The sequence below is a fragment of the Martes martes genome (assembly GCF_963455335.1).
Source record: "Martes martes genome assembly, chromosome: 4".
Taxonomy (NCBI): domain Eukaryota; kingdom Metazoa; phylum Chordata; class Mammalia; order Carnivora; family Mustelidae; genus Martes; species Martes martes.
This window is the reverse complement of record NC_137891.1, coordinates 94,629,515-94,904,106: the sequence shown is the minus strand read 5'-3', so window position 1 is coordinate 94,904,106 and position 274,592 is coordinate 94,629,515. Positions and strand designations below refer to the sequence as shown.

The window sequence follows — 274,592 nt, the reverse complement described above, 5'->3', positions numbered from 1 at the left end:
CTGAGCCGCCTTTGGGCGGCATTTGTTAACGAGCTCCGGCACAGCGGGAAAGCGTAGGATAGGAGGCCAGACCGGTCCCTTCCGAGCCAGCGTCTCTCGGGCGGCGCCGTCCCCAGAGGCTGGCGCGAACCTCGCTTGCCGCAGGGTCGGACGCTGTAACCTGGCTCTGAGGTGCGGGCCTCCTGGGGCTTGGTGCTGTAACCGGCTGCGTTCCTTTGGGTGGTTGTGCCCCAAGGAAGCCATGAAACTGGGCCTTTCCCCCCCCACCCTTATTGGAGGCCTGCCAGAGATAGGCTGAAAAGCTCCCCTGAGGAAGAAACTCTTTAACAGCTATTTTTAGCTTCTTCAGGTGATTGATTCTCAGACGTTGCTACGTATCACACAACCAACTGAGGAGCTTTTTCAAAGCAGAGATGCCAGAGCCACACCCCAGACCTGCATCAGGAAGTGGAGGTGGCGGGGCGGGGGGGGGGGGGGGGGGGCAAGGACTGATGGATGTTGAAAAGTCGCTTCCGCGGATTCAGTTGTGCGTCAGTTTGAGGAGCCACGGATCTACCCAATGTTATGTTCTGAGAGTCCCGCTTAGTGTCCTGGCGAGAGTTGGGTTCCAAATGCCCTAGTAATATGGGTAATAGCAGCTTTCAGAAAGGTTTGTCTTTATTTGAAAACAAGTACTCGGGATGTTTATGTTGCGCAGCGGCTGTTTTAATGTTAGGATCATGAAGTGCTTTCGTCTTCTGACAGTGTTGCCAAGGAACTGTTATTCTTTGAGCTTGCACAAGTCCTTAAAATAAGCCACCTCGAAATATTTTTCATTTATTCGGTCAAAAATAATGGATCTCTGACTATGTATTAGGGAGCGTTTTAGAAATTAACAGCAGAAAGCAAAGGAGATCTGTGCGTTCTAGGAGTTGGCAATATAACGGAGATTGACAATAAGTTGATTGACAGTAAATATATGCTACGGAGTGATAAGTACTATGAAGACAAAATAAGAGTAAAAGAAATCAGAGATGACTGAGGAAGGCCTCTGTTGATACATGAACAATAATTGTGGTTCTTGAAGAAGAGTGTTCCAGGGAGAGGAACAAACAGTATAAATGATTGAGGCAGACAGGGATTCTTGACTTGTTAGAGGAACAGCAATGAGTCAGGGGGGCTTGAATGGTTTGAATATGGGACAGAGTAGTAGAACATGAGCATAAGGAAATTAAGGGGGCCAGGTCATATACAGAAATAGTCTTCAATTTTTTAAACTTCTTTGTCCTTGAAAAGAACCTTGAAAAACTATTTTCTCAAACACTGTGAGTAGTTGACAGTAAAATTTTTCATCATGCACCTGAATAGTTGCAAAAAGTGCAATTACCAACATTTTGCAATACTGACATTTTAAAATTGTTATTTTAAATCTATCCAATTTAAAAGTGAACATTAAAGTTAAACATTATTGGGGTGCCTGGGTGGCTCAGAGGGTTAAGCCTCTGCTTTTGGCTCAGGTCAGGGTCTTGGGGTTCTGGGATCAAGCTCTGCATTGGGCTCTCTGTTCAGCAGGGAGCTTGCTTCCCCCTTTCTCTCTCTCTGCTTGTCTCTCTGTCTACTTGTGATCTCTGTCAAATGGATAAATAAAATATTTTCTTTAAAAAAAATAAAGGTAAACATTAACAAACACCACCATACAGTTTAAACACATCCATCAGAAAATGTTTTATTTTGGGGGCATCTGGGTGGCTCAGTTGGTTAAGCCTTCCAACACTTGATTTCAGCTCAGGTCATGATCTCAGGATTGTGAAATCCAGCTCTGGGCTGGCTCCGTGCTCAGCCAGGGATAGGTTTGGGATTTTCTCTCTCCCTATCCTTCTGTCCCCGGCCCCTCCCACTCTTGTGTTCTCTTTTCTCTCTCTAAAATAAATAAATCTTTTTTTTTTTAATGTTGTATTTTGTTAAATAAACATGGGAAATAAGTTGTTATTGGGATTGTCTTAATGAGATGGCTCGTAGTTTTATCAATTAGTTCGTGTAGACCTGAATGTGTTATAACATCTGATTCCATTTTTCATTTTTATAGGTGTAATAAGCATTGTATGAAAAAACTATGTATGTGTGTGTGCATTTATTTTTATATGTGACAAATTCCCTCAAAACTATCCTTAGCTTGTACCCCTTGGAAAAAAACCCTCTGCTGGATTATCCAAGGAGTACTCCTAACCTAGTTTTAAGACGCTGAGGGAGATGGGAAGGTTTGGATGAGACTCCAAGCAGTGAAGAGTCGCTGGGGCTGCTTCCTAGAGAAATCATGTGTAGGGGTTCAGAGTGGAAGAAAGACCAGTTAGGCTGCTAATAGAATAATAGTCAAGGAATACTGGTTTGGACCTGCAGGGTATCTGTGCAGATGGCGAAAAATATGGAGTAAATATAATATAATATAATATAATATAATATAATATAATATAGACTTTAATCCAAATTCACTGCAAAAAAATAGGTTAATGGGGCTGAATCTCTCAACCAAGTTTTGCTTTGTTGAATTTTTCTTAACCTTTTGAAGCCTGCTACTACTTGCCTTTATTAAAATCTAGTATAAGTGTTTTCAAAAACTATATAATTTTATAGAGAAGAAATTGCCCTTCATGAGATTTACTGTGTGCTCTGAAAAGGTAGTACCAGGAAGTAAGCTGTCATGGAATATTTGGGGACATTCAAACACATACCTAGGTACTTCTTGGGATGCCTGGCTGGCTCAGTCGGTAGAGTGTGTGACTCTTGATCTTGGGGTTGTGAGTTTAAGCTGCACGTTGGATATAGAACTTACTCTAAAAATAAATAAACCAGCAGACAGACACCCAAGTATGTCCTTGATTTGCAATGGTAGCTCAGAAATCTTAGGGGAGAAACTAAAACCATTCATAAGGCTGAGACACCATATGCACAAATCTGTCTGATGGAGAATGCATAACACAGAGGCTGAATGTATGTCCTGGAGGCAAAATGCCTGATTTGGGGGCACCTGGGTGTCTCAGTGGGTTAAAGCCTCTGCCTTCAGCTCCAGTCATGGTCTCAGGGCCCTGGGATCGGGCCCCACATTGGGGGCTCTGCTCAGCGGGGAGCCTGCTTCCCCTTCTCTCTCTGCCTGCCTCTCTGCCTACTTGTGATCTCTCTCTGTCAAAATAAATAAATAAAATTTTTTAAAAAATGCCTGATTTGAAGTCTGATTCCACCACCAGTAGGTAGCTGTGACTTGGGGTAACTTAGTTAACTTGCCTCGGTTTCCTCATTTGTAAGAAGGTGTTTCATCCTAGGAGGACCCACCTTAACGTTGACAAATATTTGTAAAGTGCTTACAGTACCTGGCACATGGTAAATCTGAAATGAATATAAAGTTAGACCCAAAGGTTCCTGAAGGGGCCTGAACTGGAGGGAGAAACAAAGATACCTTAGGAAAATCTTAAAAAGAGAAATTGTGCTATGGGCTAACCTGAGCAGTGGGTATAAGTAGAGGCTGTCTCCAGCCATTCCCCTGGCTAAGGCTGCCTTTTACCTTTGGCCCTCTTGCACAAGAATTATAGAAAAATAGTTCTGAAATGAAGGAGAGCTGTAGGTGCCTAGCAGCTCTGCTATGGAGAAAACCCCCTGAGACTGCTGGTAACCAGAAGTGGAAGGAACTTTCCAGTTGTCCTGGAAAAGAGAAAAAGCACTAGAAGTAAATGACATTAAATGAATTAGCGATGGTGAGAGCATAATCCATTGGCTGGGCACAGGAGGTCTGTGACAATAAGGCATCAGGCCCAGAGTAGCATGAAGACTTGTAAGGGCCGGTTCTGCAGCTCCTGGGCCCAGCAAGCATGGTCAATAGGAGCAGAAGAGAGCCTGGGGGCCAGCAGAGGAATGCTGAACTGCCATTGAGATTTGGGGCATTTCTTGAATGTCATACTTAACACTCATGAGTGGGTGAGGCCATCAGGTCTTAAAGGTGAAATTTTGTGATTTAAAGTTCACTTCTCAAGGCGCCTGGGTGGCTCAGTCATTAAGCGTCTGCCTTCGGCTCAGGTCATGATCTGGCTTCTTGCCCAGCGGGGAGCCTGCTTCTTCCTCTCCCACTCCCTCTGCTTGTGTCCTCTCTCTCTGTATCTCTCTCTGTCAAATAAATAAAAATCAGCATGACAGGGGCACCTTGGTGGCTCAGTGGGTTAAGCCTCTGCCTTCGGCTCAGGTCATGATCCCAGGGTCTTGGAATCGAGCCCCGCATCAGGCTCTCTGCTTGGCAGGGAGCCTGCTTCCCTTTTCTCTCTCTGCCTGCCTCTCTGCCTACTTGTGATCTCTGTCAAATAAATAAATAAAATCTTAAAAATAAATCAGCATGACATATAATAGCAAGTTAAACTTTGCTTTTGAATCCTTTACTATCTAAGTAAGACTGAGTTATAATTCAGGATTGTCTTGGGGTGCCTGGCTAGCTCAGTCAGTGGAGCCTGTGACCCGATCCCAGGGTTGTGAGTTCGAGCCTCGCACTGGGTGTAGAGCTTACTTAAAAATTAAAAGAATGGGGCGCCTGGGTGGCTCAGTGGGTTAAAGCCTCTGCCTTCAGCTCAGGTCGTGATCCCAGGGTCTTGGGATCGAGCCCCACATTGGGCTCTCTGCTCAGCAGGGAGCCTGCTTCCCCCGCTCTCTCTGCCTGTCTCTCTGCCTACTTGAGATCTCTCTCTGTCAAATAAATAAATAAAATCTAAAAAAAAAAAAAGTTTTGTCTTTAAACAGCGACTCACAAACACATAAAACTGTAGAACTCACATATATTCATGTGTGTTAATATATGTGTGTGTGTATATATATACATACATATATATATATAGGTAATGGTGTTTTTGTCAACTCATTAGAAGGATTAAAACAGAGGATATATACCATCAGCACAGATTTGTAAATTATGTACTCATAAGGCTTAAGATGCTGAAAGTCAAAGAAAAAATAATAAAGTTCATTTGTCAACATTTCATGATGCTGTTCAAAGTGTACTTCAACTTCTAGGTTCTACGTTGTCTGAATGAATTTGAGAACTACTAGTACCAACTAGTAGAGAGACAGATGGCAGAGCTGAGCCTAACTGCTAACTCTTGTTTTTTCCATATTTCTAAGGCCTTCCAGGAGCACATTAGTAATCCCAGTAATAAACAAGACATTTGAACAGGAGTTTATAATTTACGAAGTCCTTTCATATACATTATCTCTAATTCTTTTTTTTTTCCAGCAGTCTCCATATTAAGATTTTATTTATTTATTTGACAGATAGAGATCACAAGTAGGCAGAAAGGCAGGCAGAGAGAGAGGAGGAAGCAGGCTCCCCGCTGAGCAGAGAGTCCGATGCGGGGCCCGATCACAGGACCCTGGGATCATGACCTGAGCCGAAGGCAGAGGCTTTAACCCACTGAGCCACCCAAGCGCCCCATTATCTCTAATTCTTGAAACCAGTAAGATACATCCCAAATTAGGGGCACCTGGGTGGCTCAGTTGGTTAAGCACCTGCCTTTGTGTTCAGGTCTTGATCGCAGGGTCCTGGGAATGAACCCCATGTCAGGCTCCCTGCTCAGGGGGTACTCTACTCCTCCCCACTGCTCATGCTCTTTCTCTTGCTCTCTGTCTCAAACAAACAAACAAATAAATAAATAAAACTTAAAAAAAAAAAAAAAAAAGAGGGACGCCTGGGTGGCTCAGCTGGTTAAGCATCTGCCTTTGGAGAGTCTGAGTCCTGCCCAGCGGGGAGCCTGCTTCTCCCTCTGCCTGCCACTCCCCCTGCTTGTATGTGCACATGCGCTCTCTCTCTCTCTGGCAAATAAAATCTTTTTTTTATTTTAAAAAAAATTTTAAAAGATACAGCTCAAATTAGACAATAAGTAGACATCACTTGAGTGTACTGTAATGTATTAGCTGTTGTTACATAATAAGGTTTTCATTTTTTCTATTATAAACAATAATGTGATAAACATTATGATGAATAATTCTTTGCATGTCTATAATTATTTCTCTTGAATATTTCTAAAATATAATTGCTGATTCAGCAAGTATACCCACTGTAAAAATTTTCAGTAAATAAATTTGAAGTGTTCCTATTAAGTTATTAGATAACTAGATTGTTTTTGATGTATTTTGCTACTATAAATACAGGTGGAATTAACATGTAGTCTTTTTTTCAAATTTCAGTTTATTTCTCTAAAGGTGTCTCCTCACATCTCGCTCATTCCTCAGTCTACCCTGGCCTGGCTTCCACTCCCATCACTTACAAAGCAGCTCTTGATAAGGTCATCGATGACCTCCATGTTTTAAAATCCAGTGGACATATTTTATTCCCCAACCTTACACATCTTCACACCATTGGCCATCCCCCTGCTGGAATCACTTGACTTCCTTGGCTTTCATGACACCACACTCTCTTGGTTTTCCCACTGCTTCTTAGATGGCTGTTTCTCTTTTACAGACCTTGACAGGGGTCCCCATGACCAGAAAAGAAGAATTCACAGGACTGAGAAAAGCTATTACACTTATAGTTATGGTTTATTACAGTGAAATAATACAAATTAAAATCACCAGAGGGAAAAGCTACTTGGAGTAAAATCCGAGAGTAAACACACATAAAGGTCCAGGGGTCCCCTCCCAGTGAAATTGCACAGGCATTAATTCTCCCAGCAGTGATGTGTGACAACACACAGGTTGCCAAACAGGGAAACTCACCCAAGCCTTGGTGGACAGGGTTTTTTTATTGGGGATCTGTCATGTAAGCATAGAGCTCCCACCTAACTGACCCCAGCTAGTTGGTCTCCAGCCCGCAGAAGTCACTGATACAACATGGCCCAGGCCTCAGGCATACAAAACACTCTCATTAGACAGAGTATTTCAAGGGCTCAGATACTATCTCCTGGGGGTCAGTCAAGCACGAGTTTGGCTAAAGACAGGCCGTTCTTTGGAATGTGTGGGGGTTAAACCATCCAGGCCTAAGTTCGCCCTTTCCTGCACTCCTCACTCTTACTTAATGTTAGACTTTCTCAATACTTATCTTCTCCATCCATTTTCTTCGCCCCTAGGCAAACTCATCCATGCTATAGTTTTATTTGCCATGCATGCAATGATAGTTCCCAAGTGTGTCATTTCAGCCCAGGTCTAATCTTTGAAATCTAGATCCACCTTGACAACTCCCTATTTAATATCTCCACATGAATGTCTCAAAGGCACCTCAAATTCAGCATGTCAAAGACTCAATAATCTTCTCCCTAAACCTCTTCATCTTCTTCCACAGTCCCTACCTCAATGAATGCTGTTACTGGGGCGCCTGGATGGCTCAGTCAGTTGAGAGTCCGACTCTTGGTTTCAGCTCACGTCATGATCTCACGGTGGTGAGATCCAGCCCTGTGTCAGGATCTGTGCTCAGCCCAGAGTCTGCTTCAGATTATTTCTCCCTCTCCCTCCTGCTCATACTCTCTCTCAAATAAATACATAAAATCTTTAAGAAAAAAAAATGCGGTTGGGGCGCCTGGGTGGTTCAGTGGGTTAAAGCCTCTGCCTTTGGCTCAGGTCATGATCTCAGGGTCCTGGGATCAAGCCCCACATTGGGCTCTCTGCTCTACAGGGAGCCTGCTTCCCCTCTCTCTCTCCCTGCCTGTTTGTGATCTCTCACTTTCTCTCTGTCAAATAAATAAATAAAATCTTAAAAAAAAAAAAAAAAAGAAGTCTAGCTATTAAAAAAAAAAAAACACCGTTACCATTCACTTAGTTGTGCTGGAAAGAAAAACATTTAGAAGAAAAGTTATTTGATATTTACTAACAGATCGGATATAAGAGGGAGTCATCCTTGAAACCTACAACTTTTTGCCACTCATCCAACCTATTACCCTGTTCTGTCATTTTGACTTTCTACGTATTTCTCCAAATCCCACCATTTGTCTCTATTTCCATTGTTACCACCCTAAACCAACTTGCCACCCACAAAATAACACCACCCTCACCCCCACGTACACTTGTGACTCCTTTGCAACACGTTGTCTAAACTGCAGTTAAGAGTCATCTTTTCAGGGTGCCTGGGTGGCTCAGTGGGTTAAGCCACTGCCTTCGGCTCAGGTCATGATCTCGGGGTCCTGGGATCGAGTCCCGCATCGGACTCTCTGCTCAGCAGGGAGCCTGCTCCCCTCTCCCTCTCTCTGCCTGCCTCTCTGCCTACTTGTGATCTCTCTCTGTCAAATAAATAAATAAAATCTTTAAAAAAAAAAAAGAGTCATCTTTTCAAACAGAAGCTGATCCCTGCTTTCTGAACCCTCATCTCCATGAATTTCCCTTGCTTTAAGGATAAAAAACAAAATCCTGAGGGCCTATAAGACCCTGTTCCATTTGGCCTGATGACATCTTTAGCCACATAATATCCTGTTTTCCCCCTTGCTGTTTGCAATGTAGCTAAACTGGCCTCTTAGTTTCTTCACTGTCCCATGCTCTATATTGCCTCAGGGACTTTGCACAATATGTCATCGAGCTTGAGTGATCATTTCTCCTACCACCACCATCCACTTTGCAGAGTTAATTCCTACTCAAACTTGGGATTTCTGCTCAAGCAGTACTTCCTAAGAAAGCTTCTGTCTAAATCAGTTTTCTTTCTGGGATGCCTGGCTGGCTCAGCTGGAAGAGTGTGCAACGCTTAATCATGGCTCGTGGGTTCGAGCCCCATATTGGGTGTAGAAATTACTTAAAAATAAACTTTAAATCAGTTTTTCTTCTTAGATATTCTCACAGATACCTGTTTCTTTCCTTCAGAGCTACTGTGAGAAGCAGTGTAGTATAATGGTTAGAAGCAGGGACCAGACTATCTGGGTTTGAATTCCAGCTCTACCACTTACTTATTAGCTGTGTGACCTTGGACAGGTTACTTCACCTCTCTCTGCCCAAGTTCCATGATCTGCAAATGGGTAAGATAGTGATAAAAGTATATACATATTATATTGCATATAATAAGTAATTTTATGTGATTAAATTAATACATAGAAAGTTTGGAATATAAACTAACAAATGTACACAATATTTCCTTTTATCATTAAGTTCTAAATTTGCAATAACGCATTCATTAGCATGATTATCTGATTGGTGTGTCCTCCTTCTTTTTTTTAACTTGTCTCCTTTTTGTAAAGATCTTTTTTTTTTAAGTGCTCCCTGCCCAACATGAGACTCAAACTCACAACCCTGAGATCAAGAGTTGGAGTTGCATGCTCTAGTGACTGAACCCAAGTACCTTGATATTTGCCTCTCAGAATAGGCTCCATGAATAGATTATTATAGATTATATTACATTATTATAATATAATATTATATAATAGATATTATAATATTATATTATTATAATTATAGATATTAACATTGCTTGGCACATAGGTGCTTATAAATATTTGATAAATTAAAAATGATTCTTATAATTATTAGATCAAAAATTTGCACAGGTTAAATATTTTCTGATACGCATAATCCAAATGCTCAGAGGACGGTTAATTTTGTTTATAAGAAGAGAGAGACTTGGGGTGTGTAGGTGGTTTAGTCGGTTAAGTGTCTGCCTTCAGGGACGCCTGGGTAGCTAAGCCATTAAGCACTGGCCTTTGGCTCAGGTCATGATCCCAGGGTCCTGAGACTGAGTCTCGCATTGGGCTCCTTGTTCAGCGGGAGGCCTGCTGCTCCCTCTCCCACTCCCCCTCCTTGTGTTCCCTCTCTCGCTGTGTCTCTCTCTGTCAAATGAATAAATAAAACCTTTAAAAAAAAAAATAGTGTCTGCCTTCAGCTCAGGTCATGATCCCAGGGTCCTGGGATGGAGCCTCGAATTGGTCTCCTTGCTCAGCGGGGAGTCTGCTTCTTCCTCTCCCCCTCCCCCTGCTTGTGTTCCCTCTCTTGCTATCTCTCTCTCTGTCAAATAAATAAACAAAATCTTTTAAAAAAGAAGAAGAAGGGAAAGACTTGACCATGTTTCTGCTTAAAAGAAAGAACTAATGATATTCCAGAGTTTGAAAATAAAAAAAAGACAGGAAACTTTTTAGCGGACTCCCTAAGAATCTGGGAAAAAATAGGATGTGGAACACAGATAGGTAGGTCAGTCTAGGACAAGAGAAAGGATACCATTGCCTCAAAATTATGGGAAAGGAAATTAAGTACTGTGAAGATGTAGCTAATTTTTTGGCTTCGGGTTTGGGGATAAAGGAAAATAGGAAAAGCCTGCATAGCCTCTGGAAAGAAGCAAGACCTTATGCTAAAAGAAGGGGCATCAGTAAAGGGAGTGGGGCAGTTAGAATTCTTTTGACTGTGAGAAACACAAGATGAGGGAAGAATGGGTACTGAGAAGGCAATCAGCATGGTCTGTCACAACTGATAAATAAAAATAGTCACTGAGCTCCTCTTCCTTCCCTTTCCTTTACCCTTCCCCAACAATTCAGCCCAGAAGCCATTAAATGGGCTCAAAAATGTAAGTATCCATACCTGAGGGGCTGTGGTCCAGAGCAGAGGGTTGAACACTGAGCAAGTGTGTCCCAGGGGGTGAGGGGTCAGCCTTGTGCAGGGTGCCGAAGAAAGGCTTCTGCCCAGGAGAATGGGCCATCAAGAAGTTTGAAGAAAGGGGGCGCCTGGGTGGCTCAGTTGGTTGAGCAACTGCCTTCAGCTCAGGTTATGATCCTGGAGTTCCAGGATTGAGCCCCACATCGGGCTCCCTGCTCCGCAGAGGGTCTGCTTCTCCCTCTGCCCTTCCCCCTCTCATGCTCTCTCTCATTCTCTGTCTCAAATAAATAAAATCTTAAAAAAAAAAAAATCTGAAGAAAGGAGAGGAAGAGGATGTCTACATAGGGGTTGCCACCCGGCACAGCTAGTAAAAGCCAGAGCAGGGTGAGGAGGTTGTCCTCCTTGGGTAGTGGTAGGGGTACGCAGCATGGGACAGCAGAGGAAGAACAGGCTGAGAAGGGTGGCTGGGCACAAGGGGATGGCCCAGCCCTAGTGTAAGAGCCCAAGATGGATGGAGAAGGCATCTATATGGGAGGAAGGCCCAGTGTTGGATCCCGAGCAGGTTAAGGAAGAAATCCAATGGGAGGACAGCCTCGAGTACAGCCTTGAGTACACGGGTTAGTCCAGCACAGCATAGCCCAACAGAGTGAAGGAGGGCATCAGTACAGGAATGGGACTGTCATAAAATGTCAGAGCCCCAGTGGGGTGAGGACAGCCTCTTCAGCTACAAATACAGAAGGAAAAAACGAAAATGAACTCTGCAGTGCTAGGTTGGAATTGTGGTATCTCTTGGTCCTGGGGATGTCAATATATAGAGATAGTATGGAAATAAATATAGACAGGAGTGCCTGGCTAGTTCAGTCCGAAGAGCGTGTGACTCCTGATCTCCCGGTCATGAGTTCCAGCCTCATGCTGGGTGTAGAGATTGTGAAAGAAGGAAGGAAAGGAGGGAGGGAGGGAGGAAAGAAGTAACATACATGTATGTTTTCATGCACATGTATATGAAAGGGAGGCAAAACTTTTACCCTCTTCACATCTCTGGCTGGGCCTGAGAATTAAATGGATTTAAGACAGATTAACAGGAGAAAAGCATACAGATTTATTTGATGTAAGGTTTACATAACATGGGAGCCTTCATCAGGAAATGAAGACCCAAGGAAGTGACAAAAATGCAAGGGCTTATATATGACATTGAACAAAGAGAGGCAATTATGGGAAAGTAACTAAAATATATGGGGAACCTAAAGGAAGATAGGAGTTCATTTATTTATTTGTTTGTTTATAAAGCTTATTCATTCATTCATTCATTCATTCATCTCCACACCCAAGGTAGGGCTCAAATTCACCACCCCGAGATAGAGTCACACACTCTTCCCGCTGAGCCAGCCGGGTGCCCAAAATAAGAATTAGTTTATCTTAGCAAGGTGTATTATTTGTCTCTGTTTTAACAGTGAACTACGGCACCTTCTGTTAATGGTAAATTACTACATATGCCCTTCCCCGCCTCCCACCTTCACTCTGCCCAGCCCTCCCAAATTAACAAGAAAAAGAGCAAATATCTGCTAATATACTGACAGCAGTATCACTCGCTTCAGTGATCTCACCTGCCAGTAATTTTTTTATTTTTATTTTTTTAAAGATTTTATTTATTTATTTGACACAGAGAGAGAGAGATCACAAGTAGGCAGAGAGAGAGAGAGAGAGAGGGAAGCAGGCTCCCTGCTGAGCAGAGAGCCCGATGCGGGGCTCGATCCCAGGACCCTGAAATCATGACCCAAGCCGAAGGCAGAGGCTTAACCCACTGAGCCACCCAGGTGCCCCCCTTATTTTAAAGATTTTATTTCCTGCCAGCAATTTTAAAGGGCCCCAATAAACTCCAGATTTTGCTGACAAGTATTTTGGGATTGCGCACGTCTCTGTTCGTGGGGCCTGAATGGAATATTATCTTCACTGTATAGCTCTGGCTTCTGGGTACCATTTAGGTGGTATTCTTAAGTCACTGATTTTAGTAGATCATCCTCACATCCTGACAGAAATATCTGTTTCGCACGTCTCAAGAGAAATAGAAATAAACCATCCACACGAGTGCACGGAATCAAATATCATTCAAAATAATGTGAATGTCCACATCCAGGGAATGAGACTGCATGATACAATTTCTAAAGCTTATGAAGGCTTGGTGGAAGAAAAAAGCATCGAGTCCACCATAATCAGCACCTTTCTTTCCTCTTGTAAAAGATATTCCTTACTTCATTTCTCTCCAGAGGCTGGGACATTCGCACTAGGGCCCTGAGGTTTCAGTCAGCCGCGGGAACGAGGATGTGTTCAGGGCTTTGGAGCCTCCCGAGGGAGAGGAGGAGGTGGAGGCAACGTCAGACACGTACCCCAGAGCCCCAGGAAGGGGTTCAGTGTGGACATGAAGGGCAGACTGCTGCCCAGTGGCCAGGAGCCAAGTCTACAACAGGGCACAGGGGAGCTTAACAAGGTCTGTGTGTATAGAATTCTCTCAGCCTCAGCTCCCCATCGCTGGGGATAAGAATGTTCCTTTTCTCCTGGTATAGGGAGAGCGTGTTTTACATGGGAGCTTCATCTCCTGCTTTCAGGAAGAAAAGGAGGGTGGTGGTCACAGTACCCTTCCGGCAACTGCTGTTTTCTAAGTGCCTTTTGCTTAAAAGAATCCTTCCACCAAAGTGGTGTATTTGGGGGTGGCATATTCTGCCACACTTCATATATTTATGCATATGTATATGTGTGTGATATAAATATATATATATATTCCTTAGGCCTACTCACAGAGAGGCTTGCGAACAACAACACTCCAACAGCAACAAACACTCCAGCGCCCACCCAGATCCTGGCTTTTAAATGCTCTTCTCTTTTGTTTATTTATTTTTTTAAGATTTTATTTACCAAAAAACCTTTTATTTTTTAATTTTTAAATTTTTATTTATTTATTTGACAGAGAGAGATCACAAGTAGGCAGAGAGACAGGCAGAGAGAGAGGGGGAAGCAGGCTTCCTGCTGAGCAGAGAGCCTGATATAGGGCTCCATCCCAGGACCCTGGGATCATGACCTGAGCTGAAGGCAGAGGCTTTAACCCACTGAGCCACCCAGGCGCCCCACCAAAAAAATCTTTAAAAAAAAAAAAAAGAAAAAGAAAAGATTTTATTCACCTATTTGGCTGGGGGCAGAGAGAGAGAGAGCACAAGCATGGGGGTGGGCAGAGGGACAAGCTGACTCCCCGCTGAGTGGAGAGCCCAACACAGGGCTGGGGGCCAATCCCAGGACCCTGAGATCATGACCTGAGCTGAAGTCAGACGCTTAACCAACTGAGCCACCCAGGGCCCCCAAATGCTCTTCTCTTTTCTTTCTTTTTTTTTTTTTTTTTAAGATGTTATTTATTTATTTGACAGAGAGAGAGGGATCACAAGTAGACAGACAGGCAGGGAGAGAGAGAGAGGGAGAAGCAGGCTCCCCCCCAGGCAGAGAGCCCGACATGGGGCTCGATCCCAGGACCCTGAGGTCATGACCCGAGTTGAAGGCAGAGGCTTAACCCACTGAGCCACCCAGGCACCCCGCTCTTCTCTTTTAAAAAGAACTAGTGCCTCTTGGTGAAATGGCTGATTCTAAGGTTAAGGCAGGGAAAATACAAGACGAGCCTGAAATAGCTTGTTAGTGTAGGAAGTAAGGAAGTCCTGATAGAATGATGGTAATACATTAAAAGATCAAAGAAGCCAGCTTGAATGAGCTCCCCATAGCCAAATCTGGAATAACCTGAGTATCAAAATAAATAATGACTATAACAGATTATAACTTAAAACTCACTGAATAAAACAGAAAACCATGAATCGAAACTAAGAAAATAAGTGAACAAAAAAAAAAGAAAATAAGTGAACAAATTGAAAGTTTGTTGAGGAAATTTTATTAACATAGCCTCACAGTTTACTATTTGCATAATTTCATATCACATTTACATAGGGTCCAAGTATTACTCAAAAATATTTATTAAGATTTATTAATAAATACACCTGAAACTAATATAACAGTGTATGGGTTCTTTTTTTTTTTTTTTGTAAAAGTGTATGTTAAATATATTAGAATTAAAATAAAAATTATAAAGGGAAAAAGAGTAACTTTATAGTGGAGAAGTCTGGCAGAAACTGCCTAAATCAAGGAATTGAATTTAAGTTAACCAGTAATGAAACAAATGAAAATCATGTTAGGAAGGTGTGAGAATACAAAATCATTTCTTTTACACTCCTGCTAAAATTCTATAATCTGCATCTAATCATTAGGAAACATCACACAAACCCAAACTTAGTAATATTCTGTAAAATAGCATATCTCTAGGGGCACCTGGGTGGCTCAGTGGGTTAAAGCCTCTGCCTTCGGCTCAAGTCATGATCCCAGGGTCAAGGGATTGAGCCCCTCATCGGGCTCTCTGCTCGGCAGGGAACCTGCTTCCCCCTCTCTCTTCCTACTTGTGATCTCTCTCTCTCTGTCAAATAAATAAATAAAATATTTTTAAAAAAACCCCGCATATCTCTAATCTTCAAAGGTTTCAAGGTCATTTGGAAACCCTGTAAGATGACAAAGATACAAGATGGAAGAAGTCTGGGCTCTTGAATCTTGAATTGGTTTTGGAATTTATGGGAGTGGTGATTAAAGTTCTGTTTCAGCCAGGGTCATTTGGGAGAATCACAACAACAAAACATCAAGGTCATGAATGTCAAGGAGAGACTGAGGAATTAATTATTCCAGATTGAAAGAGATTAAAAAGGCATTACAAGGGGCGCCTGGGTGGCTCAGTGGGTTAAAGCCTCTGCTTTCAGCTCAGGTCATGGTCCCAGGGTCCTGGGATCGAGCCCCATGTTGGGCTCTCTGCTCAGCAGGGATCCTGCTTCCCTTTCTCTCTGCCTGCCTCTCTGACTATGTGTGATCTCTGCCAAATAAATAAAAAATCTTTAACAACAACAAAAAAGGCATTACAAAATGCAAATCAAAACCACAATGAAACAAAACAAAACAAAATAAAAACAAAAACCAAAACCACAGTGAGATACCACTTCATACCTATTAAGATGGCTATTATAAAAAAATTAAACACAACAAGGGCTCCTGGGTGACTGAATGAGTTAAGCGTCTGCTTCTTGATTTCAGCTCAGGTCATGATCTCAGTGTCCTGAGACTGAGCCACGAGAAGGACTCCGTGGTCTGTGAGGAGTCCACTTGGGATTCTCCCTCTACCTCTGCTCGTGCATTCACATTCTCTCTCTCTCAAATAAGTAAATAAAATCTTTTTAAAAATACTAAACAAACAGAAAATAACAAGTGGTGGTTATGATGTAGAGAATGGAACCTTTGTGTATTACTGCCAGGAATGTAAAATGGTATAGGCGCTCTTAAAAATATTATGGCAGGGGCGCCTGGGTGGCTCAGTTGGTTAAGTGTCTGCCTTTGGCTCCAGTCATGATCCCAGGGTCCTGGGATGGAGCCCCGAGTCGGGCTCTCTGCTCAGCAGGGAGCCTGCTTCCCCCTCCCTCTCTCTGCCTCTCTGCTACTTGTGATCTCTGTCTTTCTCTGTCAAGTGAATAAAAAAAATATTTAAAAAAATATAGTATGGCAGTTTCTTAAAAAATTAAACAGAATTATAATGTGATCCAACAATACTACTGATGAGTATAAACCGGAAAGAATTGAAAGCAAGACCTTGAACAGATATTTCTGTTCAAAGGAGCATTATTAATACCGAACAGTGTCCATTAATGGATGAATGGATAAACAAAATGTAGTATATACACACAAGAGAATAGTATTGGGCTTTAAGAAGAAAGGAAATTCTGGGGCGCCTGGGTGGCTCAGTTGTTAAGCATCTGCCTTCAGCTGAGGTCATGATCCCAGGGTCATGGGATCAAGCCCTGCATCAGGCTCCTTGCTCCGTGGAAGCCTGCTTCTCCTTCTCCCACTCCCCTTCCTGCTTGTATTCCCTCTCTCTCGTTTCATCTCTCTCTGTCAAATAAATAAATAAACTCTTAAAAAAACAAAAACAAAGAGAAAGGAAATTCAAGCCACAACATGAATGAACTTTGAAAACATTATGCTAAGTGAAATAAGCCAGACACAGAAGGACAAATATTGTATGCTCCTACCTATATGAGGTACCTAGTGTGGTCAGATTCCTGAAGACAGAAAGTAGAATGGTGGTTGCCAGGGGCCAAGGGAAGGAGAACCTGGAGAGTTCTTGTTTAATGGGTATGGAGTTTCATTTTGGAAAGATGAGTCAAGATGGTTGATGGTGATGGTTGGACAACAATTAATGGTTTAAAAATGGTTAAAATGGTAAATGCCTTTTGACACAAAGGACATTTCTGGAACAACTGGTAAAAGCTGAATGGGGTCTGAGGTAATAGTAATGCAGGGATAGGAACTTCCTCATTATGATGGTTGTGCTGTGGCTATCCGGAATATCCTTGCTGGTGGGAAATATATGGAAGTGTTTGGGAAGGACAAGGCATCCTGTCTGCTGTTTGTACTCACATGATCCAGGGGGAAAAGAAAAAAGTTTTTGTGTTGTATTTATACCTTTTCTCTATGCTTTAGATTATTTCCAAAAAAATTTTAAAGGTAAAATAAAAAATGGAAGTTAGCAGTCATTAAACAGTTGAGAGAAAGGAGTCCTGAGTCAGTGTTAGCATCGGAATTTGAGCACAGGTCTCCTGGAGCACTTTCCCATAAGTCAGTGCGATGTTACTATAATAAACACTCCATTGGTAGTATGTGTTTTGGATACATAAAGTTTTCCTTGTGAAAGCCTGACTTTTTCTAACGACTTGGCACATTATTGTGTTATCAGTCACCATCCTCATGAGATACCAAAAATTAATAATAAGGAAAAAAGAATGGAAATAGGAAAGCAACTCTGATGAACAGAAAATTGTTTGTATTTTGAAACTAATTATAAATGATTTTTAAATTTTAAAAATATTTTGTATTATATTTGTTACAGAAATGTATGGATTTACTAGAGGATGTGCCTTATAACATCCTTTAGTTGTAAATATACTGTAGTCAAACAGGATTTGCTGCCTACCTATTTAAATTACTTTTATATATTCTTTGGCCTTATAAAGGCTGCTTTTACTATGTAAATATGCAAATTAAACACTGAAAGAGAAGTTTAGAAAGCTGGTTTGGGATTGGGATATAATTGCTAATTAGATTTATGGCTAATGTCACTGATGAGCCCAGAAGAATTGAGATCTGGAACTGACCTTGGTGGGCAGGAGGGGCTCTCAGGAGCAGTTCTCCATTTAAGGACAGAGATGTGGAAGGTCAGGAACAAATCCATTTTTGCATGACACCAGGAGGGAAAAATGGTTTTAATGGATGAATATTTGTAAATGATTTGAGCTGCAATTAAGTATAATGTCCTTACTAAAAAAATTTTTTTTAATTAAAAGAATGTCTTTCTCGGGGCGCCTGGGTGGCTCAGTGGTTAAAGCCTCTGCCTTTGGCTCAGGTCATGATCTCAGGGTCCTGGGATCAGGCCCCGCTTCGGGCTCTCCGCTCAGCAGGGAGCCTGCTTCCCCCTCTCTCTCTCTGCCTGTCTCTGCCTACTTGTGATCTCTGTCTGTCAAATAAATAAATAAAATCTTTAAAAAAAAAAAAAGTCCTTCTCATGGGCAGAAATATATATATACATATATATGTGCATGTGAAATATATGTAGGGTTTTTTTTTCAGGGTATATGTAGGTATTTTTAAGTATAAAAATACTTCTGTACTTGGGGTGCCTGGGCGGCTCAGTGGGTTAAAGCCTCTGCCTTTGGCTCAGGTCATGATCCCAGCATTCTGGGATCCAGCTCCGCATTGGGTTCTCTCCTCAGCAGGAAGCCTGCCCCTCCCCCCAGCTCCTGCTGTTCGGCCTGCTGATCTCTGTCTGCCAAATAAATAAATACAATCTTAAAAAAAAAAAAAAAAAAAGAAGAAGAAGCTACTTTTAAGGGGCACCTGGGTGGCTCAGTGGGTTAAGCCTCTGCCTTCGGCTCAGGTCATGATCTCAGGGTCCTGGGATCAAGCCTGGCATCGGGCTCTCTGCTCAGCAGGGAGCCTGCTTCCTCCTCTCTCTCTGCCTGCCTCTCTGCCTACTTGTGATCTCTCTTTGTCAAATAAATAAATAAAATCTTTAAAAAAAATACTTATATACTTAAGTATAAAAAAATACTTACATAATATCCTTGATTTGACCTCTTGGACTTCAAAATCTAAAATATTTACTATCTGATAAACTTAAAAACATTTTTTAAAAACTTGGCACCTGGTTGGTTCAGTCAGCAGAGTGTGTGACTCTCGATCTTGGGTTCATGAGATTGAGCCCCATGTTCGGTGTAGAGATTAATCAATAAATGAACTTTTAAAAAACACAAAAAATTAAAATATTTACTATCTGTCCCTTTACAGAAAACAGTTGTCAAGCTTTGTTCCAGAAGTAAGGAATGGTGTATGTTCACATGAAGAGTGGAGTTGTGGTAAAGTTGAAGGAGTTTTTGACAGACTTAATTATTTGCAAAAAGTTGTCTGCTGAGAGTGATAGAAAAGTGGCTGACTGGGGCTAAAGAGTCATAAGGTTTTGAAATAATTGCTGTGGGAATTTCCTGTATATGGTAAAAGGACAATTCAAATCATGAGGAAGTATTGGATTCTTAGTAAGTGATGTCTGTGCAACTGGCTAGTCAGACACAGCTAAGAGATCATTACCTCACTCCTTTACCAAATAAACCTTTGATAAGATGCAAATTTTATTCATTCACTCATTCATTCATTCATTTAAAAATTTTAAATGTGAGAGAATGAGAATATTAAAGTACCAAAATAAAGTTTGGGTGAGTATCTTTTATAAATTTAGGGTAAGGAAGATCTCTGAAACTTGAAGAATTAAGAAACAAACAAAGCCTATATGGGTTTTTTTGCTTTTTTGTTATTTCTTTAAGTAGCCTCCATGCCCAGTATAGGGCTTGAACTCACGACCCTGAGATCAAGAGCTGAGCTAAGACCAAGAGTTGGACGCTTAAGGGACTGAGCCACTTGGGCTTTATGTTTGACTGCATAAAAAATTTAAAACAGATATTACTCTCCTCCTTTGAAAATAAACAAGGCTAAAAAGCAATCCACAGAATCACACATACCAAAGAGTTAGGTTTGGGTTTGTATCTCTTAATAGCATTTCTTGATTATTTTTTAGATTTTCATCAGATGAAGTTGATATTCTTTGTTCTGTGAAGAGTCAATTGAATGTGGCAAAAGCACCCAATGGCCTGCAAGAAGTTTCTAACAAAAGTTTCTGGGGTGTGTGTGTGTAAGTGTGTGCACGCGCGTGTGCACTTTTCTCCTAACTGGCAAAAACTGCCTCACCCTTTGTTTTGCCTAGTCACTGGGAAGAGGTGGATCAGTTTGTCTCAGGAGGCTGGTACCTTTTGGAAAGAGGGGACCAAGACCCCAGTTTCTGCTCACCAAGTTCTGAATTTAAGGAGACATATGTACACATGCCAAGGTCCAGTGAGTGGCCAGGAAGACTGAATAGACACCAGTTTTAGTTCTCTTTGTATTTGGCATTTAGAAAAGAATTCTTCTGGGGTGCCTGGGTGGCTCCGTTGGTTAAGAGTCTGCCTTCTATCTTCAGCTCAGGTCATGATCCCTGAGTCCTGGGATCCTTGTTGTCTGCGCTCTGCTCAGCAGGGGGCCTGCTTCTCCCTCTCCTTCTGCCCCCTCCCCCTACTCATACTCTGTCTCTTTCTCTGAAGTAAATAAAATCTAAATATAGATAGATATACATATATAGATGAGAATTCTTTCGCTCTTTGGGCTAAGTAAAGCCCTCCCTTCCCCCAACAAATTCTTAGACAATCAGTGGAGAGCAAGGGAAACCACAATGGGAAAAATTGGGACTTTCTTTTAATAGGGCATGGGGAAGGTCTCAGCTATGATAGAGAAAATTAACATATATAACCGACCACATTTTTACCTTGAGTTCATAGAACAGATCATACTAGTTACACTAGTATAGAAAGAATTCTTTTATAAATCAAGAAGAAAAAGGCATTCAATATAAAATAGACAAAAGGCATGACCTATTATAGAACAATAAAAATAACAACTGGCCAATAAATGTATGAAAAATGCTTAAAGTCTACTGGTAATCTAAAAACTATAGAAAAATGTGGTATTTTTCACAGATCGGGTGGTTAAAATATTATTCAGTGTTATCGAAGATGTGAGAAAAAGATGTACTTCCATATACCATAAGAGGTACAGCAAGTTGTCATTATGTATGAAAAAATTTAATATGCATATTTGTTTAATTTTTTTTTTTAAAGATTTTATTTATTTATTTGACAGACAGAGATCACAAGTAGGCAGAGAGGCAGGCAGAGAGAGAGGAGGAAGCAGGCTCCCTGCTGAGCAGAGAGCCGGATGTGGGGCTCGATCCCAAGACCCTGAGACCATGACCCAAGCCGAAGGCAGAGGCTTCACCCTCTGAGCCACCCAGGCGCCCCATATTTGTTTAATTTTTAAGGATAAATAGAAGTAGGATTTTTTTTTAAAGATTTTATTTATTTATTTGACAGAGAGAGAGGTCACAAGTAGCAAGATAGAGATAGAGAGGGGAAGCAGGCTTCCTGCTGAGCAGAGAACCCGATGCGGGCCTCGATCCCAGGACCCTGAGATCATGACCTGAGTCAAAGGCAGAGGCTTAACCCACCCAGGTGCCCAGAAGTAGGATTTCTAAGGAAATAATCGGTCAAGTGCCCAAAGATGTATAAACATTTGTTGTAGAATTGTTTTGTTTTTTAAGCTGTATTTATTTATTTATTTGAAAGAAAGAGAGGGTGTGTGCATTCCTGGGAAGAGTGGCAGAGGGAGAGGGAGAGAAGCAGACTCCCTGCTGAGCATGGAGCCTGACTCTGGGCTGGATCCCAGGACCCTGGGATCATGACCTGAGCTGAGATCAAGAGTCGGACACTCAAGCGACTGAACCACCCAGTTATATAGCACTGTTAAATGATATACATAATTCATGAGTATAGTGGATCAATTATGTTTTGGAGTGAGTCCACTAAAAGAGATCAGTGCCAATGCCTTCCACATTTATGAGTGTCCTAAGATTTTCCTTCTGTTGTAATGTCTATATTATTGGAAGTTCATTCACTGCCCTCCACCATCAACTCCCCTCCCCAGCTATGCCTAAATTGCTGTAAAATCTCTTGGCCTTTTTTTTTTTTTTTTAAAGATTTTATGACAGCGAGAGACACCTCAAGAGAGGGAACACAAGCAGGAGGAGTGGAGAGGAAGAAGCAGGCTTTCCGCTGAGCACGGAGCGGATGGGGGGCTCGATCCCAGGATGCTAGGATCATGACCTGAGCTGAAGGCAGAAGCTTAATGACTGAACCACCCAGGTGCCCCTCAGCCAATGCTTTTAGATAGGCTCTGGGCCAAATACGGGGCTTGAACTCAAGACCCTGAGATCAAGAGCAGCAAGCAATACCGACTGAGCCAGCCAGGTCCCCATGTCAGCCGTTCTTTTTTTTAAATTTTATTTATTTATTTGGCAGAGAGATAGAGAGAGCACAAGTAGGCAGAGCGGCAGGCAGAGTGAGAGGGAGAATCTCCACTGAGCAGGAGCCCCATGAGGGGCTCCATCCCAGGACTCTGGGATCATGACCTGAGCCTAAGGCAGCCGCTTAACGGCCCCTGTCAGCCATTCTTAAGAACAAAGGAAACCACTGTATCAAAGTTGAATGAGAAGAACGGGGGAAAAAAAGGGAGAACTGGTATTTCTAAGTCCACAGAAATTTTAGTCTCTGGGTCTTCTCTATTAACACAAGAGAACTGCTAGTGGGATTCAAATGAAATGTAAATGTGATTTACTCATTTCTGGAAAGTAAACTCTTTACTGACCCCTTCTAGGTCATTGCTAACAGTTCATTTGCAGTTTTTCTTTTTTTTTTTTCTTAAGTTCTTATTTATTTATTTGGACAGAGAGAGAAAGAGCACAAGCAGGGTGAGTGGCACCCAAAGTCTCCTTTGCATCCAGGCAGATGCAAGGGCTCAATCCCAGCACCTTGGGATCATGACCAGAGTGGAAGGCAGACACTTAACCAACTGAACCACCCAGGCATCCCTGCACTTTTTTGTTCTTTAGATATAAAGGAAAATCATATAATTTATCATCTAAACCCAAACACCTGAGAATGAAAGGGGATGCTATTAATAATTATTCTGGGGGCACCTGGGTGGCTCAGTGGGTTAAGCCTCTGCCTTCGGCTCAGGTCATGATCTCAGGGTCCTGGGAAGGAGCCCCACATCGCATCAGGGTCTCTGCTCAGCGGGAAGCCTGCTTCCCACCCCCACTCCCCACCCCCGCCTGCCTCTCTGCCTACTTGTGATTTCTGTCAAATAAATAAATAAAATATTAAAAAAATAATTATTTTTTTTTTAAAGATTTTATTTATTTATTTGACAGACAGAGATCACAAGTAGGCAGAGAGGCAGGCAGAGAGAGAGGAGGAAGCAGGCTCCCTGTTGAGCAGAGAGCCCGATGCGGGACTCAATCCCAGGACCCTGGGATCATGACCTGAGCCGAAAGCAGAGGCTTTAACCCACTGAGCCACCCAGGTTCCCATTAAAAAAATAATTATTATTCTCTGATTGTCCTGGGAAAACCAGGGCATACAGTCACTCTGTATACCCTGATATGCCATGCTTGAGAAGAATAGGTCTAATTGACTTCAGGTATTAGTCATATATAACATTCAGTTATAAAATAAATAAGGTGGGACACCTGGGTGACTCAGTTGGTTAAGCATCTGCCTTTGGCTCAGGTCATGATCCCAGGGTCCAGGGATCGAGTCCCACAGGGTCTTAGCTCATCAGGGAGCCTGCTTCTCTCTCTGCCTGCCCACTACCCCTGCTTCTGCTCGCTCTGTCCCGCTCTCTCTCTCTGTCAAATAAATAAATAAATAAAATCTTAAAAAAAAAAAAAAAGCACAGGGATATAATTTAGAGCATAGTAACTCTTGTGTTTTTAAAGTTTCTTTTCTTAGTAATCTCTATACCTAATTATTATTAGTAGCTATAAATTAAAACACAAATCAGATAGCTACCTAGCTAGAAATATAGATATTGATTTGTGTAAGATGTAGACACACATGGCACAACAATTTTAATAGCTATCCATTTTATTTTATTTTGGGGGGGGCTTCGGCAGCTCAGTGGTTGAGCCTCTGACTCTTGGTTTTGGATCAGGGGGCAATCTCATGGGTCTTAAGATTGAGCCCCACATGGGGCTCCACACTCAGCAGGGAGTCTCCTTGATATTTATCTCCTTTAGCCCCTACCCCCAACATTCACATGCCCACTCCCTCTCTCAAATAATAAATCTTTAAAAAAAAAGAAAAAAGAAAGCATATTTCTGATAATGCTCAACTAACTGTAGTTCTTTTCTTTCTTTTTTCCTTTTTTCTTTATTTTTTTTTTAAGATTTTACTTCTTTATTTGAGAGAGAGAGAGAGAGAAAGTGGGAGAGAGCATGAGAGGGGGAGGTCAGAGGGAGAAGCAGGTTCCCCACGGAGCTGGGAGCCCGGTGCATGACTTGATCCCAGGACTCCGGGATCATGACCAGAACTGAAGGCAGCTGCCCAACCAACTGAGCCACCCAGGCAACCTATAGTTTCTTTTTTCTTTCAAGTTTTTATTTAAATTTCAGTTATTTAATATACAGTGTAATATCAGTTTCAAGTGTAGAATTTAGTGATTCAGGGGCACCTGGGTGGCTCAGTTGTTAAGAATCTGCCTTGGGCTCTAGTCATGATCCCAGAGTCCTGGGATCCAGCCCCGCATGGGGCTCTCTGCTCAGCAGGGAGCCTGCTTCCCCCCGACTCCCGTCTGCCTCTCTGCCTACTTGCGATCTCTTTCTGTCAAATAAATAAATAAAATCTTTAAAAAAAAAAGAAAGAAAAAGAATTTAGTGATTCAACACGTACATAGAACACCTGGTGCTCATCACAACAAGTACCCTTCTTAATCCCCATAGCTAACTGTAGTTTTAACTAATCTGGAAATCATATGTCAAAGTTACATACCCATATAGGTACATATATGTATATACATATAGTACACATTAAAAGAATTTAACAAAATAAAGGAATATACACTAGGGCGGGCTAACAGCTATAACAATCCCCCAAATTCCAGTAGCTCAGCTCAATAAAAATGTCTTCTTCTCAGGGAGCCTGGGTGGCTCAGCTGGTTAAGCATATGCCTGTGGATCAGGTCTTGATCTCAGGGTCCTAAGATCAAGCCCTGTGTTGGGCTCCTTTCTCAGCCAGAAGTCTGCTTCTCACTCTCCCTCTGTCCCTCTCCTCCACTTGTGCTTTCTCTCTCAAATAAATAAATAAAATCTTAAATTTTTTTTTTTCCTCGGGGCACCTGGGTGGCTCAGTCATCAAGTGTCTGCCTTTGGCTCAGGTCATGATCCTAGGGTCCTGGGATCAAGCCCCGAATTGGGCTCCCTGCTCAGTGGGAAGCCTGCTTCTCTCTCATCCACTCCCCCTGCTTGTGTTCCCTCTCTGGGTATCTCTCTCTCTGTCAAATAAATAAAAAAAATCTTTAAAAAAAAAGATTTCTCCTCTTTCATGTCACAGTACAATGTAGGGATAGCAAAGTAGGTGGGGGGGGGGGTAAGTTCAGGCTGATTTCATATGGGAGTGATCAACAGATGGCTTTTAAGGGGAGCATGTCTGGCTCAGTCAGTTGAGCATCTGCCTTTGGCTCAGGTCATGATCCTGGGGTCCTGGGATTGAGCCCTGCATTGGGCTCCCTGCTCAGCGGGGATCCTGCTTCTCCCTCTCCCACTCCCCTTGCTTGGGCTCTCTCTCTCTCTCTCTCTCTCAAATAGCTAAATAAAAAATAAAAAAACAAAAACCCAAACAGATGGCCTTTAAGACCACTGACAAGGGAGAGGCAGATGAGTGGGCTTGTGCATGGAGAATCACATATCACCCCTGCCTGATCTCCATGGTGCAGAACTGGTCACATGGCCCCACTTAACTGAAAGATGTACTGGGACATGGAGTCTTTCTGTGTTCTCAAGAGGAAAATGAACTGGCTTAGTAAATACATTTAATTGTCTTTGCCATGGGAAATTTTGGGGAGAAGAGAGAAATAAGAACATCAGAACCTAGGACCCCCAAATCTAAACATAATGAAATAAAAATTAAGGAAATGATTTTTTAACATATAGCTTACACTTGCATTCTTAAATAGAATACATGTGGTGATGAGCACTGGGTGTTATAGCAACTAATGAATTGCTGAACACTACATCAGAAACTAATGTACTAGATGTTGGCTAATTGAACATAATATGATAATAATAATAATAAAGAATTCAGCAGAAATTTAATTTGTTCGAGGGCTTGGGAAGGATGGTATTTTGGTAACTGAGCTTCTTTCCTTCCTTCTTTCCTTTCTTTCTTTTTAAAGATATTTATTTATTTAGGGGCGCCAGGTGGCTCAGTTAGTTATGCGTCTGCCTTCAGCTCAGGTCATGATCCCAGGGCCGTGGAATCAAGTCCTGCATTGGACCTCTCGCTCAGTTGGGAGTCTTCTCCCTCTGCCTGCTGCTTCCCCTGCTTGTGTGTGCTCTCTCTCTTTCCGGCAAATAAATAGATAAAATCTTTTTTAAAAGATATTTATTTATTTATTTGGGAAAGAGAGTGCGTGAGAGCATGAGCAGGGGAGAGGGGTAGAAGGAGAGGGAGAAGCAGACTCCCCGCTGAGCAGGAAGCCCCACATGGAGCTCAATTCCAGGACCCTGGGATCAAAATCAAGTGTCGATGCTTAGCTGACTGAGCCATCCAAGTGCCCCTGATTTTTGTGTATTGATCTTGTATCTTGAAAATTTACTGAATTTATTAGCTCTAGTAGTTTTTTTGTGGATACTTAAGGACTTTCCATATATAAGACCATGTCATCTGCAAGTAGGGATAGTTTTACTTCTTCCTTTCAAATTTGATGCTTTTTATTTCTTTTTCTTACCTAATTTCTCTTGCTAGAACTTCCAGTACAAGGTTGAATAGGACTGACAAAAAAAGAGGCATCCTTATCTTGTTCCTGATCTTAGAGGATCTAAGCTGATAGGGAGGCCTGAGGGGGTAGTTTTCTAAATGGTGGGTGTGGCAGGCAGGCGGCCATCCTCACCTCCTGGTAGTCAGGCCTATGCAGAGAGGAATCAACCCTTCTCAAAGAGAGGTCTCGCTGTCGCCCTCAGCTCCCGGGAGGTCATCCCTCAACCTTTGGAATGTTCTGTGTGGTAAGAGTCCCTTTTTTTACCTGGGGACCTTGGGCCAGGCCAGATACTCCACTGAACATTGTGATTTATGGCAGAAGTTTGGGACCATGAAGTATCAGCTAAACCTCCAGAGGGGCTGAAACTAAGGTCAGCCATGCAGGTACTCAGTCATATAGACATAATAGACAATAAAGATGTGGACAATAAAAATTCTGGACACCAAGGCTCAGTGGGCTTCCCTGGCTGGCAATGCTCCATGTGTACTGTCACATATGGTGCCGTGAGAAGTAAGTGCCATATGCACACCTCCACTTGGAGAAGTCACTGGATACTCCCCACTGAAAAGTCCCATGGACGCTGCCTTATGTTCCTCTTCTTGTGATGATTTTAATGTGTATCTTTTCACTATCATAAATTGTAACTATGAAAAGAACGGATTTCAGTGAGTTTTGTGAGTCCTTCTAGCCAATTATCAAAACTGAGCATAGTCTTGGGAACCCCCAAGTTTGCAGCTGGTGCTAGAATGACTTCCAAAATTTGTATTGCTTTGTGTAATCCTTACCCACCGATCATGAGCTGGTTTTTTGTTTTGTTTTGTTTTGTTTTTTTTTTAAATGAGCTGGGTTTGACAGGTTTGTTAACAAGCAAAATCTAACTGAAGTGATGGGATATCCCTTCTGAGATTAGTTTAGAAATAGGCTGAGGCTTCCATCTTGGGTGCTCTCTCTTACATTGCTTGCCCATGAAGAGGACAGCTGTCATGTCCTGGGCCAGTCCCATGGAGAGGCCCACTTGGTGAGGGACCACCAACCACAGAAATGAGCTTGGAAGTGTATCTCACCTCAGGTGAATCTTCAGATGAGACTGTAGCCCAACCTGACAGCTTGACTGTGATCTCATGAGAGACTTTGAGCCAGAAGTACCCAGCTATGCCCTGATTCCTGACTCACAGAAATTGTGAGATAATAAGTGTTTACTGTTTTAAACCATCATGTTTTATGTAGAGGCTGCTTTTAGGCAAAGAGGCTTGATTGAAGGAATGTAGAAAGGGCAGATAGCAAGCCCCTGGCTGGACATAGACAGGCCCCTCAGGGGGCCCACCTCAAGATTTCCATAGGCCCTCACTGACCAATGGGCTACTTACAACCAGGCACAGTTACCAAAAAAGAAAGAACCCCATTAGTCACCATGCCTCTTCAATTTCCCCCTTTAAAAACTGCCCCCACCGACTCCTTCATGGTGGATAGCTCTTCTCTGCTGTCCTGCTGGGCCACTCCCTTGTGGTGGATTCAACACAATTCTATCTCCTTTGTTCTGCGTCAGGTGAATTCTTTCACCTTCGAGGCCAATGGCTTCCACCAGATTCCTGCCCCACATTTGGGGGCCTCCCCATTTAGACATCACATTTTGGAGTAACTTCTTATAAACTGGGCTACAATGTAAGGTTATCAGGGGAGACTCTGCATTTAGTAACCACAAATGTCTTTATCTGCAGGTCTTTTTTCTGGAGCCAATTTCTTTGTAGAACTTCCCAATCTCCTCAAATGTATATGCCTGCCTAGTTGAGTTCAGGGGCCAAAGCTGGAAAAGAGACTGACCTTTCACCAATGCCCTCCATTTTTAGCCCAAAGGTAACCCCCACCCCTTAGGCATGTCTGTGGTGCCTAAATCTGGAGCCCCTCCCACATCACCTGAATGGAAAGGTTATCGACTGGTTACACCCAGGTGGAGAAGGGGCTGGATGGTCTAACAACTCTATATAGTCTTTGAAGAATTCTTGTTTTCAGCCCTTTAAAGTAGAGTGCTGTTCACATGAATCAACTACGAAAGGTTATGGATTTACTATGAAAGACAAAACTGTAAAGCTTTTAGGAGATAATATAGAAGAATATCTTCATGAATCAATTATAAAGGGAAAAAATGATAAATTGGTCTACATTAAATATAAGAGTTTTTGTTCATCCAAAAACACCATACAAAAAGACAAGACACAGATATTTACAACATATGTAACTCACAAAAGGCTCATAACCTAGCTATATGAAGGTATATTAAAAATCTATAAGAAAACAAAGGCAACCCACTGGGAAAAATGGGCAGAAAATTATGAACAGGCAATTCATAAATGAAGACTCTTAATATAGTATATGTGCTGCCGAAGCGAGCACATGAAGGCTCTTAATAAATCTATGAAGAACTACTTAATATTGTTGGTAATCAGTGAAATGCAAGAAAATTTTAAATGAGCTATCACAACATATCCACTTGACACACTGCAAATATCTATCTGTAGAAGCATGGTAAATAAATTATGTTCAGACAAGAGAATACCATCCTTCCATGAAAATGCACAAACTAAAGATACATGGAACATAATGGATGAATCTTGAAACACATTTTTTTTCAAAGATTTTATTTTTTTATTTTATTTATTTTTTTAAGATTTTATTTATTTATTTGACAGACAGAGATCACAAGTAGGCAGAGAGGCAGGCAGGAAGATAGAGGAGGAAGCAGGCTCTCCGCAGAGCAGACAGCCCGAGGCGGGGCTGGATCCCAGGACCCTGGGATCATGACCTGAGCAGAAGGCAGAGGCTTTAACCCACTAAGCCACCCAGGCACCCCCAAAGATTTTATTTTTTTATATTTATTTGAGAGAGAGAGAGAACAAGAAAGAGCGCAGGGTGGGGGGAGGAGCAGATGGAGAGGGAGAAGCAGGCTCCCCACTGAGCAGGGAGCCCTATGCAAGACTCTATCCTAGGACCCAGGATCATGACCTGAGCTAAAGGCAGGCACTTAACTGACTGAGCCACCCAGGCTCCCCAAACACATTTTTAAATAAATGAAACAAGATACAAAAAAAATATAGTGTGATTCTATATATTTAAAGACTAAAATCAGGCAAAAGTAGAAATATATAGATTATAAAACATATATAGTTTATGTCTAAGAATAATTATATACTTCATATATACAGACATTATAAAGTATATAATTACTGTAAAAGTCAGGCTACTGGTTATCAGGAAGGAATGCTAGTAATGTTGCATTTCCTGGCTTGGATAGTGTTTAATAGGTATATGATTCATAATGTAATTCATACTTTAGCTATTTTTCTGTCTATCTTTTATATTCAATAATAAGAAGTTTAATTCTTTTTTTTTTTTTTTTTGGTCTTCTATATTTTGTTGTTATTGTTACTGCAGTTCTACTACTTACAACACTCTCTTCGGAGGCACCTAACTGACTCAGTCAGTAGAGCATGTGACTCTTGACCTTGGGGTCATGGGTGTGGAGATCACTTAAAACATTTTTTAAATGCTCTGTTTTATTTTTCTCATGATTATAATTCCACCTTTATATAATATCTTTTTTCCTTCTTTGTTTCAACAAGATCTCTTATCTCCCTGCACTGTGCAACATGAGCTTATAGCCTCTTCCTCCTGTCTCACCCCCTTCTCTCTCTCCATCCAGTTTCAATCAGTAAGATCACTGGCTCAGAGCTTAGTTTTGTGCCATTATAAGCATTAATACACTTATCCTTCTGCTACTTGATTTGTCACCCTTAAAAGGATACCCTTTGATTCTAAGCTATTACACAGGAGGCTTTCAAAACTTCCTCTCCTGCCAGATTCTCTCCCTTCTCCTATTTTTTGGTAGTTTTAGTCTTCCTGCAATGTCAGAGCCTGTAACATCCTGTCACTCTCATTCCCACCTTTATTTTTCTTATCCTTACTTTTATTTTCGTTTGCTTATTTGGTTTAGATCTGATTTTGATTCTCACTGCCAGCTCTTTTAGCTGAAGTTTGCCCATGTTCTATTGGCTGGTTGCAGTTAGATCTCTGGCAGTTTTCTCAAGGGTTCACATAATCAATATTTTCCAGATTCTTGCTGGCTTAAAGCTATTTGTCTGTAACCTTTATATGTGAAAGACAGTTTGGCTGAATAAAAAATAATCTTTGGCTCAGTTTTTTTCCTTGAGTATGTTACAGGTATTGCTCTTCTGTTTCATTCAATTTTGTTTTTGGAAAGTCTATGCCAATTTGATTTTCTTTCCTTTTTAAATGGCCTTATCCTCCTACCTGGCTCCTCAAATAATTCTTTCTTAAAATAAATTTATTTATTTACTTATTTATTTTTTAAAAATTTTATTGATTTATTTGCCAGACAGAGATCACAAGTAGGCAGAGAGGCAGGCAGAGAAAGAGGGGGAAAGCAGGCTCCCCTCTGGGCAGAGAGCCCAATGCGGGGCTCAATCCCAGGACCCTGGGATCATGATCCGAGCCAAAGGCAGAGGCTTTAATCCACTAAGCCACCCAGGCGCCCCATTCCTTAAAATTTAAATAAATTGGGATGCTTGGGTGGCTCAGTGGGTTAAGCATCTGCCTTTGGCTCAGGTCATGACCCTGGGGATCTGGGATCAAGTCCCACATAAAAAAGACTTTATTCATTTATTTGTCAGAGAGAAAGCACAAGCTGGAGGAGCAGCAGAGGGAGAGAGAGAGAAGCAGACACCCTGCTGAACAGGGAACCTGATGTGGGACTCAATCCCAGAACCCCAGGATCATGACCTGAGCTGAAGGCAGATGCTTAACTACTGAGCCACCCAGGTATCCCTCTAGTAGTTCCTCTGATGGCCACTGAAATGACTGATCAAAGGCCTTGCAGAAAGCAAAGACATAGGCCAAGAACTTCTATACTGGCCCTTTCTGTAAGAGATATTCTCATCCTGGTGCTAAATTTGAATACACATGATCTTCCTTAACAGCCTCATTTAACCACTACCTCTTTAAAAAGAAAAAGAAATTTCAATCTTCCTCCAAAGGAAAACTAAAGAATACACACAACCAAATGCCTAATTTATCAGCTAAAATCTTCCAAACCTAAGTCTGAGGTTTTGCCTAAATTTTTCTTAAAATCTTTTTTTTTGAGGGGGGGAGCACTAGTGTTTTTATTTGTATTTTATCCCAAATACCTTTCTTCTGAAATATAATTTCTTTATCAAAAGTGTTTGTCTAGGGTGCTTGGGTGGCTCAGTGGGTTAAAGCCTCTGCCTTCAGCTCAGGTCATGATCCCAGGGTCCTGGGATCCCAGGGCCCCGCATCAGGCTCTCTGCCCAGCGGGGAGCCTGCTTTCTCCCTCTTTCTTTGCCTGCCTCTCTGCCTACTTGTGATCTCTGTCTGGCAAATAAATCAATAAAATCTTTAAAAAAAAAGTGTTTGTCTAAGAAGAAAAAAAAAAGTGTTTGTCTAAACCATAAGAGACTCTTAATCTCACAAAACAAACTGAGGGTTGCCAGGGGGAAGAGGGTAGGGAGAGGGTGGTGGGGTTATGGACATTGGGGAAGGTATGTGCTATGGTGAGTGCTGTGAAGTGTGTAAACCTGGCGATTCACAGACCTACACCCCTGGGGCTAATAATACATTATATGTTAATGAAAAATTTTAAAAAAATGTTTGTCTAAATAATATATAATTAGGGTCCCCTGGGTGGCTCAGTTGGTAGAGTGGCTGCCTTTGGCTCAGGTCATGATCCTAGGGTCCTCAGATCGAGTCCCACATCGGCTTCCTTGCTCAGCAGAGAGCCTGCTTCTTCCTCTCCTGGTCCCCCTGCTTGTGCCTCTCTCTCACACATAAATAAATAAAACCTTAAAAAATATATACATATTTATAATATATACATATTTGTAATTATTATTAACACATATATTTATTGTGTGATTATTATATAGTCCAAATTTTGAAAGGCTTTTCAAGAATTTAGAAAAATACAACCTAGCACAATGATAAAAGAATCATCATAGTCCTTTAAAACTGTACAGAGATTCTTATTTTTAGAATGTTAGTGAATGGTGCTAAAAGAAACAGCTCATGAAAAGCCATAGCACATGTGGATTACAGTACATTTAAGTTACAGTTTAATATGCACATGACATATAGGTATTATCCTATATAATATTTATAACTAATTTCCAGACATTTTTATCCCATCCCCAGAGATTTTTATCCTCTTATAAAATAAATACTTTGCTTTTCATTTGTTTATTTGTCCACCAGAACACTGGTGGACACCAAGTGATCAAGGTTAACATCACCAGTAAGATACAGAAAAATCATGTTGTACCCTTGATGTGATGCACTGAGGGGGGCATGTTACCTTGTGGTATTCTTCCCAATAAAACAGAACCTCAGTAATCATAAAAAACATCAGACAACTGTGGGATGATTGTTCCAGTTGCAGGACAGTCTATAAAACAACTTATCAGTGTTCTTCAAAAGTGTCAAAGACTATTCTGTAGTTACTAAATATTTTGTGTGTTCATTATTTTTTAACATTTGTAAAGTATTTCACAGTATGGATGTTCTCTAGTTTATTTAACCAAGTTCTCCATTAACACAGGATGCTGCCAGCTTTTCACTGTTATGAACAATACTTCTGTGAACATTACTGTAAATGTATCATTGGGTTTTTGTGCAAATAAAACTATAGAGTTCATTCTTGGATCAAAGAGTATACGCATTCAAAAAAATTTTATACCTATTATCAAATTGCCTTCTCAGTGGCATTTGGCTGGCTTAGCTGATGAAGCATCCAACTCCTGATCTTGGGGTTTTGAGTTTGAGTCCCATGTTGGGTGTAGAAATTATTTAAAAAAAAAAGAAATAAAAAAAATCGCCTTCTCAAAAGCCTGTAACAATTTATAGCACTTTTTTTTTTGTTCCATCTTTACTCTCAACACTCTGAAAATTCCTTTCCCCCATATTTTCTGCAACACTGAGCATTGTCAATTATTTTTATGTTGACCAATCTGATTGAATGAAAAGTGATGGATTGGAAAGAGGATTCTGGTAAGATGGCAGAGTACAAAGCACCAGAAATCTCTCACCCCACCTTGACAACAATTTTATTGGCAAAATCTGTCTGGTGTACTATTTTGGAACTCTGGAGTCTATTGCAAGGCTTGCAACTTCCAGGGCAAGTCATGGACAATAGATTGTGGTTAACTTTGGTCAATTTAAGCTCCTACCTGAGCAGCAGCTGCCTGTCTCCTACATCCCAGCCCCACTGCAGGCAAGTGTACATACATTCCAGGGGCAGCTTGCACACAGCTTGTGGGAGCCAGGGTAGGCAATAGAGACCATGTCCTCTAATGATGCAGGGATCTTTACTCTGATCAGTGATTGCTGGTTCTAATCATGGAGGTGCAGACAGGGAGGTAGGCAGCCATTACTGCATCCTCCCCACCAGGGTTAGATGCCTCTCCAGCTCTGGTTGAGGTGACTTTCAGAGGATTTAAAGGGCTGATGCTTTTTTTTTTTCTTTTTAATCTCTATTTTTCTATTTTTTTTCCTCTTTTAGGAGCCACACTAGGACATCTGAGGACACTTAAGGACTAGGACATTCCAAAGCAAGCACATGTATAAGGGAAGGTATAAAGTCATTATGCATGCCCAGGAAAATGTACAGGACTGGAAAAGACTGGACAAGACTCGGGGTGCCGGGCTGGCTCAGTCAGCAAGGCATGTGACTCTTGATCTCAGGGTGATGAGTTTGAGCCCCACGTTGGGTGTAGAGTTTACTTAAAAAATAAATAAATTAAAAATCTTAAAGCCTGGAGAAGACTCTAAATTTATACCTCAGGTTTATCCCCAGCACAGATACAGTTTACAATAATCAAAAAGAAAAATGAAAACAAAGGCAAAAAAATAGCAAACCTCAGAGAAGAAGGAAAATCTTATTTTGAGTTACCACATTATTAAGTTCAAAAGTCCAGTTTTCTTTTTCCTTTTCTTCTTTTAAAACTTCTTATTTATTTGCTACACGGAGAGAGAAAGAGTAGCAGAGGGAGAGGGAGAAGCAGACTTCCTGCTGAGCAGGGAGCCCGATGCGCATGGCTCAATCCCAGGACCCTGGGTCATGACCTGAGCTGAAAGCAGACGCTTAACTGACTAAGCCACTCAAGCACCCAAAAAAGCCCAGTTTTCAACAAAAAATCACAAGGCATATAAACAAACAGAGAAGTATGGCCCATTGAAAGGAAATAAATCAATAGAACTATATCCCTGCAAAAGACCAGATGGAGGACCTACCAAAGACTTTATTTTTAAAAATTTTTTTCAAAGACTTTAAAATAACTGTCTTAAAGATACTCAAAGAAGTAAAGGAAGACATGAATATAGGCAAGAAAATAATGTATAAACAAAATGAAAAATATCAACAAAGATATAGAAAACATAAAATGAAATGAAAAAGAAAGTCTAAAGGTGAAAATTACAACAAATGAAATGAAAAATTCACAAGAAAAATTCAATAGCAGATTTGACCAGACAGAGAAAAGAATCAGTGAACCTGAAGATAGGACAATGGAAATGATCACTTCTGAGGAGCAGGGAAAAAAAAAAGGGAAAAGAAGAAAACAATAGAATCTAAAAGACCGGTGCGAAACCGTCAAATGGACCAATGTAAACATTGTGGGAATCCCAGAATATGAATAGAGAGAAAAAGTGGCAGAGATATTATTTGAAGAAATAATGGTCCCAAATCTAATAATGGTCCCAAATTTGGAAGAGAGAAATATAAACTTCCAAGAAGCTCAATAAACTCCAAGGAAATTTAATTCAGAGACCCATACCGGGGAACACGGATGGCTTAGTTGGTTAAGGGTCTGCCCTCAGCTCAGGTCATGATCTTGGGGTCCTAGGAAGGAGTCCTGCATTGTGCTCCCTGCTCAGCCGGAAATCTGCTTCTCCTTCTCCCTCTGCCCCTTCCTCCTGCTTGTGCACGCATGTACATGCTCTCTCTCCTTCTCTTTTACTCTCAAATAAATATATCTTTAAAAACAAACAAAAAAAAACCAAAGAGACCCATACCAAGATTTTAATCAAACTGTCAAAAGACAAAACACAAAGAAAGAATTTTGAAAGCAGCAAGAGAGAACCGACTTTTCACATACAAGGGATCCTCTACAAGAATGCTAACAGATGGGGCACCTGGCTGGCTCAGTCAGTAGAGTGTGCAACTCTTGATCTTGGGATTATGAGTTCAAGCCCCATAGTGGGTATAAAGATTATGTGAAAGAAAAATAAAGAAAATGTATGCTTATACAAGGAATAAAGAAAAGACTGAAGTGTATATATTTTTGCAAAATGACTTTACAGTTTTCCCAACATTTTTTTGTTCTTATTTACTTTTTTTTTTTTTTTTTTTTAAGTAGGCTCAACACCCAATGTGGGGCTTGAGCCAGCCAGGTGCCCCACCAACACCATTGTTTTGAGTAATCTATCTTTCCCCACTGATATGAAAGAGATTTTTTCCCCCAAGATTATTTATTTATTTATTTGAGAGAAGGAGAAAGTGAGAGAACACAAGAGGGAGGAGGTTCAGAAAGAGAAGCAGTCTCCCCACTGAGCAGGGAGCCCGGTATGGGGATGGACTGTGGTACTCTGGGATTATGACCTGAGCTAAAGGCAGACACTTAACTGACTGAGCCATCTTGGCGCCCTGAAAAAGATTTTTAAATACATATTAAATATTATGTACGTTTAGGTCTGTTTTTCTACTTTCAGTTTTTTCCTTTGGTCTAATTTAGGTTCATTTCTGCTCTAGTGATAGTATGTGTGAATTACTATAGCTTTATAATAAGATTTATTATATGAGGGGCGCCTGGGTGGCTCAGTGGGTTAAAGCCTCTGCCTTCGGCTCGGGTCATGATCCCAGGATTCTGGGATCGAGCCCCACATTGGGCTGTCTGCTCAGCGGGGAGATTGCTTCCTCCTCCCTCTCTGCCTGCCTCTCTGCCTACTTGTGATCTCTGTCTATCAAATAAAAATAAAATAAAATCTAAAAAAAAAAGATTTATTATATGGTTATTTGGAATTCAAACCACCTATTACTCATCTTTATCAGATGTTACTTGGCTCTTCTCAAATATTTACTCTTCTAGAAAAACTATAAAATCATTTCATGAAAATCCAACCAAATAAGCAAACAAACACAAGCTAAATTGAAATTACAGATTAATTTTTGGGAAAATAATTATATTTAAAATTTGTCTTCCAAGCCAAAAATGTCTTAAAATTTCATTCCATTCTTTTTTTTTAAAGATTTTTTTAAAGTAATGTCTACATCTCACATGGGGCTCAAACTCACAACCCCGAGATCAAGAGTTGCATGCTCCACAAACTGATCCAGCCAGGTGCCCCCAATTCTTTAAAAAAAAAAAAAAAGTTCACTTTAATAAACAGTTCTTGAATACCCAATATGTATTAGGAGCTGTACTAGGCATCAGAGACACAAAAATTAAGGCATGGCTTCTAGGAACTCCTATCCTGGCTGGAAGGACTGACAAGTAAACAAGTAGCACTAATATAATGTGTGATAAGTAAATATAAAAGTATGTTTACCACTTAGAGAATATTAATAAAGAAGACTGTAAGTGCCTCTTGGAGAAAGGTAGCAAGGAGGGCTGCTAGGAGGCTATGACCTTTACCAGTTCCTTGAAGGATGAGTATTAAACTCAACAGCATCAAAGTAGGGAAAGTATTCTGAGGAAGAAGTATATGGAAAGGGACAAAATAATGAAAGGGTATGTCATGGTAGGTTTGGAGAATTATGAAAATTTACTATGGGTTGAGAATTAGGTTCAGATAATGAACTGGCAGATGAGACTGAAAAGATAACCTGTCTTGGGATTTTAAAAAAATTATTATTATTAGCAAATCGCATGTTATTTGTTTCAGGGGTACAGGTCTATGATTCATCAGTCTTACGCAATACACAGAGCTCACCCCAACACATGCCATCCCCAATATCCATCCCCTATCCCCCACCCCAGCCCCCACTTGTCTTAGATTTAGAAATAATAGCAGAATTTAATATGTACCATCACTGTTCTATGCACTTTGTGTTATCAATTTATGTATTTCTTACAAAAATCTTATCAAATAGTACAATTACTGTACGTATTTTTCACATGGAAGAAAGACAGAAAGAATAAATAAACTTGCTTGAGGTCCCATAGCTCTAAGTTTCAATCTGAATTTACTCCTGGAAGTTTGTCTTAACCATAAGGCTCACTATCTGCCTCTCTTTGTAGCTAGCTTTGTATGTTATGGTAAGAAGTTTAGCTTTTATTACAGGTAACAAAGAGCCAATGAAGATTTTTTTAGTAGGGGAGGGGCAGATGGAGAGGGAGAGAGAGAATCCTGAGCAGGTTCCACACCCAGCACAGAGCCCAACTCGGGGCTTGATCTCACCACCCTGAGATCATGACCTGAGCCAAAATCAAGAGTTAGACACTTAATTGACCAAGCCACCCAGGTATTCCGCCAATGAAGACTTTTTTAAGAAAAATTTAAAGAAGATTTAGAAAGGAGAGACATATCAGGTCAATTTGAGAGGGAGAATTACTTTGGTAGCAGATTTGAGGGTGAAGTAGTAGGAAAAGAATGGTTCCCAGGAGAACAGGGAAGAGGCTGTTCCTAGTATTCGTGACGGCAGTGAGGGGTGGGGGCAGGGGACGGGGTGGTGGGGAGGTCAGGATTCGTGTGACATTTCCAAAGTAGATGAATAGAATTTGGTGGTTAGTCGGATACAAGGATCAGGGAGGCGTCGAGGACAAGTTGAGCATGAGAATCTTGCAGAACATCCCATGGAGTTTTCTAAGGACTTATTCAGGCAGAGTCACACAGCTAAAGATATGGATTAGTGAGTCATTCAGTTTATTAGTGGTAATTGAAGTCTATGGGAATGGATGGCTCGGGTGAAACAACGCAACAGAGCCTTAGAGAACACCAGCATGTAAGTAATCAGCAGGAGAGAAGTAGCTCATAAAAATATAGATAAAGACTGGTAAAACAGGTAGGCAGGTAATTAACGTAAAAAATACAAAGTAATAAATACCATAAAAAATACAAACAAAGTAATGTGGGAGTTGAGAGGAGGATTATGACTTCATCTTTTTGAGCCTCTGTTAAATCATCTGTAAAATTAGGTTGGACTAAGTGGTCCCTGAAGTCTCTTTTGTCTCTAATCCTCTGAAACTATTCAATGTCTAATCATATGCCCACTAATGTGGTAGATGCTATGGGAAGATACAAGGCATAATCTTTGCTGCGGAGGAGCTTTCACTTTGTTGGGGATACTACCCCCCCAACATACCAAAAACCAAAGAAGATAGAGATCATTTATAATTAAGTGGGGGGGAATTTGTGGCATACCCTGTGGGCTGCAAATCTGGAGAAGGAAGAGAATACCATGATCTGTGTATGGAAGCTTACTAGATTTAGGTAGAGAAGGGAAGAGCATGGGCAGGAATGAAGAAGTGAGTCCACTGACTTCACTGAACTTGAAGATCTCTCCTGGGAACACGTGGGAAGTAGAACTGTCCATGGCTAGGGTAAGGCAGATTGTGGTGGTTCTTCTAAACCAGAGAATGGGGATTAGAATTGAATGGACGCAGTAGCGAGCTACTGTAGTTTCTTGGGCAGGACTGTAACATACTTAAGGCGCAGGATGTAGCTAATTCGATCTCAGCTGTTTTCACTGCAGGAAATGTCTACCATTATTATACTTCTTACCATGGCCCATCTCGCACTGTAGTGGATGCTGGTATGTGAGGCCTAGGTCAGCCCCCATAGGTCTGAAGCACTCAGCTTCTGGGACAGTGGACAGCTGGCAACTCTCAGCCAAGGCTCCTCTCTGGAACTTGCCCTTGGCTAAAGAGAGCCACCTGTCTGATGGCAGGCCACCTCACCAGGAGCAGCCCACACACAGTAACTGGATGACGGGGTTTACCAAGGCCCATCTAACTCCCCCAAGTGCAGAAAGACTCAAAAGTGTCATCTGCGCTCTAGAGCTCCCACTAGGGATTACTGACTGAGGCTTTGGTGGCAACATCACAGTTCAACTCTTGCCTAAACCTTCTTCCTTCAATCTCCCATAGGTGCCGATGCCAAGGACACTTCCTGATAAACTTCCTGCATGCAAATTTCCATCTCAGATTTCTCTCCCGGGGAACTGAACTGCAACACATGGGATAATTAATTATACTTTCACACAACTTGTCATCTAGGCTGCTGAACGATTTAAGTGCAAGAAAATTTTTGTAAACCCAGATTTTGGTTTGAGCAGTTTTCCTTGACAACTTTGACACTTTAGTTTAGAATACCAAGGTCTTCCTCTTATAAAACCTGCAATATCTAAGATCACATATCCCTTTGGCAAAATACACATCAGTGCAGTTTTTGAGAAAAGTACAGCCACAAACAGCTAAGCGTAAATAATGAATACTGATCAAAATGAAATGAGTTAGGGGACAGTTGGCAGGATATACTCTTGCCTAGTAGAGCACATTGCTGGGTGCCTTGTAGAGTAATACACACGGAGGTCACAGGTATTGTGCAGAAGTGGTCAGTCCAAAGCTGGAAATTTTACAAAGTGCTGTTTCAGATCACAAAGAAACTGTGACACTGTTTGATTTTTTTAAGTTGTTGCAATGGTCCAAAATATCTTGTACTTAGCACCCCTTTTTAAAAAAACGTCACCGACCATTATACTACCAGACGTCTCTCAGCTAAGCACATGACTCTCCACCAATTTATAAGCACCATGAACAAAGTTTAGAAATTCAAAAGTTGGAATAAAAATGGGCAACAAAACATTGTCATTCTAAAAGTGGTGGTAAAGGGCACCTGGGTGGCTCAGTCAGTTAAGCGTCTGCCTTTGGCTCAGGTCATGATCCCAGGGTCCTGGGATTGAGCCCCACATCAGGCTCCTTGCTCAGCAGAAAGCCTGCTTCTCCTTCTCCTACTCTCCCTGCTTATGTTCCCTCTCTCAATGTCTCTGTCTCTCTGTCAAATAAATGCATAAAATCTAAAATAAAATAAAATTAAATAAAATTTAATTAAATCGGTGGTAAAGTGGTTAGCATCGTTAGAAGGGTTGCCTCAAAGTGTCCAAAGCATAAAGTACCTGTGCAAAATATCTTGCTAAGGCAATGACTGGTCTGGCAGCTTTTGAGGGAAGGTATTGCTGATGATCTATGTCACTTTTTTGTCCTTATGATGCCTTGTCTTTTTTTTTTTTAAAGATTTTATTTATTTATGTGTGTGAGAGAGAGAGTGAGCACAAGCCAGGGGAACAGCAGGCAGAGGGAGAAACAGGCTCCCTGCTGAGCAAGGAGCCCCATGCAGGATACGATCCCAGGACCCTGGGATCATGGCCTGAGTGGAAGGCAGACGCCCAACCAACTGAGCCATCCATGTGCCCCTAAAGCCTTGTCTTTCAAATGTCCTTTCCTTTACAAGATTAACAGATGGAGCTTAGAAACAAGTAACATTCAGTGCCCACTAAAATTATCAAGGTTTTAGCCTTGAAATAGATGGACTTACATTGTACTCTTTATTAACAAATACAAATTCTGTAAAGTGAAATGTATTGAAAATGCAGGGTCTGCAATCTATATATTGACAAAGAGTAAATTATATCCTGTGCTATCATTGTGTTTTCAGAAATAATGAATACTAGGAGAAAGTAGCAAAGTACTAATTATACCAACTACAATTGATTAGTTGGTATTAACATAAAAAGACACACTCATTTTATTATTCTCTCTTATGCCGCAAGAAGGCATTGATGCATTAAGATATCTGGTTCCAGGGGTGCCTGGGTGGCTCAGTCAGTTTGGTGTCTGACTCTTGACTTTGGCTCCGGTTATGATTTCAGGGTCATGAGATCAAGCCCCGTGCTGGGCGCCACAACCAGCACAAGTCTGCTTGAGTTTCTCTCTCTCCTTCTTCCTCTACATCCCACCCCCATCCACCGTGGGTGTACCTGTGCTCTCTCTCAAATAAATAAATCTTAAAAAAAAAAAAAGGTATCTGGTCACTTTCAAATTCCTTTATTTTATTTATTTACTTATTTTTAAGATTTTAAGTAATCTCTATACCCAATCTTTCACAGCCAGCAGGGTGTGGAAGAAAGCAGTTATACCTGATTCCAGGGTTTCAGTGTGAATCACTGCCTGGGGAGGATGGACCTGCCTATACCCAACAGGGGGCTCAAACTTACAGCTCTGAGATCAAGAGTCATGTGCTGCACAGACTGAGCCAGCCAGGAACCCCTAAAATTCCTTTTTATAAATATTACATTCAGCAAATTTAGAAGAGTACTGGGAATTTTTATTGTTGCCCTTGATAAAAATTTATTTTAGTTACGGTACAATTTTCATTGTTTTATGCTTCTCTGGTTTCTAATTTTCTAATCTGTTTTTTTTGTATGCTATTGTAATACATTCACTGCATTTTTTGCATCTATCTACAGAACAAAACAATGCAAAAGCGCTGTAATAAATGGAGTATATCAACATATGCTATTATTTATTTTTCATTAGAAATTGAGATTAATAGTGGCAAACTAATTGCTATTTTAGACATAGTAGAACTCTGTTTCCTTGCAGATCTTCAGTGTGAATCTGACAGTCTAGGAAGACAAACTGATCATCTCTTATTTTTCCGATGAGTTGGGCACCCTTTATATTTCAAACAAAGAAAGCAAAGTCTTTGTGAAATTAAATTTAACCTTTGGGAAAAACAGAAGAATTCTTTAGTATGTAAAACATCAGCATAAATTATCTCCATTTTCTCAAGTCATGTAATAGAGAGCAAGTATTATGCATTGCTGCCTGAACAATTTATTTAACTTTTTGTTTGTTTGTTTGTTTGTTTGTTACAGAGAGAGAGAGAGAGAACACAGGCAGACAGAGTGGTAGGCAGAGGCAGAGGGAGAAGCGGGCTCCCCGCCGAGCAAAGAGCCCCATGTGGGACTTGATCTCAGGACGCTGGGATCATGACCTGAGCTGAAGGCAGCCGCTTAACCAACTGAGCCACCCAGGCGTCCCAATTTATTTAACTTTTTGATGACCTTGTGCCCTCTATGGTCAAACAAGAACATTATAAGAAATAGGCAGTTCTTTTCAAAAGTAGGAGAGAGGGGTGCCTGTGTGGCTCAGTTGTTTAAGCGTCTGCCTTCAGCTCAGGTTATGATCCCAGGGTCCTGGGAGGGAGCCCTGCATTGGACTCCCTACTTGGCAGGGAGTCTACTTCTCCCTCTGTCCCCTCCCCACCAGCTCCTGCATGCTCTCAAATAAATCAATAAATAAATAATCTATTTTAAAAAGTAGGAGAGAATAACAGAATGTGGATTGAAGGGAAGACCTTCAAACTTAGTAAAAAGCACAAGACATAAAATAAGGCAAAGGACATTTAAGTGTGGTGAAGTAGATGCTCTTTGGGCCATTTTTTAGTGAGTGGTTAAAATTTAATTATAATTATCAGCAAAAGCCTAACATATAGTCACTAACAGAATTCAGTTTTAGAAAGCTACTTTCTAAGCTGTACACACATCTTTCCTTTTTACAAGAGTTTGATTGTATAGTAAGAGGAAGGAACAGAGAGGTAAGGTGAAGCTGAGCTTTTAACTGTCCTAATTATGTAACCATAAACTCCATACTCAAGTAATTTACTTGACCAACAATTTTCAAGACCTGGAGAAAGAAAATTATAGAAGGGTATTAACACTTCTCCTTCTCCCACTGTATTTAAAGCATTTCTTTTCACCTACTGAAATATAATGGGACACTTGAGGTAGCTTCCATTTCATTCCTAAGTTCTGCATAATGAGATTATGTTTCATGTGAACAAAATTTCATTATTACAAGATGTTAATGTCCATTTTGTTTTTTTTTTAAAGTAGCCTCCAAGCCCAATGTGGGGCTTGAACTCATGACCCCGAGATCAAGACCTAGACCTTAGATCAAGACTTGGATGCTTAACCAATTGAGCCACCCAGGTGCCCCTGTTAATATACATTTTAAAGGCATTTCTAGGTGCACCTGGGTGGCTCAGTTGTTAAGCGGCTGCCTTCAGTTCAGATCATGGTCCTAGAATCCTGGGATTGAGCCCCACATCAGGCTCCCTACTTAGCGGAAAGCCTGCTTCTCCCTCTCCCTGTGCCTGCTGTTCTGTCTATGTATGCTGTCTCTCTGTCAAATAAATAAATAAAATCTAAAAAAAAAAAGGCATTTCTACCTGTAGCAAATTGTATATAAACTAATATTACTAGTGTACTTTTCTTCAGTTGATTTGACATTCTCTCATAATTAATATTTTTTCTAAGATTTTATTTACTTATTCAACAGAGAGACAGCAAGAGAAGGAACATAAGCAGGGGAGTGGGAGAGGGAAAAGCAGGTTTCCTGCTGAGCAGGGAGCCCAATGTGGGGCTCAATCCCAGGACCCTGGGATCATGACCTGAGCCAAAGGCAGATGTTTGTTTGTTTGTTTATTTATTTATTTATTTATTTAATTTATTTGACAGAGAAATCACAAGTAGGCAGACAGGCAGGCAGAGAGACGGGGGGGAAGCAGGCTCCCCTCCAAGCAAAGAGCCCGATGAGGGGCTCGATCCCAGGACCCTGAGATCATGACCTGAGCCAAAGGCAGAAGCTTAACCCATTGAGCCACCCAGGCACCCCTATAATTAATATTTTTATGATGGTGCAAAATCAGCTTTGGGAAACTAAAGTTTAACTGAAGGTAAGTCAAAATGTTGCAGTCAATATTAATAATTTTTAATATAAGTAAAGTCTCGTTTTAATGAATATGAATTACTGTGTTGTATCCAAATCTCATTAAAATGGAAATTTACTGCTACTGAACACAGACTATTTAAGCATTTACATAAAATAAATACAAAGCACATTGTTCACATCATTATTAGTCCAGTATCCTCCTTTTTCCTTGTCTATCTGCCATCCTTTCTTCTAATGTTAGCTTGACAGTAATTGATGGTATGATGTTAGATAAGTCATCACTATCCAGGTGTAAGATTCCTGGTTGGTGAATGTGGAAATTAAGGGCATGACTTGCAAGTTGCATACATCACTTCAGTCCCTATCTCACAGAACACAACCTAGTCACATGGGGTATGCACATGATTGGATGGAAAACTGGGGGATGAGTGTTTGGCTAAGCAGCCATGTGCCCAGAGAAGACTTCCATTATTATAGAAGGTGAGAGCATATGTTCAAGGGACAAGTAGCAGGCACCCCTGGAGGGATAATCTTGAATCTTTATAATATGTTTTAAAAGACAGGTATTAGAAACTTCAGATCTCAACCTACTGTTAATAACAAATTACTTATCCCTCATCTCTCAACTTTTATGGCTGTTTTCCAGCCCAAACTATATAATAGACCTCTAAAAACATCCCTATTCTCCACTACTAAAATTATACCATAATAGCCATTACATATCTATTACATTCATCTCTGTAAAGAAAAACATTATGGGGAGTAGATGGGTGAATTGCTCATCATAGTGGGCCTGCTAAATCAAAAGGGTTACCTTTTACTCTAGGGGAGATTTAAAGTATACTTGATACATTATTTTTATCTAACTTCTTTCTCTCCTTCTGCTGGAGGAAGCACCAGCCCCATCTTACTTTGGGAAATTATCACTCCAATCTCGTCAACTACCTACTGTAGTATTCTACCACCAAAACCACAGGTACATGACCCAGGCCTGGCTAATAACATGACCCCAATCCCCTGGTCATACCTGAGTCCGAGGACCAAGCATGAAATCCAGACCAGATCAACTGGAACCCTTCTCTGGAATTATATGTGCTGACAAACTTGTTTCTTCTGAGATTACTAAAGTGGGAGGATGTAAGTCTGGAGCTGCCTTGGCTTTGGCTCCCGTTATACAGAGAAAGCCTCTGTGTAGGAGGAGAGAATAAGGCCAGAAAAGGAAAAAAAGGGATGAAAAACAATTAGAATGACAAAGAACCCCTGGATTTAGTTGACCCAGCACCCAGCTCTGTCCTTAGCAGGTAAATGAACCAGTAAATGCCCTTTTATTGTTGAAGATATTTTTAGTTAGCTTTCTGTCACTTGCAAATAGAGTTCCAATATGCAGCAATACATTCTAAAGATAGAGGAAGCAAAGAGGATCTAATGAAGTAAACGTTAGTCCTCAGAGTAGAAAGCAGGGTAAAATAAAAATATAAACATTCACTCACAAATAAGTTAAAAAGTGCCCCACTAATCTGTATTAATTTTTTCTTATTTTCTTTTTCTTTTTCTTTTTTTAAAAGATTTTATTTATTTATTTGACAGGCAGAGATCACAAGTAGGCAGAGGGGCAGGCAGAAAGAGAGAGAGAGGAGGAGGCAGGCTCCCCGCAGAGCAGAGAGCCCGATGCGGGGCTCGATTCCAGTACCCTGGGATCATGACCCGAGCTGAAGGCAGAGGCTTTAACCCACTGAGCCACCCAGGAGCCCCTCTTACTTATTTTTGATCCCCTTGGTATACAACAAATTTGTATTAACTTGAATGAAATGTGGGGTTTCTCTCCGTGACTGTGTGCCCTACTGATATTAAAAACAGCACCCTCTGCATACCTGAGTGGCTCAGTTGTTAAGCATCTGCCTTTGGCTCAGGTCATGATCCTGGGGTCCTGGGATGGAGCCCCGCTTCAGGCTTCCTGCTCAGCGGGGAGCCTGCTTCTCCCTCTCCCTCTTCCGATCCCCCTGCTTGTATGTACTCTCTGTCAAATAAATAAAATATTTAAGCAAACAAACAAACAAACAAAAAACAGTACCCCATGATATAGAGTGACTATCCTTGAGTGGTGGCTTCTGAATAATTTTAATTTTCTTCTTTCTTGCGGCTTTTTCCAAAATGCCTATAATAAACGCATTTTTAACCATTTTAATCAAAGTTATTTAATTCATTTTTATTATTATATTAGTTTTCTGTTGATGGTAAAGCAAGTTGCCACAAACTTAGTGGCTTAAAAAAAAACAAATTTGTATTTTATAGTTTTGGAGGTCAGAAGTCTAAATTGGGATTTATAAGGTTGAATTTCTTCAGGAGAAGAACATTCTGGGCTGGTTTGTTTCCTTGCCTTTCCAGTGTCATGAAACTGCCCACATTCCTTGGCTCATGGTCTCCTTCCTTCATCTTCAGCGCCAGCCATTCAGCATCTTCTCCCCTCTTTGACCTCCAGCTTCCCTCCTTTATGGACCCTTGTGATTACATCAGCCCACCCAGATTAATAATTTCCCCATCTCATGAACCTTAACTTTCTTTTAAAGATTTTATGTATTTATTTGACAGAGAGAGAGAGACAGTGAAAGAGGGAACACAAGCAGGAAAATTGGGAGAGGGAGAAGGAGACTCTCTGCTGAGCAGGGAGCCCAATGCGGAACTTGATCCCAGGACCCTGGGATCATCACCTGAGTGGAAGGCAGATGCTTAACAACTGAGCCACCCAGGTGTCCCCAACTTTTTTTTTTTTAAGATTTTACTTAACTGGGGCGCCTGGGTGGCTCAGTTGGTTAAAGCCTCTGCCTTCGGCTCGGGTCATGATTCCAGGGTCCTGGGATCGAGCCCTGCATCGGGCTCTCTGTTCAGCGGGGAACCTGCTTCCTCCTCTCTCTCTGCCTGCTTCTCTGACTACTTGTAATCTCTGTCAAATAAATAAATAAAATCTTAAAAAAAAAAAAAAGATCTTACTTAACCATTTGAGGGCCACCCAGATTAATCCAGAATTATTTCCCCATCTCATGAACCTTAACTTTTTTTTAAAAAGATTTATAATCTGGGACTCCCTTTCACCAATCTCTGTGGAAGTTTCCCATTAGTGTTTCCCCCTTTTTTTTTCTTTTTAAATTTTTAAAAAAGATTTTATTTACTTATTTGAGAGAGGGCACATGAGAGGGGAGAAGGTCAGAGGGAGCAGACCCCCCTGGCCCACGGAGCTGGGAGCCCGATGTGGGACTCGATCCTAGGACTCTGGGATCATGATTTCAGTTGAAGGCAGTTGCCCAACCAACTGAGCCAGCCAGGAGACCTACTGTTTCCCTTTGCTGGATCAGAAGAGCACACCCTCCAGCAGCTCCTTAAGAAAAGATACTCAGGTAGTGTTTTTGAGATCTCACTTAACTGAAAATGCCATTATTCTATCCTCAACCTAATAATTTGACTATGTGTAGTCACAGGTTGGAAAATTTTCGTAAGAATTCCAAAGGCACTACTCCTTTGTCTTTCTAGCTTCCAGAGCTAATTTTGAGAAGCGTGAAGATACAGAGATTCTGGATTTTTTTTTTTCAAAGTTGTTGCTGTATTCTCTTCTTTTATTAGGAAATGTCTTCATATTCCTTGTTTATATAAACAGTATTGAGAATGGACTATTGGTATCATCTTGAGGATGCCTGACATCACCCCCAGGTGTCTGCCTGGGCCCTTCTGGGTTCATGACAAGGAGCTCAAGAAAAAATACACCACCCTCCCTATCACCAGTATGGAGGATACCACATTTTCTAGTGAGCATTACTGATTCTTGATTATTGATACCTCCCCTAGATCTTACATAATCTTCTTTTTGTCCTTGGTATTCTGACATTTCACAATGTTCAAAGCTTTGAAGTTTATTTTCATCTGTCCCAATGCTGGGACATTGGAATCTAGAAACTCATATCCTTCAGTTTTGGAAAATTCTGGATTATTGTGTTGATGATTTCCTCTTTCCTTCTGTTTTGTTCTCTTTTCTCTTTTCTTTTTTTTCTCTCTCTCTTCTCTTTTTTAATCTCAAAATATTTGGACATTGATCTTCTGAACTAATCCTTTTTCTTTTCTCTATTTTCTATTTTTGCCTTTTTGGCCCCACTTCTTTCTGGGACAGTTCGGCAATTTTTTAAAAAGATTTTATTTATTTGTCAGAGAGAGAGGAGCAAGCAGGGGGAACAGCAGGCAGAGGGAGAAGCGGACTCCCCACTGAGCAACAAGCACGACGATAAGGGACTCCATCCCAGGATCCTGAGATCATGACCTGAGCCAAAGGCAGACAATTAACCACTGAGCCACCCAGGCATCCCCAAACTTTTAATTCCTAGATTATATCGAATTTTAACTTCTGCTACCAACAACATTCCTAAGAGCTGTTTTGTTCTCTGGGTGTTCCTTAATAAAACAGCATCTTGTTTTTTTATCTTCTTCTCAGAGGATATATCTTTCTTTCTTTTTTTTTTTTTTAAGATTTTATTTATTTATTTGACAGACAGAGATCACAAGCAGACAGAGAGGCAGGCAGAGAGAGAGAGAGGAGGAAGCAGGCTCCCCGTTAAGCAGAGAGCCCGATTTGGGGCTCGATCCCAGGACCCTGGGAACATGACCCGAGCTGAAGGCAGAGGCTTTAACACACTGAGCCACCCAGGCGCCCCTACATCTTTCTTTTTTAAGTAAACTCTACCCCCAATGTGAGGCTCGAACTCACAACCCCGAGATCAACAGTCACATGCTCTACCAACTGAGCCAGTCAGGCGCCCCGTCTAAGGATATATTTCTCAACAAAAGTTTCCTCCTTGCACCATCTGTTTTCCTCATGGGGTTTCCTCTGTTTTTGTTCCTAGTCTTTCACGATAAAGATGCTCGTTGGCTATGTCTAGTAATCCTCGACTGTCCATTCGTAGTTAAGAATGGGATGTCCCCATGAGGCCCACCATGTCTGACCCTCACTGACCTGAGTCCAAGGACATGGCGAACCACGTTATCAAGTGCAAGGCTGCACCTGCCTGGGAGGCAAGAGAGCCTCTCTCTGTAGGGGAGGTAGAGGTGGCACCCTCAAAGGCTCATGAAGTTCGAATTAAGATGATCACCATTGCAGTTTGTGACACCGATGCCTATAACCTGAGTGGAGCTGATCCCGAGGGGAGTTTTCCAATGATCTTGGGCCCTGAAGGTGCTAGAATCACAGAAAGTGTTGTCGAAGGCTTTACTAAGCTGAAGGCAGATGATACTGTCATCCCACTTCATATCCCAGTGTGGAGAATGCAACTTTTGTCTAAACCCTAAAACAAACCTTTGCAGAAGATAAGAGTTACTCAAGGGACAAGGACTAATGCCAGATGGTACTAGCAGATTTACTTGCAAAGGAAAGACAATTCTACATTCCATGGGAACCAGCACATTTCCTGAATACACGGTCGTGGCTGACATCTCTGCTGCTAAAATTGATCCATTAGCACCTCTGGATAAAGTCTGTCTTCTCAGTTGTGGCATTTCAACTGGTCATGATGCTGCTGTGAACACTGACAAAGGGCAACCTGGCTCCACTGGTGCCATCTTTGGCCTAGGAGGAGTTGGACTGGCGGCTCTCATGGGCTGTGCATCCTGGATCACTGGTGTGGACATCGATGAAGATGAATTCACAAGGGCCAAGGAGTTTGGAGCCTCTGAATGTATTAACCCCAGGACTTCTGGACACCCATCCAGGAAGTGCTCATTGAGATGATTGATGGGGGAGTGGCCCATTCCTTCGAGTGTGTTGGTTACGTGAAAGTCATGAGAGCCATGCTCCAGGCCCACCACCAAGGCTGCAGAATCAGCTGGTAGTCAGAGTAGCCGCTTCAGGGTAAGAAATCGCCACTCACCCGTTTTGGCTGGTCATAGGCCGCATGTGGAAAGGCACTGCCTTTGGAGAATGGAAGAGTATGCAAAGTGTCCTAAAGTTGGTGTCCAAATAGATGCCCCAAAAGATTAAAGTTGATGAATTTATGACTCAAAATCTGCCTTCTAACCAAATGAATGAAGCCTTTGAACTGATGCATGCAGGAAAGAGCATTTGAACTGTGGGAAAGTTTTAAATTCAGCAGAGAAAACATCTCCATCCTTGTACCTAAGTCCTGTGGTCCAACTGCCACAGCCAGACAAGCAAAGAGAAGCTCTTCCAAGTTCATAGCCTTAGACCTTCTCTACTACCGCTTCTAGAGTGACCTATTCTAGGCAATAATATTTTGTGTATAATTCATAAATTTCTAATCAAGGACAAGGCTAATAGAGTCATAAATCTGTTTTTTGAACTCTCCTTCACATAAATAATTGCTCGCTAATTAAGGAATATTCTAACATAATAAAATTAATTTCTGGGGGAAAAAAGGGTGGGGAAGTAAAACACAGATTAGAAGCTCTGTGTGCTGGAGTGGAAGGGGTTGTTGAGCCTCACTGCTAAGTGACTTGGCTGAGTCATTTGTTGAAAAACTGTCGATTTCAACAAACTTTAGGTTTTTTCTCTTGGGCTCCAAAGACTTTCCAATTTCTTGTTGAGAGAGGGCAGAGAGCAGGGGATGGAGGGATGGAGGGATGGAGAACAGCCTCAGTTCTCCAGGATATCATTCAGAGCCCTTGTTTTCAACACAACTGTGGCCCTCAACTTCGTCACAGTGTATCTGCTTTAATTTCTTAGGGTTGCCTTAGTAACATACCACACACTTGGGGACTTAAAACAAGACATTTACTGATGTCTCACAGTTCTGGAGCCTAGAAGTCTGAAGTCACAGTGTCAGCATGGCCATACTCTTTCAGAAGGCTCTACGAAGAATGCATTCCATCCCTCCCTCCCAGCTTCTGGTGCTTGCCAGCAATCCTCGGCTTGTAGACTTATCACTGCAATCTCGTCCTTACGTGATGATCCCTTGGTGTGTCTTCCCAATGCCTTCAGTGTGTGTGTGTGTGTGTGTGTCTTCCTCTCTTCTAAGGACAGCAGCCAGAATGGATTTAGGGCCCATGCTCTACATGGATATTTACTTTGCTCTGCCCCATCTAATGATTTTAGGACTGAATCATTGGAAAGGGAATGGGAGGGATATTAAGACATGTCTAAGTTTAGAAAAAACAAGTATGTCCAAAAATTCTTCAACACTATCCCCAACAGATGGAATCTAATTCCTCTCCCTTGAATAATGGCTAGACTCACTGACTTGCTTCTAACAAATACAATGCGTCAGAATTAAGTAGGACTTCTGGGGCCAAGTCATAGAAGGTAATAGGCTTCTGCTGGACTCTCTGATGTATGCCTTTGGAGTCCTGAGTTGTCACGTTAAGAAGTCTGGCTACCCTGAAGCCTCCATACCAGAGAAACGACAGAGAGAGAGGTGCCCCAAAGATTCCTGAATGTCCCAGCACTCAGCTGTCTGAATCTTCCCAGCCCACGTGTCAGATACAAGCGAACAATCTATTGAGGGGAATCACAACTGTACAAGAAACCCTAAGTACTCTCTACCTCAGCCCAGTAAATCCTCAGAACTGTGAAAGATAACATGCTTGTTATTGTTCTTTTTATACCACTAAGTCTGGGATGGCAGTAATACTGGATTGGAACCAAATAGCAGAAAGGGAAAAGGAGGTGGAGGGGTAAAGGAAGACAAAGTACGTATCTTTCATAAAAATTAAAAAAAAAATTAAGATTAAAGATAATGGGATTAAAATATCTTTTAAAGATTTTATTTTTAAGTCCTCTCTACACCTAAATTGGGGCTCAAACTTAGAACCCTGAGATCAAGAGTCACATGCTCTTACCGAGCCAGCCAGACACCCCAGAGATTTTTCAAGAGAACTTACAAACATGCCAGTGAACTTAAAAGTAACTGAGATTTCTTTCATACGGGCTAGGAAGCTCAATTTCTCTTTAAGTTGATAGAGAAGGGCAACTATATTTCATGCTTACCTCTGCTCAATATTTTCCCTTGTAGGATGGCAACAGAAGAGACCTCAATCCACGCTGCATACTGTAAGATAAAACATTGTAAAAATCCAGTGTTTTGCTGCATATGTTACATATCTTCAGGAAAAAAACCTGGTTATTTTATCTTGAGGGTCTTAAGTTAGGATGGTTTATGTTGTGACAGAAAAGCCAACTCAAACTGACTTGCGAAACAGGCAGTTTATTGGCTCACAAATCAACCTAGTGATAGTTAACTTGCTGACTTGTTTTCTCTTAGTTTTGGGGTCATCCTCAAGCTCTACGTAGTTATTTATGAACAAGAGGGCAATCTCAACTAATGGGACAAATTTCAGGAGTATGATGAGTCTAAAGAAAGAGAACTCTCAATCTCAATTTAGTGATTTGCCGTTGACGAGAGCTGCTGCTTTCTATGGAGTCATTACTCTGAACTGGGCCCTCCAAGTTCACCTCGGCCAAGGAAACGTGCAAGCCCTCAGGCTGGTCACTAAACCAGACTGGGATTTACTAGCAAAACAGGAAAAGAGTGAAGGGGGATTTGAGGAATTATCACTGGAGAGAGGAGTGTGGCAAGAGACCGGGATTACCTGAAGTCTAGTCTCTTCGGCAGGGAACAGCAGAAGATACAATTTCTTGGGGCTGAGTAGAAGGTGCAGCAAATTGGATTAGGCAATAGTGGAATGAATCCTCCCATGGGACAGTAATACTGTTAAAAAAAAAAAAATTAAGAGAGTCCAAGGGTGCCTGTCTGGCTCAGTCACAAGAGCACGTAACTTTTGATCTTGGCATTGTGACTTCAAGCCCTATGTTGGGTGTAGAGATACTTAAGTAAAGTAAGGTAAGTAAAATAAAAACTTAAAAAATGAAAGATTGCAATATTTAATGCCCATGGCAAGTTATGACCTTAAGCCAGGAACCCTCTGCTCCCAAGGATGGTATTCTCTCTCCTCCATTAAGAAAAACTTGGGAGTAACATTGTTTTTTTTTTTTTTTTAAAGATTTTATTTATTTATTTGACAGACAGATCACAAGTAGGCAGAGAGGCAGGCAGAGAGAGAGAGAGAGGGAAGCAGGCTCCCAGCTGAGCAGATAGCCCGATGCAGGGCTCAATCCCAGGACCCTGAGATCATGACCCAAGCCGAAGGCAGCGGCTTAACCCACTGAGCCACCCAGACACCCCAGTAACATTGTTTTAATTCTCCATCTTACCCTCTCCTGCAATAATGGGCTTTAATGTCTAGTTTTTATTTCATAATCACAAACTTAACACTCTGCATTTCAGCTGGGCTTGGGATAAGGAAAACCTGGAACCCAGAGAACAAAAAGTGAGAGCACAAAGATTATAGGAGACCGCAAGTATTTTTTCTGAATCAGGCAGTAATCTTTTATACTTGTTCATTCCTTACAAATAGAGGGTTAGAATACAACTCTGGCACTGTACTAGTACTGGACTGAACACCTGGATGACTTTCCAGCTATACAACTTCAACAGGCTACTTAACCAGCACCCATTACAAGTCTGTGCACGGGAACAACAGTATCTGCTTCCTAAGGTTTTTGTGAGGATCAAATTATCTTTTTATTCCTCTTAGTTCATCTATCTAACATGCTTAAAACAGGGCTCAGCACATATCAAGTTTTATGAAACTGTTACCTACGATGATGTTGGTTGAAAGAGATGGCGCCATTGTATTTTGGAAGTCTCGCTTGGTAATCAAAAATTTGTTTAGAAACACCCCTTTATTTGGAAATATATAAACCAAAAGTTTCCCACTTCTTGTACATGTTAAAAACTTTCGGTAAAGATCTCTCAGATACAAAATATGTTCCAATGATTCAAAATTAATCCCATGATATAATATTATTCTAATATCATACTTATTTTGAAAGCCTAGATTTTTTTAAATGGCAAAAAAAATAAGAAAAAAACCCCACCAAGCTGAAAGTTTTTATTTTGCTGAAATGTACAAATATAACAGTCCACACTCTATAATAAACATTTAACCACTGATGATTTTCTTAGGATGTGGTTCTCCCTCACAGTTCAGATGCCTGATCTTCTGTGAAAGCCCAGCTTGCCTTCTTTTCTTCCCACCAAGTTCGTCTTTTTAGAAGTCTTGCCGGATATTTTCTTTGTTTGCCTCTCCATGTTGCTGCTTCATTTGGAAGATTTCATTTTCTAATTGCACAATAGTCCTTTCAATCTCGTAATTCTTACTGACCAGGGATACCCAACTAGAAAAGTAAATAAAGAAAAAAAATTACTCAATATAAAAATTCTCTTAGGAGATTTGACCATATACATGTTTTTAGCCAGGTTCGTAATATGAACCTTCACTTCTAAATTTCCATTTAGAAAACTGAATCGGGGGAAAAGGGTATGTAAGATTCTAGATGTAGTGGGTGCCTGGGTGGCTCAGTCAGTTAAGCGTCCACTTTTGGCTCAGGTCATGACATCAGGGTCATGAGTTTGAGACCCACGCCAGGCTCCACACTGAGTCGGCTTGAGATTCTCTCCCTTTCCCTCTCCCTTCCCCTCCGCCCTTCTCCCTGCTCAAGCTCTCTCCAAAATAAATAAATAAAATCTTAAAAGAAGAAAAAAGATTCTAGCTGTATTCTCTCTTATAAATTAATGTAAATCTACAATTATTTCAAATTTAAAAAAATTTTAAAAACCAAATTAGAAATAGTTGGAGATAGGACAAGGTGATGGAAGATTATATTTAATGGGATTAACATAAAAGGAGAGAAAATAGGGCAGAGGCAGTAGTTAAAAATGTTGGAGAAATTTCTAGAACCAGAGAAAATTCCAATGATCCAAGCAGCCTTCCCCCTCCCCCAGAAAAAAAAATCTCTAGGACAAATAAAAAGAAACACAGATGTGTATTTGGGAGATTATATTAGCTTGAAGAAAAATGTGAAAAGATGAATCGATTGATAACATGGAATGTATGGAGGTGGAGAAGGTAGAACAAGGAGAAAGATGAGAGTGGGGAGGAAGAAGGGAAATAGCAAAGCAAAAAAGAGAAATGATACAAAATTCATAATTACAGGGATTCATATAAAATTATCTACACATATGAAGAACATTTTAAAAGTATATAAACAAAGGAAAAAAACCCTAAGACACAAAGTGTCAAAGTATGAAATCTCCCTGATGAGTTAAGAAATGGATAGTTTTTTTCCTTTTAAATGGAGAATGTAAGTCAAATCCTATTCAGAGCAGAAATACTGAACTGAAAATAGGGTGCTCTGAGACCAGAATCAAGTAACAGTGGTTCTGTCCCCTTCAATGCCTTCCAAGACCACACATCAGAGACAGGCAGAGGCAATGAAGAGCAGCATTCAGAAAACAGCATTTCTATGACACTTGTGGCATCGCATTTGAATACTGTTGAACCATACTGTTAAATCCTGATCTTAAAATGTGCTAAGCGATTTAATAGTTGATGGAAGTGAAGATACTCACGTTGACTCCATTTCCCTTAATTTAGATCCAGCTGTGAGCTGCATGTTCTTTCGCTGCCAGTTTAAATCTTGAATATGTTTCCTGTAAAAAATTATTTATACAACCCACCTATATTTGAATATAAGACTAAAATCAACAGAGAAATCAACAATCAACACATCTTTAATCCCTTGAAAAGGACAGACGTATACAGTTACAGACCAATTCTGAGAATTAACTATCTTTTATTTTTCAATTACAAATTTCATAAGCTCACCATGAAAAATTAAACACATTCACATACATACACATAGAAATTAAAAAGCAGAAGTCCCTCCTCCCACGTGCTTCTCTTAATTATTGTTCAGTTTTTGGTGGGTGTTTCCCCAAACTCCTATATGTGTATGTGCAAGTAGAAATTTAATTTTTTTTTTAAAGATTTTATTTATTTATTTGACAGGCAGAGATCACAAGCAGGCAGAGAGGCAGGCAGAGAGAGAGGAAGGGAAGCAGGCTCCCCGCTGAGCAGAGAGCCCGATGTGGGGCTCGATCCCAGGACCCCGGGATCATGACCCGAGCCGAAGGCAGAGGCTTTAACCCACTGAGCCACCCAGGCACCTCTAGAAATTTAATTTTTTAAGTAATCTCTACGCCCAATGTGGGGCTCAAGCTCACGACTCCAGGCACCTCGAATTATACATGTCGTTCTGCAACATTTTCTCCTAAAAGTGCCTTTTCAATGTCTGCAGACTTGCAAATTGCAAATGACCTGGTAGAGATGCTTCCAGACGTTAAGTCTATTTCTCCTCCACTCCAGTAGGGCAAACCCAGCACTGGATGCTGGACAGAGTGGATCATCAAGTATTACTCTCAAATGACTACAGTCCATTGGTTCCTTTGTCTTCTCATTCTGTTTATTAAGGTTCTACCTAAACTTCACTCTAAAATAAGAGAAAAATATGGGCATCTGGCTGGCTCAGTCAGAAGAACATGCGACCCTTGATCTCGGGGTTGTGAGTTCGATCCCCACGTTGATGTAGAGATTACTTAAAAACTAAAATAAAATAAGAGGAAGAAACAACTTACCTTAACTTCTGGAGCTCTTTCTGTGCATGTTCAATCATATGAACTAGATTTCTAGGGAAGGAAAAGAGGAAAATCAGGTTAACAGACATTAACATTCAATAATACCAACTAAAAGTGAGCTATCTAGTTGATACAAGTTCCAGTTCTTCCGCTACTGAGCTCCGTGCCAAACACCATGTTAGACATTCCTTACATATTAGTGACTTTAATTCTCCTAAGAATTCTTTGAGGTAGGGACGATTGCCCCTATTTCACATATAGAGACATTAAGAGCTTAGAAAAATTAAGTAACTTGGTCAAGATAACATAGATGAATGTTGGAGCTGAATTCCATTTCAGGTCTTTTAACCTCTGGAGCCCAACCAGTTCACTGACACTCTGATTTCTTGTACCTGTCACTACTTAAACTGTCATTACTTTTCATGGAGAACACTGAAAATAACTCATATGAGTATATTCATTCAAATCCCTTCTTATCTCCATATTTCTGTACCTGAATTTATCCTGCTATTCTCCCCTCCTGTCTACGGCTAGCTAGAGAGAGAAGAGAAAACTGGAAGGCTGGAGATTGTGATTCCAGTGCAAGGTGGCTCTCAGTGCCACAGGGTGAAAGCTGAGCAATACAGAGTGCCAAGTTACTACTGTCATTAGAGAAGTGATTCAAGAGTAGAGGCCATCCCGTCCTTGCCCTTAAATAACAGCTTTACTGAGATGTAATTCTTGCAACCATACCAATTTCCTCTTAAGGCAGTAGAAAATCACCTTTAGGGTCCATTTCAACCACATTGGCCCTACTATCCTCTTGCTATAGATCGACTATTGTTTTCTGGCTTTCGCGACTCAAATACCCTGCTTTTCTCCGAAGTTATTCTTCTGTATCTACTGACTTACTTTTTTTTTTTTTCTCACTAACTGCAATTCTCTGAAGATTCAGTCTTGAAACAGCTGTGTCTCTCCAGGCTTACCTACAGCTCATCTCCCTTTCCTTGATTTCTAGGGATCACTCCATGTTCCTGAGGACAAAAATAAGTTTGGTACTCCAGTCCTGACTTCTGACCTTGATTAGGGAGCTTCCCCTTGAATGACCTCTTCCTGAAAGCCCCGCTTATTTGTTGTCTTCCCCTTTCTTTCATCCTCCATGAATACAAGTGTACCACAGAGATACTGCAGGCTTGGTTTCAGACCACACAACAAAGCAAGTATAGCAATAAAACAAATCAAATGAATTTGTTCTCCAATACATATAAAGGTTTTTTATACTATACCATAGTCTATTAAGTGTATAACAGCATTACATTTAAATAAAAAAAGTACTTGCCTTAATTAAAAAATACTTTATCAAGCAAAAACTGCTAACCAATGTTCTGACTTTTAAATGAGTCATAATCACTAATAACAGATCCCTGTAACAAATATAACGGGAAAGTTTGAAATACTTAGAGAATTACTAAGATGTGACAGAGACAGGAAGTGACCAAATGTCATTGGAAAATGGGGCCGACAGAGTGGCTGAGGCAAGGTTGACACAAACCTCCCATCTGTAAAAAATGTAAAACAGCAAAGTGTAATAAAATGAGGTTTTATCCATATACAGGTCCCTCCTCAAGCACTGAACATATTTTTATTAAAACTTATAGCACTGCATCATGGGAGTCAGAAGACTTGGGTTCTAGTCCCAGCTCTGCCCTAAAAAGCTGTACGTCCTTGAATGAGTCACTTGACATCAATGAAGCTAAACCTGTTTATCTGTAAAAACAAGGCCTGGCCTTGAAGTTTTCCCTTTAGTTCCAAGTACATCAATCTCTCATTAATGAAATTTTTTTTTAAGCAATCATGAACCAAGACCTACCTAGAACTAAAAGCTTTCTGCCCATGCCTTGTCTGATGCCCTCAAATCCTTTCACAAGGAAAGAAAACTTACTTTAATAAGATGGGAAGACACAGGAGTGGATTAGAGTAGAGCCTTAAATAAACTGAATTTAGGTAGACTAGGTAAAGACACTCTAGGAGGTGGTGAACCATGAGCAAAGGCAAGGACAGAGCTATGACACGACAGAGAGGATTCCCTTGGCTGGAATGAATGTCTACCATTGAGATACACAGCCATTTGCCTTGAATACCATGTTAAATAGTCTAGATCTTACTTTGAAACAAATGGGAAAGTATTAAAGGTTTCTTTCTTTTCTTAAGATTTTATTTATCCATTTGAGAGAGATCAAGCAAGCAAGCACAAGCAGTGGGGGAGAGGCAGGGAGAGAGAGAGAAACAGATTTCCCGATGTGGGACTTGATCCCAGGACCTTGGGATCATGGCCTGAGTTGAAGGCAGACACTTAACCACCTTAACCCAGGCACCCGAAGTATTAGAGGTTTCTAGGCAAGTTGAAAGCCTAGAAATACATTTCTTCAATGTATTATTTTTTCCCCCTGCATCTATGCTCTCTTCCCTTCTTGGGAGCGTTCTCATTCTCTTCTAAATGTCTAAACCTCACCATTTAAAAAAAAAAAAAGATTTATTTATTTTAGAGAAAGAGAGCATGGGGGGAGAAGGGCAGAGGGAGAGGGAGAGAAAGATCTCAAGCAGATTCCCTGCTGAGCAAGGAGCCCGACATGGGACTCAATCTCAGTACCCTGAGATCACGACCCAAGCCAAAATCAACACTCAGATGCCTAACCAACTGAACCACCAAAATTCCCCCAAATCTCACCATTTTAAAATGACCTTAATTTTTTAAAACGACCTTATTTCTTAGCGTCCCTTCTGTGGATGTCTGTAGTTTATAGAGCACAGCACACGATATAGCATGTGTCCCCATACTGCTAATTACGGAATACTGGTTAGCTGGCAGAAGTATCTTGTCTCCTCAACTAGGTAAAGCTTCTTGAGGACAAAGATCCCATTTTTCCACTTTGTACAATACAGACCATTTTTTTTTTAACAGATATTTGTTTGCTTGATCTGTTTCTTAATCCTCCCAAACCCATTTTTCCTTTATCTCCCTTGCAACATATTCACAAAACAAATGAACTATTTATGCTGTAGTTTCCCAAATTCTGGATTTTGCCCACTGGATCCTTACATGGCCAAAGAAATTCAAAACATAATTTTGAAAAACTGAGAAAAACCATTTATCACTTTGTGATTTTGCTTTATTATTCCAGGAAACATACTCTAGCAAATAGTTTGATGCAGCGTCATGAGGTTCAAGGGCTTTTTCTTCTTAAACTATTAAAATGTTAATACAGTCTCAGCAGATTTTAGGGCTCAAAGGTATCATAGATATTGTCTAACCACCAAATTTTATAAATAAGAAAACTGAACCCTAGAAAGATAACAAAACCTAAAGCTAGTTGCATGGAACAGAAAGTAGAACTCAGTGGCTTATGTGGGCACCTTGCTTCCTGTGTTAATTCTCTACTTATAGTCAACTCTCACTATTTGCAGATTCTGTACTTATGAACTTACCTACTCATCAAATTTACTTTAACCCCAAGATCAGTACCTGTGGCATTGTAAGATCATGAACAGCATGTGCAAAATCTGAGTTGTTGGATGTGCAGATTCTTAGCTGAAGTGGAACAAGGAAGCACTTTGACTTACTGTTTCAGGTCTCATACAGAGATGACCAAAGGACAGGATTTAATTTCCAACTCTGCCAAATTACTTAACACTTCTGAACTTTGTTTTCTCTTTCACAAAATTAAGAAAACAGAATTTGCCAGGAGATGTCTTTAGGATTTAGAGTCTATATGAAATGTGTATATATACACATACATTATTTCCACCAGGAAAAATGTTATAGCATTTGCTAATTCAGTATTCAAGGCCACTTTATAGAATATGACATGCAACTAATGAGAATCGATTGTATGAGCAGTGCCCCACATTAAGGATTCCATTCCACCATATTGTGATTTGTCAATCAGACCTCAGAACTCATTTAATTACAATATTACACAATAAATGTAGTTAGGTTTAGATCTCCTCTGTACTTTTTTTTTAAAGATCTTATTTATTTATTTGACAGAGAGAGAGAGAGATCACAAGCAGGCAGAGAGGCAGGCAGAGAGAGAAGGAGAAGTAGGCTTCCCTCTGAGCAGAGCCCAACGAGGGGCTCGATCCCCAGGACCCTGAGATCATGACCTGAGCTGAAAGCAGAGGCTTAACCCACTGAGCCACACAGGCGCCCCTCCTCTGGACTCTTTGAGGTGGGTCTGAAAGCCATGGCTTATCATATGGGTTGTAGTAGTTCCAGGACGTGATCTCAAATGAAAGTCCATTATACTATTTAAATCCCACTTCACTTTTTTTTTTTTGAAGATTTATTTGTTTGATAGAGCGAGCTAGCAAGCAGGGGGAAGGGCAGAGGAAGAGAATCTTCAAGCAGACATGGGGATCAACCCCATGACCCTGAGCCACAAGAGTGAGACATTTAACTGACTGAGCCACCCAGGCACCCATTCCTATATTTAAAAAAAATACCAAAACTGTGGGTAGGATGGGTTTAATAAAAACAAAGCTTCTTACTCATTATATACTTTCCAGGCATTGCATCCATGCTGTGACATTAGTTCCAGATTCTCAATTCGAACTGCCTGATGCTCTAACTGGGCCATTGAATTGTTTACACATTCTTGCCATGCGGTAATGTCGTTTTTCTGACCCGAGGAAGGGGCTGGAAGTTCATACCTGAAATTAAACAAAAATAAACTGAAATCACATATTCCTCTAAATTTTCCGTTCCTTCCAAAAGAACACCTCACAGGTCTATGCACAATGTAAAAACCATGGAAAATTCAAGATAAGATCAGACTGTTCAATAAGAACCTATTTAAAATACATTTACAAATAAGATTTAACACCATTATATACAGTAACAAAAAAATTGTTTACTTCAACATGAACTGATTCAATAAACTATAGTGTATTCATATAAAAGATTGTTAAATTAGCTGCTCAATGATGCCACTGAAGAATACTTAAAACATTAACATGTTTGTGATGTATTAGGAGAAAAAAATAGGACACAAAAAAACCTATACTATCAGGGGCACCTGGGTGGTTCAGTGGGTTAAAGCCTCTGCCTTCGGCTCAGGTCACGATCCCAGGGTCCTGGGATCGAGCCCCGCATCAGGCTCTCTGCTCGGCAGGGAGCCCGCTTCCCCCTCTCTCTCTGCCTGCCTCTCTGCTTACTTGTAATCTCTGTCTGTGAAATAAATAAGTAAAATCTTTAAAAAAAAAAAACAAAAAACCTATACTATCTTTCTTTTTTTTTCTTAAAGATTTTATTTATTTGTCAGAGAGAGAGAGAGAGAGAGCGCTCGAACACACAAGCGGGGGGAACAGCAAGCAGAGGGAGAAGCAGGTTCCCCACTGAGCAAGGAGCCTGATGTGGGACTCAATTCCAGGACTCTGGGATCATGACCTGAGCTGATGACAGATGCTTAACCAACTGAGCCACCCAGCCACCCCTGCTATCATTTTTGAAAAACACACTTACATTCATCCAGGTTCCCATGACACACCCAAACAATTCTAGAGAAAAAAATGGTAAGGGATGTAAAAATTCTTTGCATTTGGACCTACTCTATTCTCTCTCTTCACACTAAAAAGTCCTTCAGCACTGTTGATATAGCCAGTAAGTACACTCTTCATGAATCTCAGCTCATTATTGATGAGTTACTACAAACTAAGTTTAATTTCCATTTTAATAATTTGACTAGATACAGTAAAAACTCCACATTATTCCTATGAACAACTGAGGGGCATGCAACTAGGATCAAGAAGTGATAAACCAGGGGCATCTAGGTGGCTCAGTTGGTTAAGCATCCAATTCTTGATTTCAGCTCAGGTCATGATCTCAGGATCGTGAGATCAATTCCCTGATTCCCTGTGTCAGGCTCCACACTAGGCATGGAGTCTACTTAAGATCCTTTTGCTCACTTGCTCTCTCTCAAAATAAAAAAAGTGACATACCACTTTGTTAAAAAGAAGAAAAAAAAAGCTGTAATGTGGCAGTTTTCAAACTTCTGATTATAACTCATGGTAGGAAATATCTGTGATCCAGTACCCAAATACACATAGCTCAACAAAACTTTCACAGAACAGGGATGGCTGGGTGGCTTAGTCGGTTAAGCATCTGCCTTCAGCTCAGGTCATGATCCTAGGGTCCTGGAATCGAGTCCCACATTGGGCTCCCTGCTCAGTGGGGAGCCTGCTTCTCCCTCTGCCCTCTGCTCTCTCCGCTTCTACTCTCACTGACAAATAAATAAAATCTTAAGAAAAAAAGTTTCACAAAACAATAGTTGCCTTTACTTGAATTATATTCTGTTATTTTCTATTTCCTTAAAAAACTGCTCTGAGAACTTTTGGATCCTACTACCTTTCTTATTAAGTAAGATAACCTTTGGAAACTTACTAAATTTCCTTCATGATCCACTGCTTAATGGGTCATCACTTCTGCTATGAGATATACTGCCATAAAGGAGTTACTGTTGTGAATATCTATAGAGCAGAAGCACCTGGAAATGAAGAATTGAGGAATCCCAGAACTTCTTCCTTTATCACTCAGGCTAGACAGGAAATGGAGCACAAGAAATACGATCCTCTGGTTCTACAGACTCAAATCCCTCTTCTAAATCTATACATCTGCTGAGAGGATAGACCTGTGCATGTGGCCCTCTCTCAAAGGATTCTGCTCTGACAGAGTACTAAGTGGTTCCCGTAATTCCATACTTACTTCAAGCAGAAAGAGATCTCACATGTTAAGCAATCCGATTCTCCATTTTAGAGACAGTAACAAAGGATGTTGGGAGTTTTCTTCTCTGAGAGAGGAGAAGCAATTTTGTAATAAAGTGGAACAGGAGCGAACACAGTGGAACCAATGTCAAACTATCTGGGCACTCTGTTTACTAATGTTCTGTGTCAGAGTCAATCAGGGATCATTATAAACCATAACATGATTTCACCTAGATATGTGATCAGTGAAGAACCAGATGCCTAATCAGGAACATTTCCTTGAAAAAAAAATGTATTTTTAAAGATTTATTTATTGTACAGAGAGGGAGTGAATGAGCACGAGCAGAGGGACAGGGGAAAGGGAGACAGAATCCCAAGCAGAACCTGTGCTGAGTGCAGAGCCCAATGCGGGGCACGATCTCATGACCCCAAGATCACAACCTGAGCCGAAACCAAGAGTTAGAAGCTCAACTGACTGTGCCACCCAGGCGCCCCTCCTTGGAAAACCTTAAAAACATGAACTTCAGTACAATCACCATTCTTGTTGTTGGATTTTACATATTTTGTGTGTGTGTGTGTGTGTGTGTGTGTGTGTGTGTGTGTATTTTAAGAGACAGAGAGAGAGTATGCACTTGTGCCAGCAAATGGGGAGGTGGGGGGCAAAAGAGGGAAAGGGAAAGGAAGAATCTTAAGCAGGCTCCACACCCAGCATGGAGTCCTATGCAGGCAACTGATCTCACAACTCTGAGATCATGACCTGAGCCAAAATCAAAATGGGATGCTTAACCAACTGAGCCACCCAGGCTCCCCTGTCTTGCCTTTTTAAATAAAGGTGCAAAGACTATATCTGAACATAAAGGATATAGGAACCACTATTATGTGAAGAAACACAAACATAAAATCAGACAAGAATTTTTTATTTTCCACATTTTAAGAGCTATAGCAATTTTACTAGTAACTTAAAAATAAAAAATGATTTGGTCCAGATGAAACCAGAAATACAACTTACCGTTTCATACTGAGTAATTCTATTGGTTGCCGAGCAGCCAGTCTTTCAAATTCATTTCTCATTATGTCCGTCTAATTAGGGGAAAGAATTATTTCCAAAATCATATCAATAAATTTCAATTAATAACCACCAAACAACAAATCTAACCTACTTAAATATTTCTGTTATCCACTCAAATCGATCATTTCCAAAAAATTTAAAAAATAAAATAAAATGGATCATTTTCCTTCCCACCAAGTCTTCCCTGAGTTAAATGTTCTCAAGAATCAGAATACATACACTTCATATGTAAAGGGACCCACAGAGAAAAGGGTTATTCCTAGATCAGTGGTTCCCAGTCCCAGCAGCACATAGAAATCAGGTGGAAGCTTTGAAAACAATTTCATTCCCAGCCACATCATCTTACCCCTCTCTCCCATTCCCATTTAACTTTTCTGAGGTGGAGACTGGGCATGACTGTAACTTGTTTTTAACCCATCAGCTGACTGTAGAGTGAAGCCAGTGTTGAGAACCCTGGATCTAAGTATTCACTGGGGGGTGGGGGAAGGGAGGAGAGGACTTGGACATAAAATAATTTGCTTTAGGGCTTTGCGCCTATATCCATACTTTCTTTTTGGCCCTGGCTGCTATTTTTACACTTCACTCTTTGCAAAGAATGAGAAAAGGGGAAGGGGTTAAAGAAACCGGTTCTGCTATCTGCTCTAACAACTGTATGATTTCTTTCTTTCTTTTTAAAGATTTTAATTAATTTATTTGAGAGAGAGAGCACATGCATGAGCGAGCTATAGAGCATGAGTTAGAGTGGGGAGGGGCAGAGGGAGAGGAGAAGCAGACTCCCTGCTGAGCATGGAGCCGACATGGGGCTCAATCCCAGGACCCTGAGATCATGACCTGAGCTGAGAGCGGCTGATTAACCGACTGAGCCACCCAGGCACCCCACAACTGTACGATTTAAAAAAACACATGGTGGGGCATCTGGGTGGCTCAGTGGGTTAAGCCACTGCCTTCAGCTCAGGTCATGATCCCAGGGTCCTGGGATCGAGCCCCGCACTGGGCTCCCTGCTCACTGGGGAGCCTGCTTCTCCCTCTCCCTCTGCTGCTCTGCCTGCTTGTGATCTCTCACTCTGTCAAATAAATAAATAAATACAATCTTTAAAAAAACAAAAACAAAAACAAAGCACACATGGTAAAAAGTAAAAAAACACATGGTAGAGCTCTACTTCTTTAGGTCCAAGTTTTGGTCAATAGCCTATTCCATTTCTGTTCTGCACATTTCCTGGCCCTGAGTATAAAGAACTGCTTAAGTATTTACCTATAGTAGTATTTCAGTTATCCTGAGCAATTATCAATTTTTTGAGGGCTTCAACTATATTAATTAGACTAAAAAGTTAAGACAGTCCCCCAATTCCTAGCTAGAAAAGACCTTCATAAATAGCTAAATGGATTAATGGAAGAGCAGTTTCAAAAGAAATTTGAGGAGTGGTTAAGGTCTCAGGCAAATTACTTTCTCTAAGCTGCCGTTTTCCCATTTAAAAAATTAGGACAATAAACATATAGTTATATAGTTCACAGAGCTGTTTTCAGTACTGAGATGGTGAGCCCAGTACACTATCAATTCCTATTGTGAAAAAGGGATAAATGATCAGTATACTAATTATAAAGATAGGAGATATATGTTGCACTTAGGAGAGTTAAAAGGAAAACTGGTTCAAATATTTAAAAGTTTGTGATTGAATGCAGTTATCTGAAATTTTTGGGAGCCAATCTAGTAAGAAAGCATTACTGTATTTACTTCTTAATGTGGTACCATCTATATCTGGGTAACAACATTTAGAAAACACATGGTAAAATGATGTATCATAGGAATATCTTCCTATTTAAAACTTTACCGACTTTTCTTTTCATGTGACTTCAATATAAACACTGTGTTTTAATAACAGAACTCTTTCCGACGCTTGGGTGGCTCAGTGGGTTAAGCTTCTGCCTTCCGCTCAGGTCATGATCTCAGGGTCCTGGGATCAAGCCCGCTTCCGGCTCTCTGCTCACCGGGGAGCCTGCTTCCCCCTCTCTCTTTGCCTGCTGCTCTGCCTACTTGTGATTTCTCTGTCAAATAAATAAAATCTTTTAAAAAAATAACAGAATTCTTTCATTAAATACATGGTTACCTATAATGGGGGAAACCCCCCCAAACATGTAAATACTAAAATGCCTAACAGAATCTATTAATTTAGAGATGATATTTTACATTTCATGTAGCTGATTACACCCTAAGTAGTATCTTGGGGGCACTTCTAGGCTAAATATTTAAAGAGCACTTTACTTATAAATGGTTTCTCACTTCACTCATTCACATACATTCGTAAGTATCTAGGCTGCGACACAAAGGCCGCCCTCCAGTGGTTCTCAGGAACTTAGGCTTACATATATTAAAAATTCCTCATCACTTGTTTTAAAGAAGACCTTAGAGAGCCGAGGATGCCTCTGAGAATTTATGCAAGGAGCCGATCTCCGAAAAACGTACACACTACGGTTTGCATGGCTGGGCAGTTCGCCAAGCCCCGGAAAGTCCTTCAGCGGGTCTCAGAATCAGAACGCCGGAGAAGGCTGATCTAGCTGTTTTCAATGGACCGGGAACACCGATAAGACAGAGTAAGTAGTAGGCAAGCAGGCAATTGTTAAAGCCAGAACTTAAAATGCATTTTTACGTGTCTAAGACTCTCGACTCGAAGTGAAGAGTCAGAGGATCCTAGCTCATACGGTGGCCTCAAGACGTCCCACTTACTTCAAAAGCAGAATAATCCGGGGCTGTCAGGTAGCTCAGGTAGTTCTTGGTAGGTCGGTATCTGCGGGTTTCCTCCTCCACCAGCGCCGCAGCCTAGAAACGAGAACGGGGGCCGGGGAGGAGTAGCAACTTGTAAGGTCCTTCTTCCAGCACCAAGGGCCCGAGAGGCTGAATCCGCTACCCGGCCCGAACTCACCGCTTCCCGCACGCCGGGCGCTTCATAACCTTGGTCAAAATACGGCAGTGCATCTACCACAACCTCTCCGGCAACTAAGCCTGTGCCCGCCATTCTGAAGCTTGCCCAAATTTTCTGAGTGTGCGCAAACTCAGGCCCATTTCATTACGCCTGCGCTCGCACTGACGTAATACAGGTCGCTTGCGCATTGGCTCTGACGCATGCTCAGTTGTCAATTCTGAAGGCGCCCTCGCCGAGCTACTAGGAAGTGCCCGGCCATTTTGTCTTGGTCGGACGTGACGTCAAGCCGCGAGTCCTAGAATCAGCGGAACGTCTCCACTTCCTGTCCTCCAGTGTGCTCCGCTTTTTTTTGCCTCCACCGGGGCGCAATTTGGAGGGGAACTGGGACTTTTCGTTCCCTGGAGGAAGCTGGTATCTGGTACCGGGATGCTTTAAAACTTTTGGAGGAACCGACAGTAGGATTTGGCAAGGAGAGGGATACAGGTTTCCCACTCCCCTAACCTTCCACCTACAGCCCTTAACTTTTTTCTTTGTGGCGGTTTTTTTCTCCCCTTGCGTTTCTTGCTGTACCCCTCTCTTAGTTCTGAGAACACTTGCATTGGATAAATGCAGTTTTTTTCAGATTCTGGAAGTCGGCGCCAGTAGCCAGTTAAAATTGCGAAGCTTTAGGGTCTACATAACAAAGGAACCTGATCTTTTCCTCCGGGGTGAGATTAAAAAAACTGCCCACCAACTCCAGCTCCAACAAATCCTGTCATTCTGCCTTCGGGGCGTATATAAAATCCGCTCACTTGTCTTTAGGACTTTCGGAAATAGACTCGTGTTCCTCTTTGCCTCCCAAACCACTCCTGCGGCTGCCGGTGCGCGGGCTCTGCTCTGTGTCCCCAGCTCCCATACACTAAGCAGGCCAAGGCCAAATAAGGTAGTCGGACTGCATACCCTGCCCGGTGTCTACGATCAAGACCCGGGCTTTGTTTGCCAACAGCCTGGAAATGATGGCCACGGACTGTCTAACCCTATCATTAGATTAATGTGCTAGTTATGGATTTATGCGAAGTAGAAGATCTTTACATCTTAAGCAACTTTATTTAAAATTCTCCATTTTTTTGTTTATTCATTAAAAGATCTGTAAACATTTTATACAAGTCTTGAGCAACTCTTTTACAAATATGTCCAGAATTCATAATACTTTACAAAAACAAGATAAAACAGACCTAAGAAAAGGAAGCAGCTTCAGGTCACCGGGAAAAACTAGGACCCCCATCCCTGAAGCAAGGTCTCCTCACAGAGGGTCGGTCAGGATTCACCACCGTAAGACCTACCCCTGTTTTATAAACAATTCCCAATTACTCATTCTTCCCTCAGGATTGGAGTGGCAAATGGAGAGATGTCTGGCAAGAACCCCAGTGGGGTAAGATGCTTAAACATTTTTTTAACAAGACATAGGCTCAGTTCTATTTTCTAGACCCATAAGAACTATATAGCACCAGTCTTAAATGGGATCTGCTTCAGGTTCATTCATGCACAACTGAATGGGCTGTAATGACAATACTGTACATCTCAATAAACTGTATCATAATACAACTTAAAAGGTTTGTTAAGTTCGAATAAATATTTTTATGCCAGTTAAAACCCTCAGCAGGAATTGAAGAAAACAAACTGACATCTGCTATAACATTTATCAATGAAAATTAAACCATCATTGATAAGTTCCTCCTCCTAATCACTACTGCTATTTTAGGTATTAAGGTTCAGGGTGATTATGTGGTGAATGCCCAGGAATGTTCATAGTCTGAGTCCAATTTAATTAGGGTAAGAAGTCCAGTTCTAGGGGAACCAAAAGAGAGTCATCTAGGCTTCTATAGTTTGATGTCCCTTATCCTCAGAGCTGAAAATCAGCTCTGGTACACTTAAGTTTAAAAGAAAACCTTTTCAGTAGCTATAATCCCACAGAGCCCAAGTTTCCATCTGCAGACCCAACCAATTTTCTCTGTGCTCATGAATGGATAGTCATGGCTTCAGTTCTGAATCTGCTGTAGAACTTTGTGCAAGTTACTTAACCTTTCTGAATTCCAGTTTCTTCATTAATAAAATGGAGATGTAAGTATCTCATGAAGTTGACTTAAAGACTGAGTAAGATGACATAGGTATACATCACACATGGCACATGGGGGACACTAAGAAAAGGGGTAGGAGTTCTCATGCTCTTGAAAGGGTATTTTTGTTAGCTATAATCCCACAAAGTTAAATGTTGACAAGCTACAATGTGGAGGAGGAGCTGCAAGGTGTCTACTTGTATAAGATACTCAATAACAGTGTTAATAACTAGGGCTTCGACATAAGTGAAATTCCCTCAGACAGAACATTAGATTAAAAAACAAAAACTAGAGATATATGAGGAATCTATTCCTTAGCTCAGCTCCAACAGCCCATAGTTTTCAAGCTGCCATGGTGATATTTCAGTGATGAGAATGACGTGTGTAGGGTGCACTCTGCACATCCATCGTGCTTCCCCAGTACCTTCAATCCAGCATTTCTCTCACTGTGCTCATCTTTGAGCTGTTTTTTAAAAAAATCCAACACCAAATCTTTCCCTAGTAAAAAACAAGTGCCTTCACAGACTAAGCACATAACACAAGGAATGAGCCCAAGAATCAAATAGAAAAAGCCACCGAAAAGAAAAATTGGAGGCAGAGTAATGAGAACATGGGTTCCAGACTACTCCCAACAATCCTCCGGTGATTATACAGCAGCAACAGGAGAATCCTCCTCCAAGGACCAGGCCCACTTTGTAACTTTTTCAACTTTCCAGGATCTTTTAGGCCACTCCAGGGCATCCCAACTCTTGGAGAAATATTTTCTTGGCACTTTCTGTTTAAGATGGAGACAGTCAATCAAAGATTTCATTTTTTCTGCAGAAATTTCATCTTACTTCCTAAAGGGAGAAAGCAGTAAAGTGAACTCTCATTAGTTCATTTTTATTTATTGTACATTATTTGAGGCAAGGGATTAACAACTTAGTCATTTGGAACAGCCCACGAGTGAGCTGCCATCTCAAGCTAGCATGTGATGTGTTTAACTACCAAAGAAATAAACAAACCCCATGTCTCTAATTGTAGAGGTAGAAGAGAGCTCTGACCTCACCTAATCCAGTGGCTTTCAACCTTGACTATAGGTTAAAATTGCTTGGCCTGATCCCCAGAGATTTCTTGGAGCCTGCAGTGGGAAAAATGTTCATTTACGTTCCCCAGAGATTAAAATATTGTAGTCAGAGTTCAGGACCAGTGATCTGATCTAACCTCATGGTATGAAGATGAAATAACAACCCGAGGCATAAGAACAAGGCCTTACTTTAATTAGGGGCATGTATTTCTTTTTCTTTTTGTATTAAAATTGACATACAATGTCCTATTAGATTCAGGTGTACATCATAGTGGTTTGAAATTTTTATACACTACAAAATGACCCCTATGATAAGTCTAGTTACCAGGGGTTATGTATTTCAAGGATCACTATAAACAGCATGGAATATAGTTCTTCCTTGTTTTGGGCTACCACATCACTGTTCCCCAATATCACAAAGGATAATAAAAAGTTAATTATTATAATTGAAAAATCAGAAACATCTGTGTTTCTTTCTGAAGTGTAAAATTAGACTTGTAGGAAATCCTCTTTTGCCTCAGATGACCTCTAAACCAGGTGTTGTTTTTTTTTAAGATTTTATTTATTTATTTGAGAGAGAGCATTAGAGAGGGGAAGGTCAGAGGGAGAAGCAGACTCCCTGTTGAGCAGGAAGCCCAATGCGGGACTCAATCCTGGGACTCCCAAGGTCATGACCTGAGCAGAAGGCAGTTGCTTAACCAACTGAGTCACCCAGGCATCCCTAAAAGGTGTTTTTATTCTGGAGTCCATGGATGGGTTTCAGGAGGGTCCATGAATACCCTATAATTATATGCAAATTTGTATGTTCTAGCATACTTTTCTGAGACAAAGATCCAGTTTTTATGAGATTATCAAAGTGATGTGACCTAGAAAAGATTAATAATTATGATATGCAAATTCGCATGTTATCTGAGGAAAACAGACCCAAGGACAACTCTGATGGAAGAATCCCCACCTCTGAGAAAGACTTCTTTTTTTCCAAAACAATTCGGAAGTACAGTCATGGTTTCTTGTCAGCCTATTTGAGGTTATATTGTTGATTTGATTATAAAGCTTTTGTGATGAGGCACAGTTTCTGCAAAAGGTTTTTTAGTCACATTATTTAACAAGAAAACATAACAACTCACCAAGACTCCGCAAAATTTTATTCATCCCACTGGGCTCGGACTCTGGAATTGTTTCCAAATACTGGAGAGCCCGGACCTCAAACAAACCTACAAGGAAAACTCACACTAGTGAAATTGTCCAATACTTACTAAAAATCACTTAAATAAAATTCTGCAGCTTACTACCAATGTGCTTCCATAGCTAAAACAAAATTATAAAAAGAATTATTTTCCATAATAAACAACTCAGATTTTGAGCCCTTGTAGCTTTATACCATTTTTTTTTGTTTATGTTATTTTTAAACCCTCAAAGGGCTCACTAAATACAGGGGGAGAACTTTATGGTGAAACTGACCTTTCACCCCACTTTTCCGAAGCTCTCGGTCCTGGATGAAGCCGGCAAACATCTGTGTTTCCATGAAGAGATCCAGGAAGTGGCGTACACTTCGGGAGGTGTGGGATTTACGGAATGGTTCCCTTTGGAATACACGCTCCCCACGCTCAGTGACAGTCATGCTCAAAGAATAATGTCCCACTAGCTCCACAAAAAACCTCACAAATGCCTCGGACACCAGAGAGTTGAGTGTCACATCTGTTGCAAAATAAGAAAAATAAGAAAGAAAAGAAAAAACCCTAAGTTTGTATTTATGGGAAATTGTTATGAAAGTGATGCATAAGAAATCACAGACCTAAGGACTGAGAATCCTCATTCTTTTTTTTTTTTTTTTAAAGATTTTATTTATTTATTTGACAGATAGCGATCACAAGTAGACAGAGAGGCAGGAAGAGAGAGAGAGAGGAGGAAGCAGGCTCCCTGCTGAGCAGAGAGCCTGATGTGGGGCTTGATCCCAGGACCCTGGGATCATGACCTGAGCCGAAGGCAGAGGCTTTAACCCACTGAGCCACCCAGGCGCCCCGAATCCTCATTCTTAGCTTCCTTGAACATTCCACAACCAACAAAACACTACTAGCTCATATTTTTACTTTGATTTTCTACTCACATATACTCCTGTTCCATCTTTCAGCCTGGCCTGCACATCCGTGATCTCACTGTAACTGCTCTTTCAAAGGCCACCAGTGAGAGCCAGCCAAATTTAATCTGCTTTTCTATCTGTCTCGCCTTTAAACTCTATGCTGCATTTGTGTTAACCTTCTCTTCATTCCTCGTCTCCCACAACTTTATACTCTCCTGATTTCTGGATTCCTCTCCTGCTTTTATGACCAAACATTTGTATTTCTTTTGCCTCTTCTTCCTCTTCCTAAGCATGGTTCTCAGACCACCTCTCTTCAGCATTCCCATCGCTAAAGAGCTAACTAGTATAGAGATGGGGAGCTGGCTTTCCATGTTGATAATTCGCAATCCTACGTCTCTAGCCCTTATATAAGTTACCAGAACTCACTTTCTATATTTTCAGGCTACCTATGGGTAATCATCATTTGGTCGTCCCATCAGCACTTAAATTCCATTTGTTTAAAATTCAAATCAGGGCCTTTGGAAATTAGTAAAATGTGAACCGAATAAATAAACAATACGTGTGTGAAACCAAATTCGTTCTATTTCTCTACCAAATCAGTTCTCTCTCACCTTTCTCATTTCCTAAGCAATGATTATTCCATAATAATTTATTTAGTGCTTAAGATATTGTCAGCCACTGCATTTAGAGCTTTTATAAATAAAATAATCCAGTGAAGTAAGTATTATTTCCTTTTTACAGCTGAGGAAACTGACACTCAAAACAAAGACATTCTCCAGGGTCAGCTCATCTGGTACAGGGTACAGAAGCTGCCAGATTCCCAAGTCAGGTGCTTCTTAACCACTGTAACATGAAATACATTGCCTTTCGGGTTCCAGGCTCAGATCTCAAATTCAACTTAGACTCCTCTTTTTTCTCCCATTCCTAATAGTATTTTTCCCCCTTCACCATGTCATGTCGCTTGCTCTTTCCATGGGTTCCATACTGGACTGGGAATCAGGGACCTAGGTGTAGTAAGAGTTCTACCATGAAGCAATGGTATAATGGTGTGCAACTCACTTTCCCCCTGGTTGGTCTCTTCCTATATCTGCAGAATGAGGGGGCTGATTAGGTGATCTCTAAGGTTTCTTCTGGCATTCCATCTGATTACAAACTAGATTTTTGCTGTATTTTGTTCAACAGATATCCTTCTTGTCTCTCCTTCTGCAGCTGAGGATCCACGGTCCATCACCACTTTTATCATCAACGCGTTTGCCCCAGTCTCCCATCCCCTTCCAGTTACTTTCCCATTTCTCTCCCACTTTACATCCAAATTTTTTGGAAGAGTTGTTTATATCTGCTGTATAGCCTTTCTTAATCTAATTCCCTTTTTAAAAAAATTATGCACTTTTATAACTTATCTTTAATTAGTTTGTTTTAACATAAATGCCGTATGTATTCTTTTACATGTATAAATGTTCCATAAGGTCACCAGTGAAATGAACACATCAGTACCCACCACAAAGCTTGAAACAGAACATCAAGGGTATCTCACATGCTCCCTCAAAAATGCCCTCTCCGGGGGGCGCCTGAGTGGCTCGGTGGGTTAAGCCTCTGCCTTCGGCTCAGGTCATGATCCCAGGGTCCTGGGATTGAGCCCCACATCGGGCTCTCTGCTCAGTGGGGAGCCTGCTTCCTCCTCTCTCTCTGCCTGCCTCTCTGCCTACTTGTAATCTCTATCAAAAATAAATAAATAAAATCTTAAAAAAAAAAAAAAATGCCCTCTCCGAGGTGTTCTTCCCCCTACTCTCCAATAGAGGGCGACCATTATCAGTGATACTGGGTTTGTCCTTTCCTTGCTTTAGGTTACAGTTCCAGTGCATATATACATAGCCAACCCCCATAATATACTATTAGGTTTTGTACATCTTTGAACATTACATAAAACATATTCTTCTATAACTTACTGTTTTAGTCAATATATGTTTTTAAGATGCTTTTTTTAATGCTATATTCTCCTGCCAATGAACAGTTTGGTTGTTTTTAGGTTTTGCTATTACGTAAAATGCTGCTACTTTGAAAACTATTTACCTGTTTCCTAATTATCATGTGCCAGAGTTTCTCTGGGGTATATATCTAAAACCTGAATTGTCAGGTTGTAGGATATATACACCTTTAAGTTGACTAGATGATGCCCAATTATTTTTCCAAAGCAGCTGAAATAACTTACACATTCTCACCAACTCCTGACATTGTCAGACTTTTTAACTTTTGCCAGTATGGTGGGTATAAAATGGTATCTCACTGTGGTTTTAATTTACATTTCCCAGATTTTGACGAGGTTGTACATCTCTCCATATACTTACTGGCCTTTCATGTTTCCTCTTTGGTGAAATGATTGTTTGTATCTTTTCCGCATTTTTTTAAAATTTATTTTATTTGACAGACAGAGATCACAAGTAGGCAGAGAGGCAGGCAGAGAGAGGAGGAAGCAGGTTCCCCGCTGAGCAGAGAGCCCGATGCGGGGCTCGATCCCAGGACCCTGGGATCATGACCCGAGCCAAAGGCAGAGGCCCAACCCACTGAGCCACCCAGGCGCCCCTTTTCCCCATTTTTCTATTGGGTTGTTCATCTTTTTATTATTGAAATTGCATTGTAAGAATTTTTAAAAATAAATTCTGGATACTACTCCTTTGTGCTTGTATTTGTTGAAAGTATCTTCACCTAGTTTGTAGCTTGTTTTTTTCTTTTCCATGGTGTTCCTCAATGATTAGAAATTTTAAAAATTCAAGTGTCAAATTACTCCTTTCTTTTTTACCAGCTGGGAGTCCTTACTCTTGACATTTAAAACTTGAATTCCTTAGAATTAGTTTTGTGTGTAGGGTGAGGTATAGATCCTATCCATTTCTTTTCATACGGAAAACCAATCGCCTTACTATTGGTTACTGAATGGTTCATTCTTTTCCTGCTGATAGGCAATGCTTGTGCTGACACAAATTAAGTTTCCTTATGCCTGTGTACTCTGTTCCTTCCCTTGGTCTATTTATTTCTGAACCAAAACCAAACAGTCTTAATTACTATGACTTCATGATTAATTGATGTTTCAGAGGGAAGTCCCTTCAATGTTGTTCTTTTACTTAACTATTCTTGGCCCTTTCTAATTCCATTAAAATTTTAACAAAAAGCTGAATGCCCTTCCAATTCTCTCTTGAACTTTCCCCAATCTTGCTTTCTTCCCACCATCTCACTGAATCTGCTGCTACCAAGGTCTCTAAGCTCTTCCCATTGTCAAATCCACCAATCCTCAGTCTTCATCTCGCTTGGCCGCATTAGAAATAACTGTTAATTTCCTTCGTGAAATACGTTCTTCACTGAACTTCTCTAATATTACTTCCCCTGGTTTTTTTCCCCCCCTTCACTAGCTGTTCTTGTAATCACTTTTTGCTGGATCCTCTGCCTTTTCCCTACTACCAAACATTGGAAATCTGACCACACCATTACCAGCCAACTCAGGGTTCAATCCTTAAATCTGTCATTTTCTATCTATCTATCTATCATTTCTATCTACACTCACTCTATAGGGTTTCTTCATCTGGTTCCACAGCTTTAAAACAGCAACTTCAGTTAAGCGTCTGCTGTAGGCTCAGGTCATGGGTCATGATCTCAGGGTCCTGGGATCAAGCCCCAGACTCCTCAGCAGGGAGTCTGCTGCTCCTTCTCCTTCTCCCTGGGCTCCTCCCCCCACTTGTTTTTTCTCTCTCTCTCTCTCAAATAATTAAATAATCTTTATATATATATGTAATAATAATAAATAAAAACACATTAAAAAAAAACCCAGCACCTTCTCAAGGTATGTCTTTAGTTCAATCTCTCCCCTGAATCCCAAATTCACGTATATGAATGCCTACTTGTTATCTCTAATTGAATGTCTGCTATGTATTGGACATCCAATAGGTATCTCAATATACAAAACTGAACTTTTAATTATTTCTCTGAACCTACTCCTCCCTTAATGTTCCCCACCAGTAAACAGCCTTAGTTTTCTCATTTGTAAAAAAGGGGGATTCAATAATGAGACCTGCTTCATAAGGCTATTACAAGGATGAAATAAGATGTATGCTAGGTGTTGAGCACAAGGCCTGGTACAGAATAAGTAGCTCAGTAAATATTTTTTACCCTTATTCAACAAATACTTATCCCATACCTACTTACTGACTATTGTTTAAAGTGTTGGAGATAAAGCAAAACAGACTGTTGCTGCTCTCATGGGCCTGATGTTGCTAGCAAATCAGACAACAATAAAAGGCCTGGAGGAAATTAAGGGCAGGGAAGTGGAGCGGCCGCATTAAGGGAATGGGTACAATTTTATTTTATTTTATTTTATTTAAAGGCTTTATTTATTGGACAGAGAGAGACAACAAGAGAGGGAACAAAGCATGGGGAGTGGAAGAGGAAGAAGCAGGCATCCCACCAAACTGGAAGCCCGATGCGGGGCTGGATCCCAGGACCCTGCGGACCATGACCCAAGCCAAAGGCAGACGCCCAATGACTGAGCCATCCAGATGCCCCAGGAACGGGTACAATTTTAAAAGGACAGTCAGGAAAGGCCTCACTGAGTGAAATGTGAGCACAGACCTGCAGGAAAAAAGAGCAGGAGCCATGTGGACATCCTAGGGAACAGCATTCCAGAACTGGAACACAGCGAGTGTCCAAGTACTGAAATAGATGGGGACTAGCACATCTGAGGGGCGGCGAGGAAGCTGATTCTAAGCTCCCCACATCGTAAGCAATGGCTTACTCCTGTACATCTTTCAGCAAGGTGCTGGGCGTCCAGTCAGTATTTACTGTGTTGACCTTGAGTCCTCAGACCATCTGTCTCCTACCTGGTGAAAAATTCTGCTCCTGAGCCAAGATTTCATTCCGTTCTTCCAAAATCTGCATCAAGGCAGCTTGGAGTTTAGGAGGTAGAATTTCATTCTCATCAGATACCTTAAGAGAAGAAATTGAGCTGTGGGAGAGGTCTCCAACATACGCTAATTAGGTCCCCAAAATTCCACAGGTGACTTTGTATAGATTTTGGCTAAAGACTCAGTCTGAACCTTCCTTCCCTACATTGAGCACAATTCAGTATGGTGATGGTACACATATATTAACTGTCTTAACTACATTAAGAAAATAAATATGTCTTATGACATTTTCTGGCACCTTTCCACCAAGTATCTCTCATCTGCAAGTCTTATGCTGGATCAAGGATCACAAGGATCATCCACGAGTAAGTTATGAGCTAACTGATTTTGAAAGGAGACAAAGTCTTGGGAAACGTTCTTTTCACCCTGTGCTCAGTGCTCACAAACTTATATACAGGTTCCACACAGGGTGCTTGTTCTAAGAAGGCTTTGCTAATTCTCCCTTCCACTTTCAATACCCACAATAAATAACTTTTTTTTTTTTGCCCCTACTTTACCCTGTAGACATTTCTATGACACTGTTTCTAAAATTTTATAGCTATATCTGCTCCCCCTTCCCATCATTAGATTATAATGTCTGAGGGCTCAAACTGTGTCTTACTCACTTTTAGATTCTAACAGAGTAACTGGAAATAATCAGTGCTGAATGCTTGTTAAATTCAATTAAATTAGAGGTATATACACCAACCCACCTGGATGTCAAAGGAGGGTTACCTCTTTTGATAATGACATTTAATCTCTTTCCTCCTTCCTTCTTTGGGAGAGCTAGCTATAAACCTAACCCAATTTTCAGGTCAATCCTGTATGATTGGCCACAGTTTCAAGCATGTGTAGGTACTAAAGGTCTTGCCTGAGTCATCTTCTCTAAGTACTTTCACATATTTTCTGTCCAATTATCCCCATCCATTATGTAATCAGCTCATTTGTCACTTACCTCCTGTAAGAACTTGTCTGCACAGAGATCAACTATCAGCACCTATGGGATCAAGCAGCCAGGTTGGTTAAACCAGAGACATTCACAGACACATACATTAGGCACTACTAGATCACACTACTACTGATTTTCTCAGGCAATGGAAATAGTGTTAAGCAAAATTAAGTTCAGGGACTCCTGGATGGCTCAGATTAACACAAAATCAGCTATGTTTCTATACACTAACAATGAACTATCTGAAAAAGAAATTAAGAAAACAATCCCATTTCCAACTCCATCAAAAAGAATAAAATACCTAGGAATAAATTTAATCAGGGAAGCAAAACATCTGTACACTGAAAACAATAAGCACTGATGAAAGAACTGAAAAACACAAGTGGAAAGATATTCCGTGCTTGCAGATGAGAAGAGTATTGTTAAAATTTTCACACTATTCAAAGTAATTTAGAGGTTCAATAGTAATCCCTATCAGAACCATCAAAAAATAATAAGGAAACCTATAAAATGGGAGAAAATATTACAAATTACATGTCTAATAAAGGGTTAATATTTAAAATATACAAAGAACTCACAGAACTCAACAGCAAAACAAAACAAAACAAACAAAATGCCAAGCAATTCTATTAAGAATGAGCACAGCAGGGGCTCCTGGCTAGCTCAGTCAGTGCAGTGTATGACTCTTGATCTCGGGATCATGAGTTCGAGCCCCACACTGGGAGTAGGGTTTACTGTAAAAAAGTGAGCAGAGGAACTCAATAGACATTTTTCCAAAAACAGGCAAATCGACCAAGAGGCACATGAACAGATGCTCAACACCACTGATCATCAGGGAAATACAAATCAAAACCACAATGAAATATCACCTCAATCTGCCAGAATGGCTATTATCAAAAAAGACAAGAAATAACAAGTGTTGGTGAGGATGTAGAGACGAAGGAACCCTTGTGCACTGCTGGTGGGAATACAAACTGGTACAGCTGCTGTGGAAAACAGTATGGGGGTCCTCAAAAAATTAAAAATAGAACTGCTATGTGGATGTGATCCAGCAATCCCTCTTCTGGGCATTTATCAGAAGAAGAAGGAGAAGAAGAAGAAGAAAGGAGGAGGAGAAGGGGAGGAGGAGGGGGAGGAGAGGGAGAAGGAAGGAGGGGAGGAGGAGAGGAGGAGGAGGAGAAAGAAATTACTATCTTGAAAAGATATCTCCACCCCCATGTTCACTATAGCATTATTTACAAAAGCTAAAATATAGACAAAACCTCAGTATTCACTGGTAGTTGAACAGATAAAGAAGATATGATATATACATAATATATATTCATATTACATGCATAATATCAATATTATTCAGTCATAAAAATGTAAAAAATTCTGCCATTTATGACAACATGGATAGACCTAGAGGGCACTATGCTAAGTGAAATAAGTCAGGTAGAGTAAAAGAAATTATGTCTGATCTCACTTACATGTGGAATCTAAAAACCTGAACGCATAGATACAAAGAACAGATTGGTGGTTGTCAGAGGTGGGGGGTGGGTGGGTGATGGGTGAAATGAGTGAAGATGGTGGAAAAGCATGAACTGTCAGTTATAAGATAAATAAGCTATTTATCTTATAAATAAGATAAAATTTTTAATATTATATATAAATAAGATAAAGCACAGTGTATAGCACAGTGACTACAGTGAACAATACTGTGCTGTCTATCTGAAAGTTGCTTAGAGAGCAGATCTTAAAAGTTCTCATCACAAGAACAAAAAATTGTAATTATGTGAGGTGCAGCTTTTTGGGGTAATCATTTCACAACATTTACATCTATAAAACCAGTATGTTGTACACCTAAACCTTAAAACAATGTTATATGTCAATTATAGCTCAATATAAAAAAGGTGGGTAATAGGGAAGAACAATCTTTCCAATAAATGGTACTAGGATAGTTGGCTATCCATATTAAAAAAATAAATAAAATAACCCCTACCTCCTATCATACACACACAAAAAAACAAGTCCCAGGATTCAGAATCAAAAATTAAAGGCACAATAATAAAGCAACCAATGTATCCAGGAGATAATATAGGAGGATATCCCCATGAAGTTAATATAAAGAAAAACATAAACAGCTCACTAAAATAAAATAAAATAAAATAAAACCACACACTAACCATAAAGGAAAAGATTGATAATTATGACTATGTTAAAATGAAGAACTTCTATGCGTTTAAAAAAACACCGTTTTGGAGAATAAAAAGACATGCCACAAAGAGGCTGATATCCAGAATATAAAAATACCTCTTACAAATCAATGAGGGTAAACCAACCAGGAGAAAGATAGATTATGAATTTTTAAGAGATGATATTTGAATGGCCAATAAACACAGAAAGATGCTCACCCCCAAGAGTAATCAGGAATGGAAATTAAACCACAAAGAGAATACCACTACACATTCACCAGAGAGGCTATGTTGCACAAACTGATGATAACAAGTGTCGGCAAGGGTGTGGGACAACAGGAACGCTTGTACATCAGTGGAGAGGGGTTTAACTTGGCAGAACTACTTTGGAAAACAGTTTAACTTTATTTACTGAGGCTGAAGATACACTTACCCTATGACCCAGCAAGCCCAAGGATATACTTTAGAACTGCAAGCACATATGTGCTAAGGGTCGTACACAAGAATATTTATAGCAGCATTATTCGTCATAACCCTAAGCTGGAAACAACTCAAATGTCCATCATCTGTAGAATGGATAAAAAGTTGTGGTACATTGACACAATGGAATACTTGAATAATCGAACGACTCTTAAACTCATCAACATTGATGAATCTTACAGGCATCATGGTAATCAAAAGAAGCCAGACAAAATATATATGAGTCCACTTATAACAAGCATAAAGCCAGGCAAAGCTGAACTCCATTGTTTAGGAATAAATGCCTAGGATGTAAAATTATAAAGAAAAACAGGTAAATGAACACCATAAAGGTCAAGACAGTGGTTACCTATCATGAAGTGTGAGGAAAGAACAGTGTAGAAGGTGGCATGATGGTGACTTCTCAAGGTGCTGGCACTGTTTCCATGGCTGTGATGCTTCCATTCTTTTCCAACATGGGTTACATAAGCATTCACTTTGTGAATTTGCTGAGCTGTACACTTTGTTTTGGCCACTTCTCTATATGCGTATTATATTTGAAACAATTGGTGGCAGGGGAGGGACAGAGGGAGAGGAAGAGAGAGAGAATCTTAAGACCCCAACTTGGGGCTCGATCTCACAACTCCGATATTATGACCTGAGTAAAAAATCAAGAGTTGGACGCTTAACCAAATGAACCACCCAGGTGCCCCTGAAACAATTTTTTAAGTTAACCCAGAGTTATTCTTGTGTTTGACTTAAAACAAACAAAAAGACCTACCCTTCAGAGTACCACAAGAATGAGCCCAAGGCACACTACTGTAAATAAGATACAACTTCAGATTCATGTGTACTACAGAATTTTTCTCAATAAAACAATACCAAAACATGATAGCATAATACAGATAATAATTATGTATTAATATTAATGACAGGTCTATCATTCTTTTTTTTTTAAGATTTTATTTATTTGAGAGAGAGTTTGAGTGAGAGAGATTACAGAGGGAGAGGAGGAGGGAGAAGCAGACTCCCTGCTGAGCAGGGAGCCCGAGGTGGGACTTGATCCTGGGACCCTGGGATCATGACCTGAGCTGAAGGCAGATACTTAACCGACTGAGCCACCCAGGTGTCCCAGCTCCATCATTCCTTCTTTTTTTTAGATTTTTATTTATTTATTTGATAGAGAGAGAGATATATCACAAGTAGGCAGAGAGATAGGGGAAAGCAGGCTCCCCGCTGAGCAGAGAGCCCAATGTAGGGCTCTATCCCAGGACTCTGAGATCATGACCTGAGCCGAAGGCAGAAGCTTAACCCACTGAGCCACCCAGGCACCCCCAGCTCCATCATTCTTAAAGGTGATTCATTTTCATTTGTCAGTGCCCTGTGTTTTCCATACGTACTATTTCTCCCATCTCACCTCTTCAATGGGTAGGTCCTGGAGCTGTGGTAAGGAGCAAGACAGGATTCCAATAAGGAATGGGGTGGGTGAGCACACGATGTCAATCATAGATGCTGGGAGGACTGGAATGTAGGTATGCTGCCAGGTGAATGGATACAGTGTGGCAACGACAGCATGGCCACATTTGGACAGGGTGCTAGCCAGAGAAGAAAGCAAATGGTGTCACATACTGAGCAATGCATGGAGAATGGTTCAGATATTATGTTACAGAATTATAAACTGACACCACTTAGTGATCACTGATCACAGATTAATGATGCTGTGATTACTCATTAATTTTTAATATTTTATTAAAAATTTTAACTTAACTTACTGAAAAATTTGTCTTTTTTTTTTTTTTAAAGATTTTACTTATTTATTTGACAGACAGAGATCACAAGTAGGCAGAGAGGCAGGCAGAGAGAGAGAGGAAGGGAAGCAGGCTCCCTGCTGAGCAGAGAGCCCAACGTGGAACTCGATCCCGGGACCCTGGCATCACGACCCGAGCCAAAGGCAGAGGCTTTAATCCACTGAGCCACCCAGGCACCCTGAAAAATTTTAATCTTAACCAGCTTTTTGTCATAATTTATGTTGCTAAAAATTCATGTGTACTTAGAAAAGCAATAACAATTATTTAAAAAAATTCTGAGTATAACTGACCCACATTACATTATTTTCAGGTGTAAACATTGAGATTCAAAGTCTCCATACATTATGCTGTGCTTACAAGCATAGCTACCATCTGTCACCTTATAACGCTATTACGATGCCATTGACTATATTCCCTATGCTGAATTTTTAACAACAGTTTAAGTAAAACACATTTATAAAGATAAATTACTTGCAATCCCAAAGTCACTGCTATAGCCTAATGCAAACAGCTTTAGGATTATTTACCATTTGGAATTATCTATGTCCATATGGCATTAGGTGACTGACATCTTCAGTTTTTGAATATCCCCCAACTTTTTAAAAAAGATTTTATTTCTTTATTTGACAGACAGAGATCACAAGTAGGCAGATAGGCAGAGGGTGGGGGAAAGCAGGCTCCCCACTGAGCAGAGAGCCCAATGCGGGGCTCAATCCCAGGACCCTGGGATCATGACCTGAGCTGAAGGCAGAGGCTTTAACCCACTGAGCCACCCAGGTGCCCCAAATATGCCCAAATTTTAAAATACTGAGAATAAGTAAAATACCAGTAGGAAGTGACATTTTATGCATTTCTTACCTTAGGCTGTTAGCGACAAAGATTACCCTCCGTTCCAACAGGAGGGAGGAACAGACCCGGATGAGATGGCACACACTCAGGCACTTAAAGAGACATTCAAAGTCAACATGCTCCAGTCGGGAATCCAGTGGTCGGCAGAGTTCAATGGACTGAAATCAAAGAATCTGAATCAGGGGAGTTCAGACTGGAAAATGATCCCTGACAACATCAATGGATCCTGTCATTCTTTCACAGGTTAAATTCAGGATACAGGTTTTGCTACAGAGCTTGTGAAGCTGCCTCCACTAATTCCAAGACCTAATACCTTATCATGAATATGATTTTTTAAAAAATTTTATTTCTTTAAGTAATCTCTACACCCACCATGGGGCTTGAACTCATCACTGCAAGATCAAGAATGGTATTCTCTACCGAGAATGAGCCAGGTGCCCCCCAATACCTTGCTTTTGTGCTGTAAATTTCTGATAAAATCTTTTATCCCAGGGTGCCTGGGTGGCTCAGTCGGTTGAGCATCTGCCTTCGGCTCAGGTCATGATCCCAGGATCCTGGGATCGAGCCCCATGTCAGGCTCCCTGCTCAGCAGAGAGCCTGCTTCTCTCCCTCTGCCTGTTGCTCTCCCTGTTTGTGCTCTCTCAAATTAATAAATGAAATCTTAAAAAAAGCTTTTATCCCACCTGACCATAGCATGTATCATCTTCATTTATCATGCTGAAATTATTAGGAAGGGGCTCATTCTAGGAGTGACTGAAATCTCTGGCTCCTAGGTCTAGGGTCCACTATCTCACAGATCAATCGGACATTCTATTCTGTACAGTTTATGGAAAAGGGAAAATTATGCTGTGAGGCTTCTGGAAACTTTGCCTGTTAGTGTAAGGCCTGCTTTTTGGTGTCTATCAAATCTTTTCAAAACGAGCTAACTTACCCCATCGCCAGCCCCAGGGAGGTAGCTCTTAACTGTGATGGTACGTCCAGGAGCCGGGAAAGGAGCTTCCATGACACTTCGCATGAACGGGTAAACCAGGGCTGGAGACATCTCTCTTCTCTTCTCTACTTCATCCAGAATCTACACACGCAACATATGTTAGTCTTTTAGGGACTCAAAAACATATGGAACTGCCAAACGTGATGCACAAACTTGAAAATCACACCAGAAGATCTTAAGACCGAGAAGCTTCTGCAGTGAATACACGTCCATTAAAGGCATCATATGTCCTCGTGGTATCTTGACAACCCCAAGAAAAGTTACTCAAATAAATCAACTCGTTTGTAGAAGAGGAGCCCCTTTCGTTGACACTGATAATCATATCTTGCCGTGTGGGGTCTGGGAGAGGCAGGAGACAAGACGAGCTTCAGGCTATGCTCTCCTTGAAGCTGGGAGGTTTAGCAAACCAAACAGGATGACAAGACAACAGCGCCTGGATTAGAGACCTGAATGTAAACCCTCAAACCTGCGGCTCTAATCTACTGAGAACCCTTCCTAAAGTCGTATGTTAGAGGCCATGTCACTGAACATTGCCTTGTGACAACATCAGAGATGAAAATTTCTTTAGAGCCCAGGAAAAACAGCACCTTTCCCAGGGCTCAAGCTGCACTCACCTTGGAAAAAAGGTTGAAGCAGCCGAGGCGACTAACCATGCAGTAGACCTCAGGAAGTCGCTTCCCTCTGCCTTCCGGCTAGAAGAAAAGAACATCAAAGCAACCATGAAGCCTCACAAGCCTGTTCATGGAAATTATTAATACGTTCTTGGTGGTCTTCAGTACCGAGCAGGAACCAAGGATCTCATGCTCACTGAACACTGAAAGATGGATGGGAAAACGCTAAAATGTGACAACACAACTTATTCCAGGTTTAGTGGGGGCACCTAAGCAAGAACAAAGTAGCTCAGAGCTCTGACGACTGGCTCACAGCAGTCCATCCCGCAGACAGACCCAGACTGATCTCTAGCCACTCTGTCATTGGTTTCTTCATCTACTACAAACAAATAAAAAACAAGCAAACGAACACATAAATTATAGTCCGTAACCCTCTTATTCTGGAACATTGGCTAACTCCAATCTTGCTGTTACTATTTAAAGCTAACATACTTTTTTTTTTTTAAGATTTTATTTATTTATTTGAGAGAGCGCGAGATAGAGTGGGAGCATGAGTGGGGGCGGGCAGGCAGAGGGAGAGGGAGAAGCAGGCTCCCCGCTAAGCAGGCAGCCTGATGTGGGGCTCGATCCCAGGACCCTGGGATCATGACCAGAGCTGAAGGCTGACACCTGACTGACTGAGCCACCCAGGCGCCCCAACATAGCCTCTTTAATACACAGATCATTAAGTAGCCCTCAAACTCATCTAGTAATAAGGTTTCCAAAGCTTCTAGTCTGACTTGACCAACCCCACCTGTAGCCCAAGTCTGGTACTTACCAAGAGCTTCTTACAGTAACCGAACCACCGGCTCCCATCTTCACCAGTTAAGACAAAGGAGAATGTTTCACTGAAAAAACAGTTAATAGTTTGAAATCTAAACAATCACTTAGGGCATTCTTCATGGAAAAGACGATTGAAAAGGACTGTCCAACAGTCATTTTGTGATGTGAGAGGAGGCATTAATACTATATTTATCGCAAGTCACCTTCCTCCTGAGGAAGAATGTCCAGGCCTGAGAACGTCTTGCCTGGCACTGGAGTGAGCGTGTATGTGTAGGAGACATGCTGACACCACTGTCTGCTTTTACATTCTTCTTCATCCATTCTAGCTAGTAATCAAGCCTACTTTTCCTTTTAGTGAATATCCAACTTAGTCTAACATTTAGGTAAGCTGTGAAGGACTTGGATAAGCTCTTTTGTCCTTCCAAATTCTTCCATTCAGGTCTGAGAGGTCCTACGGAACAGTGAGAGGCCAAGGATCAGATCCTTGGCATAAAAAAGTTAATAGGAGACTATCCACTCCTCCCTGGAAACATGGGCAAAAGATTACATAGGTAATTTTCAAAAAGAAGACCGAGACAGAAACTCATTAATAATCAAAGGAATCTAAATCTTAACAGTGAATACATATGTCTACATATGGCCAAAAAATAAAGATGGAAACGAAGTACGCCAAAATATATAGTTATTATCTCTGAGTACCAGAATGCCAGTGACATAATTTCTGCTTTTTTATTTACTCCTCTGTCTTCCAAATGGTCTAGGCAAAAAAACAAAAACAAAATAACCATATAACTGGCTGGGGAGGAAAGCCAGGTACAGAGCAGCCAGGTCGGTGTGAAAGAAGCTGCAGTGCATGTGACAGCACGAGAGCATTGGGACGGATGGCTCAGAGAGGACAGCAGACATCAGGCCAAACTGGTCAGGAGGCACAGCAGCTCAGACAGGAGGTGACGTGACACAGAAGGGCAGAGCAGCTGCTCAGGCCACAGGGGAGGCTGTCCGCCAGCAGGTTCTCTGCATGTGACACATTTCTCAGAGTCACGTTTTTCAGCACCAATAGCATGGTCAATAATCATAGTTCCGAACAAAGTGAGATTGAGATTCAGAGATGACTGTTCATTGATTGAACACAGTTCCCTCGTGCTCTTCCCTTCTCAATACACTCACACCTCCCAGTCTGGAGCTTCCCTTCCTACAAGATCCACAGGGGAACGTACAACTTGTGCTGTGGCTTCTGTCCACCTGAAGGACAAACAAGGTGCAGACATTGCTCTGTTCTAGCTCCTTCTAAGAAGAGTCCCAAAGCTCAAGTCTTCTTTTCTTTTTCTGTCCACTTGGTGGCATTTCTGACTGTATGTGAAATGGAACATTCCCCGCCCACCCCATCCCCGCAGAACTGGCAAGCTACAGAGATTCTCAAACTCGTTTTCCCTTTGACACTGAAACTATTCTGTGTTTTTCTTTTCTGTACTCACATAGGAAATGTTCTAATTCTGTTTCTTCCTTTCCTCCCACAGCATCCTTGACCTGCCACAGTGTCCATGTAGCTTTAACTGCTGGCTCTACCCTTTTTGCAAACATTCTGATTCTACTTTTGCAGTTCTAACAAATAGAAATCAGATAAAGGAGCGTATTACCTCTTGAGTTCTGAGGTTGGCACCCAGTCCTTTGAGTCGGGAAAACAAAATTTGGGGATAACTTTGAGCCTCTCTTCAGTGTCTTTGGACTGTTTAAAGCCATGATCACCCTGAAAAAGATAATGTCTTAGGTGACTAATATTCTATGTAAATGGAAACTAGAAATACAAAAAGCCTTGTCTCGGGAAAGAGGTCTCTGATTAGCCTAAGTAGTTATCTCAGCACGGTTTTGTATTATTTAACAAGACAGGAAGGCCAAGACCTATAATCACTGAAGACACACAGAGAACAGAGTTACTAAGAATAAGAATTTTATTTTTACATAGAAATGTTTACTTGTAAAGATCCCATAATCTGAAGCAAGAGAGGTGACTGAAAATAGTTTCTAGTCTACAGATAGAATCTTAATTCAGGATTCACATACTAGTGGAAACAATATTTTTATGAATCACAGGACATCAAATAAAAATCGATGGTATAATATGCTGATAGCAAAAACCCAGTTAGCTCCAGATACTCTCTGATCAATAATCAGAGATGTTTCGAAAAGGCAGGTGAATGTTATTTAGAAAAGATCCTACTTTTAGAATCTACCCCATATATAATAATTTCCCTTAGCATATAATCTTTCTAACTAATTACTGGTTTGCAACTTCCTGTAAAATTCTAGCAAGAAAGACCCTTCTGTGCAAGTCTGATATTGTATGTCAAAGAATAATCTAAAATTAGTTATACCAAGAGATGTTTAAAAATTAGTACTAAAACAAGCAGATAATAAGCCTAATAAACATATTACCTTCATGTGACTAATACAGTGGATCCTTTAATTACTAAACAGAAGAGGCAGCCATTCTGAGTCACTGCAATATAAGCTCATCAGAAATGGAAAAGCATTCATTTTTTAAAAAGATTTTATTTTTATTTATTTGACAGAGAGATAGAGAGCACAAGTAAACAGAGCAGCAGCAGAGAGAGAAGGAGAAGCAGGCTTCCCTGCTGAGCAAGGAGCCCGAATCGGGGCTCGATCCCAGGACCCTGGGCTCATGACCAGAGCTGAAGGCAGACACTTAACCAACTGAGCCACCCAGGTGCCCCTGGAAAACCACTCTCACAAAATTTTGGTCGTCTCATATTCTGTTAGTTTTATACTGTTAAATGACACACAAGCATCTTCATCTAAGGTTCTCCACAACACAATCAGGAGAGACTTGATCAGCTCTTTCCAACCTTAACTCAGAGGAGCCTCATGCATAAAGATGCTGAGAAACTTGACTTAGATACAACCCTGAATCACTGCCAGGGTCAAACTGGGTCCTTAGCTGGTTCTGAGTCCCTTAATTCCAGCTTTGTTGAAAACATGTTCAACCTCAAGCTTTCTCAGCAAATGTAAGACTGATGGAAAAATGGAGAAAAAAATGAGCTTCTCTTATGGGAAATCAGATTCCTCAAGACTCTCTGGATTACATTATTATGACTTCAATGGCTCAGTGTTGTGACACTGTGCTCTCAGGCTACACTGAAGAATTTTATAAGAAATTAAACACAGACTTATTTACAGTAGGAATATTGTCAAGCACTTTTTTTTTTTTTAAATGAAAGGTCACGCAGGAAATGTCTCTGATTCCATGGCAATACAATCGGGCTCCACTAGCTTTTTTGGTGAAACATGTAACTCAGGGTTTAAACCTCAGGTCCTAAAGCAGCTGAGCAGATAACGTAAATGAGAGGAGGGGTCCAAGGAGTAAGATGGCGCGTGAGTCAGTGTCCCTGTGTGAAAGGACTACTCCTTACCGAGGCCAGCTACATCATCTGCAGAGCAGAGAGCAAGATCAAACTGTGGGCCCCTTGTTCAAAAAGCAGGAAAAATTAAATAGAAAATAAAATATAAAACTTTTTCCTTTCTTCCAGAGTCTTTCAACCTCTAGTGGGATTTCTATTTGCTATTTAATCTTATGCTCCCTCAAGCATAAGGTAGGGGAAAAAAACCCAAAGAATATTGTTAATAATAGATACCATTTATCAAGTGCTGACTATGTGCCAGGAACTGTGTTAAGCACTTCACATATATTATCTCATTAAACACTCACTAATAAGGGATAACATTCTATAGTGCTGACTATATGCTAGACACTCTTCTAAGTGCCTTAAACGGCTCATTTAATCCTCACTACAACTCAGTGGGATAGACACTATTATGATTACTTCCATTTTACAAATGAAGAAAGCAAGGCACAGAGCAGTTAGTAATGGCTCAAGGTCACGGAGCTAACAAGTGGCAGGTGCAGAGTTAGCTCTAAACTGCTACCCTATTCTGCCATATTTATCATTTCCCCCATTAAGAACAAGAAAACCGAGGCTTTGCAACTTGCTAAAGGGTACTTAGTAAACAGGAGAGCAAAAACTAGAAAACCAACTTGGATAATGAGCTTTTGTGGCCCTTATTTGTAGCTCAGGCCTGACAGGAGATGTTCTCAGAGTCACCTACCAGATCCCACAAGAGGTACAGTAGTAGTAAAAGCTGCTTCAGACCACAATCAAAAGAAGAGAGGAAATAAAATACACAGAGACGCAAGAACATTCCCAAATGCCTCTTGGGTCTTCTTGCACCTACCTTGCTAGGGAACTGCTGTATGACCTGGGGGATGTAGCTTATTTCTGATGGTTTCTTCTGGAGAGACACCACCACAAAAAGTTCAAAGAGCTGCTGCTCCTGTAGTTCAATGAGATCCCTCTCCAAGGTCTGGTAGTGAGGATTCCTCTTGGAAGACTGTTGCAATTGCGCTAAGCGCTTGTGGCGATCTGCAATGAAACCAGGGAGCGTGGTTTTTCCTCAGTTCATGAACCCTATGGACTACTCTTCACTTGGTCACTGCCAACTGCGGGCTGCCTACCCAGTGCCGGCCACACAGACAGACCTGGGAGGGCTCTGGCGCTCCCTGTCCCCACCCATATGCTACGTGTGACCCAACACATACTCCTGTGCTGTCCCATCTTTCATGACACAACAGCGGGATACGTGGAAAGTGTCAGGTGAAAGCACCAGCCTGACAACAGATGCCGTTGTCAAGACCATGAAATCACACGCTCATGTGTGTGTGTGAGAGAGAGATATCTGATAGAAGAACTGAGTCCTACAGAGGCTAGGTACATAAGAGATGAGTCTGATAAAATTCAAACAAAAATAACCTCACATTAACAGAATCGTCCTTTTCCCTTCTCTCCTTGGCAAATATTGCTAATAATGGACATATGCTTATATCGACATACGGTGCTAAATGGAGAGGGAAAAAAATGAAGCAACAGAAGACATCTATTAATGGACTAGTTTTCAAAAGAATGAAATTATGGAAGCGTACTAAATATTTAAATAGTATGAGCAATTCCACTCAAAACTGGAGAGCATTTAGCCTTTATTCTCCTTTATCTCTAAATTGTGAACAATCTGGGGTAGTTTCCTCTAGGGGAAATGCAGTACTTGCAGAAGAAATAGTCTAAGCGTCCCAGAGATTTGATTATGTGTCATTCTGAGCCACGATTAAAAGACGCAGCCTCTGTTTGCTTTTCTTTTGAGATAGGATGCATTCTGTCCCCCAAAAAGTTATACTATGGATCGAATATTAAGAACACTTAAAAATTCACCTCAGAATGGCTCCCTGGAATTATCCAGTACATTTAGGCTCTAGGCAAAGCTTTACTTAACTCTAAAGGTCTCAGTTCAAGTCAAGACAATTTTAGGTCCCATTTCTCAGTAGTGACAGTGCTAAATTCGTCATTTTCACACATGCAGGCTGAACCTGATGATGACTTAAGTTTCACCTTCAGTCAGGCTACTGAGTTAAACACCTGAAGCAATTCAGGCCAACAGAGAGAGCACGTGACTATTAATCATAAGATCAGAGTATCAGACTTGGAACTGCCCAGTCCTCAGCTTGGATAATTCATGTCTCTGACTTTTCCCATGCCTCAGTATGTCGGTCAGTTAAACAGGAACTTCTAATTTGCTGTGAAAACCTATTAGATGAAGGATATAGAGCACCATGAAGTACTTGAAGAAATACAGCCAAAATTGCATATGGCAGATTCTATATCCTAACAGAAAGTAAATGGCACAATAATTTGAAATATAAATAAATGCCTGTGAGAAGAAAGATCAATGTCTCCTGTCTAGATGTCAGAGATAATGAAGTTACTTAAATAAGTACATGTGAATGACTATGAAAAATCAGATATTTAATGGTATGTATTTGTCTCAGAGGATGATTCACACCCTCTGTTTTGGCTGCTGGGAAACTACCGCACATATGTCTGAACACGCAGCCCCACCGCTCCCCTAAGAACATTCCATCTTAAGAACCAGCCTGTCTGCCTCATTACAACATGGCAGATTTTTAACGCTGTCAAACATCTGATGGCATACTGTTTCGTTCCCCAAATCTCAACAGGTTCTTGTAATGAAGAAATCGCCTACAAAATTAAGAGTTTAACGTGGGGAAAATGTGCTCAATCCCAAAGGAAGGTGCCACTCCACCCATGACCATGATCATCTCGAGAAAGGGAGCAGCCCCGTTGACTCACTCACTCTTTGGCAGATACTCAGCATCACTTTCGTTCCCACTGGCTTCACCTGAAAAGAGAGAGAGTTCCTACTGTATTGTCCAACAGTAGCAGGTCCGTGGGGGTGGGGACAGCATAAGGCCTCCACGGACCTGGAGACTTGGAAGTCGGGAGTATTAAGGATGCTGAGCCTTTCTCCAGACACTTAGTTACAGCAGGGTCGGGCAGTCACGAAAGAGAACAGACGACTCCAAGAAGCCACTTGTCCACCCTGGCTTCTTCCCACACTCTCCCGCCCTCCCTTGCCAGCTCCTAGCTCCTCCCTAGTTCTATGGAGACTGGTTCAGAGTAGATTCTATTTCTACCTTCCTTGCCTTGTCTTATATTTCCAAATAAGATACCAAAGGTAGACACACCAACCAGGCTGAATCAAAATCTCAACACAGAACCAACTATGAATTTAGAGTCATAGGAAAATGTGGGGCTCAGAGGGATAACCACATACATTTATGAAGAACCATACCTCTTTTATGATGCTTCTAAGCTACCTCTAGACCAAACTCAGTGTTCTTTACTCTGAATTCTTACAGTACTCAGACTGCTTATAGTACTCAGAGCTTTCTGAACAAGTAAATGAAAAATTTCTAGATTAAGTTGGAAAAGTTAAAGCAACATTTAAAAAGGTACAGAAAGGGAAAATCTTTCTGTAACTTTCCTCCCTTTCCCCTTTCCTTTCTTTCTTTCCAGACACTTCCATAGTTTCCTAAGAGGTACCTGGTGCTAAGGCAGGACTTTCTGTATCAAGAAAAACAAGGCTAGGAGTTATAAATGAAAAATGCATATAAGTTTATTTATATAAAAATGTGAAGTGTCTACCTTATTAAAAAAATTACTAAATTCGAAAAGTAAACAATGAACTGGGAAGATATTTGTAATACACATTGCTGACACAAGGATAAATTTCTTCATATTCAAACAGCTGTTATGAATGAATAAGAAAAATTACAGCACAACAGAAAAATGAATAAAGGGCAGGAATAAGCAATACATAGAAAAAGATTTAGGGGCGCCCGGGTGGCTCAGTGGGTTAGGCCGCTGCCTTCGGCTTGGGTCGTGATCTCAGGGTCCTGGGACAGAGTCCCGCATCGGGCTCTCTGCTCAGCAGGGGGCCTCCTTCCCTCTCTCTCTCTCTGCCTGCCTCTCTGTCTACTTGTGATCTCTCTCTGTCAAATAAATAAATAAAATCTTAAAAAAAAAAAGAAAGCAAAAGATTTATAACTGTTGGTTAACATGATAACTGTCCAAATTTATAGTTAAAGAAAAGCAAGCTAAAATAATAAATAAGCTCCAATATTCAACCATGGTATTGGCAAAAATAAAAAAGCTTTATACAATACAGTATTAGCGAAAACTATGAGAAGAAAGTCATTTTCCAATGCTGTTCATAGAAATGTAAGCAGTTACAATGTGTGGGACAATTTGACAGCAGTTATAAAAATATTAGATGTACATGTTTTCTGGTTAAGTCCACTACTAGAACTTATTCCACAGATGTATTCTTTTTTTTCTTTTTAAGATTTTATTTATTTGACAGAGAGAGAGAGATCACAAGTAGGCAGAAAGGCAGGCAGAGGTGGGGGTGGGGAACAGGATCCCCGCTGAGCAGAGAGCCTGATGCGGGGCTTGATCCCAGGACCCTGAGATCATAACCCGAGCCGAAGGCAGAGGCTTAACCCACTGAGCCACCCAGGCGCCTCTCTATAGATGTATTCTTACCAATATACAAAGATATATATAAAAAGATGTATAACATAGCATTGTTTGAAGAGCAGAAAAATATGTGTGTGTGTGTGTGTGTGTGTGTATACCTTCAAATCCATAGGTTAAATAAAATGTGAAACAATCAGTGCACCTGGGTGGCTCAGTTGTTGGGTGTCTGCCTTCAGCTCAGGTCATGATCCCAGGGTCCCGGGACTGGGCCCCGAGTTGGGCTCTCTGCTCAGAGGGGAGTCTGTTTCTCCCTCTCCCTCTTCCTCTCCCACACCCACTTGTTCTCTCTCTCTCAATAAATAACCTTTTAAAAAAATATGAAACAATCAAAATGTCTACCAGCTTAAATAAAATCCTTCTACATCCATACAATGAACTGTAGTACAGCTACGTGGATCTCTATGTGTTGATACTGAAAGAGTTCTGAAATATATTACTTTTTGTTTTAAGCAAGATATACAAAGTCTGAATGGTATAAAAAATTATTTGGGTAGAAAAACAGCTACATGTGCATAAAACTTTCTGGGAGTAATAGGATGTTTGGGAGGTTTATTATTATAATTTCTTGCTATATTCATTTAAATTTAATAATAAGGAATAAAAGAATGTTAAAAAATGCTGCTTCTTCATAAGACATATAACAGAAAAGGAATTATTTTAATATTGTATATGTATGGGTTTTGGCAGGTTCGATTTTTTTTTTCTTAAGTAGGAACCATGCCCAAACATGGCACTTGAACTCATGACCCTGAGATCAAGAGCCAGGCACCGACTGAGCCAGCCAGGCACCTTTTTTGTTGTTGTTGTTAAAAAAAAAAAAAAATCTTTAAATTAATTAATTTATTTAAAGAAGGCTCCACACCCAGTGTGGGGCTTGAACTCATGACCCTGAGAAAAGGGTCACACCCTCTACCGACTGAGCCAGTTAGACATCCCCAATTTTTTTTGATTTGGGTATAGCTGACACACAGTGTTACATTAGTTTCAGGTGTGAAATACAGTGATTTGACAAGTGCATACATTATACTATCTCACAGGCTTTATAACTTCAAATTATCTGTGATAGAAAGCATAATGGAGCTAGGAAGCATTGCTTAGTATGAAGGAACAAACACTGAGCTCCTGAGTCCTGTTTGTGTCCTTAGCATCAGACACTTCTTAGGGGCCTATTAAGGGTCTGGAGAGAGAGAAAAAGAAAGGGGAAAGGAAGGAAAGATAATACAATGGAAAAAGACCCTACCAAAGCTCATTTAGGTAGCTTTAATACATTCACATCTGTAGGTTTTGATGATCTGCGTTCCAAGACACTGAATGAAGGTGAAGGGGTTTATAAGCCAAATAGGAAAATCTACTGAGAATCTGTAGGGATCAAAAAAGGAAGAGGTTGTCCCTTTTTTTATATGTGACTTCAACACCAAAATTATAATGATAGAATTGAAGAAGGACAATAAATCATTTTGTAAGAGCTGATAACTAAAAGTTAAGAAACGTTTAGGTTGGAACAGATTCAGTAAAACTTAGCATGTACTGACAGAGTAGGTAAATATAATTATCTGGTTCTACTAGTCATTGTTGATCTATAGACAAAAGCTTAGGGAGGAAAACAAAAAATGTGAGAATGTGAATAGGAAGCCAGGAGATCCTCAGGCATAAGAGAAATTCCTCAGACCCACTAGAGGACCTGGTCCCAGAGACTGGGTAAATGCGTATTTTCTTCGAGCCACGCAAAAGAAAAACACAGTTGTGGGGAAGATTGTTCCTTTCTTTTTTGTTTTTGTGGTTATTAGAAGTTCTCCATTCATGCTGTTGAATTTTTTTTTTCAATAATGATACAGCAGGGAAAAAAAAAGGGTTTGGCTCTTCAAAAACTTATCTTAGAGTCAAATCTACTAAAATATTCCTAATCCTTAAGGCATAAATAAGGCGTACAAACAGAATAAGAGCTCAGTGAGAGTCCATTCAGCAGTACCCCTTGACAGTAGACTTGTTAGAAGACTGTTATTAATCTGAGAAAATGGTAAAGTTCTCTAAGAATTTGTCCAGGCCCCAGTGTCCTGAAATTTTACATAACCTGAAATTTACAATGTATTTCCTTATCTAGAAACAGTGACATAACATCTGCCACATAGGGCTATTGAGAAAATTAATGAGAATGTGTCTGAAAGGGTCCAGCATGGTAACTGGCATCAGTTTTCATCTTCTGTATCTAGTTTTGAACTACACAAACATAAAGCCTTTGACAATATCCTTGTTGAGGATAAAAGACACATGGAGAAGAAATAAACTGCTAAAAATCAAGGGTTATGAGAAAAATTGAGAGTAACTATTAGTGATAATAAAGGATAAGATTTCATGGTCCCATGCTCCTTCCTCCAAACGGACATTTTCTCCTCTGGCTCGGCTCCTTCCTCTATAAAATTAGGATAGTCCCTGCCTCCTAGTGTTGTCGGACGTTGTCCATGAGATAAAGGGCGTAGAAAAACTAATACTGCATTCTGTAAAAGGTACCTATGAGTCACAATAACCAAAATTATTTTTTCTGCAGAAGAGAAGATTGGAACATGTTTTGATAACTGCTTTTGAAAATATGAAACTGGAAAAAAATATGAACACTTGTATCTAAAATGGTGACTAGTTGATTTTAGAGTAAGAAGAAAAGAGTCCTGGGGCGCCTGGGTGGCTCAGTGGGTTAAAGCCTCTGTCTTCGGCTCAGGTCATGATCCCAGGATCCTGGGATCAAGCCCCGCATCGGTCTCTCTGCTCAGCGGGGAGTCTGCTTCCCCCCCCACTCTGCCTGCCTCTCTGTCTGCTTCTGCTCTCTGTCAAATAAATAAATAAAATCTTTAAAAAAAAAAAAAAAGAAGAAAAGAGTCTTAAATTGCAGCATGGAGGATTTTATTTTCAGATAGTAATTGTTGGAATGCAGGATAGGTTTTCAAGGGAAATTAAGAAATTGCTGTCTTTGGACGTCTGCAAAAATAGGAAACTTTCTTCTGTGGTATGACTTGGCTGTTGTTTCCCACTTGACAAAAATTGCTAAATTCTACATATTCTTTGCCAGACAGCCAAGTTGAGAATCTTGCATGAGTCTATATGAAATTCTAATAACTCACTATGGATGCTGAAAGTTTCTTGATTAATAAGTAAGATGAGTTTTGGGGTGCCTGGGTGGCACAGTCGGTTATACATCCCACTGCTGGTTTCCGCTCAGGTTGTGATCTCAGGGAGGGTGAGATAAATCCCCATGTCAGGCTCTGTGCTCAGTGCCGAGCCTGCTTGAGATTCTCTTTCCCTCTTCCTCTGCCCCTCCCACTCATGCTCTCCCTAAAATAAAAAATTAAATCTTTAGGGGTGCCTGGGTGGCTCAGTGGGTTGAGCCTCTGCCCTCGGCTCATGGTCTCAGGGTCCTAGGATTGAGCCCCACAGTGGGCTCTCTGCTCAGTGGGGAGCCTGCTTCCCCCACTCTCTCTGGCCTGCTTCTCTGCCTACTTGTGATCTCTCTCTCTCTCTCTGTCAAATAAATAAATAAATAAATAATCTTAAAAAAATAAATCATGAAAAAAAAGACAATGTAAATTTTCTCTAGGCATCTGAAGGATAAAACTACTGAGCTGAGTAGATGATTATCAGTTGAGCACCACACACCTGTAGTCTGTATATATCTAATATGCTCATTTCTCCACTAAAGGGTCAATACTGATAAATGACTATAAATCAAAGTAGGATTACAAAATAATGATACACTCTGCCTATGAATATTAGTCTTTTTTTTTAAAGAAAATTAGTCTTACTGGCTTCTAATATTTTTTAATTTAATTTTTTTACGTTGTTATTACTTGCCATAGAACTAAATAAAAGGGATTTGAGGAAGAACAGAAATAATCCCTTATCCTAAAGAAGTTATATTGAGGGCCGCTTGGGTGGCTTAGTTGGTTGGACACCTGCCTTCGGCTTGGGTTGTGGTTCCGGGGTCCTGGGATTGAGCCCCGCATCGGGCTCCCTGCTCTGCGGGAAGTCTGCTTCTCCCTCTCCCACAACCCCTGCTCACTGTCTCTCTCTCTGTCAAATAAATAAATAAAATCTAAAAAAAAGTTATATTGAAGTGGGGTAGGAAAGTAAACCAAAAATTATAATCACATAGACATTAAGTTATGTGATTTTCCCCTCAAATCCTGATAGCGCTGGACATCGGGAACAATTCTTACCTTTTGAGGGAGGTACATCTTTTCCAGTGTATGGATGTAACTTTACCCTCTTTTTCCCTCTCTTAGATTCAAATATGTCAGCAATTTTCAATACAAGCTGAAAAAAGACCAACAAAGTACAAGTTAAAACCAACACCAACTTGTTTTTTGTTTTTTTTAAAGATTTCATTTTTAAGTGATCTCTACACTTACCTTGGGGCTGGTACTCACAACCCCAGATCAAGAGTTGTACATTCCACTGACTGAACCAGTCAGTGCTCCCACTTTTTCTTTTTAAAGATTCAAATACCAAGTTCTGATGATATTAATTAGTGATTCTCATTCAGAGAAAGATCCATTTTAAAAATAAAACCCTTCACAGTTTAAAAATTTTGAAACTAGGGGCGCCTGGGTGGCTCAGTGGGTTAAGCCTCTGCCTTTGGCTCAGGTCATGATCCCAGGGTCCTGGGATCGAGCCCTGCATCGGGCTCCCTGCTCAGTGGGGAGCCTGCTTCCCCCTCTCTCTCTGCCTGCCTCTCTGCCTACTTGTGATCTCTGTCTGTCAAATAAATAAATAAAATCTTTAAAAAAATTTTTTGAAACTAAAGTGATCTTTATTAAGATGATATGTTGTTCTAATACAAAGTCCATACAACATGGGTAAGAGAAGGAGGAAAGGGTATGTCATTTCCAGCAGAATCCAGCACGGGCTCTTAGGGAGATTCCTTGTCACCGTATGTCACAACATGCAAGAAATCTGCCTATTGCATTCTATTTGTTGACCAAGCCTTCCCTATCGTCCAGAGTAGGAAGAAGAATACTCATTTCACTTGGAAGTCAGGGTAAGGCTCAGTTATTTCTGTTCCCAGGAATTCTTTGCAAAAGAAAATAATCATGTTGACAAAGTTTTTGTCAAAGCAAATACTCTCTTTGCTACTGGGAGCACTAATATTATAATTTATTTTAGAAACATCATAAAAATAGGAGGCTCTCAAATATACTTTAGTACAAAAAGCAGGTTCCACTTACTAAGCATTACTTGGAATTTTTTTCTTTGCTGCCGTGTAAGAGAAAGACAGACATGCACACAGAGTAGGTTTTAAGAAAAAGGAAAGATGTGTGAACAAAACTCAAATAAAAAAATCTTTTTAAAAGAGAGAAAAAAAATCAAGCTGATGAACAGTCACTTTTAAAAGGAGGAATTTGGGGTATCTGGCTGGCTCAGTTGGTGGAGCCTGTGTTTGAGCCCCACCGTGGGTGTAGAGATTGCTTAGGTAAATAAACTTAATAAAGAAACGAAAGAAGGGATTCATTAGTTTTCCATGCATATTTCTCTTTCTTTCTTAAAATTCCAAGCTTTTCTTTAATCATTAATCCTGATTTAACATATTTAACTCCCAGAATTACAACTGTTAGGGACATAAGAACCAACAAATTTGCTTGAGAAAAATGTTCCTGTTTTCTCTTTTGTCTTTGTTTCTCTAGCAATCCTGGCAATCCACAGGCAGTGAATCAACCCAGAGCAAGAAAAATAACATGTGAGAAACATGTGCTTCCAATATGCAGATTATTCCCACATTTCTGGATGAGTTTATTCTTTTAAAGATTTTATAGCTGCCATTCAAATGAAAAATTACCAGTGTTCTTAAATATTACCATTATTAAAAAAATAAGAGAATTCAACATAAAAAGATATTGTTAGGGGCTATAGGAAAGACATATGAGAGTAAACATGTATTTTGGAGACATACCAAAGGAGTGTAATTATTTCTTTTTTTAAAGATTGATTTATGTACTTATATTAGAGAGAAAAAGCATGCTCTCGAGGGGTGGGATGGGAGGGAGAGAGAGAGAGAATCTTAAACAGATGCCATGCTGAGTGCAGAACCTGACATGTGGCTCAATCTCATGACCCTGAGAGCATGACCCAAGCTGAAACCAAGAGTCAGATGCTTAACTGACTGTGCCACCCAGGCACCCCTAAAAATAGTATAATTAGTAATCAGTATTTGAAAAGTATACTCAAAAGGAGACTCAAATATTATAAAGGAAAGGGAACTGTCTGTTCTAGAAACACGAGATAAAGTAATAAAATTGTAATTTTGCTTATGAGTTAGGAAGAGGAGCCTACATTTATCTTCCAGTAAATACTGTAGGGTACAGCAGGAAGTATTATAGAATATTCTTCCAACGAAATGATAGAAACCATACTGCTATACACAGTTGACACGAACAATATGAGACCTTGGGAAATCTACTCTAGGAAACAATCCCACACAGGCTTTCACAGTAGGGAAAGAAAGGAAGGGTGGGGAAGAGGCATATGGACTAGATCAGTGATTTTCAAAGTATGAAACCGGTTTTCCTTCCTGGGATAGTTCTAGTCATCAAAGGGGAAGTAAATGAAAACTGCTTTCCTCATGGAATACTGTGGCTGAAGATACTCAAAAGTCAAAATTTTGTATTGCAAATAGAACATCCTAAAAGGATTTAATCCAAGGAGGGTTGCTAATAGCTTATTCCTGCCTGGTCATCAAGGATTCATCACCATATTTTCCCCCCTCACTTCTCCAAAGGCCTTTGAGGAAATAACTAGAAAAGGAAAAGCTGGATCACATCACCCAAGTTAGGAAGAGAACAAGCTTCGAGTACTTGGGGATCCACTGCACCTAAAACACCTAGGCATGAAATTAAAAGCACTGCAAATTTCTGTCGGTCTCACCGAAATCTACAATCCATTACTCCCAAATATTTGTTAATGTCATTCCAAGAATCACATCTTAAATGCAATCCCTTCTGTGTTTGTACTCTCGTCCCTGTGAACACATTATCTGTCATCTCTGGGCCATGCAGGAGGCTGCTTTGTTGTGCCGGCATGACAGATCAGAGGACAGAATGACTCTAGAAAGCCTAGCCATTCTTTAAACATCGGATTCTTACATATTCCTCACCATATGCAGGAGAGTAAACAGCTGAAGAGGTTTGCTTTTTTTTTTCTTTCACTGAGAGAGATGTGTTTGCTGCTTTTCTAGAACCGTGTGTCTTTAACTGTTCACGTATTAAAGAGGGAGGGGCAGGAAATAGATCAGAAGAATTAAAAGTATTGTGGAACAGAATATTTCCCAAGGAACCGATCAGCAGTTACTAAACCAAAAAACAGCTGGGACTTTTGTTTAATGTTAAAATCAGGTACAAAAACTGTGTGCCAAATGAATACATGCAGCTCATTCAGACGGGATTAAGGGAAGGAATACTATTTAAGTGATCTGATTTTTTTTTCATTTCTGCAGAGTTATCCTGAAGATGTTCTAAATTATAGAAGAACAAAGTAACAAAGAATTTAAAAATATTTTCATGCACTTTCTTAAGTGTCTCTCCTTAAAAAATATATATATCTGTTTACAAACAATCCCAATTTCTTCATTTTGGTTCTAATAGCTCTGTCTGAGATGGTTTAGATTTACTGCCTTTTCTCCCTTGAGAAAAAAATCATTTATTTAATGTAATTGATGATAATTTCTATTCCCAAGCAAGAGTCAAATTTCTTTCTTCTTCCCCCAAATGGAAGTTTTTGCCCAAAATTAAAGGCATATACTTTGTGATTACTGAAATTCTGTAAACTCAGGCACAAAACTGTTCACTTCAGCAACTAAATGAGTGAGTGAAAATAACAGCACTGGGGCGCTTGGGTGGCTCAGTGGGTTAAGCGTCTGCCTTTGGTTCAGGTTATGATCTCAGGGTCTTGGGATGGAGCCCCATGCCCGGCTCCCTGCTCTGCGGGGAGTCCGCTTCTCTCTCTCCCTCTGCCCCTCTTCAGCTTGTGCACTCTCTCTCTCTCTCAAATAAATAAATAAAATCTTAAAAAAAAAAAAAAGAAAAGAACAACACTGAAGCCAGCTTAACAGAATGTCCTCTTACATGAGATTCTAGTGCTTCCTTGAAACAGGCAGCTGATTTTAATGAGAACTAAGGTAACTGAAGTGAAACCTTCCATCTAAAATCAATTTTCCAAATCCATAAAAAAGCCCTGGCAAAAGGCACTCATGCATTTTTCTTGCATGAGTAAAAACCTAAACTTTAAGGCTGCTTTCCAAATCTTCTCATTCCAGTAGATCAGTCCTTTTTTTTTTTTTAAGATTTTATTTATTTATTTATTTAACACACAGAGAGACAGAGAGAGAGAGAGAGATCACAAGTAGGCAGAGAGGCAGGCAGAGAGAGAGGGGGAAGCAGGCTCCCTGCTGAGCAGAGAGCCCAATGTAGGGCTCGATCCCAGGACCCCCAGATCATGACCTGAGCTGAAAACAGAGGCTTAACCCACTGAGCCACCCAGGTGCCCCTCCAGTAGATCAGTTCTAACCTATTATTCATTTCAGTCTAAAGTGTATTTATTCTCATTTATGGAAATGAAGTATGAGTCAAAGAATGAAAGTACTAGAGTCCTTACCCTTGGAAGATTTTTCCTCTTCCTGTTTGCAACTTCTCCAGCTCGGAAAAGCTTCCATTCGGTTAAAGTGACAGGCAAAGTAGTATCCTTTGTGAGCTTTGACCGTAAATAAGCTTGGGAGCTCTTCAGTTCCATAGTCTTCCGGTTGAGGAACTGAGGTTTGGGAGGAAGCTGAAACAGGAGATGTACTGGTAAGGGTAAGATCGTGTAGGGAATGACAATGTGTCAAGGTCAAGTTATTTCAGAAAAACATGTCTCTTCTCTTTAAAGTCACCTCAGTTGAGGATACCAGAATTTCTTTTTCCCCATTTGTAAAGTCATTTCTCAGGCTTCTAATCCAATGTTCTACAACGATGTCATCACATTTCCAAAAAACAACTCAGAGTCCTCATTAACTCAAGGCAGTCTTTGCTTGTGGGGGTGACTAATGCTTTCAGGGACAAGTCAGGTAATTTAGGGCACAGAGTGTTGTGGGACTAATAGGGAGCTGTGGTAGTAACTACAGTGAAACGAAAAGCTAGTAGCTTGTCTAAAGGTGTGCATAATCTCATATTTTTGAAGTGCTAGTAAGTGAACAAACAGAAACCCCAAAACGAAAGAAAACAAAAAGTTGTGTGCTGCCCCCTACAACCCCACAAAGAACACAAAAACCACCACTACCAAAAAGACCCGTATTTCAGTGCCTCTTCATCTTGGCCTTAGTTAAACCACTCTAACCTTTTTGGGGGATCACAAACAAGAATCCAGGGTTTTCTTAGATTAATTACATATAATGTTTTCTCATACTGATCCTTTGGTTATACCTTTGGTGTTCTGAAAGCACTTTTTGGGGGTGGTAGCTTCCAAGCCGAAGGGGATCTCCACATGGACAAAGGGTGCACTGGAATGTCTTCATAGGGATTTTCTTTGGCAGGATCTTGAAAAATAATGGGAAAACAAAGTTTAGAGAAACACAGTTACATGGAAACAAAGGGACTACGGCTAGGAGGAGAAATAAAGAACTATGTTCAGCTCCCTAATCTATACTGCTGGCCCTTTAAGCTTGAAAACCACTCAGGCATCCCACCAAGCTAAAAGAATTCTCAAAATACTATATACTATAAACATCTACTTCTGAACTCAGCAGTCCACTAAACTGGCTACAAAAACCATTCAAGAATAAAAGAATTTATATGACAAAAGTTTCCATATTTAAAAGAAACAGTGGGGCGCCTGGGTGGCTCAGTTGTTAAGCTTGTCTGCCTTTGGCTCTGGTCACGATCCCAGGGTCATGGGATCAAGCCCTGCATCAGGTTCTCCGCTCCATGGCGGGAAGCCTGCTTCTCCCTCTCCCACTCTCTCTGCCTGTGTTCCCTCTCTTCCTGTGTCTCTCTCTGTCAAATAAATACATAAAATCTTTAAAAAAAATAAAAGAAACAGCTACAGCAACATATGCTTGATTATAAAAGAAAATACCATCCTACAGTTAAGGGCCCCACCAAATACATACTCATTAAATTTAACTGCAAAGTTTGTGGACACGTACATATGATATCCTCATAGATATTGTCCTCTGACTGTGTGTAATAAAGTGCTGAGCCGGAATTTCTTCCAAGTTCTTCATGAATCTTCTGTGAGCTCCGATTTCGAAAGTGCTGAATATCCTCAAATTCAAAGGATTTCCTTAAGAAAGGAGATATGTTTTAAAGTTATATTGTTTTAAAACTCTAGTGTTCTTGGGGCACCTGGGTGGCTCAGTGGGTTAAACTAAGCCTCTGCCTTCAGCTCAGGTCAGGATCCCAGGGTCCTGGGATTGAGCCCCACATCAGGCTCTCTGCTCAGCAGGGAGCCTGCTTCCCCCTCTCTCTCTGCCTGCCTCTCTGCCTACTTGCGATCTCTGTCTGTTAAATACATAAATTAAAAAAAATCTTTAAAAAATAAATAAATGAAACACTAGTGTTCCTTAAATTGGTATGCTAGAAATCAATAAGTAAAGGACCTGCATGCAAAATTACAAAGGTGTTTTATCATATACCTAAGAATAATAAACGAGGCTGATACCTTATATACGCCATGAGAAAACTGGAGGCCTTTGGCCAACTACATTCACGTTCTTTACTGCGTAACTTTATAAAATTCACTCTGATGAAAAGTGAAGCCAAGACCAGCATGTCCTAAATGAAGCAGAAGAACGTACTTACTTCCCTACACACTCTTACACGATACAAAATGCAAGTTTTCCCGATGTTCTTATGTCCGCAAATTGTCTTAGGTATTATTTCCTTTTGTAGATACTTTTCCCTTGGGTTAATCAACATCTGTAAAATCAAACTAGGCCTGTAACCCATGCAGGGAAATGAAAATGGCTTTGAAAAGAGAAAAGCAGCCTGTAGCTCTGTAAGGGCAATACTTAGAAATCATTGCGGAGCAAATAAAAACACACCTTTTAGATCTCCCTCTGATTTTTCTGCTGTATTTCTTTGGTTCCGGTTCCTGAGAAGAGGCCAAAGAAGACTCCGTGCAAGAATTATTTTCACAGTATTTTCTGTCACAGTTTCTTTCCTTAGATGGCATAACACCGGATTCAGATAAATATCTGAATGTCCTGCGAGGTTTGGGCAAAGGATTTATAGAAGGTCCGCATTCTTGTCCCTCGGGTTCAGAGTAAATATTTTCTAAGCTCTTGGTTATTCCATATGAGTTATCTAGAACTCTGAAATTTTCTTTTTCTGAAGAGTCACAGTGTTCTAAAGCCAAATTTAAGACTTTATCTGGGGGGAGTGCTTCTATTTTCTTCCACAGTATCTGGGAAGTATAGAAGTTTCCTGGAGGTAAGGAAGTCTCTGGATCCAGAACAACCCCTTTCCAGCTTTCGATCTGTTTAACCCTAGAACATACCCAGTTGGATTCCGATGCATTTCTAAAGAGGTGTGGATCATCACATCCACATTGCCCACTTTCACCCTCAGTTTGATCATGGCTGTTAGCATCTTCATTAACGTCTAGACCAACACTTCGAGAGTTGGTTATATCCAACTTTTTGCTCTTTCCCTCAGCAACGGGACTTTTCTTAAGAAGAATCTCTTGATGGCAGTTAGTATATCTCACTCCAAAGTCCTTCGGATGCCACTTCTCTGGATTAGATATACCGTTAGCTCTTCCTTCCCACTGAGAAATTTTTTGTTTGATGTTTTTGCAGTGGCTTCTTGACAGTGTCTGAACAGCAGAACGAGAAAAACTGGCATCCATGTTCCCAGTTGGGTGCATGACAAAGTATGGATTTTACTGAGGCTCCATTATAAGTAACTGTGAAATACCGTATCCTTTCTCCTGTCACTTAGTATCCAAACAATTCCAGCATTTTCCTTTCATCTTTAACCTGGAAATCTCTTTTTAAAAAGAAAAATCTTGATTACTGATCCTGTGGAAAACGGCTGCAACTTTACGTTGAATATTCCTATTAAAAAGAGACAATCATATGTTAACACAGTTTTATAATTTCCTAATTTAAAGTCCACTAAAACACTGCCTATCTCTCCCTAAATAATTCATTTACACTGCATATGTAAAAATATACTTGCCATCCACTAAATCATTCAACTCCATAAAGGCATTCCTAAGATGGTGCTAGAACACAGAGAAAATAACTACCTTGTGATATTTCTCAAACTGTCAGCTTTAATGTTCTGCCCTATTTAATTTCCTAAAGTTACATACAGAAGGAAGTTTTATAAGAGATTACATATAGTAGTATACAATATTATTTTGTAAAATAAATTCCTTATGAAAACTTCTCTTAACAAAACAAGAACCATCAGAGTATTATAAAAAGCATACATATATAGAAATACCTCCCAAATAACTAATAAGTTTATGCATACACCCAGAGAAAGATCCAGTTAGTCTGGAAACACATCAATACCTAATTTCCTTCTCCTCTCCTATGTTGGGAGATAATATTAGCCCTTATTTCAACATACCCTTATTTCAACTTTCCCATTTAGCAGCACAGGACTCCATATGCACAGTGCTAACGACAAGCCAAAGTGCCATTAACTATCAGTTGCTTTAAAATATCATAATTTATTTTGTCACCCACTGAACTTTTGCACACTGCTGCCACCACACCCTTGACCCAAATCGGCAAAAATACTTACAGGCACTATCACAGTCCTTCCTTTCACACACAGGCTTCACTCATTTAGGCCCATAAATGTTTCCTCAAATGTAAAATTTGGCATAGAACTTTTCTTATCAACTGAGTAAAGACCCGATCTCAAGTTCTACTGTATACTGGTTATAAATAGCAACTGATTCAAAACTTCCTGAGGCAGGGGTCATCCTTCCTTGAGCTTTGTCTGTGGGGCCTTGATTAACAGGCAGGAAAATATCTTGGCCCAGCTCTGTCAGGGCAGCTGACCAAAACTGATACACAATTCACACGCAAAATTTATTCTAGGCGGGACAATTGCTAATCAGGGCTTCCATCAACTTTGCTTTCAACCATTCCTATAAGTTTGTAGGAAAATCAGCCTGGCCTGCAAATAGACTCTGATGAGGATTGAATGAAAAACAAAATCATTCTAAATAACATTAAGATATTAAACTAATGTGGGTGGAAAAAAACAAAACCTAAACCCTGAAATACCAAAGCTGTTGTTGCAGAACTCTTTCTTTTTTTGGCTGCTGCCACCGCCACCACAGTCCCCAGTCCTTGCTGTGCGTGACCTGCCCACACCATCTGGGGCCCAGGCCCAGAACTCTCCATAAAGACTAATGCGTACAATGTGAAGGCCCAATCAGCCACCGCTCACTATTAAACTGAAAATCATTTTGTCGCTTCTGATGTTTATAGAATAGTCCTAAGGATTTTAGGGTGTGCTTGAGACTCACGTTTTCCTCACAATAGACAAGGTCTATTGTGAAAATCTGCATATAACTTTTGACTTCTCCAAAATTTAATTACCAACAGCCTACAGATGGCAGGAAGAAGCCTTACCCATAACATTAACAGCTGATTAACACATATTTTGTATGTTATACGTATTATATGCTGTATTCTTTTTTAAATATACTGTATTCTTATAAAAAAAACAGAGAAAATATTAAGAAAAATCTTAAGGAAGAGAAAATATATTTACAGTGCTGTCCTGTACTTATTGCAAAATATCTACCTAGAAGTGAACCCGCACAATTCAAACCTGTGTCATTCACGGGGCAACTGTATTTTTCTCTCTCCTAGGAGCCCAGTAGAGGTTTTTAGCAGTCTTTGTCAATGCTTTCTTTACCTTTCCTTTGTTAATATGTGAATGTATGTAATGTATGAATGACTGGAAGGTACGAATGGATCAAACTGGGAAGAAAGATGAAATCTGCTAGGGCTAAAGAAATTTTTTTTAGGGCCAAAGAAATTTTTTTTTAAGATTTTTATTTATTTATTTGACAGAGAGATACAGAGAGAGCACAAGTAGAGCAGCAGGCAGAGGGAGAGGGAGAAGCAGACCCTGAGCAGGGAACTCGATGCGGGGTTCGATCTCCGGACCCTGGGATCATGACCTGAGCTGAAGGCAGTGGCTTAACTGACTGAACCACCCAGAGACCCCAGGAACAAAGAAATTTTTAACTTGAAGATCACTAGCAACAAACGCTAGATTTATGGACTTCACACACAGTTATGAATGATGTGTATTGATGGTGTTTCAGTGGCAATTAGGTAGCAGAGGAACCTAAGACACTCCTAACAGATGCGGGCATTATAAACAAATGCTACTTGCTCCTAAACATACGTATTAATACACTGCAACTTTCAAAATATGGACAAACGATTTCAGAAACAAAAAAGTTTTAATGCATTCTAACTAGATAGATGTCTACCTAGACAGTACAGAGAATTTACCTTTATATCTGACTTCATGGTTCCAATTTTTGACAGATTAAACTCTTTATAATGTGGCTTGCCTATTCTCATATACAAGTTCTGATTCTGTCCCCTCCAAAAAATAAGAATCACTCACCAAACCAAGAGGCATCTCATGTCTGACTTAAACCTAATTGAATTCTGAGCCACCTTCCTCCCCAGCACCTCCTCTACATGGCTCTCCTGCTCCGTGCGATCCTTTATATCCTACCCCTCACATCCCCAGTTTCTTGCGTTGACCTCCACTACCAGAAACATTCTAAGCCCCAAGTGCCGGCCCAGTTTTCAAGTCCTACATCTCTCCACAGCTTCATCTTTTGGAAAACTCCCTCAAGCCAACTCACACATTTATCCCTAGAGATTGCTTCCTCAAGTTCGCTGCAATGGTTCTAACAAAAACAGAGACTGAGAAAATATGACAACTTCAACAATTTTTTGGATTTTTTTTCTTAATACCACGAAATGAGTCAGACTTCCCTCCCAGTAAAGATGACTAAGCCAGCAGGCAAGACTCACAACTTAAAGAGGAGGGAGAGCACTCAATCACCATAATGGATATTGCAACAGAAGAAACAGCGACAGAACAAAAGATGTACAAATATGAAAAATCAAGCATGGTTTTAGAAGCATAATAAAATACCATGCTTGGAATAAAGGGCACTAATCAAACTTTGTTTTCCCCTATTCTTTGCTCCCAAAGAGGTGATCCTTCATCAGGTACACCCCCCGCTTTTTTAAAAGGTTTTATTTATTTATTTGACAGACAGAGATCACAAGCAGGCAGAGAGGCAAGTGGGGTGAGGGTGGGAAGCAGGCTCCCTGCTAAGCAGAGAGCCCCATGTGGGGCTCGATCCCAGGATCCTGGGATCATGACCTGAGCCGAAGGCAGAGGCTTTAACCCACTGAGCCACGCAGGCGCCCCTGGGTCCCCCTGTTTTTATTTATTTATTTATTTATTTAGAGGATTTACTTTCATCCAAGAAACCCATCAACTGTACTTTATCAGCTTAAAATGTAATGTATAATATAACTTATCATATACAGGATTCTGTGTTCTTAACATATTAAAAAGAAACCAATTTGAGACCATTCAGGTAAGTGAAATTCTCTGGAAAAGAGTATACTGATGCTCTGTTTTACTAACTCAAGCCTTACATGGGAAAGCTTCTCACTCCAAATCCTTTAAAACATTTTATTTGATCAAACATAAATATCTGACAAAATAGGAAGAATGTGGAACATTCTGAAAGTTGATTTAAAAACTGATGTAAGGGGGCGCCTGGGTGGCTCAGTGGGTTAAAGCCTCTGCCTTCGGCTCAGGTCATGGTCCCAGGGTCCTGGGATCGAGCCCCGCTTGGGGCTCTCTGCTCAGTAGGGAGCCTACTTCCCTTCCTCTCTCTCTGCCTGCCTCTCTGTCTACTTATAATCTCTGTCTGTCAAATCAATAAATAAAATCTAAAAAAAAAAAAAAAAGAAAGAAAAATGATGAAAGGGACAAGAAAGACTCTTACCACCGGCCACAATAGAGTCATTGAACTAGACTTGCTTTCCCAGCATAACTACAAAACCAGATTTATAGATTAAATAAAATAAATGCTTCTGATATTGGATAACAGACAACACAGGACTGTAACCTCTAAAGGAAGAAAAACAAATGAGGCAGGCACTATGTTAGCTCAGTTTTCACCTTGGAGGCTCTTTCCAGAAAACAGCACAGAACATGATACACTTGCTGAGTTACAGATAAATGGATCAGAGTTTGGAGGGGCTAGGAAAGATGGCATTTTCAGAGCCCCATATCAGATAGGAGGGAGCAATACAGAAAAAGCTCCAGAAATCTATGCAGGATCCCTGGAGTCTTGGTTTAAATACTAAGCTTCTAAGGCACAGGGTAACACTGATGGAAACAAATTACTGTGGAAAGAACAACTACAGGGGACCTGGAAGCTGATTAATAGCTAGAGTTCACAAAGGGCTGGGAAATGTCCAACTTCCAATGATCTATAGAGGAGCAGACTTGTAGAACACCCAGGCAATTCAGTAAAGACGTTAGGAGGGCATGGCTTGTCAGTAGGGCTAAATTAGCCCTACAATAAAGACTACTTTAGAACTACCCTAATAAAGCTTTTAAAAAGTCTTAAAAGTGGGTGGCTCAGTCAGTTAGGCATCCACCTTTAGCTCAGGTCATGATCCCAGCGTCCTGGGATCAAGTCCTACAGTGGGCTCCCTGCTCAGGAGAGATCCTGCTTCTCCCTCTCCCTCTGCCTGCTGCTCTGCCTTCTTGTGCTATCTCTGTGTCAAATAAATAAATAATCTTAAAAAAAAACAAACAAACCCACAAATTCAAAGATTAAGTTATCAGAATTTCAAGATGTCTACAACAGAGCATAAAGCCCCACAAGGGCCCTTTTGAATGCAGGACCCTGTACAGCTACACTGATTGTCTGCCCATGAAGCCGGCCCTGTCTACACTATATTGTGGAATTTACAGCAATGTGGGAATAAAATATAAGAAGAGCACAAAGGAGGGAAAGCAAAATGGAAAGAAATATATAAATTTCTTACTTTATATATGAAGTAGTACATTTTTTTTAAGGTTTTATTTTTAAGTAATCTCTATATCCAACATGAGACTCAAACTCACAACCTCAAGATCAAGAGTTGCATGCTCCTCTGGCTGAGGCAGCCAGGAACCCCATGTAGTACATTATCTGAAGGGGAAAGATTAAAGTTGTATACTGTGAACTCTAAAGCAATCACTAAAGAATCGAATTCTAAAAAAATACTCAGTGCAGAAAAAGACAGGGTTGGCAGGGAGGAGGAAGAACCACAAGAACAACCACCACCACCACCACCACCACAAAAAAAAAAAAACAAAACACAAAAAAACAAAAAAAAAACCCAAACAGAAACAGAAAATGAATAGCAAGACTGTACACTTAAATCTAACCATACTAATAATTATGTTAACTGTAAATGACCTAAATTCTAAATAAAAGGCAAAGATGATCATACTTGATTAAAAAACAAAAAAAACAAAACCTAACTCTGCACTTAAGAACTGCATTTTGAATTTCAACACACTTCTGTTACAATAAAGAGGTTAGGCCAAGAAATACTAGCAGAGATAAAGAGATAAAGACATTTCAAACAAAAATGGAGACAATTCGTCAAGAAGACTGAATAATCCCCTTTTTTTTTTTTAAGATTTTATTTGTTTATTTGACAGAGAGACACAGCAAGAGAGGGAACATAAGCATGGGGAGTGGCAGAGGGAAAAGCAGGCTTTCTGACTAGCAAGGAGCCCAATGTTGGCTCAATCCCAGGACTCTGGGGTCATGACCTGAGCTGAAGACAAACACTTAATGACTGAGCCACCCAAGTGCCCCCAAGATTGAATAATCCTAAATGTTCATGTACGTAATAACACAGTTTCAAAATGTAAGAAGCAAAAAATGTAGAGCCAAAAGGACAAATGGACAAATCTGTAATTTTACTGAGGATTTCATTACTCTTCATGAGTAATAGCCCCATTGACAGAAAATCAGGAAATAGATAAAAGACTTGAATACCACCATTAATCAACTTGACCTAAGTGACATTTTAGAACACTACACCCAACAACAATAGAATATATATTCAAGCATACATGGAATATTTACCAATAAACCATATGTTGGACAATAAAATAAAACTTAATGAATTTTAAATGACTGAAGTCATCCTGAGAATGATTCTCTAACACACAATGGAACTTAATTAAAAATAAATAATCAAAAGATATCTGGAAAATGCCAAGATATTTGGAAAAATACTTATGTTATAAAAAGAAAAAAGTTTGGAAACACTGTATCTTGCTGTTTTAAGTTAAAACACATTTTATTCCATTAAGTTTCAAGTCATCACTTAATTTTTTTAAAGATTTTTAAAAAATTTTTATTTATTTGACAGAGATCACAAGTACACAGAGAGGCAGGCAGAGAGAGAGAGAATGAGAGAGAGAGAGAGAGAGAGAGAGGAGGAAGCAGGCTCCCTGCTGAGCAGAGAGCCTGAAGCAGGGCTCGATCCCAGGACCCTGGGATTATGACCTGAGCCGAAGGCAGAGGCTTTAACCCACTGAGCCACCCAGGCACCCCTCAAGTCATCACTTTAAATTATTCTCCAGATTAAATGCTCTACATTAACATCTGTCTAAATTATCCTACTGCCCATCCTGCACAAAACGTACCATCCTTTTCAATATTACATGCTTCTAAATCCTATAGTGAAATTTGAATGTCATTATCCCACTTAATATATGAAAAAAAATCCCAATGATTTAAGGTTGTTTCTTAAGAAGGAATAAAAAGTAAATTAAACTCAAAGCAAGTAGAAGAAAATAGTAAGATGTAAATATTCATGAAATAACAACCATCGAACAACAGAGAAATCAATGAAACATAAAAAGTTATTTGAGATGTCAATAAATTGATAAACATCTAAGTGGGCTGAACAAAGAAAAAAAGAAGAAAAAGCACAAATTAGCAGTATGAGGAACGAAAAAGGGGTCATTACCTACAGATCTTTCATTAAAGGATACAAAGGATGATTATGAATAAATTTGTTGTAGTAAATTTGACAACTTAAATGAGATGGACAAATTCCTTGAAAGATATAAATTGCCAAAACAGACACAAGAAGATACAGGAATTCTGAGTGTCTCTATTTTTTTTAATTAAAATTTTAATGGAAAGCCTTACATTAAAAAAACTCCAGGTCCACACAGCTTCACTTGTTAATTTTATTAAACATTCAAAGACATAATACTAATCTTATACAAACTCTTCCAGAGAACAGAAGAGGAAACATTAAAAAATGTTTCCAATATTACCCTGTTGGAAAACTAAAGACACTACAAGGGAAGAAAAATATAGAACAGAACTCATGAACTCAAGTGAAAGTCCTTTCAAAACATCAGAAAATAAAAGTCATAAATAAACATAAAAAACACTGAGTCATGACTAAGTAGAGTTTATAAGAGAATGCAAAGTTGCTTTAAAATTAAAAATCTTTATATTTATGAGATAAAGAAAAAAGTCCCCTTGTAATTATCTTAGTAGATGCAAAAAAGCATTTGAAAAAATTTCACACTTATTCATAATTGGGGAAAAACCCTTCTAGCAAATCAGAAATTGCATTTCCACAATCTGATAAATGGCAACTATGAAAAAACCAAGGTAATATCATACTAAGTGGTAAAAGATTTGACACCTTTCCCTTAAGATTGGGAAAAAGGCAAGGATATCTTCTTTCACTGCTTTTATTCAACACTCTTATTTCATTTAGATAGGGAAAGTGGCCTTTCGGCTCTGACACACTGAGGAACAAGGTTGTGAAAAAGAGGAGGACTTGGTGTGGTGCTGCCATTTCCAACATCTTGGGTCCCTACACCTTTTGCAGAACTCCCAACAGTGCTACATTGGGACAGACAATCTAGTGGTTCACAACTATGTGGTCTGTAGGAGCCACTATGGAAAGGGCTTAGGGAAGAATTTGTCATTTTCAATGGAAAATAAGTGGCAGTTACTGATTATGATAACTGTGTACTTTGGATTTGGATTTGCAGCACCTTTTTTTTTTTTTAATAGTAAGACACCAGCTGCTTAAGAAATAAGGATGTTTTAATTAATCCATTAAACAGATGTTTAATGGAACATTTAAGAGGTTCAATCTCTTTGAAAAAATGAATCAAACTCTTGAATTCAACATAATATGTTTGTAAATAAACTTATGGCATAAAAAAGGAAAAGAAAGAAAAAGGAAAAGAAAGAAAACATGATTGTATATGTAGAAAGTCCTAAGAAATCTACAGTAACAAGCTACTAAAATTCATCAGGGAATTTAGCAAGGTCTCAGGATACATGATCAATATGTAAGAGAGAAATTGTACTTATACATACAGAGAATAAATAACTGGAAAGTGAAATGTAAAATAACATAAAAAGTTGCATAAAAATCATGAAATGCTTAGGGGTACAAAACTTGTACACTGAAAATACAAGATATTGTTAAGAAAAAAAATTAAAGAACTACTAAATAAACAGAGATCCATCACATTAATGAACTAGAAGATTAAATTTTGTTAAGACATCAAATTCTCTCAAAATTGAGCTGTAGATTCAACACAGTCCTAATCAAAATCACAGCAGGCTTTGTTTCAGAAATTGACAAGCTGATTCTTAAATTTATCTGGAAATGCAAAGGACCTCAAATAGCCTAAAACTTTTTCAAAAATAAGAAAGTTGAGGAACATATACTATTGATTTCGACACTGTAAAGCTACAGTAATCAAGACAATGTGTATTAGTGAAAACAGAAGCAAATGGATCAATAGAACAGTACAGAGTCTAGAAAGAGACCCACGCTTAATATAGTCAATTGACTTCCACAAAACTGGGGGAAAATAATCTTTCTAATAGATGGCTTTGGACCAAATGGATATTTACAGGGAAAAAAAATTAACCTTGACCATTACACAGCATTTACAAAAGTTAACTTGAAATATATCATAAGCCTAAACCTAACAGATAAAACTATAAACCTCCTAGAAGAAAAAATAGGCAAAAAAAATCTTTAGAGAAGGAAAAGATTTTTTTCTTTTCTTTTCTTTTCTTTTTTTTTAAAGATTTATTTATTTGACAGAGAGAAAATCACAAGTAGGCAGAGAGGCAGGCAGCGGGAGAGGGAGAAGCAGGCACCCTGCTGAGCAAGATGCCCGATGTGAGGCTCGATCCCAGGACCTTGAGATCATGACCTGAGCTGAAGGCAGAGGCTTAACACACTGAGCAACCCAGGCGCCCCAAGGAAAAGATTTCTTAGGACACAAAAAGCACTAACCCACAGGAGGAAGAAATTAAGATCTTGCACTCTTCAAAGTATGTTTTAAAAATGAAACAGCAAGCCACAAGCAGGCAGAGAATATTCAAAATACATATATCTGACAAGCATTTAAATCCACAACATATAAATAACTATTACAAATGAATAAGGCAAACAATATAAAATATGCATCAGATGTGATCTTTTTACAAAAGATTTTATGAGTAGCCAGTTAGTAAAATAAAGTACCTGAAAAGTGGTACACTATCATTAGTCATTAAAGACATGCAAATTAAAACCCAAGATACGACTACATACCCACTAGAATGGTTAAAATGTGAAAGGATACTAAGCATGGGAGTACCTGGAACTCTCAAACACTATTCCGTTGTAATATGGTACAACCACTTTGGAAAACAGTTTGGCAGTTTCCTATAAAATTAAACATATGATTGCAGTAAGAAGGAGCAATTTCACTTGTAGGTATTTCATGTGAAAGAAAAGAGTTATGTTCACACACATACTTCTACATAAATATATTCACAGCATCTTTATTCAGAACAGCCCAAATTAGAAACAACCTAAAGGCCATCGACAAGCGAATACATAAACAAAGTGTAATATATTCATGCAACAGGATATTCCTCAGCAATAAATAGGAACAAAACCCACAATACACACAATGCAGACATCTCCCAAAAACATCCAGAAACAAAAAAGTACATAAAGTATGATTTCATTTATGAAATTAAAGAACAGCCAAAATTAATCTATAATGAAAGAAAGCAGATCTGTAGTTGTCTAGGGCCAGGAGGGTGAGAACTAACCTCAAGAGTATGAGGGAACTTTTGGGGGTGATGAAAATATATCTTGATTGGGATGGCAGTTACAAGGGTGTATATATTTGTCAAAACTAACTGACCATACACTTAAAACGGGTGGATTTTATTGAACAAAGTTATATCCTGGGGCACCAGGCCAGCTCAGTCGGTAGAGCATCCAATCTAGATCTTGGGGTCGTGAGTTCAAGCCCCATTCTTTCTCTTCTCCTTTTAAGACTCTAACTACACATATGTTAGATGATTTAATATTATTCCACAGGTTACTTGTGCTCTGTTCATTTATTTTCTTTCACCTTTCTTTTTTTCTTGCTTGCTTCAGTTTAGATAAATTCTACTGACCTGTTTTCAAGTTCACTAAACATTCTACAGGGCAAAGTCCAATCTGATTTTAAGTCCATCTAGTAATTCTTATTTCAGATATTGTATTTTTCAGCTTCAAATTTTCTATCCAGTTCTTCAAACATTTCCATTCCTCTTCTGAAATACTCCATATTTTCACCCATTTATTTTTTCCTGTATATTATTTAATATATTTATAATAATCTTAAAGCCCTTATTGGCTATGCCAACAACTGTGTCACCTTTAGGTTTCCTTTTTTTGACTCTTTTTTCTCTTCATTATGGCTCACGTTTTCTTTTCTTCTAGTGTCTTGTAATTTTAATTTATGTATGTATGTATGTATTTAAGTAATCTCTACCCCCCCGTGGGGTCAAACTCACAATCCCCAAATCAAGAATCACATGCTCTTCCCACTGAGCCAGCCAATCACCCCTACTACCCTGTAATTTTTAATCATATTCTCAATACTGCCTATAAAAGAACAGTAGAAGAAAAGATACACTAGATACACTTTGTGTTTGTTTTTCTTTATATATTTCTGAGATTATAAACATTCCTCTCTCTGATAATTAGATTGAGAGGCTGATCATTCAGATTCCTCATAGAGTCAAGTTGAGCTGAAGCTGGGTAGCAGGTCTTACTACATGGAATTCACCTGGTTTTAGCCCAACCTCTAACCTCCTGAGTGGCTGCTACCTTTTAAATACTGTTAGTATTTGAAATGGACTAAGGATGGGTACGGTTTCAATCATTTTTGGTTCAATTCTGGATTCAACTCTGGCAGGATATCACTGCACAAATATGTGGGACTATAAAACTTCTTTGTGCCTCTCATACCCCCTGCAATGCTGCTGTCTTAGTAAAAACTGAAACAGCAGATAATTATTGGGCCAAGTGGTTTGTTTTTGCATTTGGGATTCTTCCAGATTCCAATCCACTCTCCAATTCCAATTTTAGTATGTGTGCCGCCGAAGCAAGCACCACATTCCAATTCCAACAGTCCATACTGTGAACTAAGACTTGGCAGATTTTTCCCTTTCCTCTGGGAAGCCTCATGAGCTATGCCAGGGCTACTTGTATCCAGACTATATGCTTGTCCTCAGGTATGGAAGTTGTTATGGCTCTTTGCTCACTTATAAAGGAATTCACTTTGGAATTCAGTTCACCAAAATTTCCTTGCACCCACTACTATTCACTAGCCCCAGAGAAATGCATGATTTTTATTTTGTCCAGGATTTTCTTGTTACTATGGGAACAAATGTTTTTCAAGTCCTACATCCCTACTGGAAGAGGAAGAGTCTTAAAATGTTTTTAATGAAACAGAATAGTGAACAACAGTATAAATCAGAATACTCTGTATGAAGGCAAGGGTAATTACTGCTTCAGAATGTTTGTTTCAGGGGTGTGAGAGTGTGTGTGTGTGTGTGTGTGTGTGTGTGTGTGTGTAATGGATTGTACATGTATTTATTATGGTGTGGTGTGGTCAAAAAACTTGGAAAGTCTATCTAGAGCCATGGGAATCCACTTCAATGCAAGGCAAGGAGTTTAGAGAAAGGATATCAGGACATGAATCTTTAAAGATAATTGTCTACTGCTAGCTGAATTTCAGGCACTGAAACAGTTCAGAAACATACAGGCTTTTGCATATCAACACAGAACAAAGTATGTCCTTGGAAAAATACACGAAGCATAAAGTATCACAATAGGCAACTGTGAGAGAAGAATAAAATACATCCAGATATTTAATAACAAACAGCCTTTGGTTTTTATTAAAGCCAGTTCAATGTGCTGCTTACTGACTGTTATTGTTAGATTAAGAATGCAAAGAAATATTCTGGAGACACAATGTGCTCCATTTGTATTTGGCTTCTTTAATAAAAATATTTTAAAATTTCTTTTTTTGGAAGGGAAAGAGATAAGAAGATTCTCTGAATGTAAGAAAGTTATTACTAAGTAAACAGAATAAATCATCTTTAAGTCAGCATCAATGAAACAAGTCATAGAAAAGGCATGTTTAGGAGTTGCTCAGTTGGTTATGTGTCTGCCTTTGGTTCAGGTCATGATCCCAGGTCCTGGGATCGAGCCTCACGTTGGGCTCCCTGCTCAGTGGAGAGCTTGTTTCTCCCTCTCCCCCTCCCCCCACTCATGCTCACTCTTGCTCTATCTCAAATAAATAAACACAATCTTTAAAAAAAAAAAAAAGGCATGGTGTGCCTGGGTGGCTCAGTGGGTTAAAGCCTCTGCCTTCGGCTCAGGTCATGATCTCAGGGTCCTGGGATTGAGTCCCGCGTCGGACTCTCTGCTCAGCGGGGAGCCTGCTTCCCCCTGTCTCTCTGCCTGCCTCTCTGCCTACTTGTGATTTCTCTCTCTGTGTCAAATAACTTCTTAAAAAATCTTAAAAAAAATAAAAAATAAGAAAATTTTAAAAAGCATGTTATAAAACATAGGTACAGACCACAGTATTTATAAGGGAGGCATTATGGTACAGGATACAGACAGAGTGTAGGCTTTGGGGCCGGACACCTGGATTCAAATCTTCTGCAACTTACTTGGTAGGGGGCCTTGTACTCTTAACCAATCCAAGCCTTACTCCATAACAAGGGGATAACACACATCAGTAGAGTTATTAGAAGGATCAAATGAAATAATATATAAAGTCTCTTATATAATGTAAGTGACCAAGAATAGTTATGACATTACTGCACAACTTATCTAAATATTATATGTATATTTTATATGTGATATGTATATGTAATATCCCTATTACAACCTCAACTTATGTACTTATCATTCTTCTTCTAGAACTACCATAATATAGCCTCCTCTATTACCTACCTGCCTCTACTATCAACTCCCTTCCAATATTGTCGCCAAAGTGATATTTCTAAAAGTTAGATACGATCAAATCACAAGCCAGTTAAAACTTTTGGTGGATTCTGGTGCTCCATAATCTACCAAAGTGGTTATCAAAACGTACTCCAAAGGAACAATGGACTTCCAAGAACTGAACTGAGATAGGACATAAAAACTGAACAACACGCCCACACACGAGTTTGCAGAAATAAGTTACATTAGTAGATATTATTTACTCAATATTAGGTTTTCTCCTCCACAAACCTATCTTTCAACATTTGACCCCTGCTACTGTTTATGGTGTTTGCTAGTCAATGCCAACAACATGGCAAAACAAACACATGGTCAACAAAAATTAATGAAAAAAACTGGGATAAGCCAGTCATGAAGTTTTAAAGCTTTTTAAAAATGTCATAGGTACACATATGTGTGCCCTTATAGTGCATACATAAAATATGGTCATAAATTTGCTACTCGAATAGTTTTTGGTTTAAGTGATAAAAGTAAACACGTAAATATTTCATGGTGTCCAGAGACAAGATAGAGTCCATACTCCTCTATATGACATAGATGATCTTTTACGCTCTCATTCCAGCTTGATTCCTGCCATTTGCCTTGCTTACATGCTACATTCCAAGACAGTGGTTTAGAGCTAGAGTTCAAATATCGCCAGACTTGGTTCTTGGCTGTGTAACCTCAAATTATGTAATCCTTCTAAGCCTGCTTCCTTATCTATAGAATGATCATATTATTACAGATAACACTTATTGAGTGTTACTATAAATCTATAAATCAGGCATAATTTTACTCACTTTACCAATATTAACTCATCTCATGCTTGTAATAATTCATGAGATATAAATACTGTCATTATCCTCATTTTGCAGAAGAGAAAACAGAGCACAAAGAGGTTAAGTATAACTGATACAGGTCTTGGTACTCTCTGCCACAAAAGACACGCGTATTCATTCTATAAGGTTGTTGTAAGGATTAAATATGAAATGATGTAAAAAAAAACTATTTAAGACAATTCCTGGCATATAGTAACTGCTCCATAAATGACAGCTATTGGGTTGCCTGGGTGGCTCCATCAGTTAAGCGTCTGACTCTTGATCTCAGCTCAGGTCTTGATCTCAGGGTCGTGAGTTCAAGCCCTGCTGCCTTGGGCTTCACGCTGGGTGTGGAGCCTACTTAACAGAAACATGATAGCTACTAATTACTTCCTGAACACACAATATACTTTCAAGACCTTTTCAAAGTTTTACTATGAAACCTTCCTTAGACCTTGACCTGGAGTTAATCACTCCTGAGTGCTCCCATTACACCCCTTAGTATTCTGTAATCCTCTCCCAAAGTTAAATTTCTCTAAGAACAAAAAACTTCTGTATACATTTTCCATGACCTCAATAATCTTAATGTTCTGGAGTCATTCTTGCTGGGGATACTTAGAAAAAGAGGACACTTAAGGGTGAAAATGGAGAGGCAACACTGATAGCCAGAGAAGAATACTTGTCTCTGTAATGCTGTCTTGAAAGCCCTAAAGTGAACCTAAATGTCAAAAGGGGATGCCCCCACTTGCCATAGCAGAGGATGCTAAGACATGTGTTATAGAAATACCAGATGCAGGGGCGCCTGGGTGGCTCAGTTGTTAAGTGTCTGCCTTCGGCCTGGGGTTAAGCATCTGCCTTAGGCTTGGGTCATCATCTCAGGGTCCTGGGATCAAGCCCGCATCAAGCTCCCCGCTCAGCCAGGAGTCTGCCTCGCCCTCTGCCCCTCCCTGACCAGTCCCCAACTCATGTGTTTGCTCTCTCTTTCAAATAAGTAAATAAAATCGTTTTTTTTTAAAAAAAGAAATATTGGATGCAATAAAATCTGCTCAGGAAGATGGGTAGGAATTTGAACTGCTCAAATTATCTGCATTTTGGAAATTTCTAGTAGGTATATTTAATAAAATACTAATATAGTATTTAATACTGAGCCAAAACCAAGAGTCGGACGCTCAACTGACTTAGCCACCCAGATTCCCTGCCTCTGGATAAATTTTTAAGAAAGCCCACAGAAATAAATCTTGCATAAAATTCTTCATTGAATTTGCTCAAAATATTTTAAAGCAAAAGAGAAAAAAAATAAATGTCAAACTGGTTTCTACCTTTCAAACTATTACCATCTTCTTAACTTTTCCTTGAACAACAAATCTTCAAAGCAAGCACATACAGGATATCAGCCTTTTATCTCATTTCTATCAGAGGAAACAGCCTTATAGGTAACTAAAAGTGATTCCCAAAATAGCAAAGACGCTTAAAAAAAAAAACCCTAATACTACTAATAATAGACAATATAAATTTCTCAGTAGCTGTTTTGCCTAACTGCAAAGCAAGCAATAGGATTCTTCAAAAAATGAATTTAAATCCTTACCAATTCTAACAACTCTCTTAAGACATATGTCATGGAAAATTTCTGAGTTTTAAAAAAAATTTTAATTGATTTATTTATTTTTAAAGATTTTATTTATTTGTCAGAGAGGTTGCAAAAGCAGGGGGAATGGCAGGCAGAGGGAGAAGCAGGCTCCCTGCTGAGCAAGGGACTCAATCCCGGACCCTGAGCTGAAGGCAGACGTTTGCCAGCTGAGCCACTCAGGCATTCCCTGTTTTGTTTTGAATGAAAGAATGAAAAATGATAGTTGACTTAATTTAGATTATATTCAGAATTTTGAGGCACAAGTCAAAGAACTAGGATAACATTAATTTTGTGATTGTGTTTACAGGATTGTTTATCCACGTTATTTAAAAAGCTTCCACATGACTATGATTCTTATTTGCTGTTCACTGATTCTAATGGGTGCTGGAGATTTTATTTAACAAAGCTGTGTGACCCTAGAAGCAATCCTCATAACTAACCCAATGTTATGGGCTGAATGCTTGTGTCCCCCCAAAATTCCTATGTTGAAGCCACAAGCCTCAATGTGATGTTATCGGAGGTGAGACCTTTGAGAGGTCAGGAGCATGGAGTACTCATGAATGGGATTAGTGCCTTTATAAGAAGAGACACAAGACAGGGGCACCTGGGTGGCTCAGTGGATTAAAGCCTCTGCCTTTGGCTCAGGTCATGGTCCCAGGGTCCTGGGATCGAGCCCCGCATCAGGCTCCCTGCTCAGTGGGGAGCCTGCCTCCTCCTCTCTGCCTCTCTGCCTACTTGTAATCTGTCTGTCAAACAAATAAATAAATAAATAAATAAATAAAAGAAGAGACATAAGACAGATGAGATCTCTCTCCACCGTGGGAGGATACAACAAGAAGACCGCCATCTGCAAACCGGGAAGAGGCTCCTCGTGAGGAATCACATTGGATGGTACTTTGATCTTGGACTTCTCAGTCTCTAGAACTGTGAGAAATAAATTTTTGTTAAGCCACCAAGTCTACAGTAGTTTTGTTATAGCAGCCTGAGCTGACTAGATGAACAGTAATTTCACCTTCAAAACATATCCCTAACTCTGATCACTTACCATCTTCACTGCTACCACAGTAATCAACACCAACATTATTTTTCCCCTCTTGATTTTTTATTTCTACTCAATATTCACCTTTCTTGGCCATCTTATCTAAAATAAGTCTTCTTGGGGTGCCTGGGTGGCCCAGTTGGTTTGGCACAGGTCACGATCTCAGGGTCGTGAGATCAAGTCCCTCAGTGGGCTCCATGCTCCACATGGAGTCTGCTTCAGATTCTCTCTCTCCCACTCCCTCTGCCCCTCCTCTTGCTCATGTGCATGCTCTCTCTCTCTCAATAAGTAAAATCTTAAAAAATAAAATTAAAGAAAACTAAAATAAGGCTTCTTTTCCCACATAGTGCTCTATGCCTTTACTCTTCTATCTTTTCTCCACAGAGCTGATCATTTACCTGAAATTCCATTATTTGTTTGTTTACACATTATTTGTCTCCCTTGTTGGAACAAAAGACTTTCCACTACTATATTCCCAGCACCCAGAAGACTATGCACCACACAGTAACACTCCAATAAATATTTGCTGAATGACTAAATCCTGAATATATGAATGTATAAAGAGCAAGGAAAGGTTTATGACAATTAGCAATGCTTATTATTTTAAGTGTTTTTGATGATGTGAAGTTGCCCCATTTGTAGGAGGGGAAAACATCTTAGAATAATTTAAGGGGAAATAACACCAAAACAACTTACTTAAATGGTAATAAGCACCACAGTAGTAAGAACCTTTTTGTACATTTACTGTTTGCCCAGTACTACATGCAAAATCTCATTTAATCCTCATAAAAGTCTCTTGGAGGAAGATATTTTCATTTTCTAGTTGAGGAAATTGAGGCTTAGCAGGGTTAGATTACTTTTTAAGATCATATACATTACACTAAGTGGAAAAAACAGAATTTGAACTCTAAAACTCTTGTTCTTATTAGCACATAACATACTACCTTCAAGATAAAAAGACATTTTGATAAGGGACATATCTAAGTCAGAGGTCACCAAACTTTGCCTTAAAACGCCTAAAAAAGAAAACTGATTTGTGTATATTTATAAATTACAGATGTAACAACTATAATAACATCATGCATTCTATAAAATGAAAAAATTTTAGAGCATGAGATTTTTTAAAAATTTCATTTTATTGGCTTTGTTAAGAATTAAATATATAGGGGCGCCTGGGTGGCTCAGTGGGTTAAGCCTCTGCCTTTGGCTCAGGTCATGATCTCAGGGTCCTGGGATCAAGCCCCGCATAGGGCTCTCTGCTCAGTGGGGAGCCTGCTTCCCCCTCTCTCTGTCTGCCTCTCTGCCTACTTGTGATCCCTCTCTGTCAAATAAATAAAATCTTTAAAAAAAAAAAAGAATTATATATATAAATGGAGGATAAAACAACTATTTCTCTCTCACTCAAGTCTTACAAATAATAAATATATAAGACTAATGTAATTAAACATGATTTTTTTGTTTTTTTAATTTTACTTTTTAAAAGATTTTATTTATTTATTATTTATTTGAAAGAGAGATCACGAGTAGGGTGTAAGGGTAGAGGGAGAAGTGGGCTCCCCACCAAGCAGGGAGCCTGACATGGGACTTGATCCCAAAACCCTGGGATCATGACCTGAGCCAAAGGCAGATGCTTAATGAGTTAACCCACCCAGGCACCCTAAACATAATTAAAAAAAAAAAGATTTTATTTATTTATTTATTTGAGAGAGAAAGAGTGTGAACAGGGGGAGAGGCAGAGGGAGAGGGAAAGAATCTCAAGCAGACTCCATGCTGAGCTGAGGGGTTGGTGGGGATGGAGCCTAGTGCTTAATCCCAAGACCACAAGACCATGACCGAGAGAAAATCAAGAGCTGGAGGCCCAACAATTGCGCCACCCAGGTGTCCCCATTATGTCCATTTCTTGAAACTGTGATTCAAAGATATACTTCTAAATTCACTTTATTTCATGCTTGGTCCTAAGGGTGTTAGGGGCTGAAATGTGCCCCCCCTACCCATTCATATGTTGAAGTCCCAGTCCCTAGTATCTCAGAATATGACTGTATTTGGAGACAAAATCTTTAAAAAAATAAAGTAATCAAGTTAAAATAAGTTCACCAGAGTGGGCCCTAATCCAACATGACTGGTATCTCTATAAGTAAAGGAAATTTGTGGGGGCACCTGGGTGGCTCAGTGGGTTAAGCATCTGCTTTTGGCTCAGGTTATGATCCTGGGGTCCCAGGATGGAGCCCCACACCTGGCTCCCTGCTCAGCAGGGTGTCTACTTCTCCCTCTGCCCCTCCCCCTGCTCATGCTCTTTCTCTCTCTCAAATAAATAAATAAAATCTTAAAAAGAAAAAAAAAAGGAAAGGAAAATTGTACACAAAGCCAAAGAGAAGACATGTAAAGACACAGGAAGAAGTCAGCCATCTATAAAGCCAAGAAGAGGGCCGAGAAGAAACCACCCCTGCCAACAGCTCAATTTTAGACTTCTAGCCTCCAAAAGTGTGAGAAAATAAATTCTGTTGTTTAAGCCATTCACTCTGTGGTATTTTTCTTATGGCAGCTGAGCTGACTAATACAAAGGGCCACAGTAATTGAAAAAGATAACTCACCACAGCAACATAGAGCCAATGAAAGAAAAGCTTCATGGACTGAATAAAAAAAAAAAATCTGAGGATGCCATTCACCAATCAAGCAAAAGTTTTTTGAATTGTGACTAGTATATTTCCACCTCCTCCAATGTCTATGGACTATATCTGCATACTATTTGGTCAGTGTTATATTATTTAAATTTTTAACAAGGTGATTAAAAATCCACCGAAACTACCTTGAAAGATTTTAAAACAGACTAGAAAATTGTTTCCAAGCGTCCTAAGTGTGCAGATATCAGAGTTTTATAGATGACACATCCTCTGTTTTGGGCAACAACAAATAGCAATGAAAATATTTCCAAATATCAAATTCTCTCTCCAAATCATGAAGATTCTTCAGAAAAGCAATAGATTTCCCATTCATTATTAATACATCACTTTTGCTTTGAAGGGATATACTGAAGGTGTTTGTATTTTTAAAATTTTCTGCTGATAACCAATTATCATTACATAAAACCAATAATTATGGAACTTTTCTACTGGAAAAGGAAAATTGTTTGGCTTATTTTAACTCTGGAGACTCTTAAAAATAGTTCTTGGTAACAGACTAAGAAACTATTATAAGATACCAATTATTTTCAAGGCTATTACTCATCTTATTTTTCAAAGGATTGTAATGATTCTACAATTTAAAATATACTTTGTAAGGGCACCTGGGTGGCTCAGTGGGTTAAGCATCTGCCTTAGGGTCAGGTCAAGATCCCAGGGTCTTGGGATTGAGTTCCCCACTGGGCTCCTTGCTTAGCGAGGAGTCTGCTTCTCCCTCTCCCTCTGCCTGCCACTCCCTGCTGCTTGTGTGTGTTTTCTCTCTCTCTCTAATAAAGAAATAAAAATCTTAAAAAATAAATTATAATTTGTAAATATCCAGGGATTCGGCAACAACAACAAAAAGTCTGTAAATCTACCTACTCATACACATATAAACTGGACACATAAGAGCTATTATGTGTTGTAACAGCTAAAAGGGAAAGTGAGGATGTCAGTGTCAACTCCTTTTTGTTGGGGAATGACCATTTTTCCCATTGGGATTAATCCCGCAGATAAACTCTGACAAGGAGTGAAGGCACCAATGTCAATCCGTATAGTAAATATCCCGTAAAGCCTAATTTCTTGCTTTTTTCAATGAAAACTAATATAAATAACAATTCAAATGCTCTTTTCGCTTCACAGTGCATCATCTTGTGCACCCCCAGGAGACAGAGTAAAGCGTTCCAGTTTACACGTGCATTAACTTTAATCCCACTTTACAAAGGTAAATTGAGAAAATTCGGGGGTCAGGTAGCAAAAAGTTTTATAAGTCTAAAATGTAAACAACCCTTTCCTTTGAAGCTCAGGGGGCGTACTCAGAAGATGGAAGAAATATTTTCCCCCGAAGCTTTACTGACATATAAGAGACATAAAACACTGTGTAAGTTAGAAGCACAGTGTGACTGGATAAGTGTATATATTGTGAAATGATTACCACAATAAGGTTAGTTAACACACTTATCACCTCTCTACGATTTTGTTTTGTAGCAAGAATATTTAAGATCTACTCCCTTAGCAACAGTATTGTTAACCAGTCACCAAGAACTACTTTTTGAAAGATGGGAAATACCTGCCTACAGAGGTCATTTAGGTCTGCATAGTGCTTAGCCTTTCTTTCTTTCCTTTTTAAAAAGATATTTAAATATTTATTTATTTGACAGACAGAGATCACAAGTAAGTAGAGAGACAGGCAGAGAGAGAGGAAGGGAAGTGGGCTCCCTGCTGAGCAGAGAGCCGGATGTAGGGCTCAATCCCAGGACCCTGGCATCATGACCTGAGCTGAAGGCAGAGGCTTTAACCCACTGAGCCACCCATCCTTAGCCTTTCTTGAATGACAGGGAAACACAAAAGAAGGCTCGGGGAGCAGGGGAGATATGCACTAGAGGCAAGAGGAAAGAAGAATGGGATTTGGGAAAAGTGTTCCTCAGTCTAAATACCCAGGAGGCTGGCCATCACACTGTGCTTCTGTTGCATCCAGACTTGAATCCAGGGTTCCAGCTAATCATCTAGTTTAAAGCAAACTAGGTATGGTTAACTGTGCATTGTACTATATCCAGAAGTGTACCGGTCCTAGAAGGCTGTATGGGCTCCTGGTAAAACAGGCCTTACATAAAGTAGAAGTACTAACTTCCCAAACCAGCATCTTATAAAAAATTCCAAATCCATAGGAGTGTGGAAGCACGCTCTTCAGCTAACCATACCTCTTAGAACTTAGGAGATAATTCTGATTTCCAAAGAGTTACTCTGGAGCACAGATCCCGAAATGAAGCTGGAAATTAGATTCACAAGCACAGGGAGTGCTGTGTGCACTAAAAATCCTTATCTGATTCCTGTATCAGGAATCCAGAGACTAAGCTCTTAGCAACTCTTGCCTTGTCCCAAATGTCTCCTTTATAAACTGTGAAATTTCTTTGGGATGCGGCTTTCATTTCTTTCTTTTCTTTTTCTCCTTCCTTCCTTTCTTTTTAAGACTATGTTGTTAGGTATATCCAAGTTTAAAATTATTGTATTTTCCTGGAGAATTATGCTTTTTCCTCCTTTGTAAACATGCACCTTCAATTTCTGATGTGAAAGGTGTAAAAACGTTTCACTCGTGGATGAACCATAGCAAAACAGATTTAGATGATATAGACAGAAAAACAGAGACATATCATATTATTGTTCTGGCCAAGGGGGATTACAATAGTTTGATTTGTACAGTGGGCACGCTAACAATCAAAACCAGATCATGACTGTCTAGCTGATTCACAATATGACAACATTCTGTTCAAATCTCTAATATTTGCCCCAATTTGTCAAGCAATATCATTGGCTTTACATCACCTTTTCCTGCTACTAGGTAATGTTTTTTTTTTTTGTTTTTTTTTTTTAAAATTTTTTTTAATTTTTTTTTAATTTATTTATTTGTTAGAGAGAGAGAGCGAGCGAGCACAGGCAGAGAGTGGTAGGCAGAGGCAGACGGAGAAGCAGGCTCCCCGCCGAGCAAGGAGCCCGATGTGGGACTCGATCCCAGGACGCTGGGATCATGACCTGAGCCGAAGGCAGCCGCTCAACCAACTGAGCCACCCAGGCGTCCCATAGGTAATGTTTGTGAAAAGAATGCAAACTAATTTTCTTACAGTAGCACCCCTGTTAAAACATAAATGTTAATCAGTACACTGTTGAAACCATATCCTTGGACTGAAACAGAATACGAAATGAAAGAGTACTATAATGCAGTTAGCCTATAAAGTAATGTTTTACCAAATACGCTTCGAAGACATCCAACTAAATTTACCTAGAAAAATAAATTTTGAAAGATACTTTGGAGAAAAAATACCCACATAATATAATCCCTAAGTTTTACAACCTATCTTCCAAATCAACTAATGGTATGGTTGGTTATCCTCACCACTGTTCCTGTCTTATAAAGAAGGCTATAAGTTAACAGGAGAGTATTTAATGTCATGTAATAGCATAACTGAGGTCAGAGGAGTCCTCTCTAAGTCAGTTCTTATATTTCTCATCAGCAGAACCTAATTTCCACTACCCAAATATGTTCAGCAAATAAAAGGTAAAGAGAAAAAATTCCAGGTAGCACAGGTCTGTCTGCAGAGTAATGGGATATTTTAACTGATAATCATCATCACTTATTAAGTGCTCCAGGTGCCAAGCATTGTGCTTAGTACCTACAGACATTATTACATTTGATTCTCACAGCTCTGACAGACAGTTATTATTCCCTCCCTTCTGCAGAGGAAGAAGCAGAGACTGAACTGGTTCGGTAAGTTACCCAGGTAACACAAACTTAGTTCCGCTTTGCTCCCAAGCTTCTGCATTTAACCAGTATGCATTACTTGTTTGCGGGTAGACATAACAATAATATCAGCTAATATAACAGGATGTCAAATGCAACTTTTCCTGTCCTCTCGGAATTTCAGCAGGGGCCTCAGAGGCCAAGATCAAAACAATAGGAGTCAAATACTTCCATATTCTAAAGAGAAGTGCAAAGTTTATAAAGTGGGGCAGCCAAAAACTAGCCCTGCTAACATCAGTTCATTACCCTCTTATCACAACTATGCAAAAAGAATTACAATTAATTAGTTGTAAGGATTAAAAGGGACAATGTAAAGAACTTCTCTTTTTTAATCTTTTTTTTTTTTGTAAAGAACTTTAAAGAAATTAGACAGTGTGTATTTCCTTGCCTCCTAAAGGAAAAGGAGGAGGTACTTCCTGCTTACCTCAAGCGAAGGGACTGGAAGCTCAAGATAATCACTCCAAGTGCTTAATTTGTACCCAGAATAAGAGAGACACAGGGACTGGTAACCACTCCCACCCAAGGGGATAAAAAGTGCTGGTTCATAGCTAAATTTTAAAGACCACTTAGGTACAGGGGCGCCTGGGTGGCTCAGTGGGTTGAAGCCTCTGTCTTCGGCTCAGGTCATGATCTCAGGGTCCTGGGATAGAGCCTGCTTCCCTCCTCTCTCTCTCTGCCTGCCTCTCTGCCTAGTTGTGATCTCTGTCTGTCAAATGAATAGATAAAAATCTTGAAAAAAAAGACCACTTAGGTACAATAGTCAGAATAAATGTTTCAGCAGAAGAGGAAGTTTTATGAAATGCCACAATGTGGAAACATATATAAAAGTAACTTTAATTACACGAAATTTTACAATTTCATTAAATTAATGCAATGTTAGTAACTGTCCATACAATTAATGAAGTTTATCTTAATTTTTTTAATCTAATTATCCTTTTTAAAACCTCCTCTGTAGTAAGAAATAACTATAAGAAATTAGAACTTTTAAACTTTACAAATAGCTTCAAAATAATTTTAAAGCAACATTTTAAGATTTTCTTTATTTGAGATAGCACACGTATGCAGGAGAGAGAGAGAGAACATGTGCGCATGGGGAGGGTGCCCGGGGGACAGAGAGAGACAGAGAGAGAGAGAGAGAAGTAGGCTCAGGACCAGATCATGACTTGAGCCAAAGGCAGATGCTTAACCAAATGAGCCACCGAGGTGCCCCAGTAACATAGTTTTTAAATCACAAATTCAAACTTGGCTGAGCTCTTAGCATCAAAATTCTTACTTCCTATAGTGTTCAAAGGTTGAAAAAAAATTTTAGAAAGTAAAAAAAAAATTTTAAGTTTTAAATATCATAAACTACTACTTTTTAGAAATTTTGAAAAATAGAGAAAATGAGGGAAAACACCTCTAAACCTACCACCTCCAGCATAATCGCTGGTATATTTTGGTATATTTCCTCCCTGCCTTTTTTCATAAGCATATTTTTATATAGTAGCAATTATAGTATATATGTATTCACATCCTGCTTTTTTTTAGTGTTACATAAAAAAATGCACTTTTCAAGGATTTAAAACTATAGACATAACAAGCACTCCTAAAAGCATACATTCATATCCACTGAACATAACTTCCAATGTTATTCTAAAGCCAAAAAGCCAGAAGTCTGGATTTCTCAAGTTCTCAAATCCCCAAATTATACATTCAATGGATATTTTCTCTCACTTGACAATATAAAAACAACAGAAAGTAAAACTGCATTCACATAATTATTATTTTTAAAGATTTTATTTATTTATTTGACAGCGATCACAAGTAGGCAGAGACAGGCAGAGAGAGAGGGGGAAGCATGCTCCTTGCTGAGCAGAGAGCCCGATGTGGGACTCGATCCCAGGACCCTAGGATCATGACCTGAGCCGAAGGCAAAGGCTTTAACCCACTGAGCCACCCAGGAGCCCTGCATTCACATAATTAGTAAACATGTCTCCTATTCCTCAAATTACCATCGAAACACACGAAGTATTAGATCTGTAATATACTAACCTTCGGGCCCAACAATTATCTCTTTAAAGCATCCAAGTTACTCTCCTTCCCCTCCTCTTTCCTGGACAATCCAGTCCTAAAGCCATTAGGTGGAACAGAGTAAGGCAGGCATCCAGAGTAAGGCAGAGCTGCAAGAGACCAGAGCAGGGGATCAGAACACCCCAGCTGGAGGGGTCAGGAAGGCATCTGTGTAGGAGGTCAGGTGGTGTGGCCTGCAGGGCCTGAACAAGGTCAAGTCGCAGGCCCTACACAGGTGCAGCCCTGCACAGGATGTCAGTGGCTGAGCAAAATGAGGGGGTACAAAGCTGATGGGTGGTCTGGGTGGATTTTCAGAACCATGGTGGGGTGAGGAGCCAGGGCAAACTGGCCCACAGTATTGACAAGTGAAACTCTGGCTGGATTTCAGGCTGTCAGCGGGGTGTCAGTGTGTAACAGACAACCTGTACTAACAGAACACCTTGATTAACTACAGGCTTCCCCCCATCTGTAAGCAGAGCATTTCTAGGAAACCTTTCCTAACCCAAACTGGTGTAAAGTGAAGAAGCGATCATCGTTAACTTATATGGAAAACTGTTTGAGCTTTCCCAGACTCCCTCCAAATAACCTCTCTTAGGGTTTTCTGTTACCTTAGGACACATTTTGCTAATGGATGCACAAAATAAATTGAGCTAAAGCACAGATGCTCACAGATGCAGTTCAAAGCCACAGTGGCTGGATGCTGAGATGCTGAGAGTAGTTTCAGGGGAAGGAGCTCCGCAGAGACAGGCTAGCTCTGTGTGTGTGGCAGGGCAGGGTGGGGGGTCATCGTGCAGAGGGTGGGGGAGCTGGGTCTATAACAGCTCAGTGTGGTGCAAAACAAATGCTGAATGCTATTTTCACTTTTTGCCTTTCTTTGTAAAATTGCAGATTGCCCATAAAAGCAAAGCAGCCTAATGTGAGCTCTCAAAAAATGGGGGATACCTGTAACATGCAAATATTAAAAAGAATGAGGTAGAGGGTGCCTGGGTGGCTCAGTGGATTAAGCCCCTGCCTTCAGCTCAGGTCATGATCTCAGGGTTCTGGGATTGAGCCCCACATCAGGCTCTCTGCTCAGTGGGGAGCCTGTTCCCCGCCCCCACCCCCGCCCTGCCTCTCTGCCTACTTGTGATCTCTGTCAAATAAATAAATAAAATCTTTTTAAAAAATTAAAAAACAAAACAAAAAAAAAAGAATGAGGTAGAGATCTGTGGGCAGATATGGAAAAATGTCCAAAATAAAAGTGGGGGGAACAATCTCTCTAGTATGATTACATCTCTAAACAGACTTTTAAAAAGGATATACAGATATGTGTAATACATACTCATACACACACACACACACACACACACACACACACACACACCCCTTGCCATGATGTAAACTGGACGTTACCACAGCTGATTCCTCCTTCATTCGGCCTCCTTCTCTGAAATGGACTGGATGGACAAGGCCTCTTCTCTTCCTCAAAGTGACCAAGGGACTGGTTAGAAAGTGATCATCTTACAATCATTTGGACTTTCTCAGTTCAGTATATGGTTGGTTCTGCCAGTAAAAGTTACATTATCTTCACATTGGTACTTTTTATACAATCAGACCATACTTTAAGAAATTTTTTATAGTCTTTGTAGTAACATGACTCAATGTTCTGTAAGATTAAATTTTATGGACACTGCGTGTTGGATTGTGGTGGATAAGCAAGAAATCACCAGTGATGGGACCAGTGATAAGGCCCTGGAACAAGTTTTTTACTCTTTATAACTTTTTACAAAGCTTGAATCTTTTTTTTTTTTTTAAACAGGGTTATATATTTTTCTTGTTGTTTTAAATATTAAAACAGGATCTATTCCGGTAGGTAGAATAATGGATCTTTTAAGTTGTATCCTTTATATTTTTCTATATTAAATAAAATCTTAATTTTTTAAAAAAAATGAACACACAGATATTGCAGAAATATCACTTCCAATAATTTATCCTAGGGAAGTAACTGGATAAATTCATGAATATGTATACAAGAGTAGGCTTTTTTATTTTTTTGAGGTTTTCCTTTTTTCTTTTTCAGTAAACTCTACATCCAGTGTGGGGCTTAAACTCATGACCCCAAGATCAAGAGTCAGATGCTCTTCTGAATGAGCCAGCCAGGCACCCCAAGAGTAGATTTAATTACTGTAAAGCTGAAAATAAATTTCCAACAGGGGACTATCATTAAATGTACAGTATTACGGTAAATTCATACACTGAAATACTAATAAGTTATACCATGTTCAAAATCTATTAAGAAAAAGAAAAATGTTGGGGCACCTGGGTGGCTCAGTGGGTAAAAGCCTCTGCCCTCGGCTCAGGTCATGATCTCAGGGTCCTGGGATCGAGCCCCACATCGGGCTCTCTGCTCAGCGGGGAGACTGCTTCCTCCTCTCTCTCTGTCTGCCCTCTGCCTACTTGTGATCTCTCTCTGTCAAATGAATAAATAATATCTTTAAAAAAATAAAAAATAAAATAAAAAAGAAAAAAGAAAAAAAAGAAAAAGAAAAATGTTATAAGAATTAATTTAAAAATCTAGATGAATAAATAAAATTTAAAAGTAAATATATACTGAAACACTGACAGTGATTATCTCTAAGTAATAATAGAACTATGGTTGAGTTTTCTTTTAGTTAATCTGTATTTTCTAATTTTTATTGTTTTACCTTTTTTTTTAAGATTTTATTTATTTATTTGACAGAGACACAGTGAGAGAAGGAACACAAGCAGGGGGAGTGGGAGAGGGAGACACAAGCTTTCCACCAAGCAGGGAGCCCGATACAGGGCTCGATCCCAGGACCCTGGGATCATGACCTGAGTCAAAGGCATATGCTTAACGACTGAGCCACCCAGGTGCCCCACGTTTTATTTTATTTTAAAGATTTATTTATTTGACAGAAAGAGAGAGTGCACAAGCAGGGGGAGTGGCAGGCAGAGGCAGAGGGAGAAGCAGACTCCCCACTAAGCAAGAAGCCAGACACAGGGCTTGATCCCAGGACCCTGGGATCATGACCCGAGCCGAAGGCAAATGCTTAACTGACTGAGCCAGCCAGGAACACTTGTATTTTCTAATTTTTAAAAATAAAACCAAATCACTTGTATAGCATTTGTTACCAAAAAAGGTAACTTACTTTTTAGAAGATTCATCAAATATGTCCTGAGCACCCACTTCATATAAGGCATTTGGGAATTACAATAGCAGAAACAGTAGTTGAGCCTTATTAAGTAAATATTATGTGCCAATCACTTCAGTTACTTTATCTCAGTTAATTCTCGGAGCACCTCTCTGGGGTAGTACATCAGTTAGGATTAAGTCTGGGTACAGATTACTTAAAAACTGAAAATAGCAATGGCTTAACCAATGTTTGTTAAACAAAGAGATGTCTCTTTCTCTGCCACTTAAGAGAGAGTAGGCAGCCCAAGGTGCCCCCAGGTCCTCAGGCTCCAGTGTTTCTGCTACACCATCCTCATCACATAGCTCCTGTCATCATGATCACTTCATGGTTCAAACTAGCTTTTGGAGCTCCAGCTATTACATCCACATTCCAGGAAATAGAAAGGAAAAAAGGGAGCTCTATTAAAGCCGCATTCCTGGAAGTTCCATATAACACTTTTGCTTATTGCCCACTGACCAGGACTTAAGTCACATGTACCGTATGAATGGAGGCTGGGAATATAATCATTCATCTTTTCATCCTGCAATGTATCCAGCTAAAAAATTGATTTCTGTTTCTTTGGAGAATGCATATTAGAGTAAGCAAAAAATCTCTGCTGCAGGCAGGTTATTTCTGTCCTCATTTGCAGACAGAAAACAGAGGTATAGAGTCACATAGCTGAGTGGCAGAGAACGTCATCAGTCTATGTACCTTTCATTTCATATTATGTCCCATTAGAAAATCAATACATGAAAATAAAATACAAACACGCTCACAGGAAATTTATATATAATTATGGGCAGTTTATTATTAAATGAGATTTGACAGATGAGAAAGTATCTACCAGAAGAACATAACTAAGAGGCATACCGGACAAACAGAACAATAGTAACAAGTATTTCTCTTGTTTTTGCCTTTTCTTGAATTCATTTTAACATAATTTATGCAATAGTATTATTCCTTTTAAAAATTTTTTATATTTATTTGAGAAAGAGAGAGAAAGAACAAGCAGGGGGGAAGGGCAGAGGGAAAGGGAGAAGCAGACTTGCCACCAAACAGGGAGCCCGACGTGGGACTCAATTCCAGGACCCTGGGATCATGACTTGAGCCAAAGGCAGACTCTTAACCAACTGAGCCCCCCAGGCGCCCCACAGGTGTAGCATTCTGTATATGGTTCCTTTCATGCAAAATAATGTCTGTATGATTCATTCACGTTGTTGTATATAGCAGTAGTTTCCCCCTTTTCATTGCTGAGTATTATTCCATCCAATGGAAACACTAGCATTTATTAATCCATTCTCCTGGTTTTTTTTTAACGATTTTATTTATTTATATGACAGACAGAGATCACAAGTAGGTGGAGAGGCAGGCAGAGAGAGAGGGGAGGAAGCAGGCTCCCCACTGAGCAGAGAGCCCGATACGGAGCTCGATCCCAGGACCATGGGATCATGACCAGAGCCGAAGGCAGAGGCTTTAACCCGCTGAGCCACCCAGGCACCCCGAATCCATTCTCCTTTTGATAGACACACACATTTGTTCCAGGTTTTGACTATTATGAGGAAAGCTCTTATAAACAATCTTCTATGTGTCTTTAATATACACAATCAATTATTTCTCTTGGGTATTAACTAGGAGTAGAATTGCTGGGTTATAGGATAGACAGATGCTTCACTTTAATAGGCACTGCCAAGGCTTTTCAGATGGGTTTGTACCAACTTACACAATTTACAATTTACACTCTCCCCAGCAGTCTATTAGTTCTGGTCACTCCTCAGCCTCACCAGCACTTACACTGTTAATCTCTTACATTTTAGCTATTCTGTTATGCAGTGGCATCTCGCTGTGGTTTCCATGTAAACTTTGCACTGATTTATTTCTTACCATACCATGCCACACATCCTTTATTACCACAGAATCATACTTTATTTCTTCAAATGATTTTTTACAGAGTATCATACTCTGCTGGAATGAAGCATTATAAATTCCAAAAACAGTACTAACCCGAAACAGGTCAGTTTGGGGACATTCTAGGTCAGTTCTTTTCTATCATAGGTAGTAATTTCTGTCATAAATTTAGATAAAAGATGGGAGAAAATGCCAAGAGTGTGTGGAATTATGGAAGCCAAAGGAAGAGAATCCTTCAAACAGAAAAGAATGGTCAACAGATAGACCATCAGAAGGTCAACTAAGGTAGGGATGCCTGGGTGGCTCAGTTGTTTGAGGCGTTTCTCTCTCTCTCCCTTTCCCTCTACCCATCCCCCCACCCGCCTCCACTCAGGTTTGCCCTGGTGTGTTCTGAGATAAATAAATAAATAAAACAAGTTTCAAAAAAAAGTTTAAAAAACAAAGGTGAGATCAGGTAAAGACCTGAATGTGTATTAGTCATTAGGACCTAGGCAAGAGCAGGTTTGGTGGCATGGAGGAAGCTAAAGGGAGGTCACAGTGAACTGACAGGCGAATGGGACAAAAGACTGGAACCAGCAACTGGAGACAATCCTTCAAGAAGCTCATCCAGGCAGGCAAGTGGACAACAGAGTAGTAGCTAAGCAGGAACACAGGTTTCAGTAAAGCATTTTTTTTTAATAGAAAAAAATTAAGATTGTTTAAACACCGGTGGAAAGGAGTCAGTAGAGAAGAAACAAAGGTCTGAGGCAAACCCCGAAAGGGAGAGATGGTGTGGCACCCACCTGGAGCTGCAGGGGTTAGCAGCTGACAGGAAGAGGGATAGCTCTCCCTCAGGGGCAGAAGGGAGTAAGGAAACAAAGGTAAGGACGCAGGTATACTTATAGAAGGTGGAAGGGCGGTGCACGGATGAACTATCCCCCCTGCCCAGGGCTGCCGTCTCCCCTCTGAAATAACAGGTGAGATTATCTGGTAAGAGTCAAGTGAGAGAGGGGAAACCCCAGCATAGAGGAGGTTTTAAGATAGGCTCGGTGTAGAAAAAAGAAGCAAGAATCTACAGGTTCCCTAAGCAGAGAGTTTTTAAAAAGCAGAGAGTCAGGAACTAAACCTTTGAGAACATGAAACATGATTAGGATCTGTAAACGAGCAGAAATGACAAAATCAGGCAATGAGTGGCCAAAAGACGAGTGAGAGCCGACAGGATTAGGATAATGTGGACCATAGGTTATCATGGGAGGAAAATGTCCTAGAAAGAAAAGGAAGAGGCACATCAGTATCTTAGGAGTAAGGAGACTAAAGACCGAGAAAGGTCCTTATTTTTGATGAGAGGGTATTAATGAATGGTGTCAAAAGGACAGTAAGGACAGATGACAGCTAGCTAGATGACAATCAGTGAGCAAATGGGGCAGTGATGAATACAACAGGTATCGTAAAGCCAGTGAGACGAATAAAAACACAAGGGGCAAGCCATTTCAAACACAATGTTTTAAAGCTGGGAAAAAAACCTATACATTTTAAAAAATTGTGGCCAAAAAAAAAAGGATAAATACATTGAAAACGGTTTGGGGAAAGTTAAGTCTCATGGAAGAAAAAAGCTTAGGAGTCCAAGAAGGATGGCAGCTCTCACAGAAGTGGGAGAAACACGAGGTGTGTATAATGAAGACTCAGACCAAGTCAGGGAAACTTTCTCACAACAAGTCAGTGAAGCCTGCTCATGGTGTACTAGGTCTCAATCTATGAAAAGAAAATGCCTGACTATTTTAGAGAAAAGACCTGGCTACTTGAGGTTAAAATCTTGAAGAGCTACTCAACAAGGTGCACAGTTCATAGATAAGTGGCTGGATAGCTGATTGAAGTTGGATGGCATGATTCATAGAGGGTCCAGCTTACTTGATTCTTCATCTCCCTGTAAAGCTGGGCACAAGAATGAACAAAATAAGCTGGGGCCAGAAACAGGAAAACCAGTGATTCGCTCCACTCAGGGGAATGCCTTGCTTCTTGGGGTGCATAATGGAAGATCAGTGGAGAAAGCAACCTGGTGATATGATGAGGGCAAAACTGAAGTCTCAGGCACTGGGTGAAGGAGAGGCCTGTTTGTGGGGAGAAACTGGGCTTGAGGGAATAAAAAAACACAAGGAAAGTAGAACATGTAATATCCACAGGGGAGGGGATAGAGCGGGTAATAATAATTTTTCTGGGGAGGAATGGAAAGGCAAAAAGGGATCATCTAAGGGTAGTAACAGCAGAAGTGTACATTGGTCTGGTTTTATAAAACATGCGCACACCATCACCAAGATTCTTGAGGCTGCTTAGTGAGTGAGGACTGCCCACCGTGTCAAGTCCTTCCTCTTGCACTACACGCCAGTGTTTCATGAACTGTCCTAACCAAACCCATGGCAAGAAATACATTTGTTGTCATAATACACACACCTGAAACAGAAGTTGCACAAAATAACTACCCTTACTACATATGATAAAACATAAAGTTAACATCAAATATCATGTTCCCATGATGCAAATATACTTACAATTCTAAAATAAATAATATAAAAATTAAAATTAGAAGAGATTCAGTGTAATGCAATAGGTGACCTTTCTTGTTCATAAATTAATTCCAGTCTGAAAAACACAAAGACAATGCTACCTACTTATCAGGTTCACTATAGAGTCTTTATTCTTTTGTTTTAAATTGGATCAGGGTGGAAAATCCTAGTTGAAACAATAAGTTGGTGTGAATGGCAAAAATAGTACTACATTTTTTCTACTTTGCAATGGAAATTCTCTGGTCTTAATACAAATTGATGATAAGCAATGCCATATAATCATTCTTCACAGTAAATGAACTAAACCACAAAAATCCATTTTCTTGACAAATTAAAAGCATGGTACAACTTATAATATCAGTGATCCCATCACTTTGGACTGTGATATCTGTACCAGACTACGGCCACCTTATCATTATTAATGAAACATCCCTTAATGGTATGGAATGGAGGTATGTCATCACTAAGAGATGAAATTATAATTTTCAGCTGATTTATCATCAAAAAGTCATAAACATAACATCCATGCATTCTACTTTTTTAGTATTTTATTTATTGAGACAGAGAGCATTAGCATGGGGCAGGGAGTGGCGGACAAAAAAGGGAGAAGCAGGCTCTCTGCTGAGCAGGGAATGGATCCCAGGACCCTGAGATCATGACCTGAGCCGAAGGCAGGCACCTAACCAACTGAGCCACCCAGGGGCCCCTCATCCATGCATTCTAGATGAATATTTTTTCCCAAGAGGCATGTAGCCATTTCTGTTTTGAAACTAAATAAAACAACAATGAATCTTTACCAGGAATGGTCCTTGAATAAAAAGAAACCTGAGATAATTTTACTTTTTTTTGTCTTTGAAAATATTTGAAAAGGCTTACTGAAAAACCCAGTATACTATGTTTCTAAAAATCTTTTTAAAGATTTTTAGCTTTCATCTGCAACATTAATACAAATACAAAGACATTAATACAAAAACCTGTCATTATAGTCAGGTTTTGCACATTTGATAAACCTGTATTTTAAATAATCTTCATTAAAAGTCTTAGGCTCTTTTTCAATTCACTATTTTCTCAACATTTTTATACTTCCAAATGCAGCTATTGAACATGTTTCTGGATCCTTACTTCATGCTTTCTTCTTCTAATAGCTAAACAATAAATTTTACAGGCAAATTGATCTAATTTACTTTTAAATTACAATTATTAGGGGCACCTGGGTGGCTCAGTTGGTTTAACGTCTCCCTTGGAGTCAGGTCAGGACCCCGAGGTCCTGGAATCAAGCCTGGGAGCAGGGAGCCGGCTTCTCCGTCTCCCTCTGCCCTTCTGCCCTTCTGCCCTTCTGCCCTGCTCGTGCACTCTCTCTCTTGATTAGACAGCAGGTCACCACTTTCACCCACAGCCAAGACGATTATGCATTTGCGACATTTTGCTTGACCTTGAATTATGCTAATTGAATTGAACTATGCAATGATAACCACTGCATTGTGATCCTGTGCAAATAGACCATCACTTTAATTCACATAATGTTGCTCTTTTGTTCCTTGTTAGCCCTTACAGTTGAGTTAGGGGCCAGGGAAAGGGGAGTTTGCAGTAAACACTGTTGCAGAGCAGGCTGTGGCCTTTCCTCCCAGCAGGTCCTATTATCATTGGCTTCAATAGACTCTACAGAGTATCAAAGAATACACATAAATATTTAAATATAAAATTATGCTTCATATTGCTAAGTAACCAATTCAAACATATCCTAGATAGCTGGAGATTTTTGTTTTTTTTTTCACTCCAGTGTAAAAAAGAAAGAAAAACAACAACCACAACAAACCACATCTCTTTTAAGTTGCTGCAAGAATAACACACACTCACCCGTCTGTCTTAATTTTAATATCCATGCAGAAAAAAACTCACCCATATGCCATTTCTATCAATTTAAACTTTGAAGGAAGACTAGTAATTTTCTTCCATGTTTTCTCTTGTAAACATTTATCATTGCTATAAAAACCTTGAAAGTCAGAAATCTAACTTAAAAAAACCAGCATAAATAATAACCTTTAACTAATATAAGTAGCTTAATATTGCCTAAACTGAATGCTAAAAAGTCTTGTTTTCAGGCTGCTATCCAGGAGTCTAAGACTTCTAAGGAAAAAAATATTGAATTTTTCTTCTCAAAAACAGGGAGTACAAGAGAAACATCTGGAACAGCCAGATGTGAAGTCAGTCCTTTACATTTCCTTCTCTTGTATCGCCATCGTTTACTTAATCCTTCAATCTTACAACCTCCTATAATGCCCATAAAGTGAAGAAAAACTTCATGTTTTCTTTTCCTTAGGATAAAAATTACTCATTGAAGTCAGAGAGGAAAAAGACAAAAAAGATTCCATCCTGTCTAACCCTCTGGGAACCAGTGCAGGACACTCCTTCAAGTTTTAGTCTTTTTTTTTCATTTAGTTTTCAATGTCCCCACTTTCACTGAGGCAAACAGATTACTGTTTTACTGGTTTAGTAAGGAGCATTGAATACAGAAAAATATTTCAAACATTTTTAAATTATTTTTATTAGCATATATTGTATTATTAGCCCCAGGGGTACAGGTCTGTGAATCATCAGGCTTACACAAGTCACAGCACTCACCATAGCACATACTCTCCCCAATGTCCATAACCCGACCACCCTATCTCTAACCTCAAACATATTTTTGATCCTGACATTGTACAAGTTAGTCTATTTCTCAGTTTCCAAAACAATAAAGGGAATATTTTCCACCTACTCTATGTGAGAAATGGGAGGATGAATTTAAAAATTTTCATACGTTTTCAGCAGGAGGTGCAACTTTGAAGAACCTTTATTTTTACTTTTATTTAAATTCAGTTAGCCAACATGTAGTACATCATTAGTCTCAGATGTAGTGAAGAACTTTATTTTTATTTTTATTTTTTATTTTTATTTATTTATTTATTTGTCGGAGAGAGAGAGAGAGAGAGCGCGCGTGCGAGCACAAGCAGGCAGAGCGAGCGGCAGGCAGAGGCAGAGAGAGAAGCAGGCTCCCCGCTGAGCAAGAAACCTGATATGGGACTTGATCCCAGGACCCTGGGATCATGACCTGAGCCAAAGGCAGCGGCTTAACCAACTGAGCCACCCAGGCGTCCCAGGAATTTTTATTTAACTAAACTTACAGATCTAAGTACTTTAAAAAAAACCCATATGATAGGATCAACCAAATGTGGCCCACCACCTGTTTTTATATAGCCCCTGAGCAGACTGGTTTTTATTTTTTAAATGGTTGAAAAAATAATCAAAAAGTATAATATTCTGTGACATATGAAAATAATATGAAATTCAAATTTCAGTGTCCACAAATAAACTTTAACTGGAACACAGCCCATGCTCTTTCATTGAAGTACGACATGGCTCTTCCAGCAGGACTGAGGGCTGATAGGGATGGATGGTCCCACAGAGTCTAAAATATTTACTCTAGCCCTTTACAGAAAGTTTGCCACTCCCTGCCTTAAGAGGCCATACATTTATTTGAATAATACTACAAATTAGGAAAACATTTTTTTTAAGATTTTATTTATTTATTTGACAGACAGAGATCACAGGTAGGCAGAGAGGCAGGCAGAGAGAGAGGAGGAAGCAGGCTCCCTGCTGAGCAGAGAGCCTGATGTGGGGCTCGATCCCAACACCCCGGGATCATGACCTGAGCCGAAGGCAGAGGCTTTAACCCACTGAGCCACCCAGGCGCCCCAGGAAAACATTTTTGAAAGTCCATTTTTGAAAATGCTTTCAAAGCTATAACATATTCTTTTGACTCTTCTCAATGGTGGCAAACCTTCACTCTTTGATTATGAGTATGAATTCTGGAGATGGTTAAGCCACCTGGAGCCAAAGTTGAGTAAGACTGGTTATCAAGATGAATCAACCAACAAACATGTATTAATAATCTATATATTTACCGGAAGCGAAGATCTCTTCTGGAAAAAAGCATTCTCTGACTTTCAATCACGTGCGGGTATAGTCATTTGTTTTCATAGATTTGATTCAAGATAAATAGGCTGTATATGCATGGAAATTGAAAGTACAGAGGAGGGGGACACCTGGCAGCTCAGTCAGTTTAGTGTCAGACCCTTCATCTCAGGTCTTGATCGCAGTCCTGAGTCCAACAACAAAAAAAGAAAGTACAGAGGAGGAAAAATAAAACTAGAAGATCTACTTTCTTGTGTGGCTGGGAATATGCTATAAAGTTTTTTTTTTTTTTTTTTTTTACAAAGAGGAACTCCAATAATATTTCGGGCAATACACTTTTGGAATAAATGAGTGACTCCCAAATAAAATTTTATTTTATTCATTTTTTATTTATTTTCATATTTTATTTTGAAGTAATTTCTACACCCAACATGGGGCCCGAACTCACAACACTGAGATTAAGAGTTGGCGTGCTCCACCAACTGAACCAGCCAGGCACAACCCGCCCCCCACCGCCCTCAAAAAAAGTTTAAAAGAACAGGATTCACTGGGTTGCAAAAGTTGCTTAACCTTCAGTTAAAGCCCATCTTATTGACTTATAATCACAAGTTATATGACAAAATTAGCATCAATCAATCAATCAGTAATCCCTTCCACTCATACAAAGCAAACCATTTATCCCTGGCCCTCTTCTCTCTAGTTCCATATGCTCTTCCTGAGCAACTTCATCTGCTCTTAAGGCTTCAATTACCACTTACTTGCTAACTCTGAAATCTGAATCACCAATCTCAGCCTCCCTCCTGAGACTAGAGGCTCTGGACCCTCCCCTGGCAACTCCACCTGAAGTGTCCAGAGACACTTCAAACTCAACATGCTCTAAATGAAACAATGCTCTTCCTCCCACATTAAAAAACAACAACAACAACAACAAAAAAAAAACCCAACCAAACAACAACAACAGAACAAGTTCCTCTATCCACAGTTTCCCAAGCTAAAAAATGAAGTCATTTACTTTTCTGTTCACCTTCAAAGCCAATCACTTTTTAAGCCCTGTAAATTCTACATCTTCATTATCCTGTCCTCTCCTCTTCACCTCTGTTACGTTTTTCCCACTCCAGGCCCTTATCCCCTCTTATCTGGACTATTTCAATACTATTAGCCTTCTAACTTATCTCTCCACATTTTACCTCTCTCCGTCCAATCCAGCCTCTGTCCCATACCGCCATGTTATCTGTCTTCATTACCTAAAATCCCCCACTGGCTCTCCATTGTCTTTAGAATTGAGTCCAAAGTTCTAGCATGATCCACAAGCTCTTCACTGTGTGGCACCAGCAGACTTCTTTTTTCCCTTTCTGAGTCATAACTTTTTACTTACCTACATCTATATGTTCTTCCATAACACATCCTGCATTTCAAAGTATTAAAACTACCTTTAATACCACATTCTATAGTGAACAATTTTGCCAAACTGGATAAACCTTCATTATTCCAAATGAGAGGCACTGAAACCCCATGCTTACCTCATTTCTAGCAATTTCAGTGATCCTAACCTGGTTAGCAGTCAAGCTGAGAAATTTTCTTTTGCCAGTTTATTTCCAAGCACCATCCCCTTTAGCCCAACCTCTTATCTCCATACACTCTAGCCTTTATTTCTTTTTAAATAGACATTAAGGTTTTTTTTTAAATTAATTAATTGATTGGTTAATTTTTGAGAGAGAGAGAGAGAGAGAGCATGAGCGGGGTGTGGGGCAGAGGGAGGGAGAGAGGGAAGCAGACTCCCTGCTGAGCAGGGAGCCCAACATGGAACTTGATCCCAGGGGCCTAGGATCATGACCTGAGCCAAAGGCAGACACTAACCAACTGAGCTACTGAGGGGTCCACACTATGACCTTTAGTCAATAAACTACAACATATTCCTCACAAATACCATATACTTTCATGTAATATTCCTGTTTTCATCCACATCTTCTGTTTCCTTCCCCAACTCAGTTAACTCCTATCCTTTCCTCAAAGCCAGATTCAAATATGGTATCTTCTCTCTAATCTTCCTCCTTCCCCTCAACATTGTCCCCACTGAATTCTATCTCTATCTCTGTTACAACTCTTATCACACTGAAATTGTAGGGACTTATTTACATGTCTGGTCATTAGCTTCTTGCCACCAGGAGAGTATTTTCTTTTCTTAAATCTAACATTTAACTTATGGTCTGAGAACAGACATTTTAAACTTCTTATTGAAAAATAACAACCTCTTCTATTATGAATATAATGCCATAATTGCAGTAACTGAGTGACCGAGAGTTTAGAAACAAGAAGAATCCTGTCATTCACCAGGGGGGAGAAAATGCTCTTATATACAAAGTATAATTAAATTGTAGCTTTGACAAACCTCCATCCACATTTTGCAATAGCAGTTTCTTTTTCTCTATGTCTCTTTCTTTCCTTCTTTTTAAAGAAGTTCTTTACAGAACTCTCTTAAACACACATTGGGTTTCATTGGTATTTCACTCACAGAATATGAAACTCCATACAATGCAAAAGCTAGGGTTAGGATTTTTGGAGTCTGCCTGGTCTGAATGTTAGCCTTTCTGCCTAGGCTCTTTGATAGGGGATTATTCAACCTCTGTATCTCTCAATGAGGACAGAAATAACGATAACTGTCATGGTGTTGTGGTAAGGACTCAATAACCTAATGCACGTAAAGAATTTAGAACACTGCCTGGTTCAGAAGAGGTCCCAATAAATGCCGACTGATGTTATCACCTGTTTTAAAAACAGTTTTCTTGGGGCGCCTGGGTGGCTCAGTGGGTTAAAGCTTCTGCCTTCCGCTCAGGTCATGATCCCAGGGTCCTGGGATGGAGCCCCGCATCGGGCTCTCTGCTCGGCAGGGAGCCTGCTTCCCCCTCTCTCTCTGTCTACTTATGATCTCTGTCTGTGAAATAAATAAATAAAAATCTTTAAAAAAAAAAAACAAAAACAGTTTTCTTGCTACTTATTTTAGCCCACTCGGTAGTGTTAACCTCCCAGAAGGAAGGAATTATATTCTACTCATACACAAATTCGATGGAAGTACTAAAACTGTGCCTTGGAATATAATAGGTGCTCAATAAATAATGTGACTGTAAGGCTTCAGACCTCCAACATGAACAAACTATAAGTCATAGCAAAATTTATACATGGAGTATGTATTTAAAATAATACTTTAAATAGTTTCAAAACACCTATCTTCCACTGAACTGCTGAAACGTAAAACTTTTAAAGCAATACAAAAATTGTATTCATTAGGAACTTTACCTCTACTCCATTTGACTTGCTCTTAGTATCCAGTGGTCTAAAATTCTTGTGTATAAGACAGATCATTTAAAGTACAATTTCCAGGGGCACCTGGGTGGCTCAGTGGTTTAGGGCCTCTGCCTTTGGCTCAGGTCATGATCGCAGGGTCCTGGGACTGAGGCCCGCATTGGGCTCTCTGCTCAATGGGTAGCCTGTTTCCCTTCCTTTCTCTCTGCCTACTTGTGATCTCTGTCAAATAAATAAATAAAATCTTAAAAAAAAAAACACACCACAATTTCCAGGTTTAGAAAACTCTCTTTTTACATCAAAAAAACTAACATTCTTCCTTTATATCTGTATTTTAAAAAATCTATTGCCACAGTCAATATTAAAAAAAAAACAAACCCAACGAAAGGCCAAGAGACACAATTACTACATTTCCTGGTTTCTGCCTGGGAAACTACTTCAGAACACGCCTATAAGTATCCCCAGTAAAAGTCTGCTGGTTACAAACTGCTATTCTCTCTTTTATTTCCATTCTCCCCCTAAAATCCCACATACATTCATATACCCATAGAAAAGAATGCACATGTCTATAATAAAGGTTGTACAAAAAAATACAGCTACATATTAATTTTGTTTTGAAGGACTAAAAATTTACTAAGTTTTTACTAAAAGCAGATGAAAGTCTAGATCTGAAGCAATACTCCCAGCTTACTTTACCAGGTAACCTAAACTATAACTATTTACTTAAAGCAAAAAAGTAGATTATTTGATTGGTACTGAACTTCATGATAAATAATGCAGTAACAATATGTAGATAATATGTTCTATTGTAGAAAAATTTATCGATCACTTAAAAAATGGACCACACTTCAAACAATAGTGATTTTGTTAGGGGGGTGGGAGCTTAAACAATTTATTTACTAAGTAAACAAGAGATTTAGGACTTTTTCTAAAACACTGGAGGTGAATCACTAGCTTTGGGATAAAGGTTTACAGAGTGCCTACTATGTGCCTGGCATTTAGTAGTTGCTTTACAGAATATGCTTAACGCTGGTGCGCAAATTACAATACCTAACATTTACAGACTACTCTCACTCATCTCCTTTGACCCTCAGAGTACCCCTAGGCATGAACATCCCAGATTTACAGCTAAGGAAACAGGCCCAGAAAAGTCGATTTGACCGAGGTATCACATCTGTTCTGTGGGTCCTGGCCGAGACGCCAGCCCTTGACTCATTATCTAATCATCATCTGCTATACTCGTTACTCAAAAGTTCTTACATGTTCCATTGTCCAATTTTAACATCAAAATCCTACTGGACAACTTTCAATGCTGTGCTCATCAGATTCTGTTAAGAATCAAAACACACAAAAAGCAAGAACGTTTAAAAGTCAGTCTGAGCCTGTCGACGTTCAAGCTCCCTGGCCAGCCCCGGAGGGCGACAGCCCCGCGCTTCCTCCGCGACGGGGCGCTCCCTCTCCCTGCCCTAAGACTGCCCAGTGCCCAACGCCCCCGGTCCCCGAGGTGAGTGGCAGGGACATGCCCCGCCGAGCTCCTCCACAGCCGCCGGGCCTACGAGCGGGGCTCCCAGGGCTAGTCGTCGCGGGGCGCAGGGTCCGACAACTCGCGCGTCCCTCGGGGCCGGGGAGGAGCTCAGGCTGCGGGGCCGACACCTCCGCCGGCCAGCTCCCGCACTGCCAGCCGGGCTCCGGACGCCCAGCGTGCGACGTCCACTGCCACGAGGGACCGAGGCCCCCGCCTCCGAGCCCGCCCCGGATCGCCCCGCGCCTACCTGCCCTGGGTTTCCACGCCGCCCCCGCGACCGGGCTGCGAAGCTCTCCAGCTCTTGGCGGACGCGCCAGGTCTCGGCGCTCTCACTCCCGGTTGGCTCCGTCCCGCCCCCGCAGGCCCTCCGAGGGCCCCGCCCCCGGCCGGCAGCGGCCCCACCCCCGCCCGGCAAAGCTCCGTTCTTACTGGCTCCTCTTCCCACCCTTCACGCTAGGGCCCGCCCCCGGCACCGCCCGAAAACCGTCGAGAAGGGAATCGCCCCTGTTCGAGTCAGCCTCTGGGCAAGAACCTTGCCCCGGACGTTGGTGGCCCGGACTCCGGCCAAGGCCTCTAGCCGAAGTCCCATTGCAGTTGCCGTGCCTGCGGTCCTACTGGCCCCACGATGATGGACCTGAATTTTACATGAAGGTTGACTCTTCCTAGTTTAATCGAGGAATCCAGATGGCATCTCCTTCAAGGAAAGCATGAAATTCTCTCTTGCCACTCATTTGCAGTCCGGTGCCAACTCGAAACGTAGACAGATGCAAATAACCCTCCGAACACCTGAGGTTTGAAGTCCCAGAGCAGGGTGCCTTTGATACTCCCAGTGCCTGAGGTCGGCCCCCACGCCCTGTTGTGACACACATGCCTAAGCCCTACGCCTGCAACACGCTCGCACTCAGGTATGTGCGTGGCGCTGGGCCTACTGCGAGCGGCAGCCTAGTTTCACTAAGGCTGCGAGTCAGGATGAGTTGAGCCTGTTTCCCAGGCACTCGCTAAACACCCCAACCCACCTCGTCCCGCCCCATTCCGCCCCACCCCACCCCACCCTGCCCCAGCCTCTTGGGTCTGATGACCAAAATCTTCCCACATCTGTTCGCAGAGAGGTACCAAAATAGAAGGCTGCCAGAAAGAGAGGTGTTTGGTTACACATCACAGATGACTGTCACAAGCCAATTTAGCCAAGGCAGTGAAAGCTGCATATCCCACACCGTTGTGAAACCATGAGCTGTGGACAAACAGGAATTACCTTTTATGGTGGGGGGGGGGGGGAGTAACGACAAGACATTTTAAAAATCGTGTCTTGGTGAGGAAATAAATGTCTATATTGTTTGCATAAATTTTGAATGGTGATCTTCATGGATTACCCCTCTCACCTTCCCCAAGTCTTTCTATATTTAGAAAACTTCCCAAGCAGTTGTCTAAGACGAAATTATAAGCTAGAACAGTATGATTTTACAACTTATTTCAAAATACAAATTGATTTCAGAGTCCAAACTTTGCATTCAAGAAGATTATTTGGCAAAATGACGCCGACTGAATTCCAAGTACCAGATAGGAAACCAAACCTGGCAAGGGTTCTGTGGCTGTAATAAAGAAATTAACATGTATGTATTCTACTGCCCTCTCATGGGTAAGATGGAAATATAACTAATGCTAGTTAATGCCTTTTAAGTTTGAGAATAGAATGTTTAGTTTAGCAATCTGTATTATTTTAATGACATGGAGAACAAGGTAAAATAAAATCGGGTTCTCTAAGGGACTTACAAATACTCAGCATACAGAAATTCAACCTCAGAGACCAAGGAGAGGATTCTTACACTAGGGCTAGTATAAACATGCTGTCAGGATCACACCCATGCTTACAGCGACCAGTATAGAATGTGGAAACATGCAGGAATTTGCCTTTAATTTTTTTTTTCCATTTGAAAAGTCATTACTTTCTGAGATGTTTCACAAAATGTTCTTTTTCACATTTGTATCCACACACATCTTATCATTTCACACTGTGAACAACTTGAGAGTAGGAATGAAATCTTATTCTTTGCTGCCTAAATAGAGCCTGATATTTGAGCTGTTTGATCAGTAACTGTTTCTTAATAAATCAAATGAACTATCAGCCCAGCCACTAGGTGGCAACACAGTTGTATGTGTAGAGGTATGGTCTAGCTAATAGGAATTCTACCTGGCTGGCCTTGAGCAACAGGCAGGTTTCTGAACAGTTACATGTGTATCTTATTTTGGTAAGTGGGATTATTTAAAATATACAAGGACAGCTGACTATAACTTTATTGCCAAGTACGTCCTTACAACTAAGAATCCTTTTGTAAGGTAAGTTCTCCTGAAGTGAAATAGCTCATAGGTATGGATTTTCTATATTGGGCAACATATGTTTTTGTCTAAGAATGCCAGATGTCTGTCACATCCTGTCAAAAGGATATTTTAATGGTCTACGTGTTTCAAGCAAATTTCATTCTATAAACCAAAAGCCTACATCCTCCCAACCACAAGTCATTCGCTCAAATTTTTGCCCTGCTTCAAGTTATTATGCGTAATGAATAGTTTTTAAGGTGGGGCAAAAATACGAGCAACTGTGAGCAAATGTTTTGCCTGAAAGTCATGGAGACTCTGGAGTCAGACAAACCTATGTGCCCATTGCTACCACTCAACAGATGTGTCCTTGTGCAGGTTATTAACTTCACTAACCTCAGTTTATTCATCTCCCCCAAATGAAGATATTATTATCTACTTCATAAAGTGAAAATGATTAAGTGAATAATGTCAGTGGAGGAATATCTAGAGCAATCATTGGCTTATAGCAGGGATTCAATAACTGGTAACTATTATGATTCGTATTCTTCAATGAAAATCTCACCCATATTATTATTTGGTTTATTGAATTTAGTCTCCTGATTTAAGGCCTTCAGCAATTAAATTAAGTTCATAACACCAGGTTTCATAGCGATAGGCCATGCGGATTTGGGCAACATTTGTCCTCCGGATATCATTTCCAATAGGGCCGTCCTCAAGGTAATTGTTGCCCAGAAACCTTGCTTTCTCCTGTAAGAGAAAAGGAAGCAGAATGATTATTGTCTTTTTATCCTGATATAGACTATAATTACATCTTCCACAAAGATTCCTTCCTTGTATTACTTACTGACAAAAGGAAAAAACAGACCATTCAAAGCACTCATCCAGGGCCTCAATGCTCATGGTCTGCTGAGAAGTCAAGTGTATTTTATTTGCCTTGCCAAAGGCAGAGCCAGAGAGATCAAAGACTTCTTTCTAGTCCCTGTCCATAGTAACAGCGTATGATTTGTGGGATAATTTTTCCACATGTGTTTCCCCAGCTATCTTTTCAGTACTCAGTTACCAGATCCCATACACAGAAGGGCAACCAGTCAAGGACAGGTCTACCTCATGAGAAATTCCACATTGCAGAACACTGTTTCTTGCCACTTCACACATATCACAGGTACTCAGCTTGAACACTTGTGCAGCAATGGCATATTCTTCCATTAGGGGCTCCTTGGATTATTTATTTAAATGAGGCAAAAAAAAAAAAAGGAAATAGTGTATTTAAAAAAATAACACGCATCCAGCAGAAAAAGTACAGTGAAATCTCTTGAGTAGACTCTAAAATTCTAGATGGCCAACAGGGACACTTGGGTGCCTCAGTTGGTTAAGCGTCTGCCTTTGGATCAGCTCATGATCCCGGAGTCCCAGGATGGAGCCCCATGTGGGGCTCCCTGCTCAGCAGGGAGTCTGCTTCTCCCTCTCCCTCTTCCCTCTGTTTCTCCTTCTCCTTCCGATCTTTTCCCGTTCGTGTTCTCTCTCTCTTACTCACTCAGTCTCTCTTAAATAAATAAATAAAACAAATAAGTAAATAAAATTCTGGGTGGGCAACAACAGTCCCACCAAATATGCTGGTGTTGCTTACGATTCCACGTGCATACCTTGGTGAAGTGGAATTGCATTGGGTCATCTGTTGACAGCGAGATCATTAGTCCCTTCTGGAGGAAATCTAAAAAAGGATTTTTGGCATATTCTAGAAATAAGCTGTTGTTACTTAATGGCGACATAGCGATGGGAATCTGGGCTAAGAAAAACAAGTACTGTAACACAGGAGTCTGAAAAGGAATAGTGAAAAACAATATTTAAGGATGTTGAAAAAGAGATACAAACTAGAAATGTTAAAACCCTGTGGTCTACCTCAAGTTTCAGCCTTCCACAAAATGATCACATGTTCTTTAAATCCCTTAGTAAAAAAGAATACTAGTGTTTAAATGTAAATACTATTTAGAATAAATTTATTTGGGATTATCAATTTTCAGAAGCATTTGGTCAAATCATATGTTTGAGTTTTAATTGCCTAAGTTAGATGGTCTCTCTCAGGGAAGAAACTTCATCTTGAAACACTTTTTCTTTCTCTACGAGAAAGTTCTGACTCTCACCAGAGGTGTTTGGAAACATGCTATAACAAGAAATCTGGCAAAAACCCGCTTAAGGTAAGCCAAGCGCCTCTGAATTATTCCTTGTCAGAGTTCTAAAATGGAAGCCCGAAGACCTGCATTAATTCATCCCTGCCCTAACTGGTCAGGTAATTTTGAGCAGCTCCTTTGACTTCTCTGGGCCTCTGTAAAATGTACTGCACTTCATAACCTAAAAATCTTTTTTTGCTCTGCTTTCATTTGATTCCAGTGTTGATAATGACTTGTGACAAAATGAAAAGGAAAAAAAATTACTCCTCTAGCTCCAATACAAAACATATTCGGAAGACAGCCTCCAACTCACCTTTTTTAAATTCAGGCCATGGGAGATATTATCTGCTGTCATGAATGCTGTCATGAGATGGGTGAGAGCCCCAGCTTCCCCACAGTGAGGTCGGAACAGGAACGTATTCATGCCTCGTTCCCTAGGGAGAGAGGGAACCGCCACGGTAATCACAGGTCGCTGATTAGGACCTGGCAGCAATTCTGGGCATGGAGGGATTTACAAGAAAATCTGGTAGAAAAAAAAATTAACACTCTGAAAGGGAGTGGGGGCATCTAAAGGATTCAGTGAAACTGGCAATTCCAAATCACAATCTTAATTCTTCCTGAACGCAGACTTCTGAAAAAAGAGGCAGCAAAGAGTATTGGGGTATGGAGGAACCTAGTCATGATCTGATTACCTTCAGTTTCAACAGGAAGTTTACCAGTATGTTCTGGTTCTCATACTGGTAACCAAGTTCTCATTTCTCCTGCTCATGCTTTTGAGGGGGAAACATTTCCAGAAAACCCTGTTATAATATTCCTCTATTCCTTACCCACGTATATCAAGAAGGGCAACATGTATGGAGGTCTGTAATACATCACACAGAGATTAGTATCAATTCCTAAACTCCCAATGAAAAGGAACTGTGAAAGTTACTGAAGGTTCCAAAACATCCATTCATCCTGCTAAATAAAGAAAGAAACCAAACAAAAAGACAAGGGAAAGAAGGGTCTGGTTTGGGCCAGTCAGAGGCATCCCAGCAGTGCAGTGGGATGACCATGCAGGGCACCGATGTCTCAGCAGAGGTGTGTCAGATAGAATCCTCTCCTTTGGGGCGCCTGGGTGGCTCAGTGGGTTAAGCCTCTGCCTTCGGCTCAGGTCATGATCTCAGGGTCCTGGGATCGAGCCCTACATCGGGCTCTCTGCTCAGCAGGGAGCCTGCTTCCTCCTCTCTCTCTCTCTCTGCCTGCCTCTCTGCCTTTTTGTGATCTCTGTCAAATAAATAAATAAAATCTTAAAAAAAAAAAAAAAGAATCCTCTCCTTCAAGGCACCCAGGTGGCTCAGTCAGTTAAGTGTTTGCCTTTGACTCAGGTCATGATCACAGAGTCCCAGGAATCGAGACCCGCATTGGGCTTCTGGCTTGGTAGGAAGCTTGCTTCTTCCTCCGCCCCTCACCCTGCTCTTGCGCTCGCTCACTCACTCTCTCAAATAAATAAATGAAATCTTTAAAAAAAAAAAAAAAAAGAATCTCCTTCTAGCTCCAGTTCTCGTCTACTCACTTTCTCAGGCTATTGAGCACCGTGATGTTCGCATACATGTAGTAGGCATAGTAGGTGTAAGAGGGATTCTTTTCCATTGTCCACTCCTGGGGCTTGGGGCTCTTGGAAGAGAACATGTGGCCACTGTGTTTGGACTCATCATCCACACTGTCAAAGCCAGTAATCTGTCCGGAAAAGTGAGCCATGCAATGGGGTCAGTTTGACTGCAGGATCCTGGTCCTCAGACAAACTTTCAGCTCCCAAAGCCCAGGACCAAACGTCAGAGATAAGCAGCAAAAATGAGTCACAGCTATGTGGGAGTCCTGGTTCATGCACAACAACAGGAGGGCCTAACGGGTCATGCTTACATGCTTGAGGAAGACACTGAGGTCTGGGTGAGCCTGGGGGTTGATGGTGGCCTCAAACACTGGCATGAAAACATTCTCCAGCATCTTTCCGAAGTGTGGAAGGAAATTCTTAGATCGAAACACATCACTAGAGGCAAGAATGAAGAGAATTCAGGAAGAAAGTATTTTTAGGATTGGTAACCCCTGTGTGAGGGAATCAAAGGGCCAAAATGCCATGTTCAGGAACTGTCTTGCTGGACCAGTTGTCCCCACCTCTTCTACAAACCCTCTGTGGCAAAAATATTAACCTTCACAGCCAAGTCCAGGTGGAAAATGAAGAGTATAGGAACTATGTCACAAATGATTCAGTGATTTATTTGTGGCGTATAAAATGGTGAGCATGAAATAGTTATTAAAAACACTTCTGGGGACACCTGGGTGCCTCAGTCAGTTAAGCATCTGCCTTCGGCTCATGTCATGATCCTGGAGTCCTGGGATTGGGTCCCACATTGTGCTCCCTGCTCAACGGGGAACCTGCTTCTCCCTCTGCCTGCCACACACACACTCTCTCTCTCCCCCTCTGAAAAATAAATAAATAAAATATTTTTTAAAAGAACACTTCTGGACAATCTGACAAACTCTAATATACCACTCAGTATATGTCATTCACTCTTTTAAGTGGCCAGAAATATTAGTGAATTTAATCATAACAACTCAATATGTTAAGTACCTTTATGACCCTATTTTTTAAAAAAAAATTTTAAGCAAGCTCTATGCCTAATGTGAGACTTGAACTCACCACCCAGAGATCAAGTGGCGCATGTTCCACTCATTGAGCCAGTCAGGTGCCCCCATTTTAAAGATGATGAAACAAAGGCACAGAGAGCTCGTGAAACTTGCCTGAGGTCACACAGCTAATAAGTAACAGAACCGGGAGTCAAGTATTGCCAGTCTAGGTCCAGAGTCCATGCTCCTAACTACCATAGCTACCACCTCCTTGCTATAATGATATAATACAGGAAGTTCTACCCCAGTGAACAAAGTTAATTTTTTGGCTAAAGAGAAATGAAAAGACTCCTGTGTTACCAGAGCACACAGAACACAGGGGCAGGTGGCCAGAAAATAAATATAAGTTTGATAAAAGATCAATGATACTGAGCATCCCTGAGGCCAATGAGTAATTAGCAGGTGGTAATATCATCAGTAAATACTCATTGATTATGGGGAACTTGAACACTTGTAGATGAGACAATCAGCAGATGGTAGTAAAGGTTCTGATACAAGAAAGCTACATCCCAGTCCAGATAAGTGTGGGGAAGAATGAGCTGGACACAGATAGGCAGACCGAGGGAAAGAAAAAAATAGAATAAAGTGGACATAGTTCTTAGCCTAAGCTAAGTTTTAAATATTCTCAATGAGTTATTTTGTGGTAGCGTAAAATCCTGTGTTTTAAAAAAACTGAACCAAAAAACCTTCTGGCTAGAGAACTGAAGTGAAATGATCTTCCTAACTCCTGTCTCTGGTCAAGAATGCTGAACCCAGTGTGGACAAAACCAGGCCCCCAGAACCAGGTTCCGAGCTGTGCTGTAACAAAGCTTATTGTGACTGCGTATTCCTCGTTCATGTGGAGGAGGTCGGACAGGTGGGATGAAGCTAGGCTTTAGGGGCTCCGACGGGGAGGTACATACTAGATCCTGGGGACCTGGATCATCCACGTCATGTTGGGGCAGTAGATGCGGTTACGGACGAACCAGCTGGACAGTTTGCTCCACTCATCAGGGCTGCGGCCGTAGATTGACAGGCGAGGCTCGGCATGCTGGTACTTGGCCTCCACCAGGTCTGCGCCTACCTCCTGCAAAGTCGAGAGAGGAGTCCAAAGCCAGGAATTCCCTCAAGTCCCTCAGGGGTCTAAACCTGTGGGGTCTGGGGGTGGACGTAGGTACTACGAAGAACAGAGCACATGTGAAAGGAAGCCAGAGGGAAACTGTTCCACGTTAAGATCTAAGGAAATTGAGGGACGTCTGGGTGGCTCAGTTGGTTCAGTGCCTGCCTTTGGCTCAGGTCATGATCCCGGGGTCCTGGGATCGAGCCTTGCCAGTGCTGGGCTCCCTGCTCAGTGGAGAGCCTGCTTCTCCCTCTCCCTCTGGCCCTGTTCCTGCTCTCTCTCCTTTCTCTCTCTCATGTGCATGCTCTCTCTCTCTCTAATAGGTAAATTAAAATCTTTAAAAAAAGATCTAAGAAAATTGAGAGATGAGGGGAATCTAATCAGTAAGAGACAGAGAAGACATAAAGGAGTCTAGAGAGTGAAGAAGTCAAAGGATGATGAGTCATCCTATCCAAGGCACCTGCAAAAGACATTCAGTTTCTCTTATACGTCCGACTTTCCAAAACACACATCTCCCAAGTCCACCATTTCATTCCCTGTCCTAGTGCTCAGGCCATGAAGATGAGGGGGAATTCTAATCCCATCCCTTTCCAGGCTTACAACTCCCAGAGCCTGAAAGGGTCCTTAACCAGTTCCAAATCCACACTCCCTGCTTCTCTGGTCTAGGAATAGAAGTCTTTTAAAATCATTACAGTGGACATTTCCAAAGAAATTCTTATATTCATTTCTGGGGTGCTTGGCCCCAGGGATAGCACACTTCCTCCTTCCTTCCTTCCTCTCCCTCCCTCTCTCCTTGCTTCCTTCGCTCTTCTCTCCTTCCTACCTTTCCTCCTTCTCTTCCTCCTTCCTCCCCGTCCTTAAGAACCAGACCAGGCACCACAGATCTGGTTGGTTCCTCCTCACCTTGATGATAGTAGCAAAATATTCTCCATCAATATAATTGTCTGTCTTTAGGTAGAGGTCTCGTAGTTCACTTGCTCCTACAGGATTGTATTTGTCATTGAACTTATCAAAACGCTGGAAGGTCTGGCGTCCCTGAATCAGGAAACAGGAGTACAAGTGTATCATTATACATAGGACATATGGGACATAGAGAGGTAGGGAATGGCCAGCAGGAACGGGGGCCTGGGAACAGGAGCAAGGGTCGGTCTCCAAGAATGGACTCTGGGACAGTCAACAATGAGTGAACCTCAAAATTGTCTGTGGGTGCTTTCAGCTGGCGTGGTCAGGTTAAGAGGGTTTTGAGAAGGGGGTAGTTTGTAGGAGAAAGGCATGAGGGGTTCTGAGTAGGATCATGAAACTGACACAATCTTTTTCAACCTACAGCATGAACATCCAGAGAATCAACAGTCAGGTCATAGGGATGCATTTTTAATTTGGCAAAAAGTTCCTTTAGGGTCAGATTTTTCTCCTTGGTGCTATGGACCACTCTGTCAGCATCAGTCTGGTAAGATTTCTTAATAAAGCGGAGCAGATGTTTCTGATTCATGCAAGCAGCCGCATGGATGTGGGTGTCCACCTGTGTGTTCGTTCAGAGAAAGAAAACCAACAGTCAACATTAGTCGTGCCTCTCTGTTAGAGGCTATGGTGCCCAGCAGAAAAGAACCCATGGCACCTCTTTGTACCCTTGCAAGAATGTCGCAGGTTAGGTGGATATAATAATAATGTGCATTTCTTTTGGATATCTGTACATCCAATTTACTCCCTATGTTTGATCCACATAAAATTCTTGGGGGGCATTCTGCACCCCCAAAATGAAGTAGCTGGCCTAGCCTTCACCCCAAAGAGAGAAAGGATCGAAATTACGACGCCATGGCCCAGTGATAGCATTTCTGAGTTGGGTATTTTTATGATTACAATTTTATAAGCTGGAGATTTAATTAATTTAATAATAAATTCATTAAATTTAATATTTAACCTTAATTATTAATAAATTATTTTTTATTATTTATATTCTAAATCTATTGATTTACTATTGATTTATTAACTATTAATAAAATAATAAATTTGTTGGATTTATGTTTAATTAATTAAATTGATTAATTAATGATAGATTAATTTATCCATGGTTAAGCAGGCGGCTAAGCCAGGATTTGGTCCCAAATATCTGCTCGTTTATTGTCTATCCCTACCTCTTGCAATCACTTAAAGGGTCAGAACACATCTCAGAAATGTTTCTAAGTTAATTAGTTATCCACAGTCCTTAGTGCCTTTGATACTCACAGTCCTCTTGTGAGCTAGACTGGGCAGATGTATTTCCCAATTTTACAAATGAGGAAATTGAAACTCACAAATATTTAAGCACCTCCCTCAATATCATAGAGTCAGGAAGTAGAAGAAAAAGGACTAGAATAAAGATCTTCCAAATCTTCGGGTAGCAGTTTTTGAGATTTCATTTGTTTTTGTTATTTTTGTTGTTCACGATCATTTGAACTTTTATGGCAAGGATGTGGTAAACCTTTCTGTGTGGAAAACCATAGAAATGGCATTTTAACCTTTTAGAGTAATTCATCTGCATGCACTAAACCCACTGAACCTGCAGGAATCTTACAGTAATCAGAAACACTATCTTTCTTGTCCCACTCAAGAACACATTGGGTTAATGTTCTTGCCCAGCAGTGACCTGTGACAATGTTTACCTTCCTGCAATTATAAAAATCTCGGTGGGGGTTGTTCTTCAGCTCCTTTAACTCATCCATCTCGTTGAGCATCTCATGCACCTGGAACTTGGAGGAGAGGAACTTCAGGCGTCGATGGGTATAGGTCTTACTGTGAAAAATTAAATAGCACCATTCTGAAACATTCAGACACTTAAAGAAAATAGACTCAATTTCAAAATCATCAGGACGCTTATTACATATTGGAAACAATTACTGGAACGAACATTCGGTTTGCAGTTAATCTCACTTGAAAAATATGGGGCTCCCTGGGCTCAATCTTTTCATCAAAACTGGAGAGAATAATGAGGGAGGATTTGGGAAGGCATTTAAAGGCTGGGGTTGGGGGAGGGGCACCTGGCCGGCTCACTTGGAAGAGCATGAGACTCTTGATCTCGGGACTGTGAGTTTGAGCACCACATTGGGTGTAGGGATTACTTAAATTGATGATAATAATAATAATAATAAAGCCATGTAAGACAATATTGCTCAAGGCTAAGCACCCTGGCTTTGGAGATAGCACATTAGGGCTTGAATCCTGGCTCAGCCAGCTGTGTAACTTTGGGCACATTACTTAACTCATCAAAGTCTCAGCTTATAAAACTGCAATTATAAATATACCCACGTCAGAGAATGATGGCGAGGAGGAGGAAAAATATACACGAAGGGTTTCCCATAACGTTTGAACATAGTAAGCACTTAATAAATACTCATTCTTACTCTGAGTAGTAGTAATTCTAGTAGTAGGGTTGGTGGCCGTAGTAGTGGGGGTGGGGGCGGTAGTCATGGGGATGGCGGTAGTAGTGGAGGTGGTGGCAGTAGTAGCAGTGGGGGTGGCAGTAGTAGTGATGAGAATAATAGTTCAGTCACCATCAAATACTTACACAGGTCCCTGGGCAATTAAAGCAAGTAAAAAATTCATATCATCTAAGAAGCTGTCCATATTTAGATAAGGAAGTGGCTTGGGCTCATCTTTGCTGGCGGCCACCTCATCAGGATAGACGTAAACTATGCCATCCTTCATTTTGAGGTGATAACCAAGGTTTTCCGGGAGGTCTTCTGTTCGGAAGGGGTCTTCTCCTTTCTTCACAGGAGGGGTAAAGACTTTCTCAATAAAACACAGAGCAATAGATCAAGAAATACAATAAATGGCTGCATAAAAATAACCAAAACACGAAACATTGTAAGATCTCATTCGTTTGGAATCCTGTACGTCATAAGTTATAATTATCCAGTGCTGAGCTAAAGTTTATTTTTGTATTATTTTTCAAAGGTGACTAAATTAGTAGTGTAAAGTAACTCTAAGATTGTTTCTAGTATAAGAATGATTTTCAAGTTCTTAAGAACTGTTCACATAATTGATATACTACTTACAAAGAATTTTATTTACTACAGTAGGTTATCAAAGGCTTTCTGTTTAGAACATTTTATGAGCTTATGAGATAATTGCATAGAAACAAAAGTCAAACTACAGTTAAAAAGTAGAATTTGGATCTTTTCCTTGATAAAATAAACTTTATAAGTCTTCTTTTAGAGTGGTTATTTTTTAATAGACTTTATATTTTAGAGCAGCTTCAGGTTCATAGCAAAATTGAGGGCCAAGTATACAGTTCCCATATACTCGTACCCCCACACAGGCACTGCTTTCCCCACTACCTACACCCTCCACCAGAGGGGTATCTTTGTTAAAATGTATGAACGTACACTGGAGGTCATAATCACAAGTCCATAGTTTACCTTAGAGCTCACTCTTGGGGTTGTACGTTCTATGGGTTTTGACAAATGTATAATGACACGTATCCACGCTTACAGTATCAGACAGAATAGTCTCACTGCCCTAAAGGCCCTTTTTGCTCCACCTACAGTGGTTTTAATAGAAATGGAAATATAAAATAAATTCTTATTCTAAGAATTGTAGTTCTTGTTATAACGTATTACCCACCTTTTAAAGCACCTATAATTTTACAATGTCTGCTAAAGGAATAGAGAAGGGATTTTGTGGGTAAATGTCCCCTTCTTTCCCATGCTTATGATTTCAGCCTAAGAAAGCTATGAACAAATTCTATGTGGTCATGTCCTGTAATGCACTTAGCCATTCACTTTCTTTTCTTTTTTTTTTTTTTTTAAAGACTTTATTTACTGGGACGCCTGGGTGGCTCAGTTGGTTAAGCAGCTGCCTTCGGCTCAGGTCATGATCCCAGCATCCTGGGATCGAGTCCCACATTGGGCTCCTTGCTCGGCAGGAAGCCTGCTTCTCCCTCTGCCTCCGTCTGCCAGTGCTCGCTCTCTCTCTCTCTCTCTCTCTCTGTCAAATAAATAAGATCTTAAAAAAAAAAAAGAATTAAAGACTTTATTTACTTAACAGACAAAGATCACAAGTAGGCAGAGAGGCAGGCAGAGAGAGGAGGAAGCAGGCTTCCCGCTGAGCAGAGAGCCCAATGCGGGGCTCGATCCCAGGACCCTGGGATCATGACCTGAGCCGAAGGCAGAGGCTTAACCCACTGAGCCACCCAGGTGCCCCTCAGCCTTTTACTTTCAACAAGTGTGTGCCTAAGGCAGCAGGAAGGCTCCAGTTTGCAAGTGATGACTGATGGCCAGAGTGGGAAAAGAATATGGTAAGAAAAAGTCATACATTTTCTATTCAAAACTGGGAGCTAAGGAATACAAGAAACATAAAACAATGTTTCTGTGTGAAATCTTAATTTTCCAATCTTTACACTTAAACACCCTAGAGAGATAAAGCATAATTTAGAAGAAACAAAGACAAAACAGATATCCTAATTGTCGATATTATAGAAAAATAGGTAAACCAATTTGATGTATTACCAAACTGGATACAACTTTACAATGATTTTAATATTAAAAGGCATTATAGAGAAGAAGTTGTAGAACTGGAAATCTTTTAATGATACAGCAATCTGAAAGTTCAGAAATACTTTAATATTTGCCTCCCTTGAAATTTCAATCCCAGAATTATAATCTGAACTAGGTAAAGCAGCTACACAAAGATGTTTATATAAAGCCATTTATGATAGCCTTACTGGAAATAAATTTTAAAAGTCAGAAATCTAAATGCTTAAAAATAAGAGTTGGTTAAATAAATTATGATACAGTTACATAATAGAAATCTGGGAAATTATTAAAATCTGACTATTGAAAAATAGGTATTGAACTTTATGTAAGGGAGAAAGTAAACCAGTGAGATATGTAAACAAAGGACTATGGAAAGTCAAAATATGTAGTTTAGATTTATCCAGAGGTTAAAGCATGTCAGGAAATGATAGTATCTGGGCTGCACGTTGAAGGATGTGGTTGGATCTAGACATTTGGACATTCAGGGAAAAAGTGAACTCTTCCCCTGTTCAGGCACGGGGCACAGCATGACAAGGGACAGGAAAGTGCTAAACCACTTCCCACCAGAACTTCCCACCAGAACAGAGTGGAGTAGATAAGGTAAATATATAAATACGTTGAGGGTGCATGTATAAAAAATCAATAAATAAAACATAGTTAGGAGCCAGTTGATGGTAGGCCTTGAATGCCAGGCTGAAGACTGGACTTAAGTTTGTAGGTAATGGGCAGCAATGAAAGGTTTTTGTGAAAAGAAGGACATGCTCAGATCTGTGTTTTAATAATTGACACTAAAGTGAATATGAACCAAAAGGGAGTGATATTAGAATTTAACAGAGTAGGTCAGAAACTGGCAATAATCTGGACAAGAAGAAATATAGGCCTAACTTAGGGCTTGGGGAATAGCAAAGAGGGGAGATTTTTGAGAGATAGTGTACAGAGTCAATTACGATTGTGTATGTGGGCAGGAGAGACAATGGAGTCAAAGATGACTATATTTTTAGACTGGATTACTTATGCAAGAGTCCCTCCTTATCCATAGGGGATATGTTCCCAGACCCCCAGGGGATACCTGGAACTGTGACTAGAACTGAACCCTGTATATACTATGTCTTTTCCTATACTTACATGCCTACTGACGGGCTACTGGTCTACCAACTTACTCGTATTTGTATAAATTAGGCACAATAAGAGATTAATAACAACAATGAATAATAAAATAGAACTATTATAACAATTTAGCATAATAAAAGTTAGGTGATGTGGTCTCTCTCAAAATACCTTTTTTTTGGATTTTATTTGTTTATTTATTTGTTTTATTTGTTTATTTTGAGAGAGAGAGAGAAAATGAACATGAGCAGAAGGAGAGAGAGAATCTCAAGCAGACTCCCCGCTGAGCACAGAACCTGACACTGGGCTTGATCTCATGACCCTGAGATCATGACCTGAGCTAAAATCAAGAGTTGGATGCTTAACTGACTGCCACCCAGGCACCCCTCTCAAATATCTTATTGCCCTATACTCACCTTTCCTGTTATGATGATGTGAGATGATAAAATGCCTACATGAGATGAAGAGAGGGGCATGATGTAGACATTGTGACGTAGCATTAGGCCACTCCTGACGTGACAATAAATCAGGAGGATCATCTGCTTATGGACCTCAGCTGACCACAGGTAACTGAAGCCGCAGAGAGCCAAACCATGGGTGGAGCAGGGTGGGGAGGGGAGGGTGGGTGTGGGGTGTGGGAAACTACTGTAATCTAGGGGCATATTTGATATCTAGTAATTAATCCTAAAGATCTATTTCATACTCTGCATGAGAAAACTACTTACCTGGGTAGAAGCTCTCATTTGCTACCCAAGCCTCACCCTCAATGTTCCGCAGGTACTTGGAAGGGGTTTTAGGGAACCTCTGAAATGACTTCTGCATATACTTCTCCCGAATACACAATGCTCTGTAAAGACCTCTGCAGACCATTTCGAAGTCTTCAACTGTAACCTGCCAAGAAAAAGACGGAATATCGGAGGCGGTCCTGTGAAAATCCAGGGAGCGGGTTAAGTTTGTCTTTGGTACGAGACCATCTTCCGGGCTGTTGCTGCCCATGCTGAGCCTGGCCACCTGGCTGAACTGCTTGACTTGGGCCCTCAGTCTTCCTCCAGGAGCAGGTCTTGAAGTTTTCCCAACTCTCCTATTTCTACTAAAACTCACCTATTCTACAGGTCGTGGCTTATACAGTCTGGTGTGTGTTTGCGGGATTTACCAGAAAGCAGTGATTATCTAGCAAATGTGATGAAAAGATCCCATTCTAACGTGGAGAATACTTTCTTCCTTCCACGTAACATAAGGATGTTTTACGTAGAGGCTTCTGAAGACAATATCTCAACAGAAAAACCATGTGACTCTAATCTGAGAATTCAAACTACTTTTTGGTCACTAAGGGAAATATTTGGGAATGAATAAAGTGTCACATGCCTCCAACCCCATCACACATGCACGGCCTTCTTTAGCTATACATGAATCAGAACATCATCCATTCTTTTGGATGGTTTTTAACTTTTTAAAAAGGATTTAACTATTTATTTTAGAGAGAGAGTGTGTCGGGCGGGTGGTGGTGGGAAGGGGCAGAGGGAGAAGAAGAGAAAATCTTCAAGCAGACTTCATGCTGAACACAGAGCCTGACACAGAGCTTGATCCTAGGACCCTGATATTAGGACCTGAGCCAAAACCAACAGTCAGACACTTAACCAACTTCGCCACCCAGGCAGCCTCTTTTGGATGGCTTCAAAGAGAATTTTGGCCGTGGCTAAAAATAGCAAGATTCTAGAGTAACATTTTCCTAGAATTGCTGGAAATTTCCTAAACTGGCCTCTCCCATGCACCATCCCCGACCCCTGGTTGGTCCTGGCACACCCAGGGAGTCATAACTTGAAATCACCGAAGGCTCATCATCAGAGCCCAAAGACTTTGTGGGACCAGCGTGAGTGTGTTTCCAGGGTTTGAGGTCCTGATGTTGATCCTAATCTGCTGAACTCTTCTTAAAGGTCTGCTGACCTTGGCCAAGAGAGTCTGGCTCAGGTGGTGGAGCTAAGGGTCTGCTTCCAGCACGTCATGCTTGCTCCTTTGCCACATGGTGGGCCACCAGTCTATCTTCTCCAGGATAAGAGCTGGAAAAGATATTCACCTTGGTGTCTTCCGCACTTAGCACACCATGCCTCGTACAGAGTAGGTGCTGGGTAAGACCTGATTAAATGGCATCAATTGATTAGCAGGGATTAATGGCCTTGGAAACTTAGTCCTGATCCCCCTACCTCTCTGTTCAATTACAAGGGCGAAGACTGATGGGGCACAGATTCCAGCTCGGTAGGGTTTTGCTCATCACCCAGCCACATTCAGCCCAAAGGTATGGCAACACACCTAGTTCTTCAAAGACTCCCAGCCATGGTTCCATGTGCCCTCCAGCTTTCTGCTCCCTGATTTCTGTGAACTTGTCGTCCCTCCCATCTTCCTGCTTTTTATTTTTGTTTCTACCAAGCACAGAGGTATCAAGTTTGTCTCCCAGTTTTTATGGCTTTCCAGGGTTGGGGGTGGGGAGTGTCTCCAAACCTTGTTTTCCCTGTCTCTAGTAAACATCTCCTTTCAGTTATTGACCATCTAAAATGCCAACCATTTGCAGAGCACCCGTGTTACCGTACAGAAAGTGAACAGACAAGAATCATGTTTGTTTCCTTGTTCTGTCACTTTTAGTATCTTGGGACTGACCCCAAGTGGGTCAGTTACATGAGAAGAGGGCTTAGGATGGGTCATTAAAACTATATTTGGAGCACAGACTGATAGCTAACCATCGGTTTCACCAATATGATGCTGATTCTGCAAGTCCATGTGGCAGAGATTTATTAATTGCCCAACTGTTCTGGATAGGACAGACAGGTCAAGTTGTTTGTGACATAAGTTTACGATCCCTGTGGCATAACTAGAGTCTATTCCAGGCAGTAACCTACTGTGTAAGCATCTGTAATGAAATCAGAGATGACCATAGGTCAAAAAAACAAAACAAAACAAAACAAAACAATAGCCCCATTAGAATTTTCTAGCCTGTCTCTCATCTTCCTTCTTTTCTCTGGGATCTCTACTCCTCTCATCTCCCTCTCTTTCTTCCCATCTGTTTTTTTTTTTTTTTTTTGACTGGTTTATGCTACTGTCTCTCTAGGTCTAGGGCTGCCCTGGGACCATCTTTTCCCAAGAGTCCCCTGTGCCTCCCAAGGCTCCCTGTCCTGCTTTGTGGTATCCTCGGCGAGACTAGCCCACCAGCTGTTCTCGTCTCCTGTGCCCAAATTTGTCTAACGTATTCCATAACACACATTGCCTCCTGTCACATATTCTCCATGTGCAAGCAAATGAGATGAAGGAGGATGAATTATATGGGATGATAAAGCAAAACAGAAATAGAAGGTATAGCGTATTGGTGTTGAGAGGCAATAAGGAAGTAGAACAAGGACAAGCTAGCTAACACCTTTCTCAGTAGGAAGGGGAGGAAGGCAAGGAAGCTGAAATAATGAAGCTGTGTCTTTGCAGCAGCTGCATCTGAGGGGCAGGGAGCGACTCACCCCCGAGGCATAGTCGCCGGTGATCTGCACTCTCTGGAAATCAGGCACAGTCTGATAGGTTGGAGATGAAGAAATGTATTCGTCGATGTGGGACAGTTTGGTGGACGATGTTTCACATTGGGGAATGGACAAATTAACGGTCTTCCGTCCATGGAAACGTTTTTTTCTGGATTTGGAATGCAAAAATAAAAGGATTTATTGTTGGCCTCATTGGGAGTTTCATTGTGATAGAATGATGTTTCACTGTCCAATTTCATTTTGAGGACAAAAAGTGAAAATTAAAATGTCAGTGGGGTGTCAGAAACAGGATCCAAGCATATGGGAAGAGGTATCATGTGACTGTATTCCTTTCTTCCTGGTAACCCTTGGAACAGTGGGCCTTTGGGAACATGCTAGAAGGCTTTCAGCATGACCTTGTTCTTCACAGGCAGTCGGCTCCTAGCAGATAGGGGTCTGGGTATCATAATAAGAACAGACTTTGTCAGTCACTATATGTGTCGTTTTATGTTTGTTCTTAAACTTCTGAGCTCATGTTGCCCCATATGAAAATGCCTACCTTATAGGAATTCAGTGAGATTTAGTGTATGGAACTTATAAGTTGCTTAATTAATATTACTTCCTCAAATCAACAAGTATTGAGTTTCTGCTCTGACCTGACACTTATGATAGGTCCTATGGGGCATGCCCAAGAAGGTGGATCGTTGCTCTTTCCTTAAAAACATAAAATGAAAAGGATGACCAGGGCAGGAGGACAGAAATGGAGGGTTGTGTCCCTGAGGCCTGGAGAAGGTCAGACTGGCCAGAGGGCAATATTCATATCAGAGAGCACAGTGCTAAGGTTGGCTCAAACTGACTTGAAGATGAGGCTCTCGAGTTCTGGTTTCTATACCCCTGGTATGTAAGCTGAGTGTGTGCCCAGCAGCCATCAGCCCACTATGGTTTGGAACAGTTGCCCAGGAGCTCACATCCTCTTACTTGGGTAGATAGGGAGGCTTGAACTAAAGGAAGATGCGATGAGCACAGGATGTCTACTGTTTTCTTCTTCTGAGTCATTGGTAAACTTGCTCTAGCTTATACGGTGCTGGGGTGGGGGTATTAGGGAGAGGGAGGAGTTTTTAGCTCTGGCACAGTTCTTCCTCCATGTTGAACCATCATTCAGACAGACTGACATTCCTGCTTCCCATGTCTCAATGTCCCAGCATTCCTCTTACACCGCTTACCTCCTGCCTTCTATAGAGGTGGCCATGGCCTCCAGGTGGAATATGTGTGCTTGCATCTCCTGATGAGAAATTGGGCAGATTTCATCCACATCAAAGGGGGAAATCTCATGACGGCCTCCCTCATCTTTGACTTCAGAGGCGAATACTTTTTCAGCAAAGCTACGTAATGCATCATCAATTTCTGAAAGAGGTTTTCATGGATTAGTATTTAAGAACCCTTTGTCAGAGGTCATCAGAGAATTCCTGCCATGTGTAAGGCACAGTGCTAAAGACTGCCTTGGGGGGTGTGACTCCCCTATACTCTAACCAGTGTCCCAGAAACATGTCAGAGTTCAATGCCTGCTTCTCTCTTTACAAGTTTCCCGGTGGGTAGCTTGGAAATCCATTCTCATTCTCAAAGACATAGGTCAGATTCTAGGAATCTAGGACATCCCGGGAGGTCCTGAAGATGGGATTGGCTTCTTCTAGGACTAGCACTTAATTTAAGATCACCTGTTTCTGGCAAGGCTAAATCTGACTTCATAGTAACCATGCAACATAGTCCTTCTATTAGATTGGTGGAGTTTTTCTGATGCTTGTGAAGAAGTGAATAGAATTGTTAGTCCTTGGAGTTTTTCTTCCTAAAGAGAACCAGGGATGTAGGTAGTTCTGAGAAATGAGTATGTCCTTTGGGTCTTTCCTCCTCATGGAGCAGATACTGTGTTTCTTTTACACTTTATTTCAAATCCTGACAACTTGATGATACACTGAGGAAGGGAGCCACTGAAATTTACTACCCAGTGTTGGGAGTCCCATTTCTTTCTTTCTCTTTTTTTTTAAATTTTTTATTTATTTTCAGCGTAACAGTATTCATTGTTTTTTCACCACACCCAGTGCTCCATGCAATCTGTGCCCTCCCTAATACCCATCACCTGGTTCCCCCAACCTCCCACCCCCCCGCCCCTTCAAAACCCTCAGGTTGTTTTTCAGAGTCCATAGTCTCTCATGGTTCACCTCCCCTTCCAATTTCCCTCAACTCCCTTCTCCTCTCCATCTACCCTTGTCCTCTATTTCTTGTGGACACGTGGTCTTCCATAATGAATGACCCATAGAAAGCAAATTTCACTTTACATGCTTTAATATGTCCATCTTTTAAAAAAAAGTTCGTTAATTAATTAATTAATTAATTTTAAGTGATCTCTACGCTCAATGTGGGGCTCGAACTCACAACCCCGAGATTGAATCGCATGCTCTTTCAACTTAGGTACCCCTTAATATTCCCATCCTTAGAATGGGTGGAGGGGTGACCTTTTGCTTAGCAATAACTAACTCCAAAACTCTCAGGATGTAAGAGAACTAATGTCATCATATAGGGTGGTGATGACCATTAAGGATCTGTTCTTCTGTTAAGTTCCATTGCATTTTCCACTGTTAAGTTCCATTGCATTACCCAGTTGTTTCAGCATTACCTCTAATACTTCCAAAATCTCTTGGTATTTCCAGAAAAGAGCAGGTAGCAAATAATGAGAATGACAAAGAGCTAGCTACTTGAAGCAACAGAAGATGGAATATTCTTCATATGATGACAGAGAAAACTGCATGCAAGGAGAAAGTACCCCTCACTTCGGTCCCATCAGTATCTATACAGGTCTCCAAAATGCCACGTTTTCAAGTTTAACCTAAGGAAGTGTCATATGCTCAAGTCCCTGTTCTGCACTTAATAACACCTTTACCTTCCTCTGTCTTAGTTTCCTTATCTGTAAAGTGGTAAGACTAATACCTACAAAACCTCACTCATAGGCTATCATGGTAATGTACATGGAAATGCTTTACAGAGAATAAAGCAGTAGCTCAGACTGAATAATTCAATTTGGTGGCATTGGTCAGACAGCTATGTGGCATTTGGGGCTAGCTTTGGGCTGGCTATTAAGGAAAGGACCAATGATATGACTTAATTTAGGCTGAAGCATACATTGGAAATGATAGCGATTGTTTCCTAACTTCGCCAACACTGTCAGGTCAGCCTGCTTTCAAAACCTGGCTTCTCCCAGGAGAATATCAGCAACCCACTCTACTGGCTGAACTTTATCATCTATTTGCTTCATTAAACTCAAGCAAAGCCTGAAACTGGAAACCATCTTTGGATGCTCTGGAGTGGTTTTTTGACAAGTACCACAATCCACAAAGGACCAAATGGAACTCTAAGTAGGTACATTTGATAGCCTGAGAATACCTCACCACCCCACTACCAACAGATTCCCAGAAATTAGTATCATTCCTGCACAGAGAATCACAAGCAAGCCCATGCACCTCAAGGATGAATGGCAGGCAGTAGTTAGAAGAGGCTTCATGCACCATGAAAGGCAAATAAAAATAGGCTGGTTGGTTATGATGATGAGGAGGAAGATGAGGATGGAGATGAGAATGAGCATAGGGCTGGCGATGAGGATGCACCTGGCTTGTCGTGGTAGGCCTGTGGCAATGCTGTCAGAGGCCTCAGGAAGGACGGCAGGGAAATGGATCCCCAGAAACCCAATCCTACTTGCGGGATATCTAGCTCTTCCAGAACAAGCAGTCTTTATATAGGACTGCACATATCCATTTGTTTCATATGTTCAAACGTTATTGTTTTTCCTAAGGTTGCATCTCCCTAAGCCACTATAGACGTTGTCAAGTAGAAACTCTACTGTCAAGAAGTGGTTTACATGATGCCCCCAAATTATATGGTTGATGTTTCCTTCCACTGAATCAACCAGTTGTTTTGACTTCATGCAACCACAGCTGCAATTTGACTCCGAATTCAAGAACTCTGCCTTTCAAAAGTATTTCAGGGAGTGGTGATGATTGTGGGAAGGAAAGAGTGAAACTGGTATTTCCAAAGATGAGCAGATAAGATCTGGTGACAGTTTGAATTCCTGTCATAAAGGACAGATGACTCCCTTGGGTCTGTACAGATAATTGTTGAGTTCTTTTTTGAGCATATTATGCTTGTGATTATGCAGCATCAGAGTGGAAATATCTTGAGGATAGGACATCTACATTTACATATAGAATCGACAGAGAATAGAAACAAGTAGTAGAATGACGAAGCCAAGACACTGAACTAAGGGAGAGAAAAAGTGTCTGTGGCAGCTGCATGGCCTTGGGCAAACCCCATAATCACAGGGAGCCTCAGTGTTCATCATCATAAAGGGGAATGTTAATAATAACGATGTCAACTTCAGAGAACTGTTATAAAGATTAAACAAACATACTTTAAAAACTACACAGTACTATAAAGAAGTTGGGAATTATTATTATTAACATGGGAAGTGCAAGATTCTTGAGAAAAGGAATATCATGCTTGCCTCTTCACTCAACAAATCCGGAAAAGCATGCTTATTTCCCAGCAGTGCTTTTAGGGGTGTGTAGGAAAGACAGGTCTTAGGGGTTTCGTCTGCCCCATCTCTTCTCATGGAGGAACTCCAAGGCAGACCTACTCTCCATCAGCTAAAGGACAAATCTCATCTGCGATGGAGGGAAACACAGAGTTACGGTTTTACCTAAAGCAAGATTTTATTTTATCTGGTCACAAAAATTGACCATGAAATGTTTTGCTTTTGAGCTGAGGATTTCCTAAGGCAAGACTCAATAGACCCCCTTGGCTAATCTATATCTAAAGAAGAACACCTTTTATTTTAAAACATCAAACAAATGCCCCCATGAGAGTCTGTTTTTTTTTAAAAAGTGGTTTTTCTTGGGAGTCCAGAAAATCCATGAGTTCATTTGTAATGCTATGGAATATCTATGGTCATTACTAATCTTTAAAAAAAAGATTTTATTTATTTATTTGAGAGAGAGAGCACAAGCAGGGGGAGGGGTGGAGGGAGCAGCAGACTCCCTGCTGATCAGGGAGCTCTAAGTGGGACTGGATCCCAGGACCCTGGATCATGACCTGAGCCAGAGGCAGATGCTTAACAGACTGAGCCCCCCAGGCACCCCTGGTCATTATTAATCTTTGTTGGCTTCCAATGATATTTAATAAACACTGCTGAAAAATACTCTTGTTTCTGAATTAACGAATAGTGTCATTTTTTAACTGATTCTTTGGCAAATAGCAGGAAAAAATAGTCCAAAATACTCACGTTTTTCTTGAGCTGTATGAAGAAAAATAAAACAAGATAAAATATATAAACAGCTTTCAGAAATGATAGTGACTGTTATTCAGTGCTTTGGAAAAGAAACGCATAGACTTGTACAAGAAGCGGGTGTGATGGAACGTGATTTACCTACACTTCTGCCATCAGAAGCCCCTAGGAATATGGCCAGTACACATCCTTTTTTCCTCTCTTTTTCTTTCTAATATGGCTCTTCAAATTTATGTTTATAATCTTAAAGAGGTACTCTTTGTAAAATGTGATTTTAAAGAAATTTGATCTAGAGAAGTGGAAACTCACTATACTGGTTGCGGGTAAACCATGCACCTCATCTGGTCAACAATTTAGTAACACCTACCAAACAGCCATTATTGAGAATCTATCCTACTGATTTTCATCCTTAAAAATGGAAAAAGCTTTAGGTGCAAATAATGTTCTCAGAGTATAATTATACTTACTCCAATTGTAGAGAACCTGGAGGATTAGTTAAGGAAATTAGAATATTACGCTGCCATTCAAAATGATGTTAGGAAGAGTTTAAAAAACCATGATAAATGATTAAGTCATAATATTAAGCCAAAAAAAAGGGCAGGCTATAAAGTGACATCTATGGAATAATCATAACAATGCTTTAAAAAATTCTTTAAATTTGCATAGAAAATAAATTGACATATGAAGTGTATCTTTGGATGATGGGCCGGTGATTGTTTTTTTTTTTTTCTTGCTACTACTTACTTCTACACTTAGCAACACCTTTACCTGAATATTCTGCATTCTCTACATGAGTGTTACTACTTTTATTTTCAGTGTCATTTCTTTTTCTTATTTCATAAGAGACATGTATTTCTTTCACAAAGAAAAAGACATTATTATTCTAAAAATTACTATGTGTACAAACCTAGATTGTGATTGGGTTAATATTTCCACTATGCTCATGGTTGTCAGCTAAATCCTCTAGCTAAAGATGTTGTAGGGGACCCTTTTCAGAATGGTGACAGCACCGGTTTTGTTTGGACGAGCAGAGGGGATTTTAAATATCTTCCACAGTTTTCAAACTGGGATCATCCAAGATGCTACCACATGATACAGTTCTAGGAAATCACCTCCCTTCCAAAACTAACAAGAAAAAAAAATCCTTGAAAATCATGTCTTGCTTCTTCCTGAAAAGTATTATCAAAGCTACTCTGACCCAAAAGAAAGGATAGTCAAAGCTGACAAGATACCTAGAGGAACGGGTTGCATTTAAAAGAGGTCTCCAAACGCTTTTGCACACCTACCTGCAAGTTTCAACAGAGGCATTGTTGCCGGGGTCCTGGATTCTAGGATAGCACAGGAGAAAGGAGGAGCAAGGAGAGAGGCTGTGGGGATGACTGTCTGACAGTAGAATACCCTGACACTCATTTTATGATTTTGCTTTGCACCTGTAATCCGACCCTCCTCTGCTAAAAAGAGAGAGATGAGTTTTAGACCTATTTATAGGTTAAGGCAATTGATGGTGCAAAACAGGTGAAGCCTCCGGTCTTTACTCAGGGATTTCAGAGATGGTACGTGCTAGGTCAGGAACTGCACTTCATTACTTTCTAAATCTTCCAACAGATTGGATTCTCCTCAAGTGTAGCTTTCTCGCATGACCTGACCACCGGTGATGATTTTTTTTTACCACGGAAATTTTCCAGGCTGTGGATGTCCAAGTTCTCAGGATTTCAGTCATGAGAAAAGCTTTCTGTAGTTGATGAATATACTGGTGTATTCATTGAGTTCGCAACACACACACATGGACACACACATGTGCGTGCACTCGCACATTTTCATTAGAAATACCCTAGATTTAACAGAAACTCACCCGACAGAACTTATGTAATAAATGAGGTAGTAAACTTACTTCCAGTCTTAGAGAAAAGTCAGCTGCCATCAGAGTGCTCAGTTATCCCTACTCTGTTACAAAAGGAATTGTTACAAAAGGAATAGTATCTTTCTTTTACATAACATTTTATAGTACATAGAGCATTCTCTAGACGTTATCTATTTGATCCTAACTACAATCTTAGAAGTACTTTATCCCTGCTTCCCAAGTGAGAAAACTGAGGCTCTGAGAAGTGCAATGTCCTTCCCAGAGCCATTCTGCTCATAAATGGCAAAGCTGAGGCTCTCTGGACCAAAATATTGTGATCTTTCCACAGTGTTATTGTGAATCTTTGTTATGGCTAATTATGTGCTATTTATGTCTAGGCAAAGAAAGTTTTTCCTGGATTCAGCAGAATGTATCGATTGTACCAGTTTTTATTTTTTAATTTTTAGAAAAGATTTATTTGTTTATTTGAGAAGGATTGGAGCAGAGGGAGAGAAATCCAAGCAGACTCCCCACTGAGCGCAGGGATGAAAGGCTCCATCTCACGACCCCAGCCCAATCCAAGAGTTTGATGCTCAACTGACTGTACCACCGAGGCACCGCTGTAACAGTTTTTATTAAAGACAGTAGCAGAGGGACGCCTGGGTGGCTTGGTCATTTGCCGTTGGCTTGAATCCTGCATTGGGCTCCTTGCTCAGCGGGGAGCCTGCTTCTCCCTCTGCCTGCCGCTACCCCTACTTGAGCTCTCGCTCTCTCTCTCTGACAAATCAATAAAATCTAAAGAAAAAAAAGACAGTAGCAGAGGTTGGAACTTCAGATTTGGAATAAACTGAATGGACCTAGACTGAATGATCTTTTTACTACTATTTCCTGTTAAAAATTGGGACAAGCCTCTTTGTTGGCAAAACCGAATATTTTGCTGCCCAGCTTTATGGTCATCACCTCCTTTTAATCAACAACATCAGAACACATCACAACACCGTTACTGAACCGAAATAGTTTTTCATTCTTTTCCAACTTTTTTGGATGACATTTCTACCTGGATTTCCCAGTGGTATCTACAAACTGATGTGTCCAAACCAAACATTTCCTTCCCCAATCCTGCTTCTCCTTCAGTGATTCTTATCTTTATATATTATCCTCCAATTTTCCCATTCCCTTTGTGGTTGTCTACTCCAAAGTCATTTCCCCCTTTTTTCTTATTAATAAAGCCTTTTTTTTTTTTTTGGACACTAATGTACTCAATGGAAAACTGCATTTGCTAAACTTTAGGCAGCACAATCTGGCCAATGGGATATAGATAGGATTGTTGGATAGCCTGTCTCTAAAAGATCTTTTAAAGGAAGTCAACTTAGGGGCCCTGGGTGGCTCAGTGATTAAGTGTCTGCCTTCGGCTCAGGTCATGATCCCAGGGTCCTGGGATTGAGCCCTGCATGGGGCTCCCTATTCAGTGGGAGGGCTCCCTGCTCATCAGGAAGCTTGCTTCTCCCACTCCCCCTGATTGTTCCTTCTCTCACTGTGCCTCTCTTTGTCAAATAAATAAATAAAATCTTAAAAAAAAAAAAGACATTTAAAAGAGGTCAACTTAGCTGGCCTATGTTTTGCCTTTTGCCCATGTTTTTCTTCCTGTCTGGAATTAAAAAAATCTGAGTGGGTGCAAATCAGTCATTGCTGTAATGCAAGTGACAAACAGGACAAAAGCCACATGTGAAGAATGCCTGAGCAGAAAGAAAGAGCCAGAGTCCCTGATGACCCCTGAAGTCACCATATTAGCTCCGGACTGCCCACCTGCAGACTTCTGAATACAGTTGACCCCCAAACAGCTCTGGAGTTAGGGGCACTGATACACTTCTTCCCACCCCTTTGCATGGTCAAAAAGCCACATGACCTTTTGACTTCCCCAGAACTTAACTACTAATTGCCCACTGCTGTAAACTGTAGATTAACAAATATTTTGTATGTTATATGTATTATACATATATTGTATATGTATATTTATTGTATTTTTACAATAGAGTAAGCTAGAGGAGAGAAAATCATAAAGAAGAGAAAATACAACTACATTACAGAATCTATCAAAAATATCTGTGTGTAAGTGGACATGGGCAGTTCAAATTCATGTTGTTCAAGAGTTAACTGTATATAAGAAGAATTTGCTTTAGTTACTGATCAGTCAGGTTTTTTGGCTACTAGCAACTAATGTAATTCTGGTAAGTTATTAGTCTCCTCAAATTCAGATGACTGCAACAGATTCTTAATTATTTTCCCTGCCTCCAAACCATATTGCAAAATACTGCCAGATTAAATCTTTTTAAAACACCACTTTGATCCCTATATCCTCCATTTAAAAACATTCATTGAGAGTGGCTCAGTCAGTTGTGTGTCTGACTTTTGGTTTCGGCTCAGGTCATGATCTCAGGGTCATGGGATCGAGCCCCACGCCAGGCTCTATGCTCAGCACAGAGTCTGCTTGAGATTCTCTCTTTCCTTTTATTCTCTCTCTCACTCAAATAAATAAATAAATCTTTTAAAAAATTCATTGACTCTTCATTTATTGTTTCAACAAATATTTCTTGGGTACTCAAGGACATCAAGTTTAGGGGGTAAGTTCAGACAGACCTCGGTTCTAGTTGTATCTCTTCTTACTAGTTGTGTGGCTTCAGTTTTTGAAACCTAACCTGATATTGTACTGGGCAGTGGCACATGTATAGTGAACAAGAAAGACAAGATCTCTGTTTATATTCTAATGGACAATAAGGTAATTTCAGATAGTAATGGGTGCCATGAAGAAAACAAAATGAGACAATTTGTAATGATGAGATGGTTTTCAAGCAATTCTATAACTGAGGACAGAAGCAGATCTCTTCTCAGAACTGTTTTTGGTTTTTTTTTTAAGATTTTATTTACTTATTTGTCAAAAAGAGGGAGCCCAAAGCAGGGAGAGCAGCAGGCAGAGGGAGAGGGAGAAGCAGACTCCCCATTGAGCAAGGATTCCCAATTCGGGCCTCGATCCCATGACCCTGGGAACATGACCTGATCTAAAGGCAGACGCTCAACCAACTGAGCCACGCAGGTGTCCCTACAGAACTGTTTGGACTATTCGTGTAGATTTTTAGATAACTCACATAAGTCTCTAGTGGGCCGTCAAGAGTATCCACATGAATGGTGTAATGCACTTTTAGAAAATTGTCCACTCTCCCCACCAAAAGAATTAATTTGAGAACTTCTTGAATAGATTTCCATATGACTGTGGAACACTACAGAAAAAACAAATTTCCTCAAATTTATGGGATCACCCTAGTTACTTCATACTCTTATCCCACTGGTATTCCCCAACCTCCAAATTTAAAGGTTTATATACCAATCCAATTCAGAGCCCAAGCCCTTTTTCATAAATGTACTATTTTCAAGAGTTCATGACCCACTTGTGGAATTGCAATTACTTCAGTATGGTTGGGATGGAAGGATAGAATTGGAAATGGTGCCTGCCAAGAGACAGGGAGGAAACTGAGGCAAAAGTATACAATGTTAAGGGTTTTGAATGTAATCATTATAACACTGGGGAAACACTGAAGATTTTCAGGAACAATGTGAAATAATAAAAGGGGCACCTGGGTATCTCAGTCAGTTAAGTGTCTGACTCTTGATCTCAGCTCAGGTCTTGATCTCAGGGTTGTGAGTTCAAGCCCCACACTGGGCACCATGCTGGGTATGAGCCTACTTGAAAAATAACAACAATTAATTAAAAAAAGAGTCAGAAAACATATTTTGACCATATATCTTCCACCAATTAACCTGTGTTCATTATTTCATTTAATCTTCACAATGTTTCTTTGCTGTAGATATGATTATTAATCTTCATTTTTCAAATGAAGTAACTGAGACTTAGAAATATTAAGGGATTATCCATAGTTATACAGTCAATAAAAGGCAGAGTCAGGATTTGAACTTAGATTCATCCTAAGCTGAAGCCTTTGTGCTTTACTTCTGTATTTTACTGTCTCTTATATGATCCATTTGCATTTCAGGAAATCCCTTTGTCCACAGTGTAGTTAGGAAGAGAGAAAGGCTGGCAGAAGGAAAACCACTAAAAGGTCATTTTTGAAAATCTTGGTTAAAGATCACAAAGACTTAAACTGATACAATCACTACAGAACTGCAGGGGGCAGTGACAGATGCGACCTATTTCAAGGACAAGACTATCAAACCACAAATTGGACATGGGGGGTGATGGAAGAGGAGTTGTTGAGAATAAGTCTCAAGTTTCCTTGTGAGTGATTGGTAGGAAGATACTACAAGGGGATAGATAGGATGAAGGCCCAAACCAATGTATCTGGCTTAACTCATCAGAGTGGACATGTCCAGTCAGCAGTTGGATGTTTGGCTTTGAAGCTTAGGGGAGAATTGTGAGTGGGAGATAGATTTGTGAGTCATTGGCAATGATCGTGGTTAAAATTCTGATAATCAGTTGCATCACTGAGACAGGACCTGCACAGAGAAAGAGTGGAGGGTCACAGATAGAATCTTAAGGAAAACCAATATTTAAGGATTGGTTATAGAAAGAAAAGACCACAGGGGTGCCTGGGTGGCTCAGTCGGTTAGGCATCTGTCTTTGGCTCAGGTCAGGATCCCAGGGTCCTGGGATCGAGCCCTGCATCTGGCTCCCCGCTCAGCGGGGTATCTGCTTCTCCCTTTCCCACTATCCCTGCTAGTGTTCCCTCTCTATCTCTCTTTATCTGACAAATAAACAAAAAAATCTTTAAAAAAATACAAAGAAAAGACCCCAGAAAGAGTTGAAATGATGGGGGGAAAGGAGGAGAAGTAGGACGTACTGTATCGTGGAGGCTGTGAGAGACAAGCAACCTGAAACCGAGTCACAGGTTTAATGCAGTGAGACTTCACAAGGGGACAGAAAATAGCTCACAGGTTTGGCAATTAGGAAAGTTGGTATCAATTCAGGTCCTTCAAGAAGATGCCCAGGCAGAATAAGACATACAAGAAATTTATTGGGGGTAATGCCTGTGAAGGATAAAAGAAGAGGGAGCAGTAGTTAGCAGGGGAAGTCTTTGGACCACGGTGCGATGCAGATCTGACAGGTGTAAGAGGAGAGAGGGAAGGAAGGTGGATGAGTAGAAAGAGACTCAGATTGTAGTATGGGAAAGTCTTGTTCTGGCAAATAGGGAGCTCCCCACAAAGACTGCCCATTCGAGGAGTCCTATAGGGAGCAGAATTGGCCCAACTCTAGTACCCCACCACGTTCAGTCACTGATTGTGAGATAGGGAAGGTGGGTCCTGAGCACGGCTTCAGGGTTGCAGACAAAAAGATGTGGCAGCTAGAAGCTGGCAGCGAGCTCCTCAAAGCAAATTCAAGAGCTTCTTGTCCCAGCTCTGTAATTGTCACACTGTTAGGAAGGTTATAGAGGAGGCTTGATGGTTGTGAGTTGAAGTGTGGATGGGAGGTGAAGAGGTGGAGACCTTTCTTTCCTAATCATGTCAGAGAGTAGAAGGAGAAAACACAGAATGATAGGGAGAGGGAACTTGGGTCAGGGGAGCATATTTATAGATGGAGGAATAGAAACATAAATAGAGAGTGGACAGTAAAGGACAGAACAAGTTTCCAGTCTTGAAGGACATGGGGGGAAGTGGAGGTAAGACCCAGGTGGAGGAAGAACCTCGAAAGAGGACAGGACTTTTTCCTCTCAATCTGGAGTAGAGGAAGGGAGAAGAATGCAGAGAGAGACATTTTGCGACGTGGGGATAGTATTAGGAGTACTAAGCCCTGTATTATTTTTATATTTCCAATTCACTGAATAAATAAATTAGTGAATCTAAAGTTGTTAGCACATAGAGATGTCCAAAGTTGGTAGGTGTAAGTAACGGGGAAAAGAGAAGAACAGATTTTAAGGATTTACCATCAAGTTAAAAATGAAAAGATCGGGACTCCTGGGTGGCTCAGTTCGTTAAGCGGCTGCCTTCGGCTCAGGTCATGATCCCAGGGTCCTGGGATCAAGTCCCACATCCAGCTCCTGACTCAGCAGGGAGCCTGCTTCTCCCTCCCACTCTGCCTGCTGCTCTCCCTGCTTGTACTCTCCCTCTCTGTTAAATGAATAAATAAAACCTTAAAAAAAAAAAAAAGGAAAAGATCTTGGGGCACCTCAGTGGCCCAGTCAGTTGAGTGGCTGACTCTTGATTTCATCTCTGGTCTAGATCTTGGGGTTGTGGGATCAAGCCCCATGGACTTCAAGCTTGGTGTGGAGTCTCTCTCCCTCTCCCTCCTTCTCTGCCATTTTCCATGCTTGTGTGTGCATGCACTCTCTCTCTCTTTCTCTCTCTCTCAAAATAAATAAGTAAAAAAATTTTTTAAATAAAATCTTTAATTTTATTTATTTGTTGGAGAGAGGAGAGAGAGAGCGCAAGTTGGGGGGAGAGGGAGAAACAGGCTTCCTGCTGAGGAAGGAACCCAATGCAGGCCTCAATCCCAGGGCTCTGGGATCGTGACCTGAGCTGAAGGCAGATGTTCAACCACCGGAGCCACTCTGGCATCACAAATAAATTAAAAAAATTTTTTTTTTTAATGACAATATCTCAAAAGACTTATCTTTTGGAGAATTCCACCTGATGCAAGTTTAAAAAATATGATTCATTATACTATGAGGAATTTCTAAAACTGCATGTATTCTAATGCTTTGTGGCTTTTTGTTTTTTTTTTTTAAAGGGTTTTATTTATTTATTTGACAGAGAGAGACACAGCGAGAGAGAGAACACAAGCAGGGGGGATGGGAGAGGAAGAAGCAGACTCCACTGAGCAAGGAGTCTGATGTGGGCTCAATCCCAGGACCCCAGGATCATGACCTGAGCCAAAGGCAGTTGCTTAACAACTGAGCCACCCAGGCGCCCCTTAGTGGGTTTTTTTGTTTGTTTGTTGTTGTTGTTGTTGTGTGTGTGTGTGTGTGAGAGAGAGAGAGAGAGAGAGAGTATGAGCAGGGGCGGAGAGGAGTAGAGGGAGAGAGAGAATCCTAAGCAGGCTCCACACCCTGTGTGGAGCCCAAATGGGGTGGGGGGTGTGAGTGGGTGGTGCTCAATCTCTCAACCCTGAGATCATGAACCCAGCTAAAATCTAGAGTCTGTCCCTTAACCAACTGGGCCACCCAGGGACTCCCTAACATTTATTGTTTTTTAAAAAAATAATTTACAATTTGTTTCTATTATTCCATACAACTTGAAGTGAATTTTATATAAAAAAAGAACCAGTTCCGGGGCGCCTGGGTGGCTCAGTGGGTTAAGCCTCTGCCTTTGGCTCAGGTCATGGTCTCAGGTTCCTGGGATCGAGCCTCACATCGGGCTCTTTGCTCAGCAGGGAGCCTGCTTCCCCCTCCCTCTCTGCCTGCCTCTCTGCTTACTTGTGATCTCTCTCTCTGTCAAATAAATAAATAAAATCTTAAAAAAAAAGAACCAGTTCCTTGATAATACTCAATGTTTAATAAATGGGAAAACAGATTCTCATATGGGGTTGGTGTGGAAGTATAAGATTTTAATCTTTATGGAAGGGAATTTGACATACATTTATCAGAAACCCTTAAAAAGTTTGCTTATCTATTGATAAAACAACTTCATTTTTATGACTTTATTTTAAGGAAATTGTTATACAAGTACTCAAAAATGTATTTCAGAAATGTTAATTATAGCCAAACTGTTATAAGATCCAAAAATGTGGGAACAATGGATTTGTCTGCAAAAGAAGATTGATTAAAGTATGATACAACCATCACATAAAATACCACTTAGTTATTAACATGATGATGTGAATGAATATATAGTAACATAGGAATCATTCAAAGATGTTGATAAAGTGATAAAACATAGTGCAAAGATGTATACATAGTATAGTCTTGTTTCTGTGGAAAAAAAAAAAGAGAGAAAGGCATTTAATTTAAATATCACTATAGACATTGAAAAGCAGCCTGGGGAACTTACACGAGTGTTCTGTCTGGGAGTGGGATGATGGCCATTTTTTACTTTTTCTATTGGCTTATTTCCATTTTCTTTTTTTAAAATCTTTTTTTTTTTTTTTTTTTTTTTTTTTTTGAGAGAGAGAGAAGGAGAGAGAGCTGGGGTGGGGCAGAGGAAGGGGCAAGAGGAAGAGAGAGAATCTTAAGTAGGCTGCATGCCCAGCATGGAGCCCCCAGGTGGGACTCAATCTCACCACCCTGAGATCAGGACCTGAGCTGAAATCAAGAGTTGGATGCTGAACAACTGAGCCACCCAGGGGCCCCAACCTTGCTTTTCTTTGAGCATCAGTATATAAGATAAGCTAGTCTTACTCAATTCTTTTTTTTTTTTTTTGCTTTAGTTTTTAGAAAAAAAAAAGTATTATTTTATTTTCTTTTAAAAACTATTAATGTGACTCTTTCAGCTATTAAGGACTACATTGGTTGGAGCTAACCTAGGAAAAAATCCTTTAGAACATTATTCCAATGGAAAGTGTCCAGAGTTCCGAATCACAAATTTACAAGTATTTTCTTTTTAAGATTTAAATTTTTTAAAAAAATTATTTGAGAGAAAGAGAGAGAGAGAGAGAATGAGAGCGAGCAAGAGCAGGGGGGAGAGGGAGAGGGAGAAGCTGACTCCTGGCTGGCAGGGAGCCTGATGCAGGGGCTGATCAGAGAACCCTGGGATCATGATGTGAGCTGAAGGCAGACGCTTAACCAAATGAGCCACCCAGGCGCGCCCTCCAAGTATTTTTAAAAGGGCAAGATCACTTGTATTTCATTGAGTTAGAGAGATCTGTAACCTGAGACTGTAGGGGAGGATGACAGGCATGGACGGGGAATCAGCTGTACACAGCTCACTGCTGCCTGCCTTTTTTGGGTCTACAAAGCCCTTCTGTTCTGCTATAGCAGGTCTCCCTCTCAGCTGTGAAACCTGCTGGGAGGTCCCACCCCTTTCCAACCTGCCTTTTATCCGCCCCCCCCACTCCCCATGCGTGCCGTCCAGAGATACCAAAGCCACCTATGGGGCTCAGGGTGGCTCTAAGTACACTTTCAGGATCAGCTTTGTCTTCTGTTACATTGCCTTGTTGCCTCGCGGGAGCAAATGGGTGGATTACAACTTCTGGTTGGGGAACACAATCCTTTTGCCAGCAGCATCTATGTACTGTTTCTGTCACCCTGTTACAGGTATGGAAAAGTTACTTTATACCTAAGTAATCAGTTTTTGTTTGGAGTATAATGAAACCTGTGGAATTTTACTGGATTCAGCTTCATTTTCCTGTGGGTAATAATTTCCCATACATGCCTAAAAATAAAGAAGTCAGATTTATAAGACTCATCCTTTTCCATGAGACAAACTGACTTTATTTCCTGTCTCTTGAATGGAATTGAAATTCAGCAAATTGCTTTTAACAAAACAATCTAAACTTAACAGGGTGCTGCATTCTGTTGGAAGTAAGAGGGAGGTGTGCTATGGGGTCTGTGCAAGGGTAACTGTGCTGAGGACTGTTCCAAGCTTCTTGGTGGTGGTTGTTGTTTTTGTAAACATATATTAACTCAAAAATATATTAATTCATTTAATTTTTACAATAGTCTTTTTTTGGGGGGGGAAGGGGGGAAGGGTGTGCATGTGCAGGAGGAGGAGGGGTGAGAGAATCTTAAGCAGGCTCCACGCCCAGTACGGGGCATACTGTGGGTGGCGCTCAATCTCACAACCCTGAGATTATGACCTTAGCCGAAATCGAGAGTTCAACACTTAACTGAGCCACCCACACGCCCCTTCACAATAGTCTTTTGAGGAACTGTTATTACTTCCGTTTTACAGTTGAAGAAATTTAGATACAGAAAGGTTGATGTGCCCAAAGCTCAGTGGTAAGTTAGTAGCCCAGGGATTCTGGCTCCAGAGTGGGGGTTTTGAACCACTATGTTATATCCTGCCTCACTATTTCTTAGTTGTGCAATGACCATGACTGTGCCTAGAGCATACTGAGTTCTGGACTAGTCATGAGGATGTGACCTAGTGATTCCCCATTGATAGATGATTGTGGAAGTAGATTGGTGAAGTTGAGTGGTTTTTGAACTTTTTCTTAAGGAATCTTCAAACTAAATCTTGACTGAAAGCCTAAAATGAGAAGTGGATGAAAGTGGACTGCTTCGGAAAGTAGGGGGACAAGGAAGGGCAGGGCTCCAACCACTCAGGCTTTCTCAGAAGACTTCTTTAGAAGACTCGAAGAGCTTTGAGAAGGATGGTTTCAAAACTACTAAGTGAAACAAAAAGCACAGGATCTGGAATCAGGAGACCTGGGCTCAAATCTAAATAAATCCATCCTTTTTTTTTTTTTTAAAGACCTTATTTGTCAGAGAGAGAGCAAGAGCGCACAAGCAGGGAGAACAGCAGGCAGAGACAGAAGATGCTCCCTGATGAGCAAGGAGCCCAATGTGGGACTTGATCCCAGGACCCTGGTATAATGACCTGAGCTGAAGGCAGATACTGAACCAACTGAGCCACCCAGCTGTCCAAAATCCATTTTTAAGAGATTCAGTTTTTTCACCAGTAAAATGGAGGCCATTCATGTATTACCTTGTTGTTGAGGATTACATAAGATGAGGTTCGGAAGAGCACTTTGAACTTGTGAAGCAATATAAAGTCTCCGTTTCTACGGAGGCTCAACTTGAAAAGGAGAGACCCAAGTGGCAATGAGGCACAAGGCAGTTTCTGGAGCATCTTGGCTAGACTTGAGCATTCTCAGAAAGACAGGGAAGGAGTGAGAGGAATCAGAAAAACTGGGTAGAGTCTTGGAGACAATCATCAAATTCCAACCAAGAAATTTTCTTTTAGTGATCTCTCCTCAACAGAATATAAAAGATCAATAAGGAACCAATGTCTCTCTGGTTCCCTACTCAATGTCCAGAGCATGGCGCACAAGTACATAGTAGGTATTCAATAAAAACTTGCTGAATGAATTAGGAAGGTAAGTCATAAGGAAAATTTAGTGAGCCAATGAACCAAATACATTTTGTTAGGGCATGTGGCTCTGTCTCACAGCGGGCTCCAAATGTGGTTCTCTAAGAGGAAAGGTCAACACCACATACAGAATGATGGGGTGACACAGGCACAGGCCTTGGCAATTTTAGTTCATATGCTAGAGTTTCATTTTGGATTTATTAAATGTCAACTCCTCAAATTCACAGGCAAAACAAGCATAAATTTATGAGAGTTCTTGATCTAACTTTAAAGAGGTCTTTAAACTTAATTCCATTGATTTAAAAAAATATCAGGGATGGGGCACCTGGGTGGCTCAGTGGGTTAAAGCCTCTGCCTTCGGCTCAGGTCATGATCTCAGGGTCCTGGGATCGAGCCCCGCATCGGGCTCTCTGCTCAGCGGGGAGTCTGCTTCCCTTCCTCTCTCTGCCTGCCTCTCTGCCTGCTTGTGATCTCTGTCTGTCAAATAAATAAATAAAAAAAAAATATCAGGGATGTTGGGTCTCAGTTGTAAATGTGGACAATCAATTTGCAGTAAGATGTTTTAAAATAATGTCCAAGTTTTCTGTCAGACTTTATCTTGTTTGTACCTCGCACATTCGTAGCTCCCAGAGAAAGGGTCAATAGTGCCAGTTGTATCATTTCACAGCAGCCATTCTAGACTTCTCCTAACTTGGATGTTTCAGGCTCCTGTGCTTAAAAAGCTCTAGGAGGCAAGGCTCCCTTCCAACCACGTCCTCCCCGGTCCTCCCCTGTAGCAGTTCGGCTGGAAGTTGCCTCTATCTTTACAAACATTTCAGAAACATTTAATATCACTTTAACATTGGGTGAGTGCTACCTCTTTTTACACTCCTACAAGTCAGTTTTACGTTTATACTGGAGTATTTATCCTATTTTAAGAGACTAAGTTCATTCTTTTAAGTTGAAAAATAACATGCAGGGGTGCCTGGGTGGCTCACTGGGTTAAGCCTCTGCCTTCAGTTCAGGTCATGATCTTGAGGTCCTGGATGGAGTCCCGCGTCCGGCTCTCTGGTCAATGGGGAGCCTGCTTCCCCCTCTCTGCCTGCCTCTCTGCCTACTTGTGATCTCTCTGTCAAATAAATAAAATCTTAAAAAAAAAAAACGAACATGGAGTAGGTTAATAAACTGTTTTGATGCCAAGTGTGAAGTAAATCAGGAATACAAAATTTCCAGGTAAGAATGATCAATTCATGAAGTTTACTTCCAGTTCATCAATCTGAACCTTTTATAGCTCCTCTTGACACTGCAAAGGATACTTGCTTCCTGTATTTTGTATGTTCCTAGAGTTCTGTTTGCTTTTATTGACCACATTTCATTGCCAAGTTACTTTTAAAGCAATACAAAGCACATTTTCCCACTTGGATACTGGACATCGATCCTGTGCTCTGAAGTCATGAAGATGGACACTCTCTGAAACATCTCTTAAGCAGTTTTGTAAAATGATCACTAGCATGGCCTCTTGGCCCTTGACCCGTATTTACGGATTATCAAATAACTCATTTAACTATGTTGGCCTTTAACGACCTTGAGTATTGCTTGTTCTGAGAACAGAAATCTTAATAGCACAGAGATGCATGGGAGGTCCCACATATTCCAAATAAACAAGCTTCCTAGGCTACTTTTTCATTATTTGTCTCTTTATAGCTTCACTTTGCCAAACAGAATAGCACCCAACAGCAGAAGCCAGAAAACATCCTTTTCTCCTCTCCTCTTTCTGTTACTACGGTATCAAATACTAGCAGAAAATAAATGACAGTAGGCACAGGTGATCGACTTGGGGGAAAATGTTTTAGATATACAAAGCACGTAATTCTGTTTTACATTTACATTTAATTATTTAAAATGTTTATATTACCTAATAGTCCTATCTGGAAACAGTATTTTGTAATTTACCTTGGTTTTCCTCAAGCTTAATTCAGCCAAATATTAATGCTATCCATCCTTGTCCTTTTTTGAAATTAAAGTGAAAGTAAAAATGCTATCTGTGGTAGAACAAATCAAGGTCCTCATAATCACAGTATGCCAGCAACAGGTGGAAAGTTCTAGATGTAAAGTTTGTTTTGTGTTTATTTCTTAGTAACTACATTTCCTTGATTAGGGTTGGGAATCTGAGATACACCAACTCAACTTCCCTATTTTGCAAATGAGTGAACTATAGTTCAGAGTAGTAAAATTATAGTTGGAACCCATGTTCTTCAGCTCCTACAAAGATGTTCTTCTAATGATAACCGAGATTGGTAGACTGTGCAGTAATGCAAAAACAGGACAAAAGATTTCCGAAGATAGTTTCAAGCACTTCATATTAATGTTAGACTCTGACATGAAGCTGTGGATCTGGGCTATGAATCACGCCCAATGCAAGAGTTTAAAAGCAGGCTTTGACATATTTCATATTGGTATAAAATAAGGAATTTTCATCTTCCAAATATTGTCCAAGTGTCACATCCAAACGTCTAAAATTGATATTAACTTTCAATAATGGCACTTACGTGGAAAAAAGAATTATGACTAAGCAAAGAACTTCCAGTTTTTATTTTTTAAACATTTAACAAGAAAAACATTCAACCAAATTTTTAAAAATTAGGATGGATTAATTTACAATAAAATAGTCAACTTAAAATATCAGCCCTTTTTATTTAGGGCCGAGGAGGCCAATAATTCCTGTTTAAACAGCAGAACTGCACAATTGGTATTTTTACCTATACTCGATGGCACAGAAATGTGAAAGTCATACAATTTTCCATTGAGATCCTCCATTCCCTCCAGAGTAGAATTCATACAGATGCTTCTTAGGTCAGTTCTTGGGCCTTTAAGAATCACCAGTTACATTCTGAAACATATCTACAACTACTCTGATAATGAGAACACTTTTAAAACAATTCTTACAGGAAAAAACCTTAAAAATAATTTTGTGGCACATTGGACTGCTTAAAGAAACAGCAAAGATGAAAAATAATGTACAAGAATTATAGTCCCCTGCTTATAGAAACCACCTAAATAAAATATTTTCCCTAATTATCCTCACTTCTTATAATTTATTAGCAGAGATGAATTACAAGAAGCAGAATGCACCATTTTTTGGTTCTTGGTTGTAGCTGCCAGCTTGAGAGTTCATAACTGTAAATGTAAAGCAACATGATTATGCTCACAAATTCTGGAATGGGAAAAAACCAAAATATCTCTTTAAAAGTGTTTCTCTATCCTTGCTTTCAATTCAAGTCAGACAAAAAATTCACAGCAGTTTAAAGGATGATGAAAGACTAAACATGGGCCAACTAAAATACATACTGAGGATAATTTTACCTATTACACTAAAGTGAAAACTGTAATAAGTACGATATTATATTACCAAGTAACATCCTAGAGTATGCTGCTGGAGCGAATACAGCACTTAACAGTTTCATTTACAGATTAGGCATCGTAGCCTTTAGACAGAACATTTTCACACTCTTGAAGGTGCAACCTTTAAAACACAAACACACATAAAGTAGTATGTAATTCATAACAGCTGGCCAGGCACTTAACTTGGGGAAAGAGACTTTCAGACTTTGAGGTAAACTAGAACTGTTTTCAGCAATTACAAACGTATTCTAAAAACCACACTTTACTTCACACCAACTCAAGTTATTCAGCATTTAACCCTAAGTTTGTCACTCTATTGTGCCAAAATTCACACCTACATGTAACTTCTTAAGAAGCTATTAAAAGAACATTTTGAAGTCTGAATTTTGGCCCCATTTCGATACATCTGTGCTTAGAACATAACTTGAAAAAAACTATAAGGTACATCCATATAAGGGCTAAAATGAGTATTTTTTCCCCTAAATTTGATATTTAAAAAAAAAAAAAAGAGTCCTGCTGTGAGTCACACAGAGCAGAGGACGAGGAGGAAGAGGTGGAAGACAATGACAAGGACGGAGGCGACAAGCCTCTATCCAGTCTTGAGAAAATTACACAGCAGTGTTCCCCAAGGAGCAGAAACACAGCAGCAGTTTCTGTTTACAGATGTTGACAGTATGTGAAAGGTCTCAAAATTAACGCAAAGGAACACAACTCTCTGGGTTTATTCCACTCTGGGCACAGTGATGTTTCTTCCCATCTTGGGAATTCATTTCAAGGTAATGTGGAGTTTACTTAAAGGAAAATTCATTTTAAAAGATGGAGGACCTCAGTAAGTATTTACACATCTAAGACCAGAACAGAAAGTGGCCATTTTGGAACTAGTCATTTATCAGAAGTTATCGAGTCTATTTTTCATTAGAATTACCATGAAGTTATCTGCAAATGGAAAAGCCCTACCTCCAAATCCTCATAACGAACAATTCATTCTATTTTCCATTCCCTACTCAAATGACGATTTCAATAGAAAAGCGACTTCTTGTTTTGAACGAACTCATCAGCTTATATATCTGGTATGCACAGACTAATTCATTAACATACTGTTTTGCATCCTTCAAAGAACACTATCAATAGAGAAAACTTTTAAAAATTTTGATCTGAGGCATCCTCATTCTCAAAATAATGAAAAAAAAATGGGTTTAATTCAGAGTTTCCACATGGCTAAAAAAGGTCTAAATATTTTATTTATAAAAACCTCTAGGCTGACCACCCTCAAGATGGCAAATTTTTCCAGCCATGGTGAAGGATTTGTGCTAACTGACCTCTTCCTTCCTTGCAGGACTAACAGTACGCATCTGGCAAAACTACTAGCTGAAGTTATTGGTGCAATGAGCAAACATGGAAGAATTTCTCTCTCTGTGATGCTAACTGGCTTGCTCAAGTTTGGAAACTGTGACCCTGGTCTGTCAGCACCATGCTTTACTCAACTGAAATAACCATGCTGCCATTGTGGTGGGATGAGGGAGAGGGTGGAGTGAGAAGGGGAATGAGGGCAATTATATACATCATTAAAATACCATGATATAAAGTGAAAATGTGTCTGTTAATACATCTGAGGCTTGAAAATCATTAATCATAGCTATTAAAACTGCATTAAACTATTATAATTTAGAACACCTGCAAATGTGGAGCTTTCAGATATGACCTAAATTTAAATATGAATGGAAGTTCATTATCAGTAAGCTGGAAGAAACAAATTGCATACATTTTGTAAGTGGTAACCAACCCCCTGCCCCACCCCCCCCAAAAAGTAGAAATTAGGTAAAAATTAAGTGAAATTATTCATAATTGTTTCCAGTTTCACCTTTCTCTTGGAAGAGACCCAAATCAGGTCTCCGGAAATCCAACCTCATACACATAAGAAATGGCATCTGCTATCCATCGGTATGTCTTTCCCTCAAAGATAGACAGGTCATAGATGTATCTCAGACATTCATTTCCATGTATAACGATTTTTGAGACATCTATCCACTGAAATATTATAAAGCAAGTCTACAAACCACTCCTAAGAAAAAAGGCACTTTGCTGCAAGAGTTAAGATTTAATTATGTGAAAGTCGAGAACACTAGGATAGACTCAAAAGTCAGTATTCACTTGCCTATTTATGAATGCAAAGCAGATGCCAAGTTATAGACTATAGCCAATGACATCACAAACAAATCAAATGGCAACTTAACTATATTCTCAGCAAAACAGTAATTTATGACATTTCTCCAAAAACCAACATAGTTCCAAGTTCAACAGTAAAAAGGAAAAAAAAAAGTCACCAGCAGTTGCTACTTTAGAGCTCAAGACATTGTTTCCTACAGAATTTCATGTCTACAGTTTGGTTCTCTGTTTCAGAGCATGAATTACTTTTCAGATGAAAAACCTGGGATGGCGGAGGTTTGTTTATGTTGGGGGAGAACCCAGGGTGGAAAACAGTGGGGAGTAACAAGAGGTTCATTTCTCTGGTCAGACAACCAAGTGAGGAGGTAGTTATTCAGAGAACTTCTCAAATAGAGAATATTGTACTGATCTACTGAGAGTTGGGGAAGTAACAGGCGCTTCTCTGTGAGACTGAAGATAGCAACAGGAATACTTCTCCTCCAGGGAAGTCAGGACCAGGGTGTCAGTGCAGCTAAAATAAAGACAGAATCTGTGTAAGTGACATATAAAGAAAATAAGAAAAACAAGCTTAAGAAATTAACACAAACAATAACATACTCATTTCCAAACTTGTCCTACCTTGACAGTGGCTCTTTTCTGATGCTAGAACTTTAAAAGTATCTATAAGAAAAGTACACACAAGGTCATTATAATCAGGTTTCATGTAGTGGTTCTTCAAACTCCTAATCAGTGCTAAGAATATGGTACAGTATGTACTTTTCAAAATAATGCCTTCTAGTTTCTAATATTATTGGAAGTGTAATAATGTCTATAAAATTACTTAAATGCTTATTTTTTTAAAAGATTTTATTTATTTATTTGTCAGGGAGAGAGAGAGAACATGCACAAGCACAGGTAGCAGCAGGTAGAGGGAGAAGCAGGCTTCCTGCTGAGCAGGGAGCCCAATGTGGGACTTGATCCCAGGACCTTGGGATCATGACCTGAGTTGAAGGCAGACACTTAACCAACTGAGCCACCCAGGTGTAGCCTACTTAAATGCTTTAAAAACAGTTTAGACTTCAGTACTCTCAGAAAAGGTGTCATAAGGAAAATGTTTTATAACTGTTAAGTGAGCAGAAACTCTCAGTTAAATAGCACCACAAGAAAAAATAATAGCAATCTCCTCCAAATTTCCCGATGCTAAATTAATAAAATTGATAATTATGCCTGGAGACCACATGCTCACCTTGTTACATCACCACACAAGGTAACCCCATACAACCTTGAGTCCCATCATCACTGCTATTGAGTTTCTTCATTCGGTACTGACGTATTTCTCTTACCAGTGTGTAAAAGGCATCTTCGACACCCTATAAAAGAACATGGTAAGGATGGCTTAATAGACACAATCCAAGTTGTAAGCTCTCTCATTTGTACTTCTTTAGTGGATTTAAAATTCCAATTAGCTGATGAAATAGGGTGATTTAGGAAGAGGACAGCAAACTTAGCATTCTTACCGAATCACATCAACAGCCTGGTATACAAATGGCAGTATTTTGCAAAAATAACATTCAAGCACAGGAAAATGGGTAATGTGGGACATACAGAACTACCAGATCTAAAGATTCCATTCAGGAGAGCAAAAGTCCTAAACTGTGGCTGGTGTTGATGGAGAAAGGTCTAATGTTTATACTTATCTTTAATCAAGGGTCCTCATTTTAGTAATGTTAAGTAATATTAGCATGTTAAGGTGGGAGTAAAATACCACACCAGAATACTCATCAGTTCATTTTGGGTTAAACTGAAGATTAAAAAAACAGAATACGGAAAATTAACAACAAAGAACGCGGCTCCTATCTCTAGGAGTCAAACTTTTCTGCATTCAACAAACGCTTGCCAGATGCTCAAAGCTTTGCTATACCTGTCTGGTCTTGGCTGAGGTTTCAATGAATGGAATCCCATAACTCTTGGCCAGTTCGTGTGCTTGTTTTGTGTCCACCGTCCTTGTTGGCAAATCACACTTATTTCCTACTAGCACCATTGGTACATCATCTGAATCTTTTACTCGCTTAATCTGCTCCCTAAAAAAAAAAAAAAAAAAAAAAAGAATATGTTATCCTAACCTAACAGTAGGTTTTTAGGAAGGAATGTGCAGCTAGAACAACAAAGGTTCTAATGAATTTTATCTAGCCCTATTAGCTTCTAGTATGGAGTTTTACTTTTTACTCCCCCCACCCCACTAATTATAAAAGACCAAGCATACTATGTTGACTGGTTTAGACTTGATGTAGAGAGAGGGAAGCCAAATACTGGTTCACCTTCTAGTGGAAATGGATGGCAATTCTACCTTTTGACACATACCCTTGTTAGGCCCCTTCATTTTCCAAAGAACTTGGCTATGGATTTAACTGGCAACTTGAAATCACACTCTAGATTAAGATCTGAAGTATAAAAAGTAAAGCTTACTCTCAAAATAACTTTGAGGTTTTCTTCAAAGTAACCGTATTTAATGAAAGACAGTCTATCCACTTCTCTAGTTGGGTAGTATTCAGACATTTTCTTCAAACAATATTAGCTGGAAGTCCAAGATACAAAATAGAAAACACCAGAACTGCTCTTACTAAAAGGGGACTGAAGGATCTGCAACTCCCAACTTACAGCACTCCCTTCAATGACAAAGAAGACATAGCACACAGCAGTTTGGAAAAAACTGCTCTAGATTCTCCTGACCAATACTGTCTAACAGAACTTCTCACGATGATGGGAAGGTTCTCTATCTACGCTGTCCAACTACATCCACTAGTCACATGTAGCTGTTGGACACTTGAGGAATCAGTTGTTATGTGGCCAAGGAACTGATTTTTCAATTTCTTTAATTTTAATTAAATGAAATAAGCACATAAGGTTGTGGCCACCATATGGCACAGTACCACTCCAGATCCTAGCCCTGGATTACAGACACGGTCATGTGCTGAACCGGCATCACACTGGCTAGCTCTAAAACTGACCTTTCCTGTAATGGCAGTGTTTAAAGCATAATATAAGACAGCCAAACAGGAAAAATGACTTCTAGAAATTCAACAAATATTAGATGCTTGACAAGTGTTGGAAATCTTACTACATACTGCTATTACTTCCAGAGACCAGATGGAAAGTAGAATAGGTTTAGGTGGAAAAACACCCCACTCAAGTCAGTTTTGGGATAGCCTGTTTCTCTGAGCAGACATCATATGGATCGAGCACAAGCCAGCACTGCAGGCCATAGGAAAAACACTTGCATAGAACTGACTATGTGCTACACGCTTTTCTGGGTGATTAACATGTCTATTACTTGTTTAATTTTTAAAACAACTCTTGGTAGGTACTATTCTCTCCATACTATTGATAAGGAAACTGAGGCACAGACATTTGGTAGTTTGCCCCAAAGTCCCATGGGTAATAGATGACGGAGCCAAGTTTCTACCTGTTATATTATTCTGCTCAAAGAATACGGAGCTGAGAGAAAGGAGTCCTGGGTTTTTGGTCCTGGCTCTGCTACCAGTAACAACCATGACTCCAAAAACCTAACAAACCACTTCCTGCAACTCTACTTCTGATTCCGTAAAACAAGGATGTTGTACTAGAGTTTTTTATGGTCTGATTGACCTTTGAAATGGTTTTACTGAGAAAGACCATCTTTCCTCTTTATTTACTTCCCACTCATTTCTTCCTATCATCTTCTCTCTTCCACGACTGAGGACTCTCAGACATGTTTTCCTTTCTGAAATTCCTGTGTGATCTTCATACCACCACCTCTGGTTCCGAATCATCCAATTAGCAAGCTTCATTTAAGTGTTATCACACATTCTAGCCATGGTGTATTATAAAAAATAAACTCCAATATTAACTTTCAGTTATAACCCAGAACCTCAATGTTAAACAAACTGAAACCAACTCTTCTCGTAATTGAAAAAACGCTATCTTCCCTAGTGCGGTATCCTCATTCCCCCCCACCCCACAAAGCTTCAGAATACACTTACAGATCATCCTTTCAGAAAAAATAATGTTCCTAGTACCTGTAGAGGTTAATATCTGCAAATGATTTGCTATTATTGATGGCAAATACACAGAGGAAGCCTTCGCCTGTCCTCATGTATTGGTCTCTCATGGCACTGTACTCCTCTTGACCAGCTGTATCCAGTATGTCCAACAGACAGGTTTCACCATCTATAACCACCTGTTTTCGGTAAGAATCCTGGGGGTGTGGAGGGCGGGAGACGGCAGGGAGAGAGGAAGATTTCATTTTTATTAGAAACCATAGGGAACGCAATGCTATTGCCAAGGTAAGATAAGCTCCTACCTAAGTTTATTTCCATCTCTCTGGTTTATCCCTCAAACTCCTCATATATAATCACAATCAGAAAGTACTTAATGTCACCCTAGGAAAAAAAGCCCCAAATCCTATATGCCTGTAGAAAGAAAAATGTGGTCATTCTGTTCCTGGAAAAGATGGAAAAGTGTGGTAATTCAAAAGACAGCTCTATTGCAGTTAGATTAGAGATTCGGTTTCACAGTGTTTCATTAGGGTACGAGGTGGACTTTTCTTACTTATTTACTGTATATTCAAAGTTCTAAATATACCTCCACCAATTATACCTGGTCCTAGACACAGTGTCATTTGTGTTTATGACTAAACACACAAATACTTTTTATTTCAGACAAGATTATAACATAAAAATATTTTTCTCTTCATGGTGAATTTTTACCTTTGGGAAATATTCCTGAATCAAGTTCCTAAATGTGCCAAACAAGATTTACAGCTATATTTCCTAAGGAGGAAAAATATGCATAGATCACATATATTTACATTTTAAAAGTTCTGTTTGGTTCTGAGGCCAAAATTTTACTTGTATCTTAATACTTATGTTTTGGGAATTCAGTTCAAAGAAAATAACCCATCACTCTTGGTAAAGATCTGGCTTCAGAAACAGAACGTGACCTAGTTTCCCAGTTCATTGACCAATGCCTCTGTAACGCATCTTCACTGTGGAACTGTAATGTACTTTGAAATTAACATAGCATTCGCGTTGACAAAACTTGCTCAAAGCATGAATACGGCTAAGTGTACGAATATGCTGAGGAAATGAGCACAATTTAAGATAGGTTTTAGTCAAACTAATTTACAGTAACAGAAGTCAGAGAAGTGGTTATTTCCTGGCAGGGTGGGAGTTTATTGACTGAAAAGTGGCATGGGAGAACTCTCTGGGGCACTGGAAACTGTATATATTCCTGAGTGGTGGTTATGTAAGTATATACAAATTTTTACACCACTGTGTGTATTTTACCATTTGTGTATTTTACTGTATGTACATTCCCCATTCAATAAATAAAACCCAGAAAAATATAAAAAGGTTCTAACTATTAACACTAAAGCTTAAATGAGCACTTACATTTAAAATGAAATTTCTTTCAAAGACTGAAGATTGATTTTTAATAAAGGCTATGTTAGTTAGCTTCCATTAAACATTAAGTGGCTGGGGGTTAGGAAGACCAGGGTGTGGGTTAAAATAAAATAATCTCTAAGCAGACATTTCTAAACTGAATAAAACCTTTTATTTAAAGGAACTTAGATGGCATTATTCAAGCCAATCTGTAACATGAACTCACACAAAAAACATACTGATTTTACTTAACATCCCTGTGTGTGACAGGCAGGACATGTTTATGGTAATTTAGTAGATGAGAAAATGAGGCTCAGAGAGTTTAAGTGATTTGCTCAATATAACGTAACTAACTAAACTGCAAACAGGGACCAAAAGAAATCTAGGCAGTGACTCAAAATCTCGTATTCTTTCTACTGCAGCCCAGTCTCAGCTGCTTCAGCCAGCTAACTAAAATTGAAGAATTTTAGTGAAGGATCACCTGATCCTTGAAACTTTTATCTCCATCCTATAATTCCTACGGCCTGTGTTTAAAAGAGCTGTCATGAGTTCAACAATGAGTATGGGAGTTTACTAAACTATTACATTATCAGGTTTTTTTTAAGAAAATCTTTAGCAGCTATGAAGAACTCTTGAACTCCTGAACTCTTCTCCACAAACATGGAAAGCTTCCTTATTGTATTACTGAACGCACTACTCCAAATAACTTTTACTTTCTCTCTTGATTATTCCTTTAGCTAACGAACAGCTAAAGGTGGGTGTACGGGTGAACCAAAAGTCAGAGGTAGGGTCAGCGCACTACCACTGGGCCTCACCTCTATAGTGGGATCATATTCATCTACAAAGTGGTTCTGGATTAGCTGGATTGTCAGTGCGCTTTTCCCGACACCACCTGCTCCAACCACCACCAGTTTGTACTCAGTCATTTCACACCAGCAAGAACCTGTGGGAAAGCAGCAATTAGGTTTAGTGGGCGAGCCACAACTACAGCACTTCAAAGTCTTCCATAATCAATAGTAACTAAAGCCCGAGTTTGAAATCTATCGGTTCCAGACATGTGACCCTCCACTTGGTTCTCAAAGTGATTCAGGAGTGCAAAAACATTCGCAGGTTACTGCAGGCCTCAGAATTCTGGTGAGTCGTCGAGCTACCCCCACCTAGCTCTATTTTTCAAGTCCGCGGGCCCCGCCCTCAGCCAAAGGTAAAGGAATACCCTCTTCCTACTCCTCCCGCACGTCTTCCCAGCTACGGAGGGGCAGCCTCCAGGGCCGTCCCCTAGTCTTACACCCCCGCCAGTCTCCAAAGACCTCCTCCAGAGGGCTCAAAACTAAGGACCCCCGCCCAAGGGCCTTTGTCTCCAGCCTGCAGACTCCGTTCGATTCCTGGCAACAACGAGGTGCCTGTATGCTCCAAAGACGAGCGCTACACACCACACAACCTTACCTCAAGCTTCGTTGCCTCCGCTTCCGACGGATTTAGGACCACAACTGGGAAAAATGTTGGAGACCCCGGAACCGCCATGAACAGCCCCCACTAGGGAGCGGCACTTCCGGCCCCGCCCGCTACGTAATCAGACGGCGCCCCGGGCGCCAGAGTCCCCGCCCCAGCCACGTGGGCCACCGACCCAGGAGTCACGCGGCGGGCCGCACCCAGACCCGCCCCTCCCACACAGGACGTTTCAAAAATGAAAGCGCTAGGTGCTAGAGTCTCAAAAATCAGTAAAACTTTATTCGCTTCCATTCTTTCGCCATTAACAGAAAACTGGAGAAAGCAAAAATGTTTTGTGTTTACAAAGATAAACGGCCTCTTTACCCAGAGAAGATCAAAACCTCAAACGACAACGGGGAAGATAAAAGCGCCCTCCCCCACATCCCCTGAGCTGCCCTTGTCATCTTAGACAAAACCTTCAGTCCACTGGCCATGGACCCTGGATGTGGCCAATTCAAGATGAGGGCCAAGAAATCAGACCAATCCGTTCCCGTGATATAAAGTCGAACAGAAGCTACACCAGGGGTCAAGTGCCTGTATTTCACAGGACACAGGAACCAGGCGGCTACTTATAAAAAAAACAAGATTCATTTCAGGCACAACTTTTTTATTTTTTTTTGTTTTGTTTTGTTTTGTTTTGAAATCAGTAAAAGAAACTGGGTCCTAGAAGCTGCAGTGATCTAAGCAGCAGCAAGTTTGTGCATTCGTCTTTTTTTGTTGTTTTGTTTTTGTTTAAATACGATTAAATTACCACACTGCTGGCACACCTCATTTGCATGAAATTCTGCACCATACATACTAATTGTAGTAAAATTACCCCCCTCCCCAATCCCAGGAAAAAAGAAACTACTCTGGAAGATAATTTTCACTGAAATCTAACCAAACTTCGTTAAGTGGACTGTGACAAGATTATAAATGATATGAAAAATAACATTTTAACATTTGGCCATCAACTTAAGGAAATGGTTTACCTATACAAATTTTTATAATTTTTGTAATTTTTAATATATTCTACCTTCATATGGTCCTCAGGATTAAAGCATAATGAACAGGAAAGAAAAGGAAAAGAACGCAACTGAGTGCTAAGGCAGAACATCTTGCCAGATAGTAATGAAGGTAGAGTATATGCTAAATACCAAGTGCAGAATTTCATAGGGCCAACGAGATAACAGTCTATATTTTTCACTTACACAGGCGAAGTGGATTTTGCAATTACCAGTTGCGTTAAATGCACCAAATAAAGCTCCTAAAATTGATACTATAAGGCGCCACCTTAAGTTTTCCAGGCTGCAACTGTGCATAATTTTAAAATGGTTTTCTTAAATTTATTTATTTATTTTAAACATAACACGAGGAAGGTGTTAAAACTGGTGTAATAGCTCAATAGAATAGTATTCCAGATTTTGGGAGGGATGAAGAGGGAGATATTCAGAACCCTTCACCAGAATCCCCCCAACTTGATCATAGTGGATTAATGATGTGCTTTGTGGATGTGGTTAGTCAATGACACCAGCTTGACGGATCTTTCTTTCTGCACCAAATCCCTGTGAAAAAGTAAAATTGCAGTTAATTACTATAAAGGCATTACTTTTAATCATTGTAACCACCACCATTTCTTTCCCAGAGGAGGAAATCCATAGTAAGCCCTCCTGATCTATTACCTAACATCTGTTCGAAAGATCAAGAAATGTGCTTATTGTGAGCAAACCGTTATTGTTAGGGGCTGAACAAATGAGTAGGGAGTTTTAACTAGTTAAAAGCATATGAGTAGTGAAAGAGAATCCTGAAGTTTTCCTGCTCATTAAGCTCTACGCTATGCCGAAACAAGACCCTTAGTAGCATACAGGTCAGCTGCCCCTACCCACCCCAAAACCTAGTACACCTTCATACCATTGAGTTATCTGGTCCCCTAGGCTGACGAAGAACCATTAGGCGAGGAGCACTGGCATCATCCAGGGTGATGTTCTTTAAGCGATTGACCAACCTATCAGGTCGTGGAGCTGCAACAGCCTTGGGGCCCTCACTGCAATGAAGTCAAGAGGTGAGAAGAAACAACTCATGGTGGGAAGAAAGCAAGCACTTGCAGAGGAGTATGCTTTCTATCTAACTACCCCCAAATGACTCAGTTTTAATAAGGGACTCTTGCCTCACCTAGCCAGCTAGCTAGCAAGACAGGACAGACAAGTTTGTTTATGTTTTTATTCTGAACTCAAGGTTTATTACTACAGAGGAACTGGAAGAATCATTTGGGTAAGGGTCATCCCTCATCCCATCTAGTCTACAATTAGAAAAACCAGTTCCACAAAATGAGGTAGTGGATGTGAAAAGCCTTAGAAAAGTTAAATATGAAGAAATATTTCCAGAGACTCCCAGCTCCTCTCTCAGTAACGTTATGGATTTAAAACACTTAAAAAAAGAGACTATAAAGTTAGAATTTTAAGCAGCATATAAATGGCTTAATGAAAGAAAAAGCTAAACAGAACCTTTAAGAACAAGGACTACATAATCTTACTATACCAAAGTTCTAATACATAGGATGTACCCAATTAATGTTTCATTGGGCCAGATGTGTAAGACTATAAAATTTAGACAATGAAGACTAGAGGTAAAAAAAAAAAAAAAAAAAAAGACACAGGAAAGATCGAGAAATAACCAGAAAGTGGCAGGATAAAAAAAAGCTGTGATGAAAAGTGAGGAAGCGTGATAAACCAGTTTACGAAAGTTTAAAGGCAGTTCAGGGAATTTATCAGCCCAACAACAACAAACTCACCAGACTCGCCAAACATTACAAGCGCTGCACTTGCCAGTGCGCTGATTAAGAATCACTGAGAATTCCACCTCATCTCCAGCCTGTAGCTCAATGCCATCTTGCACTTCTTTCACATGGAAAAAGAGCTTCTTGCTATCTCCTACTTCATAGTTAATGAAGCCAAACTGGGGGAAGAGGGGGAAAAAAAAAAAGCTTAAAAAAAAAAAAAAAAAAAAGGAAAGACGATAGCTTTAAAAAAAAGCGGGGGAGACATATTACAAGGGGGAAAAGTACCTCACTCTGAATGAAGCACGCTGCCTGAACCTAACTAGAATGGGATTTATAAAACATGGTATATTAATGTTGACTTGCCTGTGCTAGAATATAAGACATGGGTCCAAAAAACTTGTCAGGGAAGAAATCTTTGAAATCACTGCCATTCAATCTATCATAGCCTGACTGAGACAAATGTTGGCTTGTGTCTTCACATAGGACATGGAGTTTTTGAATTAGGCAAAAAAAAAAAACCAAAAAAAAAAAAAAACCCACCAAAAAAAACCCCATACTGAGATCTTAATATTAGGAATAGTTTTGTTTGCCCTAAGTGTATTTTATGAACATTTTACACAGCTTTCTTTCTTGTGTCGTCTGTAAAAGCAGCTCTGAGCTAAAGTATACAAAATCTTGTTCTATTCTGAAATATCTCACTCCAAATTTATTTTTCCTGTCATGTAATGTTAATCAATAATACTCTCAACTTTCTTTTTGCTTGTATCACCATTTTTTTCATGTGGTTTTCTTCATATTTTTTACAAGCTACCTCAAATCATTGAAAAAGGGGTGGAGCAGAAATAAAAACCAAGTGAATATTGGCAGTTTTCCCTTGGCTGAAAAAATTTCAAGGTTTTGGTTAACACTTGTTTACCAACTAATAAAAGGATCAAGTTCAGATCCAGAGAGACTACCACTTACCTGATCCTTCACACACTCCACTGTGGCCCTACGCAGGGGTGTGATGTTGTAGGCCATAGTCTGTGCATTTTGGCCCAAGACACACAACTGGAACTTGACACTCTCCCCTTTCTGCAGGCAATCCCCTTTGTTGGCCATCCCAACTATGCCAAATGGATAGACCTCACCTTTCATATCCCCTGTAAGGAGAAATAGGTACAAAGTCTAAAAACTAATACTGCACAACGGTCCTATGCCGATGTTCCTAATAAATTAGTAAGTAAATTGCTAAAAATGCATTATGTTCCTAAAAAGATTTTCATACCTGAGAAATTTTACCATAAAGCTTCAATGAAATACTATCATGAAAAAAGTGAGAACTTGCAGTACTTCACCAGCTAATGAATAGTTTAAAGTTTATTTTTTTTTAGTAATCTCTACATCCAATGTGGGGCTTGAATTCACTATCCTGAGTTCAAGAGATGCATGCTCTTTAAACTGAGCTAGCCAAGTACCCCTAATAAAGTTTTAAACTACACTTACAAAATTAAAAATAACACTATCACTCACAATCTCATTACCTAAATATTTGGGTGTTTTAAGCACAATAGGTTGCTAACATGATCCACTGGATTATCTTCTTCCCCAGTTCACAATATTAGCCAACCAGTCGAAAATACTTCTGGCCCACACCTAACAGGGCATTAAACAAGTCAGGAACAGGCAAAAACAATGTGGATAAATTTCTTTGGCATTCTACATCTTTTCTTTGTTCTGACTGTGGCTCCCTCAAACCAATCGGTACTTTTCTCCCAGTTCAGAGCTCAGCACACTTTTTCTTAAAAAACAGTGAACATTTTAGGATCATAGGTCATCCTGCACCTGTTACAACTACACAACTTTGCTGTTGCAGTGAGAAAGCAACCAAAGACAATATATAAATGAATGGCTATGGCTGTTTCAAGACACCTTTCTTTACAGAAACAAGCCACCATAGTTTTGTAAAGTTCTTCCCTAGAGAAAAAAGTTGGCCGGGGTGCCCTGGGGGCTAAGTTGGTTAAGTGTTTGACTCTTGATCTCAAGAGTCCTGAGTTCAAGCCCTGCATTGTGCTCCATGGTAGTTACAGAGCCTACTTAAAAATAAACGAACAAATAAATAATAAAAATTAAAAGAGTAAATAAAAAATGTTGGCTGTAGGTCAGTGCAGGCTGGGAATAAAAACCATGCCAAAGGTTGGGCTGCTTATCAGTTCGCCACGATGGTAAAGCCACTGAATCAACAAAAATGAAGAGGAGAAAACCATCAAGTGGAAGAGGAAGCTTCAGAATTGGAAATGTTTTTAATAATTCTCTTGATTATAGGGTAAGTGAAGGTCTTCTTCTCAAACATACAGGAATCCTGGGGCGCCTGGGTGGCTCAGTGGGTTAAAGCCTCTAACTTTAGCTCAGGTCATGATCCTGGGGTCTTGGGATGGAGCCCCGCATCGGGCTCTCTGCTCAGCAGGAATCCTGCTCCCCTCCACCCCTTCTCTGCCTGCCTCTCTGCCTACTTGTGATCTCCATCAAATAAATAAATAAAATCTTAAAAAAAAAAGTTATAAAATAATTAAAAAAAAAAAAACCATACAGGAACCACAAACTTTTGGATACACTTCCAACAGATGAAGTCATGTAAAAGGATTAGAGATAGCTGGTGTGATATAGTTGTGTTAATACTACCACTTATTAAACACTTAATAGATTCATATTTAGTATTTCCAGAACCTTAGATTGAAGTTATCTTCATTTCAAAGATGAAGAAACTGAGCTAGGAAAGATTTAAGTAATTTGTCTAAGGTTCTATAGCTAGGAAGTGGAAGAGCTGGTGTTCAGATCCAGGCCTGCCCTACTTCAGAGTCCATGGTCTTATACAAAGTTGTTGTATTCCTGAATAAAAGAGCTGTTCTCATCAACAAGTGGGAAAATGTGACCGGTCTATTCTCAAAAACTTTATAGATTTCAGGAAAGTTTCCTTTTCCATAAAATCCTTGCTTTGGACTGTATCCTAGAGCCAGTGGTGAAGAATAAATGGATTGGGGATTGGGAACACAAAATAAGTGGCATTTACAGAGGAGGAAGAAGGACAATTTAGTAAGTTGCCTAGCCCCCACAGCCCTTTTAGGAGTATGGTGTAATCATGGCACTGGTTTAAAATACTGATTTGTAAAAGGCCAGATCTATACTGAGTGATTTTTTTTTTTAAAACAGTGTATTTAACCACAAGTAAAGGTGGGAAAGCAAAACAAAGTAAGTTTATTTTAAATTAATATGAATTAGACCCAAATTAACAAAAGGAGTGATTAAAGTAAGAATGATTTGCTATAAAATCTATTCCTATTTGGAGGGGTTTTGAGGTGGGTGAGTGGGAGATGGGGCATATTGATGTTCTGTGTAAAACAAACTCCTAAGGACCTCATATGGTAAAAGGAACATGTTATCAAGGTTCATTTCTTTCTCTCAAATGACCTGTTCTTCCCCACTTCATCCTCTCTGACATTTACCCGACACAGTATTTATTCTCTTTGTGAGCCAAGCTATTATCTTTGGTTGGAAATTCAAACCCTCTCACCAACCTCATCATTATGTAATTTAGCTATACCAATCATCCACTGGTTCCTACTACCACCCCTATTGCAAACTTATTTTATGTACAAAGTAGTCTTTTTTTTTTTTTTTTAAAGATGTATTTGAGCACGCATGTGAGTGCACATGCACATGAGTGGGATTGGGAGAAGGAGAGAGAAGCTCAAGCAGACTCCGCACTGAGAGTGGAGCCCGCCTCGGGGCTCGAACTCATGACCAGAGCCACCTAGGTACCCCCAAAGTTGTCTTTTTGGTGCTAATTCCTAGGGATAAGGAATGGTACCAGAACTCAGAGAATTACTGAAGGTGCGGAGAAAAAAGCCGAAAATGAAAAATGCAGAGCTTTGGCCCAGAGACAAGTAGCAGGATCCACATGGAACACTAGATATTGAGGAATAAATATAGTACTTTTACAGAAAGCAAAAATGTTCATAGAAGTGAATGCTACTAGGAAAATTTGCCAATACTGACATAAATAAGTAGAAAATAATACAATAAAACTATAAAGTTGTATTAAACATAATCAATGTGAATATCTGATACCACACACTGGAGGACTATTGTTAGTGTGAGATTTTATTCTCAGTCTATTTCAATAACTCAGTTGCTCACTTATCATTTGTTCACAATATAAATCCAGGCTGATCTAATTTCCAAAGAAAACAGAAATGAAAGCCAAGAGATGGGAGTAGGTGGGGTAGGGAAGAATCCCTTTTCCTTAGTTTCAGTTTTTAAGGAATCCAAAAAGAACTGCAACACCACCATCACATGTAATAGGGATGCTCTTACCTTCCTCTACAATCTCAATCATTCCTTGGTACTCAGTCTGTGTTGGATCAACACTCCTCAAGGGGCGAATGACTTTACCAGAGTAGATGGTGGGATCAGCTTCCTCAGTAATGCCATTCACTACAAAACAAAAGCATGTTCTACCTCTTACTCAACAATTTCAACTCATTCTAGTTGAAAAGAAGCCAAAATCATTGCAACAAATGTTAACAGTGGGTTGACTGCTTGTCTGCTATTCTTGAAATATTTCTAAACTACCATAAAACAGAGAAAGTTAATTTAAGGAATTAACAAGTACTTATATTTAAAACATGTCTTATTCTCTTCATCTTTTCTAGGTGACCAAGTATTACTTTTAGGGGGTGCCTTCCCCCGTCTCTAAAATGGCAACCCCAACACTTACACACTTCCCTTTATTTTAATCTTTATTATTTATTATTATTTTTTTTAATGAGAGAGAGAGAAGAGGGTGGGCAGAAGGAGAAACAGGCTCTGACCCACACGGTGCCTGGTGCAGGACTCAATCCCAGGACCCCAGGGTCCTGAGCTGAAGGCAGAGGCTTAACCCACTAAGCCACCCAGGCCCACCCCCAACTTTACTTTAATCTTAATAACACATATTACTATATTTCTAAACATACTACATACAATACTTATCTTGTTTGCCTGTGACTACAGACAAATTAAAAAATAAGCTCAACAAAGGCAGGGATTTGTCTGATTTCTTCACTGCTATATCCCCAGTACCTAAAACACACGATGCACTTAGATATTTACTGAATTGAAATGAAATGTTCATGGCTGTCCTTTCTCTAGGTCTCACCAAGAAAAGTGTTACTTGGGGAACTGAGATGAAAGCCAAAAAGTATAGGTTTTTTAAAAGTTAGAGATCCAAATAGCAACACTTGTCTTAAGTTCCCATTATTTTTCCTAATTGACTCATTCTTTTCCAAAACAGTCTCCTAGAGGAAGGCCTCTCTCTCCATCCCTATGAATAGTATATCTTAGAATTATTTTTTAAGAAACAGACATTAAATTGAAAATAAGCATAAAGCGAATGACCTAACCCATCTATCTAGTGGTTCTCAAATTCGAGTGTACATTGGAATTATCTAAAGGATTTGTTAGAACAGATTGCCCATCTTGACTTTAGTACGTATGGGGTAGGGTTGGAGAACTTATTATTTCTATTAAGTAGCCAGGTGATGCTGCTGGATCATACCTGGGACACCACTAATCTAGAATGATTGGGTTTTTGCTCCCTCTCGCATCCTACCTACCCCTTATTTCACACCAAAAGCAGACTGAACAAATAGAAATCACATTTCATTACCTGAGTGTGTTTTGTTCACTTTTTCTGCACTGACTTTGTTGCCTTTGCCTTTGGACAAGCTGTACTCGACCATGTCCCCCAGTTCCAAGCTATCAACATCACCAGAGAACTCACTGGGAAGAAAGGAAACATGTGAATAAGCAATCACCACAAATATCAAAAGTAGCAAATAAATTTTATTTCTTCTATAACAACATTCATGGTGTGCTTATTTATGCTGGATACCGTATTAAGCGCATTATAGGCACTGACTCATTTAATCCTCAGAAACAACCCATTAAGAGGTCACCATTATCCCCAGTTATAAGACAATGAAACTAAGATACCAGGAGGTTAATTAGGTGGCAGAGTCTGGGTTTAAACCTGAACTGGCTAAGAGGCCACACCCTTAACTAACACTATGCTATATTAGAACACCAAATCAAACGTATAATTATCTGGTAACAACATATGAAACAGTGTTCTTTCACCGATGCGGGAAAGTTCCTATCCAATGTTCAAAGCAGGTACAGGCCTTTATCTTTTGGCCACGTAATCTCTATACATACATTCTCTATACAATATGTAACTTTTGTTTATATATTGCCATCATTTTACCAACATGAGATTTGGAATTAAAAAAATATATAACCACCCAATACTAAATATTTTGGACTCCCAAAGAATGGATAGTAAGTTCTAAATTCTATAAGGCATTCCTCACCTATAATGGAAAAAGATTTCCTTATCATGATTGGCTGTTTCAATAAATCCAAAATTATCCTTCAGAGTTGCCACATAACCCAAGAGCCTCTTGGAGTTGGAATTACGACCTAAAAGTCGCACACAAGTTGCAATCTGTTGTCCAGGTCTCTGTTTGTCACTAATACTAAATTCAACCTGTGAAAAATAAGGACACTCATTAATACCATGTCTTTTCCACATCAAGCTCTTTACTTCAGGACCTGTAACTTCCCCTAGACCATGCCTTCCACTCTAAATATTCTTTGTGTTGAATACATTTTCACCAAAAGTAACACTTCTATGTCTCATTCCATTTTTCATAAGGGATCAAGTTTTGTTCTCCAGTGCATATTTATTCTTTATAGAGTCTCAATTTCTCTAAAGCAAGGCTATCAGAAAACCAGACATTGTAAGTATGAGAAAAATGCAAAGCAATATAAAATCTTTAGTGTGATTTTACTTTGCTAATATTTTGGTGGCTGTTTTAGCTTGTAATATTATTACTTTTATCTAAGTTAATTGATTAAGGCATATCTTAGCTAGTGTTTTAAATACTCCTCAAAAAGCCTTAACAAGGGCTTTCTAGACCCTGTTCTAATTGAGTAAGCCGCTTTTAAATGGGAAAATGTTCCTATATTAACCTCATAAGCACAAAGCAGTTTTAGCAAAACTTGGTAAAATTCAAAAGAAACCATTGTACAAGACTTATGATTAAGATGACAATCTTTAACCCTGCTCTCAAATCAGCAGAATTATCTTGCCTTATCTCCTATTTGAGGAGAAGTAGATCCTTCCACATCCTTGGCTTGAAAAGCAATAGTCAATTTCACCCCACAATCATCATAAGCAATAACACCATCCTCAGCCTCCTAAAAAAAGAGACAGAATACAATGAAAAGTATCAAGAACAGAAAGGCAATAAGCAGCTACAGTTTTTATAGACCTCTGAGCTACAGAATTAGCACAGCTATAGAAATATCCTATTCTAGGGTTCCCTAACAGTAAAAGATTTTTCATATGAATAAAACGGGGTCTTGCCTTAACCCAATACCAACTCAATCTGCTGTCTTTTTAGTCTCAAGAACCCGATTTTTTTGTTGAGGAGGGAAAGCTTATTGAAAATTTACCACATACTTACTCCATACTTCTCATAGACTGTCAGAAATTAAACTAAGCATGAATTTTTAGCAAAGTGGAAATTCTGTAGGGTAAGAAGCTTTTCTATCACCTACTTTGAATCTCCCATAGTACCCTGTAGTGTTTTGTATGAAATTAATTTAACTAAACAAGAATTTAATTTGGTATAGGATCTAGCACAGTTCAGAGCATGAGATATTCAGGCAATTACACCAATGTTTCCACAGTAACACTTAAATGAATACTAGAAAGATTAGCTCTTCAAAAGTCTTAAGAAATTTCGGATATGCCACATAGAATCACACAGTAAACAACACTTAGAGCAACTGCCTAAGTTATACTGCTTCTATGGTTTCAAATATCATTTCTATGGGAATTACTGCCCACATTTCTCCTTTCCTAAGCTCCAGAATACATTACCAACTATTAATATTCAAAACCAATTAATTTCTACTCTTTTACCATTCATATTCCTTATACAAATACCATGTAATCATACTGAACATTTAAATTGTATCAGACATTACGTTAGGCACTTTATATTACCAAATTTAATGTTATGATAAAACCATCTTCAAAAGTTACTCTTATCTCTATTAGGAAAGTTTTAGGAAGTTAATATAAACTCGACCAAGGTTATATAGCCAGCATAAAATGATGCTAAGTATCTGACTTTGGTTAAATGAAGGAGGTGGTCAGCGAATTCAGGTCTTACACTGATTCTTTTGCAAGTCAACCACACTCAAAATCTCAGCATTTGATTTTGCTCTCAACTATAATCCATTAACCTCGATATCTAGCCATCACCTGACACCATACTCCACAGCAAGTATAGGAAATAGAGAGAAGACAATCCCTGCTCTCCCAAGAGCCCAGTTTAGTAGAGAACACAGATTCATAAACAAGTGTTAATACACTGTTATAAATAAGCCCAATGACAGAAGGACTCACTAGGGTCCAGTATTGGCCAAGAAGAAAAGAATAATAGAAGGGCAGGAAAAGTCTCATACAAAGGCTGTCTTGATCAAGTCAGCTTTGCCAGAGCCATCTGGGAAGCTGGGCATTCTAAGACCTAAAAACCATTAAAAATAAGCCCCACTGGTTTTCTTTTGTTTTTATTATTTTTAACAGGAGCACTTGTGAAATTCCTACTATGGGCTAGGCCCTATGAGAGCTTTTTCAACGAAATATGAGACTGATTTTTTAAAAAAACTTAAGCTCAGAGGTGAAGTGATTTCCTAAGCTACAAAAAAAAAGGTAAAACAAGATGCTAATCTATTCTTGGGGTGCCTGGATGGCTAAGTCAGTTGAGCCCCTGCCTTCAGCTCAGGTCAAGATCCCAGAGTCCTCGGATCAAGCAGAACACTGGGCTCCCTGCTGAGCAGGGAGTCTACTTCTCCTTCTCCCTACCCCTCCCCTGTGCTCTCTCTCTCAAAAAAAAAAAAAAAAAAAAAAAAAAAAAAAAAGATGCTATTCCACTCTTAACGGGCTCCTAGTTATTTTTTAAAATTGTATCACCTTCTCTTTCATGTTCCTTCTCTATTGTCTACATCCACGATCTCTGTTACCTGGTTCAACAACTATCTAAATTTCCTATCACGCCTCTTCATCTTTTGCCTTTCTCCACACCCCCATCTAGGGTTCATACTATTGCCATTTCTTCCTGAAGTGCGTATCTGATGACACTTTCCAAAAGAAATCTACTGAGTACAGAACAATGTCTAAATTCTTTAGAGTAGCAATCAAACCTTCTCAATCTTTCTGTATTCTGATTTTTCACTCTTATTTCCCCTATTTGGCCCCATCAAAGAAAAACCCTGTCTTCCTATTTAATACTTAGTGCTTTCTAAAGAAACTGAATTTTTCTCATCTGGCCTCTATTCTGTAAGAAATGTCCTTTCTTCAGTTATCTCTACCTATTAAATGCCAGTGCCTTAGTGAAACCATCCCAGGCCCATCCCACCTACCCCCCAGTTTAGAATTCATTTTCGCCATAGCACTCTTACTGACCTTTTGGGGCAACATTTTATATTTTGCATGAATTACCTGCTTCTGTACACTCTCAATTTACTTGAGAGCAAAAGCCATGTTAGACTAGACAGCTTTATATTTCTATTCAGTGAACTAGTCAATAAATGGGAGTTCAAATGTGTGAACTGAGTCTACCCAAATGTGGAAGTTTTAAACTGCTTTGGAAGACAAGTACTGTCATTTTAGATGAGTGTTTCTCAACCAGAGGTGATTCTGGGATGTCTGGCAGTATCTGGAAACACTTTTGGCTGTCATAGAGGGGGAGAAGAAAGATACTGGTCTCTACTGGGAAAAGGCCAGGGATTCTGCAAAACATCCAACAATGTACACAAGAGCAACCCACAAAAGTCACAAAAGTCAATAGTGCTGAGATCAGAAAACTTTTAGATTAGCTCACCACTGTTAATATTAGAGAATTCCAAAAGAGATAATACTTAACTCCATTATTGTGTGGACAGTGGTTTTCTTGAAGCAGAAGACTAATACAGAGCTACATGTATCAGGGGCGCCGGGTGGCTCAGTCGGTCAAGCATCTGACACCTGATTTCAGCTCAGGACATGATCTCAGGGTCATGAGATCAAGCCCCGAATTGGGTTCCATGCTCAACTTAGAGTCTGCTTTTTCCCTCCCCCTCGGCCCCTTTCACCCCACTGCGCACCCCTCTCTAAAATAAATAAATCTTAAAAAAAAAAAAAAAGCTAGAGAAATCAATTTGATCATGTAAAACTTACCTTTTCTTTGCCTTTATTTGGGCTAGTGGTTTTAGGGTTCGAGAAAGTGGCTTCTTTTTCTACAGTGCCCAGAAAACGATGATCTGAATGGGAGTGGAATGAAACCGTGCCCTTGGGAAGCTTTTTAATCCTAATAGCATGATTTCTTTGGGCAGAGAGCATATCCTACAAGTGATAAACAAAAGTAACTTTAAACTGAAAAACGAAGCACCAAGAAACCATTCCATTCTTTTCTCAAAAACTACTCACAGGAACCACAGTAAACTCTACTTCATCTGCAATATGGAGCTGGTTCCCATCCAGAATTTCGCTGAAGTGGAAGAACATACGAGCATCACGATCCACACACTTAATGAAACCAAAACCGTCTCTCATGGCAGCAATTACACCCTGAAATCCAGACAATAATATTTTCACTGGCTGTGAAGCTTGCCAAGAAAACAACATTCAACTTTGGAAGCATCAAGTTGAATTCATTAGGAATTCTCTGTATTAATGACTCAAAATCTGTATCTATATTTTAATTTCTCCATTTAAATACAAACTCACTGCTTTCAGTCTTTTAGTAAATTAACCTTTAAGCAATGTGTGAGATGCTACTCCTTGGCCAGTATGCATAGGAAAAATTATCAACATTTGAATGTGAACATGCACACAATGTATTCCTTTTAATTCTCAAATCTGTGAATTTGGTATTATTACCCTATTTTGCAAGATGAGGAAATTGAGGCTGAGGGAGCAGTTTGTCCAAAGCACTCAGCTAATTAAGTGGTAGAATCGAAGACTCCAAATAAGGCCCAAGCCTTATGATGACATCCGGGAATTTACAAAAGTCTATACACTAATATTTCAAAAACTTCCAAAGTCAACTAAAAGCAACCTTTTAGTCTCTACCTTAAAAAATTTTATTTGAGTTTAGGCAAAGGAAAGGCTTAAAATTTAGGTCTGAAGAATAAATAAAATTCAGGAAATCCTTTCCTTATTTTTTCCCCCATCTTACTAAATTATCAGCTCTGTGGTAGCATTATATCCAGAGTTAACTGGCACATGGCAGGTATTCAAATGTTTACTGAAACAATTATTATCAACCTACCAATGAGTTATATATTGCATATTTATTTACATTATTACTGATGACTATTCTATAACCAGTTCTGAATATAGCATAAACAATATTCTGACATTTAATCCTTGCTAAATCTTAATGGCAGCCAAGGTACTCTACAATGCAGTCCACACTGTCAAGCAAAATAGATGCTACCTGAGAAGTTCTTAAAAACACATTCCTTTGGTTCTCAAAATTTTTAAAGTTAAAAGCACACTGCAAGTGTCAAATAAGATCAGATCTCCAAAGGTAAAGGTTAGAAGTCCCAAGGAATTTAAAATTCCAGTGAATGTACCCAGTTCCACTAACAGCATGAAATATACCACACATTATGACCCTCAAGAAAACAATGCATTACATCTGAGAAAGTTAATTTATGAAAAAGCAAGCCCATAAAATATGTTTGGGAAACAATTCCGGTACATGTCATTCCTGGATTTATATCCACTAAAAAGAATCTGCAAAGCCCCAAAAAACCCAAAACCTATTTAACTTTATTTAGTGTTTACTAAACATTTTATGGAACAGTTTGGGAAAATTTACTTTCTACAATAGATCTGATTTTTCTCAATCTTTCTGTTTAAGGTCCAGAGAATCAGTGACTCTCTAAAGATCTCAGAAATCATCCTGTACATACTTTCTAAAACTTTTTCACATCTACTCCAAGATAACTGGCAGGGTCAGATATCAAACCCAGACTGACTCAAAGATCTGTGTTCTTAATTACTAAGTAACTGCCCAATGTTATCATTACCTTAAAAACTTCTCAATACAGCATTACAAATTCAAATATAATATTGGCCCCATACTGAATGCAAGTATCGAACAATATCCAACACGTACCATCTCTCTGGCTTCATTAGTGAACTGAAATGTGTTTGATAGAACTTCTATGTTGGTTGCTCGTTCTAATTTGTCACGTCGGTCTGTTGAAATATTAAACCTAACATGGTCGCCTTCCAGCAGGGTCACCTTGGATTTTGTATCTTTGTCTCCAAAGGGAAGTTCTTTAGGAATCACAAAATCAACTTTGATGCGTCCTGGCAATGGGTCATTCTGATGAGAAGGAAAAACTATTTTAGCTGGAGATTTCTCATCCTTCCTAGTTCTAAGTCAAACAAGAAGAACACACAGCAAACCCATGTTATTTATAATAAACAGTTCCCTACAGGGAAAAAAGATGTTGATAACAAGTCCAATTTGAAAGCTCTGTGTTCTATGGTCACATAATATAACCCATAAAATGTGGAGGTTAAGAACCTCCACTATGACACAGATATTTAAGGAAAAGAATTTCAAGTCTTTTATGTTTCACATTTCTTCAGCAATGACACCACCAGTGTCCTCTCCTCACCTTACCTCCCACACAAATGAAACAAACGGGGGAAAAGGCCCTTGGAGAGAACCCCAATAAATGCACACCCAAACTGGTTTTCCCCCAATTTAACCAGCAGTTTTGTCCCTTTCTCCTTATAAACCAGTAAAAACTAAACATATGCATGGATACAATCACTGGTTTCTCATTTAATTATATATATCAAGAAGTAGTCAATTGTTCAACATCATAAAATTACATTAATTAAAATTTCTGTATACCAAATTATTCTACTACTGATGAGACAAAAGAAAACTCTCCTGAAAAAGACTCCTTACCTGGTTTTTACTGGGTACTTTTGGGATTACTTTGGTTACAGTTCCTTCAAAATGTTCAATGCTGATATCTTCAAAAATGACTGTTCCTTGAGGCAATAGTCTGACATCTGTTGCAACTTCTTTACCCTAAATCACAAAAGTAGGGGGGGATCATATAATTTTAAGTGTTTCCTAAAAATGTAATTCATTTTTGATCTTAAAAGGCCAAAGATCAAGCCAGTCAACTATCTTACATTTCTGTCCTTGATTGTGAATTCCACGTCATCTCCAGGCTGTAAGGTTTCTAAGTCACCCTTAAATTCACTATAGTGAAAGAATATCTCTTTTACAATATCACCTCTTTCAATAAAGCCAAACGCCTCCTAAAGACAAACAAGCAAAACCCAAAAAAATAATAGGAACATTAGGTACTATTAAGTGCACATATTTATGATTACAGTTTGCATTCAATAAGCAATCTTTTCATAGAATTGTATCGTATCAGAAACAATATATTTGGTTAGGTCTACTATTAACAGTATCAATTTTAAAGAACATAATGAATTAGTAACCCAGGAATTTTAAGAGATTACTTCTGATGTTAACAGTGAAAATATTTTTAAAGGGAAGATAAAGAGAAAAAAACAAAAGCAAAAGGCTTGCTTGGGTATGAAGTACAGACTAAAAGTAGTAAAAGAAAAAACCCTCAAGTTTCTTGTATTTGATGACACTTACCTTCATGGCACAAACTACTCCCTGACAGCGAGCTTGTTTCTTTTTCAACAGCATAATGTTCCGAGCACTTACAGCACCAGTACTAAAAAGGGAGTAATTGGGTGGGGTTGGGGAGGGGTCAAAAAGGGGGTGAAAAATGCATTGGTTTGGTTAGACATGATAAATTCAGATAAACAAATTAGTTTTCTGAGGTCTCAAGAATTTTACGTCAACATGAAGAGCAAATGTAGTTTACAGCACATGATCCTTTTCATACGGTTTCATATGCAAAGGATTTTTGCTCAAAATCCCTATCCTTCCAAATTAGACACACACACATATGAATCATTTTTCTTAGATTCTTAAAAGAGTATCATGGATACTCTATGCTTTCCTATTCCAACAAAGGAAATGAAGTCACAAGTTGAATCCAACAAAAGATGGAGAATCTCAAGTTTTAGGAAGATCATTTCTTGGATAAACATTTGAGTAGGTATTATATGCTACAAACAAAGGTACTGGGGATACAGAGATGAGTAAGAGATGGTCCCTGTTTTCAACAAGTGCTGAATTTAGTAGCTATCCCATCAATTATTTCTGATTAAAAGCCATAAAAGAAAGTTGAGTAAATGCAGTGATTAAAGAAGAAATTTACTACACTTTTAAAAACGACATTCACCTTCACTGAAAACCAATTAAGCACCACATACTATTCTGTCCCCATCTTTGAGCAGCAGCAATATGAATCTGACTTCATCTCAAAGATGGTATAAACTGTTGGTAGAGTTCAGAAAAGCTGCAGACTAAGCAGTTACTTCCCTTAATTTTTCATGGACAAACTATAACCCAACTGTGCTTTTTATTTCAAAAATTAACAGAATAATGAAGGCACTGGAAAAATTTGCAACTTACTACAGTGAAAGGCTTTAGAACCAGACTGGGGTTCAAATACCTGCTATTTCAAGGCTGTTATGACTTTAGGCAAGCGAGAACATACCTCAATTTTAGATGGAAGACATCAGGTGAAGCTGTTCTCAGGATTAACAACTATACGTAAAGTATTCAGTGCAAGTGCTTGGCACACACAGAAATTTAATAAAGGTTAAATAAAACCCTCTCCCTGGCTCCACCTTTAAACTCAAGCCCTATCCCCGTACTTCCCTGAGATCAAATTGAGGCCCTTAGACTAGAACTATTAATAGAACACCAACTCAATCTGATTCCTTCTATTTTTTAAAGATTTATTTATTTTAGAGAGAGAACACAGAAGAGCACATGCAAGGTGGGGGAAGAGGAGAGAGAGGGGAGCAGGTTCCCTCCTGAGTACGAAGTCTGACACAGAGCCCAATGTGGGCCCATATCCCATGACCCGGAGATCATGACCTGAGTGGAAATCAAGAGTCCAACCCTTAACCAACTGAGCCACCCAGAAGCCCCTCAATCTGATTCCTTAAAATGAAGACGAAAAAGTCTTATAAAACATAAGGTTCAGGGCCAGTAATTCTGCACATGCTCTTGGGTCTTTGCTTTCTCTGTGCTGTTGGAAAGTGCATTCCTAGCATTTTTTTCAACTTCCTACTTTTTTTAACTTCCTTCTGTACTCTTTTAAAAATAATTATCCCTAGGCTTTCTTAACTACACTTCCCTTAAACTGCTTACGCTGATGAATTTCACAGCTGTATATCCTAGTACTAGCTTGTTTTAGACTTACACATACAACTACATGTTCAGTAGCTTCACCTAGATATACCTAGACATCTCAAATCCAAAATGCCAAAATAAGCAGAATTCTTCTCCCACACTTAATAGTTTCTTTTGTATCTTCTTAGTCTGATTAATAATATCATCATCTGCCCAGTAGCCAGAGAAGTGGCTTTTGGGATTCCCTTCTCAGTAATTCCCATATACACCTCTACCTAATCAATCACAAAACGTGGTTTTATCTTCTCAGTGTGGCTTGATCACTGCTGGCCTATCCATGTTAGTGTATTAGATCCTCATCTTGCATATTAACTCTTATGTCACTGCCTCTAGAGTACCACTACTCTCCATGTCTACCATCTCCATGACTTACAATGAGCTAAACTGATCACACCTCCATCCCCACTCCCACTCCCCAACTTAAAATCCTTCAAAGAGTCCTAGGACTACAGGATAAAGCTCAAACTTCATCTTCCCATGATCCAGTCAATTCAATCAACTCAAATTTTTGGCCATTTCCTCAAAATGATACTTCTACTCAGAATGCTCCCCACCCCCCCACAATCTCCCTAGTGACTTTCACACCCTCACCCTTCCCTTATAACTTCTCTCCTGCACTGCTGCTTTTGCAAAACCTTCACTGACTTCTCGAACAGCTCCTTAAAAACTCTGACCATATTTTAATTATATTCCTATTTTTGACATTTACACAGTGCCCATCATAGAACAGACCCTCAAATGCTTAATGAAGTCTAAAAGATCAAGAAATTCATTAAAATTATCCACATTTACATGTTAGGTTTTTAACTCATTTCAGATTTCTTCTTCTTACTGGAGGGGGTAGACAAAAGAAACAAAACAAAAAACCCCAACTTAGGTAGAATAAAAGAACTTACTGTTTATTGTTATCAATTACAAAGTTTATTTTATCTCCAGTTTCCAGCTGAACATTCCCTTCGACATCTTCGGGGGTGTAAGTCAGATAAAACACTTCCTGTGAATTAATAAGTTATTATTACTATATTGGCAGGATGCATGTTCTCTGTATACTGTGATTTACTTTGTTAAATACCTCTTAAACTGGCATTTTAAGCCAAATTTCTTAAAAACGCTTTATAACAAGTACATCATTTTAGTCATATAAACACACACTTCCCCTCCATGATGCTGATGACTTCTGCGAGTCCACAGCTGAGCAGCAATCCAACTTCAAAAAGCTTACACACGTGGAAGCATTTGCCCAGAGACTGTAGTTACATTTCAAAAAAAACAATTTTTATGTAAGGCATTCCAAACAAAAAGATGGAGTTAGTGCTTAAAAAGAACCAGAAAAAAGATCCCCTCCCACAACCCCCAAAAAAGCAAGTAAAAGGAACATTTTACCTTAATATTCTAACTAAGGTCACACTTGGGCAAGCTAAGACACTTGGAAGTCCTAAGGATTTTTTCTTTTTAAAGTTTTTGATTATGCTGCTACTCGAAGTCTCTTAGAAACCAAATTTAAAACTGAATTTATCAACTGCAGCTTACGTTTTCTATTTTGAATTTTAAAGTACGCTTATAGATCACATGGTGGATCAGGCAAAGGTTTAAGAAAAATACACAAGTTTACCCCATTACGTTCGTAGCATACACTCCCTGTTGGACTCTGACCCGGGGCAGCTGGAGATTTACTCTCTAAGTTGTGAGGAACAGCGCACACAACCTACCAGTCAAAAAAAAAAAAATTTCCATTGCTAATCATTTCAGTAGCAGCACTGTGCAATATTAACTGAATTTTAATATCCTCTATACTATACACAGGGATGCATTTTAATATGATCCACAAGAGGATGTCATGCTGCCAAGTTTCAAACTTACAGTACACAAACTGACTGTAAGTATAGACTTAGGGTTATATGTAAAAACCCAAACTGAATCTTGACCATATTTTATATTTCAGGTCAAGAAATGCCAGTGCTTCTGATAGAATTTTAAAATAATAATCTTTATATACTATAGCTCTCTTGCGTGCAAACTGAGGAGATGGGGAGAATCTTCCTTTTCTAATGTGAAAGATATGCAAATGCAGGGCCCTAAGAAAACACAAAGCATCAAAGCCACTAACTTGTCCATTCATTCGTTCTTCAGGGAGGATTTCTGGTTTTATCTTCACCAGTTTAACAGCAATGGGTTTCCCAGTCCGCCGGTCAGATGATACTTCAAATTCAACATCATCTAAAATAAAGTAAGTATTGTATTTGTTGGACTAACTTTGACAAAATGCTATCTCACTTTCAAGCCAAACTTTGCATTTGAGTTGCTGTACACTGGTGATATCTCAAAGTGTGGTTCTTGGACCATTAACAGCAGCATTATCTGGGAGCTTAGAAGAAATGCAAATTCCTGGGCCCCACTCCAGACCTATTCAAAGACAAACTCTAGGCACCAGGTACAGCAATTTATGTTTAAACAAGTCTTCCAGGTTATTCTCATACATACTAATGCTTCAGAACCACTGCTTTAGACTAAGATAGGAATATCTTAGTCTTAATTTTCACAGTATTTACATATACCGCAAATCATGACTTTTGGCAAGTTTTCTTTTTTCTTAAGCTTCTCTATACCTCAGGTTTCCTCATCCACAAAATAAGGATTAACCAAAATAATGCTCTTGTAGGGTTTAAAGTATTCAGTATGCAAATACTCACGTTAACTATTGTTCTGACTTTGCCCCCAAAGATATTTTAAAAAACACACACTGAGACCTTGTAATTTCAGTCTTCTAGTAAGTCATATATTTTCATATGTGAAAGTGATTTTTATTGTGTAAACCAAAATGAACAGTCCAAGTGGTGACATTCTAAGTTTTTTTTTCAGGTACTACCAAATATATGACCTAATAAAATAGTCAAAACTAACATTGTAAGTTTGATATTTCCATTGGCTTAAAATCCAATATATAACTAAAGTCATAAATATGGAGAAAAATAATTAGATCTTCCAAGCATCTATTCAAAAGAAAATTCAAAGATATCTTTAAGTCAATGAGTCTTTCATCCCCCCCAAAGACACCACAACAGAAATCAAGATTCTGCTGGTTTACAGAGACACACATCTGTATTTGGGACAATTAAAAGGCCAAAACTGTAATACTGTCATAAGCAAGTTGACACACAACAGAAATGTGTGATGAGTTATTTTAAAAGGGATAATCAGTGACAGATTACCTCCTACTTTTAAGTCCTGCAGGTTGCCATTATACTGTGAACAGTGGAAGAAAAGTCGAGCTTGACGTTCTGAACACTGAATAAATCCGTAAGAGGTCAGCAGTTTTTCAATAACCCCAGTTTCACGCAGTGCTGCTGAAGTACCATTAGGGTACCCATTGTGTCCATTGTTATGGAGAAGGTTTGGATCAAAGCTCATCTGTTTTAAAAAGAAAAAGAATATACTCAGATCTGTACATTATCTTCATAGCATACTAAACTGATTAACAAGCCACTAAATTTTCAATGGAAAAAGGTAAAGAAAATAAAGTAGGTAAAGGGAAATTTATGGACTTTTATTACTGAAATATTAGTTTAGCTATAAAACATTTCAGAAAACGTAATTTCATTTATTTTAGGGAACTTCCCCAATTTATGGTAGAATTTTCCAGCAAATAGGATTTCTGGAGTTCAGTGTTAAGGCAGAGCAGCTACATTAAGTAAAAGCTTCTTTTATGTTAACTTTAAATTACTAAAACAATAATTTCAGAAGAAGGATAATGGATATTCAAGGGATGGCAACCCAAACTACCAGAACACTTCCTTAAGAAATTAAAATCGACTTTGAGACTTAAATAGAAACCTGAATACTATTTGTTAAGCCATGCATCCAAAAGCAATTATTTAAATTAGTAGAGATGAAAACAAAAGAAACTTGGTATGCAATACTTATTTCAAACTAGGAAATATCAGAAAATAAATGCATAATTAGATTTTCCAATGGAAAACGAGCCAAAACAGTGAGTTGGAAAACAGGATTTTTCTAAGACAAAACTCCAAGAAAACAAAAGCTCTTCAAATCTAAAAATTTTTAATCATTTCACAGGTATATTTAAAGAAATCTTTTCATCCATTTCAGATGCTGATGAAATCTCTAAATACTGCCATTTGCTTCTATGATCATATAAAGCAAAAGAAAACAATCTTTAGTGAAAAGAGCTATTTAAGTACAATGCAATGGAACCTGTTTACATCGTCAAATACTGCCTATCACATTGGATATTTCATTTTGCCTTGAGGGACACTATAAAAACAAATTATTTTATTAATGTAAGTGATGAATTAAAGAGGACAAAATCCCTAGCAAAGGTCAGGTCTGTAACAGCAACATATCCACATCTTTACTAGTTTTAGACCCTTTCACTGAAAATTTGACTTATTAATAAGCATCCTAAGTGTGATGTTGGCATTATTAATAAAAATATCTTTCACTAGGAAAAAAAAAAGAATGACAAATTGTAGAACACTAAACCCAAGTATGAGTAGTGAAACAGTGCATAAGATGGCCAAATCATGCAAATCAAAACCACCCAACCTGTAGGTGCTTAAGTTCTAGTTCTTTCGTGCTAGACATTGCTCTGTGTTTACCATTTATTAACTTATTTAATTTTTACAAAGCCCATTAGAAAGTAGTATTATCACCACCTTATCAATGAGGTAACAGACCCAGAAAGGTTAAATGACTTGTCAAAGTCAAACGGTAGAGGATTCAAACTAAGAAGGCCTACCTCTATGATCTGGCTCTAAACTAGGGCTTCTCAAACTTCAACTACCTGACAATCTGGTTAAAATACAAAATACTGATGGTATTGGGGGCAGGAGTTTGAGATTCTCCAAGCTCCCAAGGTGACAGCAACACTTTAGACTTCTGGACTCACTTTGAGTAGCAAGACCCTAAACTACAAGATAAAGGAAATGCCTAGGGAAGTTAGAAAGTGAGTTTGCAGGTTATTTCAACAGAAGTGAGTGGCCCTCCTAAGTCATGCTCTTAACACAAAGCAAAATAAGCTAAGATGACAGTTTTCCTGACTTACAGATCTCTGATACGTGGGGGTCCTCTTTTGTTTTTTAGTCCCAGATGAGGTAGAAGATGAAGATAAAGGTAAAGAATGTGAAGGAGGGGCTGCAGGAGGGGGATGAGGTTCTGATGATGATACAGTAAAAGCATTCTCCATCTCAAACAGCTGTGATAACATAGCACAATGTTTGTAACTATGGATCAAGAACAATTTAACACACACATGACAGTCAACTTCTTTATCTTTTCAGATTCACCAGGTTACTTCAGCAAAATATAATTCATTCAATCAGATTTCTATTGACGAAAGAAATTATGGTGTTAATATTAAAAGGTCAAGCTGAAATGTGTTTTTAAAAATCTTTTTACAATCCCTAATCCACAACATTTACAATTTTTAAAATGCCATCAGGATTCTCTGGTGGTTGCTATAATGACACAGTTCAGCCCAATTTCTTCTCAACATCTCACAACTTTACAAATAATCTAAAATTCTCAATCAACTTGTCTCCCCAGAGTACACATAAGATAATCCAATGGGATATGGGAAGAAAATATTACAACTACATATTTATTTTGTCCAAAGATAAAACTAAGCTTTGTAAATATTTATCATGTACTTGCAGGAGAGGACTGAGTTGGTATGTTAGATCACATCACATATATACACATTAATTAGGTGTTCTGAGGGAAGGGTGAGGAACACAAGAGGTTGATAAGTGAAACCCCCACTCATTTACTTTCAGCATATTAGTTTATATTTGCCCAATTAAGTGGACAAACTTAGCTATCTAGATTAACTACACTGCCTTCAAAAACAGACAAATGGTTGAAAAAGAATGCTGCAGAAGAATCTTAGGTAGACCATGCTAAACAAGGGAAACCTAGGCAAAGAAAATGGGACCCAACACTTCTCATCCTAGTACTAGTTCTTTGACCTCCAAATCAGAACATAAAATGACCATTTAATAACATCTGACAAGTCTGCCAAAACATTAATATCAAGACTATGTACAGACTTATACAAGGAGCAATAAGACACACTACACGTACATTGTTCCTCACATAATAATTCATGATGGCATAAAGTTTTCAAACACCTAAAAACTAAGCATTTAGACATAATATTTTTAGTAAGAGTGGAAAGTTTCTGCACTGTTAACAGGTAAAATATTTTTATAATATTGCTTATTTCATCTTTATCTTATTTGTAGCACTGGATTTTATAACACAAATATAGCATACTCACATGATTTCTAAGTATATACACAAGTACACACTGACTGTACATGCTATTACACTAACCATTTGATCAAATTAATCTGAAGAAGACTACTCTAAGTCCAAGATATATCTTGGATCATGACTTTCAAGGTGAGCTTCTCTCATATTTGGATGATAGTTCTTACTACCATACAGGTAAGAACACTACACTGGCATTTGTAACACACAGGCCATGAAATCACAGTAACCTCAAGTCTCCAGTCCTACCACATATTCCTGTAGGAACGAGATAAGACACTTGTTTTTCTAAGGGAAAATGAAATAGAATTACAAGGAAGGTTCTGGAATTTAAGTTGTATTGCTCTTTAAGTCTCACCTCACCTCTAAATGAACATCAAAACACAACTGAAAAAGGCCTTTCCTTTTTCCTAGAATCTTTCCTGACTCAAGTTTCCTTCTCTAGCTTTCATTGATTTGGGGGGCGGGGTGGCTCTTCTTTTTCTAAGGAAAAACGTATCACTCAATTTTAGATAAAACAATAGGTTAACACCCTTCCCTTCAAAGAATTCCTCACAATTCAGATTAAACTACAATTCTATTGCACTATAAAATTTTCTTAACCAGCACTATACTTTACCATTAAACAAAATAAAAGTTCATTTAAACAACACCACCAATTACATAAAAGTGTAAGTCCAATGAAAAAAGATCATGGCTCACTTTGGAGAACAGTGTGGAGATTCCTCAAGAAATTAAAAATAGAGCTTCCCTATGACCCTGCAATTGCACTACTGGGTATTTACCCCAAAGATACAGATGGAGTGAAAAGAAGGGCCATCTGTACCCCAATGTTTATAGCAACAATGGCCACGGTCACCAAACTGTGGAAAGAACCAAGATGCCCTTCAATGGACAAATGGATAAGGAAGATGTGGTCCATATACACTATGGAGTATTATGCCGCCATCAGAAAGGATGAATACCCAACTTTTCTATCAACATGGACGGGACTGGAAGAGATTATGCTGAGTGAAATAAGTCAAGCAGAGAGAGTCAATTATCATATGGTTTCACTTATTTGTGAAGCATAACAAATAACATGGAGGACAAGGGGAGATGGAGAGGAGAAGGGAGTTGAGGGAAATGGGAAGGGGAGGTGAACCATGAGAGACTATGGACTCTGAAAAACAACCTGAGGGTTTTGAAGGGGTGGGGGGTGGGACATTGGGGGAACCAGGTGGTGGGTATAAGGGAGGGCACGGATTGCATGGAGCACTGGGTGTGGTGCAAAAACAATGAATACTGTTACGTTGAAAATAAATAAAAAATTTAAAAAAAAAAAAAGTTCATGGCTCAAGAACAGAAACCTAATACAGATTAAGATAAAGCTCCCCTCCCAAAAGGTGGAAGGAAAGGCCCAATGTATAAATGTTATTTGGCTTTTTTTAAATAGTGGGAAAATTCAATTTATTTGCTCACCTTATAGCATACAAAAATATACTGAAGATAGATTGAGTTAAATACTCTAACAAACATCAAATAAAAACATACTATTAAAAAATTTTTTGGGGGCACTTGGGTGGCTCAGTGGGTTAAGCCGCTGCCTTCAGCTCAGGTCATGATCTCAGGGTTCTGGGATTGAGTTCTGCATCTGGCTCTCTGCTCTGCAGGGAGCCTGCTTCCCTCTCTCTCTCTCTGCTTACTTGTGATCTCTCTCTGTCAAATAAAATCTTTAAAAAAAAAATTAAAAAAAAATTTTTTTTGGAAGGAAGACTTTCTAGATTTGAAATAGAAAAAAACTGCACAGGAAAGGATCAATATTTGATTAAATGAAAAGGACAAGTTTTATACTCAAACTTAAGGAAAACAAATGCAAATATCTCAGTGTACCATTAAGGAAATTTAAATCAGTAAGATCTGTAATAGCCACCCCTTTTCCGCATTTTGCCTTCTGCAATGTTACCCCCACCTCCCCCCAACAGCAGTCTGGAAGCAGGTGCTATCTCCTGACATATCCTCAGAAGGTCAACAGTAGCGTCGAACTGCATCACTATGCATATGTCATTCATCACTTCATCCCGTCATGTAAACATTTTGTCACCTCACATCATTAAAACAAGGCCAAGTACTGTACAATATTTCCAGGGGCGCCTGGGTGGCTCAGTTGTTAAGTGTCTGCCTTCAGTTCAGGTCATGATCCCAGGGTCCTGGAATGGAGCCCCACATCAAGCTCCCTGCTCGGCAGGAAGCCTGCTTCTCCCTCTCCCACTTCCCCTGCTTGTGTTTCCTCTCTCGCTATGTCTCTGTCAAATAAATAAATAAAATTTCAAAAAAAAAAAAAAAAGATATTTCCAGAGACACGTTCACATACTGTTATAACTGCTATATATTAGTATCTTACTGCACCTAATTTAGAAGTTAAACTAACTCATAGGTATGTAAGTATAGGAAAAACATCGTCTATATGGGCAAGGACTTTTTGTTCAAAGCTAAATCCTGAGAGTCTAGACAAACAGTTGCTGGCCCGTATTAGGCACTCATTTGTCTTAACACTGAAAGTATTAAGACAAACAAGCTAGTTTTAAAGACCATAATTAAACATTAAACATAAAACACAAGAACTTCAGCTCTGTCAATAAAAAATTTCGATAAAGCAAATTAGTCATTATCAAACTACCAGAGATAAAAGATTTAAAAATCATGAGAAGGTAGGTTAAGAATAATATGCTCAAATATTTTTATGGTGGTAAACCGGTTATAACCTTTCTGAAGTGCAGTTTAGCAACATGTATCAAGACGTGGAGTTGTTTTCCTTAATAAATTCAAGGCAGGAAACCTATCCTGGAGCAGTCTGAAATGTGAACACTTTGCACAAACGCATTCATAGAAATGTTTTAGTAACAAGTGCCTGGAAAGAATCTAGTCTAAAGCTAGTTCAAGAAGTCACAGTAATTTACGTAAATGCTCTGCAGTCATTAGAAAGGATGTATGAATATGCTTATGCTATAATATGAAAATGAGAGAAATACCTATACAAGTATGATTTCAGATGTACTTAGAAAAAGACAGACCAGAAAAATCTAATTTAATGCTCAGACTTCTCAAGAAAACACTTGGAAGATGTCTTAAAATGGTAAATGCGGACAGAATCCAGTACTCATTCCATGACTCACATTCTTTTTAAGACTTATTTGAGAGAGTGAGAGCAAGCACAAGAAAGAGCATGGGGGGAAGCAGGGAGACAAGGACAAGGACACTCCACGCAGAGCTCAGAGCCCAATGTGGGGCTGGATTCCAGGACCCTGAGATCATGACCTGAGCCAAAATCAAGAGTCAGCCCCTTGACTGAGTCTCCCAGACACCCCTCTGTGTTTCACATTCGTAACCACTTAGTACCTATAATACATCAACACTGTTCTAGGCTCTGCTCACACAGAGAGCACAACAGACAAAAATCCCCAACTTCACAAAGTTTAAACTTTCTACTCTTTTCTACGTATTAATTTTTAAAATTGGAAAGTCAAGTATTTAACAGTGTTAACCCAACCCTTTAAAAAAAGAATTAGAATCAGAGGTCAAATTTAAACTTGATCCAAGAAACAGAACTAGAATCAAAAGACCGGCTTTTAGTCCTGCTTCTCACACATGAACTTCTCTAGGATTGCTTCCTCAAATGTAAAGTGGAAGCCTAAGGGGTCTCCAAATTCTCCTGCGGGGAGGAATCAAAATTCTGTGTTCTGAAATTTCTTCATCCAAAACCCGAGTTGTTTCTTCTGCCTTTTTCCTAACCTAGTCTGTTTGGCTGCTAACTGACAAGGAGTTAGTTTAGAAGAGGTAGCCTATTTCACTTGAAGACAGTTTTAGAAAATGAGTTGGTATTCTTTATCTAAACATATCTACCCTTCACTCCCACTGCTCCTTTCAGTTTTCTGAATGCAACTGTTTTTCTGAAAGATTGAAAGTTTTGGAGATGTTCCAAGTAATTACTCATTAATGTGCAGTTTACTACTACTCTTACTGTAACCTGACAAACACTTAGAGAGGGTGGAGCGATTATGTTTGATTCTATAGCCCTAAGTTTCAGTAACTCTGAACAGTAAAAATATTCTCCACATCATTTCTTAACAAATTAGTAAAATCAGGTTTTCTCCATTTAGTGCTTCCGTAACTGCTCTTGTTCCTAAAGAAAAAGCTAACTGAATGCTACATTTCCTTTGTTGGTTAACCTGGAATTCCAAGTCCAGTTTAGAGGTATTTTTAAATTAGGCTTTGTCATCAATTTTTTTAAGCATTCTTCTATGCTCTTCCTTAATGCCTACCTCACAGGGTTGCTGGGAGGGTTAGATGAGCTGCTCTACTAAAAAGCCTATAGTAGTGCTTAGCACATAAGTGCTCACATAACTACTTATTATCAGGTCCTTTTCAAAAGCAGGGCAAGGAGATAATCTGGCAACACACTTGGAAACCTCTCTGAAGATCAGTCCACTACTTAATACCTTTTAATGTATTATCATCCAACCTACATTTCTCCAGAGTGACCATATCAGAATATAAGGAGATACCCTATCAAATATCCTCATTGAAAACTTTTTTTTTTAATTCATTTGCTCTTGGATTTTGCTAGGGATGGAGAGCAAGCTTCAAAGTTCCCACACCTGACATTAAAAATCAGTCAAGATCTATACAGTTCCTGGTCACAGGTCTCCATTAACTACTACCACACTTCTAGCAAGTTAAGAGTGTTATATTCTCATTTAATCTGGGGCTTTAGTTTTCTTTTAATGTTCCCACCTTTGTTTTCCTTTTGTCACCTTTAGACTGCCTTGAGCAAACAACAAATCAATCCATTTCATATACAAAACGAATTTCTCAGAAGCTTTATTCTTCCTTGACATTTTTTCAGGCCAATGTCTTCCGTATTTATTCCTTCTTAACTATGTAATACCTTTACCATGTTACAAAAAAGTCCCTTTTAAAATCTAAGGTTCTATTGCATTATCAGATATATTTCCTTTGCTATACCCCTTTTAAGTGGAATACTTTATAATTACATAATAAAAAAAAACCCAATTGTTTATCTTTTGTAAAATTTGTGAACTTAAATTTTGAGAGCTATGAGTGCATATATTTATATATTAAAAATGTTCACATTGGGGTGCCTGGCTGGCTCAGTGGATGGAGCATGAAACTCTTGAGTTTGAGCCCAATGCTGGGGGTAGAGAAAAATAAAATTTAGGGGCATCTGGGTGGCTCAGCTGCTTAAACATTCGCCTTTGGCTCAGGTCATGATCCTGGGGTCCTGGGATCCAGCCCCACGTTGGGCTCCCTGCTCAGCTTGGAGTCCACTTCTCCCTCTCCCTATGCCTCTCAGCTCGTGCTCTCAAATAAAATCTTTAAAAAATAAAACAAAATTTATAAAAATGTTCATGTGCTAAACTAATATTCAGAATACAAACATTAGGCTAAAAAAAGCACTTCTACTTTAAATCCATTTCTACAATTCATTTCAATAAAACAAAATGGAAGCTTTAGTTCTAGTCTTTTTTAACCTTTCAACAGTCAAGATAAAACTGTACAGTTTCAATCTGTACTATCTTAACTCACCAAGCACAATTTATTACGGCTTAAAATTATTTTTTAATCAGATGAGGAGGTATGAAGAAACAAACAGAAAAAGCAAATGGTAAAACAGCCTTAAAATTGAGTAACTGTCTGTTGATAGAACAGAGATAATTTAAATTAATTGGTACTGTTCGTAGTTTTCAGTTAAGGAGTAATTTTGGTCCACAGTAAGGTCATTACCATAGTAGGCTCATCAACCCTTAAAGAAACTGCAGATTAAAGGCCGGAGTGCCTCCTGAAATGGTGATGAAGCTTTTATAAGACAACAATCTAGGAATGACGAGGAATTTTCATTCCTCATTCTATTTGATTGTTGCAGCATTTTTAAAAAGGTTTACCACAAAGTAAACCCTCCTTGAAATTATCTTCCTTGGTATTCCTTCCTGGCTACCTCATTTCTCTGAACATTCCCTTCTTTGGCACTTCTTCATTTATTATGTATAAAGTGAGGACTCCTTCCTGAATTTCAAGCTTTTATGTCTATCCAATTTAGAAAACCAAAACTGAAGATTAAAAAGGAAAACCACCTTTTCTCATCCTCCCCACCCCTCAAAAAACCACTGTTCGACATTCCATGCCAGCATACTTTCTCAATTTTCAGATTACTATCTAATGAATGCAATAGATTTCCACAGTATATTTTGCTTTCAGCAAGTCCCCACATAAACTTCCCTATTCCTATGAACAACAAAGGTTTCGAACTTCTAAAGCTGGACAGATTGGGTCAAATCCCTGCAGGCTCATCTTCACATTCAATTGGTTATCATGTCGTATGACTTCTACCACTAAAACACCTACTGCCTCCTTCTCTGCCTATACCCTGGCTTTTATCTTCTTTATATTCTATCCATTTATCTTTACAGGTGTTCCCATCTTCAGCCCATCTCTTAAAGTCACACCATTTGTTTTATAAGATACACTTCTGAATATGTAACTTTTAGTGTTTCTCTAAAATCTGAAGCAATAAAACTATCTCAGTTTTGAAATAAGAAACCCATTAAGCCCTTGCTTATAAACACCTAATGACTTCTCCACAGAACAAAGTCAAATACAGTGGGCCTTCAAAACCTGTCTTCAGCAAGCGTCCCTTTCTAATTACTCTTTTAACCCACAAAACTGTATTTCCTACTCTAATTATTCTCTCTACTCACAAAGCTGTATTTTCTAGTTCGTTCAAAATGAACTTACCATATTATATCATGTGCTTTCAAATCTCCCTGAATCTGCTCATTCTGTCGCTGCTACTAGAAGACTCTTCTCTCTCTCAAAGCACTACTCACCTTCAATGTCCCTTCTCTCTTTCTTTACCCCTATAGAGAGACCTCTGAACATAGATTGCAAAGGGCATCCATAACTGAAACCTTAACTTTTAAAGAGTACAGATGGGAGTTTTTCTAAGAGACCAGTAAGTTAAGAGAGATCCACATGTATTAACAAATGTAATCCTTTGTGAAAAAAATCCCACAGTGTGGCCATAAATACTGTCCTTGTTTAATAAGAGATAAATCCAATAAAATAATCCAGTGTTGATATTTTCATACTAGTTGAGACTATAAATTGTTTTCAAACTATCTTTAGAACAGATTAAGATTTGCTGTTTGACCAAAATAACTAGGAAATTATAAACCGATTCTTGCCAAAAGAAAACTACAAACCTACCTCGCAGTGATAATCAAATATTGCACTTTCAGTAGTATTTGCTGATTCTTCTTTTTCAGCACACGTTTCAAAGGATGAAAGTTGCTAGTATTAAAAAAAAGAGCGAGAGAAAATGATCTATCAAGCTAATAAAGAATACAACTGCTGCTGCACCGGGCAATCTCACAGTGCAGCACTGAAGAAAACAAAGACTACTAGCAGCGTTGGGAAGTGCTCTTTCAAAGCTGTTGAGTAGGCACAAACTTCTTGTTTCAGATCAAGTGTTGTGTCTTCAACTTAAGTGTACTCTTCTTTGGTCTTGTTGGTTGTTTCGAGGTTTGTTCCTTGCCTGATCTGAACTTGAAGCAGCAGTTTCAGGTGGTAAAGTCTGTTCTGTTACACTTCATACTAGAGATAAAAAAATGAAGACAGTAAGTTTAATTTACAGAAGAGAACCAGGACAAGGGTGGGAGAGGGACAGACTAATTTCATAAACTTAGAACCACTGGTTAACAAGTAATGCGGGAAACCCGGAAGCACACTCATTTGATGTTATCTGAGCAATCTCTCAAGTGCTAATGGATACCACCTCCTTCGACGTCACACTCAAAGTGGGAAATTATTTCACACTCCCTGGTGACCCCCAAACTGTAAGTTCTAAGTTACAGAGCACAATATTCAATTTAACACAAGTGTTTTATAGGTATCTAGCACTGTGGCAGGTATTGTGGAAAATATAAAAGAAGTTGCTGCCATCAGGTAATTTACACTCTTTCTGAAAAGACAAGAATTATATGTGAAGAAAAACCGGATATAGAACCAAATATAGAACAAAGTGCCAAAAATTAATTCGCTCAACTAATATCTGAGTACTGACTGTCATATACTATATATTAGAACTACTACTTATTGTTTATTCACCACTGCATGTACATTGAAGCAACATGGTCTGCAGTCACAGAAGGCTTTTAATCAGAGTTGGAGACTTAATTTGGAGAAATCAGGAAAATTTTAAGAGAAATAAAACAGTCAAGTAGTCTAGGCACGTCAAGCAAGCCAAGCCAGGGTGTGCCACTAACTTCTAAGTTCCCTGAAAGCAGGGACCACATATATGATTTTCTATGCCTGACATCAAGGGAGGTTCATGACATGAAGGACCATGGTAACAGTGTGGCTTGTTTCAGAGAAATCAATAGGCTAGTCCGGCCAGAACAGAGGACTAGCTTAAAGTGAAATGGGATATGTGGTGTGACAGGTGTAGTGGAGTCAGATTATGAAGTATTTCAACTTGATATAACAGGAAATAGAAAGCCTTAGCTCTTGATGAAAGGGTAGTAAGTCTTGAAATCCTATGAGAGATGACTTAGTGAAGGAAACAGAAATCTCATTTGAGCTGTTGCCAGAAATAGATGAGAAATGCCTATTAAAAAAAACAATTAAGATGAGAGGAGATGGGAAGCGAAATATATTTATAAGTAAAGCCACAGAATTGTGCTTTATATTGGCCATAAAAATGATTCTTTTGCACTGACTGGGATATTAACTAAACTGGTGCTGTTAGCTAAATGATTTATATGGGGAGAAGAAAAAAGTAGATTTGGTTTTAGAAATGCTGAAAAATGACTGGTATATTTATTTACTTATTTATTAATTAAAAGATTTTATTTATTTATCTGACGGAGAGATCACAAGTAGGCAGAGAGGCAGGTGGAGAGAGAAGGGGAAGCAGGCTCCCCGCTGAGCAGAGAGTCCAATGCCATGCAGGGCTTGATCCCAGGACCCTGAGATCATGACCTAAGCCGAAGACAGAGGCTTAACCCACTGAGCCACCCAGGCACCCAGAACGTTGTATTTATTTTAAAAGCATCAGAAATAAGAATGACTATATGGTGAGAGGCCAGAGATTGTGAAATAGTTTAGACTAGGAGAGCTCAAGTTCATTCACTGACACTTCCTAGTAAAATGCCATGAACAAGTCACTTCATCTCTCTAAATTTCAGTTTCACATATGCAAAATGAAAACCTATCAATGGCTGACTTATGGCTGTGTTTTTTTGGGGGGGGGGGGTTCCTAACAGTTCCTGACTTTATATTATCACTTCAAATATTACACTTGTCCCATCTTTCAGATTTTATTTGGATCATTCTATTTCCCACACTAGATACTTCTTAGAGCAATCGTTGCAAATCACTTTGTAAGTTTTAAAAAATACTTAACGCCCAGTCCCCACTCAATGAATAATTTAAGTGGCCTGAAGTAGGGCCACTTCTGTTATGATCTTTGATTCTTCCCACTCCACCTCCACACCAAATGTTGCCAGGTCTTATCAATACCTCCTTACTGAGATCTTTTGTCCTAAATGACATCACATTTTAGTCCAGATATCTAACACATCTGCTAATTTCTTTTGTCAACCTTTTCCATTTTCTGTCACATAACACTGCCAGACTGATCTATCTAAAACTCCAATTTCACTCATTTCATTGTCCAAAATCTTCAGTGATTTTTCCAGCATTCTAGATGGGAAGTTCTTAATCCTGGCCACACATCCAACCCAACCACCTGGGTAACTTATAAATAAACAAAGCCTGGATCCTACACCTTGAGATTCTAATTTAATTTCACTAGGGTTAGGTCCCGGGAGTTGGTACATTTTATCCTCCCTCTACCCCTGCCCTTGTGTTTCTGACTTGCAGCCAGGATTTAAGAATCACCATTTACGATGTTCTTTATTCTACCTTTCCATTTCTACCTTTTGCCTCTCTCGAGATCTTCTAGATAGGTGTATTTTCCTGCCTAATCCTTAAATATAATCCCTGGGAGATGCCTGAATTCTAGTCTTCTTCATGCATATATATGGGTCTTCTCACAAAGAAAGTAATTTTTGCCATCTTCAAAGTAACAAAGAAGTTTTTCTTGACCATTCCAGGAGATTTATGTTAATTTCCACTATGTGAGGCACTAATTCCCATTGTTGGCATCATTCTTTCTGATATCAAATCATTTCCGCACTTTGCTTTAATTCACATTTTTATGTTATCTTGTTCCTCCAATTATGAAACAAACTCAAGTATATTTACCACAGCCTCCTTCAGCATCTAATGCAGCACTGCCAAACTTAACCACAGCAAAACTACAATAGCAAAGAGGTAGTTAATCCATAATAGGAAACAACACCACAATTTAAGGGCAGACAGTTCTACCAACTTCTAAAAAATTTTGTTTTGGTTAACTGTAGTCTTACTTATCCCAACAAGAAATAATGTCTTCTTTTAAAAATACAGACTCGAGGGGTGCCTGGGTGGCTCAGTGGGTTAAGCCTCTGACTTCAGCTCAGATCATGATCTCAAGGGCTGTCTGCTCAGCAGGGAGCCTGCTCCCCGCCCCCCCCCACCTGCCTCTCTGCCTACTTGTGATCTCTCTGTCAAATAAATAAATAAAATCTTAAAAAAAATACAGACTAAACACACTGGTTTAATCTTAATATTTTACATTTATGAACCCACAGACCTCAAAATTGCTATATCATAAAACAGGTAAGAATTTCATCAAACTGCTAAGGACAAGCTTGTGTATCTCATGGTGGGGGGGAATTAAGAAAAACAACCTACCTTGAAAAACTTGAGTTGGATTAACCTAGTCTAGGGTGTTGTATTATGTTAAGAACTGCCTAATTTGACACATAGTAACAGAGAAATAAGACTTCCAGAATCTAAAATTTGGAGCACTGCAGACCCAGAGTTGGGCACTAATGAAGCCTATTAGGATCCATTAAAGCTCAAACAAACCCACCAACTACCATGAAAAACCCAAAGTGGTGGAATTTCACTTCATTATTACCTTCACAGCTAAGAGATTTCTATGGCTAACTAAACACTTTCCAGTCAAATTAACACTTAACGAAACACTTAAAAAGTACCCACTGGGCATTTTAATAAAATTAGTTATGCACTCATGCCAAGATTATTAACATTCATGGGTGGTACTGATAACTCTTCTGCCTTAAACCTCTGAACACAGTGCACTCCCTCTATCTCCCAAAGCCTAGATACTTAAGTCACATGAAATACAGAGTAACAACTATCATACTAATTGACAGTTGATCTGAAAGTCTCCCTGATTGTTAAGTAATCTACTTCCTTTCTTTCTGCTCAGTTTGGAAACAGAAGCAACCCTATTATGTCATTGTTTTAGTTAGGAGTTAAAGCTAATTCGTTTACTTAAACTGATAAATAGTTATTCCCTATTTCACCTGTCTTAAAATTATCATCACCTGTTTTATTTACAGTCTTCTCCAGTTCACTGCTTTAGCTCAAAAGGACTACTAGAAACCAGGCACACAGTACTAAATACACGCTGAATTAATAAACTTATGTGGCCAGCAACCCACCTAAAATCTATCCCATAACTCACTTCATCATTTTGACATTATTTTCAGAGTTTGTACAGCACTCACTTGGGGAGAATGTTAATGAAAGGCTAAACTGGTCTAAAAGTCTCCCCCCCAACCTTAAGTAACTTTTTTTTTTTTTTAAAGATTTTATTTATTTATTTGACAGATCTCACAAGTAGGCCAAGAGGCAGGCAGAGCGAGAGAGGCAGAAGCAGGCTTCCTGCTGAGCAGAGAGCCAGATGAGGGGCTCGATCCCAGGATCACGACCGGAGCCGAAGGCAGAGGCTTTAACCCACTGAGCCACCCAGGTGCCCCCCTCCCTTTTTTGAGAGGAGTGAAGATCCAATTACACAGCATGGGACTGAGAAGGCTCTCTATTGTTGCTTTATATGAATAATATTCTTACCCTAACTTCCTCCTTCATATTTCTTGATTATAACTCAAGACAAGTTTAAGTATGTCAGATTTTGCAATAACCTATAAAACTGAAGAGCTTAACAGGTTTTAATTCACTTTCACTTTAGAATCTATGGAAAATGACAGAGTTCAGATAATTAACCAATTTAAGTCAGTAACATGTCAGGCAGAAATTAGAGAAAATCAAATTGTTACAATTATTTTTTTGTGTATGTTTAGTAATAGTAATTATGATGAGTTGTTACCTGAACAGCTGTTAAGACATTTAAAGTTATGTATTCATTTATCACTTAACTGTTTTTACAATATACTGACACTCTGAAATAGGACAGATGCCAGTATAGGAAGCTAAATGTTCCAGACACAAAATCAGAAAATAGTGCAGACCAGCACTGTCCCAAAAGAAACACAGTGCAACCCATATATGTAATTTAAAAATTTCCGGTAATCATATTAAAATTGAGAGAAACAGGGCACCTGGGTGGCTGGCTCAGCTGCTTAAGTGTCTACCTTCAGCTCAGGTCATGATCTCAGGGTGCTGAGATAAAGCCCCACATCCCATCAGGCTCTGCTTCTCCCTCTCCCTGCTGCTATCCCTGATTGTGCACGCACATACTATCAAATAAGTAAAATCTTTAAAAAAGCCGAAACAGGGGCCCCTGGGTGGCTCAGTGGGTTAAAGCCTCTGCCTTCAGCTTGGGTCATGATCTCGGGGTCCTGGGATCGAGTCCCGCATCGGGCTCTCTGCTCTGCGGGGAGCCTGCTTCCTCCTCTCTGCCTGCCTCTCTGCCTAGTTGTGATTTCTCTGTCAAATAAATAAAATATTAAAAAAAAAAAGCCGAAACAGGTGAAACTAATTTTAATTACGTCTGTTTAATCAAATATATCCAAAATGTTATTTTCCATATATAATCAATCTTAAAAAAGTTTTCTTTGAAATCCAATGTCTATTTTACAATTACAGCACAGTTCAATTCAGAACGTACACAGTTTAAATGCCCAACAGCCACACATGGCTACTGGCTACAATATTGGTCACAGTTAAGTATAGGCTCATGAGGGCAAAAGGCACTGGTATACCCAATAAATAGTAAACAAAAGTCTCCTGGAAGATTTTCAGAGTTAAAAGGAGGCAGTTATGTAGCAAACCATAGCCGGAGCTTGTATCTACTACATTTGAGAAGCAGAAATGCAAATAACTAGCTGGTTATCTACTGGCTATAGATACAAACCAATGGATAGCCTACATGTTAACTATGAAGAAACTGCTTATCAATTTATTTTCAACTACACAGTTTTGCCTCAGCATTAAAGGACATACTAAATATAAAAACACTCCAAAAATAAAATTACCATCCAATACTTCTGAACAGAATACTGCCTAGAATATCATATTCCAATTTAATAACCCTAATGAAAAATGTAGCACAATTCCTCAAGCTTGGCAGTATGAACTGAAAAAAAAGTTCTGCATTGTTTTTAACTTGGTACTCATACATGGAAGTGGAAAACATTCCAGTATCTATAGACAAAGGAATTCTTAAATCCTGACTTGGCAAAAAGAATTTAACATCAAGAAATGATGGAATTCAAGAAAAAAAAGTCACTCCTACCAAAGCAGTTTCACCCCTGGAGACATTCTAGCCTTTTTTAAAAAATGAAATGAAAAGAAAAGAAAGTTATAATTTTTGTGGCTGTAATTCTCTATTATGAAAAATCCTACAAGATTTACGGACACCTCTCCATGACATAGTTTGAGTTAAAGATCTCAAAGAAGGTTCCCTTTTGGTTTTTTAAAAGACAAAGCTAAGAAGGCACATCAATTCTGTGTTTATTTAACAAAATCAGGATTTTTGTCATATTTCATGATACCATCCTAAAGTTCAGCTCCTTAAAAAAAATCCTTCCAAACAGCATTATGTTTCAACTACCTTGTCAAAAATATGGCCCTCACAACAACATGAATGAACTTAGTAACTCTGAACCATACACTTAAAAAAAAAAAAGATTAAAACTGATAAATTTTATGTTAGTATATTTTACCACATTTTAAAAGAAACTAATTTTTTAAAAATGTTGGATGGCCCTGCGGAGTGAGTCTTTACATGGATGGCAGGGGAAAATAGGAGGGGGAAAAAGCAGGACTGTATGTCAGCTTTCATGCTCTCATTTTTGATTTGCAGGAATTTACTAGAATTTTCAACCACACTCTAAAGGTCATACTTGGTAAGTCAGAACTTAATTACAAAAAAAGAAAACCTATCTTCTGCGCCTCAAATACTTTACTTTTCAACTCAGCTGCTATAAATACTCATCTCAATGGTAAACATCCAGAGCAGCTGCAAAATCACTCAAACCACTACCATCTCTCTTATTTCAGGCCTAAGGTTAAAAGGAAAAAAAAGAAACAAGACTGAATTTTTATATAGATATTATGACTCAGGCATATGCCCGTTTAGGCATATAAACCCTTCTATCCACACCCAGAACACCTATTATTCATTGGTACCCCAAAAGGACCAAAGTATTGTACTGCCCCTCAATGTAGTATTGAGAATGCTCATCTTCTAGAAACTCAAAATGAAAATTACTCAGCATTTTGATACAGAATAACTTATGAGCTACAACTTGGTACCTACATTTTATACACCAGCTGCTCTGGCCAAGAGCTGTCAGTTCATGTATCTTCCTCTTAACCTAAGTCTCTCAAAGGAAATTTAACCACCACAGTGCCTTTAAGAGTCTTCGCTCCCTCTCCAGCCCTGTCTCCACGCTCTTTAAAGAGGACCACATTCTTTCACTCATTTTAGGTGCAAATCAATTACCTCCTCCTACAATGTTCATATTTCTGTGTTTTCAGATTGAAAGCTGTTTTTAGGGAGCGTTCCCCACCTCACTTTTGAGTCAAGCAGGAAAGAAGCCATCTAGGTGTTTCTAAAGGAAAACCTTAAAGCAAAAGAACCGTGGCACTGAAATTTCATACTGATAAAATATCGGATGGTTAAAAACCACAAGTGTCTCCAACCAGGGCTCTAAAAAACTAACCCTACACAGTATGACGAAGCCACGCCGTTCATTGCTCAACGTAGGCCGGGCTTTTGCACCATAAGAGCCAGAGATGGTGGCTCGAACAGCACGCCCTAACCCCCGGATAAAGGAGTAAGAGCCACGTGCCCAAGATTAGGGGCTGGTTTCTTTCCTCAAAAAGCCGAAGAGGAAGCAAGAAAGGAAGGCTGGGTGCGGAGACTGAAGACAGACAGCTCCAGGTGAGTGGAAGTAAAGATGACACTTCAGCTGAGCTACTGTGCCAGACGTGGTCGGGGAAAGGAGATGTCTCTTAAGCATTTAGATGGAGCAGGGTCAGTCCACACACAAAGGAGGCGCCGCTACCGCACTGCGCTCTGGCACTCGTAGTCAGACCTCCAAGCAGGTGACGGACAGTAAACTACAGAGTCCGGAGTGAGAGTAGGCCCCTCTCCCTCTGCCTCCGGCTCCTCCAGCTTCACACAAAGGACCGCGCCACCACCCCCTCGCCCCGCCCGCCGGGACTTGTAGTTCCCGTTTCCCCCGCCAAACCGCAGAGGAGGAAGTGACTAGACTACAATTCCCAGCAGCCTCCGCGCCCGAGCCCCGCACCCCTGCCTCCATCTTGGCTGCGGTCGGAGCCTCCATTTTCGCTCCCTCCCCCCACTGTAGTCACTACCACCACTACCACGCGCGGCTGCCTGGGTTCGACTCTTCGTTTCAGCTCTGCGGCCTGACGTGAGGCTCAGACAGTTAAACGGGGCCCAGGTGGGAAAGCCCGGGGTAAAGACTCAGGGTGAGATCTTCCCTGCCCGGAGCCCTAGGAGCGGCCACTTTGGCTCAGAAGTCTCTCCCGTTAATCTTGGTCTTCTCATCTGCCCCTAACCTGGCTTCTTGCTACCCCCAGTTGGACCCCGAGGTCGTACTCACCCCAACAGCTCAGCGCCCCCTCTCCAGCGCCGCCATAAGCAGCACGGCCCGGTACGTAGGAATAAATCTCGCTTCTCTCGCGAGAGTTGCGGGCTCCGAGCGCGTGCACGGGAAGGGGGGGGTTGCTCCTAATACGCCTGCGCGCGAGGGGTGAGTGACGCCAAGCAGAGCGCTGCGCTTAACCACAACCAATATGGTTGCCCGCGTTACCCTACATTCTCTTCCCCGTGAGCTGCGGGAAGCAATCTCTGTGTTTACTGACTCCGCTGGGACGCATGGGGAGGAGTGGCGGGTAACTTTCGGCGTCTCTGGTCTTAGCAAACCTGAATATACCTTAAGCCTCGAGACCAGGGTAAACTTTGAGGGCGATTTAGAGGGCATTTCCAGGAATGTCATATAAAGGATTTCGCTTTTTCTCAGATAATCCAAAAGCCCCAAACCCTAGTTTCTCCTCATAATGCAAGTTTTCCCCCCCTCTTGTTTGCTATAATATATTAAAATTTTCATTAGTATAGAGTAGGTTTTTAGTAAGGTAATTTGGAAGTTTCACGTGAGACCGATGTCTCCCAGAAACTATATTGCTTGCAACAGACGGACAAGAGTGAGCAAGGCGCATAATCATTAAAAAACAGCCAAACCCCCCCCACAAAAACCTTTATCTGACCTTTGTAATTACCACAAGATATTCGTGGTTTTTCCGGTAATCAAAGAGGCTGAATCAGTAACTAAAATGTTGAAATCAGGGCAAATGGATGATTAATCCAACGGGGTAAGAGGAGGGAGGAAAACAGTTAATTTTGGCCACAGAAAAGTTCAATGAATTTTCCCTTGTCAAACAAGAGAGCAGTACCCTCTGGTGAGAGGAATGCTTTTCCCAGATTCTGCATCCATCTCTCTCTCTCTCTCTCTCTCTCTCTCTCCAATATTGGATAAACAATGACCAGTCATGCTCCTGAGAACTCTGATAGCCACTTTATTTTCGCTTTCAACACATACTTATCCTGCGTCTCTTATGTGTCACCGTTGGGGTGTATACCGTTTTCAAGACAAATGGATATGGTCCTGCCCTCAAGGAACTTTCAGTCTAGCATCATTCAGTAATCACAAAAACAAATTTAAACGTACTGAGTGAAATAAGTGCAATGAAGGAAAGATGCAGTGTTAAGAGAGTAAGTAGCCTCCAATACTGAGCAAATTATCGAATTCTAAGAGGAGGCAGTATCCTACTTAGGATTTTTTAAAAAGATTTTCCTCTTACCTCTGTTGCTATTGGTCCAATTACATTCCACCTCCTAGCAGCCTCTTTGTTCTCTTTGATGCCTTCCCACGCTTTCCTAGGCACAAGATATTTGCTTTGCATTTGCTTTCAATACTTTAATCGCTTACTGTAAATAATTATTAGTTTATACTAGCTAGTGATACTTTAGGACAGAGCCTATGACATTCATCTTTGCATACTTGGTCCTGACAGTGCTTGGCACTGAACAACAGTGTAAGAAGTTGGCAGAAATTGGAATGTTCTTTTGGGGCAGTACAAATCATTTAATATATCAAACCAGCTGTTTTGTTTCCTTTGTCCATTTCTTAAATTGAGATCTTTTAACAATAGATGTAGTCTGGATAATCCAATCTAATGTTACAGAGAAACTGCCCTGGGCTCTTGCACTAGAAACAAGGTCATGTGAAGCTGGGCTAAAAGTAGAATTAGGTCTGAGAGTGCACATTCTCAAATATCACAGTAATGGGAAATGTAAAGAATAATAGTCTCAAATTCTATATATACAATTCCAATTAATAAGAAAGAATAAGAATGAGTGAGTCTTGATTTCTACCATTACACATAATTTCTAAATACCTTCTTAAATCATATAACCATTTCCTCCTCATCATTCTGATTGTCTCAATTGCCTTTAAATTCCTCCTCAGTCCATAATTAGTATCAGTTTACATTTAACCAAAAATGCAAATATGCTTACATCCAGAGGCTTACATTTTACCTCCCCAATGCATTCAAGAAAGCAAAAGATGGAGTCATTTGATTTAAATCACAGTTTAAGTGATTTATTCTTTCTACAAGTACTACCCATAACTAGAGGTTGATTTCAGTTTTAGAAGATCACTACATTTTACAGCAATAATTTTTTTTTCAGGTTAATTTTGAAATCAAAAAGCTGAAAAAATGTATAGTTATCACTTTTTTAAATAAAAGATTTTATTTATTTATTTGACACAGAGAGACAGATCACAAGTAGGCAGAGCAGCAGGCAGAGATAGAGGGGGAAGCAGGCTCTCTGCTGAGCAGAGAGCTGGATGCAGGCCTCCATCCCAGGACACTGGGATCATGACCTGAACCAAACGCAGAGGCTTACTCCACTGAGCCACCTAGGCACCCCTAGGTTTATTTTTTTAAACAGAAGTTAAAGCAGAAACTTGTGAAGTCACTTGGTAAACCTTTTCCTATATAATGGGGTAGTCGTGGATTTTGAGGAGATATTTAGTCTATTAAGGAGTAATGTGATTGCTTCTCGGCCTTTTGGCTAAGATCAAGTGTATTAAGGAATAACATGAAGCAAAAAAAAAATGTATATATTATTTTTGGTATTTATCATATTAGTTTTTCTTCTATGAGAAACATAGAGGCAATGAAATCGATTATGATTGTTTTTCTTAATCTCTCTATGAATATCAATAAGCACATATCTCTTGTATATTTGACAATCAAAAGTAACCATCATTTTTTTTTTTTAAAGATTTTATTTATTTATTTGACAGACAGAGATCACAAGTAGGCAGAGAGGCAGGCAGAGAGAGAGGAGGAAGCAGGCTCCCTGCTGAGCAGAGAGCCCGATGCGGGGCTCGATCCCAGGACCCTGAGATCATGACCTGAGCCGAAGGCAGAGGCTTTAACCCACTGAGCCACCCAGGCGCCCCAAAAGTAACCATCCTTTACACATTTGTAAAGTTTTCTTGAGCAGTGATGGCAACTGTAGAGGATGAGACTTTTTAAAGTTCTCTATGAAATGAGAAAAATTAGGTCAGTGTGGAGATTTTTTAAAAAATAAGGCTAAATTTATTCAAGATTTGGACTCTTTATTCTGACATTATATCCTTCCTATTTAGGGAAGGTAAAGGGAACTTCTTTTATAAAATTTTGGTAATAGTGGATAGTAAAGGGATCCATATTCAAGATTTCAGAACAGGAAAACACCATTTAGAGCAGCAAATTTCATAAAGAATAATCATTTCTTCTTCCTCTTCTTCTTCAAGATTTTATTTATTTATTGGACAGAGAGAGACACAGCGAGACAGGGAACACAAGCGGGGGGAGTGGGAGAGGGAGAAGCAGGCTTCCTGCAGGGCAGGAAGCCCAGTGCAGGGCTCGATCCCAGGATCCTGGGATCAGGACCCTAGCCGAAGGCAGACACTTAACGACTGAATCACCCAGGCACCCCTCACCATTTCTTATTATTAAGAAACAATTGAGATTTAATCCTAGAATCCTGCATTCCAAAATTTTTTATTCATTAACAAGCCCCCAACAGTTCAAATGCATTATGTAAATAAAAATAAGAAATATGTAATAAAATGTTAGAATCTAAATAAGAATAGTGCAAAAACTATATGCTTTCCTTTAAAGTGTCGATGTTGCACTGCAGGCAAGAATTGTTTGGACTTGCTAAGCTGCTGCACTATAAAGGTAGTCACCATAACACTTTAGCTTTGGGAATCAGTTAACCAAAGGGAAAGGTGGAGCAAAAGCATATTGTTAACCAAACTTAAATTAGACCCAAATGAAAACCAACTGCACTTAAAATAAAATCCAAACTATTTTACCATGGCCTACAGAGCCCTAAATGACCTAGTTCCCACCAAATCTCTAACATCTAGTTCACGGTGATTCAATTCCATTGCTGTTTTGGTTCCTCCAGCATTGTAGATTTGTTCCTACTAACTCTTGCATTTACTGTTGCCTCCATCTGGAATTTTCTTTCCCCAAATCATCACGTTTTTTAAAGATTTATTTTATTCATTTGAGAGAGAGAGAGCACACACATGTGCACACTCAGGGTGGGAGGGGCAGAGGAAGGGGAAGACAATCCTGAAGGAGATGCCCCGCTGAGCATGGAGGCCAACATGGAGCTCAATTCCAGGTCCTGAGATCATGACCTCAGTAGAAACCAAGAGCCTGATTGATGCTCAACCAACCGAACCAACCAGGTGCCCCACCACCAACACCAACCATCACTTTTTGACGGTTTCTCATCATTCAGGTTTTAGCTCAAATGTTACGGCCTTACAAAGATCTTCTCTAAAGTAAAAGTATGCACTATTGCCATCACTCTCTATAACACTAACTTGTTTTATTGTTTTCATAACGTGTTGTTATCCAAAATTAACACATTTATGAATTTGTTTATTCCTCTTCTTCCTCAACAATAGTCCAAGCGTCACTTCTCTGGTTCATCATTGCATCCCCTAACCCTAGGACAGGGACTAATATAACAGTAAGTACTTAATATTTAAATAAATAGTCATCGAATGAATGAGTTATATATTTCATTAAATCTAAGACAGTATTGATTGTATGATACATCATTATTTGTGCACCAGCAAGAGGAAAGTATGTTGCCATTTTCACCCTGACATAACATTGTTATTACTTAGAATTTTTATATTTATTAATGGAACTCTTTAAAACTTATTTAGATGTACTTTAGGTCTAATCAGATAAAAGTTTAAAAATGTTTTTATCATGTATCACTCTTACGTGTATATAAAGTAAAAAAAATAAGCAAAGTAAATTGGTGAAGGTATTCCTAAAACTTCTTCACAAAGCCTAACTCTTTTGAGTCTCTTTCTTTGTAGTAATAAATTTGTATAGTCATTGATCAACAGACAACATTAAAAAAATTTAAAATCAACAAATTAGGAGAATATATATTTGCAACATGTAAAACTGACAAGGTATTAGTATCATGAGTATATATTAAATTAATACATATAAATAAGAAAAAGTTAAGGAAAAGAAATGGGGGAATGACTTGAATGTCGACATAAAAAAAAAACTATATAGGGGTGCCTGGGTGGCTTACTGTTAAGTGTTTGCCTTTGGCTCAGATCATGGTCCTGGGGCCCTGGGATTGAGCCCTGTATTGGGCTCACTGCTCAGTGGGGAGCTTACTTCTCTCTCTCCTTCTGTCCCTATCCCCTCCTCATGGTCTCTCTCTCAAATAAATAAAATTTTTTTTTAATTTTAAAAAAGTAAAATTTTAAAAAATTAAAAAAATGTATAGGCAAATAAGCATTTGAAATTATGCTTAGCCTCATTAGTAATCAGGGGAATATGAATTTGTTGAGATTATTTTATTTTATTCTTTAAATATTTTATTTTATTTATTTGTCAGAGAGAGAGCGAGCAAGCACAAGCAGGGGGAGCAGTAGGCAGAGGCTGAAGGAGGCTCCCTGCTGAGCAGGGACCCCCCCCCCCCAACCTAGGGCTTGATCCCAGGACCTTGAGATCATGACCTGAGCCGAAGGCAGAGGCTTTAACCCACTGAGCCACCCAGATGTCTCTGTTGAGTTAACTTTAGACTTACAAAAGAATTAGAAAAATTATGTAGAAAATTCTCACAAACCCTTCACCCAGTTTCCCATTATGTTAAGGTTACCTAACCACAGAACAATTTTCTGAACTAGGAAATTAACCTTGACACAATATTAACTAAACCACAAAATTTATTCAGGTTTTGTCAGTTTTTCCCCTAATATCCATTTTCTTTTCCAGAATCAAATCCAGAATCCCATCCTGCATTTAGCTGTTATGTCTCTTTACTCTCCTCCATTCTATGAAAGTTCCTTATCTTTCATGACCTGGATACTTTAGAACAACATTGATCAGTTATTTTGTAAAAATCCTTCTACTTGTTTTTATCTGATGTTTCCCTTGAAACATTGTTTAGATTATGTACCCTTCTCACTGCATCATACCAGGGGGCATAAAATGTTGAAATGTATTATTAGTGATGTTTACCTTAATCAGTTGGTTAAAGTGGAGTTGGCCAGGATTATTCATAGTAAAATTTTAATTTTTCCTTTATAATTACTAAATGTTTTTTTGCGGGGGGGGGCGGGGGAAGATGCTTTGGGACTATACTTAATTTGTCCTCTCAAAATTCACGTCTATTCAGAAGCTCAGAATGTGGCCTTTTTGGGAATAGGGTCTGCAGATATAATCAAATAAGATAAAGTCATAATGAATTACAGTAAACACTAATCCAATGACTGGTATTCTTCAAAGAGGGGAATTTGGACACAGACACAAACGTACAGGAAGAATACCATAGAAAGACTGAAGCAGAAATTGCTGTACTATATCTAGAAGCCAAGGAATACCAAGGATTGGCAGAAACTGAAGGAACCAACCTTGTCAACACTTTAATTTCAGACTTTTAGCCATCAGAACTGTGAGAGAATAAATTTCTATTGTTTTAAGCCATCCATTTATATTTATCTGTTATGGTAACTCTAGGAAACTAACAAGAGACTAGGAAAATACCTTTTTCTGCTTAAACTTTAGTTCACTAATTTTGACATATGTTGATAGATCTTGCTAAATCTCTTTTTGGCTCATAGATGTGCAGGTTTTTCCTCACAGAATCATTCTTGGGTCATCAAGAATACTGGTAATGCAGAATTTCCTAAGTGTGTGTCATTGTTGTTGTCTAGGATTTTATTCCAAGCTGCTAAAAGCAATGTGGTCAGCAGAATTCTAAGATGGCTGCCAAGAATCCCACCACCTCGTGTACATGCTGTGTATAATCACCTGCCCTTGAGCATGGGCTGAACCTGTGGATATTAGAAGATAGTCAAATCTCCTTTGTGGAGAAGAGATTACTGCAGTTGTAATTAAGCTCTCTAATTAGTTGGGTTAATCAAGCTGAAGATTCTTTTGGTTAGGCCTGGTGAGCTTTTATTTTTTTGATTTTTAAGATTTTTATTTATTTATTCTTAGAGGAGTGAGAGGGTGTGAGGGGAGGGACGGAGGGGGAGGGACTCTCAAACAGCCAGAACTGAGCGTGGAGCCCAACACAGGGCTCAATCTCAGGACCCTGAGATCATAACCTGACCCAAAATTGAGTCGGTTGCTTAATGGACTGAGCCACCCAGGCACTCCTCAGGTGAGCATTTATAAGTGGAGTCTATAAAGGGAGTTGGAACTTCTACTGGCCTTGAAGTCCTAGGAGTTGTACACCTGCACAGAAAGGAATTCTGCCAACAACCATGTGAACTTGGGAGAGGGCCCAGAGCCTCAAATGAGATGCTAGCCTATGCTGACAGCTTGATTTCAGCCTTGTGAGATCATTAGATGGGAACCTAGTTAAACTCTGCATGGACTTCTAACCTACAGAATCGTAAGAGAATAAATGAGTATTGCTTTAAAGTACTAAATTTGCGGTAATCTGTTATACAGCTATAATAGAGAATTAATACAGCCATACTCCAAGTTCTTGTGCTGGCACTCTCCTGATCTTACAGAAAGGTTCACATGAATGCAAAGTTCATAAACAACGGCTAAACCCCTATTCCCTTTTCAAATAGTGCTTAAATTTTTTTTTTAAATTTAAAGATTTTATTTACTTATTTGACAGAGATTGAGAGGGAGAGAGTACAAGCAGAGGGAGCAGCAGAGGGAAAAAGAGAAGCAGGCTCCCTGCTGAGCAAGGAGCCTGATGTGGGGCTCCATTCCAGGACCCTGGGATCATGACTTGAGTCAAAGGCAGACGCTTCACCAACTGAGCCACCCAGGCACCCCTTAAAATGGTTTCTTGATCAGAATACCAAGAACTTACCTTTGGCCAGTCCATGCCATCAGGAACATGGCTAATTTTGCTTATGCTTAGAATCAACTACACTACAAACCCCTACATGTATTAGACCTATCCAAATTTTAGAGATGTTAAAATAGGAAATAAAAATGAATCTTAGCATCAATAACATACAGAAGACCACTTCCATCAATTTTTTGTGTATTTTTAGGAGGCTAGATCAAATTTTGAGTGAATTGTAGTTCATTCAGAAGCTCTGAAGGTTCTGCCTCCTCTTTAAGATTCTTTGTAACAAAAGAAAAAGCATGATCTGCTTTCCATCATATTAGCAGATAATAGTCCTTAATTCCCTCTGAAGGTTGCTGAGACAATTGCAAGTGAAATAACTGAAAAATGTGCAATATGACCGCTTATTGTGGAATATATTTAATCTAAATGAGGTAGATGGAGATTTGGAAATAAGGAAGTCAGATACCAGGATTTAAAAATGCATAATTGTACTATTATATATGTATTTTCACAATCTATTATATCGTTACACAATGAAATATTATACATCAGTGCAAATAAATGACAGCTATGTACAAAAGGATCTTAGAAACAATGTTCAGTGAAAAAAATCAGATCTCCATAGTCTATGTAAAATATACCATTTTTGTAAAGCTCAAAAAGGAACAAAACTAAAAAATGGCACTTTAGGGATACATACATATTTTAGGTCTTTACCCATGTGAGAGAACTATCAAAAAGAGGGAGTAGCGGGGTGGGGAGAGACAGGAGAGGAGCTTCTGTGGGTAAATAGATAAATGCAAATTGTGGGTAATGTTCTAATTCTTAGGTAACAAGTGATTATGTTTGAAAATCCGTTTGCATGTTACACATCCTTTTATGTGTCAAACATTAAAATATAAGTACAACACTATGTATACAGTGTTGCAAAATTTATATTTGCATGGTGGTTTTCTTTTTTTTTTTGTTTTTAAGTAGTCTCCACACCCAGTATGGAGCCAAACACAGGGATTAACTCATAACCCTGAAATCAAGACAGGAGCTGAGATCAAGAGTTGGGCACTTAACTGAGCCACCCAGGTGCCCCTGGCATGGTTGTTTTAAAAATTATGCTTATTTTATCAATTAGCATTCTTAATTATAGGCAATTCAGGTTAACTTTAACAAAAAGTGATTTTATTGAAACGCTAATAAGCAATCTTCAGGATCACTAAGACAGCCAGAAAAACCAGAATTAGAGGCTACAGAGCCTCTAATCATTTCAGATAATTGCTTCAGTGAAGATCCCACTGTGTGGCAGGGACACTGCAGCTTATACCCCTGACTTCGCTGACACTGGTTACTGAATGTTATTCAAGCCACTTTTGCAGCTCCTCTGGGGAACTGCATATGGTAGCCAGTGTTGTAGGCCTTTACTCAAAGAATTCTGTAGTTTCCTGCTTTTTTGCCTAACTTTAGAGTTTAAGACAGATGCATTTTCCTTAGCTGCAAAGGAGACTGGGAAAACCTTTATCTGACACTTTCAAATTTCTTAGGAGGGAGGAAGGCTTTGCCTCATTAGGTGAGGGATTCCCTAAACAGGATAGGAATAAGGATATTGGGCAGCCAAAAAAGACATGACAGTTGTCTGCCACAGCTCATTCTCTTGGCTACCTAACACCAACACCTTCAGCTAATGTTTTCACTTGTTAAAACTATTCAATGTAAAAGGACTTGTCAGACATCATTAATTGCTTTCTCAATACTCTTTCCTCCTTGCTAATAGAATACTGATTTTATTTGAGGCAACTATGTACCCAGTCTTTGCAGACAGAAGTAACCATTTAAAGAGGCAGACAAGTGAGACAGGGAAATCTGTCTGGAATTTCTTGGAAAGCTTTGCTTTTCTTCATAAAAGAGGATACACACATTGACATAGGCCGTTTCCCTCTTTCTTTCTGCCTTCAATATGGCCAAGACACCTGGCACAGCACCAACCTTCTTGCAACCACAAGAACATGAAAGATGAAAAGCCATACATGCTAAGGAAGCAGATTTGAAAGACAGAACTGCACTTTGAAAGACAGAACTGCACTTTTCCATACATAGGTAAGACTACTGATGAAATATTGTGTCAGTTGCATGCATACAAGCTCTCAGCTACATCATTCTAGAAAAGAGATGACAAATATGTCTCATTATGACTCCATTTATTGAATTCCTATTTCCTAATATATGGGCTGTGGTGTTTCCTTTGCACTATTACTAAAAATAGTTTTTGCTAATCAAGAACCACTTGAATTCCCACCAGTATTTGGCATTTCAGGGCATCTTAACTTAGTGGTTAAGAATATGTTTTAGAGTCTCTCCGGGTTGGAATCTTGTTTAGATATGTAGCATAACCTCCTTGTGCCTGAGTATGTGTAAAACGAGGTACAGTTGAAATAGAGATTATATGATAACTAGAAAGCACCACACTTTCTCCTCCATGTCCTATACACCCTCGCATTAGATGTATCACTGCACTGTAATTATAGGTCTTCTCTACCGAATTTTTCTTCTGAAAGTGTCAAGGTTTTTCCCCTACCTTTTTTTCCATTCATAACTCCAAATGAAGTATCTGGTACATAGTAGATTCGACATTTTCAAAATAGTATCCTTAGAAGTTATCAGGGACAATTATTAAAGCACAAATTCCTGGATCCCATTCCCAAATTTCTGTTTCAGTAGTCAGCAAACCATTTTGGGGAACACCGAAATAAGGTATTATTAAGGTAAAAATGGGTACTACTTAAGCATTTTTCAAGGTACTTCCAAACTCTGTTTTAATTTTATATGATTTGTAATTGTATAATTTTGGATTTTTAATCATGAGGAAATCTCTTAAACCATTTTAGAAACAACTATTTGTAGAGTTATACTGCCGACTACATTATGCTAATTACAAAATACTTATGAAAAGCCCTGTTTACTTAACAGGTTGCTATATATGTAAAAAAGAAACCTTTGTATTTTCTAATAATTAGACTCATTACTGAGTAAAATTTAACTATTATTCTTAAAATGTTTTTATTAGAAATGCTGTTTTTGTATTAACACCAGCCAGAATTTACATTTTGTAGGGCACTGAGAGCTCTTTCACTCAAATTTCAAGCTTTTGATTTGGCAGGGGGAAAAGTTAACATAGATTTATCCTGATATCCAAGATGTAAACAACTTTAAAGGAACATAAGGCAGATAAAGAGACACCATCTCATACTTTAATGGGCCATTTGATGACTTTATCATTTCTACTGAAAACTGGCCATGGCAGCAGATATATCACATAGGGGTACCTGCTTCCTGAGTGGAACCATGGGACACAAAGTGGCACTTAGGGCATATACTTCAAAGCTGAACGGCTGGACTAAAGTTTTACTTCCTGTTGGGAAGTAAGATAAAAATGCCTACATTTGGGGTGGAAGTATTTTTCAAATTCTATGCAGGACTTTGAATAGAAATTTGAGTTTCTAAAATGACATACACCTAATCATTAAAGACCACCACAATAGGCCAAGTTCTTTCAGTATTAGTAGGATCAGATGCTTTTAGGATATCTTCGTGAGGTTTTATTGTTTTAACTGGAGTTAATTCTTTATGGCAGTACAAAAGAAATTTTACATCACGCAAAGTACTAACAAAAAACTCTTTTACTGTGTCTCCTGTGCAGTATGGTGCTCAGTGCTACTGGAAAATATGGACAGGTTTGGGATTCATTATTCCAATTATTATTATTATTAATTTTTTTTAAGATTTTATTTATTTATTCGACAGACAGAGATCACAAGTAGGCAGAGAGGCAGGCAGAGAGAGAGAGGGAAGTAGGCTCCCTGCTGAGCAGAGATCCCGATATGGGGCTCGAGCCCAGGACCCTGGGATCATGACCTGAGCCGAAGGCAGAGGATTTAACCCACTGAGCCACCCAGGCGCCCCATTCCAATTATTTTTGGGCAAACTTCAGTTGATAGTGTAACATGAAGCAATTTGTAAATCTGGCATGTAACTAAACTGAGATAGGCAAGTGAGTTGATGAGTTGAGTCTGGTTGACTGCTCAGCATTTGAATCTCAACACTGCTTTGTTGTCCTCACAGCACAACGAATGTAGTAACTCTCATTGGGTGATAAAACTTTGCTTCCTCATGATAAATGGATCTAAAAAGAAAGCCAACTATCAGTACTAGTAATGAAAGACATCTAAGTGATGGTTCTTAACTATGAAACAAAAGTTATATATAAATTAAATAGAATGTAGTACCTAAAAACTACAATGTGAAAAGACCCATTTTATGCTCTTCAACTGAGTAAACCACCCAAGTTGAAGATTACCTAGGAGGACAATATTGAAAAATTGACTATTAATATCTAACAAATAAGAGCTCCTTCAGCATCTGAACTAAGAGTACATGTGTATGTGCACACAGAGGACAAATTTCTCACGGTTCTTTGAACAATATGATGACTCTCCTGTTACCTATTTTCAAGTGTGCCTCTTGGGAACTAGCAGTAGGTTCTCTCAAATTAAGAGTAAAGACACCAGGTCATAAAGTGCCAACTCTTAGCACCAGAGAGACTTTTAAAACTTCATAGGAGGTGAATGACATCACAAATCAGAGAATCTGCCAATCTAGTTGTATGGAATTGTATTACTTTTCACAAATGGGGAAAAAAAATCTAGGTTTGTGCCAAATAATTTAAAAAGCTAATCTCTTAAAAATTTTTTAGAATTGTAATTTATAATCCTATACAAAATAAAGATTGCTGGCTTATAATAAAAGGCTCTAAGTCTGAGAGATGTGAAGAAACAAAAAGGAACCGATAACACATATTATCTAAATTGAGGTCCCAGAACTGAAAATTAAAAGTAGGTCTCTTAGAGAAAGGAATGGTGAAACTCAGTGTGTATTTCACGAACACACCCAAAAACCGTTTTGTGGACAGTCAATTTGACTGAGAATTCTAAACTGCCACCTGATACCTTTAATCAACTCTAAATCAAGTCTGAGGCAAGACACTAAAATGGACAATACTCAAATAGAAAGATAATTTCCTTCCTTGATAAACAATCTCCAGCTGTCATTCAGAAGTTGAGTTATTTGATGGCTTGGGAAGCAGTGTCCATTGAGTTTTCCTTCCTGACCTGAAGAGACTCACTGCTGATGGACAATAATTCTCGAAGTTCTTTATTTTCAAGCTGGAAAAAAAAAAGTTTGTTTATATCAAGTATTTTGACTGTCAAACTGCATCAGAATACACTGTTTTAGACCAGGAACAGAAAGTGTTTTAATTTTAAACGTTTTATGGAAAGAAAGTAATTGAGAATTTTCTAAAACACTAATTATTCATCAATTAACATACATTTCCTGAGTAATTTCTATATGCCCTGTGTTAGGACAACAAAGAAAAAAACGAAGTCTCTCTCCACTGAGGAATTCACTGCTTGTCATACTTCTTGTGCTTCCCACAAGTTGTACTACTGTTTCTTCTACCTTTTAAATTCCTAAAAATATCTTGACTCTGCTCAGTCTTCTCTCCTGGATGTTTTGGAGAAAGGAAAGAAAGGGGGAAGAAACTACTCACTGGGGATATCAGGTACCACTGGGTGTCTTACATATGTAAGATGTACATGTGTACACCTCAGAACAACCCGTAGGGCAGGTACCATTGCTCACATCCATGTTCTCTTTAAGATGAGGACACTGTGGCCCACAAAAGTCCAAAAACTTGTCCAAACTCAGACAACTTGGATGTGGTATTCCTGGGGTTTCAATCTGATGCCCGTGTCCTTTCCACTTAAAATATTTAATAAAATTTGTCCCATATTTCCCCAGGGCTGTTTCTATATCTGAGTAAATCAGGGATAGTACAGATAAGGTCATCCTATCATTTTAACTAACTCCTAATTCCTACTTGAGACCTTTGTCACTCCCTTTGATCTCCAGGTAGGGCAGCATGCACTTTTCATCTTTATTCTCTCTGTAGGAAATTCTGATAAACCATACCATCTTCACGCTTCACCAAGAGTCTGGGCCCATGGCCATTAAATCGTCTACCATATAAAGTGCTTTCCTTAGTACTGTGCATCTCTCCTAGCATGTATGAAGCATTTCATATCATATCAGTCTTATTCCTTTCACGAGACTCAGGGAAATCCTATCTTTTTTCCTCTGGTATTTCTCAAAGGGTCCATGATAGTACCTGGTAATTAAGCAACATTCAAACCACCTATTTTAATGTGTTTTCTTAATAATTTTACGAGCATACTAATACCCCCATGCCTTTTTTTTTGGTAAAATACTGCTATTATAATGAAAAAAATTACATGAAAATAACTTTTAAAAAATCAAGAAGACCATAAGGTTTATAACATAAGTGGCAGGTCTTGTTCCCCAAAGGTAACCATTTTTAATATTTTTATCTCTTTCTTTTGGTACTTCTATGATTCATAGAGGAATGATTAATAATTATTAATATGGCTGTAATGCTATTTTTTGATCATCAATTTCGACTTCCTTTTACAACAGGAAGGATTTATTTTTGATTTTTAAATTTTTTTTTGTATTTTAATTTTTTGAAGATTTATTTGTCAGACAGAAAAGGGGAGAGAGTGAGCGTGCACAAGCAGGGGGAGCACTAGGTTCCCTGCTGAGCAAGGAGCCTGACACAGTACCTGCTCCCAGGACCCTGGGATCATGACCTGAACTGGAGGCAGACGCTTAACTGAGCCATCCAGGCGTTCCCAGAGGAGGGATTTTAGCTCACATGTAATTTGTTTCTTCCATTATCTCTACCCTTTTAATATGACAATTATTTCAATTTCTAGCCAAGACATAGTTGGCATTTTCATTGTTTGCTGCTGATTACATTTATGTTCCTGAAAAGGTTATGGAGAAGGAGTTGTTTTCTTTTAAGATTTATTTTACTTATTTTTTAGAGAAAGAGAGAATGGGGAGCGGCAAAGGAAGAGGGAGAGGATCTCAAGCAGAATGACCTGAGCTGAACTCAAGAGTCAGACACTCAAGCAACTGAGACACCTGGATACCCCTGGAGGAAGTTTTAATTTTAAATCATGAACACAAAGAAAACATCAATACACTGCCTAGGATAGTGATGGCCTACCTTCCAGACTCTGAGAAAACTTCCTAAGTATTGCGAGCCTATAATAGCAACAATCTTACCTCTAACTGGGCCAGTTTTTCCTGAATCTTACAAAATTGGTCATCATCCATCTGAACTGCTTTCCTCATCACTTCTCCCATTTCACAGATTCTGTCAATCTGACTCTCAATTTCCTGTGCAGATATTAAGAAAAAAAAGTGAAAAAGTTATCTTTTCTGCAGATATGAAGTTCATGAGGACATGTGTATTACAATGTTAGAAGTTCATTTAGTCTATGCTATAGAAGTTACGTAGGAGTTTCACCATAATCTGAGTCCTTAGAGGCAAAGCCATAATAAAGTTATCTTGTGGTATTCATAATTTGTTTTAAAGATTGATTCTAGTATAACCACCCACTGAATAGTTTAATTGGCAGGAAGCCTACCACATCCCAAGGTACTTTACTTGATCTTTGGTTATATCTCTTCCCAACTTTCTCATGTGAGCTAAACTGTATCTTTTAAGGTTTAAGTTCTTTTCTCCAGATTACGGAAAATAGTTTATTTTTCTCTTCCAGATGAGAGCTATTTATTTATTTATTTACTTTGAGAGCTAGTCACATATTTAAAATATTCCTGCTCACTAAGACTTTTGTTAAGTCCACAAAATGCCTTCAAAGGAATCTAAGATGAAACTTATCTTTCACAAATTCCATGGAACAAATAGTGAGGTGTCAATCTATCAATCAGGTTTCAATGATATAATACATATGAATGTACAATGATACCTATGAAACACTCTACAAACATAAGCACAATTACTGGGTCTCCCAAATTACAACGTAACCAACCAAAGTGTAGAAACTATGCTATGTATTTTTAAAAATGTTATTTAAGTATTATTTAACATTTAATTAATTATTTATTATTTTAATGTATCATATATACATTAGATTTTATATATTATTTATTATGTATTTTATATATTATTTATTATTTTAATATTTTATTAATGTTATTTAAATATTAAATATTATTTCTAACAACATAGTATGATGCTATGTAGTTCAGTTTAATAAAGGTTTACTGACTGCCTGCTATGTGCCAGGTACTGTGCTAGGGATAAGAGAAGAATCCATGCTCCTTAATCAAGGAGCTTATAGTTTAGTGGAAGTACAGTTGTAACCAACCAAGTATTTACTGAGCACCATCAGCACTACCTTGCCTTATGTTTGAATAAGCATCCATTCATCTTGTGAAAAGAGATCTTGGGGCAGACAGGAGTGAGGAACCTTAGTCCCACTAAAAGAAAAAAGCTTTTGAGCTGCCCTTTACTCCCTTTTTTCTATTCATATCCTTCCAAAGCTACTGCAAAATCAACATTGAATGTGATAAACAAGCTTACTTTCCTTCAAAAACAAGCAATCAATTTAAAACAATTCAAGATTTTAATCCCATTCATTCAGAAGTTATTCATCAAAGTTTCTTACTGCAGAGTGAGACTGGTGAGCTTTCAGGACTGGTTCCGCATCCACGGCCTTTTTAGCAACCATTAATTGTAACATCTGTTTCCGGTACTTGCTCATGATGAGTTCCAAAGCATCCTGGTGTTCCTCCAAGGAAACCCATAGCTCTATCAAAAAAATAAAATCGCTTGGCAGTGACCTCTGAGAGAGAACTCCCAAAGCCAAAACTCTTAACAGTTGGAATTTTATGACACTCCATGAGATACTGTGAATGCAAAGTTATACTCAGTGTTTAAGTCCGCAAAACTCAACGGTGAAGGTCTATGAGAAAAATAACTTTCTAGGCAGAGGCAGCATAGTCTGGTAGAAACAACATGGGATGTACAATAATAAGAAGACATGGGTTTCAGTTCAGTTCGGTGAGTTACAAGCTTACTACTATTCTTATGAAAATCATTACCCTCTCTGAGCCTATTTCTTAACTGCATTGTCATATTAAGTACCTAAGACTTATCTCAAAATGAAGATATGAGAATATAATGGGATGATATATGCGAAAGCTGTCAAGTGATATAGAAATTACTTCATACTGCTATCATTAATAATGTACTTATCAAGCCTAAGAATATACACCCTGAAGCCAAAATTCAGTTCTTCCACCTTGCACAAGAACATTTAAAAAAAAATCTCTTCAATCTTAACGTCAGTGTGTATTTCAATTAATATTTAAACATAAAAAGTTCAAGCCCTTGAGTATATTAACACTCTTGTTGTGCAAATATCCATAAGGGGACACATAAATAAGCCATGCAATAATTCAACTCTACTAAGCACCCCTTTGAAAAGCTGCTTTACAGATACAAAATCAGTCAGATGAGCTTAAAACGTAAAATGTAAAAAAAATGTAACACTTTATTGTTAGGGATCATCACAGAATAACGCTTTTAAAAGTCCTAATCTTAAAATACATACAGGATGTGAATAGTTTGGCAAAAACTTTTGAAATATTACTGGATATGAGAAAATCATAACTACGCAAAAAGGCCTGACTAACCTCTGTTTTCCTGCTGCAAGTCTCTAATCTGTGTATTCTCTTGGGACAGCAGAATGTGAGGTTTGAATTTGGACATGTCCTTTATATCGGATGCATCTCCCTGATACTGGACAAACAGAGACAGACTAAGCGCGCCGTTAATAGGGGAACAGCCGCGGATGCAACGGAAGAAGCAGGAATCGGAGCTCCAGGGCAGCATTCTTAACCCCGACCCCGCAGAAAGGTCTCACCGCCACCCTCTGAGACTAGGCATAGACTTAAACCCGAGTTCCCACCTTCCTTCGCCCTCCACCCGCGGGTGCACAGATCCTGCGGGCACGGACCCCTACCCTTTGCCCGACCTGGTCCGGAAGCGCCGTCCCCGCCTCCCGCATAGCGGCCACCCGCCGGTGCAGCGCGGCGGACTGATCCACCAGCGACTCCGCGGCCGCGTCGTGCTCCCGCAGCCGCTCCAGCAGCGTCTTGGCATCTGTCAGGATCTTCTCGATGGTGCAGCTCATAGTGGCCCAGGACCACAGGCCCAGCCCTGATCACCGACCCGAATCTTCCCTGAACTCGGCCCAGCGTTACAAAAGTCACTTCCGGTACGTTTCAAAGGCGCCCGGCTGCAGCCATATGCGCCTGCGCAGTGGCTGCCCAGGCCGCGGGTGACCTACTTTAACTAGCGGCCTCTCGGAGCTTCACCTGCGCGGAGCCCCAGGCCTGACCCTTCCCCGCCATTGGTCTCCGGCTCCCAGGGCCTGGTGGTCAAGCTGGTTTGCGGCTGGGCGGACCGAGTTTCTTCCTTCCTTATACGCGTTTTGATTGATGTCGGTTGTTACTCAATCATCGGCTTTTTAAATTTTTTTTTTTTTTTGGCGCTTAGTCTCTTTGACTAATTTCTCTAATTTCTCTCTGAAATTAACTTTTAAAAAATTGTGGTAAAATACAATAAAATGTACCATCTTAACCATATTAGAAAGTACACTCCAGTAATAGTAAGTGCATTCCCTTTGTTGTATAACTAGGACCACATCCATCTCCAGAACTCTTCGTCTTGCAAAATGGAATTTCTGTACCCATTAAAATTAACTCCTATTCCCACCGCAGCCCTCCCAGCTATTGGCAACCACTATTCTACTTTCTGTCTTTAGGAATTTAACTACTTGAGATACTTTATGTACAGTGAATGGAATCGGTGCAATTCATATTTGTTTTGTGACTAGATTATTTCACATAACATGTCCTCCAGTTTTATTCATGCATATCAGAATTTCCTTCCTGTTTAAGGCTGAATCATGTCCTATTGTATGTATATGCCATATTTTGTTTGTTCATTCATCCATTATGTACACTTGGGTTGCTTCCACCTTTTGGCTATTGTGAATAATATTGCCATGAATAGGGGTGTTGCTTATCTGTTTGAGTCCCAGCTTTCAATTCTTTTAGCTATGTACCCAGAAGTAGAATTGCTGGGTCAGGGAGTAATTGTACCTTAGATTTTTTTGAGGAAAGATCACACTGTTTTTCACAGTGGCTGCACCATTTTACATTTTAGCAACAGTGCATAAGGGTCTCGATTTCTCCACATCTGTGCTCACACTTGGTGTTTTCTGTTTTGTTGTCATTGATGTTGTTGATAGCCATTTTAATGGGTGTGAGATGAGGTAACCATTATTTTCTGCTTGCCTATTTTTTCTTTATTAATTCAATTAACAAATTAAAAATAAATTAACCAGAATGGCAATGACTTTTGTACTAGTTGTTTTATTGGTTTATAAGAGTTTACTTTGTCAAGCTTGTATGTCAAACTTTGTTCTTTTTCATTCATTACCTTAATAAATATTTTTGGAGAGTCTGCTCTGTTTCAGGCACTGTTTAGTGTCTAGAATACAGCAGAGAATAACACAGGGTCTCTGCCCTTAGGGAGTATTGTAGTGGGAAAAAGAGTTTATACTCATAAATAATTGAAGGTAATGACAGAATTAGGAGGTTGGTAAAAGGGCAAGAGCCTCAGAGCAGTAGTGAGAGGTTAGAGGAGCAGCAGGGAAAGAGCAATGCTTTTTACTTTTGTATTCACAATACAAAATCACACAATGGAGACATTCAATAATTGTAAGAGGGAGATGCGGAACAAGTTTAACAAAAATAACAAATCAGGACTCCTGACCAACAGGAAAAAGATTAACACAGAGCCACAGATATAAAGAGGTTTCATTCATTCATTCATTAAAAGAAAACAAAACAAAACACCCTCCCTAAGTGATCTCTTTCCCTTATTTGTCTTTGACTTCCTTCAGGGATGATGGTTCTCAAATGCAGCTCTGTAACCTAATCTCATTCATGAGCCTAGAATATATATTTGGGTTGCTTATAGGGTATTTCCAGAGGGACAAGGAGGTCAAAACCTGATCTCATTATTATTTTTTTTTAAAACTGCTTCTCCCTCTGCTTCAGTAAAGAGCGCATTCATACCCATTTGCTCAAAACGGAATCCTGAAATTTGTGCTTTATTCTTCCTAGTTATTCTTCACATTTAATTAGTTATCAAAGCAATATATGTCCTTTATATCTTTAGGACATAGTTCCTTCCATAGTTCCTTCTTTGTATTCTCACTGCTACCATAGGTTAGGCCATCATCCTTTCTCATCCCTATGAAGCAAGGGTCTCCTAACTGGTCTCCCCACCTCAAGTCACCTTTTCTTCTAATAGGTCTTCCTCAAGGATACCACAAGGCCTGTTGCCCTTTCATTGGTGGTAATTATTCTATGCCCCACCCACATTAGGGCTGAGAACTAGACTGGTTGTTCTAATTCCCCAATGACACTGCCAAGTAATTACTCATACCTGCTTGTGTAAAACCTCCACTTTATTTGAAGTTTGTGTCATCCAGCTGAAGAATCTTCTATTCCTCCTTATTGCTGACCTTCTACCTTGAGTATTCTCCTTTATTCCTAAATTTGAGGAACTGACTTGCAGTCTTTTTGATTACTTCATGCTTTCCATGGCATTCATGTCTATATGGACAATTTAGCTAATGGTCTTCCTTGGCCTCCTCATTTCTAGAGACGTTGAATTTGTTTTGGCCATCCCTTGATCATTTGGTCATACCCTCGATCATTCACCAAGAATTGCTCATCATCAGAAGTTTCAAGCTTTCATCTAACTGTTTGACTACAACCTTTCTTAAAATCTATCTAGTTCTTGCAACCTCTTCTCCCATTACTGTCTCTTTGACTTTATCCAGCTCTTCTATTTTTGAATATGTCCACATTCTCTCTACCTACAGATTATTTCTTTGTTGTTTAACTTTCTTTCCCTGACCAGACAGGGCTCTTACAATAGGCAATCTGGGCTAGAGTCTCTCTAGTACCCCTAATTTCTATGCACATTTTTCTGAAGATTTTATTTATTCACTTGAGAGAGAGAGCATGCGCACATCAAGCAGTGGGTGGGGAGTAGCCGAGAGAGACAAACCGACTCGGTGCTGAGCTTGGAGCTCGATGAGGTGGAGGGTTCGATTCCACTACCCTGAGATCATGACCTGAGTCTAAATCAAGAGTTGGACATTTAACCAACAGTGCCCCCAGGTGCTCCGGTGCACTTTTTTAAAAAGCCAAATGCAAGCAGGAAACTCCAACCCTTGACCAATCCTATGATTTTAGTAGTGGCTAAAAGGAGATATGGAAATAAAGGAGGGTTTTTGTTTCTGTTTTTGCTTTTATTTTTATGAACGAGTCTTAAGTACATCTGTAGCCTTCATATGGGAAGGATCTAATAAAGGAAAAGTTGTAAGAGAGTAGAAGGGCATTTGAAGGAGGAAAAACCAGAAGAAGAAAGGGACATAGTAGCTATTTACTAAGTCTTTGCAGAAGTTGCTGTTACCACAGTCGGAGCCACCACTGCTGCCACACCACCTCAACCTACCATGCCAAGACCTTGGAGAAAACTTCAAGTGGTGCTGCACCTTTGAACAAAGAATAAAAGATGCCAGAATTACCCAAAAGCAACTCCCGCCAAAATCCCAGTGATAATAGTACCATACAAGAGTAGGGGGTAGGGGTGGGGGAAGAACCATACAAAGGTGAGAAACAGTCTCCTATCCTGAGATAGGAGATAAAATAGGAGATAGGAAATAAAACTCAGGATAAAGCTGAGTTTCTTGCACCTGATCACGTCAATATGAGTGAACTCATCCAAATAATTAGAAGACTCTTACAGTTCAATGTCAGTCAAGACTTCTTCCTGGTAAAGAATGGATACAGCACGGTGAGCATATCCATGTCAATTTCTGAAGTGTGCAAAAGTAAGAAGCATGAAAATGGTTTCCTGTATATGGTGTATGCCTCTCAGGAGACATTTGGAATGAAATTGTTGGTGTTTAAGATTAGAAAAATGTGTCTGTTTTATTTTGCTCCTTTGTCCTCCATAGGGTAAGTTTTGAGCTCTCATACCTAATTTTTTCCTGTTGCTGCTAACTAATGGCTTTCTAGGACTTGGTCTTGAAAAACCACAGACCCTCATCATTATGGTAAAAGAAATCTCAATAAGATAAGGAAAAATGTTTAGTCTTCTAGAAAGCCAGAAAAGCAGATACGAGTTTGTATCACAAAACTCCTCGTAAATGTTAATTCTAATTATGAGACACCCTGACTTCAGAGATTGTTGCTGTGGCTTTTGAAAATAACCTTTAACATCTAAAAAGTCTGTAATTCCGATTGGTTATTTTACTTAATAATTTATTGTCCTGGTCTTAATATTTAAACTGACATCCCTATTTCCTAAAAGGTTTAAAAATGCTTTGTAGTAGGTTGAATTGTGTCTCCCCAAAAGATAAGTCCAAGCTTTAACTCCCTCTGCTTATGAATGAGACCTTACTTGGAAAGGGATCTTTGCATCTGTAATTAGGAAAAGATCTCAAGATGAGATCATCCTGGATTAGGATGAACCCCAAATCCAAAGACAGTTATCCTTAGAAGTGACAGAAAGGGGGTGCCTGGCTGGCTTAGCTGGTAGAGTGTGCGACTCTTGATCTCGGCTCCAGCCCCACTTTGGGTGTAGAGATTACATTTTTTTAAAGATTTTATTTATTTCTTTGACAGAGAGAGAATCACAGCAGGAGCGGGAATACAATCAGGGGGAGTGGGAGAGGGAGAAGCAGGCTTCCCACTGAGCAGGGAGCGGAATGCAGTGCTCCATCTGAGGACCCTGGGATCATGACCTGAGCTGAAGGCAGCCACTTAACCAACTGAGCCACCCAGGTGCCCCTAGAGATTAAAAATAAAATCTTTTTTAAAAACCGTAACAGAAAAGAAAAAGACACACAGAGTCACACAGGGGAGAAATGTCATATGAAGGAAGCAGAGATTGGAGTGGTGTGTTTACAAGCCAAGGTTTGCCTACAGCCACCAGAAGTTAGGAGAGAGGCATAGAATGGATTCCCTCAGAGCCTCCAAAGGTATCTGCACTATTAACACCTTGATTTCAGACTTCTGGCTTCCACAACTGTGAGAGAATAAATTTCTGTTGTTTTGAGTAAGCCACCCAGTGGTGATTTGTTAGGATAGCCCTAGGAAACTGATACACACACATTGTTTTTGTTGTTTTTGTTTTGTTTTTAATGAAATCAGAACGTCATTGGCACTGACCTCTTACCCTTCATGCATGGAAGAATTAAAAACAAAGGAAATTAAAAACAAAGAAACAAAAGCTATGACTGGTATCGTTCTTAAGTAAACAAAAAATCTGTTTTCATTCAAATTAATGAGGGAGTCCAAAAAACAGGCATTTGAGTATTATCAGAATGTTGGGGGACGAGCAAGATGGATGGTCCTCATTATGAAACTCAAACTACCTCTTATTGGATTAGTCTCTGGTTACTGAAGCTGCTTGTCTGGCAGAATGGGAGGACTGGGCAATGCAGCCCCCAAGTCCTATTAACAATGGTGGAGTCCGCATGGGACCAAAGGGTGGGTAACTGTACTTTTATTTTAATGGAATTGGCTATTTGTTTTTTAAAACATTTCTTTAATGTCATCCTCTAATGTGCTCCACATTTTTCACAAATAAGCTGACCAATTGTGATCAATATGTAAAACTGTATGCAGTGGGTACAAATTTACTTCCATTACACAGATGTGTACAGAAACTCGAGCTTATTTTTCTATAATCTACCATTTCTTGTGAACCCCTTATCCACCTCATTAGGTGAAATGGGAAAAAAGAATAACTCTAGCTTTTAGTTGAGTCTATAAACTTAGTCTAAGTAATTGAACAGTTTCTTTAGGTAAATCAGATTCTTATGTGTGATGCAGTTTTTCAGATTTCCTCCCCCTTGCCCCACTTTGACCCATGGTGGAATATGGGCGTTTGGGGTGTTGGGACGAGTGTCCCCCCACCCCCAAACCCCAGCCTTGCGGAGGTGTGGTTGGTTGGTCTGGTTCCATCCCTCCACAAGCTTCGTCTATCCTCTCTAGACTCAGGGCCTGACCACAGTGGGTGGTGGAGAGGCGTTTACAGATCTAACATCTCCTTAAGGCATACCTACCAATAGGTTCATGGCTGAGTCAGTAATCCTTAGGGTCCTGAGTTACAGACCACCTTGGTCCCTCCTGAATTTGCAGTCAACTCCTCTGGTAAGTTTCTTAGCCACATTCTCAGCTACTACTCTCGTTTCCTCGGAGGCCAGTGGGAACTTCTGGGTGACTTCCATGCTGTAATCACTATTTCTCTTTTTATGTGGCTGCCTCAGCAGTGACTGTTGTGGGGGCAGCCAGCAGTCTTCCTCTTTCATTAATGAGATACAGATTAGCAAACACTTTGTTTAAAAAGAAATCTAGCCAAGTTGGGAGGATGGTTAAATAGGTGATGGGTATTAAGGAGGGTGTTCCATGTAAGTGAGGAATCACAAAATTCTACACCTGAAACTAATGTTACACTGTATGTTAACTAACTGGAATTTAAATAAAAACTTGGAAAAAAAAAAGAAAACTTGTAATCAGAAGGATAGGTTCTAGAATTCCTTTGTTAGCATTATAAGAGACAGCAGACCTGAGGAGTTCAAATTTTACTAGAAGAAATAACAATGGGGTATGGAATGGAATGGTCTACATCTGCACAGAATTTCAAATGGGAAACAGGACAAAACTTTCTTTTATTTTGGACTTTAACCCAGGACTGTATGTGTCTGTGTCTTTTCACAGTCCCCTGAGTTTTCCCACAATGCACCCCCTCAGAAAGGGCAAGCTCTCGTTTTCTTCTCAGGATGGGACGCTCCCAAAGTATTCTCTTCCTTCTTTTCTGGAACTGTAAAGTGAAACGAACAAAAGGCCAGTTGATTGATAAGAAGGAGATATTTCTAAATGTGATGTGTATAATAAAATTATGGAGTTATTTGTCAGCAGAAACATTGGGTTAAGGGAACTACGAACTCCTGTTTAGTATCGAGTATCAACTTGAGTTAAGTGGCAGAGCTGGCTCCAAAGTCTACTGAATACTTAATAAAACTTCAGTAAGATTGTAAATGGCTCATTTTGTAACATGGGCCCACCTAAATGGGTGGGCACCATATTCTAATTCGAAACATTCATCACCTTTACCCTCATTTTGGCTGATTCAGTGTGTCCCTAAATTACGAAAACATATAACCAAAAGTGACAGATCCCCTTCCATCATATGGAGACCCATGTTACAGTAGATTCTTGGAATTTGAATATTTAGCATTCATAACCTTTGTGTATTCTCAAGTGATTGTGACAATTCATGAAGTATGGTAATTTTTCTGCTCCAAGCTAGTGTGTAGGATCTTTGCTTAGCTAGTCTGTTGGCTTAAGCAACAACATAACATCTGCACTGGCAGCATTTTATTGTTGCCCGTGTGGTTTTGTATTAATTTTGTGGGGAAAAGTATATGCTACAGTCATCTTTTCAAATTTGAAATATCGTAAAGGTCTCAGGATTTGTCACTCAGGAAGGTTAAAAGTCTACAAAGTCGCTTTCATGCCTTCATAAGGAAGATAGTCTTGGTTGAGACAAGTTGTGAAGTTGGGAATGAGAAAGTCAAGTCACCTTCAAGACTACTTTGAAAGAGTCTGGCATCCGAGATGATGAAGTCTAGCCATCTTGGTTTGGATCAACTCAGAAAAAAAATGAGAATGCTTAGCCTGTACCAGATACGATGGGCAATTTTATCAAAGTTTCAACTTTCATGCTATGAATGTAGCCAGAATTGGTAAATGTAAATTTGTCTATATGCTTTGACAAGGGCAGCACAGGTTCCTTGAGAAAGTACCTTCTTTAAAAACTCTGCAGCTGTTCAGCCCTAGCCGAAATATATAATAGACTGTTTTTGTTTGCCCCCTGAATTTTGATCCATATTCTAGATCCATATTCTAGATTCCTGATTAATGTTGTCATCTCCCCTGTTTTTTAAAGAGTTATCTCCAGAGGTATCCTAACAACTTACCTGTGGCCCTCAGACTTATTATGACTCTGGTAATCACGTCAAACTCCTTTTGTATGTTCAGACGTCTATTGCCAATCACTTAAAGACCAATTTGCCAAACAGATTATATCAACAAAATTCTTGAAGAAAATTTCCGCTACCGTATCTCCTATAGATAACATTGCTGACCCACCTACCTCGCCACTGCAGAATTTGCAAATAATATTTTAATATGTCTTTTATTAAAACCCACAATTCTATGCAATGAGTGCTCTCCTGCAATTTCCTACACCATTGAACCATAACCCTATATGACACCTATCTTACTTACACAAAGCAGAGGTGCTAAGTATGCACAACCAGCAGTGGCCCACAGGAGGGGCAATCTAGTGGAATTCCCTGTATAATTCTCTTCTTGCTATGCTTGTACAGTCTGTTCCTATCAAAATCTGGAAGATGACTTTTTGGGTCCATTCAAAGCCACAGAGGTAAACAACTCCATTGAATTCGACCCTTCCTTATGCTATTCTGTGATATTTTCCCTTACTAACATTCTGTGCTGTGCTTCAGGAGGCCTTCCCTGTTACGGGAAGCCAAAGTTTACAGTAGAAGACGATACTGGTTTTATGGAACCATAAACATCTCTAACTCCTCGTTTGCTGGAAAGGATTAGATCCAGAAGAGCTGTCACTGGAACCAAATTCCCACTTCGACAAGAATAACAGTAATATGATGTTTAATAAATGCTTACTATGTGTCAGTCACAGTTCTAAGGACTTTATATTAATTAACTTATTTAATCCTCACGATTATCCTATGTGTTAGATTCTTTTATTTCCTCCAAGTGATGCCTTATGCATTAGAGAACTTTAGTATTCTCTGTCAAGCTCAAACTTTTCTTTTCTGATAGACTGCATATATCCTAAGTCAGCTTTTTATTAAACAAGACCATAATTTCTTTTTTTTTAAACGATTTTGTTTATTTATTTGACACACAGAGAGAGATCACAAGTAGGCAGAGAGGCAGGCAGAGAGAGGGGGGGAAGCAGGCTTCCTGCTGAGCAGAGAACCTGATGCGGGACTTGATCCCAGAACCCTGAGATCATGACCTGAGCCGAAGGCAGAGGCTTACCTCACTGAGCCATCCAGGCGCCGCAAGGCCATAATTTCTTTTCTTTTTTTTTTTTTAAAGATTTTATTTATTTAATTGACAGAGAGAGATCACAAGTAGGCAGAGAGGCAGGTAGAGAGAGAGGGGGAAGCAGGCTCCCTGCTGAGCAGAGAGCCCGATGTGAGGCTCGATCCCAGGACCTTGGGATCATGACCTAAGCTGAAAGCAGAGGCTTTAACCCACTGAGCCACCCAGGTGCCCCGGCCATAATTTCTTATTCAAAACCTTGGGCACCACGTGTTCTGAGATTCAGAAAATTTAAGATTTCAGAAAGACACCAAGCTCTGTGTATTGTACATTGTATAACACCTCCAGCAGGATCTGGGGAAGTACTTGTAATTAAACACAGATTTCTGCAGCAAATAAATGCATATTCATTTAATATGGATATTAAAATTATATATAACCTCACTCAATTTAGGCTGCCAGAAAAACTCGAGTCATGTTTTTTTGTTTTGTTATTTTTGAATACTAGCTTTAGTGAGTTATTCAAGTACAATGAATTTTACCTTCTAAAAGCATATGATTCAGTGGTTTTTAGTATTTTTTGAAAGTTGTGTATTGATCTCCACTATCTAATTCTAGTACATGCATTACCCAAAAAGAAATTCCATAACCATTAGCAGACACTCCATTTTTCTCTCACCCTAGTTCTTAGCGACCTCTAATCAACTTTCTGTCTCTGATGATGTGCCTATTCTGAATATTTCATATAAATGGAATCATAGAATATGTTCCTTTTCTGTCTGGCTTCTTTCACGTAGCATAATGTTTTCAAAGTTCCATCCAAGTTGTAGCCTGTATCAGTACCTCCTTCCTTTTTATGACCGAATAATGTTCCATTGTATGGATGTACCACATTTTATTGATCTCTTCATCAGTTGATGGATATTTGGATTGTTTCCTCTTCTTGGCTATTATGAATAATGCTGCTATGAACACTTGTGTATATGTTTTGTGTGAACATATGCTTTTGATTTTTATGGGTAAATACCCTGGAGTGGAATTGCTTGGTCATGAGGTAACTCTACGTTTAACTTTTTGAAGTACTGCCAAACTGTCTTCCAAAGCTGCTGCATCATTTTACATTGTCAACAGCAATGGATGAGACTTCCAGTTCCCTTTAATCCTTGCCAAAACTTGTTATGCATTTTTTTTCTTTTAGTTAGAGCCATCCTAGTGGATATGAAATGGTATCTCAGTGTGTTTTTCATTTGCTTTTCCCTAATGACTAATGCCGTTGAGCATCTTTTCATGTTTAATGGCCAATGGTATATTATCTTTGGAGAAGTGTCTGTACAAACATATTGATTGTTTTTAAATTGGATTATTTATCTTTTTGCTAAGTTGTAAGAATTCTTTATGTATTCTGGATTCAAGTCCCTTATCAAATATATGATTTGGAAATATTTTCCTCTATTTTATGTTTGTCTTTTTACTTTCTTTATGGTATTTTGAAGCACAAATGTTTTTAATTTTGATGAAGTCCAAATTACCTATGTTTAATTTGATTTCTTATGTTGTAGGTGTAATATCTAAGAAACTATTGCATAGGGGTGCCTGGGTGTCTCAGTCGGTTAAGCAGTTTTCTTCAGCTCCGGTCATGATCCCAGGGTTCTGGGATCGAGTCCCACATTGGCCTCCCTGCTCAGCAGGGAGTCTGCTTCTACCTCTCTGTCTGCCTGCCACTCTCCCCCACCCCCCTTGTGCTCGCTCTCTCTGTGTGTCAAACAAATAAATAAATAAATAAAATCTTTAAAAAAAGAAACTATTGCATAATCCAAAGTTGTGAAAATTTACTTTTTTGGTAAGGCTTTTGTTTTTTAAGTTCTTACATATTTTATATTTTATTTTAAGTTCTTACATATGGGTCTTTTATCTATTTTGAGTTAATATTTGTATATTACAGGAGGTAACCAGGTTTGCTGCCAAATGAGTTATGAAAACAAGTTTTCATATTTCAGAGATTTATGGATTTGGGAAGAATACTTAAGGTATGGAGGCTCTTATGATCTTGCCCCCTGACCGGGGTGATCAAACTAGACAAAGTCAAATCACCTGAGCTGGAAAGAATGTCATTTTTAGGACAGTAGCCAGTCTCTGTATTGTGTGATAAGCTTGGAATTGTTCTGTAAGCATTTTAGTGATCCCTTTCAATCTTGGAGATAACGAGTAATGAGTAATTCTACTTACTGTGTTAGGGAGGGTCCTGACCCAGTGAAACAAAACAAATTAATATGTTTAATTTTGAGATAATAAATGTTTGGTTTAGTAGAATGAATTATGTGCATCTTCTACATTGTGTACATTTTTTATAGAACTGGCTGCTTGCAATTGTTTTCTTTTATAATTCCAGAATTGGGCTGCTTTATGACAGAATATAATCATTATTTTTTTGGAGGACTGTGTCTATCATATAAATGTTTGTTTATAAGAAATTGGGAGAGCAGACCATAATAGGAACATGAAGATTTGAAACTTTTCATTGTAACCTGGAGAAAAGTGTGTGAAAAAGCACTGGGCTGGATCTGACATGGGGGCATCTGAGTGGGACAGTCAGCGAGCCACATGTGATCCTAGTTAAGGTTGGATAAGTCAGACTTTGGAAATTCTACTGTCAACTATTATAGATTAGCTTCCTGCAGCCAGGGTCCATATCATATTTTGGATGGTGGGAAACAGGAGATCTTTCCTGAGTACCATGCTTGTTCCCATCTTCAGTCATCCTCAGGGAGGAGATGTGGACCCTAAGTAGAGAAGGCCAGACTTTTTCTCTGGCTGGTTTGGGGAAGAAAGGAAAACCCCACGGTCTGGGAAGGAAAAGATAAAAACTGTTGAAAGGACTCCTAACTTTGGGAGGAGAGCTGTCATTCTACAACACTTTGGCTAACTGGAGATCACTGGCGGGGAATCTCTGTGGTAAAGTATTGCCAGGAGATACTAGGTCAATGATCACTAAAATTTTGTTTAAATAATCACCTTTTCCTGTGTTGTAGTTTCTTTTATCTTTAAGTCAGCAGTCACACTGATGAACACTAAAAACATGGGCTAGCTGTGCTTTGGAATTTTAGGGAAGTGTGTATGTCTACACTTGGTGCAAAGTGTTAAGTGGATAGCCTGAAAAGGATGGAAAAAAGATTTTGAGATAGTAGGAAGAGATCTTGTGAGAAACAGAGTAGTAGGCTGGAGGAAGAGATGGCAAGAAACGTTAATGAGATATTTGTAGGAACACCTAAGTGTTTCCTAAGAAATCTTAGAAATACTTGGGTAGTGGACAAAATGCTCTGAAGTAACGTAGAATGGAGGCTTAGGCTATGTTAGCTAGACATAAAAGAGAAAGGTGATCCCCTCAGTTCTGGGAAATTTGGAGAATAGATGAATGTTGTATTTATAACCCAAAGAACCTTGACTAAGGCATACCAGGTTATGTTAGAACCTTTTAGAGGTCAGGAGTCTGGGGCAAGCCTTGGATTTCGAAGCCTTGGCAGGGTAGGTCTGAACATGGGAAGTGAAAAGCTTTCCCAGGTGCTACACCTTTATGCCTGTCTGGCAAATGTGAAAATGTTAGCTGTAGACAGGCCAGTACTGTTTGTGGCTATGTAGTGAACTTCATTTCCTCTCCAATTCTGTCACCATCTGACTCTAATTCCTGGCTTCAGTTCTTGTTTACAATTCTGCTCCTGCTCATTAGACTGGCATCAGTATTTGGTATTCCCTGTTGGACTTTTTGCCTTTCCTCAAGGATGTGGCTGACAGCCACTTTACTATTTTGAGTCTCAGAATCCAGCTTTGTTTTGGGGTGATGAAAATGCTCTAAAATTAGATTGTGGTGTTGGATGGTCAACTCCGTGAACATACTAAAAACCACTGACATGTACACTTCAAATGTGTGTATTTTATGGTATATGAGTAATAAATAGGGTATGTGAATAGGGCTGTTAAAAAATCAAGGTCTGGATTACTGGCCAGTGCACAATAAAAACAGGAGGAGCTTATGTTTTTAGAGTACTGACTATGGGCAACTAAATGGTCTCATAATTCTCACCACAACTATATGAGGTAGGTATTACCACCATCCTTACTTTTACAGAGAAAGAACATGTAATTTTCTCTCAACCTTACAGCTTATCTGTGCCAGAGCCAAGATAAGAATTGGAAGTCTGGCTTCAGGATCAGTACTCTTCACCACTATGCTATAGTGTGGTATTCATTCAGGGTGGGGAGTTAAGTATGTCTGTTTTTCTCATTTGAAAAAGGAGGTAAATTTAGTTGCTGAGAATGGTAGTGGGGGTGGTCACTAAATGGTTGGAATCAAGTACTGAAGTGAACCAGAAGGTGTATCGTTTATCGATTGCTACGTAATAAACTATCCCCAAACTCAATGACTTAAAACGGTAACTATTTCTTTTGTCCTTGAGTCTGCAGGGTAGTGCTTGTGGTCTGGGTCAGGCTGGGCTGATTCTGGTTTGTGACCAGTTGGCTGGCAGGGAGCTAGATAGGAAAATATTTAAGTGGATTTTTCTGAGGCATTTTACTTTATTTTATTTTTTAAAGATTTTATTTATTTTATTTTAGAGAGAGAGAGAGTGCATGTGGGACCAGGGGGTGGGGAGGAGCGGGGTGGGGGAGGAGAGGGAGAGGGAAAGAATTTCAAGCAGATTCCCCTCTGAGTGCCGAGCTCCATGCAGAGCTCAATCTCACAACCCTGAGATCATGACCTAAGTCAAAACCAAGTGTCTGATGTTTAACTGACAGAATCACCCAAGTGCCCTTATTTTCTTAGGCATTTTACATTGGTTTAAGGAGTAATATAAAATATCATAAATTGAAGCATAGTGGAAGTTCAATTTTCCAAATCTTATTTAACAGTTATTCTTAATCATCTAGGAAAAAGAGAATACAGTGCGTATTTGGGTTGCCAATAAATGATTGAGCCTGTTTACTTAGAATATTTATGTTAGTTTCCTTCTGAGACTTCAGTCTAATCTCTCATTTAGAGACTATCCTGAAGATATTTTATTATCCTATGTTTTAGTTATTAAAGAAACATTCCTGCAATGTATCTTGGATAATTGAGTCTCCTCTGAAGCTCTGTCATCTCATAGAACAGAAATTCATTTTATTTTTTTTTAATTTTTAATTTTTTTTATTTTTAAAGATTATTTATTTATTTATTTGACAGACAGAGATCACAAGCAGGCAGAGAGGCAGGCAGAGAGAGAGGGGGAAGCAGGCTCCTTGCTGAGCAGAGAGCCGGATATGGGGCTCAATCCCAGGACCCTGAGATCATGACCCGAGCCGAAGGCAGAGGCTTTAACCCACTGAGCCACCTAGGCGCCCCTCAGGAATTCATTTTAGATTCAGCTCCCTGTGACTCTCTCCATAGTCTTAAATGCCTTTATTGTATTTGACTTTATTGATCTAGCTAAAAATTAGAGGGCTATGTCCTTGGCCATTTGGGGTTTGCGAGATACCCATGGACTTCTACTTCTAGCTACTCCCTTTTGCCCATTTCCATGATTTTCTCCCTGATGGATGGTTGTATGTCCCTGTAGATGAGAACTAAACAGTAGTCGTACATTTATGCCATAACACTCCCCTGGTGGACCACTCAGCTTAGTCTGTCTATTCTTTTGTTGGTCTTGTATGAGACAGACCATGTTCAAGAATAAGCCAAGAAATTCCAACAGGTTGTTCCTAGGAAGTGAGGATTATGGTTTTTATTTCTTTTCTGTGGTCATATGGTTATACGTATTGTGGTCAGTGTTTTTTTCTTTTTTTAAAGATTATTTATCTATTTATTTATTTGACAGAGAGAGAGAGAGTGAGAGAGGAAATACAAGCAGGGGGAGTGAGAGAGGTAGAAGCAGGCTTCCTGCTGAGCAGGGAGTCCAATGCGGGGGCTCAATTCCAGGACCCTGGGATCATGACTGGAGCCAAAGGCAGCCACTTAATGACTGAGCCACCCAGGTGCCCCACTTTGTTTTAATTAAAAATTTGAGTGTAGTTGACACACAATGTTACATTAGTTTCTGGTGCACAACACAGTGATTAAACATCTCTGTGTTATGCTATGCTGTGATCAGTGCTTTTTGTTTTATTTTTGCATTTTAAGCTTTTATTTTTAAGTATTCTCTACATCTAACATGGGGCTTGAACTCACAACCTGGAGAGCAAGAGTGGCATGCTCCACTGACTGAGCCAGCCAGGCACCCTACTGTGATCAGTGTTTTGAGGAAGTTAGTCCAGTTTATCTCCTGTGTTAACCTATTCCTTCCTGAACTACTATATGGGCCTTGGAGTTGAATATACCAAGATTTTATTTGGATAAACACCTATCAGCTGTGTAACCCTGAGAAAGTAAGTCATTTAAATTTTCTGAACCTTACTTCCCTCATCTGTAGAATCATTATTACACTAGTACCTATGTAACATGATGGTTGTGGAAATTCAAGAGGCAATGTATACCAAGAACCAAGTACAGTGCTTGGCCCATAAGTAGACTGACTGTGCCCATCTGGGATGATTTCCGGGTTCAACAGCACAGGAAATTGAGCTGTAGAACTAGTCAGCTTATTGAGAAATGACTCATAAAGAAAACAGTCCTAAGATGAGGCAGAAGTAGAAAAACTGACCATAGGGCTGGAAACACACGTCCTGCCATGATACTCTTCAGTCATTACTGCAGTTATCAGCTTACCCTGAACAGTTATCCATCCAGATTCCTGGGAAAGTTCCTTTCAGAAGGGACCACATAGCAATTCTGCCTCTTTAAGACAACTCATCAGTTGAAGACTGCTGGTATCTGATGCTTCGGACAGCCCAAGTACCAAAATCCACTGAACATGTTTTGTTGCACAGCATGGACAGTAAAACACCAAGCAATCAAAACAGAACCCAAGACTTTGGCCTTCAGCTGAGATGTAGTAATGTGGACCAGATTCACCCTCCTGCCTGTTTTGAACCAACTAAAAAATTGCACGAAATATATGCAACAATGATTTTCAAGATATTTGATATCAGCCAACATAGGAGAGTGATCCTGAGAGAAGGGAAATCAGCAAGGAGAGCCCTATGATTGCCCCACTTAACTACCTGCAGAGAGATTCCAGAAATAGCACAGGGAGGAGCTACCCAGGCACTCTGAGCTGAAGAGAAAGTGCAGGGAGTCTAGGGAGGTCAAGGCATCCCAAAGTTAAATGGGCTGAGTATGGGAGAGGAGAAACCGTTGAGAGACAGAGAAACAGAAAGAGAGGAAGAAGGAGAGGGTGGGTAAGCGAGGAGGTGGGGAGAGGTGAGGGAGGAAGAGAGAGAGAGGGGCACAAGAGCAATGAGAGCACTCTGGATCTGGGGCCAGAGCTGGGACTAGGGTGAGGCGGGGCTAGGGTGAGGCGAGGCTAGGGTGAGGCGAGAGAGAGATGCCCAGACCACAGACTCCAAGGAGGTACTCCTTCCTAGCTACCTGTTTGAACCTGAGAGTTAGGACCTTCTCAGATTTTTGGTCCTGGGCACCTTGCTTTCCTTACTCTAGTCCTGTCCCTGGATCTGCAAAATATCCCCTTAACTTCTTCAGCCGAGTACTGATCAGCACAGACTGTGAGGAAATTGCCAAAGGCTTGAGAGAGAACCACCTAAAAGATTAGAGGGAACTGTGCTGGAAACTCGTGGGTCAGAGATGAAGGGCTGTTTTTTATGCTCTGCAGTCACAGTAGCCAGAATATCTACACTTTTGTGCTTTTCCCCAATACTCAATTCCCAAGATGACATAGAGGACTAAATGACACCTGTACCTCTAGAGAGGGGTCATAAGAGCAGAATCTGGAGTTTAGGGAAATGTATCTTTTATAATGAATAGCGAGCATGTGAGTAGTAAGTATGCCCCCCTTTTGGTCTGGAGGGAGGTGCTATCTTCTCTTTGAAGGATGTTTGCCATTCAAACATCTTAGAAAAGATAGTATGAACAAAGCAAGTAAGTGTATCAATTACAAGATGTGCGGATATGTAAGCCATCCCCGGGGAATTGTCTCTCAGCAACAACTTGGAATAATTCTATGTATTATTCCAAATACATACTATTTTAGGAGTTGTAAACTTAAAGACCAAGAGGGACCAGACGGGAATTGTGAATGAGTTAATTGAGCTGGGTGCTAATAATAGGGAGTGGAGGGCCCTATGGTAAAGGTGAATTCAAGGGAGTCTGCCTCCTCCCCCCAGCCCTACCTCCAAAAGGCATTCAGGTTAGAACATTGAAAAAATACAGTGCTTGCCAAATAAAACTATGGTCACTGTTCACACCCAAAGATGAACGCAGCTCTTTCCTTACACATTTGTGTTTGTGAGCTCTCTATAAGATAGCTGAAAAATTGTTGACCTACTTAATCATTTCCAAGTTGTCTTCTATGATTTTTCACCAAAAACAAAAATACTTTTATTTTTTCAGAAAGTTAGGTAGGAAATAGTAAACATTTTATAAGATAAGAATTGACTGGAATAAATATTTAATCATATGATTTGATAAATTTGGCTTTAGTAGTTAATTGAATAAAATACAGACTTTATCCCTAGGTTTAGCCAGTGTATCTAAAAAAAAAACTTTGGGCATACCACTAATATTCTATATAGATTATATATAAGTATATGTAAAATAGATATTAAATATATATTCAATTTATATTTTAAAGAATAACACTTACTTTTATACTGTTTCATTTGTTCCAAATTCAGAATACCCCAATGTGAGGCAAAACACCCAGTCTCTAATGCCAGGCCATACTAAGAAAGATAGGAATCCCTATGGGTTAGTGTGGTTTGATTCATTGTTAGGGGAGATTTTCCCCATACTAGCATTTTCATTTATGCTTTTGTTTGCTGCTCTGGAAGTATAACCCAAGGAAAATACCATGGTAGGTGTTGGGTTGGATGAGTGATATGTATTTCTTTTGTAGAGTAGAATTATTATTATGAACATATGCTCATTCTAAGACATATCAATTATTTTAAAAAAGGCTTCTTGAGGATCTAGAAATTGACTTCTTTTTTAAGAAATTGACTTCTTAAAAACATCCTGGAATGATGTAAGTAGAGTCCTCTTTTTGGCAAACAGACTTGAGCAATAGAGTGTGGAAATGGTCTACAAAGAGCCCCTAGCTGGATACAGACCAGCCCGTCAGGGGCCCTACCTCAACCTATCCATAGACCCGCACTGACCAATGGGCTACTTGCAACCAGGCACAGTTACCAAAAAAGGGAGAATTCCATATGCCACAATGCCTCCTCAACTTCCCCCTTTAAAAACCACTCCCACAAACTACCTCCGGGCAGACAGCTCTCCTCAGCCGTTGTGCCTGCTGCTCCCCTGTGATGTATTCGATAAACTTCTTTTGAGTGTAGTTGATACACAGTGTTACATTAGTTTCAGGTGTATAACATAGTGATTTGACAAGTTTATACATTATGCTATGCTTATCACATATTAGCTACCATCTGTCACTTACAAGAGTATTGCAATATCATGGACTATATGCCCTATGCTGTGCCTTTCATTCCATGATTTATTCATTCCATAACAGGAAGCCTGTATCTCCCACCGCACTTCACCCATTTTGCCCAACCTCCAACTTCACCCTGGCATTAGTTTGTTCTCTGTGTTTATAGGTCTGATTCTGCTTTTTGTTTGTTTATTCATTTGTTTTTAAAATTTTATTTATCTTTGTTTTGATTCTAAAATATTTTTATGCTAGTTTATTTTTCTTTTGTTCATTTTTCTTTGTATCGCTACACCCAGTGTGGGG

The 274,592-nt window shown here is 39.7% G+C and overlaps 6 protein-coding genes and 1 pseudogene across 17 annotated transcripts; 1 reads left to right on the top strand and 6 right to left on the bottom strand.

Moving 5' to 3' along the window:
* Positions 1 to 49,442: 49,442 nt before the first annotated feature.
* LOC308341401 (alcohol dehydrogenase class-3-like) lies at positions 49,443 to 50,533 on the top strand (annotated as a pseudogene). Its single transcript has one exon. The product of its transcript is annotated as an alcohol dehydrogenase class-3-like (transcript).
* A 3,826-nt stretch (positions 50,534 to 54,359) lies between these two features.
* On the bottom strand, positions 54,360 to 67,955 carry BCAS2 (BCAS2 pre-mRNA processing factor). The gene is made up of 7 exons (XM_080800700.1): positions 67,685 to 67,955; positions 67,489 to 67,581; positions 64,707 to 64,777; positions 61,487 to 61,648; positions 56,960 to 57,010; positions 55,895 to 55,975; positions 54,360 to 54,660 (listed from the first exon to the last, which is right to left on the bottom strand). The coding sequence occupies exons 1-7, from the start codon at positions 67,775 to 67,777 to the stop codon at positions 54,534 to 54,536; spliced, it is 678 nt and encodes a 225-aa protein (XP_080656826.1). The 5' UTR covers positions 67,778 to 67,955; the 3' UTR covers positions 54,360 to 54,533.
* Positions 67,956 to 68,753: 798 nt separating this feature from the next.
* Positions 68,754 to 148,647, bottom strand: DENND2C (DENN domain containing 2C). Of its 2 annotated transcripts, XM_080802378.1 has the most exons (19): positions 148,538 to 148,647; positions 105,529 to 106,542; positions 104,632 to 104,768; positions 103,910 to 104,022; positions 103,107 to 103,277; positions 98,681 to 98,777; positions 92,731 to 92,775; positions 90,763 to 90,950; positions 88,152 to 88,261; positions 86,510 to 86,579; positions 85,696 to 85,773; positions 85,022 to 85,162; positions 84,100 to 84,248; positions 82,851 to 83,028; positions 78,807 to 78,848; positions 77,789 to 77,894; positions 72,308 to 72,544; positions 71,974 to 72,060; positions 68,754 to 70,619 (listed from the first exon to the last, which is right to left on the bottom strand). In XM_080802378.1, exons 2-19 carry the CDS (start codon positions 106,350 to 106,352, stop codon positions 70,588 to 70,590), a joined length of 2,805 nt encoding a protein of 934 aa, XP_080658504.1. In that variant the 5' UTR covers positions 106,353 to 106,542; positions 148,538 to 148,647; the 3' UTR covers positions 68,754 to 70,587. The 2 variants fall into 2 exon arrangements, with proteins under 2 accessions (XP_080658504.1, XP_080658505.1); XM_080802379.1 differs by lacking the exons at positions 105,529 to 106,542; positions 148,538 to 148,647 and having other exon boundaries at positions 92,727 to 92,775.
* Positions 148,648 to 149,523: 876 nt separating this feature from the next.
* On the bottom strand, positions 149,524 to 173,433 carry AMPD1 (adenosine monophosphate deaminase 1). Of its 2 annotated transcripts, none has more exons than XM_080802377.1 (15): positions 173,263 to 173,433; positions 167,875 to 168,055; positions 166,655 to 166,820; positions 163,883 to 164,048; positions 160,082 to 160,301; positions 159,180 to 159,309; positions 157,865 to 158,059; positions 157,444 to 157,575; positions 156,344 to 156,507; positions 154,677 to 154,803; positions 154,330 to 154,493; positions 153,088 to 153,208; positions 152,250 to 152,423; positions 151,711 to 151,821; positions 149,524 to 151,353 (listed from the first exon to the last, which is right to left on the bottom strand). In XM_080802377.1, exons 2-15 carry the CDS (start codon positions 167,928 to 167,930, stop codon positions 151,195 to 151,197), a joined length of 2,085 nt encoding a protein of 694 aa, XP_080658503.1. In that variant the 5' UTR covers positions 167,931 to 168,055; positions 173,263 to 173,433; the 3' UTR covers positions 149,524 to 151,194. The 2 variants fall into 2 exon arrangements, with proteins under 2 accessions (XP_080658503.1, XP_080658502.1); XM_080802376.1 differs by having other exon boundaries at positions 173,267 to 173,370.
* A 13,914-nt stretch (positions 173,434 to 187,347) lies between these two features.
* Positions 187,348 to 197,303, bottom strand: NRAS (NRAS proto-oncogene, GTPase). The gene is made up of 7 exons (XM_080800031.1): positions 197,181 to 197,303; positions 196,553 to 196,680; positions 194,373 to 194,551; positions 192,239 to 192,398; positions 191,564 to 191,687; positions 190,957 to 190,998; positions 187,348 to 190,849 (listed from the first exon to the last, which is right to left on the bottom strand). The coding sequence occupies exons 2-5, from the start codon at positions 196,661 to 196,663 to the stop codon at positions 191,568 to 191,570; spliced, it is 570 nt and encodes a 189-aa protein (XP_080656157.1). The 5' UTR covers positions 196,664 to 196,680; positions 197,181 to 197,303; the 3' UTR covers positions 187,348 to 190,849; positions 190,957 to 190,998; positions 191,564 to 191,567.
* A 135-nt stretch (positions 197,304 to 197,438) lies between these two features.
* CSDE1 (cold shock domain containing E1) lies at positions 197,439 to 237,840 on the bottom strand. Of its 5 annotated transcripts, XM_080800371.1 has the most exons (21): positions 237,740 to 237,820; positions 228,996 to 229,382; positions 220,507 to 220,656; positions 218,654 to 218,852; positions 217,552 to 217,661; positions 217,057 to 217,149; positions 216,341 to 216,438; positions 213,765 to 213,846; positions 213,284 to 213,412; positions 213,051 to 213,176; positions 212,241 to 212,453; positions 210,542 to 210,682; positions 210,293 to 210,457; positions 207,154 to 207,261; positions 206,373 to 206,548; positions 205,670 to 205,782; positions 204,337 to 204,456; positions 200,947 to 201,125; positions 199,996 to 200,159; positions 199,116 to 199,248; positions 197,439 to 198,769 (listed from the first exon to the last, which is right to left on the bottom strand). In XM_080800371.1, the coding sequence occupies exons 3-21, from the start codon at positions 220,645 to 220,647 to the stop codon at positions 198,722 to 198,724; spliced, it is 2,538 nt and encodes an 845-aa protein (XP_080656497.1). In that variant the 5' UTR covers positions 220,648 to 220,656; positions 228,996 to 229,382; positions 237,740 to 237,820; the 3' UTR covers positions 197,439 to 198,721. The 5 variants fall into 5 exon arrangements, with proteins under 5 accessions (XP_080656497.1, XP_080656500.1, XP_080656499.1 ...); XM_080800374.1 differs by lacking the exon at positions 220,507 to 220,656 and having other exon boundaries at positions 237,740 to 237,840; XM_080800373.1 differs by lacking the exon at positions 217,057 to 217,149 and having other exon boundaries at positions 220,507 to 220,684.
* A 10,779-nt stretch (positions 237,841 to 248,619) lies between these two features.
* On the bottom strand, positions 248,620 to 255,837 carry SIKE1 (suppressor of IKBKE 1). Of its 5 annotated transcripts, none has more exons than XM_080800450.1 (6): positions 255,537 to 255,787; positions 255,208 to 255,313; positions 254,178 to 254,320; positions 252,769 to 252,882; positions 250,731 to 250,784; positions 248,620 to 249,919 (listed from the first exon to the last, which is right to left on the bottom strand). In XM_080800450.1, the coding sequence occupies exons 1-6, from the start codon at positions 255,705 to 255,707 to the stop codon at positions 249,887 to 249,889; spliced, it is 621 nt and encodes a 206-aa protein (XP_080656576.1). In that variant the 5' UTR covers positions 255,708 to 255,787; the 3' UTR covers positions 248,620 to 249,886. The 5 variants fall into 5 exon arrangements, with proteins under 5 accessions (XP_080656576.1, XP_080656578.1, XP_080656577.1 ...); XM_080800452.1 differs by having other exon boundaries at positions 249,315 to 249,745; positions 255,549 to 255,795; XM_080800451.1 differs by having other exon boundaries at positions 249,342 to 249,745; positions 255,537 to 255,795.
* Between the last annotated feature and the right edge of the window lie 18,755 nt (positions 255,838 to 274,592).

Excerpts from the sequence above, each read along its gene's own strand:
- BCAS2 (XM_080800700.1), bottom strand. The coding sequence starts at position 67,777 with ATGGCGGGCACAGGCTTAGTTGCCGGAGAGGTTGTGGTAGATGCACTG. Across the intron at positions 61,649-64,706 it reads GAATTACTCAGTATGAAACG|GTATGAACTTCCAGCCCCTT; the intron begins GTAAGTTGTATT and ends GTTTAATTTCAG. Across the intron at positions 57,011-61,486 it reads GCCTGGAAAGTATATAATGA|AAATCTAGTTCATATGATTG; the intron begins GTAAGAAGCTTT and ends TTCCTTCCCTAG.
- DENND2C (XM_080802378.1), bottom strand. The coding sequence starts at position 106,352 with ATGCACCCAACTGGGAACATGGATGCCAGTTTTTCTCGTTCTGCTGTT. Across the intron at positions 104,769-105,528 it reads ATCAGAGGGAGATCTAAAAG|GAAATCCTTTGAATTTGAGG; the intron begins GTGTGTTTTTAT and ends TCCTTTCTTAAG. Across the intron at positions 90,951-92,730 it reads TGCTGAGTATCTGCCAAAGA|ATCGCCACAAGCGCTTAGCG; the intron begins GTGAGTGAGTCA and ends GTTTCATTGCAG.
- AMPD1 (XM_080802376.1), bottom strand. The coding sequence starts at position 173,288 with ATGCCTCTGTTGAAACTTGCAG. Across the intron at positions 151,822-152,249 it reads TGCAATTCCACTTCACCAAG|GAGCCCCTAATGGAAGAATA; the intron begins GTATGCACGTGG and ends AAATAATCCAAG. Across the intron at positions 151,354-151,710 it reads AATGTGGAATTTCTCATGAG|GAGAAAGCAAGGTTTCTGGG; the intron begins GTAGACCTGTCC and ends TTTCTCTTACAG.
- NRAS (XM_080800031.1), bottom strand. The coding sequence starts at position 196,663 with ATGACTGAGTACAAACTGGTGGTGGTTGGAGCAGGTGGTGTCGGGAAA. Across the intron at positions 194,552-196,552 it reads AATATGATCCCACTATAGAG|GATTCTTACCGAAAACAGGT; the intron begins GTGAGGCCCAGT and ends CCACACCCCCAG. Across the intron at positions 192,399-194,372 it reads GCAGATATTAACCTCTACAG|GGAGCAGATTAAGCGAGTAA; the intron begins GTACTAGGAACA and ends TTTTTTTTTTAG.
- CSDE1 (XM_080800371.1), bottom strand. The coding sequence starts at position 220,647 with ATGGAGAATGCTTTTACTGTATCATCATCAGAACCTCATCCCCCTCCT. Across the intron at positions 217,150-217,551 it reads AAGAACGAATGAATGGACAA|GTTGTGTGCGCTGTTCCTCA; the intron begins GTTAGTGGCTTT and ends TTTGACTGGTAG. Across the intron at positions 206,549-207,153 it reads CTCCTCAAATAGGAGATAAG|GTTGAATTTAGTATTAGTGA; the intron begins GCAAGATAATTC and ends TATTTTTCACAG.
- SIKE1 (XM_080800448.1), bottom strand. The coding sequence starts at position 255,707 with ATGAGCTGCACCATCGAGAAGATCCTGACAGATGCCAAGACGCTGCTG. Across the intron at positions 255,314-255,536 it reads CGGACCAGGTCGGGCAAAGG|TATCAGGGAGATGCATCCGA; the intron begins GTAGGGGTCCGT and ends CTGTTTGTCCAG. Across the intron at positions 252,883-254,177 it reads CTCACCAGTCTCACTCTGCA|GAAATTGAGAGTCAGATTGA; the intron begins GTAAGAAACTTT and ends ATATCTGCACAG.